At 33.4% G+C, this 278,377-nt stretch overlaps 5 protein-coding genes and 1 long non-coding RNA gene across 10 annotated transcripts; 3 read left to right on the forward strand and 3 right to left on the reverse strand.

The window, feature by feature from the left end:
- The first annotated feature begins 1,605 nt into the window (after window positions 1-1,605).
- Window positions 1,606-34,598, forward strand: LOC114338425 (dynein regulatory complex protein 9-like). 2 transcript variants are annotated; one of them, XM_050644093.1, is made up of 4 exons: window positions 1,606-2,235; window positions 14,427-14,621; window positions 32,006-32,137; window positions 34,316-34,598. In XM_050644093.1, exons 1-4 carry the CDS (start codon window positions 1,738-1,740, stop codon window positions 34,526-34,528), a joined length of 1,038 nt encoding a protein of 345 aa, XP_050500050.1. In that variant the 5' UTR covers window positions 1,606-1,737; the 3' UTR covers window positions 34,529-34,598. The 2 variants fall into 2 exon arrangements, with proteins under 2 accessions (XP_050500050.1, XP_050500051.1); XM_050644094.1 differs by lacking the exon at window positions 32,006-32,137.
- Window positions 34,599-40,098: 5,500 nt separating this feature from the next.
- On the reverse strand, window positions 40,099-95,920 carry LOC114338424 (mitochondrial chaperone BCS1). The gene is made up of 5 exons (XM_028289024.2): window positions 95,422-95,920; window positions 69,827-69,966; window positions 63,257-63,469; window positions 50,841-51,174; window positions 40,099-40,450 (listed from the first exon to the last, which is right to left on the reverse strand). Exons 1-5 carry the CDS (start codon window positions 95,742-95,744, stop codon window positions 40,180-40,182), a joined length of 1,281 nt encoding a protein of 426 aa, XP_028144825.1. The 5' UTR covers window positions 95,745-95,920; the 3' UTR covers window positions 40,099-40,179.
- Window positions 95,921-111,823: 15,903 nt separating this feature from the next.
- On the reverse strand, window positions 111,824-199,350 carry LOC114338423 (DNA repair protein RAD50). Of its 2 annotated transcripts, none has more exons than XM_028289023.2 (10): window positions 199,208-199,350; window positions 180,826-181,137; window positions 175,191-175,499; window positions 162,864-163,104; window positions 159,214-160,227; window positions 143,337-143,780; window positions 129,925-130,150; window positions 125,166-126,098; window positions 124,161-124,302; window positions 111,824-112,647 (listed from the first exon to the last, which is right to left on the reverse strand). In XM_028289023.2, the coding sequence occupies exons 2-10, from the start codon at window positions 181,123-181,125 to the stop codon at window positions 112,351-112,353; spliced, it is 3,906 nt and encodes a 1,301-aa protein (XP_028144824.1). In that variant the 5' UTR covers window positions 181,126-181,137; window positions 199,208-199,350; the 3' UTR covers window positions 111,824-112,350. The 2 variants fall into 2 exon arrangements, with proteins under 2 accessions (XP_028144824.1, XP_050500053.1); XM_050644096.1 differs by having other exon boundaries at window positions 199,312-199,339.
- LOC114336443 (uncharacterized) lies at window positions 170,173-170,813 on the forward strand. Its single transcript, XR_003653420.2, has 2 exons — window positions 170,173-170,277; window positions 170,627-170,813. It is a non-coding gene; the product is annotated as an uncharacterized LOC114336443 (long non-coding RNA).
- Window positions 199,351-202,127: 2,777 nt separating the features above from the next.
- Window positions 202,128-236,240, forward strand: LOC114338422 (zinc finger protein 239-like). 3 transcript variants are annotated; one of them, XM_028289019.2, is made up of 2 exons: window positions 202,128-202,669; window positions 235,378-236,240. In XM_028289019.2, exons 1-2 carry the CDS (start codon window positions 202,318-202,320, stop codon window positions 236,082-236,084), a joined length of 1,059 nt encoding a protein of 352 aa, XP_028144820.1. In that variant the 5' UTR covers window positions 202,128-202,317; the 3' UTR covers window positions 236,085-236,240. The 3 variants fall into 3 exon arrangements, with proteins under 3 accessions (XP_028144820.1, XP_028144822.1, XP_028144823.1); XM_028289021.2 differs by lacking the exon at window positions 235,378-236,240 and adding an exon at window positions 230,642-235,364; XM_028289022.2 differs by lacking the exon at window positions 235,378-236,240 and adding an exon at window positions 205,019-209,507.
- LOC126880301 (uncharacterized) lies at window positions 204,864-205,516 on the reverse strand. The gene is made up of 2 exons (XM_050644097.1): window positions 205,270-205,516; window positions 204,864-205,181 (listed from the first exon to the last, which is right to left on the reverse strand). Exons 1-2 carry the CDS (start codon window positions 205,514-205,516, stop codon window positions 204,964-204,966), a joined length of 465 nt encoding a protein of 154 aa, XP_050500054.1. The 3' UTR covers window positions 204,864-204,963.
- Window positions 236,241-278,377: the final 42,137 nt, after the last annotated feature.

Here is a 278,377-nt window from a genome sequence, read left to right on the forward strand (position 1 = left end):
TACGTTTAAAACGATTAAAACAGCAAAAGAAAGATTTTCTCCAGTATGGCTACTTAGGGGAATCAATGTGAGCAAACCGTCATACACTTTACTATCAGCTGGATTTACATATCTTAATAAATAGTCAACTGATCAATGTGAGATAAATCTGGAATGGAATCGACACTTAAGGAGTAGTATTTGGCTTCCTTAATTTCTTTAACAATTGTATTCAAAACGCGTTTTCCCATTAATTCTATTATCTCTTTCCAGATCTTTGAAGATAACTAAGAGGGCTTTCCAGTACCCTTATTGCCATACTTAGCTAAATGAGAGTTTAAAGAGGATCGTACTCTGCAAGTAGCTCTAAAATGCCTAAGTAGTTCCCATTATTTTGTGAACGAAGGCCCTCTGTATCACTTCTAAACGCTAATCCATGAGAAGATAAAAACTTAACCACAGAGACTACTCTTTTCAGAACTTGAATCGAGTAATCTCGTTCTTGATTAAATTAAATTTCCAAAGAGCTGTCAATTTAACCATGAAGGCGCTGCCTGTCGATGAGTGTTCGCCAAATGTTCACCATGTTCACCCAAAAGAATACATGGAAAGCAGCAAAAATTTTCATTTGCGGGAGAGTAGGTACGTTACCTACACAATCTCCTTTAATTTTTGTTTCACTGATATATTTTCGAAAAGCATAGATTGTGTAAAAATCTTGGAATGCCTTCAAAATTTCTTTTTGATGCTGAAAAATTTCCATCAAGATTTTTACATTCTGAAGAATCTTTCCCAATCCAAAATTTCCATATTTCTTTAGTTATGGTATTCCATAATCCTTTGTTGTTTCCGAATTCTGGGCCCAATTTACTTTTAACTTCAATTTCTAACTTAGTTTAGGTTTTTGGTTCTTTTTTTGAACTGGAACATAACTGTCATTGTATGTTTTTTATTCATCCTTTTCAGTTGCGGAAGCTACGTCAGCTTTCGTCAGCTTTTTCTATTTCATCACGTGCCTTTTCATTGGTTGCAGCTTCACTAGCTGTGGATTTCCGTGTGAAACCGGGTTTATGGTATTGCGCGATATTTGAATTTTTCAACATATATTATGATTTATAGTTTTTATTTAATTCTAATTACATATTCATTGTTCGTTTTGGGGCCTACGAGGCCCCCTTTAGGGCTGAGGCCCCTAGGCAACTGCCTACTTTGCCTAATGGTTAATCCGGCACAGCCTGGTCGTCTTATGAGTAAAAACGGCTATATTTCCTGGCCACCTCATAGTCTGGACCTTTTTCTGTGCGACAACTTTCTTTGGGGGTATCTAAAATCGAAAGTATTTCAAAGGAACCCCCAAGACCTGTTGAGACTTTGAAAGAACGCATATGCGAAAAAGTGGAACCAATACCTCAAGAAATGTTACTCAATTTCGTAAACAGCTTTGTACCGCGGTTGCAAGAATGTGTCCGACAAAATGGAGGCTACCTTTCCAATATCATTTTCAAAAACTGAATATTTCTTCACTTACTTCACGTTAATTTCCATCTGTGTAGTATAGATTTCTTTTATTAAATTTAATTTAAACATATTTCTTGAGTATTTTTGTTTGTTTGAAATCGTAGGTACCCACCGTTTCATTGAATCACCCGTTATTTCAATTAAACTAAATAAAAATGGTTCTGCGTAGTCAATGGATATCGATCAAACATGTAGTGAAAATATATAGAATTCAGATAACTCCCCATATAGTATTAGAATATGAGTACAGAAGACCAATTTCAAAATGTACTACACAGTGAGCAAAACACGTCACAAGACTTATCAACGGAGATGTGTATTTCAGTTTTACAAGAAATGGTTGACGCACTGTTAATTTTAAAATCGATAGGACACTGGCCAGATATTGACAGTGATATCTTCGAGTATGATACACCTGAACAAAGATTTAAAAAAGAAATATACCAACAGGGAAATGTTTCAGAAAGTTTGTGTCCTCAAAATTTTAGTTTCATTACGATATTTGCTACTAATCTATTAGAAGAATTAAAGCATGAACGGAGCTATTTGAAATTTTCGAATTCAGTTAGTACAATACAAAAAATGCAATTGGATGAAGAATTGTTGTTGGGTGAAACTTCTAAAAAAGAAATTATTGTGAAAAAACTGCAAATGTGTTTAGATAGTGAAAGAGATGTTTCAATAGATAAACTAGTATCATCTATGGAAAGTATTGGCAAAATTAAAGATCAAATTGAAGTAAGTACCGTACATTTTATTTTTATTTAATTAAGATGATCGGTACGTATTTTCGGCTGCAATGCTATTCAAATGGGGATTCATTTTTTTCAAATCCTGCGAAAACTAATAAGTATTTTTGAAAAATTTAAACGCAGAATGAAAGATCACGTTATTAGCGAGGGCCGAAAGTCCCTGAGAACTTTTATAATGTTTATTTTAATAAGTTACAGGGGTGAAAAACTAAGAGAAAATTTAGTGTGATTTTTAATTTCAAATATATCATTCAAAATAAACTTTTTATTTATTCTAAGGGACTTTCGGCCCTCGGTAATAATTTAGTCTTGCATTCAGCGTTTAAATTTTTCAAAAATATTTATTGGTTTTTTCAGGATTCGAAAAAAATAAACACAATGCCGTGGTAATATCAATGAACTGTCAACCTGTCAACACCGATGGAATGGGCAAGAAGTGAATTTAATGACGCCAGGATGAGATAGCGCTAGTCAGGGAAGGAGGGAAGATAATGGCCATCTTTCGTAAACAAAAAATTTATAGTGGTAGTCAGCGTTGCCGGCTTGGGGTATTTTTCCATAATTTTGGAGTAATTTGAAAGCGTCTAGAGGAATTTTTCTAAGCAGAAATGGTTGGGGAGGGACAATTATGAGATATTTTAAGGGGTCATGGTAAATTAAATGTGCGTATATACGTACATAGAACAACTGTATAATTATACTCTCATATAATCGAAGACGATAGGACCTATGAATTATTTCCAGGGCCTTCTGTTGATAAGTAGTATAATTTTGGTTTACTGTTCTCTACATTTGCCTACTAATTTATTAAAATGCGGCAAAAATTTAAATTTAAGGGGTTTGAGCTTCAATTTGAGGGAATTTCAGTTTCTAAGTGGGGATTTATAAAATCACATCTGGCAACTCTGGTCATTATAATAATATCCAACCAATGAAGGAGTCAAAATTTCCCTGACAAGCTCTGTCTCTCTCTAGGACCTCTCACTTGTATGTTGGCCGCAATCTCGCTTCACTGTTTGAATGGGATGGAGCCATTCCATCCGTGTTGACAGTTCATTGGGTAATATTTTCCAAATCTATCTTTGTCTTACAACGCACTCAGCCGAATATAATATTGTCAGCATATATTGTCAGTCAGACACTGACAATCAGTGACAATTTTAAATATTTGACATTGTATCGGGAATATGTTGAGTTATTGATTAAATATTATGTGTATTTGATAAATAATTGATTTAAGACGTGAACTTAATAAAAAGTTATTTATTGTGTATTATTTGTGGAAGATCCAAGCAGAGAATACATCAGGATAATATACTCTGTGATCCAAGTATTTTGTTGTTAAAGATGTTCAAAATTGTAAGCGTTCCATAACAATATATTATTAAAAATCACTTTAACACTTTTCCTCTTTTCTCGATTGGGTATTAGTCTTTGTTGTACAAATAAATTATTACAATCACTGAATACATAGTTAGTGAAAAAATTATCACATTTATTAACTGAATTAATAATTTGCAATTATAAAAATAACAGTTATCCAAGAACATTCAAAACCCATCTCTTTAAATTAATGATGACATTTTCAAGTAGAATGACATTCTAGTAATGTTTACATATCCATACCAGTGTGAATTTTACTACACGTAATTTGCCGTGTAAAGACAGAAAAAGTAGGGATACACGTAAAATATTTGCGAATTATGTACCCATAGCCTTAACACACACTCACAAAAGTAAGTATACAGTGTGACAGAGCCAAATGGAATAAATTCATTATTTCGTAAACTGGCGCCTTTATAGTCTGGGCAGATTATCGGAGAATAGCCCATTTTTGGGAAAAGTTATTTACCAGCAATTTTATTGCTGGAATCGAATCTTATGATTGTATATATTAATAATATAGGTATGCAAAGTCCGCAGATAGTGTGCTACTTTTTTTATAAACATAATGGCGCCCGAAAATCGTGTTTTTTCAATTTTTGCTCTATAACTCCAAAGATTTTAACTTTACACCAAAAACACCCAAATAAAAATTCACCGTAATTAAATTTTGCATAGAGTCGTGTTTTTTACGATTTACTTCGACGAAAATTCTCCCTGGAAAATGCGAGTTTTTCCAACAAAATCTTTAATTTTCAACTAAAATTTTAGATAAGTAATTGTTTATCAATGATTAAATAAATTAAAATCTAGTAATCTAAAAGCTCTTTCCGTATAGATTATAATTCCAGAAGCCGATGGAAATCGAATAAACAGTTTAGCAAAAATTGAATTGTTAATTAAAAATTTACTATCGCTATTATAACCACAATAATTATGATACATAAGAATAACTATGATTGTTGTATAAAAAGACATTGTACCTATCTAATGTACTTTACTGTATAGAAATTGGACTATTTAAGCGGCCTCAGAAATATTTTAAAATTATAAACAATATTTTGGCTTATATACAGATAGAATATTTCGGAAAACATTAAATTAAATTAAACCATGAAAACGGTATTGGAAAAAAACCGACAGTACGCTTTTTTTTAAGAAAAAACGTTTAATTATGATAAGTGGTTCCTGAGATACGTCCGGTCAAAGTTGTCTGGCATTTACGGCAAGGATATAAACAATAGGATCATAATTTTTGAACCATCACCTTTTTATTTTTGCCCTCTTTCTCCACACCAATTTTCATATCTTTAAAATACTCATAACATATACAGGGTGTAACAAAAATACAGGTCATAAATTTAGTCACATATTCTGGGACCAAAAATAGTTCGACTGAATCTAACTTACCTTAGTACAAATGTGCACATAAAAAAAGTTACAGCCCTTTGAAGTTACAAAATGAAAATCGATTTTTTCCAATATATCGAAAACAATTCAAGATCTTTTATTGAAAATAGACATGTGGCATTCTTATGGTAGTAGTATCTTAAGAAAAAATTATAGTGAAATTTGGACACCTCATAAAAATTTTATGGGGGTTTTGTTCCTTTAACCCCCCCCCCCCCCCCCCCAAACTTTTGTGTACGTTCCAATTTAATTATTATTGTAGTACCATTAGTTAAACACGATATTTTAAAAACTTTTTTGCCTCTTAGTACTTTATCGAAAAGTCAGTATTTATCGAGATATTTTGAATATTTGTCAAATCCACCACATAAATGTATATGGCAAAGTACGATTATGAGACTTGGTAATAATATGAAAATTTATTTATGATTTACATTTTTAGGTATATTTTGAACCATATTAAAAAAGAAATAATATCTCGATAAAAAGTGCCTTCTCGAAAAAATACAAAGAGGCAAAAAAGTTTTAAAAACACTGTGTTTAACTAATGGTACACCAGTAAATGTTTAATTGGAACATACACAAATATTTGGGGGGTTTAAAGGAACAAAACCCCCATAAAATTTTTATGTAAACATATTAAAAAAGAAGCCGCAACTCGATAAAAACTGCCTTATCGAAAAAATACTAAGAGGCAAAAAAGTTTTAGAAATATTGAACTTAACTAATGGTATCACAATAATAAATTAATTGGAACGTACACAAAAGCTTGGGGGGTTTAAGGGAACAAAACCCCCATAAAATTTTTATGGGGTGCACAAATTTCACTATAATTCTGTTTTAAGATGTTCCTGGCATAAGAATTATACGTGTCCATTTTCAATAAAAAATCTCTAATAGTTTTCGATATATTCGAAAAAATCGATTTTCATTTTGTAACTTCAAAGGGCTGTAACTTTCTTTATGTGCATATTTGTACTAAGGTAAATTAGGTTCATTCGAACTATTTTTGGTCTCAGAATATGCGATTAAATTTATGACCTGTATTTTCGTTACACCCTGTATTATTATAATAAACACTATCGATATTATGAGTGAAAATTGACAAAAATAGCAAAATTCCAATCAAAAATTAGGTTGGAGAAAATGTAATCTCAAAGTTCAAAATCAGTATACGTTAAAAAAATGCATTTTCTCGGCTTCTCATGGAGCAATTCTCTTCATTCTTTTTTTGTTCTCAAGTAACTCGAGTAGAGCCATCTAACTAACACATTATTAAATGTCAAACTTGCTTTTGTTTTGTTATAATAGATTAATTTATTTACAAGAAAAAGAAACTACATATTTTTTCCAGTTGTAGACTTTTTTTATTAAAAAAAAAATACCAAGTTTCTTGTAAAAGGTATATATTAAAATACCCTAAATAAGGGTCACAATACAAAACGTTTTCGGATTAAGGAATCCATCATCAGTGTTTAAAAGCCAAAATTTGCATGCCTGAGCCACCAAAATGTATAGGGTAAAAACCCTTTAAATGTAAATAATAAAGATATTTTACATATTTATATAAAATTCATCGGATGTTATAGATAAACCTGGATGTTACCCAGGGCAACACACGACTCTCCCCACGTGGTTGGAACTTTTTTTGGAGAAAACCTCACATATTGGATTTCAATGGCCAACAAATCCAATATGTGAGGTTTTCTCCAAAAAAAGTTCCAACCACGTGGGGAGAGTCCTGTGTTGCCCTGGGTAACATCGAGGTTTATCTATAACATCCGATGAATTTTATATAAATATTTAAAATATCTTTATTATTTACATTTAAAGGGTTTTTACCCTATATATTTTGATGGCTCAGGCATGCAAATTTTGGCTTTTAAACACTGATGATGGATTCCTTAATCCGAAAACGTTTTGTATTGTGACCCTTATTTAGGGTATTTTAATATATACCTTTTACAAGAAACTTGGTATTTTTGTGATTTATGGTATACAGCCAGCTACAGGAAGTTTATTTTCCTCGTGGACTTTTTTTATTGATAAACTTACTACAAGTGTACCTTTTAACGTTAAAAACACAAATATTCTCATTTGAAAGCTGTATAATTATTTTTTCTACGAGCGTGCAAAAATGACTACATTCGCGCATCATTTTAGTTTAGAAAGTTTTACTTTTTCGCACGCGTATTACTTTTCCGCACGCGTTTTACTTTTCCGCACGCGTTTTACTTTTCCGCACGCGTGTTAATTTAGATATGTTAATATGGCCTTAAAGTAATTATAATACATGCAATAAACTAATATTTAGGTATTATTTACTAATTTATTTCAAATATATCTTATTGTGTTCATGTTTTAATAAAATTAAGCGAGAATTCGATGAAATAAAATAATTTTGACATAATATTCGAAAGTCAAATCAGTAGACAATAACAGTGATTTTGAATCGTCGGCATGGAAACCAAGATCGTCGTGCTGAAACTTTGGTTTTGACAACCTTGTCAAAGAATTAATTTGTGTATGTATTTTCAGGAGTAATTGCACAAGAGCTCTAAAATTATTGAATTTTTCCCGAGTGACACTTTGACAGTTTTAATTTCACGAGCCTTAGGCGAGTGAAATTATGTCAAAGTGTCACGAGGGCAAAAATTCTATATTAATTTTAGAGATCGAGTGCAATTTGTTGCGATTATTCCATGAATAAAACTGTTCAAAACCAAAATTTTATTGTAATTTATTTATGTAAGTACAAATTAGTACTGTTAAACAGACAGTTGATATAAAATATTTTACGGTTGAAAGTCATCACTTTTATAACTTTTAAAACATTAATTGTCATTAATGTCACTGAATGTATTTTTTCATAGCAACGAAGGGTATCTGGCATAATATATTTGACGACGGGATATTATCAAAAATTATCACCTTAATTTGCATTTCTGTAGCTTTCTATTGGTCAGAATCTCCTATGAATGAAATAATCATATTAATTAAATTAATTGATTAAGATTTGGTCATTTTTTAACGACTCGTAGAAAAAATATTGTTCCTAACGCTTGCAGAAAGTCTCTTTTCCGCACTCGACTGCTTGCCGAACTCCCGCTTCGCGTCGTTCGGCAAACTGCAGTCACGTGCGGAAAAGTATGACTTTCTGCACTTGTTAGGAAAATAACTATAAACAATCTTTATTTAAACAAATTAAAAATTTTTGTTACAGTAAATAAATTAATTTATTATAACAAAACAAAAGCAAGTTTGACATTTAATAATGCGTTAGTTAGATGGCTCTACTCAAGTTACTTGGGAACAAAAAAAGAATGAAGAAAATTGCTTTATGAGAAGCCGAGAAAATGCATTTTTTTTAACGTATACCGATTTTGAACTTTGAGATTTTATTTTCTCCAGCCTAATTTTTGATAGGAATTTTGCTATTTTTGGTAATTTTCACTCGTAATATCGATAGTTTTTATTATAATAATATATGTTAGGAGTATTTTAAAGATATAGAAATTTGTGTAGAGATAGAGGACAAAAATAAAAAGGTGATGGTTTGAAAATTGTGATCCTATTGTTTATATCTTTGCCGCAAATGCCGGTCAACTTTGACCGGTTGTATCTCAGGAACCACTCATCACAAATAAACGTTTTTTCTTAAAAAAAAAGCGTACTGCCGGTTTTTTTCTAATACATTTTTGATGATTTAATTTAATTTAATATTTCTCGAGATATTCTATTTGTTTATAAGCCAAAAAATGGTTTAAAATTTTTAAATATGTATGTATATGTATAAAATATGTGTATAGGTAATTCCAGCAATTCCTGATGAGAACTAAGGGGTTCGAAATGGCCATAGAAAGAGGGTAATGATCTCTGAATTGAAAATAAAAATAATGCCTTTATCTACCTACGTTCTTACTCACGTATTGAGTACAAGGAGACAGTTTCGTTGATCTTTGCCTCGATGAAAAGATGTGTTGTGGAGTGCAACTATATAGACCCCCACGTCTCTGCATTCATCACCCTTTATTCCTTGCAAATTTTAGAAGGATGGGGAATAGGTATAAGAGAGAATCTGTTTCCGAACTAAGAAATCCAAAGATTTTATTATTTTTAAACATTTATTTGTTTGAAAATGGAGTCTTTTAGTTTCGACAAGTTGTTAATAGATGTCGCTATAGCGTCTGAATGTTAATTATATTTTATAATTGACAGAAATGGCAAAGATTTTTATTTTCTTTTCAGAGCATCATTACGGTAGCTTTCCTGATGAGAACTAAGGGGTTCGAAATGGCCATAGAAAGAGGGTAATGATCTCTGAATTGAAAATAAAAATAATGCCTTTATCTATTTAAAATATGTATTCCTGAGGCCGCGTAAATAGTCCAATTTCAATTCTGTAAAGTACATTAGATAGATACAGTGTCTTTTTATACAAAAATCATAGTTATTTTTATGTGTCATAATTATTGTGGTTATTATAGTGACCGTAAATTTTTAATTAACAATTCAGTTGTTGCTAAACTGTTTATTCAATTTCCATCGACTTCTGGAATTATAATCTATACAAAAAGAGCTTTTATATTACCAAGTTATTTAATTATTGATAAACAATTACTTATCTAAAATTTTAGTTGAAAATTAAAAATTTTGTTGGAAAAACCCGCATTTTCCAGGGAAAATTTTCGTCGAAGTAAATCGGGAAAAACACGCCTTTATACATAATTTAATTACGGTGAATTTGGGTGTTTTTGGTGTAAAGTAAAATCTTTGGAGTTATAGAGCAAAAACTAAAAAAAAACACGATTTTCTGGCGCCATTTTGTTTATAAAAAAATAGCACACTATCTGCGGACTTTGCATACCTATATTATTAATATATACAATAATAAAATTCGATTCCAGCAATAAAAATGCTGGTACCTAAATAACTTTTCCTTGTATTTTGCTAATTAGCCCAGAGTATTATGGAAAAATTCCGAAACAGTCGTTTTTTAAATTTAAATCATGATTTTTTGGCATATACACTAAGTATCAAAATTAACGCACCACCTTAAAAATGGGACATTTTTGATGGCTCGTATTTCCTAATCCTGTTATCCGATTTTAGTGATTTATTTAGTATATTATAGCTTTATTCTTCAAGAATATCGATGTAATAATATTATTGCTAAACAGGTAAGTGTCATTGTATACCGGGTTAAACAATGATAGTGTGTTTTTTTCATCAAAGTTTGGAACACCCTGTGGAATATTACACCGTATATAGAATATTGAAATTAAAACTCAACTGTAGCCTTAGACTTTCTTAACATTTTACTTTTTGACTCATTCGCTTATGTGGGGTAATAAACAAGTTAGGTACTTTAACAACTAGCCATGGTATTCATCAATACAGGGTGTTCTAAATAAGTGCGATAAACTTTAAGGGGTAATTCTGCATGAACAAATAATGACCGTTTGCAATGCTTTGTTTCCGAGATACGTGTTGCATTTTTTCTTACAAACTGACGATTTATTTATTGCTCTAAAACTAGTTGAGATATGTAAATGAAATGTGGTACGTTTTAAGGGGTAGTTATTGTGCATTTTTTGACATACAATCAAGAGTTTTATATCCACCATTGGCTTGCATACGGGATGTATCTAAAATGTTTAAACCCGTATGCACGCCAATGGTGAATATAAAATTCTCAATTGTATGTCAAAAAATGCTCAATAACTACCCCTTAAAACCTACCAAATTTCATTTGCATATCTCAACCAGTTTTAGAGCAATCAATATAAATCGTCAGTTTGTAAGAAAAAATTCAACATCCGGTATCTCGGAAACAAAGCGTTTGCGGACATATGTTTATAAAGCAAAGGGTCATTATTATTTCATGCAAAATTACCCCTTAAAGTTTGTCGCACTTATTTAGGAACACCCTGTATTGATGAATAACATTGCTAGTTGTTAAAGTACAGTGGAATCTCGATAACTCGGATTAATCGGGACCGCGGCCGATCCGGGTTATCGAAAATCCGGGTTAGCCGGAGAGCATTGTAAAAATTAATAAAATACGGTATACTTATAGATAAAGTCCGTTATAATTAAAACAACATGAATTATATATGCATATTACACATCTACCTTACCTATTATAGTTGTAGTATAGACAGTATAGATAGAGTATTGTTCATTTCTAGGTAAAAAAACTCAGTCAGTTTCGGTTGTGTCAATTTCGTCTGCCATGCGATGTTATGTTATTTAAGAACAGTGGCTCTTTCATTGTTTAAAGTTTAAAAGACAATTGTTCTAAAAATAATTTTTTAAAAGACAGTTGAAAATAAATAAAGGAATAAAAGATGCCTGTTGTTTGCGATAGCCCGATAATGGATAATGAACGTTCTGCCGCCGTGTGCCATGAGTCATTTTTACATTATATTTATGGTCAAAGCCAAGTTTTATCAATGAAACTCGATATTTTTAAGACATTCCAGAAGCGGCTACAGATAAAATGTTTTAACATAATACATACATTTTTATTGTTGAAATATTTGTCTGATGAAAATCGGTCCGGGTTAGCCGGACTTCCGGGTTATCGGGGGCCGACTTATCGAGGTTCCACTGTACATACCTAACTTTTTTATTATCTAACATAATCGAATGAATCAAAGAGCAAAATGTTAAGAAAGCCTAAGGCTACAGTTGAGTTTTAATTTCAATATTTTATATAGGCTACAATATTCCACAGGGTGTTCCAAACTTTGAGGAAAAAACACACTATCATTGTTACACCCGGTATACAATGACACTTATCTCTTTAGCAATAATATTATTACATCGATATTCTTGAAGAATAAAGCTATAATAAACTAAAAAAAATCACTCAAATCGGACAACAGGTTTAGGAAATATGAAACGTTAAAAATGTCCCATTTTTAAGGTGGTGTGTTAATTTTTATACTTAGTGTATATGATACTAGTTACGTCATCCATCTCGGCGTGATGACTTAATCGATAATTTTTTTTCGTAAGAATAGGGGTCGTGTGCTAGCTTATTTGAAAGGTTTTTCAATTCTTTTTCAGTTATATAAACATTAACATAATTGAATGGGTCCGCCGAATAACGTTGTAAGCGCCACTTTACTCGTTTTTAAGAAATCGAAAAAGAAGTTTTAAAATTATAACAATGGCAAACGTTTGTAAACGTAAAGTTTGTAAATACAAATTACAAACTGTATTACTCACACTTAAAATGTATAAACTCACAATTATCACAATTTTAAAACGTTTTCTTCGACTTCTCAAAAACGAACAATGTGGCGCTTACAACGTTATTCCGCGGACCCATTCAATTATTTATACAGGGTATCCACAAAACAATGTTTTAATTAAATTAATTGACACAGAAAGAAGAATGTATGTAATTTATTTAATTCAAACTACATTTTACTGCTCCCAGAAACCAGAAAATACTGTTTATTTGTTAATAGACAAGTAAGGATCTGTTTTTAGATGGATGTGAGAGGTGGCATTCAGATTTTTGCGGATAAAGTTAGGTGATAACTTTGTTAATAATAATTGATTTATACTCCTTCTCAAATATGCCCGGAACATTAATAAAAAAATAAAAAATTACAAAAAATTTCGTTTTTTTTTTCTACTTTTTTGCTTATAACTTTAAAGCGATTCATTTTGGAACAAAGTCGAATAGAAATAAAACAAAGATAATTAAATTTTCTATCAGATGCGATTGGTTAAAAATGTCTTAATTTATCATCCTTGCTGCAAAATAGCAATAAATATAAAATAAGGGGGCAAAACAAGCCTGTCCTTATTCAATGATTTTCCATCACTTAGGTTCCACTTGGAACCTTCCTAATTCGCTTAGAAAATTTTTGTAATGTGCTAAAACCCTACACCAAATTTCATTAAAATTGACTTACTAGATTTTGAATAATAATTTTGCAATCTAAACTTTTTTTAAAAAATTAAAAATTTTAAAAAACTTGCACAACAAAAACTAGAACATACAAAGATTTGTTATTTTTTTACATATAAAGAAGCACTCCATCTATCTAATACACTTTACAGAATTGAAATCGGATTGTTTAAGCAGCCTCAGCAATGTTTTAAAGTTATAAACAATTGTTTGGCTTATAAACAAATTAGTCCTGTGGCCAGGAGGGGATACTACGGGCTCCTTTATTTAGATGGACTTACCCACGATTTTTATGTATTTTTTGACCCGTAGAACACGATTTTTTTTTTGGGTAACAGTTGATCCGGATGTCGATAAGATTGTTATAAACAAAGAAGTTGAGGAATTACATAACATTGATTTTTCGCAAAATAAAACATTTTTTTGTATTTCTTGGGTAATTCTAAGCAAAAAATGCTCTTACAAGTTTTTTCGCAGGATGCATAGTTTTCGAGATAAACGCAGTGGAACTTTCAAAAATTCGAAAAACTGCAATTTTTTAACGCGAATAACTTTTGATTAAAAAATAAAATAGCAATTCTGCTGACAGCATTTGAAAGTTTAAGTCAAATGATACCGGTTTTAATTATTTGCATTGCTAAAAATTAATTTTTTTATTATTAAACAAAGCTGTTTGTTTATAAGCCAAAAAATTGTTTATAAGTTTAAAACATTGCTGAGGCCCCTTAAATAATCCGATTTTAATTCTGTAAAGTGTATTAGATAGGTAAAGCACCTCTTTATATGTAAAAAAATTAGACAACTTCTAAATGGTCTACTTTTTGTTCAGAGAGATTTTTAAAAATTTGAACTTTTTTAAAAACATTTAGATTGCAAATTTATTATGCAAAATCTATGAGATGGTTTTTAATTAAATTTGGTACACGGTTTAAGTATGTTACAAAGAAATTCCTGGCGGTTGTATATAATTCCATCATTTCTTGTGGACGGCATTTACAGCTGTTATGCCCCTATAATTTTCTCAGAGTCGTTTGTCTCCCCCCTTGCAGATAGGAGGTCTGATCCTTACTTTGCAATCTTCTGGGATGACTTTTAGTGTCCATATGCGGTAAATTAGTTTATGGATACAGTTCTGCAGTTATTCCATCTGTACCAGGCGCTATAACTAGTTGTTCTACTGTGTGGTGAATTATTTCTTCATATATTGGTTGTGTTCTGTTTCTAGGTTTAAGAACTCTTGAAAATGCTTCTTCCACGTTTTGATTGGTTTCACTTGTTTTACCGCTGTAGCCCTCTTATCATTAAAACAGTAGATCGCTGTTTCAATTAGTTGTAGATATTTTTAGTTATTTGTAGATACCTAAAAACTTAAATTTTATTGTAGGTAGAACTTTTAAAGCGGAATCCGCTAATTCGTTCAACAATTTTTAACATAATAACCTTGTTAATTTTAGAACTTTTATATACAAAGTGAAATTAAAATCAATTATTTAAAATCTTGGGAAAATTCTAAATTAGAAATGCAAGAAATCACATTTTCCAAATTAATCGAAGAGATAACCGAAGACATTAAAACAACGGAGGCAAATATAAATCAAGACATTAGAGTACATGAAGAGATTGAAATCGCCATGAGTGAAATTATTCAGGTAAAAATTATCACCAAACTTACAAAAAAAAAATGTACAGCTGGTTCCAAAAAAAACTGATACGACTCTTGAAGCGTATTTTGTAGAAAATTGAGCAGTGTATTTTGAAGGATAAATACTTTTATTTACATTCTGTCACTGTCACTGCCAAATCTTAAAATTTGTCAGATAACTTATTCTGTTTAACTTGGTTCAACCTCAAAAAATGGCTCCACATGCTAGCAAAGAACTAAAAATCAAGCACGAATTGTAAAAATTAGAAGATGGTTGGTCATTATCTGCCGTAGCTAACCATTTTAACGTAAGCAGAATAACAGTTTTTAACATTAATAAAAGATGGAAAGAACAAGAAACTCTCGAAAGAAGGCAAGGTTCTGGAAGACCAAAAATATTTACCGCGCATGATGATCGTACGCTTTTGGAGATATTAGAAGAAAATCCTTTTGAAGATGCGAAAACTGCAAGAAATATGTCACAGTTTCCGGGAAGAAAGACAACAACTTGGCGCAGAATTAGTTTAAAACAACCATATTTTATTTAAAAACTATCATTTATATGCTCTTATAAAATGCAGGAACTCCAAATAATACCAAAATTTAGACCTAAATAATTATTACAATTTATGAATTAACATTATGTAATATATGTAATCAGTTGTTTGTTTGTTTATTTTATTATTTGTCTGTCATAATTCATAATAAATATAATATAATGTCAATCCAATCAAATACACTGCTCAACATGATCAAATCTTACTAAGAGTCGTATCAGTTTTTTTAGGAACCAGCTGTACACTCTAGCTTTTGTAGTCTCCGTGTATAATAGTCTGGGATGTAGTGTCAAATTTTTACGGTGATTTTAGAATGGATTCTATGAATTTATTTTGGTGGTTAGTACTTGTTTGATAACGAAAATATCTGTCAGCTGACTTCGAGTATTTTAGGCAAGGAAAAATAATATGAAAGTAGATGAAAAAAAAACCCTAGAACTTGTATGTCAAATATTTATCTCCACGCAGGTCCACGCGTATATGGTCTAGTCACTCTAGTGGCTAGGAAACCTGGCTTGCACCTAGCAGGGTCGGGTTCGATTCCCGGCTCGGAAATCCCTTTTGTTTTTAAAATTGATATTTTGATTTAAAAATAATAGTTTTTATAATACTTTTTTATATTGTGCCCTATAAATAATAAAAACGTGGTACATATTATAAAAAGTTATTTTTTATAAAAGTGTAATTATTTTTACGATCAATTTTTCTGGTCTTTTTTCATTTTATGCCCCGGTTTTGGGCCAGCTGACACATCATTTTTGTTAATAAGCTTTGGAACAACTGACTAGTTGTTATATATACATGTATAAAACAAACAGCCATGCCAAAATGCTCCGGTCAAATTTGACGCTACCTCCCGGAATATAATGTAATGATTTAATTTTCTAATTTATTAACGAATTTACACATTAATTTTATTTAGTTTTTACTTACCCTTATGTGAATTTATTTAACCCACTTCGTGAAGTAATCCATTACGACCAACATATACTTGCATCCATTTTAACTTTCTGGAACTGGCTAATTGGTCTTCACCAAAGCCATCAAATTAAATAAAAAAAACTTTCTGGAAATGACCTGGCAATATCCAAAGCTATTCTTTTAAACGGACTTCCAACACTGTATTGGCTCATATAGGAGACTTTCTTTTTCCGTAAGATTCGTTACTCGTAGCACAGGTACCTAGTACATTTCTACACCGGGTCGCCCCCAAAACCGATATGCCTTCACGGCTTCACGCGCAACTTTGATACGAGAATTATAAAATATGCATTGAAATCCAGATCCCGTAATTTTTTGAGCATTATAACGTGAATACAAAGACATACACATATGTATATGTTTTTGTAATTCCATCTTCAATTTACCCTGCACTTCTCGTAGACTTATTGTCGGTAAGGTAGGGTCGTTATATATTTTGGACGACGCTTCTTACACCAGTTCTTTACATAGTCGGAACTATTCATCCAATAAAACCGTTCCCGAATGCCCGAATTCTCTGAAGGACAGAGGCGTAGCTACCGCCGTATCAGCCGTATCAATTATACGGGGCCCCCGACATTCAGGGGCCCCAACGCGGTATGTCGAAACAAAATTCCGTTCAAAAAATTAAACAAAATATTTTGCAATTATTTCACTATTAAATTAAAATGCTTTGAAACAGTGTAAATATATTGTTGGGAAATCAACATTTTCGTGTAATGGATTCTTTTATTCTTTATTATAAACTATATTTATGTACTGTACAGGTACCTATCTATTTTCTGCCTCTCGCCGTTCTATAACAACAGAGGTTTTTTGTTTTCAAACTACTTATTATTGTTTATTCACCATTGGCTGTGTGAGACATTGTATAATGTATAATGCGAAATTACAATATTTGTAATCGCTTTACCTTTGATAATTTGAAACATTGAAACACTGTATATTGTTTGCGTATATTTTCGTGAAATCTGGGCCCGGATTACGTACACTCGATACGCATCGTATCCGCCATGTTTACCGTAAGGAGTGATTACAAAACCTCTTTCCCTACGTTGTCGATGCGAGTCAACTCGAAGGCACTGCTCGATACCTACGACCCTGTCGAGTTGCCAACTCGAACTATCTATCTCTCTCTGATAGATCGCTGATCTCCTATAACGCTTTCTCTCTTGCCGGTCCAAGTATAAAAATTAAGAAAAGTGAATACATAATGACATAACCTACTTACTTCATACTTTGATTTTTCCAATTTAAAAATAATGTAAATCGTTAATCAAACGATATTTAGATTATACGGTTTTGATAATAATTCTCATGTTTTGAACGTTAAAAAAATATATTGTTTAAATCTCCCAGTGAGGTGTTATTACACTCATTACACGGACAGAAGTTCTCTAATACTTATTCCTACTTTAAAAATATGTGAAGGAAAGCTCTGAGACAGAATTCGATGAAGTGAATAGGTAGTTAGCAGTGACCATTACGACCTTTAGTAATATTTTTATATAACGTATCCCATCTTTCCCTGGCCATTTAATCTTTAATAACGGTAAAAAATCATAATTAATCTCAAATTCTACTCAAGTTCGAAAATCATATATTTTTATATCTAGGTACACGTTATCACTGTACCATCCTTAGAATATAAAATAAACGTTTATAACAATTAAATATGTAATAAAAACTTTATTTTATATTCTATTGTAATAATTATTGAGGTTAATGAGAGAAATTCCTTGGCATATAACGTGCAATCATTCCATTTGTTCGAAATATTATCCCGTAGGTTCAAAAATACGAAAATTGCCGATGATTTTCTGACAGTCTACTCGAACCCAGTTCGTAATCACTTTTTGGCTTCGATGCGTATTCGCATCGAGTTTGCCTACGGTTCGTTTTGCGATCTCGCATCGAGTGTTCGTAATCCCGCTGCTGTTCTTTATCTATAAATTGTATTTAGGTATATCTATTTGCCGGCCGCTCGCCGTTAAAGAACAGAGCTTCTTTGGTTACTCTACTTTTCATTGTCTATTCACCCTTGGCTTGAAAAAACTGAATCTGTTTTAAAACAATGAGTCTCAATCAAAATCTGTTTTTAGACTTTGGATTATTAGAGTTTATTAGATTTATTATTATTATCTATATTTGAGTGTTATACGCTGAACTTATTAGTTCCTAAGGTTGTATTGTGCAATTTGCTATTTATTTAAATATTTCAATATACCGTGTGTTTCATTAATAGTTGAAAATAATTTAACTGTCGATTCCTAGGCTCAAAATATGTATTATGATTTAACCCAAATCACCTAGTCTGTAAATGCTTCTTACAGAAGCTAGAGCTCTTTGAAAAAGGCGTCTTGTAATTAGTTTTTTTTAAATACCTCCAGAACGCTTCTATTAAGAGAAACAAAAACTGGTACGCCTATTTATCTTCCTTTTTTATCTTTAACTTTTAAGCCTTTTTGACACTGGATTAATAAATTGTGAGGCATTCTAGTAATAAAAGGTACTCTTGCTTTAAGTCGGTACGATACACCGTTTTCTAGAAATATCGATTAGAAAATTTTGTGTTTTTTTAATGTGAGAAAAATTTTCAAAAAAAAACTATGAAAACAAAAAACGAAAACTGGTACGTTTATTCCAGAGATGAATCGATTTCATCCATTGCGAATTTCTAGTACCAGTCATATGCGTCCGTTTTGAGTAGGTCAACGGTTATTTTATCGCAATATTTTTTGTGTCTTTAATTTTGAAACATTTTTGACACTAGATTATTAAATTATGAGGTATTCTAGTACTAAAAGTTACTCTTGCTTTAGGTCGCTAAAATACACCGTTTTTTTAATTTTTTTAAATTTGGTCTAATTCAAAAAACGAAAAAATTTCAAATTCATTTTTCTAGAAAACGGTGTATCCTACCGATCTAAAGTAAGAGTAACTTTTAGTACTAGAATACCACACAATTTAATAATCCAGTGTCAAAAATGCTTAAAAGTTAAAGACAAAAAAGTTATGCGATAAAATAACAGTTGCCCTACCCAAAGAGGACGCATATGACCGGTACTAGAAATTCGCAATTTATAAAATAGATTTATCTCTGGAAGATAAATAGCCGTACCAGTTTTAGTTTTTCTAAATAGATGTGTTCTAGAGGTATTTAAAAAAAACTAATTAAAAGGCACCATCTTAAAGCTCCAGCTCCCTTAAGAAGCCTTTTCGGAGTAGGTGATTTGGGTTAAACCGTAATATTTTGAGCCCAGGAATCTACAGTTAAAATATTTCCAATTATTAATGAAATACCCTGTATTGTTTTGCTTTATTTCATTATCTTTTATTTTGCAATAATATTGACGATTTTTATAATTTCAGTAAACTGTATTTGTTGTTGTTTTTTTTCCTACTCTTTGTACCTACGCTTTGTCCATAAAATTGTAAAATTTCCAGTGACAATAAAATGACTAAAACTTATTAATCCTGATAATTTGGTATATTATGTACATATAAAAAAGAAGAAGAAGAAGATACATAATGGAAAATGTGGTGAGCAACTTGGACAGTCCATAGCGGCCAGCTTTTGAACTGAGTAGAGAGCTGTAGAAGAGTTTGCTATGGAACTCTAAGGACCTCATTGCCTTCCTTATGTATGAACAGAAAACAAAAAAAGTTGTGACTGGCTAAATGACACCCAAGTCTATTCCATAAAAAAAATATATTTCTATTCTATTCTATACAAGCGTTTTTGCTGCTTTTGTTGAAAATTTTTCTTGGCACTATCCCATATCAGTCGTGGAAAAGGGCCCCGCGACAAACTTTGATAGGGGGCCCCTGTGGGGCTAGCTACGCCACTGCTGAAGGACTTCCTCTACGCCAAAATGCCCTCCTTATGAACTTTCATGTAACTGACGAAGTACTTCGGCTATTATGCTCTATGTAATTACCAACTCTATTCTCTTCTCTGAACCATCATCATTTTCTAGTACTTGTTTAAGCAAGCTGTCTTCCATAATAAAGGAGTCTGATTGAGCCCAATACGTCTTAACTACTGAGCATAGGCTTAATATTTCTTGCCAAGACGGTCGACGGTTTTCTTCTTTCCATTTTCGAATTTTCTTTAAAACTGGATCTTTCTCTGGTTCCTCTCTGATCCTAGTAGACGTCCACTCGTCGTCGACCAGCGTTATTCTTAGCACTGCTGCCCGCGTGTATTCTGTCACCTAAGGCTACGGCTCCACGGGCGAGAAATTGACGCTAGCAGCAGCAGTAAAATGAACTTAAGGTTCCGCGGAACGGAATGGGAATAGCCGAACTGAACCGACTACGCACAAGTCCTGTAGTCGGTACAGTTCGGCTATTCCTATTCCGTTCCGCGGAACCTTAAGTTCATTTTACTGCTGCTGCTAGCGTCAATTTCTCGCCCGTGGAGCCGTAGCCTAAGGATTAACCACTTAAGGACGGCATGGTCGGCTCGAATTAAAAACTTTCTTTCATAGAGGTATTGATAGAAGTGATTTATAAATTTTATTACTGCTAGAGGTTCTCCTAGAAGTTCTCTTCTCTACAGAGGCGCATTCTCACAGTTCGATTTTAGTTTTATCAACTTTAGTGGATCAACTAAAATCGAATGATAATAGCTATGAGAACCTATGTTTCAATTTTAATCGGTCAACTTTTGTCGATTCAACAGAAGATTGATCGGGTCAAACTTTATCGTCCAACTTGACATTTTTCAGACAATAAGTTGAATCGCATTTGAAGCGTATGAACATTTGTTGGTCGACTTGAATCACTATATTATTATCTCGTCAGTCTGCGTAAAAAGTTATCCTTCAAATCAACAAAATGAGTTTAAAGTGGTCAGAGAGTGTTATGTTCAAATGTTTATATATCCTTCTGTATCCTCCAAAGCAAGCTCTTTTACGCTAGCAGTAGCCGTAAAACGAAATTAAGGTTCCGCGGAACGGAATAGGAATAGCCGAACTGAACCGACTACGCACAAGTCCTGTAGTCGGTTCAGTTCGGCTATTCCTATTCCGTTCCGCGAAACCTTAACCCTAGAACACGGGTCATTCGTAAATTTTACGACGCTCATAATACATTGGGCATTTTTGTCCACTCTCGTTTATTTTAACGATTTCCCCAATTGACTACCTTCCACATTAGTATTGAGCTTGATAATGTAGCAGACGGTTGTTATAATTTCCAATTCTAAGACCATTTTTCGTCGCTTGGTTCGTCAATTTTACGAAAGTCCCTTGTATATGTCATATAATAAATCATCTGGCTATTATTGTTTGTATTTTGATTTTGAGTGTTTTAGTAACAAAAAATTAAGGTAAATTGTTGTTTCATTCCCATTACATAATATACTATTTAATATTTGAGCTTTTCGTATTAGAATGTCAAATACAAAGTTTTTGTCCGCTAAACAACTGGAGGAGGAAGTGGCACGTATTATGAACGGGGAAGAGAGTGATCCAGATCCGTTTGAAGATAGTGATAGTGACTGGGAAGAGGATAATTTATAAACTGAATCCTATGGTTCCGATAGTAGTCATAGTCATGGCGATAAACAGATACAACGCCCAACGCCGCAAGTTTACGTCGAAATATTCGCCAAGACATAGCTGAAATCCTCAACATAACTAAAGGAGATGATGCGAATATGACCCAGGAAAAAATGAGGAAGACTTGTTTCTACTGTCCAGGCAAAAAAAAGCGCATGACCCCCAACTATTGCAAGGAGTGCAAGAAGCCAATTTGAGGAGAACACCGAGGAGATATTTGTACCCTATGTTCCTAAAAATACCTAAATTATGTTTGTTTCATAATTTTACGCCTTTATTTTTATTCTAAGAATCTTAATTGTTTTCTATACACTGAATAAAAAATTCAAAGTAAAAATATAGGCTTTTTTCTATGTAATAGTAAAATTTACGGTAGTCCCGTATTTACGTTTGGCAAAAACGGTCCCGTATTCTAGGGTTAAGTTCGTTTTACGGCTACTGCTAGCGTAAATTTGTCGCCCGTGGAGCCTTAGCCTTAGCAGAGTTTCTGAAACACCACATTCATTCCTTCTTTTAATCTAATTTCGTATCCAGAAACGCGTTTTTTATGATCTTTATTCCATCTTAACATAATTTTCCTGAGTTACTGAATCAGTAAACTATTAATAATATTTAGGTTATGTATAACTACACTTGGCGCCATTTTATTAAAACTAATTTCTTCAATTTTGTCAATTTTGTTTGAAATCTGTGAATAAAAACTTGGCCGATTTTAGTTGATCCACTAAAGTTGATCAGTTAAGCGTCGTTTAGACACAGCGATAAGTCACAGCAACTTATTGTGATGACAAGTTGCTGTGACTTGTTGATGATTGAAACGCTGTTTAGACGCTGCGATATGTTGCTGTGATTTATCGCGATGTGATTGACCACAACAAGTTGAAGAGGGGAGTATTGTGTATACTTTACACCCTTCAATATATTATAACGAGTTTTCATCCTAACAAATAGATCCTGTTACCTTCTTCATAACAAAAATATCAAGGTTGGGTATGTTATACAGGGTATTTACAAAGTTATAACCAATTTTATATGAAAATCGTAACAAGTTCAACTCACTGTATAAATAAAAATAAACACAACGGCAATGGTTTATTGATGCCATATTTTTTATTTATTGTCAAAATTTTTAAAAATGATTGACATTGCTAATTTACTTTATATCTAATACAGGGTGAGTTAAAACTCAAGTACATTATTTTCTCAGTAAAATTTAAATGGGATACCCTATATTTTATATCACTATTGAAAAGTACCATTACCGTTCTTTAATTTGTATACAACATTCCCTATGTCTAAATTTATTAGTTTTCGAGATATTTTCATTTTTCAATGGACCAGTAGCGTGGCTACCCAGATCACCAGAATTTAATAAACTGGACCGATTTTTTGGGGTTACTTTTAGAATAGAATGAAGGTTATAAAATGCCTCCAACAACAAAAGATGAGATGAAAAATAGAATAAAAAGTGTATTTCGAAGTGTTAATTTACAATGCTTCGTAGTGTAAGTAACTCATTCAATGGCCGTTTTTTGCTAGGCGGTCATTTTGAACAACTTTGTAATTACATAAATATTTAAAATATTTTAATTTTTTCAAAAATGTTGTGTTTTGTGTTCATGTCTTTTTTGTAAAATTTTTTACTGATAAATTATTTTTCGTTCTTTATTTGTTACATTGGTACATTTACATACAAAAGTAGTTTTTATTTGTTTTCACAAAACGTTTGTTTTGTGTTTGTTTTTTTTGCAAAATTTTTAATTAATAAATTATTTTTCTTTCTTGTTTCTTACACTTACACACAAAAGTAGTTTTTGATTGTTTCAAAAATTGTGTAAGTATGTTGTGGTTGTGTTTTTTTTTGTAAAATTTATTACTAATAAATAATTTTTCTTTCTTTATTTGCTACATTGTTACATTTATTAACAGATTGATAATCAGTACTTAATCGTAAATTGTCAGTCTTAGACAATTCAGTCATGGCTTACTAAAAATTTGGAAAGTTTTAGACCCGTAATATCTCGAAAGCTAATAAATTTAGATATAGGGAACGTTTTATAAAAATTAAAATACGGTAATAATACTTTTCGATAGTGATATAAAATACAGGGTGTTCCATTTAAAATTACTGAAAAAATAATGTAGGTACTTGCGTTTTGACTCACCCTGTATTCAATATAAAGAAAATTAGCAATATAAATAATTTATGATATTGATATACGAACGAACTCCTAAAGTACGGAGAACAAGATCTAACTAAACAACTATTAAAACTAATACAAAACATAATAGATTAAAACAGAAGAATGGAGATCAAGCATCCACAAGAATGGAGATCAAGCATTCTAATACCTCCTTTCAAAAAAGGAGACAAATCAGACCCGGAGAATTATAGAGGAATTAATTTATTAAACACAACATTAAAATTAACAACCAAAGTGATAACAAACAAATTGACTGAAATTATACCATTAGCAGAAGAACAACAAGGTTTTAGGTCGGGAAGGTCATGCACTGACGCTGTATTTATAATGAGGTAAGTTAAAATGAAGATGATTTACAACGTATTCTGCACCAATTTAACATAACCGCCAGAAAATTTAACATGTTAATTTCCCCCCAAAAAAAAAGACTAAATGCATGGTTATAACAGCAGATCCAATAAGATTTAAACTGGAGTTGGAAGGTCAGATAATAGAACAAGTGAAGGAGTTTAAATACCTAGACATCACACTATATAGCTACGGAAGGCTCGAAACAGAAGTGGAAGATCAAGGTAATAGAGCAAACAGAGCCGCAGGTTGCCTGAATGACACAATATGGAGAAATAAAAATATCGGAAAAGATATGAAAGGCAGAATTTACAAAACAGTCATCAGAACAATAATGACATACGCGGCAGAAACACGACCCGACACAGAGAGGACAAAGAGATCGTTCGAAACAGCGGAGATGAAAACCCTTCGAAAAGTTGATAGTAAGACTCTATATGGGACAGAGTTAGAAGTGCAGATGTACGACAGAAGACAGGGTAAGAAACAGAAGAATAGAATGGAATGACCACATAAGCCGAATGACAACAGAGTAGTCAGGACAGCGAGAGACGGTTTGCCAATAGGAAGACGATCAGTGGTAAGACCACGAAAACTATAGAACGACAACTTACTAGAGGCACAAGACTAGAGTCATGTCTATACAAAAAGAAGAAGAAGAAGAATAATTTATGAAAATTTTGATAATAAATAAAAAAATATGGCATCAATAATCCATTGCTTTTGTGCTTATTTTTATTTATACAATGAGTTAACTCGTTACAATTTGTCATAAAATTGGTTATAACTTTGTAAAATACCCTGTATAACATAACAATCCTTTATACTTTTGTAATAGCGAAGTTAAGAAGATTTTGAATATAAAATAAAATACACGGTGTTCCATTTAAAAAAACATAAGTTTGGTCTGCCACTATGTTATCGAACACCCTGTAACATTCTAATTAATTTTGAAATGTGAATCTCAAAGTTGGCTAGGTATTAACTTTTATTGCTATCTATTATTATAACGGATCTACGGAGCTTAACCCCACTAATCAATCACCCTGTACCTACATATAATTGAGGCGTCTCATAGCAAAACTCGCCTTATCCAAATTTTACGAAAAATGAGGTTAATATGGTAACGTTATTCTTAATAGGTTGATATGCTCCTCTTACAGTAATATTTCCGTAAGAAATGTTGCTTTATCCCATTAATAATCAACGGCAAAATATTGCTGTCAGCGCAAAACTCGCCTTATCCACTGCATCTTACGTGTCAAAACTCGCCTGATCCACGCAGCCTATAAGAATGCTGGAAACATGAAGCACGTGATCACGGCACTGTAAGAAATTTAGGGCAAGATTGTCTCGTTATGGACTGGAAATCTGCTGTTGGTGATTTTCTAAAACCCGTGGGCTCCTGGCATTTTAAGTTTTCCGATGCCAAGAGATTTATACTAACAAAAAATCGTAGTGGAAATGTTATGGTTCAGAGAGAACCTTTCTAGTGCTCGGACACTGGAATACCCAAGTCAATTTTAAAAAAGACATCCGATGGACGTCCAACAAACGTCCAGAGTTCACAAAATTGGACGTCCATAGAACGTCCGCTTCAAACGTATAGTGTACGTTGTTGCAGCTTTCAGTGTATATCTTATGTACATTTAATGTACATCTGATGTACATTCAATGTACGTCTTATGGACATTCTTGTAGGGAACTTTTCAGAAAGCAATCTAGTGCCATAATTTTTTGAATACATACATAGCAAAAAGCCTTTAGGTATAGGAAATAGTTCCTATAATACTAAACTTATACTTTAAAATATTACACGAAATACCTTTTTTATTTCTCTTTATTATAACTTTATTATGTATACTTTATTATAGGAACTTCATTAATGCACGACTGCACTTGCACGATAAACAGCAAACACAAAGATATCACAGGATGTATTATATTGTATGTAATAACTTAATAAAGACAAAATTCAGATAATGGCGCCCTATGAAGCATGCACATTAAAAGAGGTTTATTTCTGTTCTGTTCTGAGTGTTCTGTTTCCTTCCAAACATTATTTCTTAGAACTTAGAGTCAGTACGGTTGTATATTGCAAGCGGGTTTGCCATTCTGTGAATTATCATAAATAAATTCTCCTTCAGTATTCCACAACAATTAACAGCGATAATCCCCTAAAAGTACCTGCCTAATACTACCTTTTACGACCGATAGCGTGAAGAGCGACAACGTTGTCAAGAAGATTCTCATTTAGTTTGGCGGGAAATTTAACAGTTACAAAATGCACATTTAAGATTTAAATTGGTAGTGTCTAATTATTGTAAGTTCTATAATTACCGATGCGCGATGTAGCTCCGTTATTCTGAAAAAGTTTACCATCGTTTTATCATCATCTAATATTATACAGGTTTAATTAAAATAATTTTAGTGGTTCAGTGTTTTAATTCGATGATGAAAAAATATGTGACTACATTTATTAGAAGCTTCTTGTATTCTACTAATAATATTGCTTTGATTAAAACAGGAAGCTATATATAATTACTGATAATAATAGTCGCGTTTTGTGTAAAGTCTCCATGGACCACAAATGGATGTCCAATGTACGTTAAAATCAAACGTCCAATGGACGTCGCGTAATGGACGTACATAGTACGTCCAGTTTTGGTCCATGGACGTTTGGACTTTAAATGTACGTTATAGGTATGGACGTCCATCGGACGTTGTGTGCTATATGGGAAGTTGATGCAACCCAATACCAACTTCAATCCAACTCCAACTTCGATAAGTCGCTGCGATGCACCGTTTACACACAATGATAAATTGCAACAACTCGATTGATATCGATAAGTTGTTTGATTTATCGCTGGGTCTAAACGACCCTTAACTACCCTAATAAAATATCGAAGAACTCGTTCCTTTCCTCCTGAGATAGCATTCTGTCATTTCCCACTTTAGTTGTATCTGTATTTTAAGATAAACTCCCCTTCTGGCAGTGGATACCCTATTTGTGCTGTTACTCATTATTCCTCATGGTTTCAGTATTTGTGTACCGTGCCCAAATTTTAAGCGTGGGTAGCTTCCATGACAATTTGCCCATATCGTTCTCGATCTTACGCGGCTTGTAATAATTCATCTGCTGAAAAGCCAGTCCATTGACGAAGGTTTAGGAGCCATGAATATTTCTGTTCTTTCCTACCAATTTATCTTTTTTCGTCGATCTTTCCGTGGAGTATTAACTGCAGGTATCTATGCTGCTGACTATATGACCTAGATAATTGACTTGACTTGGAAATTTACTTTGAAGTAGCTGGTACTTCTTGGGATGTAATATCAATTGAGCGGCTTTAGGTCAACTAAAAACCTCTTCTAAATTAAAAAAATCCACGAGGAAAATAAAATTTCTGTAGCTGGCTGTATACCATAAATCACAAAAATACGAGATCCTTTGTAAAAAGTATATTTAAAATTACCTAAATAAGGGTCAAATTAAATCACAGAACGTTTTCGGATTAAAAAATCCATCATCAGTGTTACTAAAAGCCAATAATATGCATGCCTGAGCCACCAAAATGTTTTGGGTGAAAACCCTTTAAATGTTGAAAATTGTTAAGATATACAACATATTTTTAATAATATTTAATGATGGTGCAATTATTCCTGGATATTACTAAGAGTAACACAGGACTCTTCTCGCGTAGTTGGAATTTAAGGATTGAAACCTCACATATTGGAGTTAAATGGCTATGAGTGTTGGACCTACTAGTCAAGTCGCCAACTAGTGTTGAAGTTGGCCATTTGACTCCAATATGTGAGGTTTCAATCCTTTAACTCCAACCACGTGGTAAGAGTCCTGTGTTGCCCTGAGTAATATCCAGGAATATTTGCAACTTCATTAAATATTATTAAAAATATGTAGTATGTATATAGCTTAACAATTTTCAACATTAAAACGATTTTTTTTTCAAAACATTTTGGTGGCTCAGACATGCATATTATTGGCTTTTAGTAACACTGATGATGGATTTTTTAATCCGAAAACGTTCTGTGATTTAATGTAACCCTTATTTAGGAAATTTTAAATATATACTTTCTACAAAGGATCCTGTATTTTCTCTTCTAAATTCTTCAAATTCTCCCTCAAGACGATAATGTCGTCTAAATACACCATGTCGTCTAAACACACCATGTCGTCTAAATACACCAGGTAGGTTTTCCAAGATAACTCTCTCAACACATTTTCCATAAGCCTTTCAAATATCGCAGGAGCATTACAGAGTGCAAATGGCATAACGTTGAATTGCCACAATCCAGATCCAATGGTGAAGGCTGTCTTCTCCTTCTCTACTGGGTCTATTTCTACCTGCCAATATCCAGACTTCAAGTCCAACGTAGAAAACGGTTTACTTCCAGCCAATGTATCCAACGTGTCGTCGATCCGAGGCAGAGGATAACTATCATTATTGGTAACATTTTTTAATAACCCTAATAGCGCATGACGTCCTCTGGACGTCCAAAATAGGTCCATTTTTGGTCCTAACGTCCATGGACTAAAAACGGACATCCTTCGGACGTCCGACGTTGGACGTCCTTCGGTGGACTAAATATGTACGTCCTTCGGACGTCCGACGTTGGACGTCCTTCGGTGGACTAAATATGAACGTCCTTTAAACGTCCGTACTGGACGAAATACGAACGTTTTCTGATCGTCCATATTGGACATATTATACGAATTACGGGATCAAATAGCAAAATAATTCAATAAAATATTAACTTAATTATGTTAATAAAATAGTTTAAATCGAAGAGATAATCATATTTAATTCAAAATCGTACAGTTTAATATCCAAAACATGTTTTTGTTTTTTTTTGTAAAGTGTGAAAATCTTATTTGTAAATTATTTGTTACAATGTTTTATTATTCTAGTTACCAAGATAACATAAGTTTGCTAATTATGTAATTCTAATAAGCAAAAATATAATTTTTATCAATGTATCCGTACTATACAGATGAATCTTGAGAGCATCTTTGTGAAGTTGAAGATATACGTACCGAAAATAGGTCCAGTTTTAGTCCTAATGTCTATGGACTATAAATGGATGTCCTTTGGACGTCCGACGATGGACGTACTTCGGATGGAATAAATATGAACGTCTTTGGACGTCCTTCGGTGGACCAAATATGTATGTCCTTCTGACGTCCGATGTTGGACGTCCTTCTACTGGACGAAATACGGACGATTTCTGGACGTCTGAAAATCGCACCCACTACCTGGTTTCTCTGTTCAAAAAAATATAACGATAGGCGATAGATTTTCGATTCACCGATATCAGTTCGAAGAGCTGATCTCTCAGTCGTTGTCGTCGTTAGGTCTCCCGCCTAGAGTTTTATTCATCAACCACTTATTTTCATAATTTAAGAAATTATATTATACCTATTTATACGAATTGTATAATATTATAAATATACTACATATTATTATGTAAAGAAATGAAGACGCTGTTTCACAGCATAACACAGCGTCCGGCTGCCTCATCGGGCCATTTAGAGCATCAATGCATAGGTCCATCCAATGGATTATAATGTGCCCCTATGAGGCGCCCAACATTTTAATCAACTACGGTGAGGATTCCTGTTCCTGAAGTTTTTCTGAAGTGCCTAAGCAGTCCATGTTCCTGATTCCTCGACCGGATGAGGAGTTTTGGAAGTCATCAACCCCATACAGCTCATGGAGTTTCGAGTTTCCCGGGGTAGCCAGTCACTTTCTGGTAACTGAACGCCGAAGAGCATTCAGACTCTGCTACCACCGTCTGGACATAGCCTATGGATTCTCTATGGCCTAGAGAAGGACAAACGCCGAGGAGGATGACATCCAAACATTTTAAACAGTGAGATTTTTAATTTTTGTGTTGTGTTGTGCAAACCTTATTTTAATAAACAAAAAATTTCTTTACAATTTTGTCATTATACATATTTGCATTTTAGCACATTTTTCGATTATTTGATACTTTTTTATACTGCAAGCGCCAGTTAACTTGGCCAGACGCATTGCACAGTGGCTTATGGGATGATCATCAGTCTCAGTGTCGTTGTGCGTATTCGCTGTCGCCAAGTCAACTGGCGCTTGCAGTACCTCATGTATATTTTCTATCCAATTTAAAATTTTTTTTTTTGATAGTTTACGATCTTTTACAAAGTTCTACAGTTTCGTTGAATTTTTACCTGAAAGGGTCGTGATTGTCTTCAAGTGCAGAATTCAAACAATTCTCCGTATTTGATGGTCAATATCCACCCATAGTTCATAGAATACAATACCCAACGATATTAACTGTATGGTATTTATTTATGTAGGTATATAGAAATTTGCAATTCGTCTTATTTCTGTAACTGGGAGGTATAATAAATTAGGTACCATTGCTTAAAAAATAATATTTTAAACAATGTAGGTAGGTACATTATATCGACATGGTGTTGTTTTGAATACGTTTAATCCAACTATTTTCTTAGTTGGATTATTCAAATTTTTTATATTTATATTTATTATCATTGAAATATGAACACATTGTCTTTCAAACAATTGGAATATATGTATCAGATTTTTATAGAATTCAAAGTACTCTATTGCACAGTTACTCGAAATATTCGAATTTTTACATAGTGTTCATACATACTGTTCATTTGGTCATTAGATATAAATACAGGGCGGTTAATTACTTCAGATGATTTGTTATTACAGTAGCAATATCAATAATAGCTTTAGGTACTATTTGAAGCACTAAAATGCAAAATGTTACATTGTTTCAATAAATGTGTATCTACTTTATTGTATTAATTTATTATTTTATTTTTATTTATAATTTTATATAGATAGTAATAGGTAATATTTGTATATTATGTTTTTCTTTTTTGCTGCATTCGTGTATAATTTTGAAAGTTTGTTTGTCCCGTTTGTTATTAATAAATAAATATCAATAAATTAATATATTATAATGTAATTTGTAATAAAAGTTCCTTTTCCCTAAAAACTAGCATGTCCAACTTACATCCCCTAGGACGTCCGATTAAGGTCCAATTTACGTCCGATTAAGGTCCAATTTACGTCTGATTAAGGTCCAATTTACGTCCCCTCGGACGTTAGGTGGACGTCCATCGGACGTTTGGCAATTTGGCTTTGGACCAAACTAGGACGTCCAGTTAAGGTCCAATTTACGTCCCCTAGGACGTCCGATTAAGGTGCAATTTACGTCCGATTAAGGTTCAATTTACGTCCCCTCGGACCTTAGATGGACGTCCAATGGACGTTCGGTAGCGCGACATTTGGACCAAAATAGGACGTATAAATGACGTTCCTTGGACGAAAACGGACGTCCAAGGGACGTACTTAAAGTCCGTGAAGGACGTCCTATGGACGTCCTTGTGCTATTAGGGAAACTGTAGTCTACATAGAACCTCGTAGTTCCATCTTTCTTCTTGACCAGGACTGCCGGAGAGACCCTTGGGCTGGTAGAAGGTTCTATCACCCCCTCTCTTCACTTCCTGAACAATCCTTTCAGCTTTCTTTCTCTTCGTCTGTAGTAGTCGTCGAGCTGTTTGACGAATTGGCATATTATTTTAGGTTTCAGATGATGAAGAATGGCATTTTCTCGTATATTTATTAAAAAATATTCTTTACTTACTAATACATACTATATATATTTTATATAACGAATTCTTATATGTGCATAATTTTTAAGGGATTTGAAGAGAGAGTTGAAGAATGGAAAAACAAGTATTATGAAAAATCAAAAGAAATGAATGAAAAATTAGATGTTCTTCAAACAAAACAAAATAAGCAATTGGAAATTATAGCGAACTACAAGGAATTGGTATTATTTTATTAACACATAATAACAAACTTTAAATTGTCGAACATAAATAAGAACAACCGTAAAATAAGGAAATATGAAAAAAATTAAGAAACGCTTTTCTTTAGTTACAAGTGACTAAAATTAAAAGTATTATAAAAAAATCAACTAAAAAGCAAAAAATAAAAAAAAATTAAAAATCTAACACATTTGTCAACGAAAAGCGTGGCGCGTCTTCATCGAATAAACGGTTTTCGCACCACGCTTTTCTTTGACGAATGTGTTAAATTTTTCAATTTGTTTATTTTTTGCTTTTAAGTTGTTTTTTTAAATTGTTTTTAATTTTAGTCACTCGTAACTAAAGAAAAGCGTTTCTTAAATTTTTTTTTATTTTTTACTTTTTAGTCTTACACTTTTCAAACATTAAAATATATCGTCATGTTTATTAAAATATGTATAAAACATATGATGTACAAACATGAAAAGTAGTAGGAATCGGCAAAAAATTTGAAACTTTATTGTTTACCTATTTATAAAGCATAACGTAAACAATTAACGTAAAAAAAGAAATTATGTATAATTCATATAATTAGCTACAATATGTAAAAGTTTCAAGTTTCTTCATTGTAAAAAACAAGAGAATTTAACCATTTTCCGTTAAAATCGTTTTTTTTTATTTAAACAATTAATAAACATAAAAAAAATTTATTGACTATTGGTGTATTGTTCCCGCGAATGCATATGTCAAATATGTAAATTTTTAGTCATTTGCATTGAAGGAAAGGCAGTCAAATTAACGTCCAAAGATTTGACCCAAACGATTGAACTAAAGAAAAGAGTTGAATTAATTAATACGCCAAAAGGAATTCTAATGTTAATTGTAGCACAAAACGTCTCTACCGGTGGTTTTTCTAAGACAACGATAAAAACATGAATTTTTAATTCGAGTTTTGGTTTTTTACATAAAAAATTTTTTTTATTGACTATTTGTGTATTGCTCCCGCGAATGCATATGTCTGCACATTTTCATTCATTTGCATTGAAGAAAAGGCAGTCAAATTAACATTCTAAAGATTTGCCGCAAACTACTGAACTAAAGAAAAGCGTTTAATAAATATTCTTATTGTACTAAATTTATAATCCACTTAAAAGAAAACTAGAAATATCATATTTACCACACTGGACCGTTTTATCTATTGTCTTGATATTTTAGCCAATGAGTCCCACTAGACCAGGGCATTTAGCACTAAAAACACTGGGATAGATCTATTTTTACTTGCAACTTTTTACGTTATGTTCAGGATGATGTCAGGAAAAAAGTCTACCACAGAAAAATAGTTGGAAATGCATACATATTTAGTTGCATTTTAAAGTGCATAAAATGCATCCAAAAGTGCATAAACATGTCAAAATAAGCATAAGAAGCAGATTTTGTTATTCGGAGGTTTTGGAATCGAAAGTAAAGCCAATCGATCGAATTATTTACTAAGATCAAAACAGCTGTCATGGAATACGAAATTCAGGATTTACAAGACTATATAATAAGACCAACAGCGACATACGGATGTGAGACATGGATAGTCAACCAAAGAACAAAAGAAACAGTAAGAAGATGGGAAAGGAAATACTCGAGAAAAATATTAGGTGAGAAGAGAACAGGGGAAGGGTATATAAGAAGGAGAACCTACAAATAGATAACGTAATAAAATCAAGAAAGTTGCAGTGGCTGGGCCATATAGAAAGAATGAACGATGACAGAGTGGTCAAGAAAATAGCATGGAGAGTACCAGATTATAAAAGAGAGGAAGACCACGGAAGCGATGGAGAGAGGAGGTAGTAGAAGACCTAAAGGAAAAGAGAATAACAGACTGGAAGAAGTTGACAACTTACAAAAAGCTATGGAAAAGAACAACAAAGCTCTGGGATTAAAAGGCCTGTAAAAAGCTACATATATGCACTTTTGGATGCATTTTATGTACTTTAAAATGCAACTATGCATTTCCACTCGTTTTTGTATAGTAGACTTTTTCTGGCCTCATCCTGAACATAATGCAATTTAACTTAAATGTTGAATTTTTTCTTAAAATATATTTCTTATTTATTCACATACATATTTATTATTTGTTTGTATAGTCTCCAAAATGATGCAACACATAAATCATGACGTATCTTTCATAACTTAGCGCGAATTTTTTTTAGTATGCTAAGAGGCAACAGGAAATAGATGATTACAAAAAACACAAAATCGAACAAGAGAGATTAAGATTAGAAAAAGAAGAAAAGAACAAGAAAGCTACAACAATCCAAGCTTGGTGGAGAGGTGTTATGGTTAGGAAGGGTTTTGGAAAGTTCAGGAAGAAGAAAGAGAAAAAAGGCAAAAAGAAGAGCACCGATAAGAAAGAAAAGAAATGAATATTTCATTTTGTATACAATAATTTTTTTGTAATGATCTTAAAGTTCTTTTATAATAAAAAACAATAATTTGTGGTATCGTATTATTACTGTTTATTATCCTTAGTATGTTTTATTTATGAAAGTTAGAAATTAGAACCACGAAAAGATGTAATGAATATAAATATCTCGGATCTATAATATCTAAAGAAGGCACTACCAAAAGAGACATCGAAAAGAGAACGCAGCAGGGCAAAATAGCGGTAAACATTCTGAGCTCTCTACTGTGGTCTAAAGATATAAGGCAAGAAACGAAATTGACAATCTATCGTACCTTGGTAGAGCCTATTATGACTTATGGGGAAGAAGTTTTTCAGATGACAAAAAAAAAGATAGGAAAAGAATAGAAGTAGTAGAAATGGATTATCTAAGGAGAGCGTGTGGTATATCTAAAAAAGATCACATCAGGAATGAAGATATTAGAAGGAGGGGAAATACTGTATATTCCAGTGTAGATAGAATTGAAACGAGACAACTAGTGTGGTATGGTCACGTGAAACGAATGAATGAAGATATATGGCCAAAGAAAGCTTTAAATTACATACCACAACAAAGAAGAAGGGGAAGACCTTCAGTTGCCTGGGAAGAAAATGTACGGCACATCATGAAAGATAGAGCCATCAAAGAAGACGAATGGATGGACAGAAAACGATGGCGGTCGAAATGCGAGAAGCGGCAGAGGCTGTAGGAACCTCGCTGATAGATAGATAGATGTTTTATTTATATGTAGGTACTTCTGATTTGGAGGTCCAAATAATCATCATCGGTGGTATTACAGCACTACATAAATGTGCCTCAATATTCCCCAGCAGTATTTGTCATCACTAACCGTTGCCAGCTTTCTGCGCCGATTTTCAGTGAGTCTTCATTCTTACACATTCTTAAAATTTTTCATTCCAACAAATCTCCCTTTTTGCATGATTCCAGTGCACCTTTCCTCTGACATTTGTTCATCTTCCTTGACATTGACTATTAAGAGCACAGATGCAAAATTTCGGCTCCAATGCTTTTTAAATGCATTCGTTTTTTTTTCGAATCCTGAGAAAACTAATAAACATTTTTGAAAAATTTAAACGCAGAATGAAAGATTACATTATTACCGAGGGCCGAAAGTCTTTTAGAATAAACAAAAAGTTTCTTTTGAATGAGATATTTAAAATTAAAGATCACACTTAATTTTCTTTTTTTTTCACCCCTCTAACTTATTAAAATAAACGTTATAGAAATTTATATATAGGGACTTTCGACCCTCGGTAATAACGTACCTAATCTTTCATCTATCTATAAGCGAGCTTCCTACAGCCCCTGTCGCTTCTCGCATTTCGACCGCCATCTTTTTCTGTCCATCCATTCGTCTTCTTTGATGGCTCTATCTCTCATGATGTGCCGTACATTTTCTTCCCAGGCAACTGAAGGTCTTCCCCTTCTTCTTCTTTGTTGTGGTATGTAATTTAAAGCTTTCTTTGGTCATATATCTTCATTCATTCGTTTCACGTGACCATACCACACTAGTTGTCTCGTTTCAATTCTATCTACACTGGAATATAGTTTTTGTCCTCCTTCTAATATCTTCATTCCTGATGTGATCTTTTTTGGATATACCACACGCTCTCCTTAGATAATCCATTTCTACTACTTCTATCCTTTTTCGTGATCTGCCAAACTTGTGCCCCAATGTCATAATAGGCTCTACCAAGGTACGACAGATTGTCAATTTCGTTTTTTGTCTTTAGACCATCTTTAGACCATAGTAGAGAGCTTAAGAATGCTCCACCTGACATCCGGAATATACCATGTATTACAAGCAAGCCAGAGGGTTTCAATCAACCAAGACGGATCTGGGTGACACTCAACAGAATTAGAACCAACTGTGGTAGGTGCTCTGACTCACTTTTTAGATGGGGAAACATACCTTCTCCAAATTGCGATTGCGGTGCTCAAAGACAAACGATTAAGCATTTGGTGGAGGAATGTCCCATCAGATCGTACAGTGGCAATCGGTCCGATTTTTTAGTGTCGACCAATGAGTCGATTGAATATATTTACCAACTACATTTTCGTTTATAAAAATTAATTATTATTTATAATGTATTGTTATCTTTATTTATATACAAAAACTGTGATATAGCCATACGCTAAATAAAAAAATAAATAGAGAGCTTAGTATGTTTACCGCTTTTTTGCCCTGCTGCCGTTCTGTTTTTCACCTAATATTTCATTCTGCGTTTAAATTTTTTAAAAATTTCAAAAATAGTTTTCTCAGGATTCGAAAAAAATGAATGCATTAAAAAAGCATTGCCCCGAAATTTGGCGCCTACCCCCTTATCTTGTATATTTGGTATATATTGGTGTTACCTCCATGTTTGATGATTTCTGCGAAGATGCAGTCAACTCCTGAGGACTTGTTTTTGAAGAGTATGACTGATGCGGCCCTTATTTCCAATGCTGATGGAGTTTCTATGAGTTTCTTGGTCTCTGGGGTGACGTATGATTCTCTACTTCGGTACTAAGTATATAGTTCTTTGAAATGCTTAACCCACCTGATTTCTATTGCATCATCTGTACTAATCCAGCGAACTAGATCCAGTAAAGTCCAGCGAACTATAGAAGAGAATAAAAGTCTGAAAGTCCTGAGAAGACGGCTAAACAATGGAAAATGCGAAATACACAAACTAAAGAACAAAGAAGGAGTCCCAACATCAAATAGAGAAGAACTACTATACATAGTTGAAGACTTCTATCAAGAACTATACAGGGTGTCCCAGACTAATTTAGCCACGCTATATCTCTTAAACGAATAGAGATTTTCGAATGGGACAAAAAGTGGTCTATTCTACTTGTAATACACTTTAATATGACGTAGAAAAAAATCATCCCCTAAATATGCATCCCTTAGTGACAGCCCCTAACTTTAATTTTTTTAATAGCACCCTGTATATTTTTTTATAGTTTTGGATGTGGTCTTCTATCGACTATTCAACACATTTTTTGAAAATAAAATCGGTCCGTAAATAACCAAGAAAATATCAGTTTAGTTTTGTTAATTATGTGTCCCAGACTAATTTATCCAGGCTATATTTCTTAAACGAATAGAGATTTTCGAATGGGACAAAAACTGATCTATTACATTTGTAATACACTTTAATATGGCGTAGAAAAAAAATTATCCTCTAAATATTCATCCCTTAGTTACAACCCCTAATTTTATTTTTTTTAAATAGAACCCTGTAAGTTAGGGATGAATATTTAGAAGATGAATTTTTTCTACGCCATATGAAAGTGTATTACAAATGGAATAGATCAGTTTTTGTCCCATTCGAAAATCTCTATTCTTTTAAGAAATATAGCCTGGATAAATTAGTCTGAGACACACAATTAACAAAAATAAACTTATAGTTTCTTGGTTATTTACGAACCGATTTTATTTTCAAAAATTGTGTTGAATAGACGATAAAAGACCACATCCAAAACTATAAAAAATATACAGGGTGCTATTAAAAAAATTAAAGTTAGGGGTTGTAACTAAGGGATGAATATTTAGGGGATGATTTTTTGTACGCCATAATAAAGTGTATTACAAGTAGAATATATTACTTTTTGTCCCATTCGAAAATCTCTATTTGTTTAAGAGATATAGAGTGGCTAAATTAGTCTGGGACACCCTGTATACAAGCCAAAGAGAAGACCAAAAGAATTTAGAAGCCACTGCATCAAGCAAAGTTATCAACCAGGGTTCAGAGCTCATGCCAGAGATCACACTAAGCGAAATCCAGGACGCAATGAAAGATGAAAAACAACAAAGCGCCAGGAGAAGATGGAGTCGTAATAGAAGCTATAAAGATGGGTGGACGTGCCCTTCTCAACCAAATAAAAATTTTGTTTAACCTTTGTCTAACAGATTGTTGCATACCGGAAACATGGAACAATGCAGTAACAATTTTACTACACTAGAAAGGAGACAAGGCGCACCTAGAAAACTATAGACCAATCAGCTTATTGAACCACATCTATAAAATGTTTACCCGAATAATTACGACAAGACTAGAAAAAAGTTAGATTTCTACCAACCCCGAGAACAAGCTGGATTCCGCTCAAAATTCGGAACAAACGATCACCTACAAACAGTAGAAACCTTACTAGAAAAGTCGATAGAATATAACAGACCACTGGTACTTATCTTCGTACACTTTCACAAAGCCTTCGACACTGTGGAATTAGACAGCATTTTAACTGCTCTGAACAATAGTAGAATAGATTACCGGTTTACAAAGTTAGTGCAAACATTATACCAAAACGCCACAATGCGTGTAAAACTACATGATACTACCAGAGAAATTCATATCAAGCGAGGTGTGAGACAGGGCGACACTCTCTCACCTAAATTATTTATAGCGGTCCTCGAATACGCCTTTAAAATGCTAAAGTGGGAAAATAGAGAAATAAAAATAGATGGAGAAATGTTCAATCATCTGAGTTTTGCCGACGATATAGTACTTATAACCGAAGATCTGGGTGAAGCACAACAAATGCTACTAGAATTAGAAAACGTATCTTCAACAATAGGTCTAAAAATGAACATCAGTAAGACCAAATTTATGACAAATTTAGTTCCCAGCGAACACCTAACCATCCAAAATCAAGTGGTAGAATTGACAGAAAAGTACATACATATTTCTCGGTCATGAAATCAGAATAGGCAAGGACAATCAGACTTGCGAATTTCAACGACGATTAACACTTGCTTGGGCGGCGTATGGTTCACAAGAGACATCTTTAAGAGCAACATCCCGACAGCTATGAAACGGAAGACATTTGATCAATGCGTTCTCCCTATTATGACATACGGAGCAGAAACTCCCACGCGCATGGAAAGATCGATTCTCGGCGTGACAAAAAAAGACAAAATAAGGAACCAAGACTTAAGGAAAAGAACAGGTATCACTGATGTCGTTGAACGTATAGCCAAGCTGAAATGGAATTGGGCAGGTCACATAGCGCGACTGAAAGACTCAAGATGGACCAGAAAACTAATTGACTGGCGCCCAAGAGAAGACAAACGCAGCAGAGGACGACCACCAACACGCTGGATGGACGACATTAACCGAATATCCAAGAAATGGCAACAAGAAGCACAGAACCGTGAAGAGTGGCGAAGAATGGGAGAGACCTATGCCCAGCAGTGGACAGAAGAGGTTGTATGATGATGATGATGATCTGTACTTATTATATGTCCACTTTTATCCCCACACATCACATCAGCAGTGATTTAAATTCTTTTCCTACATTATTTATGCTCTAATAGAATTTTCTAGTCCAAGTATTATTAAAAGTTCCGTAATATTCCCTATCCTATTGATGTAGTTATATTCTGAGAAAACAAAAAAATTATGTGCCACAGATTTTTTTAAATAAGCTGGAAGATTTGCGTTAAATAAATAAATTACGTAGGTGTTATAGAAAATATACAATCATAATGTAATCATATATTAACTAAAATGGCAATCACGAAGGCAAGAGTAAATAAAGACAAATATTTTTAAACATTTTTTTATTTCTATAAGTTCTATTTTGTTTGTAATTCTTATTGTATTGACCACTTTCACTTTAAACTATTATTTTTTTCCCAATTCGACCAACAGCTCGCAATCATTTATCACATCCTTAAAGTTAGAATGTTTATGAATCATAAAGAAACCTTGCACTTGAGCAGGACTGACTTTAGCATTAAACTTCATAACTTTTTCGGCAAATAATTTAGATTGAGATGCAGCCTCCTCGCCGTCATAAAATCTAAGGTACATCCTTTCGATTTGGTCTTGGGAACACCAACCGATATATTCCTGCATATCAACACGACCTGGCCTAATTAATGCAGGATCCAATCTAAAAATACAATATGAAATTGGTAGAGGTTACAAAATACGACCAATTCGAATAAACATAATATATTCAAATAAACGCACGCTTATATCTATAGTACTTCCACTCTAACTTTTCCCATGCATGAAATTATTCACGAATTACTTTTTATAATAGGTCTCTTTTTTACTCACAGAAACTAGTATCGCAAAATTAAGCCACTTGTCAATAGAAACCACAATAAGTTAAACAAGGATAAACAACATGGCATGTCCTTAATATAATTTTTCGTTTTACTTTATTTACTATGAATTTTGACGTTTACGATTTTAAGTGACAGTGTCATTAGCGCATGACATGTTGTGTTGGTTATTATTTGAATTTATTGTTTATTTGTTTTTCAAATTATTTAACTTTTAGTCTTTATATATTTTATGTTATTGTAATTTATATTTTCAAACATATTTATTGTTAGGACGACTAACTACTGACCTCTCTTAATTTGATTACTTCCGGTAAGTAATTATTATATTCTTTAAGGAAAAGTGACAAGGAATATTTTTATGAGTATGACTACATCTCTGTCGAGTGGAAACTTATTTGTTTATTTTCGAGATTACTGTTTACCTTTTGGTTATTTTTTAATTTATTTATTACCATTCTACATTTATCTCTATGCTAGTAATACTCGCTATGATGTTCAAGCTTTTTAATGTTGAGTCGATCAATGTCCACCATACTGAAAAACTATTAAACATTTCAATAAAATAACTTTATAAAATACGTCCACCAGATAATAGCCATTTCCTAATTATTACCACTGACAGTATGTATCAATGATACTACACATCGACGTACGTTTCACTTTATTTTTTGATTTAACTTGTTTGATTTAATTTGTTTGAAAATGAATTGTGACGCATGGGAAAAGATAAAATGGAACAACTATATCAATAATTCTAAAAAAATTTCTAATAGTTACTTATTCTTTCATGAGGAATACAAATCTGCAATAAAAAAAGAGTGTTCCTATTTAAGATTTTAAAGTTACCCCCACCTCTAGGAGGTAGACTGGGAAACGTGTTTGGTGTCATTCGATAGGTTATTGGAAAATATTAAACAAGTGTTTTTTGCTTTTTCACTTGAAAGTGTATTTCTCGGAATATTAGACCGTTTCTGTAATTTACCTAGGGTATCAGGATAAATCGTTTTTTCCGATTATAGCGCCATCTATCCACAATTCGAAAAAATGTCTCGAATAAATGTTGCTCGTTTTTACGTAAGGAATCCAAATCTGCAATAAAAAATTGGGTTCCTATTTAAGATTTTAAAGTTACCTACATCACTCCACAAGGGGGTGGAATGGGGGGTTCGTTTTTGGTGTCATTGGATAGATTTTTGAAAAATATTGGAAATCATATTTTTCATTGATTCGACGTTCATTTCGCGAAATATTCAACGTCCCACTACTTTTGGGACACCCTGTGTTCTGTGTTATTCTCAAAGCGGTTAAAACGAATTAGGCTACGTAAGGATGTACTTAAAGAAAAAATGTGTGGAGGGCAGGATCAACAAGTAAAGATTTATTATATAATTTTAAAGTAAAATTATGACATTGGATTAAAACGACATAATGTGGATGATTTAAGATTTAAATTTAATTTTTACAACCTTTAAAATATAATTTAAATATGTTTTTGCACGATTGATCATTTTTGACTGTTTACCGTGACAGATTTTACGTCAGTAGGTGACATTTACTAGCAACTCGACGGTAAGTAATCCAACTCGACGGTAAGTACTCCAACTCGACGGTAAGTAATTCACTTACCGTCGAGTTAAAAAATCTCTTAATTTTGATTTATTTTTTGAAAGAATAAAGAAAACTAACGAATTATTTATTAATATTGAAACTTACGGTACAATTTGTTAATTTTTCTCTTCAAATACGCGATCAAAGTTGAAAACTTGGAAATATCAATGTCATCATACAGAAAAACGGTGGATTTAATCATTGAATATTCTGCCCAGAGGCTTCCAGGAGCTTTCAACTGCATATGTCTTTGAACGAAATATGCCAATAGAGTCTTTTCTTCGATTCTTCAATTCTTGCCTTCGCACCATTTTTTAAAACTTTGGTAGGTATTTTTATAACGGATTTTGGATTTTTCGGGAATAATTGCGGAACACCCTTCTTCCCAAGCCCGTTCAATTTCTTCAAATTCACTTTCGCTCATATTTTAATTTATAATAATCAAAATTGTACTTAAAATTATTCACAACTAAATAAAAACTCAATTCTCCATTGTTGTTATGCACCCTAGTTACTACCTAACAACCAAAGTATCTATCTTGATAAAATGAATGAAACTAGTCAATATGACGAAAATGTTTAATTTTATAATTTATAATGGTATCAATCGTGCAAAAAACGTTATAAGCATGTCGAACGTTAAGGGTAACCGATCTCAGACAATAATTGGAGTCGTCGCTCCGCTCCGCCTCCAGACAATTGTCTTCGATCGGTATAAAACCCTTACCGTTCTCCATACTTAATATACTATTGTATACCGTTTTGTAAATGGCTTTTTTGTAAATGCTCAAGTAAATAATTATACCACATTTTTTAGATTAATAGTCAAATGTTTATCACCTTTTGTTCATTATAATAAAGTTTGATTACTTCAGATTCAGGCTTGACTGATGATGGTCTGATAGAACCGAAACCGTTTTGATAGCTGTAATCAACTTCGATACAATCAATGCGTACTCCCTGTTCTCACTTACGGTTCCCAAATGTGCACATTTACAAAAGCAAACATGGACAAAATCATAAAAACGCAAAGAGCAATGGAAAGGCAAATGTTGCTCACAAGACTAATGGATAAAAAAAGAAACGAGTGGATAAGAGAGAAAACCAAAGTTAGGGATGTTAGACAAGAAGTTGCAACATTGAAATGGAGATTTGCCGGACACACTATAAGACAAAAAGAAGACTCTCATTTTGGCATCAATTGGTGCCACACCTAGACTTCGCCTAATATACTCATTTCTAATTTTATCCTTCTTTGCCACTCCTCATCCATCTAAGCATTCTCATTTCCGCCACATGCATTCGTTGTTCCTCTTTCTTCTTCACTGCCCAACATTCAGTTCCGTACATCATAGCCGGTCTTATGGTTGTTTTATAGAATTTTCCTTTCAGCTTCATTGGAATTTTTCTGTCACACAACACACCACTCGCTTCTTTCCACTTTATCCATCCAGCCCTAATTCTACTGCATGCATCTCCATCTATTTCTCCATTACTCTGTAATACCGATCCCAGGTACTTAAAACTATTGCTTTTTACAATCAGTTCACCATCCAAAGATACCATTTTATTTGTAGTAACTCCATCTTTAAATGAACATTCCAAATAATCTGTTTTTGTTCTACTAAGTTTTAAACCCTTTTCCTCCAGAGCTTGCCTCCACTGTTCCAGTTTTTGTTCTAAGTCTCTTTCACTATTTCCTACTAACACGACATCATCAGCATACATTAAGCACCATGGAATGTTACCCTGTAGTTTCGCTGTTATCTGGTCCAAAACTAATCTGGACTAAGCACAGAGCCTTGGTGCAATCCTACTTTCACCTGAAATTTATCAGTCTCTCCCACACCTGTTCTAACACTAGTCGTTACTCCCTCATACATCTTTACATATTCACCAGGGACTCCTTTCTTATTGTGTGATATTTTGAGTGACTCCTTTCTCCTTATAATGAAAATTGCATCTGTTGTTGATCTGCCCTGCATAAAGCCAAATTGATTCTCGGATATTTCGGTCTCTTCACGTATCCGTCTATCAATTACTCTTTGCCATATTTTCTTGGTGTGGCTAAGCAGTTTTATAGCCCTGTAGTTTGTACATTGTTGTATATCTCCCTTGTTTTTGTAAACAGGTACCAGTATACTGTTTCTCCATTCGTCTGGCATTTGTCCAACTTCCATAATTCTATTAAATAGACCTGCTAGCCACCTTGTTTCTGTCTCTCCCAATGCTCTCCATACTTCCCCAGGAATATCATCTGGTCCTACCGCTTTTCCTTTCTTTATTTTTTGAAGCGCTTGAGCCACTTCCTCGTTTGTTATTTTGGTGACCATTGCTGCTACTGTCTCCGTTGACTATACAGGATGTCTGTCAAATTCTTCATTTAATAAGCTGTCAAAGTACTTTCTCCATCTCTTTTTGAGATCCCTTTCGTGAGATAGTATTTTATTATTTTCATCTCGGATACATCTAATCTGATTAAAATCTTTTGCTTTCTTTGCTCTCTGTTTGGCTATTTTATATATCTTCGTTTCGCCTTCCCTGGTATCAAGTTGATCGTATAGGTTTGAATACGCTTCTGCTTTGGTTTTGCTACTGCTACTTTCGCTTTCTTTTTCGCCACCATATAGTTTTGAAAATCTGTGTCGGATCTGGTTTCTTGCCACTTTTTATATAATTTTCTCTTCTCTTTTATTTCTCCTGTACTTCGTTTGACCACCACCAAGTCTCTTTATCCTCAAACTTTTTTCCTGACGTTTTCCCAAGTATTTCAATAGCACAGTCTCTCTAATACTACTGGCCATTTTTCTCCAAATTGTATTAGGGCTTCCTTCATGTTCCAACATATTTTTTCTACTATTATTCTTCTCCTGAATAGACCTTCTTTCTCATCTTTTAGCAGCCACCACTTGATTTTTTGTGGTCCCCTCCGATATTTTTGTTTAGTTTCGCTTTTTACTTCGATGTCCAGAACAAGCAGCTTATGTTGTTGGCTTACTGTCTCACTATTACCTTGCAGTCCTTGCATTCACGTATGTCTTCTTTCCTTATCATGAAGTAGTCTATTTGGGATTGATGTTGTCCACTTTTGTAGGTAATAAGTTGAGTTTCTCTCTTTTCAAAGAATGTGTTAACAATCGCCATATCCAATGCTGTTGCTAATTCAAGCATGTCATCTCCAGCTTCATTTCTAGTTCCAAAGCCTAATCCCCCATGTATTGCTTCATATCCTGCCTTGGTTTGGCCCACATGTGCATTGAAATCACTTCCTATTATAACTCTCTCCTCTGACGGAATATCACTCAGGACGTCTGCTAATTGGTCATAGAAAGCTCTTCTTTCATTCTCACCCAGATCTGTTTGAGGAGCATACACACACACAACATTCAATACCTCTTTATCAATTACAAATTTCACTGACATCATTCTATCACTCGTTCTTATAACTTCCACTACGTTATCTTTCACTTCACTATCAGCAATTATACCAACTCCATTTCTAGTGTTACTACTCCCTGCATACCACAATTTGTAACCTTCACCTAGTTCTTTCGCCCTTTGACCTTTCCACCTAGTTTCATGAATGCAAGCAATTTGAACTCTCCTTCGTTTGAGCGCATCCACTAACTCCAGACTCTTACCTGTAAGACTACCAAGATTCCACGACCCTATCCTGATTTTTCTAACCTGCAATGGTGTTCCCCCTGAGATAGTCCTCACCCGGAGATCCGAACGGAGGCTCATTTTACTTCCGGTATATTTTACCTCAGGAGATGCCATCATTTCAGTATAAGTTTTTATATCTTTGGAGAAGGTCTTTTCATTTTTATGGCCTGAAAAGATTTTGTTTGGATATTTGATGCCTGAATGCCTTTTCTATCAGCACCATACCCTGCTCTGCACTTTTAGCCAATACACCACCAATGCAACCAAAGTGCAGTATTACCCCACACCCGCCTGCATTTTTCTGTATAGGCCAGGATCCCTACTGTAAGGACTGCTCTATAAGCCAATGTATTGTTGCCCGTATCCCGCCACTAGGAGGCACATACTTTATTCGGGATACAATTTCGATACTTTCATTATCTTAGTAATTTTACAAATATACCAGTTAGAATAGGAATTTTTACTTCTTTGTAAAAGACAAAAATTAACCGCCCACATTGTATTTCTTTCAATTTGCAAAAATTGTCAATCTTGGACGAAATTTTATGAAAGGTACAGTGAAAACTACGTTTCAGAACGAAAAAACAATAAAATCATTGAAAAAAAGTCGTTTATCAAGGGATGCTTAGCAACTATCCAATGTTTAAAAATCGTCGAAGAAAATTCAAACAAACATAATTTTGAAAATCATAGTCTAATTAATAGTCCAGAAAGCCACTGCGCATCCGCTAGGAAAAATATTCCGATTCGGATTTTTTGCGTAATCTTACTCAAAAAGGACCCCTTTTGACAAATTTGCATGTTGCCAGGACCAAAAATGGGTCAAAAATTTTTTAAACGTTTTATTTTTTGTTTTTTTCCTAAAATTATTTTTTTTGCATGGAACAAAGTTTTTTTAGGTTTTTTGGATCAATCCAAACAGAAAAGGTTTTTAGTGACATTTCTCTAAAGTTAATAGTTTTTGACATATAAGCGATTAAAAATTGAAAAATTGCGAAATTGGCCATTGTTAACCCTCAAAAACTATGTGAAAAACTGAAAATTTGAATGTTGCCAAGGTAAGTAGATATTCTTTAAACATCGATTGATGAAATCCCGAAGAGTTTTTTGCAATACAATATTCAAAACTCCTTTGTTTTTTAATTGCTAATCAAGCGTGCGCGACACTATTTTCCACCGACAGTATGGTGCAAATGAAAGGAATAAATTCGTTATTTCGTAAACCGGCGATTTGAAGGAAGAAGAGCAGATGGAGAACCCAAAAAAATGGCCTACCTCAAGGAAGCGTTCTGGCGCCGTCCCTATTTAACATCTACACCAATGACCAACCAATGCACCCTCGGACTGAGAGTTTTGTGTACGCTGACGACCTTGGTATCGCCGTAAAGGGGAAAACACACACAAGTAGAGTCGACAATGGAAGAGGCTTTAAATATGATGTCAGCTTACTACAAACAAAACTCATTAAAGCCAAACCCTACTAAAACCCAAGTATGTGCATTCCACCTCAACAACCATCTGGCGCATGTAAAACTGAATGTTTCTTGGGAGGGACAACGCTTGGAACATACTGATAGGACCAAATATCTTGGAGTGATACTAGACCGGTCACTAACGTATAAATTCCACTGTCAGAGCACAAGACAAAAGGTTTCTACGAGAAACAACCTTCTACGGAAACGTAGGGAGCAAGTGGGGTGCAAACCCCCAGGTCTTAAAGTCAACAGCTGAGGCCTTATGTTTCTCAACAGGGGAATATGCTTGTCCCGTCTGGGGTAGATCTAGACACGCCCAACAAGTCACCACGGCGTTAAATGAAACATGTAGAATAATTACCGGTTGTATGAAGCCTACCTCTCTACCATTACTGTACCGGGCAGCTGGATTCGCATCACCAGACGACCGTAGATGCGCCTCACAATATGTGGAGAAGTTCAGGCAAACTTTCGATGAAAGGCACCAATTATACGGGTTTGACGAAGCGCCAGGAATCAGCCGACTTAAATCAAGGAAAAGGTTTATGAGCAATGTCAGCGTCGAACCACCCGAACTGTTCCCCCTACATCCAGAACGACCTAATGGAATGAACCTGGACTAGAGAACCTGGAGGACACTCAACCGAATACGCACAGGTGTTGCCCCTGTAAAACAGAACCTTATTAAATGGGGCATCAAGACAGATAACGACGCACTTTGTGAATGTGGGGAAATACAGAGCGTGGAGCATCTGAGAGTATGCAGACTTTGCCCATCACAGTGTACCCTCGATGATTTATGGCTCGCAAATACAAAGGGTGTAGACGTAGCCCGATATTGGGCAGAAAAACTGTAGTCGGATCCAGAAACCAAAAAGTAAAAGTAAAGTGAAGGAAGAATACCGAAACAGGTCGATTTTTATTTTTAAGTTATGATATTGTGGCATATATGGTATTCTAGTGACGTCATCCATCTGGGCGTGATGACGTAATCGATGATTTTTTAAATGAGAATAGGGGTCGTGTGCTAGCTCATTTGAAAGGTTCTTCAATTCTCTATTTAATAATATAAACATTTAGATAATTATTTATACAGGCTGTCCTTCTACTTCGTTTTTTGTCAAATAATTTAATTTAATAAAAATTTTTTGGACACCCTGTATAAATAATTATGTAAATGTTTACATTACTGAATAGAGCATTGAAGAAACTTTCAAATGAGCTACCACACGACCCCTATTCTCATTTAAAAAAATAATCGATTACGTCATCACGCCCAGATGGATGACGTCACTAGTATACCATATATGCCACAATATCATAACTTAAAAATAAAAATCGACCTGTTTCGGCATTTTTCCTTCAAGTCGCCGGTTTACGAAATAACGAATTTATTCCTTTCATTTGAACCATACTGTCGGTGGAAAATAGTGTCGCGCACGCTTGATTAGCAATTAAAAAACAAAGGAGTCTTGAATATTGTATTGCAAAAAAGGCCGAATGGTAAAGTCAAGGTGGGACGCACAATAGACAATGTCTAGTTACACAATGCTATTATAGATACGGGATTGTAGATTTGGGATATCTTTACTTAATCTTTTGAGAATCCTTTACCTAAGTTTTATATAAAAATGCTGGTTTTATTCCTTTATAAATTTTCTTAAGAATGCGTCAGGTACCTGGATAATGATCATCAGTGCTTACGAGAAGTTTACATGCTAACCACCAAGATATAATTTTACAAAAATATGTGGGTCAAAGCCCACACCTGTGACTTGCCACCTGACTTCCACCATGTAATCAAGTCACACTACAGCTCAGATGTTACCTAGGGCATAATGGTAAAATATTTCTAACATCCATGTTTTAATTGACATCTTTAACCGATGTTTCCTTAACGGACCACGTATATAGGGCTTTGACCCACATATTTTTGTAAAATTATATCTTGGTGGTTAGCATGTAAACTTCACGTAAGCACTGATGATGACTGGTAAACCAGTTGAAAACTAGTTCTGATTGTGATGTAGCCCTTTTTAGGGATTTTAAATATACCTTTTATAAAGGATTTACTGTTTTTTGTATTACATGGTATACAGCCAACTACAGGAAAACTTTTTCCTTGTGGAATTTTCATAGCATATAACTTGTTTGTACAATACAACTAATGAAATGTTAAAATTTGCCCTAATTACTGTAAGTAATATTACTTATCGTATTTATCCAAAATGAGATTAAAAATAACCTGCATAATAATATTAGGGTCGATGTCGGCGATCATAAAAATCTTAAAGCTCTATAATAACATGTCGTAAAATAGGAAACCTTTGTCGCTAAGAAACAAAATAAAAATATAATAGCTGAAAAAGTGAAAAGTATGGTTTACATTCACAGTTGAAGAATTCTTTAAAATGCTTAACATCAGCAGATGTTTAAACATCTGATAACAATCTGAACAGATTCTGTTTTTTTCGTAGTATAAGTACAGTTTCTGGCCAAATTATTAGAGGCACTATAAAAGATTTTATAAAAAATGTTAATTATGAGGTAATACCATTGTAATCTGTACTAAATAGGGTTTTTGTATGTACCAGACACAAGGTATGTTGTTTGGTTGTCTATTTAATTGTCTATATTGAATCACAAATAGAACATTATTATTAATGAACCAATATGTATTTATTGACTCTTGAAAGAAAACAGATATAATGACAACCAAATATTGTCAATTTGTTGTTGTCATATTGTGGCTCAACAAAATAATAACATTTAATAGTACTTTAATTCTTTCAATTTAATAAACTTTAATACACAGAAAAGCTTTTTATTTCATATCAATCACAACTGTAAACTACATACCGCTAATAGGCTTAGTTTTATAGTATTTTTTGATAAAACGTTTTAGCGGTATCTACCTTTTTTTATATAAAACTTTGTTTTAAAATATAATTAATGGTTCCCTTAATAAACTGGGGCATATATCCATGCATAAAAACTATTAGCTACTCCATAAATCGCTAACGGGCCAAAATTTTAGCATTCAATTTTGAAATCGATTTTGCCGCCATTTTGTCAAATGTTAGTTACCGCCTTTGGGCCTAGCACGGCAGAATTACCCAATCGGATATCATGAATGGATTGGCGAACCGGCTCCAAGAAGGCCTAAAGGCCAGAGGCGGCAACAATACTCATAATTTTTTTAATTAGACTATGATTTTCACATGTTTGAATTTTCTTCGAAGATTTTTAAGCATTTTACCATTAGTAAGCATCCCTTGATAAAGGACTTTTTTTCAATACTTTTATTGTTTTCTATTCCTCAAAGATAGTTTTCGCCGTATCTTTCATAAAATGTCTGCATTTCTGCAAATAGAAAGAAATACAAGGTGGGCGGTTAATTTTGCCGGTGAGTGTAGTCAAAAAATTCTTTAGAAAAACTATTAGCACTAGAAAACTTTACCTTTCCTTATAATTCGTCGTCATAAAAACGATTCTAGCTTCAGTGCTAGCCACCCCGTCTAAACAATTTAACAACCCACTAAACGTAATTCTATTTAAACCCTCATAGGCTGCTTTTTGTAAGGCAGTATCTTCTCTTGATACAAATGCAGCATCGATATCTTCTAGTAGGATAATACTTTGCTGTGGAGCAACACTCAAAAGATGGTTGAGCCTGTCATCTGAGAGGCTTCGTTCTGATAAGTTCAGTATGCAGATAGAAAATCCTAATTCACCTGCTAACGCTGTTATGTAGGATGATTTTCCACAACCTGGAGGTCCATAAAGAAGATAACCTAAAATATAGAAAAAAATTTTTTATAGTGATAGTAGTAGTAGTCATAACAGTAGCAAGGTAGATATTTAAAAAAATGCTAAAATGATAAAGCAGAAATTGTAGCAGCATTTAAAGTCAACAAAAAATTTCCAAAACTGTTCTATGAGATTTGTTTAAGCAACTTAATTAAGAGGCTACATCAGCGCGTCATCAAAACGGAAAATGCGTTCCAAGATTGCAGCTTTGATTTTGAATATTTTTGTTGAGATATTTGGCACACATATCAGAAAAACCAATGTAACCGGCCATATAAACACCAAAACAGTACAAATTACTGCATATGCAGACGATGTCGCCATTATTAGTAGAAGCAAGGCACGACTAATGGAAACGTTCAAGGAAGTTGATCCTGAAGCACAAAAAAAGAGGGCTTAAAATAAACGAAACAAAAACTAAGTACATGACCATCAAAAGAACACCTGTTAATGAAAATAATATAGCAATAGATAACTATACTACTGAACGTGTGGATGCCTTCATATATCTGGGCACAGAAATCAATCAGAAGAATTCCATAAGTAGCGAAATTAATGCACGTATTTCTAGTGGAAATCTTACATACTGTGCTAATAAAAGATTGATGACATCGAAATTATTAGACGTAAGAACTAAAATGACTATCTACAGAACTTTGATGAGACCCGTAGTACAGCACAGCCGATATGTGAAACAAATGAAATATTTTAAACTTTTTAGTTATGTTAATTACCATTTAATAAATGCATAACGTATGTTCAAATGTACCTATGAGCGGCAGATTCATTTTGAATGCCCGCTATTTTTGTAAAAGACAAAATCTGAGATGGCCTCATATTTAAATTTGAATCTCTGTATGTGTAGTATGTTTGGTCCAAATTATATGCTTCTAGCATTAAATGCACAATAATTCTTATATTATTAACAACTTGTCGAAACCAAAAGACTCCATTTTCAAACAAATAAATGTTTAAAAATAATAAAATCTTTGGATTTATTAGTTCGGAAACAGATTCTCTCTTATACCTATTCCCCATCCTTCTAAAATGTGCAAGGAATAAAGGGTGATGAATGCAGAGACGTGGGGGTCTATATAGTTGCACTCCACAACACATCTTTTCATCGAGGCAAAGATCAACGAAACTGTCTCCTTGTACTCAATTATATTGTTATGACAGTTCCGTAGATTGTTCCTACATAGAAAGAGTCCCTCGACGTGAAAGAAGAAGTAGTCACGTACGAGAATATTCTGGATGTCATGGAATAACCCAGAAATGTCTGGTGACATCTAGAACGTCAGAAAACTATATAAACCATAGAGGTATATATTAACATAGAGGGAGCCTACCTTCCGCGCTTCCTGACGACAAGATCTCAGGGACTGGTTTGCTGCATCTCCTTCTAACACATTGTATCGAGAATCTATAATCACATTCAGTGTGAATATAGGCACGGAAGAGGAGGACAACTGTAGCAGCTTTACTATGCGTAAGAGTGAAACAGCACTAATCCAAATAAAAAAGATGGTGTCGTCACTTCGCTCTGAATGACTCTCTCTCTATGCTAATATTTAACTCTATGATATAAACATTATGTGTTTGACATTCTATAGTTCAGTTGTAATTGAGTATTTAAAGTTGATAGTTGTCATTGAGTTTGTATTGTAATTGAAGTAAAATAAAGTATTTTAAAGAAGTTGTAACATTGGTGACAGCGGTGGGATTGAAGACATAACTACATTTTGAATGGTTAATACGAGATCAACAGAATTTAAGAAAGAAATGGATAAGTCCGGACCCCCAGAATGGTTTTTACAAATGAAAGCAGATGAAGAGAAACGTAGGCAAGAAGAAAATATAGAGGAAGAGAAGCGTAGACAAGAAGAGAAAGAGGACAAGGAGAAGCGTAGGGAGGCGAAGGAGAAGCTTAGACAAGAAGAGGAGGAGAGGCGTAGAAAAGCAGAGGTAGAAATGATAAATAGTTTAACCCAAATTCATGAAAATTTTCAATTAGAGGCAAGCCAACTTAATAATAGAATAGACACATTAGATGAAAAACAAAACTCTTTAGTCAATAAAATACAGCAGCAACAAAATTCTTTAATTAATTTAGAGCAACAACAAAACGATTTGAAATCTAATTTAGAAAGACAAATAGTTGAGTTACAAACCAAAATTAATACCCAAGCTTCATTATCACATATTTCAGTAACTAATATCGACTCTGAACAAACAGCCCCTTCATCTTCGATAGTGTATCCAGGTACCGTCAGAACGAGCAAAATTTTGAAACCACCCACCTTCGATGGCCAAACAGCATGGGAAACGTATCGTTTCCAATTTGAAGCTGCAGCTAAAGCAAATGGCTGGACTGAAAGAGAAATGGCAGCTTCCTTGGTGGTGTCGCTTCGAGGTCAGGCAGCAACCGTCCTTCAATTTCTTCCTCAGGATTCACCTAGTTATGACTCACTTGTTCAAGCTTTAGAAACAAGATATGGCCAACAACATCTGAAGCAGGTTTTTCAAAGTCAGCTTAAAGTTCGGTATCAAAAACATAACGAGAGCCTACAAGAATTTGAAGCTGATATTAAAAGATTACTACATTTGGCATACCCTCAGGCACCTAAAGATTTTCTTGAACAAATCGGTATACAGGCATTCATAGACGGACTACATGATATCGAAATGCAACAGGCTCTCCGATTACAACACCACAAAACGCTAAATGGAGCCCTAGTTTCAGCCCAGGAGTTTGAAGCGGCTAAAAGTATTTCAAGATCTCGCCCAAGATTAAAAGAAATAAGATTTCGAGAAGATGAACAAGTCCCTACCACAGATAATCAACAACCTATTTTGTCCCAGATGTTGAACATACTCCAAAATCTTCAACAAAATCAACAAAAAGCTCAAAATCAAAACAGAAGATGTTTTAACTGCGGAAGAATTGGACATTTGCAGGTCAATTGTAGAAGTGGATCCCAAGCGAGAAAAGAAGAATACAATAATGATGTCAGAAGGTCGCCTAGATCGACATCCAGAAGCCCATCATATAGTCCTACTAGAAATATTAGTAGAGATAGGTATGTAAGAAGTCGATCTCCTACAACTGACCACAGATATTCAAACAATAGCCAGGGAAACGAATAAAAGTCGACACTAAGGGGCGGGCGTCGGCTGAATCTAATAAAAGCCCCCAAATTCGCAGTTATACTTTAAACAAAAATGAACAGAACTTATTACTTAAGGGCTACGTTGACAATCAAAAATGCACTTTTCTTATTGATACCGGTGCAACAAGATCTTTTGTTCGCAAAGAACTTCTGAACGGAAAACTACAGCCATGTAAAACAAACTTAGTTCTTGAAACAGCTTCAGGTCAAACTATTCCAATTCATGGAGAAGTAACGGCGACCATAAAGATTGGCAACACCTTGATAAAACACATATTTCTTGTAGCCGATATTAAAGATGAATGCATTCTTGGAATGGACATTATGCAAAACAAATTTATCATAGATCTTCAAAATAAAATTTTGTTTATTGAAAATGAAGAAATAGTCCTAAATTTTGAAGAGTCTACACCTCAAGTAAGAGTTATAGTTAGTGAAGATACAGAAATTCCTCAAAATTCTGAAAGTATAGTCCTGGCGAGACTGAGTCAAAAACCTGAAGGTTTACATTTCGGCGTTGTTGAAAGCGAGGAACTTGTTAATGACGGAATCTTGATAGCCAGATGCCTCGTGAATGTAGATGAGATAATTCCAGTAAGGGTTGCTAATTTGTCCAAAAAGCCTTTTAAGTTGAAGAAAGAACAACAAATAGCACTCTGTACGCCAATAGAAAAAAATAATCAAGTGCGAAAAGTATTTGAAAAAGAATACAGCTTTAAGTTACCAAGTTGACGCTAACCTGGCGAAAGAACTGATCAAAAATGTTGATCACTTAACAACTGAAGAAGTAGAAAAAGCTAATGAATTTATTAATGAAAACTACGACATTTTTGAATCCGAGAAATCTACAGGGCGTACTAGTCTAGTTCAACATAGAATCGATACTGGAGATGCAAGACCAATTCGTCAAGCCCCACGCAGATTACCGTTTGCTAGACAAAAAGAAGTTGAAAACATAATACAAGACATGATAAATTCCGATATCATCGAAGAAGCTTCGGGCCCCTGGTGTTCACCAGTAGTCTTAGTAACTAAGAAAGACGGATCTACTCGTTTTTGTGTAGACTACAGAAGATTAAACCATGTTACACAAAAGGACAGTTATCCATTGCCACGAATAGATGATACACTAAACACTTTATCAGGTGCTAAATGGTTTTCGACTCTAGATTTAAAAAGCGGCTACTGGCAAGTAGAAGTACATCCTGATGATCGAGACAAAACAGCTTTTTCAACTGGCCGTGGTCTCTACAGGTTTCAGGTTCTACCATTTGGTCTTTGTAATGCTCCAGCTACGTTTGAACGCCTGATGGAAATGGTTTTAAGAGGACTTACTTGGAAAACATGTCTAGTATATCTTGATGATATAATGATTATGTCCAAAACCTTTGATGAACATCTGAAAAACTTAAGCGAGGTATTTGAAAGACTGCGAAATGCCAACTTAAAGCTTAATTATAAGAAATGTTCACTATTTCAAAGAGAAGCGTACTATCTAGGACATATCGTTTCAGCAGATGGAATTAAAACTGATCCAGAGAAGATTTCAGTTATTAAAGATTGGCCTAAACCAGGAAATAAAAAAGAAATTAGAAGTTTTCTTGGACTCTGTTCATATTACCGAAAATTCATAAAAGATTTTGGCCGCATCGCTAAGCCTCTTTATCGACTAACCGAAAACAACATTGAATTTGACTGGACACCGGATTGTCAAAATGCCTTCGTAGATTTAAAAAAACTACTTACAACAGCACCTATCCTAGCCTATCCACGAGAAGATGGAAAATTTCTGTTGGATTGTGACGCATCTCAGCATGGTATTGGCGCTGTATTATCACAAGAACAGGAAGGTGAAGAAAAAGTTATTGCATATTTTAGTAAAACCATAGGAAAGGCAGAAAAGAATTATTGCGTTACCAGAAAAGAGCTCCTAGCTATTATAAAAGCCCTAGAACACTTTCATACCTTCCTTTATAACAGAAATTTTACAATCAGAACAGACCATAGCGCTTTGCAGTGGCTAATGAATTTTAAAAAGCCAGAAGGACAAGTGGCTCGATGGATAGAGAGACTCCAACAGTATAACTTCGACATAGTACATCGAAAAGGGCGTCTCCATAACAATGCCGATATTCTTTCTAGGCGACCCTGTTTAGAACGACAATGCCAGTACTGTAAAAGACTTGAAGAAAAAGAGAGCGTAACTGAAGAAGTAAGTCTCTGCATGACCACGGTTGAACAGGAAGAAGATAATGATCAGACTTCCCTGGAAAACATTAAGAAGAGTCAAAAGAAAGATAATGACTTAAGAGTCATACGAGAATGGCTTAGAAATGGAGTAAGACCTCTTTGGCAGGAAATATCTAAATATAGTCGAATTATAAAGGCGTACTGGGCTCAATGGGAATCTTTGCATCTTTCGAATGGTCTATTATATCGGAAGTGGGAAAGTCCCGATGGAGTACGTATAGTTCAACAAGTGGTACTGCCAAAATCACACATTAAAAGTGTGTTGCAAGAACTTCATAGCAGTCTGTCTGGAGGACATTTTGGGGTAAAAAGAACACTGGCCAGGGTTCGAGACAGATTTTATTGGATCAATTGTCGCCGAGATGTAGAAGAATGGTGTAAGAAATGCGACTTATGTAACGGTAGAAAAGGCCCTAGAACAAGAAGTCGTGGTAAAATGGCACAATATCTTTCCGGAGAGCCTTTTGAACGACTTACAGTTGATATTCTCGGTCCACTTCCAACGACAGAGAGAGGTAACAAGTACTTAATGGTTGCAATGGATTATTTTTCAAAATGGCCTGAAATTGCACCTCTTCCTAATCAAGAAGCGACGACTGTAGCAGAAGCATTCATAACACACGTCGTATCAAGACATGGAGTTCCTTTAGAGTTGCATTCTGATCAGGGACGAAATTTTGAATCCGAATTATGGCAAGAATTAATGAAAATCTTGGGTATTAAGAAAACTCGAACTACGCCTCTCCACCCACAATCAGACGGAATGATCGAAAGACATAATAGAACTATTTGTCAATACCTCTCAATGTTTGTTGCTGATAATCAAAAAGATTGGGATACCCTAATACCTCTATTCCTGTTAGCCTACAGAAGTTCTGAACATGAAGCAACCGGTTATTCTCCATCAATGATGATCACCGGAAGAGAAATGAAGCTTCCTCAAGATCTTATTTTCGGAAAATTGCCTACCTGTGAAGAAGAACCTTCATCCCTGACGTACCTAGAAAGCTTAAGAGAAAAACTGGAAAAAGTCCACGAATTTGCTCGTAAAAGTTTGAAGCTTCAAAGTGATAAAGCCAAGTCCAGGTTCGATGTGCAAGCTACAGGGACAACTTTCGAAAGAGGTGATCCAGTATGGCTATACAATCCCACACGCAAGAAAGGACTTTGTCCGAAACTTCAACGAAACTGGGAAGGCCCGTACACCGTCTTAGAGAAAATAAATGATCTGGTCTACCGCATCCAGTTTTCAGCGAGAAGTAAACCCAAGGTAGTTCACATTGAGAGATTAGCCCCATATCATGGAACTGATCCACCCTGTTGGCTTCAACCAGACCCTGATAGACCAGTTATTCGAGGCGAATAACTATAAAGGAGGGAGCAGTGTTATGACAGTTCCGTAGATTGTTCCTACATAGAAAGAGTCCCTCGACGTGAAAGAAGAAGTAGTCACGTACGAGAATATTCTGGATGTCATGGAATAACCCAGAAATGTCTGGTGACATCTAGAACGTCAGAAAACTATATAAACATTATGTGTTTGACATTCTATAGTTCAGTTGTAATTGAGTATTTAAAGTTGATAGTTGTCATTGAGTTTGTATTGTAATTGAAGTAAAATAAAGTATTTTAAAGAAGTTGTAACAATATTATTATTATTTGCACGAATTTGCCCCACATAGGTACCTACATGTGAAGATACGTTATGCATTTCCATTAAATGGTAATTAATATAACTAAAGAATTCAAAACATTTCCTAAAAAATATTTTTACGCTCTTTTTAACGCCGGTATTACCTTTTTGAAAAGTTAATATATACAGGGTGAAAGAATTGAAAAAATAAACAACATATTTTTACAAAAAAATAAGGAAAAACACAACTTCTGGTAAACTGACTCTTCTGGGTCAAGAGCTCATCTTATACATCAAAAGAAGAACCTATATCCCAAATTTGGTTGAACTCGGACTTTTCGTTCAAAAGTTATCGTGCTATTAGTCACATATGTATAGCCGCCATTTTGAATGCCCGCCTTTTTTGTAAAAGGCAAAATCTAAGATGGCCTCGTATCTAAATTTGAACGTTTATATGTGTAGTATGTGGTCCAAATTATATGCTTCTACCATTAAAAGCACGATATTTGCACGAATCTGCCGCACATAGGTACATGTGAAGATAAGTTATGCATTTATTAGATGGTAATTAACATAACGTGTCGAGTCGAGTGGAGGCCGCGAGAAGAAGCACTACGGAGCAGAGGACGCCCACTAACCAGATGGGCCGATGATTTGAAACATCTTATCGGTAACTCGATGCAAGCCGCACAAAATAGAGATAAATGGAAAGAGCTGAGGGAGACCTATGTCCAGCAGTGGACGCGTACGGGTTGATGATGATGATGATGATGAATTAACCCAACTTTTGGCAAACTGATTCTTCCGGTTCAGGAGCTCGATCTTATACATCAAAAAAAGAACCCATGTACCAAATTTGGTTGATGTCGGACTTTTCGTTTAAAAGTTATCGTGCTATTAGTCACATATGTATCGTCGCCATTTTTAATGCCCGCCATTTTTGTAAAAGGCAAGATCTGAGATGGCCTCGTATGAAAATTTGAACCTTTATATGTGTAGTATATGTGGTCCAAATTATGTGCTTCTATCATTAAATGCGCATTTCTTATAATATTTGCACGAATCTGCCGCACTATAGTAACAACCTATGGTTGTGAAACCTGGGTAATGACGAAAAAAGATGAAGACAAACTCAGGACATTCGAGAGAAAGATACTAAGAAAAGTATATGGCCCGGTGCAAGAGGAAGACGGCACATGGAGAATCAGGAGAAACGACGAGGTCAATGAACTGAATGAACGGTATGACATTGTAAGATTTGTGAAAAGGCAAAGACTGTCATGGCTGGGATATGTTCAGCGACAAGAAGACACGAAAACGACAAAGAAGATGTTACAGTGGAAGCCGGTAGGAAGGCGAAAAAAAGGAAGGCCTAGGACGAGATGGTTGGATGACGTGGAAGATGACCTGAAAACCATAAATATAAGGCAAAGAGAAGAAGGGCCTAAGAGAGATATGAATGGAAGAACATAGCCAGACAGACAGACCCATCCAGTGTTATGATGCCAAAAAGAAGATTTGGCTCACATATTTGAAATATTGTAAAGATGGCACAGATGGTACAGAGCCCAATTTGAGAAATATGTTAGTAATTATGTTTAAATTACTCTATAATTAAATAAAATCTTACAAAAACGAGCCTGTACCGCCATTAAAAGAACAAAAAGATTGACTTTCTTCAAATAAACTTTTTTATCCCATGCCTAGATTTTGTGTCACATTGAATTACTAAAATTGATTATCTGTAACAAGAAATCGAAAATATTATAACTAATAATTCATTAGGCAACGTAGAGAAATAGTCATTGTCATTTTGACAAACCTGCGTCGGTTTTCTAAGTAAAATAGCATGATTATCTTATCTGTTCTGTTATCTACATTGATATCTGTTCAGTGCAGTAGTGTATTATTTTCTAAGATATTGGAATTCGTTAGTGTTGATCCATAGGGAAGTAGTGTTTGTTCATAATTAATTTATTATATTTTGTATAATAGAACTAAGTGGTCGGACTATTTGAAAAAATAGATTATTATTAATTGTCAGTTTTGTAGGTAAGTATGTTTTACGTAAAAATATTTCGAATTTTAATGCAAGTATATAAAGTTTTAGGAGGATTTTTTATTTTATTTAAATTTAAATAAAAAAACAAAATGCACGCTTTTAATAAAATGTTCACCTATTTTGGTTTATTTTTATAAATATTTATTTACTTGTAATAAAATCGATTTCTATTACTTCCATTTAGCGCGCTTATGAATATATTGTCGCAAAATTGGATTACAGACCGATATATCTGTCACCATGTTTATCAGTCTCTCTCTACAGACCAGTGTATGATTAATCAGCCAAAGTTTAAAAATGAAACTAGCAGGTAGACAATTGGCATATATCTCGAGACTTGCTAATCTGCCACACAGATCACAGATCTAAACAAGTCCATAATTTTTTGTATTCTAACCGATATATGTTCCGTCCTTTTTCAAGGCAAGCTAAAAACTATCGTCTGTGTGTCACTTTAAGGGGAAATGGGTGCCGTCCTGAAAGGGTTAACCCGCCGTTACACGCGTCTTCTATTGTGACGTGGTTGCACGCGTATGAGCGTCGCCCTCACCTACATAAATTCGACTTATTTCGAGGAAGAATGAATGTCAACATGTATAAATATAAAATGGGTTGTACTCACATATTATAGAAAGTCTCGTAAACCAATTTTTTTTTATTAATTTAACAAAACAAAAGTAAAAATAATATAGATCAAAAGCAAGTTTTCTTAATTTTCAATTTCAGCAAGCCACTGAAGAAATTAACGTTCTTTACGAGAATTCATTTTACTAAAAATACAAATTAAAATTAATAACTGTTCTGAAGCTATTTCTTTGTGGCATTTATGTAATTGACTATTAATATTTTGTATTTTGATAACGACGTCCGAGGTGGAACTCGAAACGTCAATAAAATCAATTTTTCAAGTTAAATTGTGGCTTATTTCCCAATTAAAATAGGTAAATTTAAAAATGGGTTCTTAACCAGTAGCGCACCTAGAATTTTCCTCTGGGGTGGAGGGGGGTTTGCTTGGGCACAGAAAGTTTTTTGTACTGTTTGTGAAAGACAAGTTACATTTTCCTACTTTCTTTTATATATATTTCTATATGCTCTGGGTGGGATTTTAAACCCCAAACCCCCCCCTCGGTGTGCCACTGTTCCTAACCTAATCCAAACAATAATATTTTAATTAAACCTACCTAAATATTAAATAAACACCTAAAAGTTTCTTTGAGATAACAGAAACGTGATTTCACCGTGATTGCACGCGCAGTGAGGAATTCCCTCACTTGAAGAGGAATGTCTCTTCTTTCAACTATCACACAGCACACTGACCGCCTGAAATATTCTGTAACTTTTTCATACCCTCTCATGAACCATGCTAAAGGCATTCCTGGGTGCTTAAGGTTATCGTATTAGTTTACACAATTTTATTGGTTATAAACAAATATGGTGAGGGATTCCCTCATAGCGCGTGTAATGGCGGGTTAAGATTAAAATAATGATGCAAAAGATATTGATAAGGATAAAAAATACACGATACAAAATCTAACACTGGTTTTCATTTAAGTTTGTCTTATTTAACTTTCGTGTCCCTCGCCTTCAAATATTCATTCATGAATTACGTGAAAACATCACAAACAGATTTCAAATTATAAGTCAGTAAGAAGTAAATAATATTCATTTTGGTACATCTATTACTGAATCTCTCACAACCATCATACCCATCAAATAATCCAAATACAAACAAATCCACAAAAAAAATAAACAAATATAATTATTTTTTTGCAAACGACGAATGACGAGTAAGAACGATATAAATCAAATTTTTGAAATTTGGTTGAAAGTCCTTAGATCAATTACTGTCAATGTATGTCAATAATCTCACGATTCACAATTATCTGAATATTATTCCCTTTGTAAGAGATGAAATACAGCTGGCAGCGAGCAACCATGAAAGTCAAACAAGAAACCACGATAACGAACTGATTGAACAGATTTACTAGAATGGACCAACAATCAGAAGATTCCAGCGAACGTGGTCACAAGATTTATTACACAATGAAATAAACCTATTGTTCGTCCGCTATAACTTTTCCCATGCGTCATGATTCATTTTCAAACAAATTAAGTCAAAACATAAAGTGAAACGTACGCCGATGTGTGTAGTATATAGTATACAGTATACAAAATGTCTACATACATCGGCGTACGTTTCACTTTATGTTTTGCTTTAATTTGTTTGAAAATGAATCGTGACGCATGGGAAAAGTTATAGCGGACGAACAATATAAGGCGAAGCATCATTGGATTCTCCTCCTTCATTGCTTACAAATTCATTCACATTTACTTAAGAGTATATATTTTTGTTTTTCAAAAGTTCTGCGAACTTTCAACAGTGAGGCAACAGTGCGTCGGTAATTCGACACTGACAGTGACATTATACTATCAAAAACAATAATTTTTATACTCATAGGCACCCTCAATGTTGCCGAGTCAGTCACGTTCGATTTCCTGTTATAGAAAATCGATTTTTAGTAGATCGAATGTAACACCAAATCTAGACATGGGATGAAAAAGTTTAATTGAAGAAAGTGTATTTATTTGTTCTTCTTAATGGCGGTACAGGCTCCTTTTTGCAATATTTTTCTCAAATAAGGCTCTGTACCGCCATTCTTTATTATATTACGAATATGTGTGCCAAATATCTCGACAAAATATTCAAAATTACAGCCGCAATCTTGGACCGCGTTTGTTGCTACCTGTTGATCGCTACTGTTGCATCTTAAAACTCTTATGTAGAAGTTGATTGTAAATAAAAGTTTAAAAGGAAAAAAATCTTTATGTCTTTTTGTGTGCGTAAATAGAAAAGGTTAAAGCTACAGAAAAACAGATGACTAAGAGCCAAAAAAAGAAAATATTAGAATTTAAAAAATTGATTTTCAACTATATTGAAATAATTGTCTTACCCCTTCGATATGGAATTCCTCTGTTTATATACCACCCTGGATTTGCAATAAACTCCTGACAATCAGTGAGAATTTTGTCACTTATTCCTTTGTCAAGAATAACAGAAGAAATTGGTCTCTTCCTTCTTGGATGCCCTAATGTCCTCCATTCACTTCCCATTGCAGTGTACATTAATGTTTTTCCTTCATGTTTTTCTAATGCCATATGCCTAGCTAATGAAATTTTATAATTAGAACTAAGTAAAATATAAGAGAAATGAATTTCGACTCGATTCGATTATTCCCCGTTAGAGAGCGTTCTAACCATACTGCGATATAAATAGTTTTAATTTATATCGAGAAACTACGGTCGTGTTGGTGTAAATTTGTCTTATACTAGAGTACTATCGGGGTAGAGTAGTAGAGTATCGGGGTAGGGCTAGAGTATATATAGTCCGTCCGCTATATAAAACAGAAAGCGAAACGTACGCCGATGTGTGTAGTATATAGTATACAGTATACAAAATGTATATACACATCGACGTTCATTTCAATTTATGTTTTGACTTAATTTGATTGAAAATAAATCGTACAGCATGGGAAAAGTTATAGCGGACGGACTATACCTAGAAATAGTACTATCGGAGGATGGAGGGAGACAGATTTAAGTCAAAACGAAACCTTAGATTTTCTTATTTTAAAATATAAGAAATTGTTGAAAAGAAATTTCGAGCTCTCGAAGCTCTCTATAACAAAGTTCAATTAAACCGCGAAATTGAACCACCAAGAATCATGCGTGGTTATTTTGGTTCCACTGTATTATGTGGTGTTATCAGTTAATTTTAGTTATTATTACATAAACCGCATTTCTTACACCAGTCTTCTATATCTCGGCGACAATTAATACAGTAAAATCTGTCTCTAACTCTGGCCAGTGTTCTGACTCACTTTTAATGTGTGATTTTGGCAGTACTACTTGTTGAACTGTACATACTCCATCAAGACTTTCCCACTTCCGATATATTAATAGACCATTGGAAAGATACAGAGATTACCATTGGTGGGATCAATGATCTTCTTCTTCATCATCTAGCCATTCACGTTCACATCTGAACATAAGCCTCTTCAAGTCTTCCTTTCCATTGTTTTTTGTTGTACGCTACTTCTAGCCAATTTTTCCCGGCAGTTCGTTTCAGATCATCTGTCCATCTCATAGGAGGTCTGCCTCTGGGTCTTTTGTGTTGGTATGGTCTCCAAGTTAGAATTGTTCTGTGCCATTTGTTTAGATCGCTCCTAGCTTTATGTCCAGCGTCTTCCCATTTCAATTTTAATGATTTTTGTACCACATCGGTGACTTTGGTTTTCTGTCTTATCCATCTGTTTGTTTTCCTGTCCTTAAGTGATATCCCAAGCATTGCTCTTTCCATCGCGTGTTGAGTGACTCTGAGTATGTTCATATTCTTTTTTGTGATTGTCCATGTTTGTGCCCCATATGTTAATATCGGAATAATGCATGCATCAAAAACTTTAGATCTAAGATGTAGTTGAATTTGCTGATTTCTGAGTATATAGTTCAGTTTGCCGAATGCTGCCTATGCTAACTTTCTTCTTCTTTTTATTTCTTCCATTCGAATTTCCCTATTTAGTATTATTTTTTGTCCTAAGTATATATATTCTTCAACTTTTTCTATAACTTTGTCGTTTATTATTGTTACGGTTTCTTCGGAGTGCATGACTTTTGTTTTGTTTAAATTCATTTTCAGTCCTATTTTAGAAGATTCTGTGTGTAGTTCTGAAAGCATGGTTTGCAGTTCTTGTAGGTCAGTTTAGCTATCAGGATTATGTCATCCGCAAATCGTAGATTACGTGACCTGCACAATTATATTCTATATCAATGGTAACCTCTGTAATACTTTATAAATCAAGTGTTTTATGTTGTAATTATTTCATACAATTCTGTCTGAGGCATGTTGACCTGGAATAGCATATTTTTTATTAGTTTAAGCCAATGCTTCATTGCACCTTTTGTTGCAGTGGAGGTATGAGTGTTATCTTTCCTTTGTTTATGATAATGAGCATTATTGGACAAAATAACCCATTTGGAGGCAAATTCATCATCATCATCATGCAACCTCTTACGTCCACGGCTAGACATAGGTATCTCGCATTGTTCGCCACTCTAGACGGTTCTGTGCGTCATGTTGCCATCTTGGACATTCGTTTAACCTTCGGATTACCAAGGAGGTAAATTTTGACCCCAATGCATGTTTTTATTTAATAAATTCAGAAATATTTTCAATTTTAATCTCATTATTTTTTTATTTGACCTTAATATCATTCTATGGTAGCCTCATATTTTGTAATAAAAAAATTCAGTATATTTTGCGAAAAAAAATTTTTTCTGAATTTGGGGTCAAAGATGAACTCCCTTGGCCTTCCACGTTCCAACTTGATATTAAGTAAATACAACGGTCTATTATGTGGAATTGCATGTAAGAAACATTCCAATATTGAAAAAATTGTTTGTTAAAGCTGTGGCGACGTAAATTAGTACACTAAGCGCCAAAATTAACGCACCACCTTAAAAATGGGACTTTTTAAGGTCTCATATTTCCTAAACCTGTTCGATTTTAGTGATTTTTTTAATATATTATAGATTTATTCTTCAAGAATATCGATGTAATAATATTATTGCTAAACAGATAAGTGTCATTGTATACCGGGTGTAACAATGATAGTGTGTTTTTTCCTTAAAGTTTGGAACACCCTGTGGAATATTCTAGCGTATATAAAATATTGAAATTACAACTCAACTGTAACCTTAGGATATCTTAACACTTTGCTTTTTGATTCATTCGCTTATGTTGGATAATAAAAAAGTTAGGTACTTTAACAACTAGCAACTTTCTTCATCAATACAGGGTGTTTCTAAATAAGTACGACAAACTTTAAGGAGTAATTCTGCATTAAAAAATAATGACCTTTTGCGTTATAAACATATGTCCGCAAATGCTTCGTTTCCGAGATACGGGATGTTGAATTTTTCTTACAAACTGACGATTTATTTATTGCTCTAAAACCGGTTGAGATATGCAAATGAAATTTAGTAGGTTTTAAGAGGTAGCTATTACGCATTTTTTGACGTACAATTAAAAATTTTATATTCACCATTGGCGTACATACGGGTCATATTACCCTGTCATATTACCCGTATGCACGCCAATGGTGAATATAAAATTCTTTGGGCAATCCGAGTTCATTTGCCGGCCATAATTACATAATTATTAGGATGGCTGGGATATGAACTCGGATTGTCTTATCACTGGTGTCGTAAGTACTAGATCATTTGGGAGAGAATGCGACCAAGGCGACCCCAGAAAACGGCAATTCTCGCTAGTGGCGCACAACCCATCTACAAGCGACACTATATATACACGAAATTTTCGATTTTCTAAATCTGACTGAATTAAAAAATTAAAGTTTAGGAAAAGACTCACCCATCCATATGTGAACATTTCATTTTGGTCATAGGGTGTGGATTTTACGTCTATTCCTATTTAGGGTCTGTTTTTCTTTCTCATTCTCAAAACTACCAAAAATTTCAAAAATATAAGTTCGACCTTTGCGGCTTCTGATAGTACTGATCATTACCTTTCCAACGCACATCTAATTTTGAAAATTACCAGAGAACGGCACTTCTCGCCAGTGGCGCACCATGCCCCTACATTCGACACTATATATATACACGAAATTTTCGATTTTCTAAACCTGACTGAATTGAAAATTTAGCCAAATCTCATCTTAAAGTTTAGGAAAAGACTCGTCCATCCATATATTACTTCTCCATTTTGGTCCAAGGCTGTAGATTTTACGGCCCTTCCTATTTAGGATCTATTATTCGTTCTCGTCCACAAAACTCCCAAAAATTTCAAAAACTAAGTTCGACCTTTGCGGCTTCTGATAGCACAGATTACCTTTCGAACGCATGTTTAATTTTGAAAATCGGTTATACCGTTCAAAAGTTACTGAGCTCAGAATTAGAACTCAATTTTTATCTAAAAAGGGGAAAATGTTTGTGGATATGTATGTATGTATGTGAAAAAGTTACACAGATCTGAATTTTTTTTTCTGAGAGGGTGTGAACAGGGAGTTTCAGAACAGGTGTAATTTTTGACTTCTGACTACCCGTAAGCCAGCTATAGGGCTAAGGTAGATACAAAATGGCAAATTTTTTGGGCGTATATATCTTAGGTTCAAGGAGAGACAGGAAAATCGCAAATACACCACATCAATAGGGTTGAGTTAAGCTTTCAAATGGTGCCTAAGCGATCAAGCTCAGATATACACACGGCTCAGTATAGCCGAAAAATTGAAAAACTAAACAAACTAAGTTATCAATCGAAGCAGCGCAGAAAACGACAATAAATATCGCCTCCGTACCACCAGATTGACAACAGGTGGAATACTTTCTTTGGTTACACCTCCTGAGACTTTTACAATTTATAAGTCATACAGGTGCCGAGAAAATTAAGATGAGAGAATTTTAAATAATTCACAACTCATCTACTCAGCATGGTAAAGCTCCAACAAGAAAGATTCCTTAATACTCAAAAGAGTAAATGAATTAAAAATGTATAAACATTCTCAATTTCTTTGCAAAACGAAAATGCAGCAGCTGCATAATACTCTGGTTAAAGCGGAGAGTGCAGGAAGAGTCTATACCGGTTTCGGAGATCTTTTTCCCCTCATCAGTAAACCCATATCCTCTTCTCTCCGCTTTAACCATTTACCATAGCTTAGGGCCTTCCCGAAGAAGAGGATATGGGTTTACTGATGAGGGGAAAAAGATCTCCGAAACCGGTATAGACTCTTCCTGCACTCTCCGCTTTAACCAGAGTATTATGCAGCTGCTGCATTTTCGTTTTGCAAAGAAATTGAGAATGTTTATACATTTTTAATTCATTTACTCTTTTGAGTATTAAGGAATCTTTCTTGTTGGAGCTTTACCATGCTGAGTAGATGAGTTGTGAATTATTTAAAATTCTCTCATCTTAATTTTCTCGGCACCTGTATGACTTATAAATTGTAAAAATCTCAGGAGGTGTAACCAAAGAAAGTATTCCACCTGTTGTCAATCTGGTGGTACGGAGGCGATATTTATTGTCGTTTTCTGCGCTGCTTCGATTGATAACTTAGTTTGTTTTCCGGTAGATGGCCCTAGTTCATCCGTGACATTTCTTTCTTTGCAATTCGGGAAGGCCCTAAGCTATGGTAAATGGTTAAAGCGGAGAGAAGAGGATATGGGTTTACTGATGAGGGGAAAAAGATCTCCGAAACCGGTATAGACTCTTCCTGCACTCTCCGCTTTAACCAGAGTATTATGCAGCTGCTGCATTTTCGTTTTGCAAAGAAATTGAGAATGTTTATACATTTTTGAAAAACTAAACTTTGAAAATTTTGATTTTTCGACAATTACTCAAAATTTCAACCTACGAATTGCGGCAATAACTGAGCTTTTGTAGAAGGACTGTAGACGAATCTAAAGGTGTTCACCTCATATCCAGAAAAATTCGAATTTTTAAGTTATAAGCTTCATAAGTATGATCAAATCTATTTCCTATGGGGAAATCGGTTTTTCAAGCTCAGTAATTCCTGTAATAGCTTTAGTTTTTATACTTGACCTTAGATGCATCAGATACTACTTGTCAATACGTTTCAAACTCATGTTCAGTGATTAAAATCGGTTAAGGCGTTTAGAAGTTATTAAGCTACAAAAGTATAATCCAATTAACGATTATTCCCGAAATGGTTTATGTAGTTGTAGTGGTTACGACGCTAAATTTGATCTGCAACGGGCAATCCGAGTTCATTTACCGGCCATCCCAATATATTTTTATTCAATCTATTTCGACTAGAAAAAAAATCTAGTGTACATTCGATGGACATTAGAACATTTGGGAGATAATGCGACAAAGTTGACCATTTATAAAGCTTAACGTATAGTCGAGAAAAATTGCATTCAACTTCATAGATTTAATTTCTAAATAACTTGAAAAACTTCTGATACAAGAATAAAAACCGCTAAACGCCGTAAAAATGAGTGGCGCATACAATATTCCAGCTACAAAAGATCTGATATGAAAATTACGTGGCGCGAAAATGTATTTTCATTTTGATGCAAAACAAAATTCTAGTTTTATTTTAAAAGATTTTTCCATAATATTTGCTAAATTTGAAGTAAACGCGCCACAAAAGAGTTTCAAAATTCAAACTGTATCAAAGTTACTCTTTTGTGGCACGTTTACTTCAAATTTAGCAAATATTATGGAAAAATCTTTTAAAATAAAACTAGAATTTTGTTTTGCATCAAAATGAGAATACATTTTCGCGCCACGTAATTTTCATATCAGATCTTTTGTAGCTGGAATATTGTATGCGCCACTCATTTTTACGGCGTTTAGCGGTTTTTTATTCTTGTAGATAATAGACAATACACGTTAAAAAAATCTCGAATTAGGAAATAAATAACGGAACATATTATTAAAAAGTACTACCATGTAAAAAACTTATTTATCTTCATATAAAACATACCTTCTTCTAGAATTTGAAAAAACATATTTTTATTTCTCCCAAATGCAGTTAATTGTACTGTTTCCCATGGTGTCCCCATATGTAGGTCCAGTGTATGCTGCTCTCTTGTACGTTCTACTCTTATCCAAGTTCTGCCATACCTAAAATGGGAGATAAATTGTAATTTTTGGATTTATATAATGTTTAAAGCACAGGAAATAAAAGGCCTGCTACTCTAATACTAAAAATCAAGTAGTTTCGTATTTATTTATTTATTTTCAACGGGCTGCCGCCCAATAAGGTTAACAAAGTTTACAATATATTCCAATATACTTGTATAATATGTGTTTTAATAATTATTAAAAATACAATAAAATAGTAATGATAATGCGATATAGATAAGGCGAAAACGGCGGGTTCGTTGGGAAAAATATTCCCATGAGATTTTTTTTGCATAATTACATTCGTGAGACATCCCAGAATAAGGTTCAAGAAGTCGCCCACGTGAAAAGTGGGCCAAATTTTTTTTAACAATTTTTTTTAATCAAATTGCAAAAATCAATATTTTGTCCCGGACAATTTTTTTTGAGGTTTTTTGGACCATTCTGGATAAAAATGGTATCCTATAATTTTTCTCTAAAGTTGATCGTTTTCGAGTTATAAGCAATTTAAAATTGAAAAAAACGAAAAATGGCGATTTTTAAGGCTTAATAACTCGGTTAAAAGTTATTATTATGAAAGCCAGAAAGTGACTAAATCAAAGTTTAATGCCCCCCCTACAAGATACCGAAGAAATTTTTGTCATTATTTTATTACTAAGCTGTTATTTTTAAGTAATAATATTGAGCGTCATGCACGTGGTAGCCGGCCGTAAATGCTGAGTGCGAGAGATATGCCACTCCGGCAGTCCAATTGTGCATCTTACTTGCACTCACATTTACGGCCGCCTACCACGTGCATGGCGCTCAATATTATTACTTAAAAATAACAGCTTAGTAATAAAATAATGACAAAAATTTCTTCGGGATCTTATACTGCCGTGCTAGGCCCAAAGGCGGTAACTGATTTTTTATCGAAAATGAGATTTTTGTATTTTTAGGTAGAATAGGGTATTTAGTATATATTTATAAAGTCTTTGGAGTTGTAAAAGCATTATATTTTAAATAAAATTGCAATTTTGTTAGCGGTATCTACACTTTTCAGTTAAAATACTAAGCCATTTGGCGGTAAATGTTAAATACTACGGCGTTTTGACGGTATCTGCTACAGTTGCCGTCCATATACCTTAGCATATTGCACTTACCGCTAATCTACTTTAAAGAATGCTACGCCTACATTTAGAAACCGCCAACTCGCCTTAGTATTACGAAGTAAATTCGGCCTAACTTTACAAGGTTAAATTATTGTGTTAGTAAAAGAAATAATTAGCGAGGATGATGAGAACTTTTCGAGATTATTATATCTATTGAAATGTATTTTCATTTTTGTTTATAGTGTTTCAAGGATTAACCAATTATGTTGTCCTAAACAATATGACTCTGCTCCAAGTGGATGATTTATATCTTGAATTAGGCAGTAAGAGATTTTCACATTTAAAAATATTCCTTTTTTTTAATTAGGTTTTAAAAACTTAATATATCCACACGCTGTCCACAAGCATTTTTAGAAAAAGAGACTTAAAATATTTTGTTTTTTTAGAAAATCGAGTAGAGTCGAGTATGAGTTGTGAAACACGAGGTGAAACCACTGAAGACAATATTATAGAAAGAGGACAATTTATTGTAAAGTAATTAAAAGAGGTGAAAAAAAATTATGTTCAGCCTGTACAGGCGCAAGGTTTGTTTCATACTTAAAGTTTTCTGTAATTAAGCCTTTGTTGGTCGTACATGGGATTAGCAGTTCCATTGATTGTATTTTTTTTGTTTAAATACAAGCTATTATCATTGTTTAACTAGACAATATCTAGTAGTCTAGTTATACAATGCTATTATAAATAGGTAAAAGACGATGTGATGATATTTTAATCATAACATATAACTAGTTTGTACAATACAACTAATAAAATGTTAAAATTTGCCCTAATTACATTAAGTAATGGTATTTTAATACCCAATATGATATTGTGAAATACCTAATAATATAACAATGCATAATAATATTAGGGTAGGTGTCAGCTATCATAAAAATGTTAAAGCTCTATAATAACATGTCGTAAATAAATAGCGAACCTTTGTCGCTAAGAATATAATAGCTGAAAATAGAAAGTGAAAAGTATGGTTTACAATCACATTCACAGTTCAAGAATTCTTTAAAACACTTAACATCAGCAGATAACAATCTGAAGAGATTCTGCTTTTTCCTAGTATAAGTACAGTTTCGCCTAAATTATTAGACGCACTATAAAAGATTTCATAAAAAATGTTAATTATGAGGTAATACCATTGTAATACTAAATAGGTTTTTCGGTATGTACCAGACACAAGGTATGTTGTTCGGTTGTCTATTTAATTGTCTATATTGAATCACAAATGGAACATTATTATTAATGAACCAATATGTATTTATTGACTCTTGAAAGAAAACAGATATAACGACAACTAAATATTGTCAATTTGTTGTGGTCATATCGTGGCTCAACAAAATAATAACATTTAATAGTACTTTAATTCTTTCAATTTAATAAACTTTAATACACAGAAAAGCTTTTTATTTCACATCAATCACAACTGTAACCCACATACCGCTAATAGGCTTAGTATTATAGTAAGTTTTGATAAAACGTTTTAGCGGTATCTACCTCTTTTTATATAAAACTTTGTTTTAAAATATAATTAATGGTTCCCTTAATAAACTGGGGCATATATCCATGCATTAAATCTATTAGCTAGTCCATAAATCCCTAACGGGCCAAAATTGTAGCATTTAATTTTGAAATCGATTTTGCCATTTTTTCAAATGTTAGTTACCGCCTTTGGGCCTAGCACGGCAGTATAGGGGGGGCATTAAACTTTGATTTAGTAACTTTCTGACTTTCATAATAATAACTTTTAACCGAGTTATTAAGCCTTGAAAATCGCCATTTTTCGTTTTTTTCAATTTTAAATTGCTTATAACTCGAAAACGATCAACTTTAGAGAAAAATTATACGAGACCTTTTTTATCCAAATGGTCCAAAAAACCTACAAAAAAATTGTCCGGGCCAAAAATACTGATTTTTGCAATTTGTTTAAAAAAAATTGTTAAAAAAAATTTGGCCCACTTTTCACCTTTTTCTGGAATGTCTCACGAATGTAATTATGCAAAAAAATCTCATGGGAATATTTTTCCCAACGAACCCGCCGTTTTCGTCTTGTCTAATAAAATAAAGTATAAATATCACAAACATAATTTAGTTTTACATATCACAATGATGACTATCTATTCTACAGCCATTCAAATAAACATATGCCTGAGACCCGAAATAAATTCAGCCTTCTGTGCAAAAAAATCTAGATCTGGGTGAATTTTTACCAATCTTAGTGATGGAGATTAAAAATGGTTATATGTATAGTTGGTTCTGTGAATAGGAATATAGAAAGTTTGGTTTACTTGTGTTCTATGGAGAGGTACATGCAGACCAACTTGCTTAAGTAGCTGAGGACACAAAATTGGAGTATTAATTATGTCATAAACCATCTTTGCATCTTTATTAATCATCAGTCATACAATGAGAGAATACCAAGTTGGGTTTCAATTTGATGATACTTTACTTGATTTAATCCAAAACGTATACTCTCTTTATCAGCTACATATTTCAAGAACTTGTGTTGAACTGTCTCGATTTTTGATAATATGTAAATATTATAAGATGGAGACCATACAGAAGCGTTGAGATTCAAAAAATATGAGGAAATATTAACGAGAAGTCAAAGAAAACCCCTCCTGAAGGTAAGTGAATACCGGACTACATCGACGTTAGCCCTACAGGTGATTGTGGGTACGCTCCCCATTCACCTCCTAGCAAAAGAACGTAAGATCATATACGAAAATGATAATGGCCACCTAAAAGGGGTGAACGCCGAGGTAAGAGAGCAAATGCTAAACGAATGGCAACAAGAATGGGAGCAACAGATAGAAAAAGCACAATGGACGAAAACACTAATTCTTCTAATATGGCTAATAAAACCTATTATTAAAACTACTTGATCTCAAGACTATTATGTCAGTAAATCATTTGCCTATATAACCAACTATTTTTTTAGTTTTCTTTAAAGTTTCTTTCTTAAAAGCAATTTGTAGGTTATATTAAAACCAAACACTCTTAACTGAATCAATCTGGTTATCGTAAAGACTAAACTATGCTTCTTGTTAGAAACAATAAAACTAAGCTCATCAATGTCCAAAATGGTCAGCCATTTGTTTTAGAGCCAAACAGTGGTGTAGTGTGTTGTAAAAAGTGGAAGTACAGTTAGTATAGAAGAAATAAGTCGCAAGTACTTAAAATAGAAACGAACTGGTCATTTTAAAAGAAACATACAACACACATGCACTACGACGCCTCGATTTTAGGTTAGATTCACATTAAAACTGAGTGGCATTGTTGACAGCAGCATTAAAACTAAACGGTTTTAATTTGAAGGCAACCTTGCTTTTATGTAGGATATAATATGCTCTTGGAAACGTATACAATAAAACCATTTGATCTTAACAATTCTCTCTTGATAGACCAAATAGTTTTATTTGGATTTTGGCCATACTGCTTTCTGGAGATGCTGAAAGCCATGGATTACAGTATAAGGCTTACATAAAAATTATAAATAAGCGTCTTAAAGACTTAAAAACATTAAAATTGTAGATAATAGTTATTTATGTACCAAGTCAGTAAAGTGACTCTTTATCGAACGAGTCTTGATATTACGAGAAGAGCGAGAGTAGCGAGCGAGGCGAGTAACAGACGAGTTCGATAAAGAGTCTTTACTGACGTGGTGCATACAAAATTGTATCGCCAACATAATTTGATTGGAAATCAACTTGGAATTTGCATTCCGATCATTCGCACCTTAAAGTTGTCTACGCTCTGTAACTATTTAAAAATAATATAAAATTTATAAAATAAATTGAACAAAAATCTGTCGTTTTTTAACTTCTTTAAAATCTCATTATAACACTACGACACATTTTTTTAAATTTGATTATGTTCATTATTTCATAAAATTAATCATCTTTAATTTTAATAATCCCTGAATGAAAAACTGGAAAATGAAGTATGTTCTGAAAGCCTGACAGCTTAGATAATGCCAAAATATATTTTATCTACAATTTCACTTTCTACAACAATTTGATATTGTTTTAACACTTACCTACTTGCAATTTACAATTTAAGAACTTTTTAAATTTCAGACGTCATAATAATTTCATGACAGTGATGACAGATAACTTTTGCAAGATGGCCGCTTTCGATTTTTAATCGATAGTTATCAATACTGAATAATTACTAAATCGGTAAAGTTTTAATTTATTTTCTATGAACATATTTACAAAATACTACAGAATTTCACTTTTTGACATAAATTTAATTGATAATAACGCAAATTGTGTACAATATTTTTAATAATTAAAGTAAATAAATTTTAAGTTCACTCAATTTCTCGCTATTTGATTACTGCCATCGACCACTTACATTCAATCCGGGTTAATTTGATTAATCGCGGCAGGTAAAGTAAAATTCTTCTTTCAGTACAATAAAGTGTTACTTTACTGCCGTAAATGAGGGCAAATGAGTACAATAATGAATGACTTTAGTGACGGTTGGCGATAAAATTATTTTTCTTTCTAATTAATATTTTTCGGATTTAAATTTTTTTATTGTTTTTATTTTTTAATCGCCAAGTCAGAAGTTTTAGGCCCGTATTTATAGTCGAGTCTCAAGACAGCGTCGATGCTCAAGACCGACCTTGAACCAACTTTGCGTTTTATAAACCGATCTCGAGACCCGACGCAGTCTTGGGAAGTGTAAAATGACAGGCGAATCTCAAGTCATTGATCGACCTTCCTCAAGACCACGATTCTAACCTAACTTTGTTTGTTATTGTTTGAATTTTGAATATTTTTAATTCAGTTCCAACATATATTTTTTGTTTTTCTAATTACAATAAAAATGTATGAAGAAGTAAAAGCATTTTTAGAGTTTATTGATAATATTGGAGAAGAAAATCGGCCAGGAAGTATACAAAAGCGATATATTCAAGATAAAAATATAATCTAAAATACAATGGAGTATTACAATATTGAAGTTCATCAGCGAATCAGCGCATTAACTTAAACAACAAAGGTTTTATGCTACTTATAGGAATATAACCAGTTTTTATGAGGAAGCCCACTTTCCAAAAATGTACAGGTACTGTAAAGACATACAATATATGTTATTCAGGCTCTTATTATGTAAATGAATTTGTAGGTACTAGAAGAGAAATTATGTATATTATTGTTCAACAACAAGGTTATCAAGTCATTCAATATTTGATCTAAGAGCATTAAGAGTGAAATTGTGAAATGGAAAGAAGTGAAATTCCAGGATTATTAATAGGAATAGATGACAGTAGTGGGTATGTATGCAGACACTATCTACTTACCCCAGTATTACAGCCAGGTATTTATTGATAATTGCTAAATAAATAGTAGGTTATTTAATAGACATAAATATCTTTTTACGTAATGATCAAGAAAATAAGATATTTTTACCATAGTACTCATGTGAGAACAAGAAATGTAGAAAAGCTATTTGGAACCTGGAAAAGAGAGTTTCCTTGTCTTCAACAAGGTCTACAAACCAAATTATATACATGTCTTGCAATAATATGTGCTACAGCAGTACCTTACAATCTAGGTAAATAATGATCTGGTGGTAAATAGACATGTTAATGATGTGGAACAATCTCTAAATTTTTGGTGACATTTTTTCAACAATGTTTTGCATGAGAATACATTATTGAATACCTACTCTTATTGTGTTTGATTTTTTTGTCATATTATTTCTCAAAATGTCAACATGATCATTGTTCGACAACCTTTTTTGTTTGAGTTTTGGTCTCTTGAGGAATACAGCTCCATTCCAGTCTATTTCAGGATTTGTTCTTACAATTTTTTATTTTTAAAATATCAATGTCTTATTCTATTTGTTCCTTATATCTAATCTATAGTCTTTCTCTCGTTATATGTCCAGCTGACATTTGTGTGTTTATTTTGGAAAGTATTTCATATGCTTCCATCCTTCCTCTTAGAACGTGGTCCTATTTTGATGAATGTATATGGATCGTGGTATGCCCTGTATTGTTCAAAATTATATTTCATATGCTTCCATCCTTCCTTTTAGAACGTGGTCCTATTTTGATGAATGTATATGGATCGTGGTATGCCCTGTATAGTTCAAAATTATATTTCATATGCTCCCATCCTTCCTCTTAGAACGTGGTCATATTTTGATGAATGTATATGGATCGTGGTATGCCCTATGCCCTGTATAGTTCAAAATTATATCTTCTCTGGTCTTCATATTTTAGATGCTATTTAGCCTGATTCTAGTGCTTTATCGTTATTTCCAGTGCTTTATCAATTTATCATCATTTATTTTACCTACCTGTCTACTGCTACTCTACTATTGTACTTTCACCATATATTTTTGGAATATAAATATATAGTAACCTTCTGTCTTTCTCTTGTTCAACTGGAATTTGTTTATTTATTCTGAGAATACATTATTGAATCTGTATTATGTTAGATATATTATTTTTTATTTTATTTCTTAATATGTATTTTTTATGTTTTATTTTAAAATAAATGAGTATGAGTTTCCCTCTTCTTAAATAAGTATTTATTTGACAAACCTTTCCTTACCAAATATAAAATTAATTACACATCTGGACCTCGGAGGTAAACTACACTATGTCATTTCGAGCAACTGTGTTTAGCATGTGTTTGCAACAAAGTTTAGAGCACTTAGGATGTTAATAAAAATCTGATATATCCCATAATTAGTTGAAAGACAATATGACTATATTTTAATGATAATATATAACCAATGTGTATAATCCAACTAATAAAAAACACCATGTCGACATAGTGTAGATTACCTCCGAAGTCCAGGCGTGTAAACAGCAATACTGTGATGAGCACTCTAATAACCAGCAAAATAGCGCAAAAAATGGAAAACATATGTTGTGAAATCAAGAGATCTAAAATTATCTATAGGAACCTATAAATTTACATTACATAGTTTGTCACCTTTAGATGTGTGGGAGGAGTATGACAACTGTCACAGAGGTCTAAAGGTGGGAAATTATGTAATGTAATGTAAATTTATAGATTCCTATTGATAATTGTACACCTCTACTTGTTTCATCTCCTTTTATTTCACAACGTACTATATGTTTCCATCTTTTGTGTCATTTTGCCAGTTAATAGCACGCTCATCACTGTATACCATTATTTATGCAGTTGACATAGTCCTCTTAACAAGAAAAAAAGCTGAAGTTGTTTAGAAACTTGAGAGGTGAAGCAAGAAAATTGCATGTCTATAAATGAAACAAAAATAAAATATTAAGTGTATTGAAATGTGTGGAGAGATGAAATAGAATAAATTTTTCACACTAAAAACAGGAACAAAGGCATACAAAATTGAAAATATCAACAAATTCAAGTATTGTAAGTTAGTAAGCAGATCGATGGTATATGATTGAAGTCAAAAATGTATGTAGGACAACTATAATGCAAAAATGTATTATGAAGCAGTTATTTTAAGTGGCATTGTATGCTTGTGGCACTTGAAACAATGAATAAGAAAGATGAAATGAAAATAGACATAGTACTGGTAGGGGCTGGCAGTTCTGAGTTAGGACTGGCAAAAAATAATAGATATGGAAAGTCAGGTGGCTAGGTCAACATTACTTGAATGTAAGAGCGACATGTAAGAGATTATTTTTGGAGAAAAAAAAAGAGAAAGACCATGAAAAGAGTTGTTCGAAGCAGTAAGGAGATTTGGATGATATAGAAGTGTAGAATTGGAGGAGGAGCGTTAATGTCCAGTAGAAATGGATAGGCTATATTTACTTTTGTGCTGTTATTTGGGTAAGATTGTTAATATTTTATATCAATATTGTTGTTGCTTGATAAAAATTCTTCTAATAATTTAATTTTATCTGACTCATTCAGACATATATTTATGCATTTTAGAGTAGATGACTTTAAAACAATATCGCCAATGAGTTGCATTCCTGGGACGATTTTATTAAAATATAGTTAATTCAATTACATAAAATCAACTTTAACTCAATAATATCCATCACAAAAAATTTATAGCATGTGATCTGTCTTTAAGAATTTAAACATTAAATAAATTTAATTTCAAACTTAAATTGAGGCTTATTCCCATGAAAATAGTAATTGCATTTTATACAAGTTCCACCTGTCATGGTTTCTTCTTTGTTGTTAGTCAGATGAAGAATATAAACATAGAAGAAAGCTTACACCATTAATAAAAAGGCAGGCAATACTAGGAAGTACCAGAGTTTTATTTGCTTTGCTTTCTCTCATAAGAAATAAACCATTACTCCCAACCAAGAATAAAGTAATATCACAGGATTCTGTTATACTGGGGTAATATCAAAGAATATATTTATATCACATATTTCACCTTTACCACAAAGAAAAGAAATCCTTTATCTCATAATGGAAACAAATTATGAGAGGTCATTAACCTTTGAAAAAATAGCATGTAAGATTTAGAAAAAATAAAAATGTAAACTTTCAATCAATAAAATAAACTTTATTTAACTGAAAACATTTTAATAATCTATTTTCAAAAAACAAATTAAATATAAAAACATTGCAAAGATATTTAACTTGACGATTGACAGTTTTTAGTTGGTGTTCTATGTCAAAGTTGCTTAAAATCCATAATTTTCCAGCCTCGAGATCAATCTTGGCCGAGATTAGCCGAAGACTCGTTTATAAAACAGAACGTGGTCTTGAGCTCGTGAGCTCGACGTTGCCGTAAGATCGTCTTGGCTAAGACCGATCTCGAGATCAGTCTTGAGTACTGACTATAAATACGGGGCTTAGGGCGCGTGAGTTATTTAGACCTATTTTTGTTAACATTATCAATAAAGTTGGGTGCGCAAGTGTTTTTCTACCTTGAGAGACCGAAATAATCAAGTAGGTACCTACTTTTTATTATTTTATGGTTACAAATATGTATCTACCTATCATAACACATGTAAAAATTTGTTGGCCTATATGAAGTATATGGGTTTAAAGAATCATTTAATATGGTAAATTGTCTTTAAAGTCTCCATTTAAGAAACCTTTTTAAGTTTGCTATAAAACTGTCTGCACTTAAAGTGTCTTTTAACATGGTTTTAAAAGCACCTTCACAGCAGCTTCAAAACCAGTTGCTTAAAGCAAATGTTGCTAAACAAAGTTTTAAGAAGGTTTTTATTTTTGGTTTTATTGACCTCTTTCAGAGTGGGCCCTTTTATGTTGAAAGCGGTTTTATTGCAACCTTAAGGTTTACAAAAACCAAATGGTTTTAATTTTAGTCTTATTCTACAGTTTTAGCATCCTTAAAAGACTCAATAAACCCGTTCGGTGCTACTTGGGTACTCTTTTTAATGAGTTCGTATTACATCAAGGAAATAACAAAAGACAAAATAATAACGAGTCATGAAAAACATCATAAGAAGGTAAAAAGTCAGAATTCACTACCAATTTTTTACTACAGTAAAACATCCGTTAACTGAAACCTTTTTAACCAAAACATCGTTTAACCGAAATAGCTAACAGTTTCAATAATTTCTTCAACAAAAAATAGATTTAAAAAAAAGCAATACAATTAAGGAAAATGAACATGTATTTATTTATTTATTTTCAACGGGCTGTTGCCCAATATGATTACAATATTACAAGTTTATAATATAATATTTCAATATACTTATGTGTGTCAATAATTACTAAAATATAATAAGCTAGTTACAATAATACAATAAAATATAAATATAATAATACAATAAAATATAAATATCACAAACAGATTTACATATCACAACAATGACTATCTATTCCACAACCACTCAAATAAACATACGCCTGAGGCCCGAAATAAATTCAGCTTTCGGCGCAAAAAAATCTAGATCAGGGTGAATATTTGCCCATCTTAGTGCTCGAGATAAAAAGCTGTTATAAGCATAGTTGGTTCTGTGAATAGGAACATAGAAAGTTTGGTTTAATCGTGTTCTGCGAAGAGGTGCATGGAGACCAACCTGCTCAAGTAGCTGAGGACACAAAACTGTTGAATTAACTATGCCTTAAAGCATCTTTGCATCTTTAATTATTCGTCGGTTTCGCAATGAGAAAATGCCAAGTTGGGTTTCAATTTGATGATAATTTACTTGATTTAACTCAAAAGGTATACCCAGTTTATATGCTACATATTTCAAGAACTTGTGTTGGACTGTCTCGATTTTTGATATGTAAATATTATAAGATGGAGACCATACACAAGAACAATACTCTAGATGAGGTCTAACTAAAGAACAATATAGTAGTTTAATTGCTTCAATATTCTGAAATTCTCTAGTGCATCTTTTTATAAAACCAAGCATTTGTAAATATTTGGAAATTTTTGACGTATAATGTGATTAAAATAAAAGTTAACAGTCTGAGTTAATTCCCGAATCACGAATTTCAGTAACCCAGTCAACAGGAATATTCTGTATATTATAATTATATTCCATTGGGTCTCTCGATCGTCCAAAAAACATTTAGTGTTTTTTAACGGAATTTTCTATTTTCTTTTGTGTTTTCCTTTGACAACGATGTTTTGCAACTATACATCTCCAATACTATGCAATTTGTTAAGAAGAATACAAAAAACAATGTTATTTTTAACCGAAATTCTTGTTATCCGAAACGGCCTTCCCCCCAATTATTTCGGTTAACAAAGGTTTTACTGTATCTACATGTTATGACTTTTTAGATTTGACAAAACCAGAGGGAACTGACCCACAAGAAGTTTCAACTAAAAATCATTCTTTGGATAACATGGAGAAATGGCAAAGGACATCGCACACATCTTATGGAAAATATAATGTCACTCAAATTCAATAAAATTTATACGAATAGATTCGTTTTAAATTAACGGTCAAATCTTATCATTGCGCCAACTCCATATTTTCAATAATAAGAGCAGAAATTGATATAAATAAATCTGAAATCAAATGGATACGTACATAAGTTAGAGAGAGAAAAAATATTTTATAATACCCAAATTGTCGGTACTCCATAAATCAGCGGATTAGTTTCACTAATCCGCTTAGGCCCAGCGGGGTTTTTAAGCTCTTTTGAATAGCACCCAGAGCAATAGTAATTGTAACTGACAGTTTTACTGACTCCAAAAATGTGATTTCGATCAACTTTAATTGCAATTTGCGCCGTAATTGATCATAATTAAGAGTTGGCGCAATGATAAGATTTTACCGTTAATTTAAAACGAATCTATTCGTATAAATTTTATTGAATTTGAGTGACATTATATTTTCCATAAGATGTGTGCGATGTCTTTGTGCAAATTGCCACAAAGAAAATGTTACAGTTATGGAAGAATAAACCAAAAAAATACTAAATATTGGTCGTAGTCCTGCGAGGCATATTTTTGCTTAGGCTGTTTTTTTTTTGTCAAACAATTTTGTTTCTAAAAACTAATTTTAGGCTCTTATTGCTGCATAATTTATTTTTTCTAAATAAAAAATAGGAATATGTATACTGAATTCATTCAGCCGAGCTTCACTTTGACACATTCGGAATAGGAAATATACAACACAAAAATTTTTACCTCACACCATTAACAGCTCAAATCAACTTACTCAATCTTTCATTAAAAAAAGAAGAATTATTGGAAATAGTGGGATTGTATACTAAACTCATAAAATTTTGTGGAATTTATTTCTACAAAATATTTTTATTTTGTACAATAAATAATTTACTCATTTGTTATCAATACTTTTTTCGTTTATCAAAATTTGAATAAATTACCAACGTCACTAACCACATTCAAATAGCAAATTCCCAACTATAAACAAACGCACGTGTTACTATTCGCCGTCTCATTCGTCAAGAGGCTGTTAAATGTAATTTATTGCCCTAAACAAGGCGGATTCTCATTTTACAGGTCCAAACTGGTCAGTCTGCAAATTCAAATTGTAGGTAGCGTGTTGGTTTTTACTTTAGCTTCCATGCGCGTTTGATTAGAGTTGGGAATATCCCTTTCAGGCCTGAACTTTTTGTGAGTGAAAATGAAGTTTCCCTTTGAATAAATACGATATACGGTATCTAAAAAAGGTGTAAAAAATGCAGAAAAAAAATTCATAGTTTGAATCTGTCACAAATGACATGTCACGTTCGTGCGCTCTCGGCTTATGTTCTATGAATGCAGGATTGTAAGTATATAAAAAAATTCACTTTTATTAAACGTAAAACACTAATAGGACCAAATAACAATTATTTTTATAATTTTTTAATATGATATTACATACTAACTAAAATGAAACAAAAATTTTTTGCTGAAATGGCATGTCTTTTCATTGTCTCCTTGCTGAAGAAGAGCTCGTTGAAGAAACAGGTTCTTCATCCAATACAGGTTCTTCATCCAATACAGTTTCTTCACTATCCTTGTCATCCGTGTTATTTTTAAATATTTGAACCTCAAAAGCATCATCATTTTCGCCATCTAAATCTTCTAGTTACCATCATTTAACAACTCTAGAGCCAAAGCTACTCTTATTAAGACTGAGCAAACTCAGTCTTAATAAAGCAGCTGGCATGTAAACATGTGTTTCAAGTAAGGCGTTTTTGTTTAAGTATTTTTGGTGGTTAATTTGAAAAGTTCAGTGTTAAATTTGTACCAGTCTATTGAGAAAAGTGCGCTGAAGACGCTCATATAATGAAAACCAAATATCTTTTCAAGCTGGAAAAATTTCAAAGGAAAGTATAAAGTAAAATCTACTAAAATCTAAAATAATTAAGTGGATATACTTTTTATAGAAACTGGTTCCAGTTTTTTGCTTCATTTAAGTTATTCACAAATTACAGTTTATCAGTAACATTAATTAGGGACCAGTGGCGTACATCTTCATAATGCCAAATATTTCAAAGTGCTCTATTTGTTCTGTGGATAACCCAAAAGAAGCAATTTGTTGTGATTCCTGTAAAAGCTGCATATGTAGAAAGTGCAGTGATTTGACGGGAACGGAGTGGAGATGCATACTTTTAAAGAGGTGTACCTTGTCTTATTTGTGTAAAAATTGCGAACAGGGGGTGCTGCTGATTCCAACAATGTTGAAGCAGATTCAGGAGCTACAAAATGAAATTGTTGAACTAAAGAAATTAGTTTCTGGTGGAAACAATGCCAATGGTAATAATCTGATGAATGAATCAATTTATGCAGAAGATCAGGAAAAAAGTGTCAGATCTAAAAATACACTAATTTTTAATGTTGATGAATCGAAGTCAAGTGAATATTCACAACGTATTAATTATGATACGGATAGATGTAATGAAATCTTTCAAAATCTTGATGTCCAACCTGGGGAGTTTAGAGTTATCAGATTGGGTAAAATTACAAATAAGCCAAGACCATTAAAGGTATGTTTTACAGATTATTTCATTCATAGGAGATTCTGACCAATAGAAAGCTACATAAATCTGAATTAAATCGATAATTTTTGATAATCTCCCGTCGTTAAGTATATTACGTCAGATGCCCTTCGTTGTTACGAAAAAATACATTCATTGACATTAATGACAATTAATGTTTTAAAAATTATAAAAGTGATGACTTTCAATCGTCAAATATTTATAAAAACTGTGTGTTTAATGGTACTTACATAAATAAATTACAATAAAATTTTGGTTTTGAACAGTTTTATTCATGAAATAATCGCAACAAATTGCACTCGAACTCTGAAATTAATATAGAATTTTTGCTCTCGTGGCACTTTGACATAATTTCACGAGCCGAAGGCTCGTGAAATTAAAACTGTCAAAGTGTCACTCGGGAAAAATTCAATAATTTCAGAGCTCTTGTGCAATTACTACTGATAATACAGTGACGTTATCTTGCTTGAAACTTAAAAGAAAATTAATTCAATTCAACAAGGACATCAAAATCAATGCAGACCTTACCATTATTTAACGAGATTATATAAAGACCCTTTATAAGGAACTGGAGGAGCGCAAAAATGCAGGTGAATCTGATTTGATAGTTAGATATAAGAATGGTGTTCCCATTATTAGCAAAAGGAGTTTTTGAATCAAAAAACTAAAAACGAAGTTGATGGTTTATTGTCAAAATATTGGTGGTATGAAATCCGAACTGACTGACTTTAACCTCGCTGTTAGTGTTAGATCATATGATGTTATATGTCTTAATGAAACATGGTTAAATGATGAAATCTCGTCTAATGAAATTGACCTTCCTGAGTTTAATATTTATAGGAAGGATCGCGATCTACAAGTCAACAATAAGTCTACTGGTGGAGGAGTCCTAATTGCAGTTCGTAAATATTTGAATTCCTATAGTATACCTACTGTATCTGCTCATTTGGAAGAACTATTTGTCTGTATCAAATATGGTGACCTTAAGCACATTTTTGGTACAATTTACATTCTCCCTAAGTCAGCTAGAGGACTATATGAAGAACATGTGGATAGTGTGCTAGAGGTATGTGAATCACACTTAGGCTCAGAAGTAACTATTTTTGGTGACTTTAATATGCCGGACGCCACTTGGATGCTGAAAGATGACATTCTTGAACTGATTTGTCCAGATTTATCCAATGGCAAATTTTTATCTGACTCTTTTGGTGCATATGGTCTTAATCAACGGAATCATATTCCTAATAAACGTGGGGTTTTTCTAGACTTACTTTATACACATAATTTGAGTAGTGAGATTACTGAAGCAACGGATATACTATTTAACAGTAGTTTTCATTATGTAGCTTATTGTGTAACAGTTCCTGATAGCTCTAATTCATCACTACCAATTGAGACTTTCTACTACGATTTTAGGAATATTGATTTTATAGTTATAAATAATTATCTTGCTCATATTAATTGGTCATATATGTAGAATTGTAAATATTTTACCTTAATTTTAAATTCTCCTGTATATATAATTTTTCTTAATTATTAGTCCGAAAACGAAATAAGAGTCTCACGCATAAGAACACATGTGCGGATTAGCTTGGGGATCGGGAATCGGAGTTGCAAGATAAACATAAGTAGCCGCCTTGACTAATTTTATTGGTTTTCGTGTATTGGAAAAAGTCGGTACATACTTTGATTCAATTTTAATAGGTTGGTTCTCAGGGCAAAACGGAAAAGGGAGATTAGATGTATTTAAGAGAATTGGTTTTAGCGCAGGGGTTAGGAAAGGCAGTCGATTTTGAGATTCTGAGGAAAGACGTATTTGGCAATAATCGAAAGGACGAAGTTTAAGACGTACTTATATATTGACAAGCCGGTCATATATTAAGTAGATAAACGCGATTATTTCAAAGACACTTTCTTTGGTGAGAACTCGTAAAATTTTAGTCGCAATTACACAAACACTTTTACATTTCGTCAATTTAATAGTATCAATAATTTAGTTATCTATTTTATTAATTAAAACTGTTAAACATCACACGGACTCTTATTACGATTGTATTTAAAGAATCCCTTATTTTGGGGGCTCAATCGCGGATCTAAGAAAGACAATTTCGTTATAAAGTTCGCGAAATACCGTAAAGTGACGTGTAATTTAAAAAATCGGCTCAGTGACGTGACGTAATTTTTGGAAACTGTTTATGACTGTTCGTGAAACGTGGAAACTGTTGGTGACTTTCGGACTTTTTTAAACTATTGGTGACTTTCGGACTTTGTAAACTGTTGTGAATTGTTGTGTTGGTGGAGTAGCAGGCTAGTACAGTGTAGACGACGCTGTTAGGCAAATAACGACTGTTTGGGCAGTGACGACGACGACGACGAGACGCAATCATAGCAAGCAGTATTACCAAGGAGAAATCAGGTGTGTTTGTTCCAATATTTTAAAAGTAGTCAAAGTCAAGACACTGTATTCTGGTGTCTGAAAAGTAGAAACCTGACCAAAGATTATTTTTTTCGAGGAACTGTGAACTGGAACTTTGACGATAAACAGTGAATGTTGAGAAAGAAGTATCATAAATTATTTAACGATTAACTTTTTTTGTTTTTTCATTGTTTTGTTGCTCATTTATTTTAATAAATCATAACTTTGTTACTATTTGTAGTAAATATTGGTAATTTTGAAGTAAACGCGACTACAATTCTACAGTTCACATTAATACAATTTGCATACGGGAAAAAATAATCTAATTTTGTAGTTAAAAGATAATCTAACTTTTTATTATATACCTTTTTAAAATGCAATCTAAACAAACTCTTAACGATTTTCCAAAAATTAGTTTAAATCTTACGAAATTCGGCATTAAGTGCTGTTAAGGCCTTGCATGTTGTTACATACGGTGATAAAGGGTTGCCGCGACAAACTAGGAAGAACTTGCGGAATTTTACAAATTTTACGTGAGATAAAGAATCCGAGGAATATTCTACAAAAATAGACGACGTGAGAAATAAACTAAGGATGCCGGACTTAGTAGCAGTTTGCCATGTTTTGGATCTGAACTACGCTGGTTCAGAGGACGACGTGATTGAACGTATTTGTTCATTTTTGAACGACTTCAATTTTGAAGACGAAAATGACGATGAAGACGCTAGCGACGATGGCGGTGATAAAGACGTTTATCACAAGGAAAACGGTAAAGACGTTACCGAAGACGATGGCGATAATGAGGATAACGACGCAATTAGTGATAAAGACGCGTATCACGAGGAAGAAGGTAAAGACGTTACCGACGACGATAGTAATGATGACGATATGGAGAATAAAAGGACGACGGATTTATATACGAGGAATAGATCAAAATCAAACAAAATGACGAGAGGTAGACTGAATGATTCATTTGCCTTAACTTTTAGAGACGTAGAGAAGAGTATAAGAACTTTCGACGGAAAAGACGATTATCCCATAGGAAAATGGATCGCTGATTTTGAAGAAATTTCCAATCTGATGGGATGGAATGATTTGCAAACGATTTTGAAGAAATTTCCAATCTGATGGGATGGAATGATTTGCAAATGCTAATTTTTTGCTAAACGATCTCTAAAAGGAATAGCCAAACTGTATATACAGTCAGAGAAAGGAGTTAATAGCTGGAAGCTCCTGAAGGAAAAACTGACAGCAGAGTTTGAGAACAAAATAAGTAGTGCCGAAATACACAAAATGCTGATGAATAGAAAGAAGAAACAAGGTGAAAGTTTACAGGAGTATGTAATAAAAATGAGAGAAATCGGTAGTAGAGGAAACATCGAAAATGAAGTCATAATACAGTATATAATTGAGGGAATTATTGACGATCCTGCTAATAAAGTAATACTTTATGGTGCCAAAAATTTCAATGAGTTTAAAGAGAAGATTAAACTGTACGAATTAATTAAAAAACAGACGACGCAAAAATCAGTTAAAACCGAGACGCATAAAAAGACGTGGACGAACGAGGAAGTAAGACGAGATGAAAGAAGAGCGCCTCAAAGTAGGAATAAAAAGGAAGAAAAAGGTTTCAATGATAGAGAAGAGGAACCATCAACTTCTAGGCATGTAAATGTTATTGAATTGGGCCATAAAAACTCTTTGACATTGAAGTGTGGACAAATATCACTACGTGCATTATTGGATACAGGAAGTGACATCAGTTCAGTAAGAGAGGATATTTTTGAAAAATATTTTGACGACGTGGTTCTTTCACAAAACGTATTAGATAAGTGGATTAGGAGGTACGAGAGTTAAAACTTTAGGTTCATTTATTAAAATGGTAGAAATTCAAGGAGAGGATTTTAATATGTTGTTTCATGTTATTCCAAGAGCAGCACTAGACGTTGAACTTATTATCGGAAACAATATACTGAGACAAGCGGAGGTTACAATAACCGAAGACGGAATAATTTTATCTAAAAAAAGAGTAGATACTTTTATAAGGAGGATTACAGTAATGATTTACAGCTGAACCATACAGAAGATACAAAAATAAAGACGGATATAGAGGAATTCGAAGATTATTGCGAAAGTGAAGATATAAAACATGTAAAAATTACAACAGGCGTACCAAGAGGCAATGGACAAGTAGAACGCATCAATAGAACGTTAATCTCAGTATTAACTAAACTCAGTCTAGAGGAACCGACGAAGTGGTGTAAACATGTTAATAAGTCGCAACAGTTCTTTAATGCAACTTATCAAAGAAGCATAAATTTGACGCCATTTGAAGTACTGTTCGGAACGAAGATGAAGAACAAAGAGGATCTGAGGATGAAAGAGATCATAGAACAGGAGAAAATTAAACAAGTTGATGAAGATAGAGAGATGCTGAGAAACGAGAGTCGATGTCAGTTTGGATTGAGTAATAGGCCTATGGTGTTTCAAGGGTTTATTAGGAGCATTATATATAGAGAACTGCCGATTATTCAACCTGTGTTAGAGATTTATCAAGAAGAGATAGAAACAGAATTGCATACAGACGCCAGCAGTTATGGATATGGAGCGTGTCTTTTACAAAGATCGGAAAACCATAATAAACTTCACCCAATGTATTACATTAGCAAGAAAACAACTCCAGCCGAGGAAAAATATATGAGTTATGAGCTAGAAGTGTTAGCTATAATTCAAGCGGTGAAAAAATTGTTTTTTTTCTATTCGGAATCAAATTTAAAAAATATACAGATTGTTTCGCATTTACGAAGACAAGGTGTAGAAAGGAGTTAACTAGCAGAGTTGTCAGATGGTCATTAATACTGGAAGATAGTCGATACGAGCGGAAACACAGAAAGAGAACAAGGATGGCACGTAGACAATAGACAAGTTAAGTTTATACCCGATAGTGATGGTAATAAACAGGTACTGAGTATATATGAAGACATGGATACAGAACTACACGGAATTCGGGTCGAATTCGAGCAGGATGGCCGAATGTAGAATTGTAAATATTTTACCTTAATTCTAAATTCTTCTGTATATATAATTTTTCTTAATTATTATTCCGAAAACGAAATAAGAGTCTCACGCATAAGAACACATGTGCAGATTAGCTTGGGGATCGGGAATCGGAGTTGCAAGATAAACATAAGTAGCCGCCTTGACTAATTTTATTGGATTTCGTGTATTGGAAAAAGTTGGTACATACTTTGATTCAATTTTAATAGGTTGGTTCTCAGGGCAAAACGGAAAAGGGAGATTGATGTATTTAAGAGAATTGGTATTTAGCGTAGGGGTTAGGAAAGGCAGTCGATTTTGAGATTCTGAGGAAAGACGTTGTATTTGGCAATAATCGAAAGGACGAAGTTTAAGACGTACTTATATATTGACAAGCCAGTCATATATTAAGTAGATAAAAGCGATTATTTCAAAGACACTTTCTTTGGTAAGAACTCGTAAAATTTTAGTCACAATTACACAAACACTTTTACATTTGGTCAATTTAATAGTATCAATAATTTAGTTATCTATTTTATTAATTAAAACTGTTAAACATCACAAGGACTTTTATTACGATTGTCTTTAAAGAATCCCACATATATGTATAATATCAAGGATATTAATTTGGCTATTCAATTCTTCTACAGCATTATCTATGAGGCTATTCATTTATTTGTACCACTGAAACTTTATAAAACATCAACCTTTCCAGTATGGTTTACAAGAGAATTAAAAAATTTGGTTTTTAAGAAAAAAATGCAGCACAAACAATACAAACAAACACTTAATCCTTTTGACTATCATAAATTTTGTGAACTACGCTTACAACGTAAAGCTCTGAGTGAGATTTGTTATAGAAACTATTTGATTAAAACTGAAACAAATATTCAGAACGATCCTAGTTGTTTTTGGAAATATGTCAATAATTTACGTAAATCTAATGGTTATCCCAATACAATGTTTTTAAATGATGAACGTAGTTCTGATGCTCAAACTGTTGTTAACCTTATTGCTGAAGACTTTAGCACAGTATATTCAGATAAAAAAAAAACAACATTACCAACTACTACCTCTATTGATGTAATTGACTTGAACAGGGTATCTCTAAGTATTATTTTTTTTTTTTTTTTTTTTTATTCCATTTATTAAAATACGTAATAACAATATACAAAAAAAAAAAAATACATTAAAAAAAACCAAGAGCCGTAGCTATGCTGGTTTTGTGGTAACATAATAAACATAAATATAATGGTAACAGATTACATAACATAAAACTTTTTAGACTACTTTACACTGAAGGTTAAGTTTTCCTATATAGATTCATTAAAGAAATTGTATTAAAGTAAATGATTAAATTATTATTTATTATTAAATTGTTATAGAATTTTATTCAATTAAAGCTATCTGTTGTAGTAGTTAGTAAGAAGTAACTCTTTTAATTCAGTTTTAAATCTTTCTAGCCTGCAGTCTTTGATCTTTGTGGGTAACTTATTATACAAAATCAGACCACTTGAGTATATACTTCTTTGTGCACCAGTAGTTCGCATTCTTACGGTTTGAAAACTACCTCCCTGTCTGGTATTATGGTCATGCACATCTTCTATACATCTTAGAGTAATATTTGTAAGTGTTTGAGAAAGCTTAATTTGATGAATGAATATACAAACTTGTAAAATGTATAGCGACTCAATGTTTAGAATTCCTCTCTGATAGTACAGGTCGTCAGTTGGATGAAGTCTTGACAGTTGAAATATATATTTCACAGCCTTGTTCTGTAACACCATGAGAGGATGTAGCTGTTTTTGATTTGTATTACCCCAAACAATAGTTAGATATGACAAATGTGAATTTATTAAAGAGTGATAGATCATTTTACGCTGTGGGATACTTATAAATTTAGCAATTCTTCCAAGCATACCCACTGCTGGAGCTATTTTTTGACACGTGTTCAATATATGCTGTTCCCATGTTAGTCGATTATCTATGTGTAAGCCAAGGTATTTGGTAACATTTTTTTTAACGAATTTGAATTTTCCAAAATTTAACTGTAGCTCTCTGTGTTCTTCAATATTTGAAATTATTGTGTAACTACATTTATTCATATTGAGTGAGAGCTTGTGGTATCTGAGCCAGTCATCTATATCTGTCAGATCTTTTTCTACAACATATTCTAGCTTTTTGGGATCTTTGTCAGCATACAAGAGTCCCGTATCATCAGCATATAAAAATAGCGTTGATTTTAAAGGCAGATTGGAGATGGAGTTTATATAAATAAGGAACAATGTTGGTCCCAATATAGACCCTTGAGGAACTCCACATGTGATGTCTTCTGCTGTACTAAGTACATTATTACAGAGCACTTTTTGTATTCTGCCAGTCAAATAATCCCTGAGCCATACTAAGGACATACCAGTTATACCATATTGTTCAAGCACTGAGATAAGTAACTCATGGTTAACTGTATCAAAAGCTTTTTGTAAATCTAGTGATACAAATACACAGCTTAATCCTTTGTCTAAGTTACTATATATATCTGTAATCAAATCGGTAGCTGCTGACACTGTGCTGGAATTATGTCTGAAACCATATTGTCGATTAAACCAGGCACCAGTTGTATTCAAGAAGTTTACGATTTGAAGATTTACACATGATTCTAATATCTTTGACATAGCTGTTAAGAGAGATATTGGCCGATAACTTCCTGGCAAAAGTGTTCCTGTTCCTTATTGAAGTGTTCGAAGGTATTAACCAATTAAAAAACAAGTCTTCATTTGGCCCAGATGGTGTCCCTGCTCTTTTAATTAAATGTTGCAAATTTACTTTAGCCTATCCCATTTTATATTTGTTTAACTTGTCTTTGGAAACAGAAAAATTTCCTGATTTTTGGAAGGATAGTTTTATTACACCAATTTTTATATCAGGTGATAGGGAAAATATTAAAAACTACAGGGGTATATGCATACAATCAACATTACCTAAATTGTTGGATAAATTAGTGACTCGTCACTTAAATTGGGCATGTAAAAATGTAATTATACCACAACAGCATGGTTTTCAATCAAGTAAATCTACTGTTACAAATTTACTTTGTTATCACAGTTTTATATTAGACGCTATTGAAAAGGGATTACAAGTTGATTGTATTTACACAGACTTCTCTAAAGCCTTCGATAGAGTCAATCATGACCTACTCGTATATAAGTTGAAGAATCTTGGTTTAGGGAATGGCATTGTGACCTGGTTCAGTAGCTTTCTTTATGGTCGTCAACAACGTGTTAAAATTGGCAGTTATATATCTAATGAAATTCAGGTTCATTCAGGAGTACCACAAGGCTCACATTGTGGACCATTATTATTTAACCTCTTTATCAAAGATCTATCATCTGTAATTGAAAATGTTAACTTTCTACTCTTTGCTGATGACTTAAAATTATTTCACATTGTAGAGAACTTATTGGATAGTAAAATTCTACAAAACGACTTGGATAAAGTATATGAATGGTCTATTTCCAACAATTTATTATTAAATATCGACAAATGTCATATTATTAGTTTCTCAAAAACTAACACTACAGATCTGTATGAATATAATATTGGTATAAATGTGTTGTCTAGAGTTGATGAGATGAGAGATCTAGGAGTAATTTTTAATAAACAATTAAATTTTAAATCTCACCTGCGTGTTCTATCATCTAATGCTAACAGATCTCTAGGTTTTGTAAAAAGGAATACAAAAGTTTTTTCTGTATCCGTTCTTCGAGTTTTATATTGTTCAATAGTTCGATCATCCCTAGAGTATGCCTCCATTATTGGGTCTCCTTATTATGAGGTTGACAAAGTCTTAATTATTGAGAATATTCAAGTACGTTTTGCTCGATACGCTAGATTTAAATTGCAGATTCTCACTAATTTTAACAACAATGATGTTCTTCAGCATTTGAATGTCACTTCTTGTAAATAGACAAATAAAACTAGAAATGCTTTTTATCTATAAAGTAATTAACGGCTTTGTTAACTGTCCTGAATTACTATCGGAAATCCGAATTAATACAACCAGTTACAACTTATGAAATCCTTTATTCTATATTGAGTATCACCATACTAATTATGGTAGAAATTATCCGATGACTAGAGCTCTTAGGCACTTTAACACATATACTGTTGATCCATTTTTTAGTTCAATTTATTCTTTTAGGCAATTGTTAAATTGTGTTGATCATGTTTAGTTTGTTTATGGTGTTACATCATATTTTTAATATGTTTTAGATTGTTTTTTATTGTATATGTTAGAATTTAACTATGTCAACAATTTTATAATTTATTGTATTACTTTTTTTTTGAACAATGGTGAAACCGTTAATAAATAAATAAATAAATAAATAAAGCGTGGGTGAGAGGTAAACCTGTTTTTAGAAGAAATACTTGTATCATTTAAATAGAGAAAAAATAATAAAAAGTCAAACCAATAAATATTTAGTATTTTTAATTTTCTGCTATTGAAAATTGAATGTGTGACGGCAACTCACTATCGTGATATTCAAATATTACGGGACAAGATCTCTACAAACAAACCAATAATTTCTTAAATCTTGTTTATTATCTTGAAGTTGAAACTTTATCTATACCACAACCACGTTACAATAACATAAACACTTATAAAAAACAAAATATCATTTACATACCTTTACCGGTTTTGTCCTCAAAATACACAGCCATCTTATAGGGTATTCTATTGCAAACTAAGAGTGAATTCGTTAAATAATTTCAGTTACTCTGATAATGCACGATAGACACAACATATTGATATCATCTTTCCCAGTAAAAATATGTTTATTTTGATATTGGTACCCACATAAACATGAGCTCACGATCGTGTCAGCCAGTCACGAAAGGGATTAGTAAAATGAATGGACTTTAGACAGTTGCGTCTCAGATCAGTGAATAGACTTTATCTGTTTTGCTGAAAAAATGTTTGGTCATTTGTAGGGACTTGTATTTAGTCATTGTGCAAAACACAGAAACCAACTTTACTACCTTTACGTATAATATGCTTTATAAACCAAAATTCTAAGCTGGTGCATAAGCATAACGCATGTTCACGCAAGCCACAGGGGATACTTTTTTTTCTTGAAAATGGCAGAAACATTATATCCAGCATGGCACTCTAATCTAGGTGTTAACACGTTGAATGCTGTTATGTATATAATATTAAAGAGTCTTTGGGCCAAGTGAGCCATGGTCCATACAATATAACAGTCACTGTAAAGCAAGTGTGATTCACGTAGACCTGTAAGTAAAATAAGCGTGAATCATATATGATTCACATGCCATTTAACGTGTTAAACTATGGTATACAGCCAACTACTGGGATTTTTCCTTTCAATTTTTTAGGAATATAAAAATCCGTTACAATATGTTACAATTTTGCAAATTGTTAAAAAAATAGCAAAAATTTATTAGAATAAAACTCACCCCCTACCGGAAAAAGTGTGTTCCTATACTTGGTATAAAATCATATTTGGTCTTTATTAACCCACTATCTTTCTGTTCAAAACTAGTTTCAACACTTAAATGTTGTGTCTGTCTGGCACCTTTTGATGTCATCCATTGTAATAACCACTGATATGATTTATCTCGGCAAGGAACTTCTAAAGTTATCATATAATGTCTTCTAAAAAGAATTAGTGAGCTCTGGAATGCTTTTCTTAATAAGGCTGCACCAGCACCAACACCAAAAAGACCAAATCCAGCTCCAAAATAGGGATTATCCGACAAAGTGGAGATGAAATCAGTAACGGGCATTTTGTCTACCAAGGTTGTGTTTTATTTTGATTTTCACATAATTCACCAATAATTACTCTTATAGTATTCAATCTATATTCTGATCACTTTATGAAATGTAAGTAAATTAAATAAAAATAAATTAAAATTAAATAAGATGTAACATTACCAAACATAACCCATAACCTACAAACCGAAATTCTTCTTCTTAATTATGAGTACCATTCAGTTTAAAACAAAGTTGAAATAAAAGTGAAGTAAATCACAACTTTCAACACATTATCATTTTTATTTCCTTATTTCTCTATTAACTGTAAGTAATAACGAAAGTAACAAATAAATAATCGTCTTGTTTTATATAAATTAAAAAATTCCAGAATTCATAAAAATAAGATCCAATAATAAATGAAAATAATAGTGCAACGTGAAGATAGCCTCAAATGAAATGAAAAATATACTAATAGGTCTATGGCACAGAATAGGAAACAATTGACCATTCCAAATCACGTGATATAATATGGCCGGCAGTGGGCAAAAATTTAATAATATAGACATCAGGGCCCGGATTACATACACTCGATACGCATCGTATCCGCCATGTTTTCCCATAGCGCCTTACGGGAAAACATGGCGGATACGATTCGTATCGAGTGTTCGTAATCCCTATGCAGTTTTTGTAAAGAATATCCTGTTTGGTTTTGTTTTTTATTGTTAATTGTGCACCGAAATTGTGATAGCAAATAAATATAAACTAGTTTATCACCTACAGATCTGAATTATCCCATAGTAGTTATTGACACAAACTGGTAACTAATATGGGATAATTCAGTTCTGTAGGCGATAAACCACTTCATATTTAATTTGTTATCATAATTTCGCAGATTTCCCTACACAATTAACATAAAAAAACAACCAAACAGGATTTTCTTTACAAATTAATGTCGATGTAAGGTTAGATTTTGCCCACACCCGGCCATGTTTGACGTTTCATTGGAATGCCTAATTGTTTCCTATTCTGTGTCTATGGCATAGAGGTATCTATGGTCTATGGCATAGAGAAATAAAAACAAGAGAGTGCTTGGTTGCCTAACATGACTGTCACACTCGATGCTAGCTGCTAGCACCGCTGCTAGCAACTCGATGAACTACTTACTCAACTACACTACACGGCCAAAAAATGGAAACGGGATATAAATTGTTCTAGATTTCACTTACATAGCTGTTATTAAAAAAATCATTGTTATCAGACTCTGATTACTACTAAAAAAAATAATAATAAAAAAAGATTACATCGTATTACAAAGAATATATACCTACAATTATTTTTGTGGCAATAAAGCTATGATTTGAACAAACTGGTTTAGTACCTACACTTTTGACACATTTTTTGTCCTCTTGTCATTCTTTGTCATTTCCATGTCCTTGGAACACATAGTCGTGTGCTTAACAGTTAAAATTATGTAATACGAAACTTGAACCACATATTATACGGTGTGGCATACAAACGTATTCCACAAGAAAGTTTTTATTTTTTATTTTTAGTTAATTTGGATTACAAAATTTACATATCATTGCGATTAGTTATAGATACAAAAATAGACACATTAACTCTGAAACTGTCACGCCGTGAGAAAAAATCTCACATTTTTTTTCTTTTCCGTGATAGCTTGATGAAAAATTTTGCAACATTGCTTTCCACTCGTAAGTGCCTCGAGGAGGATCATAATAATGCGTGGAATTTTTTTTTTTAATTTTTTTTGTGGAATTTATGGCTTTGGTAAGAACCAATTAGCTTTAAAATTGTTAGAAATAGATATTTTTAACATAACAAGTAAATAAAAATATAAAATAGAAATTTGTTTCAAATTCGTATTTAAATTTGTATTGTGAAATTTTTTCTCTACGCGCGACTATCTACGTGACAGAAGTAAGCGCGACTGCTCCCGGGTTAAAGAAAAGGATAAAACATATGGGGACCAAATATAATTAATTACAACGAAATTTAGCTTTGTGGCATACAAATGTATCCCGCACGGGCCGGGAAACGTTAAAGGTAATAAATTATCCCAAAGAAATTAGAAAACTAATCGAGGAGAAAAGAAAACCCAGAAGGATCTGGCAGTGCTCTAGAGCTCCATCTGATATAAAACTAAACTAAATAATGCTACTTCTTAACAGCTTAAAAGAGAAATCGGAAAAAATAAAAACGAATCAATAAGTAAATACAGTGCGGCAAAATAAACAGTACCTACTGAAATGAATATTGAAATGTTTATAATGATTTATATATCTAGTATACATGATATAGCCTTTCAAACTTTATTCACGACGACGCACGCTCCCGATAAAACAGATGTTAAAGATGCCCTCTGGCCAGTGGCGGATCTATGGGGAGGGAAAATAAGGAAATTTGCCCCCTAACAAGGTCCAAAATTAAAGAAAAAATTGTTCAAACATAAAAATATATTAGCTGACATGAAAACCGAAACCACAGAGAGACAAATTCAACCCAATAAATACGCTAGTTAGGAAAATAAAGGGAACTTTCTTCACATTTTTACAGTCACACTTATAATTGATTTGGTACAATCCACAATGATCTTTTCATCTCCATCCATCAAACCACTGTCATCGATCCAGTGATATACATATTGTTAGAATATATTCAACTATAAATTATGGTATTCCTATTAGTGTTAAAATGGACATATGCAGTCTAAGTGGGCGGGCTAATTCCCCGAACCTTTTAGGTCGAAAACTCTTACATAGGATTGATTGCATGAAAGTATCGTGTTACAAGACATATGGATGTGAAAGCGATTTTAGTAGTTTTGTTTTTGATATTTTTACAGTAGTCTTGAAGTATACGTTGTAGAAGACACATCTTAATTTCTTTGTTTGTATATTATTATAATACGGTTCAGTTATAAAATAAATAGTTTGTTTAGTATTGTTTGTACCTTTTATTATCTACTATTTCTAATAGGTTCTGGGCTCAGTTACGTTGTTAGCTCACATGTATTAAGATAATAATTAAAAGTGTACAGTCGCGAAATTTTCGTGTTAACCGAATACATAATGGCGGAGAGTGCGAAATATAACGTCGAAAAGTTGAACGGCAAGAACTATCAATCTTGGAGTTATTTAGTGAAAATGTTACTCATCAATGCTGATCTATGGGAAATAGTTTCGAGTGAGTTACCATTAGAAGCAGATCGAAGCAGTTCTTGGAAAAAACAAAATGATAAGGCTTTGTCAACTATAGCCTTACTTGTTGACGTTAATGAATTAGTGCATATCCGGAACAGGGAATTCGCGCGCGATGCGTGGATAGCGCTAAGGGAGTATCATCAGAAATCAAGTTTGTCTAGTATGGTGTTTTTGTTAAAGCAAATCTGTAGGCTATCGCTAGAGGAGAATGGTGATATGGAAGCACACATTAGTTTATTCCTAGAATCGTTGAATAAACTGGCCGCCTTAGGGGAAGAAATTAAGGACAGGTTCTCAGCAGGAATTTTGCTGGGAAGTCTTCCAGACTCATACAGTTTTTTGATTACAGCGCTGGAAAGTAGGCCATCGAGTGAATTTACTCTAGAATTTGTTACGAGTAAATTAATAGATGAGTACAGGAGACGTCAGGGAGCTTTGGGAAGAAATCAGGAGGAGTCGGTGATGAAGTCAGTATACGAGGGTAACAAAAATAATGGTACTGCAAGGGCAGAAGCAAGGCAGTGTTATTTTTGTAACCGGAAGGGCCATTTTAAACGAGATTGCTTTAAGTACAAAGCGTTTAAGAAGGAAAAGGCCAATAAAGTCACTGAAGGTACTGATGATGCATGTTTTATGGTCAATTATAGCTCAAGGGACGGAAAAAGGGATTCTGCTTCGTGGTATGTGGACTCAGGAGCTTCGAGCCACATGGTTAATTACAAAGGATTCTATACCCAATTTGACGGTAGCAGAAAAGGCGTTGTAAGTTTGGCGGAGAAAGGGCAATACTCCGAGGTTCAGGGTATAGGAACAGGACTTATTGAGTGCGTAACTGGATCGGGAGTGGAAAATTTAAAAATCGACGAAGTGTTGTATGTGCCGGGATTAGACTCAAATCTGCTTTCGGTGAAAAAGCTAACAAGTGCGGGACATAATGTGCAATTCGATAAAAACGAGTGTAAAATCGCTTTACACGGAAAAGTCGTCGCGAGTGCGTTGCCTTCACCGGACTTATACAAACTTTCAACTGTGGACCATGGATTGAGTGCTGTGGAGCACTCCAGCAACTGTCAACATGCATGGCATAGACGGTTTGGACACAGGGACATGGATGCAGTCAAACACTTAATGGAAAAGAAAATGGCAGTCGGGATTGATATGACAGACTGTAGGATTAGGGAAACTTGTGAATGCTGTATGAAAGGTAAAATTTTACGTAAGAGTTTTCCAAAATTTTCTCATAGCAATACATTTAATATTCTTGACTTATTACATTCGGATATTTGCGGGCCCATGAAGACTGTTACTCCAGGGGGTAAACGTTATATTTTGACTTTAATTGATGATTTTTCTAGATATACAACTATATATTTATTAAATCATAAAAATGAAGCGGTAAAATGTATAAAAGAGTTTATAGAATTTGCGAGTAATCAGTTAGGTAGGGTTCCAAAAGTATTTAGGTCGGATAGGGGTGGCGAGTACGTAAATAATAATTTAAGGGAATTTTTAAAGGGTAAAGGTATAAAAATTCAATATACAGCGGGGTACTCTCCAGAACAAAACGGGGTTGCAGAGAGAAAGAATCGATCTCTAGTTGAAATGGCTAGGTGCATGTTAATCGATGCGGGTTTAGCAAAGAAATTTTGGGGGGAAGCGATAGTGACAGCCAATTATTTGCAAAATCGATTACCTACTAAGTCGAAAGAAAAAACGCCCTATGAATTGTGGCATTAAGTAACACCGAATGTGTCGAATTTGCAAATATTTGGGTCTACGGTTTATAGCCACATTCCCAAAGAAAAAATGAAGGATAAACTTGATCCAAAAGGTGAGTCACTGATATTTGTAGGTTACTCTGATGAATCAAAAGCGTATAGATTGTTAAATGTAGATACAGAACGTATTACAATTAGCCGTAGTGTGGTGTTTTCCAAGAGAAATATATGCGTCGAGAAAAAGGAGGCAAAAAGTGAGGAAATATCCATTGGGTCCATGATGGAACGGGAAAAAATAGAGCCAAACGACGTAGAAGACAGAGAGGTTGCAAATTTTGAAAACACGGAGGAAATAGAAAATTCTACGGACACATCTAACACGTATGAGAGCTTAAGTTGGGAAGAATCCCATGACGATGACGGTGATTCTAACTATCAATTAGATACAGATCTCGATATAGAGAATTCAGGTGATCGTAGATCTAGCAGAATAAATAAAGGTATCCCACCTGAGCGCTACATAGCAAAGTTGACAAAATTCCAAGAAGAAGAACAAAGAAACTTTAAAGAAGCGCTTGAAAGAAGTGATAGTGAAAAATGGAAGCAAGCTATGCAAGAGAAAATCACGTCATTACGGAAAATTTTTTGTAAAAGCAATATTGATATATATTTATATATCAAGGTAATAAATCATGAAAGGGTTTACGTACTTATATACGTGGATGACATTTTAATAGCAGCAAAGGATTCACAGGTAATAATTGATATATTTGAAGAGAAACTAAAATGTAATTTTTATATAAGGAGTTTGGGATTATTACAAGATTATTTAGGTATGAAGATTGAAATGTGCGATAAAGGGATATGTAGTTTAAATCAGGCCAGTTATATTGACAAATTCGCTGTAAATTGGGGATGTAGAAAACAGAATTGCGTGTCTCTATCATCAACTGAAGCAGAGTACATAGCATTGGCTGAAGGATGTCAGGAAGCAATTTGGTTAAAACAGGTTATAAAGGAATTTGTGGGTTTAGAGCCGGAATTAGTTATATAGAAAAAGGGGTTGTTAACTTTAGGTATTGTCCTACCGAGGATATGATAGCTATGTTGACTAAGCCGCTGAATAGGGTTAAGTTAGAGTACTTAAGTAGTAAAGGGGGTCTGTTTGACTAATTCAAAAATAATTTTAGTTGCGAGGGGATGTTAGAATATATTCAACTATAAATTATGGTATTCCTATTAGTGTTAAAATGGACATATGCAGTCTAAGTGGGCGGGCTAATTCCCCGAACCTTTTAGGTCGAAAACTCTTACATAGGATTGATTGCATGAAAGTATCGTGTTACAAGACATATGGATGTGAAAGCGATTTTAGTAGTTTTGTTTTTGATATTTTTACAGTAGTCTAGAAGAATATCTCGTTGTAGAAACACGTATCTTAATTTCTTTGTATATTGTAATATTACGGTTTTTTGGTTAAAATAAATAGTTTGTTTACTATTATTTGTACCTTTTATTATCTACTATTTCTAATACGTATAAACTACCATCTGCTATCATCATCCACATAGATCTCCATATCTAAATTTTCATCTATATACTATCTATGACTACTTTCACCCCATCTATTCAATCTGACATCACCATTACATACCACTGGATAACACTCATTCATACTAAAACCAAATCAAAAAGTTTCACTTCTCTTTCTGGGTCCCGTTCATGTCCCTTTCTCATTAATTATCTCATATACATCTTACATTCCTGTTTATATCTTACATTATATCTCATATAGGTACATATTACATTCATGTTTTGATTTATTGTTGAATATGTTGTATATCCAAAAATTATGCTTCCTTTTTCTAAATTGTTTTCTTCTTCTTCCTCTTCTGCTAACAAAGTAATAATTACTTATCCTTCATTGCTTTCGTCCATTCTCACAAACACTTTCCGCAGCTAGGCATCGGCAATCCGATTGTTGCCGATACAGTTTGAAAAATTTCAAATATTAAACCTTATGATGGAGATACTAATACTTTAAATAAATTTATTTTTCTTTGCGATAGCTTAATTATTACATATAGAGCATATAATGACCAAGAATTAAGTGATCACATTTTTGAATGTATTCAAGGAAAACTTATAGGAAAAGCTGAGCTTATGGTAGGAAATAGGGTAGAATTAAATAATTGGCAGCTTTTAAAAGCCGCACTTATACAATGTTTTTCTGATAAACGTAATTTAGAATGTTTAACACAAGAACTCACTAGAACCAGGCCACAAAGAAATGAAAATTTAATAGAATTTGGAAATAGATTACAATTATTGAGAAGTAGTATAGTACAAAGAATTAGCAATGATACTAATCTTAATGCAAATCAAAAAGCTGTTTTCATGCAATTTTGTGAAAATACAGCACTAAATACTTTTATTGCGGGTTGTAGCGGCACATTAAGAAATAATATGCATTTAAAAGCACCAGCTTCTTTAGAACACGCCATAGCTTATGTAAATGAATTCGAAAATTTTGAAAAACTCTATTCCAATATTAATGATAATAAGTCACATCAAAATAAGAACAATTACAGAAATCAGAATTTCCCTAATCCAAACAGGCAATTTTATAATCCTATGAACAATCAGTATTTTCAACCAAATTCTTCTATTCCCCCAAATCCAAACTTTAATACAAATAATAATTATTTTCAAAATCCCCCATGGCCTCGCCAACCTATTAACGTACAGCCTCAACAGCTACCCCCCACAAAACTCCCGACGAACTCAGAAGTTTTCGGACCTTCCCGAAATACGAATATTTTCAGACCAAATCAAATTCCCCAGCATCGCCTTCCAAAGCCGGAACCGATGAATATGTCTACAAATTCTAGATCCCCTTCAACGTTCAGCAGAAGAACAAATAATTTTAGGAGAAACTATTTTCAAAATAATGGGCAAAAGCCAAATATAATAGCTGAAGAATTATATAATAATGATTACGATGGACAAGAATGCGAACAGACGCATAGCGACGTGCCGACGTCGACGCAGATATCCATTCCAGTGAGCAAGTAGATTTAGATTATTTTCCTCAGAATTTTCAGGAAGCCACCTCAGAAAACCAAATAACTTAATCGAATTAAATTTAACCTCTAATAACCCTTTACCTTATATTACTATTTCTAATCCCCCATTAAAATTGTTAATAGATACTGGTAGTACTAAGTCAATCTTAAAACCGAGTATTGCTGAACAATTTTATTCAGATTGTATATTTCAGTCCAACGTTTCAATTTCTACGTCTCTCGGTACGAAAAATATCAAATACCAAGCCGCGATACCAGCGTTCCAAGAATTTAATCGTGATAATATCTTAAATTTCATATTATATGACTTTCACGAATTCTTCGACGGTGTTGTCGGTATCAATGACCTATTATCAATGAGGTTTAATATTGACCTTAATAATAAACGTCTTGTTAGCACTAACGCAATAATCCCTATTAAATTTAGAAAACCATCAGACATAAAGTTTGAAATATCTGTTGGCCCTTATGAAAAGATTTTAAAGGAAGTCCCTGTGACCGTACCAAACGGTGAAATAATAATTGATAAGATAATTTTAGGTGATATGTATGTACCAGAAATGCTAACTGTAGCAAATAATGGTTTAGCTTTAATAGAATTTGTCAATGAAACAAATAAAAATTTATCTATAACTTTATTAAAACCCATAAACGCTTATCCATACCATTCTAACGTTTATCAATGTTATAAATTTGAATTTTCTAATAGACAAAATAAATATAAAATAGACAAAATGCAATTCAAAATCTTGTTAGACCGGATCATATGAACGCGGAAGAAAAATCCGAAATTATTAAATTATGCTCGCAGTATAAAGATATATTTTTGAAACCCGGTGACCCACTTACATTTACGTCAAAAGTAAAACATGTTAATAAAACAACCGACGAGGAACCTGTACATGTAAAGTCGTACAGATATCCTTATGTCCACAAGGAAGAAATTAAAAAGCAAATTGACAAAATGTTAGACGACGGGAATATTAGACCCAGCAGCAGTCCTTGGGGAAGTCCACTTTGGATCGTAAAGAAGAAACTCGATTCTTCCAATCAACAAAAATTTCGCTGTGTTATAGATTATAGGAAACTTAACGACAAAACCATTAGTGATCGATATCCGATACCCAATATTACCGAAATATTAGACAAATTAGGATGAGCACAATATTTTACTACTCTTGATTTAGCTAGCGGTTTTCATCAAATCGAGATGAGCCCCTGCTCCATAGAAAAAACAGCATTTAGTGTTAATAATGGACACTACGAATTTTTAAGAATGCCTTTTGGCTTAAAAAACCCACCATCCACCTTCCAGAGGGTAATGGATGAAATATTAAAGGATTTACAAAATAAAATCTGTATGGTATATATGGACGATATAATTATTTTTAGCACAAGCCTCCAAGAGCACATTCAAAATTTAAAATTAGTGTTTGCAAAACTAAAAGATGCACAATTAAAAATACAAATTGATAAAAATGCGAATTCCTTAGAAAGGAAGTTGAATTTTTAGGGCATATAGTGACCCCCGACGGAGTTAAGCCTAATCCAAAAAAGATTAAAGCTATTAAAAATTTTCCTATCCCTCGTACGCAGAAAGAAATAAAGTAATTTGTAGGTTTGTTAGGATACTATAGAAAATTTATTAAAAACTTTGCAGCTATAACTAAACCTATGACCATGTGTTTAAAAAAGGATCAGAAAGTTATCCACAATAAAGAATTCTTAGACTGTTTTAATATTTGTAAAAATCTTTTAACTTCAGAACCTATTTTAGCTTACCCTGACTTTAACAAAACTTTCCAATTAATAACAGACGCCTCTAATTTCGCAATAGGCTCTGTTCTAATGCAAGATAACCATCCTATATGTTACGCCTCACGTACTTTGAATTCAGCCGAAATAAATTATTCAACCATACAGAAAGAGTTATTAGCGATTGTGTACGGTTGCAAATATTTTCGACCTTATCTCTTCGGTCGCAGATTCCAAATTTTAACTTATCATAAACCCCTTCAGTGGTTGTTCTCACTTAAAGAGCCAAACTCTCGCTTAGTAAGGTGGAGACTTAAGCTCGAAGAATTTGATTATAATATCCAATATTTAAAAGGAAAAAATAATAAAGTAGCCGACGCACTTTCTAGAATTAAAATAGATTCCGACTTAAATGCTCTCGAGACGGAATCGATGGATGTTAATTTAGGCGACATAAATGAAATAATAGATAATGAACTACGCAACTTAGACGATTTATCGCAACTTTCAGAAGGAGACCTTGACTCCTTACTAAATGATCGATCAACAAATAAAATAAATATTATTTCGGACATACAAGTTAGACCCCCTTTCGAAAATCCAGAAACAGAAGACTCAGATTTAGAAACTTGTCATACTTCTTTAGAAAATCCCATTATAGGTATAACCATAACTGATAGAGCCTTAAATACTTATAAAAATCAAATTATATTAACAGGTGGAGAAATAAATAAAATAAAATGAAAAAATATTTGATAATAATAGATTTTATGTTACTTTACCCCAAAGAAATATTGAAGAAAGTATTTTTAAATTTGTAAAAGAATATATAGATCCCAAAAAGACTTATGCTTTGTATTTTAGAGAAAATATTTTACCAGAAACTTTTGTAGTAATAGTTCAAAATTATTTTAAAAATTCTGCTTTTAAACTTGTACATTCCACAAAATTTTTAACCGACATAATAAACATGCAGGAACAAAAAGAAAAATTAGAATATTATCATGTACACAAAAAAGGACATCGTGGTATAAATGAAGTAAAAATGTCCTTAGGATCACGTTACTATTGGCCAAAAATGGCAGAAGATATCGAACAATTCATAAATAATTGCGAAACTTGTCTTAAAAATAAATATGATCGAAATCCTCCAATTATAAAATTTAGTCTAACTCCCACTGCATCAAAACCCTTTGAACATATTCATGTAGATGTCTTTAAAAAATTTCTAACCATTCATATTTTAACGATTATAGACTCATTTTCGAGATATGCCCAAGCATACCCTTTATCTAGCGTCAATGGCACCTCTGTAGTGGAAAATTTACTTCTCTTTGTAAGCCACCATGGTTTACCATATAAAATTACAGCCGATTGCGGTACTGAATTCAAAAACAACGACCTTAAAGATTTTTGTAAACTTCACCATATAGAATTACATTTTACAACTTCTAAAAATAGTAATTCCAACTCTCCCGTAGAAAGGTTTCATTCTACATTAATAGAATGCTTTCGCTGTCTTAGAGAGGAAAATAATAAATTAACCAATAATCAATTAATAAAACATGCTATTCTAAGTTACAATAATTCAATTCATTCCATCACTAAATTTACCCCATTTGAAATCATAAAAGGACATATTATTATTAATAGTCCAGATCCTTTTGACTTGGACGATAACCTTATATTATCATACTACGTACAAAATCATAAAAAAGCAAGTAAACAGTTATGTATATGAAATAATAAAAACTAGAAACGAAGAAACAAAGGAAAAAATAATTAATAAATTAAATAAAAATCGAAATGACCCTCCCCTCCAGATTTTTCTAACCAAGACGTTGCATACGTCAAAACAAAATTGCGCGATAAAAAGGCACCCAAATTTAAAAAGACTGAAATTGTTCAAGATTCAGGTCTTATATTACAAACTAATAAAGGAAATTACCACAAAAATATAATCAGAAAACCCAAAATAAAACCAAAAATATCTTTTCCACCTACCTCTACCGAAAGTATACTTCTCCGGACCTGATTGTAGGGAGCAAAGTTGTACTTTTCCTCCCTAGGGAGGAAAATATTTTTCCTCCCTAGGGAGGAAAAGTAAAAGTGACGTCATGGTATTTCATTCATGAAATATAACTTATTGACGCCCTGTACAATATCTATTTTCTATTACGTAAGTATCTATACATTTTAACGTTTATTTATAAAACATTCTGTATTTTACAGAATGGTAAAAAACAGTAAATTGTTATTTTGATTTAACAATATTTACATTAATAATTTGACTTATATTTGACAGTTGACAGTTATATTGTACCTACTTCTTAGTTTTAGTTCTAATAAATTTTGTTGGTTAGTTACATAAATAAATTAAGTAAAAATAAAAACATTACTTGTTATTTGAGGAAGGTGGAAAAACCATATGTATAACATGGGAGTAAAGTGCCTTTTCCTCCCTTGAATGATTACTGCCCTCCGCTACGCGTCGGGCAGTAAACTTCATTCTCGGGAGGAAAAGTAGCACTTTCCTCCCTTGTTATACAAATAGCTATTTCAGGAAAATGAAAATCCGGACAACGTGTTTGCTTCTGATATTCCTGGCACTTCAACACAGATGTGAAGGAGAAGATGTAAAAATTACACCTATAACAAATCCCTTGTTACCCATATTATTAGGACCCTGTAAAATCATTTACACTAAGCATACTTTTATACACTATCTAGATTTAAGAGAAGTAACTAAACAGATAACCAGTTTAACTAATCATTTTTATAGCCTTAAGAATAGTCTAATAGTAAGTAATGCTTCTAACCCTATATCTTTTCATAACTTAGCTGAACAAATGACAAAAAGAACCGAATTTTTAATAAAAATTCTTGAAAGAAAATTTGAAAATTTAAATCCACATATTCGCTCTAAAAGAGATTTAATAGATGGAATAGGCAAAATTAATAAATGGGCTTTTGGAACTTTAGATGCCGACGATGGAGAACGATACGATAAAGCAATCAATATTTTACAATTAAATCAGAAAAATGTAATTCACGAACTTAACCTTCAGTCAACTTTGTACAAAAAGCTTGTTAATCATTATAATCAGTCTTTATCAACCTTATGGCAAAATCAACAAAAATTGCAAGACCTAGCTATATTAATACTAATCGTTATAATTTATGTCATTACTAGATGCCGAAAATATTACAAAAATAAGAAGGTTCCTGCCGAAATCCCATTGGAAGAAAGATGTCCCCAAAATTTGGAATCCAAAAATACCTCAGTTATTTTTTCCTCTTAAGGACGGAGGAGTTACATGGTACGAAAGTTCAGACCTGGCACAATCCAAGCCAACACCTGCAGCTGACTCTACAGTTTTCATCAAGTTTTGTTTGCTAGTTTTATTTTAATTGTATTGTTAGATTCATTATTATTCTTGGTCTTGTCGAGTTCAGATGCATTAGAAATTGTAGCTTAGAAATAAAAATATTTTTTAAAAACAGATTTCATTTTTCGAAATCCAAAATTCACACTACACACTAACTAAGTCTTCGCCCGCTGACGACTAAGGAGGTTCTATTTTAAATCACTGCATAATATCTTATTACGTTACACTTTTTCTGCTACAAGGTCGTCTCACATATTTGCCTTATTTCGATAGGCGAGATGCATCTTACAACGCAGATGCTAAGAATTGCCAGCACATATTCGATTTATCAAACTAACACTAAAGTTTCAGATAAGTAAAATTCTTTCAACCACAATACAGATCGTCCCAAAAAAAAACAGTTTTCACAACATACTCCGCCCCCCCCCCCCCCCGTTGAAGCGCTGGCTTTAATATAAATCAAGACAAAATTTAGTAATAGAGCGCGCTTGAAGACTCCCATCTTTAGTTTTGGCTGATGCAACTCTTACTCTGCCAACCCCAAAGAAAAGTATTGACTTAGTGAAAAAAACTCTATAGAACAAAAGTTGCTTAAAATTAGTGAGTTTATCCAATTTCGGACTTATTTGGAACATATTTTTTTACCCCAAAGAAGGGGTAGTACTCACTCCCAGAACAAAGGCACACATCGGCACAATATCACTTTATTTCTTTGACATGTTAGCTGTATGTATGCCAAATTTCATGTCAATCCAAACGGTTCTTTAAAATCCTTCTTCTTCTTAAAGTTCCCTCTCCTGTCGGAGGTTGGATATCATAACGGCTATGGTCACTTTGTTGGCTGCTGCTCTGAATAGTTGTAATGAACTACAGTTAAACCATTATCTAAGGTTCCTCAGCCAGGAGATGCGTCTTCTTCCTCGGATCCTTCCTTGCATAATAATTCGCAGCAACTCATATTTTTCTCCTCTGGTAATGTGACCCAAATATTCCAGTTTTCTAGTTTTTATACTTTTCATAATTTCTAACTCCTTATTTAAACGTCGTAGCACTTCAACATTGGCAATCCTTTGAACCCACTGAATTTTCAATATTCTTCTGTAACACCACATTTCGAACGCTTCTATTCTTCTTATGTGTTGTCTCTTCAATGTCCAAGCTTCCATTCCGTATAGCAGTATAGAAAATATGTAGCATCTTAGAGCCCTCAATCTGAGAGGCAACTGAAGGGCTTTGTTTGTAAGCAGTGTCTTCATTTTTATAAATGCTTGCCTTGCAGTTTCAATTCGGACTTTAATTTGTTTGCTTTGGTCATTTTTGTCAACAATCCAGGTTCCCAGATATCTGTATGTCTTAACTTTTTCTATTTGGGTTTGCTTCTATCATTAACCTTTCATTTCCATGTTCTGTTTTTGAGACAATCATAAATTTAGTTTTTTTCTTGTTTATTTTTAGTCCGTATCGAATGCAATAATCGTTAATTCTATTTAGTAATTCTTGTAGCGATTCCAGGGTGTCTGCCATTATAACGGTGCCATCTGCGAATCTTATTTTATTTACTATTCTTTCGTTTATCCTCTTCAGCCCAAGAAAAAAGTTTTTATTATTTTAAAAATATTTTCTATTTTCTCTCCTCATTTGTGAAAACAATAAATGAAAATCTATAAAAACTATAAAAAAATTATTTGAAAGACGTAATATGACAAGTCCAGCACAATGGACATCAGGACTTAGCTTTCGTTTAATTTAAGTATGAAACTGAAAAAACATTCTAGTTCAGGAGAAATACACATATATATTTTGCATTTTGTACAAAAGAATCTCGTCTTCTTAGTGCATTCAAGAGGTTTAGGCAACGCGATAAGAATTTCTATTGCTGACAGAGCTTATTGGCAAATGGTCATTACTGGTTTTTCTTACATCTATAGGCGGTAACTGGAAAACTGTAGATCTTTTTATAGGAATTATGGGCACTTCATCTTCAGATGTCTCCGGTTTTCTTGAAGTAGGCGCACTAGCTTGTCTCCCACTTGCAGGCTTACCACCTAGAGGTAGTGACCTTCCAACATACAGATTAAATTCCTGTAAAACGATTTCTTTTGATCATTATCGCTATCTTCACTGACGAAAAAATCGTTATCTGGCAAAATAGTCTCCAATGCACTTTCCATCACTATCCTTTTACTATCTGTAACTAAACGTAAAAAATGTGAGTATGGTAACATATTTGACTAAGTCCCAATGTCCAAAATGCTGGACAAAAAGTTTAGACGACCGCTAACGTGCCCAGTTGTAATTATTTTCAAATATATATTTAACACAAATACGTCCAATCATCAAGTAACATACATTAGAAACAATCAATACTTTAAAGTACAGAAAAACACTACAACTTACTGTATTTTTGTGGAGCCACCAGCATACCTTAAAAAGTTTCACCACGTGTAACAACAAACTACCGAGGTAGGCGCTGTTGTTGAATTTTTCAAATGAGTAAATTTGACTGATAAATAGGAAGTCCAATTTGCTGCAATATAGGATGCAGCGATGCCCAACCCGAATAGTCACCGTGTAATAAATTAGTAAACATTGTCCAGCTGGCTGGACCTATGGACTGGGGAGGTTATAGAGATTCCATCACTTAGCTCCGCTATCGCTTTCTGAAATATGGCTTCACTGTACAGGTTAAACAGTATCGGCGACAGAACACAACCCTGTCTTACTCCTCTCTTTATATCAATATTCTCGGATTCTTGTTCTTCTATCTTTATATTGGCCTTTTGATTCCAATACAGATTGATGATAATTTTTACTTTAAAATACTATAAATGATACTTTAAAATCCAGTTTTGCAATATTTTACCGTGAGTGAATGGACTATTGATCCTTTTGAGGAACACACAGCACACAGCCCGTAGAAAAGAATTTTATAAATAACTATCTTGTTAACATTTAACTAATAGTTTATTATTAATATCTTATATTCTCCTTTTCATGAACATTTTTCAGTGCGTCACAAATTATAGAAAAAAGGTAAGTCCGTGATAATACACATTTATGACATTTATTCTAACGTGACATTTTTGTTAAATCTGACAGTTGTCAAATTTTATTTTCAATTTGGAATAAAACCAAATCAATTATGTCTATTGCATTTATAAAATGGTATTTTCTTTCATTTGTATAGTCTTATAAATTGTACAGATTATATTGATAATATTATTATTTTATTTAATAAATAATTCTTTTTTGATTATGGCGCCATCTATCGACAACTAGAATAATCACCGAACTAGAATAATTACCAAAGTATTCAAAGACGTGCCTTTTTTTCTGTCACATACAATTTAATGCGTTAGAGAGAAATCGAAAAACTGTGACGCACTGAAAGATGATCATGAGAAAAAGAATACCTATAATACACATAATATGTATATACAAAATACTTAATATGTACTTAATCTTAAACCTACAACATCACTTTTTCTACGGTTGAAGAGCCTCTATCGTTTCTCTTGACCTGCCAGTAGTTGTCAAGACTCTGTACTTGCGTTATGCTACGCAGAAATTCCTCATCGTGGGTAATGATAAGAAGCTGGAAATTGGTTTGATTCTCTCTGCTGGCGATCAGTTCCGACAAAGCATCACTCAAACTGCAAATATTAGCTTTGTCCAAATTCGTCGTGGGTTCGTCCAAAGCCAAAATGCCACAATGCGAGCTAAAGGTTTCAGCCAGCGCCATACGAATCACCAAACATGCTAGTACCTTAAAATTAAAAATAAAACACATTATTCCCTCTTAGGAGAGCGGCAACGTAGCGTTGGTGAATAAACATCGTTTTCATTTTCGGCTATAAGAAAACTCGGAAAATGGGACTTATAACGAAAAGTAATTCCGTAGAAGTGACCCATATACTAAATAAGCAATTGCGACACGTGAAGAGGCAAAAATAAATTATAAAAGAAGCGAATCTCAGTAAGTAAATCCAAAAATATAAGGTTAAAATTCGATTGATAAGAATTTACCAACTAGTTTTTAAGATCGTTAACAGCCACGTAGCGGACGAACTGCACTAGATATCCGTGCGACGTTGCCAGACTGAATTGGAATACGAAAAATATAGGATCATTTTTAAATAAATATAAAAACAAAACCTTTTAACCCGAGAAGGAAAACATTTAATTATAAACACCGATAAGGGTCGGAGATTCGACGAGTAGACTGGTCGACGACTCTTTTCGCGGTGTAAGACGGGAAAAAAGGAAACAAAGTAGATAAACAGCGAAATAATAGAAAAGGCCAAGAAAATATTATAAAAATGAGCAGAGATTGCTCCACAGAGAACAGGAAAAAAAGGAAAGGAGAAAACATAGATTTCTTTACAAACAGCAAAAAAACACCAATATCACCTATCAAAAGCCAAATAACAGAAACAGAAATTAGATCAGTTATTAATAATGCTGAAAGAAATGAACGCAACCCAAAATGATATGAAACAAGAACAGAAAGAAATAAAAACCGAAATAAGAGAAATTAGAGACCACAAGTTAAATGAAATTCTTGAGGAAAGTGCTGGGTGTTAGAAGAACAGACAGATAAAGAAACGAAGACATTAGACAAGAACTAGGAACGAAATCACTAAAGGTAAAAGCAGAGGAAAAAAACTGAAATGGTGGGGACACATGATTAGAATGAACGAAACTAGACAGGTGAAGAAGATATGGGAGGCGAGAAGAATAGGGAAAAATCGTAGAGACGACCAAGAAAAACATGGAACAAAAGCATAAATGAGATTCTCGAATAAAGAGGGAAGACATGGAGTGAGGCGAAGGAACTAGCTAGAGACAGAAAAGAGTGGCGTAAATTTGTAGACAAAATTTAAGAAAGCTTGTACACCTCGACAGCTACGGGTATAAGAGGTTTTCGATTATGTATGTATGTATGTATATATATTTCCTCGTAAGTCCGTTGCACGTCACCAACAATTTAGAATTTTCTAGGGCGGTCCGATAAGTACTTAGCATCCAAAAGAACAACGAAAATTTTGGAAAATTGCCGATTTATTCCTGATTGTGGGCTTCTTTTAGCCCGATACACTTAACCCAGCGATGCTCAGACTTCGTTAACCCATTTGAAAAAAAAAACGCTTTCTCTAGGCCTGCAAAATAGGTCCCCATGGCTGTGATAAACTCCTCATTCGACTTAAATTTCTGCCCGGCGAGAGACTTTCTTAAATTTGGAAACAAAAAGAAGTCGTACAGGACCAAATCTGGAGAATACGGTGGATGGGATAGAAGTTTGTATCCCAATTCTACAAGTTTGGCCATGGCGACGGTGGAGATGTGAGCCGGTGCATTTTCATGATGGAAGAGCATTTTTTTCTTCCCCAATAGCGAACTTGCATAAAATTTTAAATTCGAAAAAAATGGTATAAATCACAACAGAACTTAATTTAGAACCAGTATCAAAGATAAAAAAATTTTGTTTGTCTTTCGTTTGGCCCCTAAAGACGACTAAAAATTCAACTTATACCAGCCACACCAAAACGCGTCGTGACGTCACGGAGTTGTATGTTTACATTCTACACCAATTGTATATATAATTTTAAATTAGACATTATAAACGTCAGTAAAAAATACAGTTATGTGACGTTAAAAGTGTTTTTGATCGTTTGAACTATTCATAGAAAATGTGTACTTTTACAAAATGGTTTTATTTTCAATAGTAAACCTTCTTTCCTTTCCTTCAAAAACTGTATCAAACTCCAATCTCAACAAACTGGTATACAGTTGAGTCCGCGAGTCTTTACCCGTGAGTCATCACTTAAAGCATACGAAATAAGTCGGAAATCTATTTCACGCAACAACAACTGACAGAAAGTGGCTACTGTTCCGATTACGGGTTTTATTATAAAATTTGACGTTATCAAATATATAGAATGTCAAATGTAAGTTTTGCTTCAAAATTTTTGCGCAAAATTACAGCTACATTTGAAGTAGCTTAATAAATTCTTTTATTATTATTGATTAATAAATAAATAAACAATTTATAAAAAAATCCAATAACATATTTTATTTTTGTTATTTTATTCACTTTGACGGAAATCTAAACACAGTCATTTCTTTACTGTGTGAATGACGTTAGCTTTGTATGTTTTAAATATTAATTGCCTAAATATAATTATTTACCTTAAAATTTCAAAGCCCAATATAAAATTAGTTGTGAAAACAACTGTTTGTGTAATATAAAGAAACTTCAAAACTCAAATATTCGACAAAACCCGCAAAACTACTGTGACTGACAGCCACAAAATTAAACAAATCAGAAACGTCAAACAAATTGTGTTTAAAATATGAAAACATACCGAATCGTCTTTTTTTGTACCTATCTCTTTTCAATGCACTGAGTCTAGATGGTTCATAAAAATAACATGTGTTGTTACTTAATAACAAACGGCAGCTGGTTTGTCATGAGTTTCATGCATGGAAGAGAATGATGCTAGATCAAAAGTATGTGTTTTATCTCGCCAGGTATTAATGACGCACGGGTAAAGACTCGCGGACTCAACTGTATATTATTACAACGACATACGGTAAATGTCATTAGAATATAAATATTTTTCCTTTATTCCCCGACGACGAGCTGGGCAAATACCCAAGTAGGTGGAGGCCAATAAACTAAAGACGAAGAAGAAGAATATACGTAAATATAACCATAAACGGAACCAGATCGTTAAACTCTGTGACGTCACGGGCCGTTTGAACTATTTTAAAATAAAGAAGGCTTTAAATTTGTACTTCTAAGTTACACTGAGCGGCACAAAAAATGGCCACCCCACAAAATGGGTAATTTTTGATGTCGTGAATTTTCTAAATCTGTTGTCCGATTTAAGTGATTTTTCTAACATTTTATAGCCTTATTCTTTAACAATGTCGCTGTAATAAAATTATTGCTAGACAGGTAAATGATCATTGTATACCGGGTGTACCAATCAAACTGTGTTTTATTCTCAAAGTTTACCACACCCTGTGTAATATTCTACCATTTATAAAATATTGAAATTAAAACCCAACTATAGCCGCAGGTTTTCTTAACATTCTGTTTTTTGATTCATTCGCTTATGTTGGATAATAAAAAAGTTAGGTACTTTAACAACTAGCCAAGTTCTTCATTAATACAGGGTGTTTCTAAATAAGTGCGACAAACTTTAAGGGGCAAATCTGCATAAAAAAATAATGGCCGTTTGCTTTATAAACACATGTCGGCAAATGCTTCGTTTCGGAGATACTGGATGTTGAATTATTTTCTTACAAACTGACGATTTATTTATTGCTCTAAAACCGGTTGAGATATGAAAATGAAATTTGGTAGGTTTTAAGATACAGTTATTACACATTTTTTGACATGCAATTAAGGATTTTATATTCTCCATTGGCGCGCATACGGGTAATATGACGGGTAATATTACCCGCATGCACGCCAATGGTGAATATAAAATTCTTAGTTGTATGTCAAAAAATCTGCAATAATTGTATCTTAAAACCTAAAAAAATTTCATTTTCATATCTCAACCGGTTTTAGAGCAATAAATAAATCGTCAGTTTGTAAGAAAATAATTCAACATCCAGTATCTCGGAAACGAAGCATTTGCCGACATGTGTTTATAAAGCAAACTTCCATTATTTTTTTATGCAGATTTGCCCCTTAAAGTTTGTCGCACTTATTTAGAAACACCCTGTATTAATGAAGAACATGGCTAGTTGTTAAAGTACCTAACTTTTTTATTATCCAACATAAGCGAATGAATCAAAAAACAGAATGTTTAGAAAACCTGCGGCTATAGTTGGGTTTTAATTTCAATATTTTATAAATGCTAGAATATTACACAGGGTGTGGTGAACTTTGAGAATAATACACTGTTTGATTGGTACACCCGGTATACAATGATCGTTTATCTGTCTAGCAATAATTTTATTACAGCGACATTGTTAAAGAATAAGGCTATAAAATGTTAGAAAAATCACTTAAATCGGACAACAGATTTAGAAAATTCACGACATCAAAAATTACTCATTTTGTGGGGTGGCCATTTTTTGTGCCGCTCAGTGTATTATGAGTTTTTGAAGCGTGAAATTTTGGAAATCTCATACAAAACTGAACATTATTATGTAATAAAAAAATGTGCAAGTTCCCTATTGGGGCAGTTTTTTCTGCAATTCGTCGTTGAGTCGGGCACTAATGCGGCATACTAAAGCCCTGTGGTCGTTTTACCCTTTTCCAGGAAGTTGATATAGATCACACCTTGTTAATCCCAGAAAACAGTGGCCATTACCATACCGGCCGATAGGACAGTCTTTGCCTTTTTCGAGCACGTTCACGGGGTGACGTCGCAACGTAGAAACTCCTTCGGATTAGGCTTAAACAGCCTTAGCCACTGGTCTGAAGTGGTCTCATAGTTGCGCTTGTTGGCATGAGTGAGAAAACGCGGCACCAATAGCGCCAACAACTTTCTGATGCTCAAAATGTCATTCAGAATATGATCCACGCGATATTTTGAGATGTCTACTGTGTCAGCGATTTCGCAAACCTTCAGTCGGCGCGCGGTGGTCTAACAATAGGGTCTACCAATACGTGAATTTCTTTCATATTATTCTCCGTGGTAGCCTTTTCGGGGCACCTAGGCGTGACTTATCAAAAGCTGACGTGCGATCACGTTGAAACTCATTAAACCAATTTTTGTCGGTCGCTATCGAAGGAAGAAGTCACCATACACAGCATTCAAGCGCTCTTTGATTTTACTGCACGATTTCCCTTCCAAAAACAAGAATAGAATTACCGACAGATATTAATCTTTTTTCATTTTTCTAAAATCCCCAGACACGCCCGCTTCCACACGCAGTCAAAGTCCGATTTGGCTGAGCTTTGACGGCCGTCTAATAAGAATGTATTATGGTATATTATTTCTCTTGTGATAGTGGTGCCCTAGGGCGGAGAGGCTAAGTACTCATCGAACCACCCACGTATCTGTAGCTAATAAATTAAATATCTACGAGGCTTGTTCAATTGCAACACATCTTTGGTCTAGAACTACTAGACCAAAAAATTATCTATTCTTAAAGAATTCTTGTGGCCGTTGCACGAAGAATTCTTTTACGGTATATTGTACTTCTTCCTCCGACTGGAAACAATTACACTTTAACGCCTTTTTCAATGGGTCAAAGATGTTAAAATCGCAAGGCAATACATCGGGACTATAGGGTGAATGCTCTAATATTATCTATTTCTTTCATTGTAGATTTTCTTTCACTACTTTGGTAACCCGAGGCATTGTCGTGTAGAAAAATGACACTACGCGAGAGCTTCCCTAGACGTCTCCCTCTTATTGCTTGATACATGATACTATAAATAACAAGATAATATATTGCGCATCTTGAAGATAAGGTAGTCGTGACGTAACTGGAGACCCAAGTTCGTAATGGTTCGTAATGACCGAATGATTTCCGATTAGTTTGAATTGCTCGCGGTTGTATAGTCCAGGCTTTATGGTCGCTCTCGTTAGGTAAATTATTCCGATTCGATTTTTTTGCACAAACTTACTAAAAAAGAGTTCCTTATAACAAATCTGCCGCGAGGTCAGAAACATATAACAAATCCTGTCGGGAGGTGCCGCGGTCAGAAAATTGTTTAAACCATTTTTCAAACAAATTCAAAACATTAATTTTTTCGATTCGTTTAATTTTCTTAGATTTTTTGGATCATTATAATAGACCTGGATCCCGCGTATCAAAAAAAGTTGATTAATAGCAAACTGAAAATCTGTTAATAGCTTAACGGTGTCTAGTCAGACAAACTTTGATCTACTGGAACACTGGAACAGGGAAGTTTTAATTGTGGAACAGTTTAAAAATTTGGAACGTCAGATTACGAAAACGTCCCATGTATTTTGTCGGACAGAACATCCAATTGATTTGTTACCCTTTCATTAGACTCTCATGCAAAAATCAGACTACTATTACTAACCAACATGATTTCTGTCATTTGACATGTTCTTCGTGTTCCACTCATTAAAATGCCCAGTTAGTGATAAACACCAGTCTGATTTTTGCATGAAGATTTAATGAAATGGTAACAAATCAATTGGAAGTTCTGTCCGACAAAACACATGGAACGTTTTCGTAATCTGACGTTCCAAATTTTTAAACTGTTCCACAATTAAAACTTCCCCTGTTCCAGTGTTCCCATACATCAAAGTTTGTAAGACTAGACACCGTTAAGCTATTAACAAATTTTCAGGTTTTTCCTGGTTTTCCCTTGTGATTTACTATGAAATCTCTAACGCGAGAATTTTACTGTCGTTGCATTTGGTTGTCTTTTTAAAGACAGATCACATGCTATAATTTTTTTGTGACGGATATTCTTGAGTTGGGATTGATTTCATGTAATCGAATGAACTATCTTTCAGTAAGTCGTCCCAGGAACGCAACTCATAAATATTGGCAATATCATTTTAAAGTCTTCTACTTTAAAATGTATAATTTTTTTTTTATTGTAACTGACTGTAATTTTTTCCCCTTAAATAAAGTCCTTTATTATTATTATTATATAATATATGTCTGAATTGCCAATATAAATGAGTCAGATTAAATAAATTATTAGAAGAATTTTTTACTTAGCAACAACATTTTTGTTTATTTTAGTAATATTTTGTATTTTGACAACGGCACCCGATTTGGGCGTTGAAACGTTAATAAAATTATTTTTTCATTTTAATTGTGGCTTATTTCCCATATAAATATAATTAATCATAAAAATGCCACAAGGAAATAGCTTCAGAACAACATTTCAGCTTGCTATTAATCAACTTTTTTTTGGTAAACGGGATCCAGGTCTATAAGCAAAAAAGGTCTTTTGTATGATTTTTCTCTAAAATTTATTTTTGTCGAGTTATTACCAGAGAACAGCAGTTCTCGCCAGTGGCGCACACCTACACCCCCTACACGCGACACTATATGTACACGAAATTTTCGATTTTCTAAATCTGACTGAATTGAAAATTGGGCCAACTCCCATCTTAAAGTTCAGGAAAAGACTCACCCATTCATATGTCAACCATCCATTTTGGTCCAAGGGTGTGGATTTTACGGCCCTTCCTATTTAGGGTCTGTTTTTCGTTCTCGTCCCCACAACTCCCAAAAACTTCAAAAATTTAACTCTGACCTTTGCGGCTTCTAATAGAAACGATCATTGCCTTTCCAACGCATGTCAAATTTTGAAAATCGGTTATACCGTTCAAAAGTTATCGAGCTCAGAAATATGAGTCAATTTTTATTTAAAAAAGGGAAAATGTTTGTGGATATGTATGTATGTATGTGTGTGGAAAAGTTAAACCGATCTGAATTTTTTTTCTGTGTTTGAAGAGGGGGTGAGGGTCGATTCAGAACCGGTGTAGTTTGTGAGTTTTGACTACCCATAAGCCAGCTATAGGACTTGGTAGATACAAAATAGCATATTTTTTGGCGGTATATATTTTCGGTTCAAGAAGAGACAGGAGAACAGTAAATACATCAAATCAATAGCGTTGAGTTAAGCTTTCAAATGGTGTCTAAGCTGTCAGGATCAGACATACACATGGCTCAGTATAGCCGAAAAACTGAAAAACTAAACTTTGACCATTTTGTTTTTTCGACAATTACTCAAAATTTCAACCCACGAATTACGCCAATAACTGAGCGTTTGTAGAAGGACTCTAGACGAATCTAACGGTGTATACCTTATATCCGGGAAAATTTGAATTTCTAAGTTATAGACTTCATAAGTATGATCAAATCTATTTCTTATGGGAAAAACGGTTTTTCAAGCTCAATAATTCCTGTAATAGCTTCAGTTATCATACTTGACCTTAGATGCATAAAATACTACTTGTCAATACGTTTCAAACTCATGTTTAGTGAACAAAATCGGTTAAGCCGTTTAGAAGTTATTAAGCTACAAAAGTATAATCCAATTAACGATTATTCCCTAAATGGTTTATGTAGTTGTAGTGGTTACGACGCTAATTTGATCTGGCAACGGGCAATCCGAGTTCATTTACCGGCCATCCCAATATTTTTTTCAATCTATTTCGAATAGAAAAAAAATCTAGTGTACATTCGATGGACACTAGATCATTTGGGAGATAATGCGACAAAGGCGACCATTTATAAAGCTTAACGTGTAATCGAGAAACATCGCATTCAACTTTATACATTTAATTTATAAATATATTTTCAAATAATTTTTCAAAATTCAAACTGTATCAAAGTTACTCTATTGTGGCGCGTTTTACTTCAAATTTGGCAAATATTATGAAACAATATTTTAAAATAAAACTAGAATTTTGTTTTGCATCAAAATGAAAATACATTTTCGCGCCATGTAATATTCATATCAGATCTTTTGTAGCTGGAATATTGTATGCGCCATTCATTTTTACGGCGTTTAGCGGTTTTTTTGTACGTTATACGCCATTTAATATTTGAAAAACGCGAAAATCGCCATTTTTAAGACTTAATAACTCAGTTAAAAATTATACTATGAAAGTTAGAAAGTGACCAAATCAAAGTTTAAAGTCCACCCTACAAAATCCTGAAGAAATTTTTGTCATTATTTTATTACTAAGCTGTTATTTTTAATTATTAACAATGAGCGCTAACTGCATATAGGCGGCCATCAATAGTAAGTGCGAAAGAGATGCACCATTCCGGCCGTCTAATGGTGCACCTCACTTGCACTCACATTGACGGCCGCCTCACTTAGCGCTCTTGGTTAACAATTAAAAATAACAGCTCAGTAATAAAATAATGACAAAATTTCTTCAGAATCCTGTAGGGGGGCTTTCAACTTTGATTCAGTCACTTTTTGACTTTCATAATAATAATTTTTATAAAAGAGTTATTAAGCCTTGAAATGGCCATTTTCGCGTTTTTCAAATTTTAAGTCTAGTATAACTCAACAACAGTCAATTTAAGAGAAAAATTACAAGAGACCTTTTTGGCTCATAGTGACCCAAAGAATAAAAAAAAATTATACGAAGTGAAAAAATTGATTTTTTGAAGTGAAAAAATTGATTTTTTGAATTTGTTTAAAAAAATTGTTTAAACAATTTTGCGACCGCGGCACCACCCGGCACTCTGTATATTTGTTATAAGGAACTCTTTTTAAGTGAGTTTGTGCAACAAAATCGAATCGGAATATGTTACCTAACGGGGGCGACGATACAGCCTGGACTATAAGCTAACAACAAGAATTCAAATTCCGGCCTCCAGTTACGTCATGCGATGCGCGAACTTGGGCGTATTTGCGCTACGGAAATATACTATCTTGTTACTTATAGTATCATGGCTTGATAGAGCTTGTTCAAGGTTTATTTATTATACCGGTTTGCGTTGATACGAACTTTATGATGATGGAGACTCTCTAAGCAAGGGTCCTTCATGGTTTAAAAAAAAAGTTTTTTACTACGCGCTGATTACATTTCGACGGATTGTTTGTTATCAACAAACACCATTTTTAAGCCACAATACTCAAAATCGCAGACAAATACAAATTAATGATAAGAACTGATCAGTGTAATGTTTACAAACATAACAGAATTACACATTACAGAAACATTACAGAATGTCAGTTGAGTGATTTCAATTGTTTCCAAAGCTAACCTGGCCAAAGATGAATTTCAATTGAACAAGGGTATACAGTGATGAGCGCACTAATAACCGGTAAAATAGCGCAAAAGATGGAAAACATAATAAGTTGTGAGATAAAAAGAGATGAACCTATAGGTGTTAAATTTAGCGATAGTAACGTATAAATTGACATTATGTTGATTATTTCACACCTTTAGACGTATCGGACGAGTTTGAGAAATGCCACTGTCACAGTGACAGTTTTAGTTGACATACTCCTTCGATACGTCTAAAGGTGGGAAACAATCAATATAATGTCAAGTTATAGGTTACTATCGCTAAATTTAACACCTCCACTAGTTTTATTTCTTTTTATCTCACAATTTAATATGTTTTCCATCTTTTGCGCTATTTTGCCGGTTATTAGCGCGCTCATCACTGTATATATATAGTTAGTTCATAAGACCCTACATTCTCTGCTATAAAGACAATACGGCAAAGCTGTGAGAAAATGTCAACGTCAAATTTGATGTCGTGCAGCGGATTGGCAAAGTTAAGTCACAATGACGACCTCTCGTGTATTTCGGCTGAACTAATATTGAGGATGTTTTTCTTCTTTTTCTTTTTATTGGTCTGCTATAATGGGGGTTTTTAATGTCAAATCGTTGACCAATTTGAAAGTTTGAAACGCGCGAAAAAATATTCATTGTTTATTTTTACAAATTTGTGGCTAATATAAAATTAATCACATGGTTTTGAAGCCGCTGTGATTGAAAAAAAAAATCAAAATGTTGATTCTGAAAACAACATGTTTTAAGATTTAGGTAATTTTGAATCCGCTGTGACTGTAAACAATGAATCAGATTATTCAAACATTGTTGAAATTGTAGATGAAACAATCAAGATACTTATTGCGATGATTTTATTGATTTGAACAAAACTCCTCAAGGTGTTAAAGATATTTTAAAGCATTTTGATCTAAATAGGTAAACTCTGTACATATCTGCTTAGTATAAAGATAACTATCATTAATATAAATTACTTACTTCAGTAATGTAATCGTCTTTTTTTGAAGTGGTCACTGCAAATATAAAAATACTTGACATTTTTGCTTAAACCACAGATTTCGATCCAGAATACTTGTTCCGTTTTTTTAACTGGACAATAATGCAGTTATACTCCATCACCAGATTTTTTACAAGTTTCTATACAGCATCGACGCCAACCTTTGTTGACACGTGAAAATTCCATGTTAATAATTTTATATTAACCACAAATTTGTAAAAATAAACAATGAATATTTTTTCGCGCGTTTGAAATTTCAAAATTTTACAACGATTTGTCATTAAAGACCCTTATTGCAAGCCAAGAAAAAGAAAAAGAAGAAAAACTCCCTCAATATTAGTTCAGCCAAAATCCACGAGATGTCGTCATTGTGACTTAACATCGCCAATAAGTTGATTTTAGTACAAAATATTAAGAAAAGCAATAGAGTTGGTAGGAAACGTTCTATCTGCAACATTTAAAATACTTTCCACTTGAAAACAGCTTAAAAATAAGAAATAAGATCCCGACTTGTCATACTTTTACAAAAAATGTGATGGCTATAGGTTTTACCTTTTGTCCAGCACTGCATCTACCACGCATGTCAAGTTCTATACCATTTTTCACTTGAACAACTTTATAGTTGTACGACCTACGTTTTCCAGCTGCCAGAGTGTCATCTGTTTTCATTTCGATGTAGTCTATGTCGTTACCGCTAAAAAAATATATTATACAGTGCTAGTCAAAAGCCCCCCTCATATCTTTTAAACGGTTATACTTATAATAGTGAAATTTGGATGGAGGAAATAAACAGACGTAGTATTTTCAACTAGTCATGACAGATGATGTAATAGTGACAGATGACTTTACAGCCCCACTGTGACAGACAATTTTAAATGGAACCTTATGGCAAGTGATACCTCGTTTGAAATGTATTGAAAATACCTATTCGGTCATACTAATTTTGTTTGAATTTAAGCTCATTTTGATGAATAAATAAAATAAATATAAAATTGTAGTTTCGCATTTACTTAATAAAAATTTAAACTGTCGCCTATGGTTACTTGTCAAAAAGGTTGACGTTGACGTAAAAACTACTAGAGAACTGAAAAACGTCAACTTTTTTGACAAAAAAACCATAAGCGGACATTTGAATTTTTTTAAATTAAATGCGAAACTACAATGTTATATTATTTAGTTTATTTACCAAAATCAACTTAAACCCAAAAAAATTAGTATGACTGAATAGGTATTTTGAATACCTTTTCAACGAGGTATCACTTGTCATAAGGTTCCATTTAAAATTATCGGTCACAGTGGCTCTGTAACGTCATCTGTCACTATTACGTCACCTGTTATCACTAGTTGAGAAGCTTACGTCCGTTTATTTCCTCCCTCCAAATTTCACTATCGTAAGTATAACCCTTCAAAAGATACGAGGGGGAGATGGACTTACCACTATTCTTAAAGTTGATTGTACCAAGAGTAAAAATGAATTGTTTGAAATGAGAATTGAGTCAGTTGCAAACAGAGCACCAGATATGGTAAAATATCTGTTTGTATATGGCTAAAACTTACCGATATATGGTTCTCCACAATTTTCTAATGGAAGTATTAATTTGCACCATTCTCTCTTCGTGGAATTTCAGTACGGATTTCTCTAAAATATTGACGTACCTAGTCAAGTCTTCTATAACTAGTTTGTTAAGCGATAGTTCATAATGAGCTTTTTTATATAGTTTGTGGGCATTTCTGTTGTCGGCTCTGCTCAATTCGTCCGATAACTCATCAATTTGAGTCTGTACCTCTTCCTGCTGGCCGAGAAGGTTATTTTTCTCCCTTTGCTTTTTATTGATTTCGTCGGTCTTTCTCTGTTTCTCTTCATAAACTTGTTGATAATTGGCACCTTCAATTTTTTGTCTGAGCTCTTCAACTTCGGTCTCGACTATGGTTTGTTTATTTTGTATTTTCCTCAGTGTCACGTTGTCTTTTAGTGCTCTAAACTCACTATCTCTTTTTGCGAGTGATTCTTTCTTTTTAGAAACGGATTCCAAATTTATAGTCTTAGTCTTTTCGTGGGTTTCCAAAGAAACTTTCAGCTCAGCTAATTCTTCTACAGCCTTCTTCAATTTGTCTTGATTCTCATTTCTTTCGTATTCGCGAATGCCCTTGAGCAGTTTGTGGATGTCACTTAAACTATTCTGATGTAAATTGAGCTTGTTCCTAGCTGTTTCTTTTATTTGATTATTTGTTATGGTGGCCTTTGTTTTAGCTTCTATAGCTTCCTTTAGCTCTTGCTTCTGAGAAGCTATATTTAATTTTAGCTCATCTACGTCTATTTTTAAAACGACCAATTTTTCATTAATCTCTGTATTTTGTGTTTCTAGAAGAGGTTTCTCCTGGACTAGCTTTTGAATGTCAAGTTGTCTTTGGACTTCATTTTGAATCTTCTTGTTCAGTTCTTGATATCTCTCTCTATGCGATTCTAACATATTTTTGTTGGTTTCATATCTAAAAACCAAAATACGTGTTATAATATCAGTTTATCTGTGAAAAAAATCATTGATCTCACGTAAAAATCTTATACAGATATTACATTGTTCTGAAAGATATATGAGGGGTAGCTGAAAAATCCGAGATGTACATTGTATGCTTTGTATTTTTATTAAATAATCTTAAAAATGATTTTTTGTTTATAAAACTCTTCTTAAACATTTTAGAAAAAAATTGTTCAAATAAAAGTTGTAGATCATACAAATTTCTTTAGGTATTGATAGTTTCAAAATTAAAAGACATAAACAATTGACCCAGATAAAAGAAAAAAACCTTTATTTTCGCAGTAATTTAAAAGCGTTAATAACTTTTACATATTGATATGTAATGTCAAACTTGTAGCATTTAATGAGTTATTAAAGTGTGGTAAATTTCAAACATATCAACCAATAGTATATGTAATTCCATTTTTTTTATCCCGGAGAGCGATTATTTAAACAACTGTACTTGCCCAAACAGCCGAATAGAGGTATTTTGTAAATCGTAATCGATTCTTTAAAAAACAGATACTTCTATGACTAATAGGAAACAAGATAGTATTTTTTTCTTAAAATCATATTTTTATTGTCATTTAACATTAAGAGCTGAAAATTGAACCGATTCTAAATGAAGATCTAAACTTTATGATCCAACTTATACATAGCATATGTAGAGAATGAGGAAAAAGTTATAACTCATTAAAATGATGGTACATACTCGTAAAATACCGCTACGTAAAGTGGAGGGAAGAACTGTCCGCTAGAATATCTGGGCTTGTTTCTTGTTATTGGTCATAGACGTTTCTCTTTTTTTTTGGAAAGTTTTTTTTACCAGCGTTTCATTGCACCTACTTACAAGAGTGCGATATAAAAAATATCAAAGTATTATAAATGTTTGTAAACCAAAAAGTCAGCCGTTTTTCAAAATGTTTTTTAATAAAAAATTTAATAAAATGTTTCTTAAATATACCTTAAAAATGAAGCCTCAAGGAACCGATTGTGATTTTCAAAATACCTCTATAGTAGTCTAGAGTACTGTTTGGGCATGTATAATTGTTTAAATAATCGCACTCCGGGATAAACAAATTGAACTACTTACCAACTATTTGGTCGATCTGTTTGAAATTTAGCACACTTATAATTTTTTCACTGTGATTGTTAAAAAAAAATGTGTGTGTACTTTGTACGCACGTAAGAAGTTATACTTCTATTATATGATTTCAACGAAATAAATATACTTTCAACATGTTATTTGTATTTTATTTAAAGATTAAATTAATTTTTACTTACTACTTTCAAAAAAATTTTATTAAAACAATACCAAAAATATAAAACACACGGATTCGAACCGGGGACCTCTCGATCTCCGGTCACACGCTCTACCACTGAGCTATATGCTTTGACAGGTTACAAGATTTCTCATACATACTGACAAATTTAAAATACCAAGTGAAGTATACAAAAATACTTTAAATTAATATACTTACTATTATTATAAAATATCTTATTCCCGAGGAAGACAAATCCAAAGACACAAAAATTATAATAAATATATTTACTAAAAACACTAATAATATATTCTTTTCACGCACACCTTATTTGCGCTACATAAAGATGTAGCGACTAATACCATACTGTCGGTGTGCGCATGCGCCAGGGAATGTAAAAATTCACCCTCGTGTCTAAAGAACTATAACTTCAAAAAGCAAAATTAGATGTACGTCTTTACGGAATTCTTATTGACCCCCCACTTTTAAACCTTTTAAAACTTTAAGATTTTTTGTTGTTTTCCCCTGCTGACTGGCGTATTAGTTATAAACATAAACTGCAAAGCATAACTTAGGGATATAGGAAATTATACACATTTTCAGAGTTGACTTTTTCGTGAACAGATTAACGGATTCCGCTAATTTTTTTATTATTTTAGATTTTTCTTTAGTATTTAGACAGTTGTGCAAAGGTTTCTTTTTGTACGTATACTACTACACTTATACCGGGTGGAAGAAATGAAATGTGTTTCTTATGTCAAGTTTGAGACACTCTGTAGGGAAGACGAGGTCTTATACAACATTTTGTTTTTTGAATGTCCCTGATATCTTTAGAAACAAAGCAAATAGACGGTTTTGTAGTTTAACATGTGTTTTAACTGAAACAAAAGTTTGAGACACCCCGTAGGAAGGAAAAGGTACCAAGATGGGTACGATGGGCACCAAGATGGATACATCGATATGTTGTAGTCTCATATTTTGTGAACATTTTATTTTTTAATTTCTGTGATATCTTTAATAACAAAGCAACTAGATGGTTTTACTCTTTAATGTGTTTTAACTGACGACATGCGATACGTGATTTGTCATACCACTAAGATGACATTATTTCCTATATAGAGTGCGAAAGAAAAAGAATGTTCAAAGAAAAAAATATGTGTAATGTACCTCTCGCTATTTAAAGAGCCTCCACGTACATACCAAATCCGTATTTACTCTCAAGGAAATTCCACCTCAAAACATCACACAGCCTCCATTAAACAATCTCGTATCTCTTATGTTGCGCTGTGCATACCGCTTACTAGGTAGATAAATAACTCTTATGGGTATCGATAAGGGCTGTTTACGTTATGTGCCTTTCTGTTTTTAAAGTTTTGTTAACTGATATTTTTTATTGTTAATTTAGTTTTCTTTCAGTTAAAACACATATTAAAGAATAAAACCACCTATTTTCTTAGTTTCTAGAGATATCAGGGATATTCAAAAAACAAAATGTTCATAAAACATAAGGCTACAATACGATTCCGATGTACACTCACATTTCTACCTCGTCCTCCCTACAGGGTGTCTCAAACTTAACATAAGAAAAACATTTCTTTTTTTCCACAAAAAAGAAGTTTGAGTAAACCTTTGCATAAAATTTTAAATCGAAAAAAATGTTATAAATCACAACAGAACATAATTTAAAATATGTATCAAAGATGGTGATCGCCAACGTCGGATAATTCTGATATGGCACGTGAAGAAGAAGAAGATCAAAGATAAAAAAAGTTGTTTTTGTGTTCCGTTTGGCCCCTAAAAACGATCTTAAATTCAAATTATTGCAACCAGCCCAAAACGCGTCGTGACGTCATAAGGTTGTGTGTTTACATTCTGCACCAACAAAGTAAATAAAATTGTATATAATCTTAAATTAGACATTATAAACGTCAGTAGAAAGTACGCTTGATCGTTTTAACTATTTTTAAATACATAGAAAACTTGTACTTTTACACAATGGCACTGAACAACACTTAGGTATAGTGTTTTCTTTTATTTTCCATAGTAAACCTTCTTTCCTTTCCTTCAAAAACTGTATCAAACTCCAATCTCAACAAACTGGTATATATTATTACAATGACATACGATAAATTTCATTAGAATATAAATATGTTTCCCTTATTCCGCGACGATGAACTGAGCTGGCCAAATATCCAAGTAGGTGGAGGCCAATAAACTAAAGAAGAAGAAGAATATACCTAAATATAACCATAAAGTTAAACTATGTGACGTTACGGGTCGTTTGAACTATTTAAAATCACAGAAGAATTTAAATTTGTACTTCTAAGTTATTATAAGTTTTTCAAGCGTGAAATTTGGGAAATCTCATTTTTAAATAAAATTGAATGTGTAAATACTAAAGAAAATCTAAAATAACAAAAGAAAATAGCGGAATCCGTTAATCTGTTCACGAAAAAATCATCTATGAAAATGAGCATAATTTTCTATTACCCTAACTGACGCCTCGCAGTTTATTTGACTACTGTTAAAATTTCTTACCCGTTTTTCGCATTGCTAAGTTGGCCTTTGACCGCGTCGATCTCGCTTTCGGTTTCCAGCCTGGATCGGTTCGATGGCACCCGCTCAATACTTTCTTCCAAATCTTGTATAGTAGAATTGGCATTGCGGATGTCAGTATTGTACTGATCGAATAACGTAGCGTCCGTTATAATAGCTTTGCAAATTTCAATTGTCTGTTGTGGTTGTTCCTGTTGTTGCTTAAGATCTAAAAATGTTTGTTTTTTGTTTTAATAGTGTATATGTGATGATGTAAAAATCAAAGTTATTGTAAATACAAATTTAAGGGCATAAGCGCAAAATGTCGTCTGTCAAAATGTTCAATGTGTTTTAACTGTATTAATTTTTTTCGAATCCTGAGAAAACTAATAAATATTTTTGAAAAATTTAAACGCAGAATGGAAGATTACATTATTACTGAGGGCCGAAAGTCCCTGAAAACTTCTATAATGTTTATTTTAATAAAAAGTTCAGGGGTGAAAATAAAAGAGAAAATTTAGTATGATTTTAATTGCAAATATTTTATTCTAAGGGACTTTCGGCCCTCGGTAATAACGTAATCTCTCATTCTGCGTTTAAATTTTTCAAAAATACTTATTAGTTTTCTCAGAATTCGAAAAAAATGAATACATTTAAAACACATTGAAAATTTTGACAAGCGACATTTTGCGCCTTTTCCCTTAGAAAAGAGTGTTATGAATCAATATCTGTAGACTATCTGTTTCTTCTCTTGTCAACGAGTTTTTTACTTACTTATCCGTAGCTTTACTCAGCACATTATGTTTGCTATTTATCACATTCATCCTAATCAATATTTCTTCTTATCATATAATATATAATATCTTCTACATTTTTTTTTATTTATTTAAATTGCAAATTTACAATCTCTTCCACACTAACATTTAGAGTAATAAGTAAATAGTTTATATTTTGTAGTATGCATGTGCCGGGTACCATTCAGCAATGGCTCTCCGTACAGCTACTCAAGTAGGTTTTCTGGCCAGATTCGTGGCAATCTTCTATCTTCTAAGGGCTGATCGAGTAGGTTTCTTATGAACAAATTGGCATGATCTGATGTTCGTTCTTTGTATTTATTCAGTCTAGACGATATTTCAACTTTTATTAATGGTATTTTTAGATCGGTATGTAAGGTTAGATTTGTTACGTACCAAGATGCTCCAGATATCATACGAAGTGTCTTGGACTGAAATGACTGTAATATTTTAGATTTGATGGCTTGGTACATCCCCAGAGCTCAATCCCATATATCCAAATTGGCTTTAGTATATTTGTAGATGGTCAGTTTGTTTTCAAGTGATAGTTTGACTTTCTCTCGAGTCGTCAGTACATATTTTTAATTTTCAGATTAATTTGGCTTCTTTTGGCTTTTTTGTATGTCTTCCATGTCAGTTTCTCATCCAAGTGGAGTCCAGATGTTTTACCACAGTTTTTACGGGGATAGGGTTATTTATGGTAACTTGAGTTGGTCTGCTTCTTCCTGTAGTAAATGTTATTTGGGTGCATTTATCGGTATTTTTCCTCTTATGTAGCCATCTAGAAAGGATATCCAGGTGGTATATGCTCTCGTCGGGTCCACGTATGTGGTTATTATTACAGTATCTTCTGCAAATGTAGCTGTTATAATATTGTCGGTTTGTGGGAATCTGCAGTAAAAATTAGATAAAAGAAAGAGCCAGGTACGCTACCCTGAGGAAATCCCGATTTTATAGGTTTATAACTTAATATAGATCATCATCTACTTTCACTTGGAAGTATCTATCATTTAAAAATGATTTCAAGGTAAGACAGTTTTTAATTTATAAAGTAGTCCATCGTGCCATACTCCATGGAATGATTATTGTACATCTAAAAACACTGAAGCACAGTATTCTCTTCCCTCTAAACTAGTTATGATTTTTATACTATTCGATGGAACTGCTGTATTGTTGAATGTATCTTCTACAGTGAGATCTTTTTTTTTCATTACTGTTTTTATATAGTGCTTTTCCACTGTAATATTGTATTAAATCTATGTGGTTTCAAAAATTGACCGCCTTCTACAGATTCTCATGTCAGAAAGTGGCATCCTATGAGTAAGTACTGTGAGGGTTTTTCGTGATTGTTTTTTGTTGTTTTCCTGTTGTTTACGAAGATATCGCTCTTTTTTTTTATCGTCTCTGGGCGTAGTGACGCGCTTTCGACCACATTTTTGAGCATGTTGATGAGTCAGTGGTTTGTTGGTATCATTTTTTTCGTGATATTGCTCACTGTTCCTTGTGCTACTTGTCACTATTGAGCCATCTGACGTTGAAAAAGATTTATTTATTTTGCTTAACAGGCTATCTAGGCCCTGGGCGTGAAATATACAATTACATTTTTTTACTATACATAGGTACAATATACAATATTTGTCTATTAAAAACACTTACAAATAAATATACAGGGTGAGGCAGATAAAGGGCCTATTAGAAATATCTCGAGAACTAAAGGCAACAGACTCATGAAAATTGGCATGAAGGGGTTTTGAAGAGTGATCTATTTAATGAAAATATTTTCATCTATTTGCTACTTCCGGTTATACCGGAAGTTGCTTATAACTTCGTTTTTTTAAACGGGACACCCTGTATATTTTTACACTTATGGATTCTACTCGAAGTCTTATTTCTTAAAATATGAGGTTTTGGTTTGTTATAGAGGGTAGTTTAAAAGATAATTAGGTTTTTTTATTAATTTCGTAGCAACTTTCACACCCTGTAGAATTGGAGTAGTTTGACATCAAAAACTTTATTTATGTCCAAATGATTTTTAATATAGTCTACTATTGTCAGAAATTATTAGTATAGCTAATTGTTGAATTTTAGTATACAGGGTTGGTCGAAACTCGGAATGAGTATTTTCTGAGTTTTCTTAAATGGAACAACCTGTATTTTAGTATTGTAATGAAATGATATTTATGTTACTTTTTTTATTTCTTAAGCATTCCCTATACCTAACTGCTTTAATTTGTGCTTAATTGTTAATCGCACCAACAATCTTAACTACGTAAGTATTTTGGTAGCTCAACCATTATTGGGAATTTTAACGATCAGTATAGATTAATATGTATTTATTTCCGAAAAATTATTTGTGACTGAATATTTTCAAGGCCAACCTAATAAAATTTCACGTATTTTTTGTTGCAATTAATGTTTGGCTTGAATCACCAATAGCTCACAAATTAAAGCAGTTAGGTATAGAGAATGCTTATAAAATAAAAAAGTGCCATAAAATATCATTTCATTACAATACTAAAATACAGGGTGTTCCATTTAAGAAAACTCAGAAAATATTCATTCCGTGTTTTGACCAACCCTGTATACTAAAATTCAATATATAGCTATACTAATAATGTTTAACAATAGTAGACTATATTAGAAATCATCTGAACGTAAATAGAGTTTTTGATGTCAAAGTACTATAATTCTACAGGGTGTGAAATTTGCAAGGAAATTGATAAAAACACGTAAACTACCCCGTATAATAATATAAAACCTCATATATTAAGAAAGGAGACATCGAGGAAAATCCAAAAGTGTAAAAATATACAGGGTGTCCCATTTAAAAAACGAAGTTATAAGCAACTTCCGGTATAACCGGAAGTAGAAAATAGATGAAAATATTTTCATTAAATAGATCACTCTTCAAAACCCCTTCATTCCAATTTTCATTCCAATGAATCCAATTTTCATGATCTGTGATAGTTCTCGAGATATTTCTAATAGGCCCTTTATCTGCCTCACCCTATATATAGCTATAATTTTGCAGTTCATGGCACACTCTTGTTTTACAATTTATCTTGCGCTCTTCTTACTATTCCTCTCCATTCTCTTCTGTCTAGTACCTTGTTTCTCCAGTTATCTATTTTTAATTCTCGTAAATCTGCTTGGACGCTGTCAAACCATCTTTTACGAGGTCTTCCTTTCCTTTTTTCCCGACTGGTTTCCTGTTCAAGATCATCCTGGCCATTCTATGATTTTCCAATCTTTGCGCATGTCCCAGCCATCTTATTCTATGCGCTTTTATTATTGCGGCAATTTTTGGTTCCGTATACAGCTCTTCCAGTTTTTGTTTGTCCTTCTTTTCCATTCCATTTGTGTATTTTTGCCTCCGTAAAGCTTTCCATTCAACAAAAGTGTCTTTATCTCCACTATTTTAGTTCCGGGGACGTCTTTAGCCTTACCCATTATGACTTTATTCTCAAAATCGATATTTTTTGAAAAATGTCTTTATAGTTCTTTTCACTCACAATCAATACTAATACTTTATTAAAAATTACTACATAAATAAAACTATATTAGTATTTCAAAAACAAAAAAAAAACAGACAAATTCAATTATAGCCTCCAAGCGCAAATGTGTATCATAGACCACAATGTGTATAGATATTTAACATATAGCCCGGGAGGTAGTGTCAAATTTGACCGGAGAATTTTAGCATGGCTGTTTTCTTTTTATGTAGTTAGACGTTCCAAAGCTTATTAACAAATGATGTGTCAGCTGGCCCAAAACCGTGGATTTTAGACAAGAAAGGGTAAAATTTGAAACTTGATGAAAAAACGCTACAACTTATATGTCAAATATTTATCTCCGTGACTTACGTGTATAATAGCCTAGAATACCTAGCTACTGGCTTTTACCCAAGCGACTCGTATTCAATTCCTGCCGTTGGATTTTTTTTTTGTTTTTAAAATTGACATTTTGATTTGAAAAATAATTATTTTTTGATAATACCACGTTTTTATTATTTATACGACACAATATAAAAAAAGTCTGTATGTCTTTTATAGAATTGTAAACTATGCATTTGATCATATTATTATGATTGACCTTAACAACCAAATTTGTTGTACATGAACCCCTAAAGCTTCCTGAGTTGGTACGACCACCCATTTCACTTAGATTGGTCGTAAAAACTCAGGAACCTTCAGGGGTTCATGTACAACAAATTTGCTTTTTAAGATCAATCATAATAATATGATCAAATGCATAATTTAGGATTGTTTATAATTGTTTTTTGTTTTTCATATCAAAATATCAATTTTAAAAACAAAAAAATTCCAACGGCAGGGATTGAACCCTGAGTCGTTTGGGTGAAAGCCTAGGTATTCTAGACTAATATACACGTAAGTCACGGAGATAGATATTTGACATATAAGTTGTAGCGTTTTTCCATCCAGTTTCATATTTTACTTTTTCTTGTCTAAAATTCCCGATTTTGGGCCAGCTGACACATCATTTGTTAACAAGCTTTGGAACACCTTACTAAATAAAAAGAAAACGGCCATGCTAAAATGCTACGGTCAAATTTGACAGTACCTCCCGGGCTAATATACATATTGCCATATTGAGCGAAGTGACTACACCATCTTTTTTGGCTCAGTGCTGTTTCACTGTTACGCATAGTAAAGGTGCGACAGTAGTCCTCCCTTTCCGTGCCTATAGCCCCACTTAGTTTCATGTTAGTTTCTTGATACAATGTGCTAGAAAGAGATACCGCAAACCCGTTCAAGAGATCTTGTCGTCAGGAAGCGCGGAGGGTAAGCTCAGTCTATGGTAATATATACGTCTATGATGTGTACGTTGTGCATAATGTGGCACAAATGGCAGTTCTAGAGCTGTCAACGTCAAAAAAGTAAAGTTATGGGTGATAAAGCACATTGGCATACCTTAATTGTGTAGCAGCGTATGATTTTGTAAATGTGAAAAAACTATTTTTTTTTTCTTTCTTATTGGCTTTGGATTACTTGATCCATTCAGCCACGATAGATAATAAATTACTGTTTGCTACAATATTCCAAATATAATACATTGCATTACATAATACATTAGGTACATGTGCGCACATATAATACTTATGCACGCACATACATACATACATATGTAGAAGTGGAAACATTTAATTGACCAGTAGGTATACTCCTCATTCATAGCCCTAACCAACTTAAATTAATTTACAAATAATTAAATCGACAAAAAAAAACTACATGCTAATACTAAATACTAATACTAAATGCTAATAAATATATGTTTTTTTTTACACAGCGATAAGGCTTCAACCCGGATCAACCCCGCGGAGGTTTAAACCCTCTTTGTGTTTTTAATTTTTTTTTCTCTTTTTTATTTTTTTATAATTTATTATACTTTTTTTTTTAATAAGATTTAATTTTTTTTTATACATTTTTTTTTGTATACATATTTTTTTGTATACATATTTTTTTGTATAATTTTTTTTTTTTTTCAATTTTTTCAATATAAACTTTTATACAATTCTATTCTTATTACCTCCCTGCAAAATCTACTTAATGAACTTTCACAGGGAGACAATATTACATAATAAGGATAAACATCAAAAACAATAATTATTGCTAAACACATTCAACCGGACTCATTCAGTGCAAGTTAAATTTTCCTCTTAGTCCTTTTTAAAAACTCCCAGATGATTTGTTTAATTTTAGAATTTCTACGAGTCAAATATAAAAGAGAAGCATTATTTTGTGGGAAAGGTATTTCTTCTTGAACCAGATTGTGCATCAAAAACTTAATTGCAACATCATTATGTTTGCATCCAAACAACCAATGATTAATATCGTCAACATATCCATTGCAATCGCAAAGATCTGATTCGGATAGGTTAAATCTATAGAGGTATGACTTGACAGTGGCATGATTAAAGAGACATCTAATAAACATGGCATATATATTTCTATTGGGATAACTTCTGATAGCAAAAGGCTCAGTAGGTAAACTAGGATGAATTTTGGTGTAGAGATTATTGTTTCGATTGCAGAAAGCGTGCCACTCAATATCCCAATTTTGTTTCAAACTTTTCTTGTGAGTAGCTGTTAGATCGCTTCTATCTAGCCAAGTTATTTCCGATCCTTTTAAGATTGCCTCTTTAGCAAAAAAATCTGCTTTTATATTACCGGAAATACCAATATGTCCTTTTACCCAGACGAAAGTTACAGAAGTCTGTTTTTCCAGTAGCTTTAGTTGGTTTTCTAAAATTTTGACGACAAGGCTATTTTTATATAAATGTTTACGTGTGTTTTCTAGAGCTAATAACGAAGATCTTGAATCTGACATAATTACAACTTGCTTGTTAGAAATTTTTTTGTTGACAGCCCATTCTAGAGCTTGATAAATCGCGAACATTTCTGCAGAGTATATGGAACATTGTTTATCTAACTTGAGCATCAAGGATTCTTGGTGATCCGGAATATATACAGCACATCCAACTCCCAATCTTGATTTTGAACCATCAGTGAAAATCCTGCATGGATTATCAAGCTTGGCTATATGTTGCTGAAAGTCAACTGGATTCTCACTGTCAAAATTTGAGAACCAAACATTAACATTGGCATAAGATATATTAAAACTCGATTTAAAGAAAGTTAATTCACCTGGACTGTTTAGGTGCTGAGAAACGTTCGAGTATGCCACTGCTAAAATAGGAGAATTCCTGTTGTGCCACCATTTGTCGACAAGATTAGAAACAGAGATGTCACATATTTTTTGTAGTAGTTCAGTTTGGTTGTAAGATTGGCATTTAAGAATAAATTTTTCAGCCAAAAATAGTCGTCTTAAATGTAAAGGAGGCTCCATGGATTCAGCTAAAAGATTCTCTATAGGCGTAGACTTGAGCGCACCTAGAACTAACCGCAGAGCCTTATATTGAATGCGATCTAGTTTTTTAAGGCGACTGTTTGTGGCAGATCCATAGAGAATGCTTCCATAGTCGAGAATGGATCTGGTATATGCACGATAAAACATTAAATTAATTTTAGGGTCAGCACCCCATCGATAGCGATTAACTACTTTAAGAATATTTAAACTTTTCTCACATTTTATTAAGCACTTATTAATGTGTTCATCCCATGTTAACTTGGTGTCCAATGTAATACCAAGATAAGTGTAGTGCTTATGAACGGGTATACTTAGGTTGTTAATCATGATGCTGGTCATAACTGCTAAGCGATGTCGCGTAAAAAACACCACCGCTGATTTATTTGCAGTAAGGTCAAATCCTTCTTTAAAAAAATACTCTCTTGCATCACCCAGTACCATCTTAGTTGAATTAATACTTTGTTGGTACAACTTATTCACATTGTAAAAGCAGAAATCATCTGCATATTGTAATATACTGCATCTAATTCCTATACTGTGGAGATCTAGAGTGTATAGATTAAACAACAAGGGACTGAGGACTGATCCTTGTGGTAAACCTTGATGCACTACTCTTGGGCCAATCAATCTATCATTACATCTAATAAATACCTGTCTATTAAGGAATAGGTTTACTAATACATAAGCACACAAAGGTGGAATACCTATGTGCTTCAGTTTTTCGAACAATAGATTTAAATTGACGTTGTCATAAGCCCCAGAAATATCAAGAAAAATGGCAGATAGATAATTATTATTTGAATATGATAATTGAATATCAGTTGTTAATTGAGAAACACAATCAATAGTTCCCTTGTTCCTACGAAAGCCATACTGAGACACTGGAAATATATTTTTGTTCTCACACCACCATTCTAATCTGCTTTTCATAACTCGTTCAAATGTTTTAAGCAAACAGGACATGAGAGAGATAGGCCTTAAGTCGGTACGCTGGTTTAGTTTGGGTATAGGAATAACCAGGCATTGTTTGAGGGCGTCACAATGATCTCCTTTAAGTAGAATATTGTTGTATATTTTGCACAAATAATATATAGCAATTGCAGGTAGGTTTAATAGCATACTATAGTTAATGCCGTCAATACCAGGGGCTGTATTTTTAGAACTCTTGATATTTGCTTTAAGTTCGTCAGCTGAAATGGGGGTTAGTAAAAAGTGGTCATTAGTAGAGATGCTCGGCATAAATAGTGGTAAATGGACATAATCCGGAGAGATTTTTGTAAAGAGCCTTTCTACCATACATTCATCATTAGCGGTGTACTTTTTGTTACCTTGAATTTTGTTTACCCTTTTCCAAAGCTCTGAAGGTGAAGTTTGCCTAGTAAGTGAGGAACAAAACCGAGCCCAACTAGATTTAGCTTTTGAGCGGAAAGTTCGTTTACGTATAGCTTCATTCTTCTTATATTCCATGAAGTTTGAAAGGGTAAGATTAGATTTATAAATTTTAAAGGAATTTTTTCTAGCGTTAGAAGCAGTGAGGCATTCATCATCCCACCATGGTGGCGATTTGAAAGATTTGACTGACGGTTTGATAATTTTGAAAGATTTGTTGGCTGCATCAGTAATAGAATCTAATAAAAAGAAAATCATTTCGTTTGTTTGGTTTTTAGTTGGTTCGTGTCTGAAGGCACTTTCTACGTTGTTTCTAAAATTATCCCAGTTTGCATTAGACATCGACCATTTAGCCGAAGATATAAAAGTTCTATTTTCAATTTTCATATTCTGCACAGAAAGTCTAATTGGAAAATGATCTGATCCATAGGTATCTGGAAGAACAGTCCAGTCAAAGGATGGACATAAACTAGAGGATATAATAATAGTAAGATCTACAACAGATTTCATATTCCCTGGAGGAGTAGCTCTAGTAGCCGACCCGTCATTAACAACAATTAAATTAGGAAAGAAATCTAATGCTTCTACTAGTATATTACCATCGACGCAACATGAATTTGATCCCCATAATCCATGATGTGCATTAAAATCTCCGGTAATAATACAATCATTGCTAATTTGAGAAAAAAGACTAACGTAATCTTGCACTGTTACTCTAACATTTGATGGACGGTACACACTCAGGATAGTATACATTTTTTGGTCAATTTTAATATCTACACCACAAACTTCTAAATTAGGATTGAAATTGTTAACAAATGAAATGGGATTATAAATAATGTTATTTGCTAAAATTATGGCAACTCCTCCATATCCTCTAATTCTACTTTTATTAACTACATTGAAATTATTGAAGCAAACAGTATCAGATGGTTTTGACCAAGTTTCTGATAAAAGACCTATGTCAAAACGTTCTTCAAACAGTAATTGCTGTAAAGAATATCGGTTCGCATTTAGCGAACGAATATTCCATTGAATAATTTTAATACTTTTGTCAGCCATTAAAATCATGTAAAAATATTACCTATAATATCTTTAATTTTATTTTCTAATTCAATTTCGTAATTTTTAAAATTAGTTTCTACATTTGATGAAGAATTACAATAGTCAAGGATACTCTGTTTGATTAAATTTTTGAGTGAAGCACTGAGCTGGCCTATAAATATATCAAATTCATTACGGGGCTCATGGTTTCCAAATTGAAATACAGATCCCGAACAGAAACTGGTCGGGTATTCCCTACGCACAGGAGGAAAATTAGGAGTTGTATCAGTAGTCTTCCTTTTTTTGGGGGGGTTATCGTTAGGGGGGGCTATATTCAGATGATTATTATTTTTATAAGTAGTGGTGGAATTCGAGGGTTTAGCGGAGGAGCTTTTTAATGGAGGAAAGGCTGCGTCACAGGTCATTAAAGGTGCAAATTTATTTTTTTGGACTAAACTGGAATAACATGGATTTTCAAGAGCTTTTTCGGCTTCTTTAAATGAAATATTTAAGTTAGCCATAGCTTCTTTAGTCTTTTTTTGTTTTAAATATTCGGGACATTCTTTAAAAACTGACTCGTGGCTACTATTTTTACAATAAACGCAAAATGTAGTACATTTATCGGGACAATCAGTGTTACCTTCATTACCGCACTTCTTACATCTTTTTTTTGACTTGCATTGAGTCGTTGAAGGGCCATAACGAAGACAGTTGAAACATTGCATAACAGGACTAACATATATTTCAACTGGACACCTAACTTTGTTGATGTAAATATACTGGGGAATTAATTTACCTTCAAAGCTAATAATAACCATTTGCCTAGGAACTCTTTCTGATACACCGTCACTTTGAACTATTCTAGTCATTCTATGAACTTTTTTGATTGGAATATTAGATTTAATAGTATTAAGTAGTGCACTCTCAGTTAGAGTAGTGTCCACTCCGCGAACGAGACCCTTTTTTCCGTTAAATAATTTGGAATATATGCAATTAGGTTATTTTTTCCGAAAAAATCTTCAACTACTAATTTATTCGCAACAGCACCTGAATTGACTTGAATTTTAATGCGATTTTTACCTACACTAACAATTTCAATAATATGTTTATCATAACTAGATAGCGAAAGTAGTTTTTCTCCAAGTTTCATTGGATGCAAACGACCGATACTTAAATTTATGTGTTGAACAAATACAAAAACGGACCAGTATCATTTAAACTTAATCGATTAGATGAATTAAATTCCTGACTTTTTTGAATAGTATTTGTTTTATTTGAAGTAGATGTCAAGTTTATGGTATCATTAGTACTTTTACTAGTATCATTTAAACATTCACTATGAGAATTATTCTGATTTAAATCATTTGTCTGCATAATTATATCGCTCTCATCTGTGAACCCAATATTTTCTACACCAGGATCTGGTGGATCCTTTCCATTTTTGCCCACGGACATCCCGGGGCACGGGCGACGTTCAAATATAAGTATATAAAAAATTTTCTACTTACAGTACAGTTGTCAAATAACAAAACTTAAAATATACGGAAAAACAAACAAAATCGGCTAAACACTCTGTAGAATCTCTTGAAACACACTTTAATACTTCACAATCGATTTGAGTTGAATGAAAAAAGACTTTAGAACTAACTAAATCTACAAATTTTCCCGAGGAACTCTTAAATTTGTCTAAACACTTTGACAGTTTTTTTGACGTTGTGAAAAAACTTAAAATTTTGTAATTTATAGGAATAAAAGGCAGATATCGAGCATCTATAGTTCGTTTTTAAAACAGGAGGAGTAAACTAAAAAGACAGATTCACACCCAAGAAAGTCACTAGAAAAGTTAGCAAATACATCTTCTTTTTTGGTTGATCATGTCGGCCTTCGACAGTAATCCATACATTTTATATTATACTAATACGTCGCTAGAGTTCTAAAAAAGAACTGTTTTTATATAAAAGCAGACTAAAAATCTACAAATTAAAGGAATAACGCAGAAAACACAAAAAATTGTCGATATAACTTAATTAACCTATGAAATGTCAAAGTGTCAAAATTTCATAAAATGTTATTAGTGTCAAAATTTAAACTTGCCTGAGGTTAGACCAATTACAAACAAGTATTACGGCGCGGTAAATTTGAATTACTCCTCTTGGTTTAAAAACAGACCATAGTTTAATTAAATCTTGCCCAAGTATACTTTCGCTAACTTAGCGGAAAAGTATTTGGGCAAGATTTAATTAAACTAGATGCTCGATATCTGCCTTTTATTCCTATAAATTCCATATATTCGAGCATTCAACCTACTTCTATATTAAAATTTTGTGACTGATCATAATAATAATTTGATCATCTACTGTACGAAAACGCTACATTAGAAATAAAACTTGATGAGAACACAAAATCTAACAAAATACAAATTCAGAGAGGAGTGTAAGAAGGCGATACGACTACTGCGAAGTTATTCACATTGGCCCTAGAGGACGTTTTCAAGCAGCATACCTGGCAGCAAAAAAGTTTAAATATTGGCGGACGATACCTGAGACATCTCTGCTTTGCGGACGATATCGTTTCAGAAAAAATAGACTTGAAAATTAATCCAACAAAGACCAAGAGTCTGACTTTGGATGAAATACCGGTTACTGTGGGGAAGAGGTGATAAAAAGTGTGGAAGAATATGAATAATATTATCTACTCGGGTCATCTAATAAACTCAAGCAGAGGAAACAAACACGCGGAAGTGAACCGTAGAATCCGCAAGACATGTGTTGCCGTTGGTAAATTTAGAATTATCTTCAATAAAAATAATATTCCCATGAATCTAAAGGCAAATTTTTTCAATGCTTGCATCCTTCAAATAATGACATAATTGAGGCAATTACGTTGATCATAAAAGGCGCCAACAAAACGAGAGTAACACAACGCGCAGTGAAACCACTTATGCTAGGAGTAACGAAGATCCATTCCTTGTACTAGGAATAACAAAGAAATACGTAGAACAAAAGTAGAGGATGTATAAAACGTGCTGCTGCCTTGAAGTGGTCTTGGGTACGCCATTTTGCAAGGTGGACTAAACATAGTGGTGCAGTGGATACTTAGACTACACGAGAGAAGTGTGGATCCACCTCCAATAAGATCGTTGGACAATGTGAAAGAAAAGGCGGGAAGACAATGGCACCAGGTAGCAAAAGACAAATTAAAATGGAAACGCCAAGTAGAGTCTTGCGTTCAGGAGTGGACAGTCAAGGGCTGTTATAAGAAGAATTTAGTAAAAAGTATAAACAAAAAACATTATCTTACCTGCTAAACTCATAGACTTTTCTGTAAATTCCTCGTCGAGTGTCTCAATTTTCTTCTCTAACTCAGGAATCTCTTCGTTGGTCAGATTTTGTATGACATCATTGATGGTTTTCAACTGTTGGAGCTTATTATAAAAAGCTTCTTCTTTCTTCAACTCACCTTCGACTTTCAACAATCCAGACGGAATCTGCTCGATCTTTCCTTTGAGTTCGCGAATTATTTCTGGAATGGCGGTTCGATTGTCTTTGAAGTCCGTCTTGCAAACTGGGCAACTGTGCTTTTCTTCTAATTTATTGATAAAAGCTTTGTACATTATTTCTGCGGCCGCGTATTGTCCTTTATCTTTCTGAAGCTTGTCCTTCTTTTTGTACGTATCCTCTAGGACGGTATTGAAGTCTCGTCCTTTGCACAATTCCGCCACTTTTTGTTTCTTTGTTGATAAATCTAAAGGTAATAAAAAATATTTTTAGCAGCAATATATTTACAGAGATAAGAGGTACTGATTTTTTGTGGCATGTTTAAGTTAAATATTGTATTTATGTGGGATTCAATTGCTTGTAATAAAAATTACATTCTAAATCTCACTACAGCTTACGACACTGTAAATCACAGGAGACTTCTCCAAAAACTATATGACATCACATTAGACGTAACCTCACTTGTCTTATCCGCGTCTTCCTGTAGAACACAAGAATATTCGTATCTCTTGATGGTAAGAATTAATAGTAGATGAAGAATACAGAAGAACGCACAGTGGTTCCAAATTTTTAAAACGTGGTCATAAGGTAAAATAAAAGTTCAGTATTTAGGGATTTTCATGTTGACAGTTGTTTTCTCTTACTATCGTAAAGTCGTAATACGCAGGTATAAGGATCAGACCGGATCTATTCTTATTCATAACTCCGAGACAAGTGACCCATGTACGACCTTATTTTGGCAGGCAGTGAAAGTCAAAAGAACGCGTATATTGAAAACGCTGTAAAACGTTTTGTAGTTTATCAATTTTATTGCTGTAAAGCAGATTCTTCTTTTTCAAGTATGTATTAAGGTAAGTGGAACAGAAAGATGTTTACGACTGTTTTATCGACTATGAGAAAGCATTTGATACTATCAAACATGACAAACTCATAGAACTATTACATCTTTCAGGACTTGACACTAAGGACATCCAGATTATAAAAAATCTATATTGGAATCAAACAGCCCACATAAAGAATGGACATATGGTGAGTGAAAACATAACCATTTCTAGAGCGGTTAAACAGGGCTGTATTCTTTCGCCACTGCTTTTCAACCTGTACACGGAACAAATATTTCTAGAGGCACTGGAAGAGTACAATGAGGGCATCAAGATTAATGGCGTACCAATAAGTAATTTTCGATATGCAGATGATACTGTTATAGAATAGAATAGAATAGAAATATGCTTTATTGCCACTGAAAATTTTTACAATTTTATGGACAAAGCTTACATACAGTCAAAAGAAAAACATAATATAAATAACAAATAACAACTACAATTTACTAAAATTAGATAAATCGTCAATAATGTACAGTATAAGATATAAAAGCCAAGACAAAAACAATTTATTGCAAAATATATATAAATTGCAAATTGAACATACAACAAATAAAATAAAATAGGTACAACATAAGGAACTGACAAGTTTATGCTACTGCGCATGGAACCCAATTTTCTTAGTTATTCATTAAGAAATTCTTCTATTGAATAATATGGTCTTTTGGATAGATAGGCTTTTGTCATTTTACGGAACTTAGGGAAAGATGTTGCAGATTTAAGTTGTAAAGGAAGATGATTGTACAGTTTCTTTGCGGAATATAATATAGATTTCTTTACTAACTCAGTGGATGGAATCGGTAAATAAATATCAAAGATTGAATTTCTGGTGGAGTTAAGATGATTGGGCCTTGATGGAAAGACATGAAGGTGTTTACGAATTAAACAAACCGTTTCTAGAATATATAAAGATGGAAGTGTTAAAATTTCGTGATCTCTGAAGTAACTTCTGCAATGTGTAGATCTTCTGAGGCCAAACAAATATCTTATTGCTCTTTTTTGCAATCTAAAAATGACATCAAATTGAGCAGCTGTACTAGAACCCCAAAAAGGAAGACCATATCGAAGATGAGACTCGAACAACGAAAAATATGTTATTTTAGAAGATGCTAAATTGAGTTCCCTTGAGACAGATCGTATTGCATAGCAAGCTGAGGCGAGTTTCTTACTTAACGAATCGATATGAAGGGACCATTTGAGGTTGTTGTCTAAAAAAATACCAAGAAATTTTACAGAATCAACGGTACTGATCTGGCTGTTATGAAGTGGCAAAGGTTGAAGAGATCCTTTATAGGATAATGCTACTGTTTTATTTACGTTAAAAGAGAGTAAATTAGAGTCAGACCAGATCTTTATCGTCAGTAGATCCGAAGTTATAGTTTCATGAAGAGATGCAATAGTTGAGTTGCTCCAAGTGATACTGGTATCATCAGCAAAAAGAAAAATTTTCCCTTTGATTTTTAAATTAGTGATGTCATTTATAAAGATAAGGAACAGTATAGGACCCAATACTGAACCTTGTGGTACTCCACATACGATGTTTTTGAGACTAGAGTCAGTATCATTTGCTCTAACTAGTTGTTTCCGATTATTCAAGTAGGATTGGAACCAATTCAAAGAAATACCTCGAATTCCATAGAAATTTAGTTTTGTAATCAAGATGTCGTGATTTACACAATCAAAAGCTTTGGCATAGTCGCAGAAAACAGTGGCAGTATAAAGATTATTGTTCAGTGCTTGGTAAACCTCATGTAGTACAGAAAACATGGCATCAGTGGTACATTTATTTGTTAAAAAGCCGAACTGATTTTGTGATAAAATATTGTTATCAACGATAAAGGACATAAGTCGAGTTTTAATGAGTCTCTCAATAATTTTGGAGAGTACCGGTAGTAAGGCAATAGGTCTATAGTTGCAGGCATCAGATTTTTCGCCACCCTTATGAAGAGGAATAATAATGGCTGTCTTTAGGCACTCTGGAAATTTACCTTTTTCGAAGGAATCATTAATTAGTGAGAGGAGGATTTCCAACACATTTTCTGTGAGATTAGAGAAAATTTTTATAGATAGTCCATCAGTACTACAGGATGATTTGCTTTTGATACAATTCATTGTTTGGATAAGTTCAGAGTTATCGACTGGTCGTAAAAAGAATGAATTCGAGACCTGTCTTGAATTAGGAAGATAGGAAATGGGATCTTTTTGCGGCAAAATTGTTGATGTTATATTTTTACTCACATTAACGAAGTAGTCGTTTAGACTTTCAGGATTTGGAAGGGAAAATGATTGAGCTGTGTGAGTTTTATTTCGAAGATCGTTTATTATAGACCAAGTCTCTTTTGCAACACTTTTAGAGCTTCCCAGACGATTTTGATAATAGGCTTTTTTAGCTGACCTGACAAGTTTTAGATATGTTGTCCTGTACTTCATGATATATTCAGTGACAGCAACATTGGTAGTAAATTTCTTGATGTATAGTAGTGAACGCATATTCTTAGCTGATATGCGAATACCTTTCGTAACCCAAGGTTTCCGATGTTTTGGCTTAATAGGAATTAAAGGAAATGCCTTATTGAAGATGTGGAGAAGCTTATCTAGAAAAACACTGAAATTATAGTCCACGTCTATAGAAGGAAATTGCCACTCAGAAGTTAAGCATAAATTTTGGAATTTACGAAAATTCTGGGCGGAAAAAATCCTACCTAAACGTCGGGTTTTTGAGGAAGGTTTGCTGAAGATGTTAAACTTCGTATACACTGCTTCATGGTCAGATAGTCCCGCATTAATAACTGTAGAGCAGACATCAAGGGGTGAGAAATCTGAGACAATATAATCGATTATGGTAGATGTAGTTTTTGTAATCCTTGTAGGAGAATCAACGTGCATTGAGAGACCATACGATTCAAATATGTTTGCCAGGGACACTTGGGTAGCACTAGCAGCAGCATAATTAATGTTAAAATCACCGCATAGAATTTTTCTGCTTTTATGAGGCAGGTCATCTAACAAATTTAGCAGGTTCTGAAAAAATAGTTCCACGGTAGAATCAGGTGATCTATAAATGCAAATAATGTAAAGATTAAGATTTTTATTATAAACTAAGGAAAACTCAAAGAAGGATTCACTTAACAAAAAGTTATATTTTGTTACCAGAGAAAAATCATTATTTCTAGAGAGAATCACGGTGCCTCCATGAGCCGAACTTGGACGATCATACCTGGCAATTGTGGTATATTTTTCTACAAAAAAAGGCTCGTTAACTTCAAGCCAGTGCTCTGTAACCGCAACTATCGGAGGAAATCCTAATTCCTCCAGAAACAAAAATAATTCATCAGTTTTATTTCTTATAGAACGAATATTAATCAGAACCATGCCAAAGTTGTCATCACTAAAATAATTTGAGGTTTCTAGTCCCTCAGAACACGTCGTGTTGTTTAAAAATTTCGCTTTGTAGAGTCAGGGGAATAATAACTTCGGTGACATTCCCTTGACTTTTGTAGGTGTATAATTCTTTCCGAAGTGAGATAGGACCTATAAGCAGCAAGATCAGCTTCCACTTCAGCTGGACCAATTCCATAGGCATGGTTAAATTCTAGAAGAACTTTTCGTAGTTCTTCAGTCTTAGTAGGTAGTCCTTCGGAAGCCAAAAAGAGTTTCACGCTGGTGTTGGTATATCCGTCATAAAATACAGAAGCAGGCTGATCGTGAAGAAAAGCAAGATGTAGTTTAATTGCCTTTAAGATGTCCGGTTCCCTTAATCTTGCAAGAAGATATCGACTGTTCGAGTTATTAGTTAGTCTAACTCTTGGTGGTGTTAAAGGATCCAAATTTATGGATGGTTCCAAAGTATCTTTCTTAACAAAATTGATATGGGAACGGAAAGGCTCTTGAGATTTGCAAATTGTGATGGCCTGCTTGTCTGTAAATATATTGGTGTCTTCAACTTCATTTTTGTTGTTGCTTGGAATGGTAATTGGGTTTTCCAAGCTAACCTGGCTTCTGATGTACTTCTGATATTTTCTTCAGATGAAGTCTTTGGTTCAGAGTGTGGTGATTCTATAGACCATTTAATGTTGACACCAGGTGGCCAAATTTCCTTATTAAATAATAAGTCGATAGATGGTTTGGATTTTATGCCTATTTTGAATGAGGAACCAGTTGCTGTGTTGGCGTCTTTAGGGAGAGCGTAACATCTAATATAATCCTTGATACCTAGCCTCTCTTTAATGTAGTGTACTATTTGTATAGGGGTGTATGCTGCGGTTAAGTTACTGATAACAACAAAATGACACTTATCTTCTGAAACTTTTGACTTTCTTTCTGGACAGGTTTGGAAATGTTGAGGGCCTTCAGTTTGGGTGCTTGAAGTGACGTACACTATCTTTTTTTTAGGTACCTCTTTTTCAGTTTTTATAGCAGGTAGTTTGCTGGAAAGATTACTTATCTGATTAGATATTTCGCTGATGTTTTCAGATAGCCTTTGTAATCCCAATTTTATCTCGGATGAATTTGAGTCTTCAACTTGAACCTTAATAGTATCATCGGAACAGCCGAAAAAAACTGACGATATATTGAAGATATCTTGTTGCATTTGCCGTACCGATTTTAAAAGATGTTCAGGATTCATCAGGCTATTTAATTTATGGATCTCGTCAATTTTTTTTGTAAGGTAATCCAATTTGCCATCTTTTTTTGTTAATAAATCGTATGTCTCTATGAAAACGGGCAAATTATCAGTCAATTTTTTAGTTAGTTGAATTAAGGCATTAAAGTTCTCATGAGGTATCTGATTTTTTGATAGATTTGTTATTTTTTCATTTAAATATCTGAGGCTAGGCGAATCACATAGTTTACAGAAAAATCTTAGATTTGAATTTTTTGGGTCCAGGAGAGTTTTGGTGATGGTCTTGTTGTATCCAGAACAGTGCATGCAGAAATTTCGCTGACATTCCCCAAAACAACGAAGCTTATTATATTTGTCATTTTCGGGGAATTCATGTAAACAATTCTCACATTGGTAGTTTGCCATAGTTATGGTCAAGGTCAATTTGCAATATTTAACTGGGTCGTTGATAAACAGCCGATAACATCGAAGATTTACAGATGATGCTAAATAGAGTAAATACAACTGGCAACCAATTTGGACTGAAGATCAATAGAAAGAAAACTAAATTTATGGTGATTAGTAAAAAGAACATTCAACATATCGACCTGAATACTGAAGCCGAACGTATTGAAAGAGTACACCGATTTAAATATCTGGGATATACAGTAAATGATAAGTGGGACCCAGACGTAGAGATTAGGATCCGAATTGAAATAGCAAGATCCAAATTCATAAAAATGAGAAAGCTTTTAAGCAACCGCAACCTAAGCGTTAACCTCCGATGGCGCGCCACAAAATGCTATGTACTCTCTACTCTACTTTACGGAGTAGAAGGGTGGACGTTAACAGCAGCAACTATAAAGAAGTTAGCGGCTCTAGAAATGTGGCTGTACCGACGCATACTGAGAATACCTTGGACAGACAGAGTGACCAACACAGAGGTATTGAGACGAATGGGTAAAGAGGTGGAATTGTTAACAACTGTTAAAAGGAGGAAAGCGTCATACCTGGGCCATGTGTTCCGTAATGATAAGTACAGTCTGCTACAGCTTATCGTGGAAGGCAAGATTGAAGGTAGAAGAGGTTTGGGCAGAAATAAGAAATCCTGGCTGAGAAGCTTGAGAGAATGGTTTCAAATACCAGAAGCTGCGAACATAATACATGCGGCACAAAACAGAGAAACCTATCGTTTGATGGTCGCCAACCTTAGGTAGAAGACGGCACATAAAGAAGAAGATTAAGGTAAGACAGAAGTTGACTAAAGATTTGATAACAGTAAATGCATAAAATTTGTTAATGAATAAACAGTAAAAATATAATTGAAATAATAAAAATTTCGTAAAAATACATTCAAAAAGTACATAATTCTGCGATTAATGTTCATTGATTTCAAAATGAACAGTCAGAAGATACAGAATCACATTGGTTTAGCTGCCTTTAATTGCCTATGCATTGCTGGAAGTTGCTTGAATACAAAAGTGTGAAATGATGCATATTACATGATTCTGGCGATTGTTGCGTATTTATGGGCGGTTGTACCTAATTAATAGGTTCTAAACATTGTATTCAAAACGAAAATGTATTGGTAATAAGAAAATATACATTTAAAATAAAATTTTCGAATTTCTTTCGGCCAGATTGGATCCGCCATTTTATCTTTCAAAAAAATAATGTTAGATTTGTAATCAGCGACATTACACTATCAAATTTGACAAAAAATATTGCGTTTTGATATATTATATTTTCAATTTATTTCCGCCCTGTTGGATACGTCATTTTGTTTTCAAAAAAAATGTCAGATTCGTATTCAGCGATGCCAAAAATCATTAGATACGAAAGTAATTCCGACGTGTATGAACAATATACGCTTTAATAGTTCATGGCCACCTTTTCGGCATTTGGAACCACAGTGGAACGGTACCGCTTATGGCAGCGTAACGTCACCTACACTGTATAATATTTACACAAACGACCAAACCATACGAGTAGATACTAGGACTTTAAGCCTAGTGAAGCCTTAAACACAATAACCACATACTATCAATCAAACTATCTTAGCCAAATCCCGTAAAAACTAAAGTGTGATCCTTTCACCTTCGTAACAGAGATTCTTCCAGAAAACTGAACATTCAATGGTGTAGTAAAATACCTGAGAGTTTCATTGAATCGCACATTGTCATTAAAAGAACAATAAGCGCACACTGACGACAAGAAACAATATTCTCCAAAAGCACATATTTACACCCTCAGAATTTCGACGCTTGCACTATGTATTTCTGATGACAAATATGCCTCGCCAGAATGGAAATCTCAGCACACTCAAGAATAGATGTAGCTATTAACACTCCTCACGATATCCGAAGAGAAGTAGCTAGAGATGTGGCACGAAAGAAACAAACTCTTAAATTCGTGACGTCCACTCCACGATTAACAACATACCGCACTAAGACTCAAATCGAGTAGAAGCTTTCTGACCAGATCAACACATCTGCAAGATACACCAGAAAAAACTCGTCTTGTCAAATAGAAAGAAGCTGTTCCTCGGCATATGAATCCTCGAGAGGAACTTTCATCTGATAGGTATCTTCCTTATACTGTGAACGACTCTCAATCGTCTACCAGTCGGAATGTCGAAGTTTAAACCAACATGAAGAAATGGGGACTGTTGTCTGCTGACTGTGATACCATGTGTGAATGTTTGACGGTACAAGATAGCACAGCTACTTAGTTGTCCTCTGTACGAGAAACATTGCACTGAACACTGCAAGCAACTAACACAGCCATTCAGACAGCTTTTTTCTGAATGGACAAAATTTAATTGTTTGAACTGGGCACGTAAAGTAGTACTCGAAACATGGCTAATACCTATAAGATCGAGCCCAAATGAACCAACTGTTAAAATGGTATTACAAGTATTCATAATTTTTATTTGTTTTTTGAAAACGATTTTAAGATTTGAAATTGAAAGATCAAATCAAATGTAAAATGTAATTATTATTACAATCAATTGTGGTTTTATCTCATATAAAATAATATCTCTAAACGTTGGTCAATAAGTCCCGGGCCTAACTAGTCAAACATTTTTTTGCAAGAAACCTCTTTATACTCCATGTCTTTATACCCCATTTAATGAGGTTCTGTTTTACACGGGCAACACCGGTGCGTATTCGGGAGTATCCGCCAGGTTCTCCAGTCCAGACTCATTCCATTAGGAGATTCTGTGTGTAGGGGGGACAGTTCGGGTGGTTCGATACTGATGATTCTCATAAACCTTTTCCTTGATTTAAGTCGGTTGGTTCCTGACGGTTCGTCAAACCCGTATAATTGGTACTTTTCATCGAAAGTTTGCCTGAACTTTTCCACATATTGCGGTGGGCGTTTACAGTTTTCTAGTGATGCGAATCCGGCTGCTCGGTACAGTAGGGATAGAGGGGTAGATTTCATACAGCCGATAGTTATTCTTCATACATACATTTAATGCAGTGGTGACTTGTTGGGCGTGTCTAGATCTACCCCACACGGGACAAGCATATTCCCCTGCTGAGAAATATAAGGCCTCAGCTGTTGACATTAAAACCTGCGTGTTTGTACCCTACTTGCTCCCTACAAGTTTCCGGAGAAGCTTATTTCTCGTAGTAACCTTCTGTCTTGTACTCTGACAGTGGAATTTGTATGTTAGTGACCGGTCTAGTATGACTCCAATATATTTGGGACTATCAGTATGTTCCCAGTGTTGTCCTTCCCAAGATACATTCAGTTTTACATACGCCAAATGGTCGTTGAGATGGAATGCACATACTTGAGTTTAAGTAGGGTTTGGTTTTAATGAGTTTTGTTTGTAGTAAATTGACATCATGCTTAAAGCCTCTTCCATTGTCGACTCTACTTGTGTGAGACTTTTTCCTTTTACAGTGACACCAAGGTCGTCAGCGTAAACAGAATTCTCAGTTTTGGGGGACACTGGCTGGTTGTTGGTGTAGATGTTTAATAGGGACTGTGCCAGAACACTTCCTTGAGGTAAGCCATTTTTGAGGTACTCCATATGCTCTTCTTTCCATTTAGCACAACGTAGAAGCGTCTATTAAAAATTTATTGAAAACAACAAACCATCGTTTAATAGTTGTAATTGATGGAGCAGAGTCCTAACACTTTTTGAGCAAATCGCTTTGAATCCATTGTTCATAAAAATCACAAAAGTAGTGTCACTCCAAACACTGATTCGGTAAAGAATATTTCTTCTTCTTCTTTAGTTTATTGGACTCCACCTACTTGGATATTTGGCCAGCTCATCGTCGCGGAATAAGGGAAAAATCCCTTATTGACTTACAATTTGGAGTTATTGCATTATACAATTTGCTTCTTCTTTAGTTAACTGGCAATTTTGGTTGGTGTGGGACAAACATAACAAGATAAAAAAATTTCACGCTAGGGGCAACTGCCTATCAATACACAATCTTTTTCTTCTTTAGCTTAGTAGAAATTTTGAGTTGGCATGGGACAAATACAACTGAACTTTTTTTAAACGACATTAAACTTTTTCTCTCAGGGGCAATTGCCGACCACTACACAATCTTATTCTTCTACTTCTTTTATAGTTTACTGGCAATTTTGAGTTGGCATGGGACAAATACAACAAAGACACAATCTTTTTTCTCTCAGGGGCAACTGCCGACCATTACACAATAATAAATAATATTAGTAAATAATATTTCAAATGACATGAAATTTTGACAGTCAGCCTTTGACAGTTAGCCCTATCGAAATTTTCAATGGATAATTAATTAGAATCGGACATCATGGTTAGGTCCGTGACTATTGACCGACTTCACAAGACATGCCTCAAGAAAACAGTGTCAGAATATCATCAAAAGGAGTGTGCAGAAAGTGTGCTTTTTTAAACTAAAGGGTCTAGCCGGTTAAGATAGTGAAAAATGCCCCCAGCGATATTCCAAAAATAAAAATACCATGTTCTACAATACTATTGTAGCCCCACTCATAACCCTCCAAAAAATTAAAACGTGTTGTTGTTTCGTTTTTTGGTGATATCTTCGGTTCTGATCATCGTAGAAACTTCTTTTTCCTTCGTTTTGTAGGATTTTTTATTGCCTGTCACATATTGTTTTCCAAAATTTTTGGCGCGAAATTAAAATGCCGAAATAAAATATGTATTATTTATTGGGTGTCAAATTATCTCGATGATTTTTTTTCAGATTTTTATAGGAGGGGCATCAACATAACATAACAAAAAATCATTTTTTGGTATTTTCTTTAATCGTTTTGACTCTTGATTCAATTTTATAATCATTATCTGCCTTATTTTTATTCAAATACATCTCAGAGATCAAAAAATTTTTAGACTTCTAGACCTGAACATAACCTCACAAAAACTCGAAAAAACTGACGATTTATTTATTGCTCTAAAACCGGTCGAGGTATGCAAATGAAATTTGGTGGGTTTTAAGAGGTAGTTGTTGCGCATTTTTGACATACAGATAAGGACACATTGAATAAGGAATTTAAAAATAGTTTTTGCACTCAGTGGCGCACTATTTTTTTCTTAAAAAAAATTCAGACCTTTAACCGTATGCGCGCCAATGATGAATAAAAAAATTTTTGGAAAAATATGATATAGGCCATAAAAAAACCCTACAAAACGAAAGAAAAAAGAAGTTCCTACGATGATCAGAACCGAATATATCGCTAATTAACACGTTTTCATTTTTTGGGGGGTTATGGGTGGGACTAGGGGTCTAAAAAATTTTTTAGTCGAATACTTTTTGATGTAGGACAGCATGGTATTTTTATTTTTGGAATATCCAACTATGAAAAGTGTTATACAGAGAGAGTCTGTAATTTGGAATAAATGCAATATCTCAAATACTCATTGTTTTTTTGAAAAATGCTCAGACCCTTCGATTAGTATTTCAAATTGCCTTTTTTGACATACAATAATAATGTATACAGGGTGTCCCAATTTAGAGATATGACGTCATCGTTGATTTTCTTAAATGGCAACACTGTCATTTTGATAGCTATTTTGATAGGGTATGTAAAGTTATACACAGCTGCAAAATATCAAATTTTTATTCTCTAACATTTACAAGATAACAGAAAATAAAAAGTTATGTCTGTAATTTGGAATAAATTCAATAGTTAAAATAATAATTGTTTTTTTGAAAAATGCTTAGACTTGTCGATTAGTATTTCAAATTATTATTTTTAACATACAATAATAATATATACAGGGTGTCCCAATTTAGAGATATGACGGCATCGTTGATTTTCTTAAATGGCAAAACTGTCATTTTGACAGCTATTTTGATAGGGTGTGTAAAGTTATACACAACTGCAAAATTTCAAATTTTTATTTCCTACCATTTACAAGAAAATAAAAAATAACAAAGTTATGAAAAACAAGTAATCAAATAATAATTAAATTTAATTATTTCAATTAAGCAAATACTCATAATGTTGCCCTCAATTATTGTCAAATCGTCAGTGGGCAGCGTTATGAGCATTTGCTTAAATGAAATAATTAAATTCAATTATTATTTGATTACTTGTTTTTCATTACTTTGTTATTTTTTATTTTCTTAAATGGTAGGAATAAAAATTTGAAATTTTGCAGTTGTGTATAACTTTACACACCCTATCAAAATAGCTATCAAAATGACAGTGTTGCAATTTAAGAAAATCAACGATGATGTCATATCTCTAAACTGGGACACCCTGTATACATTATTATTGTATGTCAAAAATGACAATTTGAAATACTAATCGAGAGGTCTGAGCATTTTTCATAAAAACAATTAGGGCCGGTTGTTCGAACGCTAATCAACAATGATCACTATCAAATATTTAATTACTGTCACCAAAACTGTCAATGTCAACTTTTATTGGGTTGCTGAAAACATAATTGATTATAATTATGAGATTAGTTAATTAATTAACATAACAATTATTAACATAATTGATTAAGTAATTTCATAATTGTAATCAATTATGTTTTTAGCAACCGAAACAAAGTTGACATTGACAGTTGGTGACAGTAATTAAATATTTGATAATGATCATTGTTGATTAGCGTTCGAACAACCGGCCCTTAGTATTTTAATTATTGAATTTATTCCAAATTACAGACATAACTTTGTTATTTTCTATTATCTTGTAAATGGTAGAGAACAAAAATTTGATATTTTGCAGTTGTGTATAACTTTACACGCCCTATCAAAATAGCTATCAAAATGACAGTGTTGCCATTTAATAAAATCAACGATGACGTCATATCTCAAAATGGGGACACCCTGTATACATTATTATTGTATGTCAAAAAGGACAATTTAAAATACTAATCGACGGGTCTGAGTGTTTTTCAAAAAAGCAATTACTATTTGAGATATTGAATTTATTCCAAATTACAGACTCTCTCTGTATACAGAGTGTTTCATTAACAACTGTCCATATCGTAACTGGAGAAACCTTAGCACAAAATACGAAGATTTAACCCAAAACACTTAAATAAAATATTCTTCCTTACCGAGATACAGTGTGTTTTATTACAAATGTTCTAAAATGATTTTAGCCCATGGTTAAAGCACCTTTTAATATTTTTTGTTCAAACTTGACACATGCTAGGGTACTTTAACTAGTCTTAAAAGATAGTTTTCCGCTGTTACCAGAAGCGTGCTGTAGGGATATATACTTCATTTTCGCCCCTTTCCCCCTCTTACAATCTACGCCACTGTGGTAATAATCATTTCAGCATTATTTTTTGATTCTTCATTACTTTTTACGTAAATATCATCCTTTGTCTCAATGCGATAGAGTAAGTAGTTTTCAAAAAACTAAGTTTTCAAGCTAATAGCACATAAAACAACATCCAAAAATGTTATTCTACATCCTACCAGACTGAAAACTATGGGAACCTTCTCTGGTAACACCTCCGAGGCTTCTACAATTTGCAAGCCATAACGGATGCTGAGACTAAGGAAGATGAGGGAATTTTACAATTTATAATTCACGTCCCATCTGCTCAGCGCGGTAAAGTTCCAACGAGAATGGTTCCCTTCGTAATCCAATTGGAGTAAACATGTAAATCAAAAATGAATAACCATTTTCAGTTTCGTTGCAACACGAAACTACAGCCGCATTGTTATTCTAGTTCAATCAGAGAGTGCAGCAAGCACCTCTACCGGTTTCGAAACTTATTAGTCTCTCATCAGGAGGCACATATTCTCCCATTGTTTTCAGTCTGGTAGGATGTAGAATAACATTTTTGGATGTTGTTTTATGTGCTATTAGTTTGAAAACTTAGTTTTTTGATAGCGGTTGCCGCTAGGGCATCCCTGCCATTTCGTTCCTTGCAATCCGTGTCTGCACGCCGGGGTTTGTCCTAGTTGGGTCAGAGAGAGAGCAGCATATTGTGCCTCCTAATGAGAGACTAATAAGTTTTGAAACCGGTAGAGGTGCTTGCTGCACTCTCTGATTGAACTAGAATATGATGTAACGTGGTAGTTCTTCTAAGGACGACAGACTCAGTAAAACACAAGTTAAAAATAAAGTAAATATATTAAAGATAATTATATACAGTTTAAAACAAATAAAATAAAATATAATTCCATCTTCTGCAAAGGAAAAACAATATTAAATTTTATTACAGTCATTCGATCAAATTGTCCTTTTCATGAGCATTTTCAGTGCGTAACAAATGATAGGAAAAAGGGTAAGTCCGTGATAATACACATTTATGACATTTATTCTAACATGACATTTTAGTTAAATCTGACAGTTGTCACATTTTATTTTCAATTTAGAATAAAAACAAATCAAATGTGTTTCTTGCATTTATAAAATGGTATTTTCTTTGATTTATATAGTCTTATAAATTATACAGATTATATTTGTAATATTATTATCTAATTAAAACAAATATTTATTTTATTATGGCGCCATCTATCGACAACTAGAATAACTAGAATAAATCTTGTAAATGTCTGTAATCACGGACGTGCCTTTTTTTCTGTAACATACAATTTACTGCGTTAGAAAGAAATCGAAAAACTGTGACGCACTGAAAGATGATCATGAGAAAAAGAATAATAGCAACATTAACATAATACGATAAACCATATATACAATAATAATCTCGCTACGTTAAATCAACATAGCCCTATATTCCGATCCGGAGATCATTCCTCGCTACTACCGCCTACTGCGATAACGATCGTGGCAAGACCCCACGTCACTACGGTGGCGTCTACCTAGGCATAGTTCCACCTCACAAACGGTGCATCTTTGCCAAGCCAGCTAAAGCTCGTTCAATACGCGAGCAGCAGCTGTTGAGTCATGGTTAGTTCAATACGCTACCCACGACTCATCTTCTCATTCTCCTGGTTCGCCTTAAATATGCTCTCGCTGCCACTACTCCTTCGATTTCCCCCAGCGGTGCTATGAAGAAGGAATGCGCAAACACTGACACTCCTTCGGTCGTCTATGGTATTGCAGCTCGTCGCTTGCCGAGGTATCATATCGTTACAATGATGCGGCTGTAGTTTCGTGTTGCAACGAAATTGAAAATGGTTATTCATTTTTAAGTAGTTTTCAAGTTATTTGCGTTTTAAAGTAATGGATTCAATAAGATTATGTATTTTAAACACATAATCTTATTGAATGTAGTTTAAAGTACATAATCTTATGGAATCCATTATCTTTAAACGCAAATAACTTGAAAACTACTTACTTTATCGCAATGAGACAAAAGGATGATATTTATGTAAAAAGTAACAATGAATCAAAAAAACATGCTGAAATGATTATTACAACAGTAGCGTAGATTGTGAGGGGAAAAAGGAGCGACAATGAAGTATATATCCCCACAGCACGCCTCTGGTAACAGCGGAAAACTATCTTTTAAGACTAGTTAAAGTACCCTAACATGTGTAAACTGTGTGTCAAGTTTGAACAAAAAATATTAAAAGGTGCTTGAACAATGGGCTAAAATCATTTTAGAATATTTGTAATAAAACACCCTGTGTCTCAGTAAGGAGGAATATTTTATGTAAGTGTTTTGGGTTAAATCTTCGCATTTTGTGTTAAGGTTTCTCCAGTTACAATATTGACAATTGTTAGTGAAACACCCTGTATAACACTTTATTAAAAAATGCACACTTTCTGTACATAATCTAAGCACTTACCTTGCTGGCGTATTCTGAGTTGATCTCTGGAATGCTTCAACGTAGTTTCCAAAGTTGTTATTTGTCTCTCCGAGCTATTGATTAAACTGGTGAGTTTCCTGAATTCGGCCTCTTGCGTATTTTGAATGTTTAATACAGATCTTTTTAAGTCTTTCTCTGGCAAGCCATCACTGAACAGTTTCGCGAAATGATTAGAATGTTTGGTTTTGATCCTATTGATCTGACCTTGTTTTTCCAGTATCATATTACGTTGAGTTTCTATATTTTGCTCAGTCGCGTAGTTCCTTTGCAGAATTCGATTTTCTCGTTCTAATTTGTCAAGATATTGCTCCTTGCTCTCGATTTGGTCTTTTAACTCCTGGATTTCTCGTAGCTTTTTGTTCTCGTCGAAAGAATTTTTTATTTTAGAGAGATCTGATTGAAGGGAGTCAATTTTCCCAGTTACATTCCTCAGCTGTGAATCGGAAGTATCCAATTCTTCCAGTTTACACTGAATTTCCTTCAATTTGGCCGTATTTTCTTTGATAGAACCATTTTTCGAAGCGATCATTTGTTCGGTTTTGGCGTTTTTCTCTCTTAGAGTATCTATTTGCGATTGTAGCTCGTTTTCTTCGGCGTCTTTTTCCTTCTTTAGCTCATTGAATTTACTTCCCAACATTTTTAAAGCATTGTTGAGCTCTCCCAATAACAATTCTTGGTCTTCGTAATCTTCCACTAGGTTTAGTTCCGTGCGTAAGTTGTCTATAAGCTTATTAGTTTCTTCTTTCTTTTTGTTGTACTGGTTTTGCTCCTCTTTCATCTGACCCATTTGAACTTGTTTATGTTGTATGCTGCGATTTACGGAATCTATTTCCTTATTGAGACTTTGAATGCTCATTTCCAACTTTTTGATGGCAGATTCCTCAGACGATTGTTCATCTTTAAACGACGTTATTTTGGATTGAAGTTCTTCATCCGTTCCTTCAAATACATACGATATGTCTTTGAGCAACAACTTCTGCTGGTTCACCAGACCTATAAGTAAATTTACATATAATTCATATTTATGAAATATAGAATACATATTTAATTAGTGGTTTGGGATTGGTAAAAGATATAGCATATTAGGGTCTTTAATTAATGGTTTGAGATTGGTAAAAGATCTTGGAGGTAGTAGGCTACCGGTGCTGATACTGTAATAAAACTTCGCTTGATTTCCATTGTTTCCGACGAAAGAGTCGGATAATGGAGAAAGAAAACTCAGTTTCTACCAACAAATCCTACTCTCACGCCCGCGAAGGCTTTTGCCGCGTAACCACTGATGTAAGGCGTACAAAGGGTGTGGCGTTATGTAGCAGAGGGGGAGGGACTGAAAGGCCAGTTTCTAGCGCCTAAAAACTAGAACCATATTAGACCACTCATCAGCGGTAAAAAACTGTAAAACCGTGGAATTTTGAGAATCAACACCGATATTAAACAAATTTTGGATTTAAGCTCGGTTGATCGTCTTCAAGGAGATCAAACGAATTGCAACAATTGGCGAGCAATAACAATACTTTCTACAGTGAGTAAAGTCAAGACAAGGATGACACTAGAAAGAATGAAAGAAACTATAGACCAGTTGTTAAGACCAAACCAAGCGGGCTTCAGAAGTAATAAAGCATGCACAGATCATATTAACACATTAAGAAACATTGTAGAACAAACAATAGAATGGCAGAGCAAAATCTATATAAATTTCATTGACTTTAGACAAGCCTTTGACCGGATTAACAGAGAAAAAATGTGGGAGATATTAAAGACATATGGAATTCCATTAAAATACATAAGAATTATCAAAATGTTCTATGAAAACTATACCGCACAAATCATGCACAATGGGAAACTCACAGAACCAATCAACATAGACAGTGGAGTCAGACAGGGGTGTATTCTGTCTCCAACCATACTTTTGATCTTAATCGACTGGGTCATGAAGAAGGCAACGAAAAATAAAACAGGAATTAGATGGAATGCTTTCGGCCAGCTTGAAGATCTAGACTTTGCGGATGATATATGTCTGGGGTCCGAAAAAAGACAAAAACAGAAAAGGTGACAAAAGAAGCAAGAAAAATAGGATTAGAGATTAACACAAGAAAAACCAAACTTATGAAGATAAATACGGAAAGAGAAATGGGTATATTAATTAAAGGAGAAGAAGGAGAAAATGTACAGAAGTTTTGCTATCTGAGAAGTATAATTGACGCTAGCGGTGGAATAGAAGAGGAAATTAATGGAAGGATAACTAAAGCCCAAAATGCGTTCTATATGCTGAAGAAAACATGGGAGTCCAATAAATTAACAACCAAAACCAAAATCAGGATATTTAATACAAATGTAAAGAGAATTTTGCTATATGCAGCAGAAACTTGGAAAATAGAGAAAACGATTATACAAAAGGTTCAAACATTTGTAAATAGATGCCTTAGACGAATATTGCAAATATATATATTGGCCAAATCGGATAAGTAACAAGGAACTTTGGAGATGAACTAATCAAGAGCCGATAGCCAAAACGATAAATAGACGCAAATGGAAGTTGGACACACATTAAGGAAAAATGAAGAGGATATAACCAAACAAGCCCTGGATTACCAACCAACTGGAAAAAGAAAACAAGGCAGACCAATGACATCCTGGAAAAGAAATATTACCAGAGAGCTAGAAGACAATGGATTAACATGGAAAGAGGTGGAAGCCCTGACCAGAAACAGAGATGAATGGAGGGGGACTGTAGATGCCCTATGTTCCAAATGGAATCAAGAGTAGTAAAGTAAGTAAGTGATCGTCTTCAAAATCTACCCTATGCAGAACCGGGCTTTTGCCCTGGGGGCCAAAACAACCCCATCTAGGGGATGCAAATTTTTTCAATCAAAATAACTGTGGAAGTCGATAGATTGACCAATTCTGAGTAAATTTTGTTCTTTAATTTTTTTTGTAAAGTTGATACTTTCAAGTTATTAGCGATTGAAACTAGGCATTTTTCATTGAAAAAACTCACGTTTTATAACCGTTTTTCATGAATAACTTAAAAAAAAATTTAGTTTTATAGAAAAAATTATTAAAAACAAAATTCTAGCTAATAAAAAAAACAAAGGTATTCGCGTCGGAAAGACCTATGTAAACCCAATAACGACTGAGTTATTGCTCTTTAAAGGATGGTTATTTTCGAAGAACCTCGAAATGGACAACCTTCAATCTCAAATAACTTGAATGTGGTGCAATTTATCGGGAAAACTAAACAGATGTATTTTAAAGTTCATTAAAAAACCTTTCAAATGAGCTCTGATATAAATAAAGTTAATTTCAAGTGGAAAGCTAATCATTTATATTAGGATTGTCATAACAAGGGTTTAATTGTTACATTTAAAAAAAAAAAGTAGAGGAAGATCTTCAGCACGATGGTCGGACCAAATAAAGAACGTGACTGTTTACTCATTCTCCGAAGCAAAATGGAGAGAGAGTGTGTCTTTAATTAACCGGTTCCAATATTCAAATTTTAATAAAGCAGTGTGTATGAGATATTGAAATTTTTTATTTATTGAAAAGTCCGTTTTTTGGTAAAGCTTTTCCAGATAATATAATTTTCAGGAGAAAATCATAAAGTGGAAACTAAAGAAGAAAATCCTTACCTTTCTTTTCTTCTTCCTTTCCAGAAAGTTTTCTTTGAAGTGCACCCAGCGATTCCTCCAGTTCCAAAATTTTTTTCATTCTTTCATTTAAGGGTTTCATTTCGTTAATCTTCTCTTCTATGCTATTTTTAATTTGCTTTAATTTATCCTTCTTATCCTCGAGTTTGCCTCGTTTCTTGTCCACCTCTACTTTCTTGTCCTTCCTTACTTCTGCTACCTTTTCACCCATTTTTACATGTACCTGTGCCCCAACAGATTAGTTATTTTAATAAAAATTGAGAAAGATGTAAGGAACATAAAATGTGTAGAACATGGTTCATGACATCTCGTAAAGCGACATTTCGTAACCCCACAAATGGTAACGAACAATTCATAACGCCATCAATTCGTAACGGCGACACTTCGTAACTATACAATTTTGTAACGGTATAACTCGTAACGCCAACATTTATTTTTTTTTAGCAAATACAGTCGTATTAGTATTCCTACTGAATTTATACAATAACGCATTTTGCTTACAAACATTTTATATTAAAGTAATGGTACTTTTTAAAAGATCACTTCTTTTTAAATATATTTCATACATATTTTTGCATATATTCTTGTTAATATGGCAACTAAAGAATTTGTTTTTAATTTTATATCTTGAATTACCACTTGGGAACCTGGGAGCGGTCGAGCCCTTAGAAAAAAATTAACATTTTGTTGGGAAGAGGAAGAATGTAGTAATGCGTAGGTATTTTTTTATTATTTTTTTTAATTTGTTTATTTTTTATTATTTTTTGTGGAATTTATGGCTTTGGTGAGAACCAATTAGCTTTAAAATTGTTAATAGATATTTTTAATATTACAAGTAAATAAAAATATTATAAAATAAAAATTTCTTTTAAATTCGTATATATTACGCACATCGGCGTACGTTTCAGTTTATGTTTTGACTTAATTTGTTTGAAAATGAATCGTGACGCATGGGAAAAGTTATAGCGGACGAACTATACTATAATAATTCAAACAATTTACAGTACTAGATTATATTATTTATTTGAGACAAAATTTTAAAAATATATTTCTCCACAAAATACGAAATGTGTTAAAAATGTATATCCTGATGGTGGTTCGTTAAATTCATAAACGTAATTATTTTAATTGTAGCTGCAATAAAAGTTGTTTACACGTTAACAAAAATAAACAGAATAATAGGGAACTTGTATAAAATTATAAATTGAAAAAATGCTATAAATCATAAGAGAACATGATTTAAAATATAAAAAAGTTGTTAAACTCTGCTTGATTTTGTGCAATTGATTCACCTTCTCGTTGATTTCTTGAACAAAATATGCTGTTCTGTTATTTCATTTGGTTTTGGACATAAATGTTGTTTTAACAACCCGATTAATTCACAATACTTCTTGACAGATGGTAAACCTGGTGCTGTAAGTGTTGTTAAAGTTAAATACATCTTAGGTCCCAAACAATTGAAAAGAATTTGTACACTTTTTTGATCGTTTTTAGGTGTATTATCAGTTACTTTACGTAAGGCAAAGAAATTTTCTAAACGTTGTAAATAAGCCTCAAAGTTTTCATTTAACTCGTCATATGGTTGCAAGGACATTCCTTTGATATCCACTTGATCGTTGCTGGATCTTCCCATAATTTGCCTTGTAATGCATGTTTTGTTGTTGAATTTGCCTGTTTTTTAATGTATTTACTATTTCGGCAAGTTGTAGTATAGTTGGGACAATCTATAGAAAATATGTTTTAAGTGGTAAATAACATTATCAAAATATAATATAGGGTATTAGCCCGGCACGAAGACAATGACTCCTGACCGTGAATTATAAACGTGATGTTTACATATTATGTCGGGTATAAAAATGCAGTATAGATGAACTTATGGGGAGAGTTATTATTAGATACTTGATATGTACAAATGTAGTGGTATAAGTAATGAGTTGTATTTGTAAACAATTATGGTTAAATCACCGTTTATACGATGTAAATATAATGTTAGTAGAACAACAGACTTTTAATTAATATGGACCAGAAAGACGTTATGGAACATATTTATGACAAAGTACTGCTTCCATCGTGAGTTCTCTTTATCGTCGTCGCCAATTATATTGCGTTTTTGTATGTAATTTAATATGAATAATAATTATTGTTCAAAATATTTTACAAGAGATTATGTGTAACAATGAATAATAACTGACATAACAATTTCTGAAAAATCAAAACAAAATTTCCATAAGAACACTAATAAAATATTTAAATAAAATGATATTGAACAGAAACTGAACATTATGTAATAAAAAAAATGTGCAAAGCCCTATTCAATTTTGAGGTTACGAATTATACCGTTACAATTTGTCGGCGTTACGAATTGACGGCGTTATGAATTGTCCGTTACTATTTGTGGGGTTACGAACTGTCGCGTTACGACATGTGTTATCACGGTAGAAAATACAGAAAATCTAAAGACTCCACATAATTTATTTTTGTTTATCAAATGTGATAGAAATTATTGGAAGGACAACTTATACAATAATATCAGAAGCTAGATTTAAGGGGAGGGTATGGTTTGAAATCAACATTTCAAGCACATTTTTATGATTTTTTTTTTAAGTTATACTTCTTTAGGCGCGTTTGGGAGTAAATGTATATGTGCGCGAATTCATCAGAAGTCTTGGTCCTGGGCGCAGCTCAAACGTTATACGTGCTTTGATTGGGTATTAAAATGACCTGTCAATAATTGTTCAATGTGGAGGTTATGGGTAAACAAATGTTGTGTATATTAGTTTTTATTATTGCGAGGACAAAGACAAAAGCAAGTTTATAATTATTGTAGTGACTTTTTAAATAGTTTTTAAAAGCAACAGGTACGTAATTGTAAATGTTTCAGTATTGTAATAAAAAATTACATACCTATTTGGAAAATGTATAATGTACCTAGCTAGTAGGTAATGCTTTGATTTATATAATTTGAGTATCAACAAAATTTCCACCAATCTAATAATAATGTTTTTTAGTCTATGTTTTGTTGCATTTTAATTACTTTAATTCCACAAAAATCAAACTAATTTGATTAAACTAAGAGAATAAGCAACTGTCAAAAAAGTTTTCAAAACTTTCACTTGGTGTATCTTCCCACATCACTCATATGTCTCGGTAGCTAAATTGTGCGTGCGTTGATTTCAAAATCTAACAACCTGATATACGCAGGTTCGATCCCCAATGCAAATTTTTATTTTATTAAGATTTTATGATTGTAAGTATATTTATTATATATTTTTTCAGAAAATACGTATTTAGTTAAAATTTTTGCCAACAATTATTGTTCAGAAATCATTTCTTTGTTTCATTTTTTAATGTGTTTGCGTGTGTTTTATTCTCTTTTTTTTTGTTTAATTTTTGGTATTGTTTTAATAAAAAATTTTGGAAAGTAGTAAGTATTAACATTAGTTTAATATTTAAATAAAATATAAATAAACTGTCTAAAGTATATTGATTTTGTTGAAATCATATAATACAGTTGAGTCCGGGAATCTTTACCCGTGAGTCATCATTTAAAGCATACGGAATAAGTCGATAATAAGTCGAAAATTGAAATTTATTAAACGCAACAGCAAGTGACAGTAAGTGACTTGCTGTTGCGTTTAGTAAATTTCAATTTCTGACTTATCATCGACTTATTTCGTATGCTTTAAATGATGATGCACGGGTAAAGATTCCCGGACTCAACTGTAGAAGTATAACTTTTTACGTGCGTACAAAGTACACACACATTTTTTTTTTAAATTGTGGTACAACTATTTTATTTTTAAATTAAATATAAGCACATTAAGTACAATTCAAAGAATGTTCAAAAAAAAATTGCAAGGAAAAATATTGAAAAATAAGCCAACAGTGGCCAATTTTTACAGACACTTACAAAAAAAATTAGATTTTGCGGTGGACATCCGATTTCGTCACAGGATCATATGAAATAAATAATTCTTAAAGATTTTATTAGCTTATGAGTTTTTTGAGGTAACACTGTCGAATGTTTTTTTTATTTGTAACGATTTTTAAGTTCTTTGTATCACTCGGGAAGTCAAAAAAGCGAAATTATTTGTAGCAAAAGGGTAAAAATCAACATAATCGATGGAAAAAAAAACAGGAAAAATACCCGGTTCGAAATGGAAAAATTCATGTTTGTTATTTATTTAATGTAATATACCAATAATGTTATCATTAAGTACAAAATAATCATCAATAATCTTACAAAGAGAATAAGTTTTTGCTGCAAAGACATCCATAAAGCTGCATATTTTGTGGATTCCCGATTTAGAGGAGAGCTTCAATTGTATGGAAGTTTTTCAGCAAATTACAGTTCATCTCAATCTACATCAGCAATGTATAAATCGAAAACAGGAAGTTTATGGGAAGTTGTAGAAAAAATAGACTGCCAACCATTAGTGTGGTGACAAAGTCTTTGCACTAATCAGCCCTTGCGACCTGTTGCAGTACATTTGCTTCAGTTGGTATTAACTTACTCTGGATGTGAAAGAAATTGGTCATCATTTAAGCACATACATTTAAAAAAGAGACTTACAAATCCCCGAATAGAAAAACTTGTTGTAATGCGCAGTAACATGTATATTTCGGATCGAAATGTTGCAGAAAAAAAAATGACACTGGAGATTGCGAATACTACATAAATATAAAAGCTACATCACTCGAAGTGGAATTTGGTGAAGGTGAAGACTTATTATATGCAACTAATGATTATGAAGAGAATGAGACTTCTGACGATGGCGATGCCGAATCTGAAAGTAAAATTTCTGATGTAGAGGAAAATTCAGATTAAAAAGTATTGATTTAGAAACAGTATTTTATTTTGTTTTTAAGTTAATGCAATTATTGGTTTTATTTTGTTTTAATGAAAATAATATATATTTCGTTATATTTGTTTTGTTTATACGAATATTGATAATTTTATTTTTAATTATCTGTGAGAATATATATTTTCCACCTACCTCTACCGAAAGTATACTTTTCCGGACCTGATTGTAGGGACCAAAGTTGTACTTTTCCTCCCTAGGGAGGAAAAGTAAAAGTGACGTCATGGTATTTCATTCATGAAATATAACTTATTGACGCCCTGTACAATATCTATTTTCTATTACGTAAGTATCTATACATTTAACGTTTATTTATAAAACACTCTGTATTTTGCAGAATGGTAAAAAACAGTAAATTGTTATTTTGATTTAACAATGTTTACATTAATAATTTGACTTATACTTTAACAGTTGACAGTTATATTGTACTTACTTGTTAGTTTTAGTTTTAATAAATTTTGTTGGTTAGTTACATAAATAAAGTAAAAATGAAAAAATGACTTGTTATTAATTTGAGGAAGGTGGAAAAACCATATGTATAACATGGGAGTAAAGTGCCTTTTCCTCCCTTGAATGATTACTGCCCTCCGCTACAACTTCATTCTCGGGAAGAAAAGTAGCACTTTCCTCCCTTGTTAGACAAATAGCTATTCTTATTGTTTAATTTTTATTTTCTACATCACTCTTTCAATAATAACCTTATTTCATTGGAAATCGGGTAATTAAGTTCATTATTGAATTTTTCCAAGTTTTGGTTTTTTCCCCACCACCTTCAGAAAAAAAAAAACGAAAAAAACCAACGGTTTTTTTGAAAAAAAAACCGGTTTTTTCCGGACTGTTAAAACACTAGTTACAATGTCCACCGCCTTTGAAAGAGAAGTTTTGAGAAAAATGCGTTTAAAGTTTTGACAACTTTTATTTTCAATTTCTTTTTGTCTGTCAAGTCGTAAAGTGATACACACGGGGATATGTTTTTTGAATCGCGAAGTAATCTACAGAAGAGAAGGGGAACAGTTGTTGAACATTTCTCACTACCCCCAAGCGTGCTGGCGCGAAACCGCGGCAAAGCGAGTCGAAGGTAGGGATATGCAACATTAGGGTGGTGCGAAAAAAGTCAAGTTGATAATGTCGTGTCGCTATATTGCGGAAAAGTTGCGATTGGTAATTACAAGAAAAACAAAACAAAAATTATTCAAATCGGACTTTATCTTCCGATCCCGCAACGGGCCGAAAGATTATGAAAAAAATGAAATTTTACCTTTTTTTCAACAAATTTTATTTATCCTCCATGTACGTTTTATTGATCGCTATAGTAAAATTTATTTACAGTTTACATGGTTGAGTAATAAAAAAAAATAGTTTTACGCATTTAACAATCCCGCAAGGTCAATCGAAATCTATAAAAAATTGAAATTTTTGATGATTTTGATAAATTAAAAAACATTTAGTTATCTCATTTTTCTGTTACATTGTACAGCTCTTCGCTTGTTTAGATATTGTATGACAATATTTAAATAACCCAGAACTCACAACGAGAAGGTGGTTGCAGTTCTAGCTCCTCCTACACCCTTTTCTCCAACCAACCAATGAGTGTGTGTTTTTTACATTATTTACATAATGTACAGTTGAGTACCCGTGTCTTTACCCGTGCGTCATCATTTAAAGCATACGAAATAAGTCGGGAATTTACTAAACGCAACAGTAAGTGACAGAAAGTGGGAATTATTCCGATCACGGGTTATATTATAAAATTTGACGTTATCAAATAAATAGAATGTCAAATTTAAGTTCTGCTTTAAAATTTTGGTGCATAATTACAGCTACATTTGGAGTAGCTTAATAAATTCTTTTAAATAAATAAACAATTTATAAAAAAACTCGATGTCATATTTTCTTTTTGTTATTTTATTCACTTTGGCGGAACATTAAACACAAGCATTCCTTAACATTAGGCAATCCAAACCACGTGACCTCTGGTTGGCACACAAACTAACAAAGAGGTTATGTTTGTATCTATTTTTCAATGATTTTTCATTGCTTATGGTCGTATTTTGTCTATTTTAGATTCATTTGGATTTCGTTTCCTGTTTTTGTGAACTTTATAAACTTTACCACAATGCAAAGTGATTATTTAAAGAAATTATTATTGGAAACTCCAGATGTTGCGAGAAAGGTAGGCGAAACAATTTTTATTTACTGTTCATTTTGGCCCGATATTTATCAATAATGATGAATTTTACAAGCAATAAAATTATTTTTTTTATTGTTTTAGATATTTATTGAAGCTGAAAATAATTGGGGATTTAGATCCATACGCAATTCAGTCAGAATTGGATTTTACAGTAAAGTGCAGTCCATCAAGTTACTATTATAGATATTTATACATATCTGGTGGAGTCTCACAGTTGCTACTCTAAGAAGCAGATGAAAGCATACAAAAGCCTTCAGGCACATAAATATTTTACAGCTGGATTTGTTTTGAATGGAGTAAAAATTGTTAATGATTTCCTGATTTCCATATTATTGTTGGAAAGGTATGCCTTTATTTTATTTATTCACCATTAAGAAATATATGGATAACAGTATTAGTGTCTTTTGGATAAATTGGTTCTAAATATTAGATTTATTTACGTTTATATATCTGTATGAAACCAGACATATCGTCGTCCTAATCTGTAAACTGCGAACTCCATAATTCTCTGAAAATGATTTATTACTGCCATCTATTTGAATTACTGTCATGATTGTTGTAAAATTATATTATATGAATGTCTGATTTTAAATAAAATATTCTCAATCATTGTAAAGAACGCAAATACTCTAATAAAAATAAATTTTTGTAGTTGAAGAATTTCCAAAAAAAAAATAAAATATTTTTTTTAGGTGAAGCATTTCCAAAAAGCTAATGCTAAACGACTAAATGCTTGGGTGGGGTGATAGCCAGTTCTGATGACATAGCAAATGCACATTGTATGCATATGGCCGGTAATAGTGAAGTCTGCAGCCATATTGCAGCAATCCTATTTTTAGCTGAGTATGCCCAGGGCAAGACAGACGAAGAAGAACCCAATGCATGTACATATGTTACAGCTACATGGTTTGGAGATAGCAACATATGCATTCTCTGATGAAAAACTAATGAGTTTTGAAACTGTTCGGTCAGAGTGCTTGTTGCGCTCACTAAACGAACTGAAATATAAGATGGCTTTGGCATTGTGTTGCAGTGATATGAAAATGGTTATTCATTTTTAATTACATATAATGTACTTCTTCATCATGAGTAATTATGTATTGGTCTTTTAAATGTGTATTTATTTTTGTAATTAGTATCAACTTGTAATGATAATATGCATTTATCGTTTAAGGTATGACTATGTTTTGACTCTAAAATAAATAAAATCAATGGAAAAATCCCAATAGTTGGCTGTATACCATAGTTTAAAAACCTATACAGAAGTAAAAACTTCAAATTGTATTTTGGTATAAAATAGTTTATTTAAAACTTCTAAAAGTCATCCACATGGATTGCAAAACGTTTTCGTTCTGAACAGAACATCTTCAGTGCATTCCGCAAAGTAGTTGTAACTAGCACACCAATGAAGGTGGTAACTTCAAAATATATGGCTTACATTATACCTTATGATAAAATATTATGACTACAAGTCGATGTTACTAGATTAAAATATGTATGTGCCTAAAGAGCAACATGCTTCCCTGCTCGAAAAAACTAGGTACTTGCCATTTGAATTAGCACAGACCAACTTAAGCACAGACCAACTAAAATAAATGTTTTAAAAATCGAATCCTGCCTCTTTCTGTTAGTAACTACCCATGGATATCACAAATTGTGCTTACTGATAGGTTTGTTCGTAGAATGATCAGCAACTCTTGCCAACCATCAGACACATGCGCATTCGTAGTCTATGAATGCTAACTATTAACTGCATAACGCTAACTGTTAACTGCTCATGCATCTGATGGTTGGCAGCAGTTGCTAATCGTTTGTGTCGTACTACGAACAAACCTATTAGGTCTGGATCCCGTGTACCAAAAAAATTGATTAATAGCAAGCTGAAAATTTGTTAATACCTTAACGGTGTCCAGTTGGACAAACTTTGATGTATTGTGACACTGGAACAGGGGTAGTTTTAATTGTGAAACAGTTTGGAAACTCAGATTACGAAAACATCCCATATATTTTGTCGGACAGAACATCCAATTGATCTGTTACCCTTTCATTAAATTCTCATGCAAATATCAGACTGCTATTACTAACCAACATGATTCCTGTAGTTTGACATGGTCTTCGTGTTCTACTCATTAAAATGCCCAGTTGGTGATTTTTTCACCAGTCTGATTTTTGCATGAGAGTTTAATGAATTGGTATCAAATCAATTGGAAGTTTTATCTGACAAATTACATAAACATTTTCGTAGTTTGACGTTCCAAATTTTTAACCTGTTCCACAGTTAAAACTTCCAGTGTTTCCATACATCAAAGTTTATCGGACTAGACACCGTTAAGCTATTAATACATTTTCAGCTTGCTATTAATCAACTTTTTTTTGGTACGCGGGATCCAGGTCTATATGGAATAAATAAATAACAAAACAAATTCCCTGTCAAAACTGCATTTATTTTGAATAGAATGAAAAACAAAATAATATTGTTTTAACAAAATAGGGGATAAAAATGTTAAAATTTAGTATTAATAAAGTTTGTCACATTGGCCTAAAATGAATGTCACTAGTTACGTTAGTGTCACATATAAATAATTGTAATAATATTAATAAAAACCATAATTCCTAGCATGAGTGCATCCTGTTTTTTGATAATTTAGTTAGGCGAGGAAACATAAATGAGTTTCTAATAGGGCTTTTCATCGATTGTCATTTGTTTCGAGCTTCTGTTAGATGTTGTATAATCCGTGTATAATATTACTATACACGGATTATACGACATATGACAGAAGCTCAAAACAAATTACTGTGAATGAAAAGCCCTACAGAGGGAACACGAAAAAAATTAACATTATCCGATCAGCTCGACTTCCACAGTTCACTACTATACAAGTTACAGGCATGTTTTCAGCACTTAAAATCGCCAAAAACGAAAAGTTTATAAAATAATCAATCTAATGAATGTCTTTAAATACTATATTAAGCTCAAAACCACGACACAAAACAAATTAAAATTAACATTATTCTGATCAGTTGGACTTCCACAGTTCACTACTATACAAGTCACAGGCATGTTGTCAGCACTCAAAATTACCCAAAAAAAAACGTAAAGTTTATAAAATAATTAATCTAATGAATGTCTTTAAATACTATATTAGCTCAAAATCAGGACAAAAACAAATTAAAATTAACATCATCCCGATCAGTTGGACTTCCACAGTTCACTACTATACAAGTCACAGGCATGTTGTCAGCACTAAAAATCACCAAAAACGTAAAGTTTATAAAATAATTAATCTAATGAATGTCTTTAAATACACTACCTCAAAATCACGACAAAAAACAAATAAGAAAAATCAATAATTACATTGAGTTTAGGTTAAGAACAGTTTTGTGTGCCAACCAAAGATCACGTGGTCTATCTTTGACAGGTCGATGGATTGCCTAATTGTCAACAATGAGGTTATTTGTACGTTGTCAAAATGTATCGTAAAATAACATAAACTAATTATAAAATTTCTAACTCCAATATAATATTAGCTGTGAAAACAACTGTTTGTATACTATGAAAAACTTCTTCTTCTCGTTGTCCTTATGCCCTATAAGAGCGTCAGACTTTGGTATCACCTATCCATCTTTTACCCATTTCTTCCACGCCTTCCGGTCTCCTGCCATTTTCTTCATCTGTTGCACTGTTTTCCCTTTATTTGTCCCGATTTCCTCGATTTGTTCCATCCACCCCTTTCTAGGTCTGCCCCTTCTTCTTTTCCCGTGTCTTTTGGCATCGGTCACCTTCTTTACTAGTCTGTTCTCGTTCATCCTAGTTATATGTCCAAACCAATTCAGTTTTCTTTTTTCAATTTTTTTCTCTATTGGTTCCTGACATTTCTTTTCATCTGTTTGTGTCCAGCTTTTAAACGCCAACTTTGTATTGTGATTTGGTGGTAAAATCTGGCAACATAGACCTTGATTGCCCTGTGTTGTGTTGCCTGATGAATCCATCTCTTGATTGGACCCACATACATTAGACGATGCTCCCGTGACCAACTTTAAGCACCACTCGACAGCTTGCGTGTGGCAGGAATAGTTTTGTACATTCCAATCTGGCATGTCGCCTGATGTAATCCAGGAACATATAACTTCATTTGAAACTCTTCGAAAAACTGATAGATAGTTTTGCAACACTGCAGTCTATAATTTCTGTGTAGTCCTGTACTTCAAAATTTCAAGTATTAGGGAGAAAGGAAACACATTAGAAAGCTAGGGCTAAGGAGAGTGTTAAAAACCGGGCAGACTAAAGCCAATGGCAACAGTTCATCCCCCTACTTGAAATTTTGAAGTACAGGACGACACTGAAATAATAGACTGGAATGTTGCAAAACTATCTTCTCCACCAGTTCTTCGAAGAGTTTCAAATGAAGATCTAAGTTCCTGCATTACATCAGGCGACATGCCAGACTGGAATGTGGAATGTACAAAACTATCCCTGCCACACGCAAGCTGTCGAGCGGTGGTAAAGATGGTCACGGAAGCATCGTCTAATGTATGTGGGTCCCAATCAAAAGATGGATTCGTCGGGGCAATCAAGGTACATGCTGCCAGATTTTACTACAAAGTTGGCGTTTAAAAGCTGGACACAAACAGATGAAAAGAAATGTACATGTAAATAAGGCAAAAAAACACTCACTGGTTGTTGGAGAGAAGGATGTGGGAGGAGCTATAAGTGCAACCACCTCCTCGTTGTGAGTTCTGGTTTGTTTAAATATTGTCATACAATATCTAAACAAGCGAAGAGCTGCACAATGTAACAGAAAAATGAGATAACTAAATGTTTTTTAATTTATCAAGATCATCAAGACTTTCAAATTTTTATAGATTTTGGTCGAACTTGTGGGATCGGCAGATATTCGTTAAATGCGTAAAACTATTTTTTTTATTAAACCGTGCAAACTAAATAAATTTTACTATAGGGATACATAAAACTTACATGGAAGATAAATAAAAATTTTTTAACAAAAGGTAAAATTTCAGTTTTTTCATAATCTTTAGGCACGTTGCGGGATCGGAAGCTAAAGTCCTATTTGAATAGTTTTTTTTTTTGTTTTTCTTGTAATTACCAATTATCAACTTGACTTTTTTCGCACCACCCCATTCAACATGCTGTATCTCTGGTAATTCTACTCCGATCAATCTGAAATTTTCAGAGAGTATTCTTGTGGTTATGCATTTTCATTTACAATAATAAAAAAAAATTAAAAATCAACTTACATGTTGCTCTTTTATTTGCTTGCGAATTTGATCAATACATTTATTGTATTTGACAGCATCAAAAATTTCATCAAACTTTTCTTTAAGCTTTTTAGGTTCATCCAAAGGCCATAATGAGTTTTCTTGGTGACAGAAGAGGACATTATTAAATATTGACTTGGAGACATTGATGGAAGAGCAACAGAAACCGTCAACATCAATACAACGCCCACTTATATCTTGGACATCTGATGGATCTTCTTTTGGTCTCTTGCGAATGGTAGGAGGAAACTTTTTAAAAGTGAGGTCACCTTTAGTATTCAATTGGACCTGCAAAATAAATTGCATTATCAATTTGAACAATATATTATTTCTTATGTTTATTTAAATGAGATGTAGTTATTAAATAGACTGACTATGTAACACAACATCATTATCATCATCCGGATGATATATTAATCGCAGATAACTTACAGGTTACAGTTTCTATGATACATTCGCTCAAAATTCTATCTGAGAGAGCAGGATTAAAAATAAACTTTCAGAAAACTGTTAGAATATACAACTTTATAAGTGGAGGTTGCCCCATTATTTATGTATTGACAGTATACATTGTACCTATATATTAATATATTGAATAATAATTTTCTAAAAATCGAATTTGGACACTATTTTTGCAATAATTAGGCAACAAATTAACAAAAATGACTTAACAAACTCTTATTTTATAGGATTTTCTATATTCCGTCTCACATTGACGTTACAGTATAAGGAACATTGGCAATGCAGTCCTTATAAGAGTTTTTAGCGCTGTGATGCCGATTTTATCAAAAAGAATTTGTAATCGAACATTAGAGAGATTAAATTAAAAATGTTTTAGAAAGACAATTTACAATTTTAGAATTCGTATGCGTTTAAGTTTATTTGATATACTATAGTTATTACGCATATAAATCCTAAAATTGTAGATTGTCTTTCTAAAACAGTTTTAATTTAATCTCTCTAATGTTCGATTACAAATTATTTTTGATAAAATCGGCGTCACCGCGCTAAAAACTCTTATAAGGACTGCATTGCCTACGTTCCCTATACTGTAAAGCCAAGGTGGGACGTACTACAGGCTTTTTAGTAAAATTATGTCACTTTTCCATATAATTTACGTCTTCACCTTTAGTATTTAAAATCAAATAATGATCTTACATCATTTATAAGTAAAAAATGACATTATCTTTTGCATACTATGTTTATTACATATTGTCATCACTCGCTCGGGAAATATGCAAAATGCATATTAAGTGCATATTTGCATATTTTGGATAAATTGTATAAATGCATAAATATGCACTTTATTAAAATTGCATATTTTAAGATATATCACAATATGGACAAACATCAGAGGACACAAGTAATGCAATTTAGCGAGGTAGGTAAAAATATCCCTCGGAAATACCCCTTACTGGTATTAGCATATTAGTTTCCGTTAAGGAGTTGCAAAAAACGAACAGTGTAACTATTTGTAGATTTGGAAATTAATGTCTGAGTAACATTTTTTTTACTCAACCGATCCTAACAGAAAAATTTTTGATATTGTTAAGTGATACTGCGCCATATGTATATGACCAAGGTTGGACAACATTTAACCCTTTGACTGCGGGAACCGCATATTTGCGTAATTTCAGGAGTGCACGAGATGTGCGGGAAACGCATTTATGCGACAGGGCTAACCGCTTCGCTGCGGTTAGCGATTATTTGCGGATAGACGAAAAATAACGTAAACAAAATATAAAATATAATGTCATCAGATGTTTTCTTATGAATGGGTGTGAACTGCCCACCTAAAGTGCCTCGAGCGGGATGAGTAGGAGGGGTAACTGAGAAGGTGTTTAGTATTGCGAATGCGTTAGTACCGTAAAGTGAAATTGTCGCTAATTATTACGTTTTGTTTGAGATAAAAAATGCTGGTAATAACTATTACATCATGCCGCTGCCACCAAAAAGGGGTAAACATTATTCGATGGCGGAATTGGAAGAACCATAAGAACAAATGAACCCTATCATTTGTTTTACTACATTATTTATTATATAAACTGCGCGTCATAGAAAACGGGCACCCTAAAAAATGGGTCATTTTTGATGTGGCGTATCTCCTTAACCTGTTATAGCCTAGTATAGCCTTATTCTTTGTCAATAACCCTGTAATAACATTTTTGCTAAACAGGTAAATTTTCATTGTATACCGGGTGTACGAATCAAACTGTGTTTTTTCTCAAAGTTCGCAACACCCTGTGGAATATTCTAGCCTTTATAAAATACTGAAATTAAATCCCGACTATAGCCTCAGGTTTTCTGAACATTCTGTTTTTTGATTCATTCTCTTATGTTGGATAATACAAAAGTTATGTACTTTAACAACTAGTCATGTTTTTCATCAGTATAGGTTGTTTGTAAATAAGTGCGACAAACTTTAAGGGGCAATTCTGCATGAAAAAATAATGACCGTTTGCTTTATAAACTTATATCCGCAAATGCTTCGTTTACGAGATACGGGACGTTGAATTTTTTTTACAAACTGACGATTTATTTTATTGCCCTAAAACCGGTTGAGATATGCAAATGAAATTTAGTAGGTTGTAAGAGATAGTTATTGCGAATTTTTTGACTTGCAATCAAGAATTTTATATTCACTATTGGCGTGCATACGGGTAATATGACCGATCATATTACCCGTATGCACGCCAATGGTGAATATAAAATTCTTAATTGTATGTCAAAAAATGTGCAATAATTACGTCTTAAAACCCACCAAATTTCATTTGTATTATATCTTAACCGGTTTTAAAGCAATAAATAAATCGTCAGTTTGTAAGAAAAAATTTAACATCCCATATCTCGCAAACGAAGCATTTGCGGACATACGATTATAAAGCAAACTGTCATTATTTTTTAATGCAGAATTGCCCCTTAAAGTTTGTCGCACTTGTTTAGAAAGACCCTGTACTTAAAAAGAACATGGCTAATTGTTATAGTACCTAACTTTTGTATTATCCAACATAAGCGAATGAATAAAAAAACAGAATGTTGAGAAAACTTGTGGCTATAGTTGCGTTTTAATTTCAGTATTTTATAAATGCTAGGATATTTCACAGGGTGTTGCGAACTTTGAGAAAAAAACACAATTTGATTCCTACACCCGGTATACAATGAAAATTTACCTGTTTAGCAAAAATATTATTACAGGGATATTGAAAAAGAATAAGGCTATAATATATTCAAAAAATCACTTAAATCGGACAACAGGTTTAGGAGATACGCAACCTCAAAAATTATCAATTTTTTAGGGTGCCCGTTTTCTATGACGCGCAGTATATATTATAATAGTTCTAGAATTGGCAATAAATAGTTGAAATAAAATAATAAAGTAAAACAAATGATAGAATTCCAACAATTAAGTCAACTGTAACCTAAAAGCCAAAAATATTTGCTTCACTGCGGGAGACGTCTATTAGCGCCGCAGTGACGAGATGCAAATACTCTCAGTAGCTCCGCAGCGAAATGGTTAAATAGTTATTTTCCTAACTAGTGCGGAAAGTGATACTTTCACTTTCGAACGAAAGTGACCGTTGACCCGAACGACGCGATAGCGGAGTTCGGGCAAGCAGTCGAGTGCGGGGAAGACACTTTCCGCATGAGTTAGGAACAATATTTTTTCTAGGGCCGTACGTTTGGAAAAAAGCCACAAAAAATAGAGTTATATCAATTTTTATTTAGAAGTGAAAATGCACAAATTAATTCTTTGACAAGGTTGTCAAAACGAAACTTTCAATATAATGGGTTACCACGACGACGATATTGATTTCCATGACGACGATTCAAAACCATTGTAATTGTCTACTGATCTGACTTTTAAATATTATGTCAAAATAATTTTATTTCATCGAATTATCGCGCTAATTTCATTAAAACATGAACACACTAAGATAAATTTGAAACAAATTAGTAGATAATATCTAAATATTAGTTTATTGCATGTATTATAATATATTATAATACCATATTGCAAGGTATTTTACTTTCCCGCACGCCGCCGTGCGGGAAAGTGCAACTTTCGGAAACGAAATACATGCGTGAAAGTGGGTCTTTTAGCACGTCCGTAAAAAAAATATTTTTTCAAATTTGAAACACGTTACTTGTTTAGCATACGCTTTAAATAGAGTAGCAGAAACTGTAAGGACAGAATTCCCAATGGTCAATACCCTTGTATCAAATATAAAAAAAAATTAAAAGCCCCTCTGCGAGTACAGATGTATAAAGATCGTTTACCTAATGTGCCTTAACCACATGAACCTGTGATAACTAGATGGGGAACATGGTTAAATTCTGTAAACTTAATAGCCAATAATTTTGAGGGAATTAGAGACGTCATTTGTAGTTTCGATGTAGACAGCTCAGGTGCTATAAAACATGTGTGAATGTTTTAAAACAACCGTTATTAAAAAGTAATTTGGTACATATACACCGATTTTGTAAATACTGTTGAATCAATTACTAAATTAGAAAATCAAAACATTTCATTAGACCAAAGTATTGAAATTATCAATTCAATAAATGAAAAAATAAACACCTTGGGGAAACCAACCAAGTATATGAAAAATTCTGCACAGTGTTAAATAAAAATGAGGGATATTCAAAAAATAATTCAAATACCTAAATAATATTATTAAGATGGGGCATTGTGAAGATGAATTAGTTTTACAGGTAGAACCCACTATCAGATAGATGGCACAATTTTTCTGTAAAAAATTTAGAAAAGCCTTTAATAATAAATATATAGTTCTATCTCTAATATATCAATTACTAAATTAGAAAATCGAAACATTTCATTAGACCAAAGTATTGAAATTATCAATTCAATAAATGAAAAAATAAACACCTTGGGGAAACCAACCAAGTGTATGAAAAATTCTGCACAGTGTTAAATAAAAATGAGGGATATTCAAAAAATAATTCAAATAAATAATATTATTAAGATGGGGCATTGTGAAGATGAATTAGTTTTACAGGTAGAACCCACTATCAGATAGACGGCACAATTTTTCTGTAGAAAATTTAGAAAAGCCTTTAATAATATATAGTTCTATCTCTAATAATACTATACTTAATAAAGAATTATGATGATGATGATGATGATGAATATAAAGAATTATAATGATGTAGGTAACAGAAATTTCAATAAATATTTTTTATGATTTGAGCATAAAATAAATTAAATACCTTCAATGCAAGGATTACTGCGTTTTTTATTTATATGCATTAAATGCATAAAGCATATTTTAGTACATATTTCAACTGCTTTTTTTGGCATATTTGCATGCGTATTTTAGGGTTTTAAGTGCATATTTCCCGAGCTATAGTCATCACCAAAATCAAAAGCAGTTGTTAGATACCTGTATCAGAGTGTCACATACAATGCTTTTGATTTGCTAATTTTTTTATTATTCTGTCTATTAAGATACTGTTTGCTTTGATTTTAGGAATTCACATTTCTTATACGTAATTTTGTTATTTTGACTGACTCACTTAATTTTAGGTATTTTGACTGAGCAAGAACATGTCTTTAAGTGTCTGTATATTTATCAGAAAAAATAGTAAGTTATACCTGCACAACTTTATTAACTGTTAGTATGTTCCCTTCTGCATCTGAAAATTTGATCCTAATATTTCCTTTAGTTGAATTTTTATTTGACATTTTTGGTTCATTAACAAAACCCTTTCCACCAGTGGTACCACCTGGCAATTCTCCCGTTAGTGCAAACCTGATAGTTTCCAAAATTGTAGTTTTGCCAGAACCATTAGGTCCTTGGAAAAGAACCACAGGAGTGTCGAAATACACTGTTTGGTGGTTATCTGGGCTGAAGTTTCTAATGCCACTAATTTGTAAACTTTGTAACAAAGCCATTTTGATGCATATCTGAAAAAAAAAAACAAATTTATGAAAGCCAGTTAATATTTCATTCTGTTTCAAAGATAACCACCATCCATTTAAGTAAGTTTCACTCTCTAGGGATCTTCAGAATAGTCTGTGGTCTGCTCTAAATCAAAACAAATACCAACTGTCTAGTAAGCAAAATTACATGAAATAATTTGCTGGTGAACACAATGGCGACATTTATTTAAAGCAATGAGAAGTATAAAGAATTGAAGATCTACAACAACGGTCGGCAACAGGCGGACCGCGGTCGGAATCCGGACCGCGAAAGGTTGAACTGCAGACCGCCCGCACTTTTCGTACTTCCATTGCGGTTCCTTGCAATCAATTTGGCCACTATGTTTGGCGCAACGTACATGTGCGAAACGTCTTTCTCAAAAATGAATTGTTTGAAAAACAAATATCGCTTCCGATTAAGGTATTAGTCCACTTTAGAAGACCAAAAATAATCATTTTTTTCAAGAATTTTTTTCTCAGAACTTTTATTAAAAATGAACATAAAACTTTTTACATGTTAATATCTAACTCTTGGAGAGTACAAAAAATATATCTTTTTTTCATTTATACACGTGCACTAATACCGGGTGTCCACTATATTTTAACCCATTCCAACTGCCTATAACTTCTAAACGGCTCAAGATAGAAATATGCGGTTTTCACTGAAATGTTTTATTTTAGTAAAAGTTTTGTCTGAATGGATAGAACTTTTTATATCGCTTTCAAATACGAAATAAAAAATGGCGGATTTTTGAAAAAAACTTTGTTGACTTTTTTTTAATGGAACACCCAGTATATTCTTTTGTAAATTGAAAGAAAGGTCATTCACCTATCTAGCGATATAAAGTTTTTCAAAATCGGTTGTCAAATCACTGAGTAATTAATTCTTAAAATGAGAGGTGCAACGTGGATATCACATACCTAAATAACATAACTAAGCAAGTTATGTGATTTCCACATTGCATCTCTCATTTTAAAAATTAATTGCTCAGTCATTTGACAACCGATTTTAAAAAATTTTATATCGCTGGATAGATAAATGACCGTTTTTTCAAGTTTTTAGGTAAATGACCATTTTTTATATCGCTTTTAAATAAAAAATGGCGGATTTTTGAAAAAAAAAAACGTTGTTAACTTCTTTTATTAAAACACCCAGTATATTTCTTTGTGTCTTGAAAAAACGGTCATTTACCTATCCAGCGATATAAAAATTTTTAAAATCGGTTGCCAAATGACTGAGCAATTAATTTTTAAAATGAGAGATGCAATGTGGAAATCACATAACATAATATCATTTTGCTCAGTTATGTTATTTAGGTATGTGATATCCACGTTGCACCCCTCATTTTAAAAATTAATTACTCAGTGATTTGACAACCGATTTTGAAAAACTTTATATCGCTGGATAGGTAAATGACCTTTCTTTCAATTTACAAAAAAATATACTGGGTGTTCCATTAAAAAAAAGTCAACAAAGTTTTTTTCAAAAATCCGCCATTTTTTATTTCGTATTTGAAAGCGATATAAAAAATTCAATTCATTCAGACAAAACTTTTACTAAAATAAAACATTTCAGCGAAAACCGCATATTTCTATCTTGAACCGTTTAGAAGTTATAGGCAGTTAAAATGGGGGAAAATATAAGTGGACAAACGGTATTGTGGAGGGCACAAAAGTCGAGGCCTCGAAAAATGATGGCGGACAGTTAATCTCAGGATTGGGATATCTGAAACAAAAAAATCGTACTGCATTTGAAAAAGGAAGGTTTCTTACGTGACAATTTACCACAATTTGATCAAAAAATAAAAAAATATTTTTTAACCATGAAAAACTGATAAACAACGGGTGATTTTTTACAAATTTTTTTCAAATTTCCGTAAAATCTTTTTTTGCGGAATGTTTCAGTAACGGTGGTAAATTGTCACGTAAGAGACTTTCCTTTTTCAAATGCCGTATGATTTTTTTGTTTCAGAGATCTCCATCCTGAGATTAACTGTCCGCCATCGGAACTACTTTTTTTCGAGGCCTCGACTTTGGCGCCCTCTACAATATTAGTGTACGTGCATAAATGAAAAAGATATATTTTTTGTATTCTCTAAAAGTTAAATATTAATATGTAAAAAGATTTATGTTCATTTTTAATAAGGGCCCTGAGAAAAAAAAATCTTGAAAATATGCTTATTTTTGGTCTTCTGAAGTGTACTAGTACCTTAACGGACGCCCACCTCGAAGATACACTTCGAATTTGCTTTTCGACTCGAGAACCAGAACACAAACAACTATAGCTCAAGACCGTCGCTCGGTGCAATTTTTCGAAATAATTTAAAATTTAAGTTCTTTTGTTTTATCATTAAGAATGTACCAAAATTATAAATATGTTGTCGTTAATAGTTATCATTTGTTTCTTTTTTCTGGACTTTGTTCAAATTTTGTTCTAGTATCCGGACCCCACATAAAATTACTTGCCGACCCGATCTACAACTTCTAACATTGGAACCAAAATTCTGGTGTCAACCTAAATCTGTGCCTTCTACAATTTACAAGGCAAACAGATGATAAATGAATAGATCATAGGTCTGGATCCCGCGTATGAAAAAAAAGTTGATTAATAGCAAGCTGAAAATTTGTTAATAGCTTAAGGGTGTCTAGTCGGATAAACTTTGATATATGGGAACACTGGAACAGGGGCAGTTTTATTTGTGGAACAGGTTAAAAATTTGGAACGGTCACACCACGAAAACGGCACATTTATTTTGTCCGACAGAACAGACTTAAATTCTTCGAACAGAGATTAAACTCTCATGCAAAAATCAGACTGCTATTTATCACCAAATGGGCGTTTTAATGAGTGGAACATGTAGAATATGTCAAATGACAGAAATTATGACAGGTGATAAATAGCAGTCTGATTTCTGCATGAGAGTTAAATCTCTGTTCGGAGAGTTTAAGTCTGTTCTGTCGGACAAAATAAATGTGCCGTTTTCGTGGTGTGACCGTTCCAAATTTTTAACCTGTTCCACAATTAAAACTGCCCCTGTTCCAGTGTTCCCATATATCAAAGTTTATTCGACTAGACACCCTTAAGCTATTAACAAATTTTCAGCTTGCTATTAATCAACTTTTTTTTCATACGCGGGATCCAGACCTATCACGGATGGTGGTTGTCTCTGAAATAGAATAAAATATTAACTGTCTTTCATTTTCTTACGTTTTACTCACATTTTGAGTACTAGGAATCAAAATTCGTTGAATTTTTACCTAGATAAATTGACTCGGCTCGCGAAAGTATTTAATCCAGCCCGCCGAGGTTCCATCGACATGGATATTAGACATACAGCTTTAAAGTAAAATAGATATTTTCTATAATTCTGGTCCTTCTATAGAATTTCTTGAATTTTGTGGCCCCCCATTAAAAAAACTTTGCCCACCACTGCCTAGTCTATTCATTTCTAACCAATGACAAGCTGTGACGACACAACATCCAACCTATCAGGCTTCTGAAACTGGTGTCTTAGCTTACCTTGGAAGGGAACAGGGTTGAAAAAAAACATATTTTTTAATTTTATACAAAACACATGTTTTTTTTGTTTTAAACGTTTTTTTGTTTTAAACATGTTTTATTTTGTTTTTAAATTTTATGTTTTAAACAAATAAAACATGTTTAAAACACATGTTTTTTTTATTTTTAACATTTTTTTTTTGTTTTAAACATGCGTTTTTTATTTTAAATTGTATGTTTTGAACAAATAAAACTTAGAAAAAAACATTGTTTAAATCACATTTTTTTAAACGTAATAATAATAATTTTGATTTTAACTTTTCTTTAACATAATAGATAAGAAAACCAAGTGCAATTAGGAGCTGTCGCCTGGGGGAACCCCAGACTTACTATTTATAAATTCGCATTGCAAGTTAGCTATTATTGCAAGAACCTACTGAAAAGCGCTGGTTTCCTCGAAAGCGGTGCCGACAACCTCCGATCGTAACACTGCGATGAATGACATCATAAAAAACTGTACCATGCAAAATAATAGCGTTGGTTTCCAAGGATGCGTTGGAAGCCACCGCTTGCTGAGCTTGCACATTCCATTGCCCCAGTGAAGAACCTTGAATTTTTCACACGTAATTGTCGGTGCCGCTTTCGAGGAAACCCAGGCTTAAGTTATTTTGCGGTGTTTAGTATTTTTTTGAAACATGCAAATGGCGAATTTTTATACATGATACGAAGGAGCGTATGGAAATGGCTTTGACTCCAGCTCATTTTTTGGCAAATTTGCTTGATACGCGCTTTAGTGGAAATAAACTTACCATCCATCCATTATAAATTATCATCCAGGAGCATTGTCAAATATTATTAATTACCAGGCAAAGTGTGTACCCTTTAAACCATATACGTTTTCTAAACATTTAATTGAGAATGTAATAATTACACTTTTATAAAAAAGAATTTTTTTATAATACTTTAAAACCTTTTTATTATTTATAGGCAAGAGTATAAAATAGTTTAACGATAAACGATTTAACGATAACATGCTTAAAATTCCAAAAATTACACTCTAATAAAAAAGTACTTTTTATAATATCACGGTTTTGTTATTGTACATATAGGACACAACATGTTTGGAAAGAATAATTAACTTGTAAGATATGATTTTCTAGTAGGTGTATTAACTGTTATTTATAATTATGATTCCAAAAATTACACTAGTATAAAATAGTATTTTTTATAATACCACGGTTGTTTAAAATGGTATATATAATTTTAAGTATATAAACTTTTAATTATTTAAAAAGACTAAGTCTTCACTCTAATGGCATATAACATATCCCACCAGAATGAAAACAATGGGAACCTTCTCTGGTTACACCTCCGAGGCTTCTACAATTTGCAAGCCATACGGATGCTGAGACTAAGGAAGATGAGGGAATTCTATAATTTACAATTCACGTCACATCTGCTCAGCGCGGTAAAGTTCCAACGAGACTGGTTCCCTTCATACTCCACACAGAGTAAATGTAAATTAAAAATGAATAAAATTGAACGAAAAAGAAAATGGTTATTCATTTTTAATTTACATTTACTCTGTGTGGAGTATGAAGGGAACCAGTCTCGTTGGAACTTTACCGCGCTGAGCAGATGTGACGTGAATTGTAAATTATAGAATTCCCTCATCTTCCTTAGTCTCAGCATCCGTATGGCTTGCAAATTGTAGAAGCCTCGGAGGTGTAACCAGAGAAGGTTCCCATTGTTTTCATTCTGGTGGGATATGTTATATGCCATTAGAGTGAAAACTTAGTCTTTTGCTAGCAGTTGCCGCTAGGGCATCTATGCCATTTCGTTCGTTGCAATTCGGGACTGCACGCTGGGGTTTGTTTTGGTTGGATCAGGGAGAGCAGCATATGTGCCTCCTGATGAGAGACTAATAAGTTTCGAAACCGGTAGAGGTGCTTGCAGCACTCTCTGATTGGACTGGAATATGGTTCGGCTGTATTTTCGTTTTGCAACGAAATTGAAAATGGTTATTCATTTCATTTTTAATTATTTATTAAAAAAATTTAAAAAAGATACGCAACAGCCGGGTTCCCACTGGGGACCTCTCGATCTGCAGTCTAATGCCACTGAGGCAACATCAATTTGTAGATATCGATTTATTAACGTACTTTAAAATATCATTGCATTAGTCACATTTTTAAAATAGTTTAAAATAAAAAAAAAATCGATTTATCCATACAGTGTGATTGGTCAGTGGGGTAAAGCTTTGTAAATCCGTTATAAGTAATAGATAGTAATAAAAGTTAATAACAAAAATTGTAGCCAACTTTGATTACAGATTGATAATCAGCAATCGTAAATTGTAAGTTTTAGACAATTATTCAGTCATGGCTTACTTAAAATTTGGAAAGATTTAGACCCCTAATTATTAATAATTTTGCTCTGAAAAATGATATTATCTCGAAAACTAATAAATTTAAGCATAGGGAATGTTATACAAAAATTATAGTATGGTAATGGTACTTTTCGATAATTGTGTTCTATTTAAAATTACTGAGAAAATAATGTACTTGCGTTTTGACTCACCCTGTATTCAATATAAAGAAAATTAGCAAAACAACCATTTTCGAAAATTTTGACAATAAATAAAAAATATGACGTCAATAAACCACTGACCTTGTGCTTGCTTTTATTTATACAGGTAGTTAAACTTGTTACGATTTTCATATAAAATTGGTTATAACTTTGTAAATACCCCGTATAACATACCAAACCTTTATATTTTTGTAATCGAAAAGTTACGAAGATTTCGAATATAAAATAAAATACAGGGTGTTCTATTTAAAAAAACATAAGTTTGGTCTGCCACTATGTTGTCGAACACCCTGTAACATTCTAACTAATTTTGTAATGTGAAGCTCAAAGTTCGCTACAATTTTTGTTATTAAGTTTTATCGCTTTACATTACTATAACGGATCTACGGAGCTTCACCCCACTAATTATTAATCACCCTGTATAATAGCAGTAAACTATTGCATTGTTAGCTAGTTCTAAGCTATCCTGAAAATTTCAGGTGTCTAGGTAGCCTAGAACTATTTTTAAAATGGATTATAAAATTTGCGGAGTCCGTGACACCAACCAAGCCAAGTATATAAAAAGGTTTTAATATGTACCAGAGACTTGGTGGCGTTCTATGAAATAGCTATTTGTATAACAAGGGAGGAAAGTGTAACTTTTCCTCCCGAGAATGAAGTTTACTGCCCGACGCGTAGCGGAGGGCAGTAATCATTCAAGGGAGGAAAAGGCACTTTACTCCCATGTTATACATATGGGTTTTCCACCTTCCTCAAATAACAAGTCATTTTTTCATTTTTACTTAATTTATTTATGTAACTAACCAACAAAATCTATTAGAACTAAAACAACAAAGAGGTACAATATAACTGTCAACTGTCAAATATAAGTCAAATTAATAATGTAAACATTGTCAAATCAAAATAACAATTTACTGTTTTTTACCATTCTGCAAAATACAGGATGTTTTATAAATAAACTTTAAAATGTATAGATACTTCGTAATAGAAAATAGATATTATACAGGGCGTCAATAAGTTATATTTCATGAATGAAATACCATGACGTCACTTTTACTTTTCCTCCCTAGGGAGGAAAAATATTTTCCTCCCTAGGGAGGAAAAGTACAACTTTGCTCCCTACAATCAGGTCCGGAAAGGTATACTTTCGGTAGAGGTAGGTGGAAAAATATAAATACTACAGCATTGGAACTTGCTCAACAGCTCCACATAGCTAATAGTATAAGAGCTGTGAGACATTTTTGAGTAGGTATTTTAGGCAACCTGAAAATTTTTCAGGTGACTTTTCTATGATAGCCTAATACAAAAATGCCGGTCTGGCTGGAGGGTAGCGGTTATTTTCCCCAAAAATCCCCCCCAAAGTTAAAAAAAGGGCAAAAATTGATATTACAAAAAATACCATTGACGTGACTTTAAAGTAAATTTAAATATTCAAATATAAAGAAAATAAACAGACCAGGCGATTTGAGGGCGATTTTAACTCTGCAAGATACTTGCATGGGCGTCCCAGGATTATTTTCAGGGGATGCATCTGAACTTCACAAGATTTCATCTGAATCTGTACATACTATTAACGAGTATAAAATATACAACTATACATGCATAGCTATGTACACTCCTTCCGGGCAGGGAGGTGCAATTGTTATTTTGACAGGGTATTTTTTAATATTAAAAATAAATATTCTAAAAAAGACAGGTTTTTTTTGGTGAAATTTTCCAACTGCCATGTGATCAAACAAATTACGGGTGCATATAAATGAAAAGCGCTATAGGTAAGCACCAGTGTGAGAAAGAGCGTATACCGATAGCTGTTTGCGTCCTCTGTTCTAACTGAGCGAGTCCGTTCGCTCGAGAAAAATCACGTGACCTAGCGATAACCATGTTGTTGTAACTTTTTCTTAATTAAAGGAAAATAATACGTACTATACAATACAGTGATGAGCAAGCTAATAACCGGCAAAATAGCTCAAAAGGTTGAAAACATAACACATTGCGAAACAAAAAGAGTTTCATCTCTTTTTGTTTCGAGATGTATTATGTTTTCCATCTTTTGAGCTGTTTTGCCGGTTATTAGCGCGCTCATCACTGTAGATTTTGCAAATATGATAGAAAAAAAACAAATGTATTATTATAAATATATAGGTAGAAAAGTATTAAACTATAGACTAAATTAATTCTGTGTCTTGTACTTCTTCTTCAAACTCCTCATCTGAGCTTAAATATTCATTCTCTTCTTCTTTGTTAGACTCCCCTCAAGACTCAGATTCATCTTCTACCTAATCTGTAAATAGTTATAATATGTATTTAGAGTTAATTAAAAGATTATTAGTGATTAATTAATTGAGTTGCTACGTATTCTTTCTTTTAAAACCAATACTTAATACTTTTCCTTATATAACCAATCACATCAGGTTTTTTATTTCTTAGTATATGACCAAAGTAGCTAATTTTTTTCCTTCATAGTGTTGAGTATTTCTTGTCTAATTTTCATCTTTCTTAATGTTTCCGCGTTTGTTACGTGTTGTGTACATTATTTTTTTACATTATTCGATAACACCACATCTCAACAATGGCAAGTCTTTCTTCAGATGCGCCCGTGGTTGTGCAGGCTTCGACTCCGTACAAAATGACAGAGAATACGTAGCAAATCAATTAATTAATCAGTAATTAATTTTTAATAAATTCTAAATGCATATTACAACTATCTACAGTTCATGTAGAAGAAGAATCTGAGTCTCGAGGGGAGTCTGACGAAGAAGAAAATAATGAATATTTAAGCTCAGATGAGGAGTTTGAAGAAGAAGTACAAGATTCGGACACAGAATTTATTTAGTTTATAGTTTTATAATTTTCTACCTATATATTTATAATAATAAATTTGTCATTTCCTATCATATTTGCAAAATCTATTGTATAGTACGTATTATTTTCCTTTAATTAAGGAAAAGTTACTTAAAAAACTATAATATATAACAATTACTCTAACGTTTCGAGGCACAACAACATGGGTATCACCAGGTCACGTGATTTTTCTCGAGCGAACGGACTCACTTCGCTAGAACAGAGGACGCAAACAGCTATCGGTATACGCTCTTTCTCACACTGCTGCTTACCTATAGCGCTTTTCATTTATATGAACCCGTAATTTGTTTGATCACATGGCAGTTGAAAAATTTCACCAAAAAGCTGCCTTTTTTAGAATATTTATTTTTAATATTAAAAAATACCCTGTCAAAATAACAATTGTACCTCCCTGTCCAGAAGGAATATACATAGCTATGCATGTATAGTTGTATATTTTATACTTGTTAATAGTATGTACAGATTCAGATAAAATCTTCTGAAGTTAATATGCATCCCCTGAAAATAATCCTGGGACGCCCATGCAAGTATCTTGCAGAGCTAAAATCGCCCTCAAATCGCCTGGCTTGTTTATTTTCCTAATATTTGAATATTTAAATTTACTTTAAAGTCACGTCAATGATATTTTTTGTAATAACAATTTTTACCCTTTTTTAACTTTGGGGGGGATTTTTGGGGAAAATAACCGCTACCCTCCAGCCAGACCGGCATTTTTGTATTAGGCTATTATGGAAGAGTCACCTGAAAAATTTTCAGCTTGCCTAAAATACCTACTCAAAAATGTCTCACAGCTCTTGGACCATAATGCATTGTCAGCTAACATAGAAAGACTCTTCTCAACATACGGTTTGTCATTCCAAACTACGTAATCGGCTAGGCAATGTCAAAGCTGCTAAGTTGGCTTCAATTTTTAAAGAGCTTAATTGCATCAGTGATGACGTGACTGATCAGATATCCGATTGATAATTTTAGATTACAAGATTATTGTGAGACTGGAACAGTTTTTAGAAATTTATTAACTCTTGTATGCAAAATGTATGTTGAAAAGTTTTTATAACGTATTTGAGAATTGTTTTCCTATTTATTTATTATTTTAATCAAGACAAAGAAAAAAATAACGCTTGTTTAATTTAAGTGTTTTAAATATATACACATGTTTAAACATGTTTAAAACAGTTGTTTAAAACAAAATGTTTAAAACGCAACAACCCTGGAAGGGAACTTAGTATGGTATAAAAGTCACCAGAAAATATTATTGTCAGGAATTAGTATCATCAGAAAATTTCAACTGGAGACAAAAAATAAGGTAAATGCACTAGTAATCGACAAAATGTACCAGTAGTTGACATTTGCCATTTTAAGTTTTTCAAAATACTTTTAAGGGCATAGGCGCAAAATGTCGCCTGTCAAAATGTTCAATGTGTTTTAAATGTATTCATTTTTTTCGAATCCTGAGAAAACTAATAAGTATTTTTGAAAAATTTAAACGCAGAATGAAAGACATTATTACCGAGGGCTGAAAGTTTCTTTTGAATAAAATATTTGAAATTAAAAATCACACTAAATTTTCTCTTTTTGTTTCACTCCTATAACTTATTAAAATAAACACTATACAAATTTTCAGGGACTTTCGGAGGTACGTGAACTTAGCCCGAAAAAGTCGGGAAAAAAATGTGATCGATGCCATTCGATTGTCCATTGATTGTCCACGTATGTCCACCATTTTATTTCGTTAGTCCACCCATCAATTCTTTTTTATAAACAAAAATTTATTTTCGGGCTAACTTCACAAATCCACAAATTTTGGTAAATTTAAAAAAACTCTTGCTATATTGTTTGTCCATCGTTTGTCCACATATTTTTTTTTTGTCCACCCTCTGATATTTTTAAAATAATTTTTTTTTATATATATAATATATTGCTTACGGATAATAGGACAGTACCGCCGAAAAAGTACTTCAGACATTAGAATGAATGTTTATGCGGGAGCAGAATCTCAACTACCCATTTGCCTACACCCTCGCAGCGTTTGTCCAATCCTTTAATGTGCAAAACAACCGCTTTGAAGACTTTAAATTATTTTTTTTTTAATTCTCAACCCGGGCCAAATTTACGTCCGCTTAAAAACGCATTTAAACGTTATTTCAGGTTCAGAATCCCAACTACCCGTTTGTCCACTCCTTCGCCGCGTTTGTCCAACCCTTAAAGTGCGAAACGACCCCCCTGGAGATTGCAATTATTTTTTTTAATTCTCAATTCGGGCTAACTTCACGTCCGCTTAAATGCGTATTTAAACGTTAAATAGGGGACAGAATCCCAACTACACGTTTGTCCACCCCTTCGCAGCGTTTGTCCAACCCCTTAAAGTTCGAAACGACCCCCCCGCAGATTGTAATTATTTTTTTTCATTTCTCAATACTGGCTGACTTCACGTCTGCTTAAAAACACATTTACATGTTATTTCAGGTTCAGAATCCCAACTATCCGTTTGTCCACTCCTTCGCAGCGTTTGTCCAACCCCTTAAAGTGCGAAACCACCCTCCTGCAGATTGTAATTATTTTTTTATTTCTTAATTCGGGCTAACTTCACGTCCGCTTAAATGTGTATTTAAACGTTAATTCGGGGGCAGAATCCCAACTACCCGTTTGGCCAGCACTTCACAGCGTTTGTCTAACCCCTTACAGCCGGTTTCACAAAGTAAATTTAAGAGATAACCAGAGGTCACCCCAATATATTGTAATGGAGGAACCTCTGGTTATCTTTTAGTCACAAGTTAACTTGACTTTGTGAAACCGGCCGTTAAAGTGCGAAATCATTTTTTTTGTCTTATAAAACGTGTATTACATAATATACATTTTAAGGAAAAATAGTTCAAATAATAATATTGTTGATTACAATTAACAGGGGGGTTGTTTCGCACTTTAAGGGGTTGGACAAACGCTACGAAGGGGTGGACAAACGGATAGTTGTGATTCTGCACCCGAATTAATGTTAAAATACGCGTTTAAACGGACGTGAAGTAAGCCCGAATAAAGAAATAAAAAAAAATTTACAATCTCCATGGAGGTCGTTTCGCACTTTAAGGGGTTGGACAAACGCTGTGAAGGGGTGGACAAACGTGTAGTTGGGATTCTGCCCCCGAATTAACGTTTAAATACCCATTTAAGAGAACGTGAAGTTAGCCCGAATTAAGATAATAAAAGAATAATTACAATTAACAGGGGGGTTGTTTCGCACTTTAAGGGGTTGGACAAACGCTGCGAAGGGGTGGACAAACGGGTAGTTGTGATTCGGCACCCGAATTAATGTTAAAATACGCGTTTAAACGGACGTGAAGTTAGCCCGAATTAAGAAATAAAAAAATAATTACAATCTCCATGGTTGTCGTTTCGCAATTTAAGGGGTTGGACAGACGCTGTGATGGGGTGGACATACGTCTAGTTGTGATTCTGCAAACGCATTAACGTTAAAATGCGCATTTAAGCGGACGTGAAGTTAGCCAGAATTAAGAAATAAAAAAATAATTAAGTAAAATCTTCAGGGGGCTCGTTTCGCAGTTTAAGGGGTTGGACAAACGCTGTGAAGGGGTGGACAAACGTGTAGTTGGGATTCTGTCCCCGAATTGACCTTTACATACCCATTTAAGAGAACGTGAAGTTAGCCCCAATTAAGAAAATAAAAAAATAATTACAATTAACAGGGGGGTTGTTTCGCACTTTAAGGGGTTGGACAAACGCTGCGAAGGGGCGGACAAACGGGTAGTTGTGATTCGGCACCCGAATTAATGTTAAAATACGCGTTTAAACGGATGTGAAGTTAGCCCGAATTAAGAAATAAAAAAATATTTACAATCTCCATGGGGGTCGTTTCGCACATTAAGGGGTTGGACAAACGCTGTGAAGGGGTGGACAGACGTGTAGTTGGGATTTTGTCCCTGAATTAACGTTAAAATACGTATTTAAGCGGACGTGAAGTTAGCCCGAATTAAGAAATAAAAAAAAATAATTACAATCTGCAGGAGGGCGGTTTCGCCCTTTAAGGTGTTGGACAAACGTTGCGAAGGGGTGGACAAACGGGTAGTTGGGATTCTGTTCCCGAATTAACGTTTAAACACGCATTTAAGCGGACGTGAAGTTAGCCCGAATTAAAAAATTAAAAAAATAATTACAAATAACAGGGGGTTGGTTTCGCAGCTTAAGGGGTTGGACAAACGCTGCGAAGGAGTGGACAAACGGATAGTTGGGATTCTGAACCTGAAATAACATGTAAATGTGTTTTTAAGCGGACGTGAAGTTAGCCCGTATTGAGAAATAAAAAGAAATAATTACAATCTGTGGGGGGGTCGTTTTGCACTTTAAGGGGTGGACAAACGCTGCGAAGGGGTGGACAAACGTGTAGTTGGGATTCTGTCCCCGAATTAACGTTTAAAGACGCATTTAAGCGGACGTGAAGTTAGCCCGAATTGAGAATTAAAAAAAAATTGCAATCTCCAGGGGGGTCGTTTCGCACTTTAAGGGGTTGGACAAACGCGGCGAAGGAGTGGACAAACGGGTAGTTGGGATTCTGAACCTGAAATAACGTTTAAATGCGTTTTTAAGCGGACGTGAATTTGGCCCGGATTGAGAATTAAAAAAAAATAAATTAAAGTCTTCAAGGGGGTTGTTTTGCACTTTAAGGGGTTGGACAAACGCTGCGAGGGTGTGGACAAATGGGTAGTTGAGATTCTGCTCCCGCATAAACATTCATTCTAATGTCTGAAGTACTTTTTCGGCGGTACTGTCCTATTATCCGTAAGCAATATATTATATGTAAAATAAATTATTTTAAAAATATCAGTGGGTGGACAAAAAAAATTATGTGGTGGACAAACATGGACAAACGATGGACAAACAATATAGCAAGATTTTTTTTTAATTTTCGAAAATTTGTGGATTTGTGAAGTTAGCACGAAAAAAAATTTTTGTTTATAAAAAAAAATTGATGGGTGGACTAACGAAATAACATGGTGGACAAACGTGGACAATCAATGGACAATCGAATGGCATTGCTCACATTTTTTTCCGACTTTTTCGGGCTAAGTTCACGGACCTGACTTTCGGCCCTCAGTAATAATGTAATCTTTCATAGTCAACTATTTTTAATGGGAATAAGCCACAATTTTACCAAAAAAATGATTTTATTAACGTTTCGAAGCCCAAATCGGGTTTCGTTGTCAAAATACAAAATACTACAAAAATAAACAAAACTATTGTTGCTAAGTAAAAAAAAATTCTTCTAATAATTTATTTAATCTGACTCATTTATATTGGCAATTCAGACGTATATTATACATTTTAAAGTAGAAGACTTTAAAATGATATCGCCAATATTTATGAGTTGCGTTCCTGGGACGACTTTACTAAAAGATAGTTCATTCGATTACATGAAATCAATCCCAACACAAGAATATCCGTCACAAAAAAATCATAGCAAATGATTAATATCATAGCATATCTTTAAAAAGACAACCAAATGCAACGATGACAGTAAAATTCTCGCGTTAGAGATTCCATAGTAAATCACGAGAGAAAACCAGGAAAAAACCTCGTGATACTATCCCGACATCGTAAGTATTTGGTGTTACATTTAATTTACTTTCAAAAAAAAACTAATACCAAATTCTGACTTTAATATGTTTAAATTATAAATAATATTAATAATACATAGGTAGATATACAATAAGTAATACTAAAATATAAAATTTGTACTAACTCGATATGTTATTGACTTATTAATCGTGGAATTTTCTTTCTATTGACTTCCTCTTTCAGTATGGGTAACCACATCCTACTGCATTCTACCGAGGAATTTGCGACACAATTGGTTTCATTTAGCATAATTAGAGCCGCTTCTTTGATTTTTCTCTTTTTACTATCTGATTCTTTCAGGACTATACTTGAATCTGAAATTATATACTTAAACCCTGAAAGAATCAGATAGTAAAAAGAGAAAAATCAAAGAAGCGGCTCTAATTATGCTAAATGAAACCAATTGTGTCGCAAAATCCTCGGTAGAATGTAGTAGGATGTGGTTACCCATACTGAAAGAGGAAGTCAATAGAAAGAAAATTCCACGATTAATAAGTCAATAACATATCGAGTTAGTACAAATTTTATATTTTAGTATTACTTATTGTATATCTACCTATGTATTATTAATATTATTTATAATTTAAACATATTAAAGTCAGAATTTGGTATTAGTTTTTTTTTGAAAGTAAATTAAATGTAACACCAAATACTTACGATGTCGGGATAGTATCACGAGGTTTTTTCCTGGTTTTCTCTCGTGATTTACTATGGAATCTCTAACGCGAGAATTTTACTGTCATCGTTGCATTTGGTTGTCTTTTTAAAGATATGCTATGATATTAATCATTTGCTATGATTTTTTTGTGACGGATATTCTTGTGTTGGGATTGATTTCATGTAATCGAATGAACTATCTTTTAGTAAAGTCGTCCCAGGAACGCAACTCATAAATATTGGCGATATCATTTTAAAGTCTTCTACTTTAAAATGTATAATATACATCTGAATTGCCAATATAAATGAGTCAGATTAAATAAATTATTAGAAGAATTTTTTTTTACTTAGCAACAACATTTTTGTTTATTTTTGTAGTATTTTGTATTTTGACAATGAAACCCGATTTGGGCTTCGAAACGTTAATAAAATCATTTTTTTTGTAAAATTGTGGCTTATTCCCATTAAAAATAGTTGACTATAAAAATGCCACAAGGAAATAGCTTCAGAACAACAGTAATCTTTCATTCTGCGTTTAAATTTTTCAAAAATACTTATTAGTTTTCTCAGGATTCGAAAAAAATTAATACATTTAAAGCACATTGAACATTTTGACATTTTGCCCCTATGCCCTTAGTGTAATTAATACCATCATAGTTAACTAGTATCATCTATACATCTTCTCTATAACTATAAAATCCTTTAATTTTAAAACAGAAAATTCCCTCGAAATTTTCCCTACAGTTGTGTGAACATCAGTTGCAACAAGTTTTGTAAATATGTACAAGTAGTAGGAAAGTAACTTTAAAAAAAGATTTATTGATTAAATTGTGAATGATTGTGGTTGTAGTTATAACAATCAGTGGTGGATCTAGACTCTAGACATTTGCCTTGGGAGGGAAAATTTGCCATTGGGGGTAAACTTCCAATGAAACACCAACCTAAACACATAAAAAAGATAAACTCAAATACATAAAAGATAAATAACTTATATGCATTAAGTTCCCTTAATTTTTCCATAGTACCATAGTAGTTGACACTATGTCAACTATTGAAACTTTGTGGTTGTCAACTACTAAAATAGAAATGTTTAGTTAAAAATATGTCTCCTAGAAAATGACAAAGGTTCCGAAAGCTATTAAGGAAGTTCTATGTGGGTAGATAGTTTTGACAACAGAAGTATGGTATACCCAGAACGAATTTGTTGTACAAGTCACAAGGCAAAGCTCAACAGAAAAGAAAAATAGACCCAGAACCATAGCTAAAGGAGGATCAGTAAAATATTAGTGAAGTCGATCACTGATATAACCAGAGTTGGTTTTCCTATCCAACAAAAACATATTGATACAGAAAAACTAGCTTTTTGAACAGGGCTTCCCAAATTGTGCATCGTGACGCATTGGGGTGTTGCAGCATTGTCCCAGGGGCATCGTGTGTCAGGGCAGACTTTTAATACAGAAAATATTTATTTGATTTTAAATGAGTATAAAATACATATGTATTAATAAATAAATCAAATAAAAAATATAACATATCGACAGACCCTTGAATTATCCGAAATTATTCAAAAAATTGTTCAATCCGAAAATTATCTGACGGTCCATGAACTTATCTGCAAATCGGATAATTATAATATTACATTAACCAGCCAGTTATATAAATAAATATCCCTTTTTATTCTTCTGCCTAGGTTTTGATTTCGTTCTTAATTCCTAATAAAAATTATAAATGTTCAAATAGTGTTTTTGTTATAATTATAACCTGTTACTAGGCTAGTACTAAAATTGGTAAGTATTATTGGGGTTGGGTTGAAGGGCGTCAAAAAAATAGCAAAGTCCCAAGAGTGTCAGAGTATGAATAAGTTTGGGAGGCCATGTTTTAGAAGAAGAAATAAACAATTTGAAATCAAAGCAAGGTGCAAAAAAACTGAATGATGAAGGCATTATTAACGACACCACTTATGTATATTGAAGACATACCAAATCATCAAGACAACCCCAATGTTGAAGACATTTACGTAGAGGGTAAAGCTGATAAAACAGCTGAACAACAAAACGAAATAGGTGAGTTATTGAACCAATTTGAGGCTGAAACAGATATAAACATTTTGGATGTTTCGAAATATCATACTACTCTTAGCTATTATTCAGGATACCTCTGCTACTTCAGTAACAAAATTACAAGTTCTGTCTTCAGCAATGGTAGAATTACCTACATCTTCTACATCAAATGAAATTATAGCCTCTAATTTTAAACAAATATATGAAGTTTGTTAGTTAAGAGAGGTCAATAAACTATGTAAGTCTCAAAGTAGAGCTTTTGTAATATAAAAATAGGTACTATACTACTGAATGATAAGGGCTGATTTATCTTAGGAGGGGAAGTGGATGGCACAGCTGTCTTACAGGGCACATTGAAGATTTGTGTTATATGAAAGACATTGGCTAGTAGTTTATAGTAAAACAGGATAGAGCGACAACGAGGCAGTGCACCGTCTATTGTTCCACGGTCCGTGTCGTACACGCCCCGTCTTAACATAAGTCTAGCTTTAAGCAGTATGATGTGCTCTTAGTGTAAAAAATGAGCAGGAATTAATATCATCAGGAAATTTCAACTCAGAACTAATATAAATATATAGAGAAAGCTGACCAGTATACTTTTCAGAAATGTCAGGATTATACTATTCTTATATTATGAAAAACAAGAAATTATTTCGGCTGGCTGAAGAAATTTGATGTAACATAAAAAAATTAGGCTAATAGATTGATATTTATATTAAACTATAAATAAAGAAATATTAAAAATAAATGATATACTCACAATATAAATATACAATTATTATAATAAACTAGCGACAATTACTTAAAACCGGCTTCAGAAAAATAAAATGGTTTAATAATAACATATAACGTTTTTAACCTAACCTAACTCTGTTTAACCCACGGCGTCCCACGGAACAAAATAACAAAATATTTGTATTTTGTGCATTTTGTGTTTGTAGTTTGGCAGTGTTGCCATGTCCTTAGAATGTATAAAGGACTTTTCAACGCTTCTTATTTGTTTCGAGGTTCTATCGGAAAAGAGCAAGAGCATAAATTTAGATAAAACATTAAAAATGAAACATACAATCAAAAGCAATAAGATACAAAAAATAATAGTTTATTTAAATATCAAAAAAGAAAAAGTAAAAACAATTTTTAAACAGTAATAAATAGAGTTAAGTTTTGATATTTTGAGATTTTAATATACGCTGTGTCTAGGTACACGCTAACGTGTACGCAAATAAAAAAGTTACGTACACGCGAAACGTCATCAAGTCAGTGCCGTCACTATTTAGCGTGCACTGTTACTGGTTTTTTGCATACACGCTAACTTGATAAGTACTTGTATCAGGTCAGAGTATTAGAATTTGTCTAATCGCGTTGTTTTTACTATAAAGAGTTTTCTTATTTTTTATTTGTTTAGTGTTTTTTTTTAATTAACTATGGAATGTGGACAATTATTTAGTTCTTTTAATGAGTTTTATTTTAAAACAGTATGAAAAAGATAAAGAGACAAAAATTCGTGATTAAGGGTAGTAGAAATATTAAGATAAAATATACAGGGCGATTGCTTTGTTTGATAAAGCTTAGTAGATCCGCTATAGTAATATAAATATAGCAATAAAAATTAGTAACAAAAATTGTAACAAACTTTGAGCTTAATAATATTACAAAATTAGTTAGAATGTTACAGGGCGTTCGATAACATAGTGGCAGACCAAACTTATATATTTTTTAATGGAACATCCTATATTTTATGTTCGAAATCTTCTTAACTTTCTCATCAAAAAATATAAAGGTTTATTATGTTATAATATAGGGTATTTACAAAGTTATAACCAATTTTCTATGAAAATAGTAATAAGTTCAACTCCCTGTATAAATGGAAATAAACACAACAGCATTGGTTTATAAACTGGTATAATTAACTTACGTATAAAAATTATTTTAACAGTATATTTTGTACATGTCAACTAAATATTTATTTTGTTAACTTGATTATACTTTTATATACATATTAATTTATTACAATTAAGTTTGAAACATCTGAATGAGTCGGCTTTCATTCCCCTTCCCTTAATAACAAATATTGTTCTATCAAACAAATGTAAAACATACCATACCAAAATAGCGTGCACCAAAATATAAAGTCACTGTGCACGCTAAATAATGACGTCACTGGCTTGATGAAGTTTAATTCGCGTGTACCAACTTTTTTTATTTGCGTACACGCTAGCGTGTACGTAGACACAGCGTTTAATATATGTTTTTGAAGTGAATACTTCTTATCGCCCGGTATGGTGATTTTGTCCGAGCCCGAAATCCTATTTGGCCCCATTCAAAAAATCGAGCATACATACGACACGTGCATACGACATAACTAAACCCATGATACTAAAAATAACAAGATAGTATCTTCCCGTATCGCAAATACGTCCGAGTTCGCGCATCGCATGACGTAACTGGAGACCGGAATTTGAATTGTTGTTGTTAGCTTAAATTATAGTTCAGGCTGTATCGTCGCCCCCGTTAGGTAACATATTCCGATTCGATTTTGTTGCACAAACTCACTTAACAAGAGTTCCTTATAACAAATACACAGAGTGCCGGGAGGTGCCGCTGTCGAAAAATTGTTTAAACAATTTTTTTTAAATAAATTCAAAAAATTAATTTTTTCACTTAGTATAATTTTTTTAGATTCTTTGGGTCATTATGAGCCAAAAAGGTCTCCTTTAATTTTTCTCTACAATTGACTGTTGTTGAGTTTTAGTAATAATTTTTAACTGAGTTATTAAGCCTTGAAAATGGCGATTTTCGCGTTTTTCAAATATTAAATCGCGTATATTCAAATATTAACTCGACAAACATAAATTTTCGAGAAAAATCTAGAATCTAGAGAAACAAAGAGACCTTTTTTGCTTATAATGACCCAAAAAATCCAGAAAATTGAACGAATTGAAAAAATGAATTTTTTGAATTTATTTAAAAAAATTGTTTAAACAATTTTCTGACCACGACACCTCCCGGCGCCCTGTCGATTTGTTATAAGGAGCTCTTTTTTAGTAAGTTTGTGCAAAAAAAATTGAATCGGAATAATTTACCTAACGGGGGCGACCATACAGCCTGGACTATACAACCGCGAGCGCGTCAAAATAATCGGAAATCATTCGGACATTACGAACCATTACGAAGTTGGGTCTCCAGTTACGTCACGACTCCCTTCTTTTCGAGATGCGCAATATATTATCTTGTTATTTATAGTATCATGACTAAACCACGTATGTTCGTCAAGGAACAGAAAAATTAACCCGGTTTAATTTATTTACGTCAATCATAGACACAATATGCAATATTGTATGTCCTACTTTTAATTGAACAATACATTAAATTATTTCAAATTTATTAAATTAACGATTTAAATATTTAAATTACGGTTCTGTCGTAGCTTGTCACAAATTAATTTCTCAATCCGAGCCTGTGCTTTTCCTCAGTACAAATGGCGGTCGCGTACTCACAAACATCAAAGGCGGCATCCGAGAGTGGGCCTTCTGATTGTTACCTATTCTGTGACTTAAACCGGATTCTCTGGCCCTTTGTCTCGCCGCTGTCAAGATTGTTTTAAAGTTGACAGCATGTTAGAATGGCCTATACGGTTTAAGTCAACGAACTGTCAATACTGTCAGTAGTGACAGGTGACAGTGACAGTTTGTTGGTTTAATTTTAATTTTTAATAAATAAAATTGAAATCATCACATCATCATTCACAAATTAACAGATAAGATGGAAATGTATATAAACCAAAATTAAACACAAATAAAATAAAAGAAACCAAGAGATCAGGGATCAATGAGTGAGGAGATTTGTAGAGCAGAAATATAATATAATAAGATGGAGGATTCATTATTGAACAACTGTAAAATTGAAATTCAGGAAGAATGTAAGAAAGAAAATACACATGATGCATTCCTTTATTCAGACTTAGAGCAATCTCCCATAAAGATTGAACAAGTGTATATAAAACCAGAGATCAGTGAGGAGACTTGTAGAGAGAAAATATATTATGAGGAGATGGATGATCCATTATTAGACAGCTGTAAAATTAAAATTCAGGAAGATAAGAAAGAAAATACAGATGATGCATTCGTTTATTCAGACATTGAGCAGTTCCCCATAAAGATTGAAGTAAAACAAGATGAAAGTAAGCTTACACCAGTTAAAGAAATAGGAACAAATGAAACAGGTAAATAAATAACAAGAATTAAAGCCTAAACTGTTGTACAATCATCAGAAGTGGAACAGAATGTGTATCAATATAAATTTCATATCCCTAAAACATCTACACTTTTACAGAACTATGGTTTGTTTATAAACCAAGAGGAGTGATTCAAATTTACCGCTCTGTAATGCTTGTATGTAATTGGTTTAACTGTAGGCAAGTTTACTCCACTGTTATAAAATTTTGACACTAATGACATTTATCAAGTTTTGTTCACAATTGGCATTTCATAGGCTAATTAATTTATATACTGAATTCGCTCTAATGAGATTCACTTTGACACATTCGGAATAGGAAACATACAACACAAAAATTCTTACCTCACACTATTAACTATTTATTTATTTATTTACGGCATCCATTTACAAGTTTTACACACAACAAGACTTTTACAAGTTACACCTCAACAATAGTAAATTATTAAAATAATAAACACATCAGAATAATACAAACAAACATATTGTAAGAACAATACAGAACTACACCAAACTTATTGCAAGATACTCCTTAGTTGTTTTTTGAACAAACCAATTTTGGAGTCAAAAATATCCATTTGTCTTGGCAGGCTATTAGCACCCCGAACCAATCGTGTAGTCGGTTCATTTATACCAAAATTAGTGTGGTGAAATGGCACTGAAAAGATTTCTGTTTGTCTGTTGCTTCTACTAGGAACTTTAAGACTAAAAAGTGATATCAATTGAGGACAATCTATGAAAGCATTAATAACTTTGTGTAGGAAGCATAAATCTAACAATGTCCTCCTTGACTCAAGTGTTGGTAAATTTAGACTATCTCTAAACTACTAAACTACTAAAATCAACTAAGGCCCGGTACTTTATATCTCGATTAACAGCAGATTAGTTAACCAGGGTTTAATCGGGACCTCTTTAGGGTCTCTTGCATTGTAATAAATGCAATTATAATTATTATTATACTTATTTATAATTATAATAATACTTGTAATTGCATTTATTACAACGCAAGAGACCGTAAAGAGGTCCCGATTAAACTCCTGTTAACTAACCCGCTGTTAATTGAGACATAAAGTACCAGGCCTTCATCTTCATTAAAAAAAGAAGAATTATTAGAAATAATGGGAGTGTCTACTAATCTCATAAAATTTTGTGGAGTTTATTTCTACAAAATATTTTTATTTTGTACAATAAATAATTTTCTCATTTTTGTTATCAATACATTATACTTAATTGTGTAAATAAATAATTATTGATTGGCGTAAGGTTTATGTTATTTTATTTTATTTTTTTTATTTTATTTATCAACAGGCAAGCCCAATTACAATTAGATAAGGCAAAAACGTCAGGTTCGTTGGGAAAAATATTCCCATGAGATTTTTTTGCATAATTACATTCGTGAGACATCCCAGAATAAGGTTCAAGAAGTTGATCGTTTTCGAGTTATAAGCAGTTTAAAATTGAAAAAAAAAACGAAAAATGGCGATTTTCAAGGCTTAATAACTCGGTTAAAAGTTATTATTATGAAAGTCAGAAAGTGACTAAATCAAAGTTTAATGCCCCCTACAAGATCCCGAAGAAATTTTTGTCAATATTTTATTACTAAGCTGTTATTTTTAAGTAATAATATTGAGCGCCATGCACGTGGTAGGCGGCCGCTCTCTCGCACTTAGCATTTACGGCCGGCTACCACATGCATTGTGCTCAATATTATTACTTAAAAATGACAGCTTAGTAATAAAATAATGACAAAAATTTCTTCGGGATCTTGTAGGGGGGCATTAAACTTTGATTTAGTCACATTCTGACTTACATAATAATAACAACTTTTAACCGAGTTATTAGGCCTTGAAAATCGCCATTTTTCGTTTTTTTTTTCAATTTTAAATTGAAATTTAGACTTAACAACAACTTTAAATGGGTGTTTCTTCCAAAATAAATTTTTTGGGCCTGGCTAGATTTAAAAAAAATATTGTTGTTAAATTTTTGAAAATAATGTATAAAGCACTTTGAGAGGTTCTTAATTAAATGTGATAGAAAGTTGAGCTTAATTCTTTTTATATATAGGTTTTTTGAAAAAAAATGTCCATTCTAATGATTTACCTGCCACTCTAATGATAAAAAATAAAACAACCCCTAAGTTTACATCAAAAATCAACTTATATTAAAAGAAAAAAGAACATTTCATTTTAACATTTTGCCCCAAAAAAATGTAGAAATAATAAAAAAAGAAACATCAGCTTTGTGAAACCATTCACTTGATTTCATTCCTTTACCATACAACATCTAAACTGAAGATTTAAATAAATTATCAATATAGTCATATTCTTGTATTTTGTAGAATCTATTGGAAACTGGTTCAGGTGGATGCACTAGCTGACATAAGATTCCATTTCTAGTAGTCACAGTTTGACGATCAGCGATATCTGGCCAGAAAAAACTTTTACCATTTTTCATCATAAAGTTAACAGTCATAATGTTTCGATCAATTTTTTCAATGATTCCTGAAAAAAAGTGTATAGCTTAATAAAATTTAACAATTAAATTTTAAAGTAAAGAAAAGCAGTATAGTAAAAAACTGTAGTCTCTTACCTGGATACCAATCATTATCAAAAATAGCTGTAACCCAGGTATCTTCACTAAATTCTTCTATTCCTGTAGGCCGAGCAGTGGCTCTTCCATTGTCATTTTCCTCACTTAAATATGAAGACTGTAGCGGCGGTACTTTATTTTCAATCGCATAATGAATACAATTCTCAAAGCTGCATTTAAAACAGCTTAAAGTTCTAAAACTCAGCTCTCGAGTAATGTGATTCCAAGTTACTTGATGTGTTTGCATTGTCCCTTTATATGGTTTTAGTAGTGGAGGCAGAAAAGCATCAAATTTTTCAATATTATTTTCATTAAGACATTTGATATGTATATTGCTGATGTTTTCTTGAATACATTTCACAAAGACATCAAAGTTATTTATGTCATGGTTAAATGTTATGAGTTGATCTGCAGTTCTTTTAATGGTTGCACCAATACCATCTGGAGCTCCCTTTCCATGTCCTGCCTCTGAATAGTTCCAAGAAATATGTTGGATTTGTGGAAAAATTTTGGTAAGACTTGCTGTAGGTAAAAGAACATTTTTTTATTTCGATACTGGCTGCTTGGACTGTCTGAGAGAAAATGAATTGTTTTAAATTCGGTTTCTAATTCATGCTGGTAATTGTTTATAATTATTTCCATATGTGCCATTATGGAGGCAGGATCATGTCTTAAGGACTTGGAGACGGTACAAAAACCCTCTTTTTTTGATTTATGGTACATCATACCAGTATGAAGTGTTATTTGGTCTCGGGATGCTCCAAAATGCACAGACTGTGCTTCATTTGCATACTTGCAGAGAAAATTTTCGGAAAAATCTATATGAAATAGAATTTCATTTTCAGTTAGGCTTGCTTTTAATGTCTTCATTACTGAATATTGATGCTTAATTGTCAAAATATGTCGTAAAATTTTATTTTGATATAGTTCTAATTTCTGAATTAGTGTTGCTGGATTAGACCTCACTTTCTCCTTTTTGGTAATCTGAACAAGAATGTCCTTTTTAGTTTTGACACTAATTCGTTTTTCTTTTAGCGTAATCCACCTCTCATATTCAAATTTTCTTATCCACATTTCATCTTCCACATGGTAGAATATCTTCTTAAATTTGCAATTTTCACATTTTCGTTCCAGACATGCTTCATTGTATTTTGAACAGCACAAAGTTTCAAGAAGTGTATCTATGTCCTTTTCCAATATTATTTTATTTGTATATAAACTTGTTATAAGCAATTTTACATTTTCATGCAGTATACAAAGGCATGTATCCCTTCCCGTTAATTTTTGAGAGATGACCCAAAATGGGCGAACTTTACAAAATAAGGCATATGACACTTTCAATGATGGATACTCTGACTGAAACTTGTGAAATAAATTCTTTAAGGTATTGTTTAGGTATCTTTTTTGCATTTTTTGGCATTTTCTTGTAACTGTATCGTTTTTACCAGGGCATATACGAGAGTTTTCTTCTTGTAAGTAGAAGTCATGTATGGTCTTTTTTAAAAAGCTAAAACCAGTAAATGATTTTCTTTCGTATTTAAAAACTTCTGTTCTATTCCTATTGGCCCTCCTTAAACCTGGAGGAAGGAATTGTTTGGCATCTTTCAGTAGTTTATATTTTCTCAAGTTGGGACCCTCTATTGCCTTTGTAAATATTTGTTTGCACTTGTCATCTTTTAGGGATAAAAATTTAGAAGAAAGATCTTCTTTTAGAGCTTCTCCAAAAAGTAATTGTCTTTTTACTTCCTTAGGGACTGTTGGTGAATTTTTAAGTAGTTCTGTAACCTTTGACTGAGGAGATAAAACCGACTTTTTTTTCTTAATGGCTCTGTAAAATCTTTTTTTATACATTTCAAATTTACATTTTAATTTTTTATTTTCCTGTTGAGTTTTTTTTAGTTCCCTAAATAATTTCGTTTGGTTTCGTCTTTTAACCCTTTTTCCTTCCCTTTTTTGTCTGCTTACACTGCTAATAGGTGTACTACTAAATGACGAAGCAAAACTAGTGGATGGTTCATTTTCCTCAAAATTTACTTCTGAGTTTTGTTCTTCAGGCTCACCATTCTCACTGACTGGAGGTGTATTGTCATTTAAATTTTTGAAAAATTTCTGCCGGTTTCTATATTTTTTTGAATTCTCCTTCCAAGATTTCCTTTTTGCTTTTAGTTCCCTGCGACTTAAATCCTCTTTTAATTTAACAATGCCCTTTTCCTTAGCTTTTTCATATATTTGATGTTTTTTTTCCTGCTCTATTTTATATCTTTCTGCGTTATTTTTAATTTTTTGTCTCCTTTTTTTTTCGCATTCCCTTTTTTTACGTTTTCTTTCTTCTTCACTTTGCTTTTTGCGTGCCATTATTTACTAGTCAAAGTTAGTTTTTCAAAGTAATCTACAAAGATAAAAAATAAATCATTAGCATGGCATAACATCATTAGCGTGGTTTAATTTGTGCACGCTAATGACGAAAATAAATAGCCACTCTAATGACAAAATGTGTATATTTTCTTATAAAAATTCCCTCAGTATTTTTTGAATAAAGAAAGATATTCTAATTAAAAGCTTATTTATTAGTGCCAAATATGATCATAAGTTAACTTTTTTAATTTTGATTTTTTCTGAAAAACTTACCTCCACTCTAATGACGAAGCTTAATACACGACCACGTGCACGTACTTTTTAACGCCTATCTCTGAAGACTAAATAAATATTGCGCAGGAAAAATACCTTAACTGTATTGTTGGAGGGGATAGAAATTTAAATATAAACGGTAATTTCCGGTTGGGTATATCACGCGGGAATTTTAAACTGTTAACTGTTGGTCCACGCTAATGACGCGGACAGTTGGGGACAAACTTTAAGCTGTCATATTAAGTTATTTATATTACATTTTAAAACTGTTGTTGTATGGTTGGAATAAGTGGTTATTAGGGTACATGTAAACTATTACAAAATAAGTTATTAAACCTCCATGATGAAAATATTGCTATGGATTCATTGAAAAATCAGGTCGGGGACATCCACGCTAATGATTTTTAAAATTTATTTATTTTTTTTAAATAAGAAAAAGAGCAAAATATATAAGTTTTTATAAATTGTTCAAATTATTCTAAGGCCAAATGTTCTAACAAAGCAAAAAAAATTGGTTTCTATTAGTTATTTAAAAAAAAACAAGAGGGACCTTAAAATGTTAGCTTGGGGAGAAAATACCAAATAACAACTTTAGAGAAAAATTATAAGAGACCTTTTTTATCCAGAATGGTCCAAAAAACCTGCAAAAAAATTGTCCAGGCCAAAAATATTGATTTTTGCAATTTGATTAAAAAAAAATTGTTAAAAAAAATTTGGCCCACTTCTCACGTGGGCGACTCCTTGAACCTTATTCTGGGATGTCTCACGAATGTAATTATGCAAAAAAATATCATGGGAATATTTTTCCCAACGAACCTGCCGTTTTCGCCTTGTCTAAATAATGTTAAACTATAAATTCATAACACTGACTATATCTATGGTTACAATACAAAAAGTTAATCTGTATTATTATACAAAGCAATACAAAAAGTTATCTATACAAAAAGTTAATCTGTATTATTATACAATGCAATACAAAAAGTTATCTGGGTATATCCATTACTCAAGTCAAGAGTACACAAAACCTGACGCAAGAATGAGCCGAAGGTTGCAAAGAAATCTATGTTATCATAATGATTGGCTAGTCTGGCAGTTCTTGAAATGAAGTTGTTAAATTCAGTTAGTGCGATGTATAGGGTAGTGGAAACTAGCTATAGATCTGGTAGGTCTAGATGGAACATGTATATTAATTTAATTATTTATATTTTTATGTCTGTTTACTATTAGGTAATAATATTGTGTAGTAATTTCCAGTCACTACTGACAACTGAACTTCCCAAAAAAGAAATTACTAACGTCAGTGTCAAAGTGAATCTCAGACAAATTCAGTATATCATTGATTTTTTGTATTTTCTGCGTTATTCCTTTAATTTTTAGATTTTTAGTCTACTTTTATATAAAAAGCAGTTGTTTTTAGAACTATTTAGCGACATATTAATATAATATAATATTTATGGATTACTGCCGAGGGCCGACAGGATACAAAAAAGAAGATGTATTTGGTGATTATTCTGGTGACTTTCTTGGGTGTGAATCTGTCTTTTTAGTTTACTCCTCCTGGTTAAAAAATACACCATAGAACCTAAATAATAAATATAACATTTTTTTCATTTACAATTTTGATCTTAACCCTAGACCAGTATCAATATCTAATCATATGTTATTAGTATGGATACCTATAATACAGTACCTATACTCTTTCTATAACCACCACATGTATTATGAGATTTCACTTACAGGCGCTGATCTAGAAATTACTTACCTCAAATATTATATTTTCCAGATTTAGCCATACCTTCAACTCATACTTACTCTAACGATAAAATACACTATATTTATAATCCCAGATACCTACAGTATCAAAAAGATTGATCTCTGATGGTACTCTTTCCATATTATCAAGCCGTAGTTGCAAGTAAAATAAAACGGTATTATCATAAATACATTTAATATTAAATCATTATTAATATACACAATTTTAAATATGAAGTGACAAATGTGACAAAAATCTTTATCTAAGGTTGGGAATAATATAACAATAAAGACAAATATACTAATATAATGGTTTTTACAAGTTGTGAATAAAGTAACTATAAACCAGATTTACAGAAAGCAAAACATAATGCTACTAAACACAACTTGTGATACAGTGAAACTTGGATAATTCGAATCTCAGGGGACCATTAAAAAAATTCAAATCATCCAAAAATTCTAAATTCTAAATAAATCTACAAAAACAAGGATTACCTACAAAAACATCTACAAATGATAAATATCATTAGTTGATCATCAAAAAACAGTAGTTGATCATTTTTATCGCTTGGAGATGTGTTTGTTTATATTCTTGTCAGAGTTTTGTCAACCTAAAAAAATGTGCCAACAAAATTGGCCAAAAATATCAATTAAAACATTTGCAAGCTATAAAAAAGACAGACTTTATGTTTTTCCAAAGAGATCTGAAATTTTTAGCTGCTTTTGAGAATTTAGCTTCTCAGTAATGACAAAAGATTCTAAGATATTCATAAAAGATAGTAGAAAAGTTCGAATTATCCAAAATATAATTCGAATTATCCACGACTTTTTACCATTACTTATATTCGCTGCGTGCAAGTACTTGGAGGGGATGCGAGAAACGATCATGCAAGAATAGCGGAGAAATCTTGCAACTTTCTTATATTGTCAATTGAAATTGTCAAATTGACGTATATGTCATACCTACTGTCATTGAAGAAAAAAATTATGTGTTGCTCCACAATATTGATACGATATGCAATTGTTATATAAAATAAATTTAATTAATTGCATTTTGCTTGCAGTACTGCATTTTAATAACTAATTTTATTTACTACATACAATTGTTTACCTTTTAATAACATAACCTCATTTTAATTTTTCTTCTTATAATTTTTTTTGTGCTACGGCCTTGACAATTGTCCAGCATCCAGGACTAATATAATTGACCAATATAATTAAAAGTGCGAAAAAAGTTGCTGAGTTATGAAACCAGGTGTCGCTTTTCCGAACTTGCACGGTCCCAATATGAAATGCTAGGGACCAGAATAAAAATTTGAATTAAAGAAGATTTCGAATTATGGAAGTTCGAATTAAGCAGGTTCCACTGTACTGGGAACAGTTTGGTTTAACAATAAACATAAAGAAAACAAAACTAAGTTATCCTAGTTTATCTAAGAAAACTTACGGTTATCAGTAAGAAATGTAAAGTCATAACAAGAATCCAGATAAAAAATGAAGATATTGAACAAGTGGACAAAATGAAATAGGAGTCTGGATTAAGGAAAATCTAAATACGCAATCAGAAATTTAATCAAGAATAGACCAATCAAAAGCAGCCTTTTTGAAGATAAGGAAATTGCTGAGTATGAGTAACCAAAGACTCAAACTACAACTCCTATATCGAGTGTATAGGAAAGTGGAAAGAGCAATATCACAACTAAAAGATGGCAAAGCTCCTGGACCTGACAATGCATATGCTGAACTCATAAAACTATTTAACACCGACGGTACTCAACGCCTAACCAAAATATTTAACGACATATATTTAAGCGGAGTAATACCAAAAACATGGTTGAAGTCGACGTTTGTTGCTTTACCAAAGAAAACAAAGTCCGTATCCTGCAGTGATTGCCGAACCATCAGCTTAATGAGCCATATTTTAAAACTATTTCTAAAAATTTTACATCAAAGGATATATAGACTGTGCGAAGAAAAAATCAGCCGAACACAGTTTGGTTTTCGAAATGCAGTGGGTACAAGAGAGGCTCTTTTAGTATACAAGTGCTATTTCAACGATGTAGAGACGTAAATTGCGATATTTATGCATGTTTCATTGATTACCAAAAAGCGTTCGATACAGTAAAGCACGAAATCAAATAGATGAAATAGAGAATGTGGAAAAATCCCCTTACGAACAATTCACACATCCACCATTTCGGGCTGGGAAAAATTTTTCGAATAGAATCAAAGATCCAAACACCAGTTCTTAGAAATGTGTTTCGCCCTCTTCAACCTCTCTGGGCTCGTCGGTAAAGACAAGAGGTTGAATATCTTTAGACACATTCTAATCAAAAAACAACATTCGAGACCTAGACATAGAAGGTGCGTAAGTCTACGGCAAATCCGACAATGACAGTCTCAAGTTTTAATTCCCTAATTACTTAAAGTAAGTAAAATATATGTTTAAAAACATAAGATGTAGATCTTTGAAACACACTCAGTGAACCAAAGATCCAAGGTTATTGGTTTAACGACCACTCGTACGAAATCAAATAGATGAAATAGAGAATGTGGAAAAATCCCCTTACGAACAATTCACACATCCACCATTTCGGGCTGGGAAAAATTTTTCGAATAGAATCAAAGATCCAAACACCAGTTCTTAGAAATGTGTTTCGCCCTCTTCAACCTCTCTGGGCTCGTCGGTAAAGACAAGAGGTTGAATATCTTTAGACACATTCTAATCAAAAAACAACATTCGAGACCTAGACATAGAAGGTGCGTAAGTCTACGGCAAATCCGACAATGACAGTCTCAAGTTTTAATTCCCTAATTACTTAAAGTAAGTAAAATATATGTTTAAAAACATAAGATGTAGATCTTTGAAACACACTCAGTGAACCAAAGATCCAAGGTTATTGGTTTAATGACCACTCGTACGAAATCAAATAGATGAAATAGAGAATGTGGAAAAATCCCCTTACGAACAATTCACACATCCACCATTTCGGGCTGGGAAAAATTTTTCGAATAGAATCAAAGATCCAAACACCAGTTCTTAGAAATGTGTTTCGCCCTCTTCAACCTGAGTGTGTATTTCACTGAGTGTATATTTCACTGAGTGTGTTTCAAAGATCTACATCTTATGTTTTTAAACATATATTTTACTTACTTTAAGTAATTAGGGAATTAAAACTTGAGACTGTCATTGTCGGATTTGCCGTAGACTTACGCACCTTCTATGTCTAGGTCTCGAATGTTGTTTTTTGATTAGAATGTGTCTAAAGATATTCAACCTCTTGTCTTTACCGACGAGCCCAGAGAGGTTGAAGAGGGCGAAACACATTTCTAAGAACTGGTGTTTGGATCTTTGATTCTATTCGAAAAATTTTTCCCAGCCCGAAATGGTGGATGTGTGAATTGTTCGTAAGGGGATTTTTCCACATTCTCTATTTCATCTATTTGATTTCGTACGAGTGGTCGTTAAACCAATAACCTTGGATCTTTGGTTCACTGAGTGTGTTTCAAAGATCTACATCTTATGTTTTTAAACATATATTTTACTTACTTTAAGTAATTAGGGAATTAAAACTTGAGACTGTCATTGTCGGATTTGCCGTAGACTTACGCACCTTCTATGTCTAGGTCTCGAATGTTGTTTTTTGATTAGAATGTGTCTAAAGATATTCAACCTCTTGTCTTTACCGACGAGCCCAGAGAGGTTGAAGAGGGCGAAACACATTTCTAAGAACTGGTGTTTGGATCTTTGATTCTATTCGAAAAATTTTTCCCAGCCCGAAATGGTGGATGTGTGAATTGTTCGTAAGGGGATTTTTCCACATTCTCTATTTCATCTATTTGATTTCGTACGAGTGGTCGTTAAACCAATAACCTTGGATCTTTGGTTCACTGAGTGTGTTTCAAAGATCTACATCTTATGTTTTTAAACATATATTTTACTTACTTTAAGTAATTAGGGAATTAAAACTTGAGACTGTCATTGTCGGATTTGCCGTAGACTTACGCACCTTCTATGTCTAGGTCTCGAATGTTGTTTTTTGATTAGAATGTGTCTAAAGATATTCAACCTCTTGTCTTTACCGACGAGCCCAGAGAGGTTGAAGAGGGCGAAACACATTTCTAAGAACTGGTGTTTGGATCTTTGATTCTATTCGAAAAATTTTTCCCAGCCCGAAATGGTGGATGTGTGAATTGTTCGTAAGGGGATTTTTCCACATTCTCTATTTCATCTATTTGATTTCGTACGAGTGGTCGTTAAACCAATAACCTTGGATCTTTGGTTCACTGAGTGTGTTTCAAAGATCTACATCTTATGTTTTTAAACAGTAAAGCACGACACGCTGATGGAGATATTAACCAATATTGGAATTAACACCTGTGATTTAAGAATTATCAGCAATCTATACTGGAATCAAACATCCTCTATCCGGACAGAGGCAGGAGAATCCGACGATATCAAAATCAAACGTGGGGTCCGTCAGGGATGTATACTATCCCCACTGCTGTTTAACATCTACTCTGAGGAAATCTTTCAAGAAGCAGTGGATGATGTTGAAGCCGATTCGAATTAACGGAGAATGTATCAATAACATAAGATACGCAGACGACACTGTGGTATTCGCTGACAGTTCTGAAGCCCTACAGGAGTTAATGAACAGAATCGCAGAAGTCAGTCAGAGATACGGACTTTCACTAAACACTAAGAAAACAAAATGTATGATTATCTCTAAGAACAAACAGCAATTTGGACGAATCAGTGTGAATGGTCAACAAATAGAAAGAGTAAAAACATATACCTACCTTGGTATGAACGTCAATGAAAATTGGGACCATTCTATAGAAATCAAATGTAGGATAGAGAAAGCAAGATCTGCATTTCAAAAAATGGCAAAGTTGTTCAAATGTCATGATTTGTCGATACCCATAAAAGTCAGATTTCCTAAAACCGTTGACTCTGTTATCTACCTTATTTGATTATCTACTTTTACCGTAACATACAGGGTTGCGAGAAAGTCTGGCAACACGGTAATTTATCGGAAACCGCTAAAACGATTTTTATGGATTTTGGTGGGTGAGGGTCTTTTAATACGGCCGATATTATAGTGGTAATTACATTGTTGACAAATCTTCTGTTTTTCTGGAAATCTAATGAACTTTATTATTTCAAATCGAACACCCTGTATATTTTTTGCGTTTTGGAATTCCTAAGGGATACTGATTATTTTTTATATGATATTCCCTATACCTAAATTCCATAATTTCGGAGTTATTGCTACATTTATTAAAAAAAAATTTAAACAATTTATAAAAATCAATTTTTTAGGCCCGGGTAGACATTATTTTAGGTTCATTGGATCATTTTAAACTGAAGCCATGTGTATTGGAGGAACAAAACAGTCCATTACATTAGACGATGGGGTAGAAATTAAACACTGCGATGAATACAAGTACCTGGGCATGAAGATAACTCAAGATGGAACACTCGATGCTGCTATAAAAGACAGAAACATGCAGGGTAGAAAAGCCATATCCATGATGAACGGCATTCTGTGGGACCAGACAATATCTAAAGCGAACAAACAGCTCATATACAATAGCATACTTAAAAGTATAATCACATATGGCAGTGAAGTTTGGCCACTGAAACAAAGAGCGCAGAAAATGTTACTAGTAACAGAAATGGACTTCTGGAGAAGAGCAGCAGGCAAATCAAGAAGAGATCGGATACCGAACGAGAGAATACGAGAAATGATGGGAGTAACACATACAATACTTGATGACATAAAAACAAAACAATTGGTATGGTACGGCCATGTACAGAGAATGCCAGATGACAGGATCCCTAAACAGATTTTGGCATGGACACCACAAGGGAGAAGAAAAAGAGGAAGGCCGAGAAGAAGCTGGAGGGAGGGAATTGAAAAAGAACTAGAGGAAAGAGAAATCCCTCCAGGTCTATGGTTAAACAGAGAAGAATGGCGGTTAGGAGTCGGAAGGCGTCGGAGAACGCTGTAAACCGATAGTAGTAGTAGTGGATCATTTTGAACAAAAAAAGTCTTTTGTAATTTTCCTCCAAAGTTAATCGTTTCCGAGTTATAAACAATTTAAGGTTAAAAAATACAAGTAAAAAATATTATTTTTGAAACTACGAAGTGGCTAAATTCAACTATAAGCCTTATTTTATCAGTTACCCATAAGAAATTTGGTCTTGTTTCATTTTAAAATATTATTTTTAGTTGTCAATCGCCCCTTCTCTCATATGCGTTTTATTAATAATTAAAATAAAAACAATATTTTAGAGTAAAACGTGCCAAAAATTCTTATAGGTGTCTGATAGAAGAAGGTTTGATCTTGAATTTAAGTTGTTTGTAATTTCAAAAATTATCTTTTTTTTACTTGTGTTTTTGAACCTCGAAAATCGTCATTTTTCGTTTTTTTTTTTTCAGTTTTAAATTGTTTATAACTCGAAAACGATTAATTTTAGAGAAAAATTACAACAGACCTTTTTTGTTCCCAATGATCTAGAGAACCTAAAATAATGTCTTCCCGGGCCGAAAAAATTGACTTTTATAAAATGTTTAAATTTTTTTTAATAAATGTAGCAATAACTCCGAAATTATGGCATTTATGTATAGGGAATATTCTATGAAAAATAATTAGTATCCCTTAAGGATTCCAAAACTTAAAAAAATATACAGGGTGTTCCCTTTCAAATAAGAAAGTTAAGTAGATTTACAGAAAAACGGATGATTTGACAACAATGTAATTACCACTATGATAAATTTGCCCGCATTAAAAAACCCTTACCCACCAAAATCTATAAAAATCGTTCTAGCGGTTTCCGAAAAAATAACATCTTGCCAGACTTTTTCGCAACCCTGTATACATCCTGTTTCATGACTGTCTGTCCGTCCGTCCGCGAATACAACTTCCTCCGTTATTAACACAGATAGAATGACAAATGAGGTGTCGAATGAAAGCTTCTAATCCAAGGATAGTATTAAAAATGAGAAATTTGTCATCGGAGTTCGGTTTTAGAGCTGCAGCCGTAAGTACTGTTTTAAAGTCACTTAAAATACACTAAGCATCGAAATTAACGCACCACCTTAAAAATGTCTCGTGTTTTTTAAACCTGTTGTCCGATTTAAGTGATTTTTTAGTACATTATAGCTTTATTGTTCAAGAATATCGGTGTAATAATATTGTTGCTAAACAGGTAAGTCTCATTGTATACCGGGTGTAACAATGATAGTGGTTTTTTTTTTCCTGAAAGTTTGCAACACTCTGTGAAATATTCTAGCGTATATAAAATATAACTTTAGCCTTAGGCCTTCTTAACATTTTGCTTTTTGATTCATTCGCTTTTGTGGGATAATAAAAAAATTAGGTACAGTAGAACCTCGATTAACCGAGGTAATTGGGACCAGAGAACCTCGGATACGGCAAAACTCGGATAACACGGAATGTAGGTAACCTAAATATAGTACAATACTGGAATTGGTGTTGTAAATGTCTCAATATTACTTAAATAACGATTTAAACTAGTTATTTGTGACTTTTGTTCAGTTTATAAATACAAGAAATATTTTAAAAATTGTAAGAAACCAAATATGTAAATGTATTTACATCGCGTGTTTATTTGTACGTGATACTTTCTCATTAAAATTTATAAAATTCACATTAGGATGGCCTCGGTTAACCCGGAATCTCGGTTAATCGATTTCCGGTTAACTGTACTGTACAGGGCCCCCGCTACCATATGTGCAAAGTGTGCAATGCACACGGGCGCCATCCTTTAGGGGCGCCAAAACCCGGGGCCAAAATTGCAAAAAATTTTGAAAAAAAAAAACAAAAGATAATTTTAAAATAAAAGTTAAGAAATTAAATAGGATTACAAGTGAAATTTCCTCTTGGTAAAAGGTATATTAGTTTAAAAAGCCCTAAAGGGCTACAAACATATACAAAACGTTTTCGCTCTGTAGCTCTGATGATGCTATTGTTACAGAGCGAAAACGTTTTGTATATGTTTGTAGCCCTTTAGGGCTTTTGAAACTAATATACCTTTTACCAAGAGGAAAATTTTTATTAAATTTCACTTGTAATTAATGGTATACAGCCAACTACAGGAAGTTCTTCCTTGTGGATTTTTAAATAGGATTAGGTATAAATAGAAGAAAAATAAGTGAAAAACAGAATACTTCGGCCACATAATTAGAGAACCTAAATACCATCTACTTCGCCTTTAATACAAGGAAAAGTGGAGGGAACGAGATGGATTGGTCGAAAGAAATTTTCATGGTTGCGTAATATTAGACAATGATGGTGTGGAACCACAGTAGAATAATTTCGCGCAGCAGTCGATAGAGAGAGGTTTCAGGGACTTGTAAACAGATGACGGCCAACGTATGAATACGGACACGGCATCTAAAGAAGAAGAAGGTATAAATATACACGAAATTTTATTAGTATATCATCCAGTTACTGCTGATTCCTATGTGATAGAACAAGTCAATTTATTTTATGATTTCATTCTGTTTCTTATTTTTATAGTTTAGTGTACAAAATAATAGTCCATTTACTCACAGTTTTTGTTGTGAATTTTAGAGAACCGATTGTATTGACGTGAAATTTGGCATACACATAGCTAATATTAAAAAAAAAGTGATATTGAGCCCAGAGCTTTTGCCCTGGGGGTGAGTTTTACCCCTTCTTGGGAGTGAATAAACATATCAGGGTGTGCATAAACGGGTCTGGAATAGGATAAATTGACTAATTCTAAGCAACTTTGGTTCTATAGATTTTTTTCACTAAGTCATTACTTTTTGAGTTATTTGCGAGTGAATATGTTCATTTCTCAACAAAAAACCCCGTTTTTTGCAAACAGCTCAAAAAGTATGTATTTTATCGAAAAAAAAATGATCTTAGCAAAATATAGCTTACAAAAAGTGAAAAAAATAGTTTACTTATATTTTTTAAGTCTGTAAACCCAGTAGAAGCAGATCTGCAGCTAACGAAAAATAGGTTCTTATTCGTCAAATTCCAAATCGAATATTTAATCGTGAAATAACCAAAAAAATGAAGCACTTTTCGGGTAAAACTCATTACATCTTTTTAAAGTCTTTAAAAAAGCTTTATTTTTGTTTTTTTTTAGTTTCTAGCATCAAAAGTAAATGTAAGTTACGGTCAAAATAAAGTAGTCCCCTTTTTTTGATAAAAAAATCGTAAAAATCACCCCCTAATTAACATCCCAAATGAAATTAATCGTTACTGCTTTACGACATTTTCTTGCTTTACCATTTACTTTATATATGTATTGTTTATATAATCTGTAAGTTTCATCGGTTCAAAGTGCTCATTTTTGAAAAGATTTGGTTTTAAAGTAAAATTTTTTTAATCTTGAAAAAAATTCCTTGTGTTCAAAATAACTTAAAAATTATTATCTAGTGATACCCAAAATCTCGAGTAAAAAAATGTAGGTTTTGCTTTTCTGAATAATTGATATTTTTGTTTTCCTCCAAGTCAAAAATTTGTTAAGATATGACTGTTCAAAATTTGCATATGTACTTACACTCGTGATTAGTGACTTGTTTAAGCCCTTTTAACTACAATCTTTTCAAAAATAAGCACTTTGAACCGATGAAACTTCAGATCAATATAAACAATACATAAGTAAAGTAGCTTGTGGTGAAGAGGTAACGATTAATTTCATTTGAGATGCTAATTAGGGGGTGGTTTTCATGATTTTTTTTTACCAAAAAAAGTGTTTAACATTAATTTGAGCGTTACTTACTTTCGATGTTAGAAACTTAGAAAAAAAAAACAAGAATAAAGATCCTTTTAAACGCTTTAAAAACGTTATAATGAGTATTTCCCGATAAGTTTTTGATTTTTTGGTTATTTCACGTTAAAATATTCGATTTGGAATTTGACGAATAAGAACCTACTTTTCATTAGCTACAACTCTGCATCCACTGGGTGTACAGATTTCAAATATACACCCTTTTTTTTACTTTTTGAGTTATTTGTGAAAAACCGTCTAAAATTATGTTTTTTTTTATTGAAAAATGAACATATTTACTCGCAAATAACTCGTAAAGTATTGACTCGTAAAGTGAAAAAACTGGATAGGACGAAAGTTGCTTAAAATTAGATATTTTATTAAATTAGATTTTTTTGAACTTTTTTTTCATCCCCGAGAAGGGGTAAAACTTACATCCAGGGCAAATCACATATCAGCACAATACCACTTTTTTCTTTGACATGTTAGCTATGGTATGACAAATTTTATGACAATCCAAGCGGTTCTTTAAAATTCGGAGGTTTTACAATATTTGACCGTGGGTGAATAGACTATGAATATGACTTCTAAAGTTCACTTTTTTGCTTTATTTCAAGCACCTACCTACCTATCTACCGTTAAAAAAATACATAAAAAAACTTGATCCAAAATGTCTTTAAGCGGCTCTAAAATGTTTTTTGCACACAGGCGCCTGCAACCCTTACGGGGGCCCTGGTACTGTACTTTAACACCTAGTAATGTTCTTCATCAATACAGGGTGTTTTTAAATAAATGAGACAAACTTTAAAGGGTAATTCTGCATGAAAAAATAATGACTGCATTATAAACATATGTCCGCAAATGCTGTGTTTCCGAGATACGGGATGTTGATTTTTTTCTTACAAACTGGCGATTTATTTATTGATCTAAAACTGGATGAGATATATATATATATATATATATATATATATATACAAAATATGCATAAGATGGATACGCATAAGATGCTCTCCTTGTTATATATATATATATATATATATATATATATATATATATATATATATATATATATATATATATATATTGTTATATTTCTATTTGATATAAAAATTAAAATTTGATAATTATAAACAAAATTCACTTTAATATAAAATATTTTCAATTTTCTCAACCACGGGCATATAAATTTAAAACAACCTGTATACAACAAATTGTTATATTTAATTTTAAGAAGTGATTAAATAAGACTCAAGTGAAATCGTTAATAGGTCATTATCGTTGTTCGCGGAAGGTCGTTCGTTATCATCATTAGCCGATGCTAAATAAGACTAAGTGGAAATAGAGAATAGGTCATTAAAATTTGTATATAGTAGAAAGTAATTTTAGAATGGGAATTAACTATTTTCTTTGAAATCCATTAAGCATATTTAGAAAGTTTAAAAATTGGTTTTGAGGAATACTGCGAATGAGAGTTGGTGGTGGAATTTTGATTTGTGAATCTGGAAGGGATATTTAGAAAGTAGGGGAATGAATGACAAATAGAGAGCAGAATGTTTTGAACTGTCGAGAAGTGAAGTCGAGTCGTAGACGGTAGTGTACGGAGAGTGAGAAAGCCGGTGTAGTTCCGTGAGTGTGGAGTATCTATCGTAGAACGAGAGGTAGGCCAAGTTGAGAGTAAAAGAACCTCCTTGAGCCAAGAGTTCCCGGTAGCTGATTGCAGTTTCGAAAAAGGTAGAACACAGCATCACGACAGAAGCAGGAAACGAGAGCTATACGAGCTAGTTTCGGAGGAGAACATTACTGGAAGCCAGGACGAGGTTTTGATTGCAGCCAAGGATAGCAGGAAACGGGTCTTGTGTGAAGACATTCTCAGTGCACCAGAAAAAGGTCAGTCTCATTTGTTTGGACATGAATGTATGGGTTTTTCGTAGTAAATACCACATTTAAAATTGAAAAAACATAATCAATAATATCAGAAAAGCTTCATCAAACTTAAATAGAATTGTTGCTGATAAATCATAATAGTTAAATGTTAATAAAAACTTTCAATTGGAAATCAAAAGGAAATAAGATTCCCATGTATAAATGTTATGTTTAAGAATAATAAGATATAGCAAATATTAAGCAGTGATTGCCATTTAAATAAAATAAACAATATTTTGATTACAATTGTAACCCATATGTGTTATTATTTTACTCTTTTCTTTCCTATCCCGATTAGGAACCATTAAGAAATACTTAGAAGCCACGTATGTAAGTAATTAATTTTATAAAAAAGCCCTGAGATTGAAAACATATTGATATGTGATCTGGTAAATTAATTAGATTATTATTAAAGCATTGATTAAATTAAATGACATATAAAATTATTATCTCATATCAATAATCAAGATCACAACAACTGTCGTCCAACGTGGAAAGCATTTTGAAAGTATTTCTAGTGGCAAATTTGAAGGATAGAAAGAGTAAAGCTGGTATTTGAAAATTTATATGCCTGTGGTAAAAAGTGAGATACTTACATTTGATAACATAAAATTTTAGATCTCTTTAGGTACAAATTTTACATAACTGATTTAATATTTTATTTTTACGATATTTACATTTGATATATTTATTGACAATTGATAATATTTGGGTAAAAAAAAGTCGTCTTGGTAACATACTAGTAAAATTTCATATTTGGCGGGGATAATACTTCTTGAAAACAAATGTCTGTGACAAGAAGCCAAAGCAAGGACAACAAAAAACAAAAAGAACATTCAGACCAAGAAGATATTTTAGACACGACAATCATGGCATCAGAACAGCAAGAATTATCAGGAATAGATAAACTATTACAACTGATGCAACTCCAGTCACAAAAGCTGGATGACAATCAAAGAGAAACAAAACAAGCAATGGATGAAGCAAAAAGGACAATGGATAAAAATCAGGAGGAAACAAAACAAGCAATAGATGAAACAAAAAGAATAATGCAAGAAAATCAGAAGGAAACAAAACAAGCAATAGAAGAGAACAACAAGAAAATGGAGGAACGCATAGGAAAGTATGAAAAGGAAGTAAAAGGATGTTTGACAACAATGAAAAACGAGATGAAAGAACAAGAAATGAAAATCCAAAATAAAATAAAGGAGATAACGAATTGCCAGAAAAAAGAAATGGAAAGTTTGGAAAACAAGTTGCAAAACGCTATTCAAGCAGACATAGAAGAAGTGGAAAGAAAGATTGCGGAAATCAATACTCAACAAAATGTCGGAGAAAGAAGAGAAATGGTTATACATAGCACAGATGACGTGAAGATAAGGTTTGGCGGGGACGTAAGAAGATTACACCCAGTGCCGTTCATAAATAGCCTGAAAAAGAAAATACAGCACATCGGAAATTTCGAAACAGCAAAAGAAACTATCAGAAACCATCTCAAATATGAAGCAAGCCTATGGTTCGATAGTAAAGAAGAAGAATTCGGCAATTGGCAACAATTTGAACAAAAATTTTTGAATTATTTCTGGGGAAAAGTCCAACAATTGGAAATTAACAAGGAATTGCAAAATGGGAAATACAATGATAGGATGGGTGTATCAGAAAGGACATATGCTTTGCAAATTTACAATAATGCAAAACATTTACAATATAATTACTCTTCGGAACAATTAGTCGAACTGATTGCAAGACATTTCGAGGAAACGCTGGAAGACCATATCACATTGCAAAATTACAAAGACATAGATAGTTTATGCCAATTCCTACAAATAAGAGAATCACGTCTAAGAGAAAGAAAATCAAGAAGGTCGCGAGAAGATTACAGGCCCCGAGAAACACAAGATTACAGAGATAGAAATCAAAATAGGAGGGACTATACAAGACGAGATTTTAATCCCAGAAGGGAAAACGAAAATAGAGACAACGGAAGAGGAAATTATGAACAAAGAAATAGGCAATGGAATGAGGACAGAAATCGAGAATACCAGAATAGAAACACCACACGCTCAAATCAAGAAAACAGAAATAATGGTAGACAAAATGAACAGGGATATCGAGAAAACCGAAACAGATCCGACAGACCAAGAGAAAATAGAAGAGAAGTAAATAATACCCAGACAGATGAATATGACGGAGAGAGACATTATGACGAAAATATAAACAACGATGAGCAACCGGCGTCTTTTCACGACGGCGCTCACTAAAAACCAAAAATCAAACAGGAATCTTTTGTCACCCCAAGGAGTTTATTAAATTGGCAGGAAACAACGAAAAGAAAAATGGAATTAATTTAAAATTTGTGGATGGATTTATCAACGAGAAACCAATTAAAATTATGATAGACACTGGATCTGAAATAACATTGGTCAACAGAAAACTAATAGAAGAAGTTAACTTAACAAATTTAATTTATAAAATACCTAGGGTAAATTTAGTGGGCGCAAACAAACGGACATTGGCAACTATAAATGAAGGCATACGAGTAATGGTACGACTGGGCAAGAATATGTATGCACTACAATGTGTAATAATGCCAAACATGTCACATGACATGATAGTAGGAGTGGACGAATTGGCAGAAAAACATGTAGTGATAGATTTTAAAAATAATACGATGAAACTAACAGAAGAAAAAGAAAAAGAACAGGACAAGGAACATGAGAAACAAAATACGGACGAATCAGGTAAAGAACAAACAGTGGAAATGAATTTGGCAGCGAAGCAAGGACAAAGAAGAAAAAGGAGAAAAGGTCAGAAAAAGATAAAAGAAAATGAAACCTGTGGCTCCTCAAAAGAAGAGTTGAGCCCAGAAGAAGAAAATTTGAGAGTATCAGAAACAAAGGAAACCTGGGATTCCTCAAAAGAAGAGACGGGCTCAGGAGAAGAAGAAATAAAGCTAAAAAATGAAAGTGAAAAGAATATGATTGAAACAGTGGTATTTGAAGAGGAGGTATATGCAAACGAGGATGCAGAATGCACGGTAAACATGTGTGAAGAATCTGAGAAAAAAGACAGAAAATTGATATGTGGAGAAGGGAAAGAAAAAGAATTGCGGTTGATGTTAAGAAACTACGAAAATTTGATCAATGAGGAAAACAGAGTGGCTAAAAAGTACGAACATTCATTTGAGGTGAAAAACTTGGGAAATTTTCGATCAAAGACTTACCCGATTCCATACAAGTATCGACAAGAGGTGAAAGAAGAAATAAATAAAATGTTGGAAGATCAAATCATCGAAAGATGTGATTCACCGTATATTAACCCGATTGTGATAGTAAAGAAAAGCAGTGGAGAATTGAGATTATGTTTAGATGCCAGGAATATCAACCAGCACACTGTATCACAATATGAATCACCTCTAAACATCGAGGCCATTTTTGGAAGAATCACCGGGTCACACATATTTTCGAAAATTGACTTAAAACACAGTTTTTGGTTGATACCGTTGGCTGAAAAGTGTAGAAACTACACCGCTTTTTCTATTGATGGTATTGTCTACCGGTTTAAGGTAGTGCCGTTTGGATTGCAGAGTGCTTGTGCTGCACTCGTCCGAGCTCTACATACCATTTTGAATCGCCACGAAGATTTCATAGTTCATTATATCGATGATTTATTAATTTTTTCACAAGATACTCAGAGTCATCTGAAACACATAGAAATAATTCTGCAAGAATTGGACACAGCGGGATTGAAATTAAACATTGAAAAATGTCAATTTTTTCAAAAAGAAGTCATTTATTTGGGTTTTCAATTGGACACCAAAACAGTAAGATTATCCGAAGACAGAGTCAAGCTCATAGATGAATACCCAAGACCAACGAATTTGAAAACATTGAGAGGTTTTCTTGGCACGATTAATTATTTTAAAAAACTGATTCCCGATTTGAGCCAAAAGGAAATCCCTCTGATAAAGTTGCTTAAAAAAGGAATAAAATGGAATTGGAAAGAAGAACAGGAGGAAGCTTTCGAAACATTAAAACGAGAATTCGCAAAAGGAACGAAAATATACCACCCCATTTACAATTTACCTTTTATACTCCGAACTGATGCGTCCATACAAAAATTTGCAGGAGTTCTGTCTCAAATACAAAACGACCAAGAAGTGCCGATATGTTTTATATCGCGAGTGACTAAAACACATGAGAGAAAATATAGTGTTACAGAATTGGAGTTTGCCAGTGTACTATATTGCGTAAACAAATTGAGGTTTTACTTATTGGGAGCAAAATTCACAATCGAAACAGACCATGCAGCTTTAGTACATATCATGAAGAATAGATTAGTAAATAATAGAATACATAGAGGCATTCTATTATTACAGGAGTATGATTTTGAGTTCCGATATATAAAAGGAAAAGACAACATAATAGCCGACGCTCTAACACGGGATGAGGACACGGGAAAAAAGGAAACAATTACTCTACAGGTGGGACTAAATAGATTAATACAAGAAGAAGGGATATATTCGTTAAATGAGATAAGGACAAACCAAGAAGACCTAGAGGAAAGAGAGAAAAGAAGAGCGGAAGTAGAAAATGACATATATTTTAAGAGAATAGACGGAGAGGAACTATATTTAGTGACACAGACATTGGCCGAAAAGATAATAAAGAAATTACATGAGGACAATGGGCATATCGGTAGCAGAAAAGTTTGGCTCGTTTTTAGGGAAAATTACATCAGCCGACAGGATTACCGCATAGCAAAGGAAATTACCCAGAAGTGCGATGTATGTCAAAAATATAAGAGTCGGAATTTCAAAAACGAAAATGTTGCCAAAAATATTGAAGCCCGAAACAAACTAGACATTGTAGCCATAGATATGTTAAGCGATCTAATTATGACCACTAAAAGGAACAAACATATTCTGGTAATGGTGGATGTGTTTTCAAAATACGTAAAATTATATAGTTGCCGCACCACAAAGGGGGAGGAAATATTAAGAAAAATCGACAATTTTATAGCCATAGTAGGAACACCAAAAAAGATCCTACTGGACAATGCAACGTATTTCCGAAATGATCGTTTCAAAGGACAACTTCGAGAACGAGGAATAGAGACAAATTTTGTCAGCATCAGGCATCCACAGAGTAATCCTTCGGAACGATTCATACAGGAAGTGACGAAATTTCTTCGCATTGCAACAGATGGTCAACATCGCCACTGGGACAGGAAAATGGCGGAAATAGAAAGGTATCTAAATACAATTCCGAGCACAGTAACAAAGGAGACCCCAGAATACATCATGAAGGGTGTAATGCCGATAAGGCCATGGGAAGACCAAGAGCCAAAAGAATATCAACAGGTGATTGAAACCGTACAGAGAAGATTACGGCGAAGCAACGAAAAATATATCCAAAGACAGGAACAAAATAGAAAAAGAAGACCAGTGACTTTCCAAAAGGGTGAAAAAGTACTCGTGAGGGCATTACGAGTATCAAATCTTCCTGGCGGCATTTGCGCAAAGTTGATGCCTGTTTTCGAAGGCCCGTACATCGTGAATAATGAAAATGGGATAAATAGTTATGAGTTGAGGCACAGGAACTCGGAAAAGATCCGAGGAATTTATAATATTCACGATGTATACAAATATCACGAATAAAAGACAGAATTACATGAAGTAGATAGTAAGTTAGGGTATAAGACATAGATTAAAGTAAGAAAATATACAGGGAGTTGGTTTTTGCCTCGAGAAAATTTATTTAAAAATGCAGATAAATTTTATCGAATACAAGGCGGGGATTTGTTATATTTCTATTTGATATAAAAATTAAAATTTGATAATTATAAACAAAATTCACTTTAATATAAAATATTTTCAATTTTCTCAACCACGGGCATATAAATTTAAAACAACCTGTATACAACAAATTGTTATATTTAATTTTAAGAAGTGATTAAATAAGACTCAAGTGAAATCGTTAATAGGTCATTATCGTTGTTCGCGGAAGGTCGTTCGTTATCATCATTAGCCGATGCTAAATAAGACTAAGTGGAAATAGAGAATAGGTCATTAAAATTTGTATATAGTAGAAAGTAATTTTAGAATGGGAATTAACTATTTTCTTTGAAATCCATTAAGCATATTTAGAAAGTTTAAAAATTGGTTTTGAGGAATACTGCGAATGAGAGTTGGTGGTGGAATTTTGATTTGTGAATCTGGAAGGGATATTTAGAAAGTAGGGGAATGAATGACAAATAGAGAGCAGAATGTTTTGAACTGTCGAGAAGTGAAGTCGAGTCGTAGACGGTAGTGTACGGAGAGTGAGAAAGCCGGTGTAGTTCCGTGAGTGTGGAGTATATATCGTAGAACGAGAGGTAGGCCAAGTTGAGAGTAAAAGAACCTCCTTGAGCCAAGAGTTCCCGGTAGCTGATTGCAGTTTCGAAAAAGGTAGAACACAGCATCACGACAGAAGCAGGAAACGAGAGCTATACGAGCTAGTTTCGGAGGAGAACATTACTGGAAGCCAGGACGAGGTTTTGATTGCAGCCAAGGATAGCAGGAAACGGGTCTTGTGTGAAGACAGTCTCAGTGCACCAGAAAAAGGTCAGTCTCATTTGTTTGGACATGAATGTATGGGTTTTTCGTAGTAAATACCACATTTAAAATTGAAAAAACATAATCAATAATATCAGAAAAGCTTCATCAAACTTAAATAGAATTGTTGCTGATAAATCATAATAGTTAAATGTTAATAAAAACTTTCAATTGGAAATCAAAAGGAAATAAGATTCCCATGTATAAATGTTATGTTTAAGAATAATAAGATATAGCAAATATTAAGCAGTGATTGCCATTTAAATAAAATAAACAATATTTTGATTACAATTGTAACCCATATGTGTTATTATTTTACTCTTTTCTTTCCTATCCCGATTAGGAACCATTAAGAAATACTTAGAAGCCACGTATGTAAGTAATTAATTTTATAAAAAAGCCCTGAGATTGAAAACATATTGATATGTGATCTGGTAAATTAATTAGATTATTATTAAAGCATTGATTAAATTAAATGACATATAAAATTATTATCTCATATCAATAATCAAGATCACAACAATATATATATATATATATATATATATATATATATATATATATATATACAGTGGAACCCCGATAAGTCGGCCCCCGATAACCCGGAACTCCGGCTAACCCGGACCGATTTTTATCAGACAAACATTTCAACAATAAAAATGTATTGCTGTTACAAAATCTCGTGAACCTAATTCATTCATTTGGTGACGTCAATATACGAACGAAACGATTGATGAATCCGACATTACTGAAAATATCAGGGTGCAGATGGGACCCTGTCGCGCAATTCGCAGCAAATAAAATAGTCGTATGTTTTTGGCTTCATTTTATTTCGGTTATACATACGCATTTTCAAGGTTCACGAGGTTTTGTACCAACTCTATGTAATATAATATTTGAGAGATAATGGAACCGGATTGAACTACATATAACATAGTAAAAATGACTCATGGTACACCACATTCATTGTCGAAAACAACATGCACCTGTATTATCCTTTATTTTTTTGAAACTGTCTGTGTTAGCATTGTTTAGAAAAGACTATTAAAATTCTTTTTTTAACAATGGTCTTAGTCATCACTTTTATTAAATAACATAACATCAGAGACGGTATTGTGTGTAGTAAAGTCGTATTATTGTTCGCTTCCGTTTTGTAATCGTTCGTAAATTTATTCAGATTTTGTGTTTGCGTGTCTTTTGTCTATAAGAAACTAGAAGCATTAAGTAGAATTGATAAAGGTGAATCTTGCAGCATTATATTATGGTGTCGTTACATCTACAGTATCGGATTGGAAGAAAAATAGAACTAAAATCGAAGAATTTTTTTTTCAAAATGATAAAAGACAGTTTAATCGGTGCAAAGCTAATAAAGCTAAGAATGAGACTTTTGACGACGCTTTGTATGTGTGGTTTTGTGTGGAATGCGAACGTGGTTTACCAGTGTCTGTGTGACAATTATAACGGAGTTTATCTGTAAGCATACCATATTTTATTAATTTTTACAATTTTCTCCGGCTAACCCGGATTTTCGATAACCCGGATCGGCCGCGGTCCCAATTAATCCGAGTTAACGGGGTTCCACTGTATATATATATATATATATATATATATATATATATATATATATATATATATATATATATAATGAAATTCGGTAGGTTTTAAGAGGTAGTTATTGCGCATTTTTGACATACAATTAAGAATTTTATATTCATCATTGGCGTGCATACTGGTATAAACATTTTAGATACATCCCGTATGCATGTTAATGGTGAATATAAAATTCTTAATTGTATGTCAAAAAATGCGCAATAACTACCTCTTAAAACCTACCAAATTTCATATCTCAACCGGTTTTGGAACAATAAATAAATCGTCAGTTTTTAAGAAAAAATTCAACATCCCGTATCTCGGAAACGAAGCATTTGTGGACATATGTTTATAAAGCAAACGGTCATTATTTTTTCATGTAGAATTACATCTTAAAGTTTGTCGCACTTATTTAGAAACAGCCTGTGTCGAGGAAAAACATGGCTAGTTGTTTAAGTACCTAACTTTTTTATTATCCAATATAAGCGAAGAAATCAAAAAGCAAAATTTTAAGAAAGCCTAAGGCTATAGTTCAGTTTTAATTTCAATATTTTATATACGCTAGCATATTCCACAGGGTGTTCCAAACTTTGAGGAAAAAACACACTATCATTGTTACACCCCGTATCCAATGACACTTACCTGTTTAGCAACCATATTATTACATCGACATTCTTGAAGAATAAAGCTATAATATGCTAAAAAATCACTCAAATCGGACAACCGGTTTAGGAAATACGAGACATCAAAAAAGTCCCATTTTTAAGGTGGTGCGTTAATTGTGATGCTTAGTGTATGATATGAATGTAAATAGAGATAACTCAAAATTTAATAAAATCGTATATCAATCGACGCAAAGTTACACGAAGAACTTCCAGTTCTACTTGCGATTACTTTGGGTGAAAACCTAGGACTTACTTTACTAAGTCCAATTACTTGTTTTGACTTACACGAATTCCCTAGGCCTGACAGGCTCGCTGTACACTATATAGTATTTTGAATATTTGATGTCTTGTCAAATTTTGAAAAATTTTCTGTGGTATTTTTTATTTGTTAAATTATTCCATGCAGTAAAAAAATGTGTATACCGGTTTTTATTTTAGGCTTTCTGCAAGAAGAGGACACATTGAAAGTTATGAAAACATGTAATGTACATTCATACAATAAGAAACAACAAATGAGTAGATCTGTTGAAGAAAAAACATTAAAATGTGTAATTTGTTCCAAGCAATTTACTCGAGATGACAATTTGAAAAAGCATTTGAGGATACATAATGGGGAAAAGCCTTACAAGTGTCAAGTTTGTTTGAGGCAGTTCAGTCAATCATCTTATCTGAAAAGTCATATGAGAGTGCACACTGGGGAAACGCCTTACAACTGTGAAATTTGTTCTAAGCAATTCAGTCACGATCACAGTTTGAAAATACATTTAAGGATGCACACTGGGGAAAAACCTTATAAGTGTGAAGTTTGTTTTAAGCAGTTTATTCAAAAAAGTGCTTTAAATACACATATGAAAATTCATACTGGCGAAAAACTTTATAAGTGTGAAATTTGTTTTAAGCAGTTTTCTGTAAAAAGTCATGTGAAAAGACATTTGAAAGTACACACTGGAGAAACGCCTTACAAGTGTAAAATTTGTTTTAAGCAATTTAATCTATCCGGTAATTTGAAAACACATTTAAGATTGCACACTGGAGAAAAGCCATATAAGTGTGAAATTTGTTTAAAGCAGTTTTCACAGAAAATTCATTTGAAAACACATTTGAAATTTCACACTGGAGAAAATCCAGAGTAAAAAAAAGTGATTTTGAAAAGTGCACATGGAAATTTACAAGGTGACAAAATTTTCATGGTGCGATTTTTATTTTAAGCAGTTTAGTGAGGACTATCATTTGAAAGAACATACTGGAGCAAAACCTTAATACTACGAGTATGCAATTTGTTGCAAGCATTTGTTAATTATATTTCGCTCTTTGAGTTTAAAATTATTGTTAAAATACATAATACCAAGTTTAATCAAATGAATGTAAAACAAGAATTTAACAAGTTAAACTTTATTTTGACTAAAAATTAATAATTGAAAATAGTTTCTATCCTTGTGGGATCGGTACTCACCGGAGGGACCGCAGACGTTCGGATACAATTAGCGTCTCTTTGCAAAGACAATAACGTCGACTTTGCTAAGTAACTAGACATTATAGAGATCACAAAGTCAAACGTTAATAGCGTGTCAAGACGAAAATAAGGGAAAACGGTCTATTTCAACACAGGCATCAAGAGAGTTATCGCAAATGTCGTGGGGGTGGGTCTTAACGTTATTATGACAACCGACTTTTGGAATTAAAATGTAACCTAGAAATTTATGTTGAGGAATACTGTAATTGTTTTTTATTGAAAAATGAATTTGGATATTGAGCAGGTTGACATCCATTTTAATTTTAATGATCTAACCAACAATAAATATAAATAATCGGTATAAAAATAATATAAAATATATGAATAACTAATATCCTAACCACAAAAAGTAGTATATTGTAGACAAACTAAGAACGCAACGCGTTTCTCAACACAGTAAACAAGATGATTCACAGTTTTTACTATTCGCCCCGTGCGTCTCCCCTCTATTTACAGTCACGTGACACGCTGTCAGATTTTGTAAGGACGTTTTAACATTGAGTCTTATGGGATTATGTTGTTAAACTTGAATATTTTATTTTGTAGTGATCATAACCGAATAAAATTGTTAGAATTCATTAGTTATTAATTTATAGTGTAATTTATAGTGCAACAAAATATTTTCCTTTTTGGTTAATAAAGATTTATTGACATAAACTGCGATAGTGAGGTTATGTATACATAATCAAACTGTTGGAAAGTGAAGAATTTATATCAGATTAAGAGCGTTTTTATTTTCTGTTTATATTAATACATCATATCACTAGCGTGACACGGTATTTTTTTAAATGTTCCATTTAATCATACAGAAAGCGTCCTTACAAAATTTCAAAAAACCGCCACCATGAGCAGGTCGGTCGATTTTGCCTTGACACTTTGTTAACGCTCAGAGCCAATATAAAATATTTAATATATAAAATGTGTATTCTATTATATTATTTTTGTTTCATCCAACACCAGATGAATGGAAAACAGCATATATGACTCCAGTATATAAAAAAGGTGACAGGAGAAATTGTAAAAACTATAGATGGATATCGGTCACAAGTTCAATGAGTCGGTTATATGGTCGAATACTACGGGACCTGATAGAGGAAGATTATCAATCGTCCGAAGACGAAGAACAAGGAGGATTTAGAGCAGGTCGTTCATGTACAGATAACATCTTTTGTCTTAAACAAATTATAGAAAAGAAAGTTGTGACAAATAGAGAGTTACACGTTATGACTTTTGTAGATCTTGAGAAGGCATATGGGAACTATGGGAAGTCCTGGGCACATCAAACATACATCAAACATTGGTTAGTGCTCTCAAAGATCTATGTTACGGTTCAAACTCCCAAATGAAATTCGGAAACCTCTTAGCTGAAAAATTTGCAGTTACTAAGGGTCTACAATAATGAAGACACAAAGAGCCATGGAGAGAGCAATGTTAGGAGTAAAATTGACAGACAAAAAGCAAAACAACTGGGTCAGAAATAGAACAAAAGTTAAAGACGCAGGCCAACATATAGCCAGGCTAAAATGGAGCTTCGCAGGTCATAACGCTAGACAAACGTACAATAGGTGGAATAGCACGATACAACAATGGAGACCATGGACAGGAAAGAGAGCAAGAGGACGACCCCAGATGAGATGGGGAGACGACATTAAAAAGATAGGAGGAACGCACTGGAAACAGAAAGCACTAAACAGAAGCGAACGGAGGAAACTGGGGAAGCTTATGTTCAAAATTGGACGAATTAAAGGGCAAAATAAGAAGAAGAAGGGTCTCAGACAGGGATGTTGTATCTCTCCGACTCTGTTTAAGATTTATATCTCTGCAGCTCTGAAACAATGAAAAAGGAAAGTCAACGGAATGGGTATACAATTGAACGATCAGGATTGCATATATACTTTACAGTTTGCAGATGATCAGGTGGTGATCTCAAATGACAAAGACGACATGGAATATATGCTTAGAAAACTAATTGAATAATACCAGAAATGGATTAAATATCAATTTAGAAAAGACAAAATACCTCTTAATTGGCGCTGAAGCAGAACAACTCGATATCGAAGACAATCAAAAAATAAATCCATGTGACGAATATAAATACCTGGGCGTCATCTTCGACCGTATTGGAAAAGACAAACGAGAAATAGAACATCAAATCATACAAGCACGAAGAGCTATAGCATGTCTAAACGGAGTTCTATGGAGTAAAGAAATATCAAAGAAAAGAAAATGGAACATATATTAGACAATGGTTAAAACTAGCCTACTTTATGGAGCCGAGACATGTAGAATAACCGAGAAATATAAGAAAAAGGTCGAAGCCACGGAAATGGATGCCATCAGAAGATCGATGAGAATATCAAGAGCCGAAAGAATAAGGAATGAAGTAATAAAACAACAAATGGGTGTAGAGGGCACTATAGTTGAGGATATTGAGAGAAAACAGCTCATATGGTATGGGCATGTGGCCGAATGGGGGACGAAAAATTGCCTAACAAACTATGATGTGGCAACCCCAGAGAAGAAAAAAACGAGGAAGACCACCACAGAGCTGGAATCTGGGAGTTAGGAAAGCGATTAGCGCTCGAAATCTGAATGAAGACCTAACTCAGTGACAGAATACAGTGACGTTTGGGAGTCGGACAACGTATGTTTCATCCCAACGTTATTACCGTCCCTTATTTCAACCTAAATTAATAATAAGCGGGACACGTTATCCGGTATGCATATTTACGGATGCTAGCGTGTGTAGACACCAGGGTGTTGAAATCAGTTAGGGTTTGGAAAAACAGTACATTTACAAATGCTAGCTTGTGTTGACACCAGGGTGTTGAAATCAGTTTTTTGTCAAAATTTTATAAATGTCATTAGTGTCAAAATTTGATATCAGGGAGTAAACTTGCCTGAGGTTGGCCCAATTACAAACAAGCTTTACGGCGCGCGGAAATTTGAATTACTCCTCTTGGTTTAAAAATAGACTTATTAAGTAAACTTTATAGCCCGTGAGGTAGTGTCAAATTTGACCGGAGCATTTTAGCATGGCTGTTGGTCTTATTTAGTTAGGCGTTCCAAAGCTTATTAACAAATGATGTGTCAGCTGGCCCAAAACCGGTGCATAAAATAAAAAAAAACAAGAAAATTAATAATAAAAATAATGACAATTTTATAAAAAAACAGTTTTTATAATACCACGTTTTTATTATTTCTTCCAATATTCCTAAATATAGGAATATTGGAAGAAATCACGATCCTCGGTAATGGGGTAACGACAAGAGAAAGAGTTACTATTATTTATAGGACACAATATAAAAGAATATTATAAAAACAATTATTCTTCAAATCAAAATAATTTTAAAAACAAAAAGGATTTCCGATGCCGGGAATCGAACTCGAGCCTCCGGAGTGAAAGTCAGGTATCCTATCCACTAGACTAGACCATACATGGATGTGACGCATGGGAATAAATATTTGACATATAAGGTCTAGGGTTTTTTCCATCTACATACTTTCATAATTATTATTCTTTCTTGCCTAACCGAGTCGCGCCGGCCGACATACGTTTTCTTTGTCAAACGAGTACTAACTACCAAAATAAATTCATAAAATCCGTGCTAAAATCACCGTATTTTTTTTTAATTTTCTATTGTATTTGTTCTTATTTTAGGCTTTCTGCAAGAAGAGGATACACTGGTAGTTATGAAAACGTGTTGTGTACATTCATATAATAAGGAACAACATATGAGTAGATCTGTTAAAGAAAAAACATTAAAATGTGTAATTTGTTCCAAGCAATTTACTCGAGATGAAAATTTGAAAAAGCATGTAAGAATACATACTGGGGAAAAGCCTTACACGTGTGAAGTTTGTTTAAAGCAGTTCAGTCAATCATCTTATCTGAAAAGTCATATGAGAGTGCACACTGGGGAAACGCCTTACAACTGTGAAATTTGTTCTAAGCAATTTAGTCACGATCACAGTTTGAAAATACATTTAAGGATACACACTGGGGAAAAGCCTTATAAGTGTGAAGTTTGTTTTAAGCAGTTTATTCAAAAAAGTACTTTAAATACACATATGAAAATTCATACTGGCGAAAAACTTTATAAGTGTGAACTTTGTTTTAAGCAGTTTTCTATAAAAAGTGATGTGAAAAGACATTTGAAAGTACACACTAGAGAAAAGCCTTATAAGTGTGAAATTTGTTTTAAACAATTTACTCTATCAGGAAATTTGAAAACACATTTAAGATTGCACACTGGAGAAAAGCCTTATAAGTGTGGAATTTGTTTTAAGCAGTTTTCACAGAAAATTAGTTTGAAAACACATTTGAAATTTCACACTGGAAAAAATCCAGAGTCAAAGAAAAAGTAATTTTGGAAAAATTTTGAAAAGTGCACATGGAAATTCACCCGGTGACAAAACTTTAATGGTGCAAATTTTATTTGAAGCAGTTTAGTGAGGACTATTCTGCCCTCCTAAGCCGAAATGACGTAACTCAATATTTTGCCAAATTTGAGTTAATGGTTGTGTATGGTGCTTATACCAATAAGCATCAAGTTTACTAAGCGAAACGGACATATCTCGCATGAAACCGCTTCAAAACTGCTAATAAAATATCGTGTATCTCAAAAATAACTGTAAATCCTTGTCGAATTTAACTTAACTCTATTTTCCTAAGCAAAAATAACATATGTCAGAGATACGTTAATTTGGCTTAGGAAATGATATGAAATATCCTAGACATGCGTATTTTATGCTTAACGACAAATTGGCGGTCTCCAAATCAGCGAGGTAGTTTACGATTTTGTTAGTTTGTTTTGAGTGTTCAAAATGTGTGAAAAAGAAAATAGAAGTTCGTCTGATTTACCAGATTTAAAACGTAAGTATTCATACTTCAATTTTTTGTCTAAAATCAAAACTAAAGTTAAGTCGTTCACAACAAAAGCAAAACATAACCTCACATTATCATGTTCATTTATTTGCTATTAATAACATAAAAAACATGGTTATTTTAATTTACGATAAAAACATACATTACTCTGACCTTCTCTAGGTCATCTTGTCGGCGCTATTGAAGTTTTTATGTCTTTTTTATGTTATGATTAGCAAGTAACTGAACCAGTATGTATATAATTTTGTTTTGTGCACTTCTGTTCTCAAATAACACTTTTAAACTTGAGTGAATGAGATATTATTTTTAAGATTTTATTTTCTTATTAGATTTGATGGCAACATCCAGTAGAGGTGCACACATGGTTTTATCGGTGTTCAATGACCAAAATCATTCAAATAATTTACCAAACACTGGGAGTGTTTCGGACAACGTCTGCAGTAATGAAGATAGTGGTAAAATGCTAATGGCTAGCTTAAACAAAAATATTCGAGAAAAATTCAAGAATTCATACAAAGCCAGAGATAGTGTAGCTAGTTGTTCGAAAGATCCAGACTACTTGCCCACCAGCAGTAGCAACTCAAGTGAAAGCGAGGATAACATCGAAATAGATAAAGATGAATCAGTTGAAATAGGGCTTTCTAACATAGCTGTAACAAATGAAGCCGTAAGTACTGTTGAATTTACTAAAAAAGGTACAGTTAGAAAAAGAAGAAAATTCGAGTTATCTGTCAGTGATAGGAAAAAACTGAAATGTCGTAGAATGGTAGAAAATCATGCTCTCAAACGTAGTTGCTTAGAAAATAAGTGCAGACTAAAATGTATTAGCAAAATTCCAGAAGATAGACGGTTAGTTTTAAATGAAGAATTCTGGAAACTGGAATCTTCCAAAGATAGAAAAGCTTTCATATTGCACCATATTTCAACATATTCTGTAAAACAAAGAACAACAGAATTCAGCGCTGAACCATATAAGAGGAACAAGTCACATACATATATGTTTAAGGATAGTGATGGTACTATGCAGAAAGTTTGTAAGGTATTCTTTCTTGGTACCTTAGGATATAATAAAAGTGATAATATTATTCGACATGCATTAGGAGTTTCACAAAATTTTGTGGCACCCCCACCAGACAAGAGAGGAAAGCATATTCCACATAACAAACTGGATGACGAAGTAATTCGTGACCATATAATGTCCTACAAGCCATCAATTTCTCATTACAGGAGAGAGCATGCTCCCCATCGCCTTTACCTACCCAGCGATCTTAGTTTCTCTTTAATGCATAAAAATTACATTTTAACACATCCAAAAACTCCATGTTCATACGAAAAATACAGGGTGGTGGCAAAGCAACTCAATATTTCCATTGTAAAATTGGGACATGAAGAATGCGAAATTTGTGAAACCTTTAACTTGCACAATCCAAGCCATACAAAAGATACCATGGACAGTGAATGTGATGGATGCATAGAGTGGAAATTTCACATAGAAAGAGCCACAAAATCACGTGCAAAATATCGTGAAGATGCCGAAAAAGACTATAACAACACTGATACAACTAGTATAACATACTGTGCAGATTTAGAAAAGGTAATAATGCTGCCAAGATTAGAAATGTTTAAAACCGCAATATTTATCAACCGTCTTACCGTTTATAATGAGAGCTTTGTTCCAGTGGGAAAAAAACAAAAAAATTGTAAACCTTTTGCCGCTCCCTGGCATGAAGCTTTATTTGGAAGGAATAAAGACCAAATTATAAGCACATTCTACAACTTTTTCAAATCAAAGAGAGACACATCCAAAATTACCATGTGGCTAGACAATTGCGCGGCTCAAAATAAAAACTGGTCATTCTTCTCATTTTTACTTTATATGGTAAATTCAAACGAAATCGCTGCGGAAGAAATCGAAATTAAATATTTCGAACCAGGTCATACCTTCATGGCAGCTGATTCTTTCCATCATAATGAAGCGAATGGGCAAGCTTTATGACTTTCAAGATTTTGTTCAAGCTGTCCAAAATGCCACTCGTCATACTGAAGTCTTGCCAATGAAATTGGAGAATTTTTTCAATTGGGAAGATTATTCTTCTCAATATAAATTGGGTAAGATTAATCCTAGACCTTATTTGCAAAATATGGTGCAAGTGATCTTCCAAAGAGGAAGCTACAAAATGAAGTACAAAAATGATTTTGATGAGGAATACTTGGAAATTAATTTTTTAAACTCCAAAATTACAAAAAACAATGAATTGACAAAGCCTAGAATGTGTGAAGAGGTAAATGGAATACCACTTCAGAAAAAAAATCATATAATTCACAATATGGGAGGGATCATGAAGACCCGGTTACATTTTTGGGAAAATTTACCTGCTTCGTTAGAATAAACTCACCGCTGTGAATTGTGTTTACTTAGTGTAATATTTAAATGTAAAAGTGATTATATTTTATAATTTTCTTTGTAGAAAGTTTATTTTAATATAATGACATATTTCACTTTAGGTTTCATTTACACACTTTATTTTCATTAACTGGAATAATAATCCTGATAGTATCTGTGTCATACAAGGAACTGATTGTATAATATAATAATCAGTGCAATAACGTAACTAATCTAACTGATATCAATTTCCTAAGCAAAATAAACGTATCTCAATTTTTTCTGTTAAATATATACATTTTTTTAAAAACATGTCAGTACTATTTTAACATCTTCTCAGTAAGTTTATATCCAAAGATACTAGAAAAAATAACAAAAAATAACGTGTCCTGAGAGCAACTAACTAAAATGTTAAATATCTCAGATTAACCAATTCTTGAGTTACGCCATTTTGGCTTAGGAGGGCAGTATTAGTCCAAGTAATGAAGCTTAAAATAGGACAAAACCTCGCAATTTTTACAGAATAGATCGATTTGCTTGAAAATTTGAGAATAAGTATAGTAGATAGTCCAAGGATCAAAATCTATATGAGGCCGAAAGGTGCTTTTACCAGGGGTGGTTGCCACCCCATCTCGGGGGAGGAAATTTTTTATTTTATTTTGACCGCAAAAGTTGGTAAAAACATTCATTCTAAGCAAAAAACGTTCCATACATTTTTTTGATAAAATTAATAGTTTTCGATTTATTCGCTATCGAAAGTGTTAGTTTTAAAAGGAAAAAGTCTCAATGTTTTTAATCAGTTTTCTGCTAATAACTCAAAAAGTTTTCGTTCTATCAAAACAACTTTGCTTAACAAAATGTACCTTTTGAAAAAATAAACAAATCTGTTTTTTTTTTCTATTTTCTTTAAGACCAATAGTAATCGAGCTATACTTTATTTATATGTTAGCTCTTCTTCGTCAAATGCTAAATATTGCAGTTTCGAACTCAAAAAACGGGAAAACTGTGCATTTTTCGAGGATAACTTGTTCAAACTAATTTAAAGTATTTAAAAATATCCATCTACACAAATAAAAAAAAGTCTCTAGCTCAAAAGTTAAGTGACTTATTATGAAAAGAATTGTAACAAAATTGATGTCTGCTTTGCAGGGGTAGTTTAATAAATGACTAAAATTTTATGAGAATAGGCTAGCTGCATATTTAAGAGACTTTATCAGTAGGGCTCAGGAGAGGATTAGTCCAATTTGCATGCCCTAATAAGACGGTACCTAATGAAGTACTTGAATGTTAAAGAAAATAAATTAATATAAGAAGTAATGAAAAGAAAGAGAACTACTGACCGAGAAGATATTACGGAGAACGGTTGAGGGCGCCAGGGAAGTATTTAATAAATGCTTCGCCGAGTGACTTATATTGCTGCACTTAACTAATACCTATTTCAGTTACAAGTAGGGGTATGATAATAAAACATATATTGTTGTAGAATTGTTTTTTTTTTTGTAAAGAAATTCAGAAAAAATTAAATTTATATCAACGACCATGATATCATAGTTTTTCATCACCCTGTATATCACCAAAACTGTTTAGAATTTAATTTTGCTATTAAGCAAGTGTTTTGGGAAAAAGTGAAACGACTAATAAGTGATTCGACGAAATGCACGGGACATGAACAAACATTGCGGTGATTAGAAAGTGGACATCGTGGTCGAAAACAAAGACGGTTTTAAGATCCTTTCCGGGAAGGTTTTTAATGTGGTATACACATTGTATGAGTTTTAGATGTTAAAGTAGAAAGTAGGAAAAAACTAATTATGATATCTTTTGAAATATGACAAATTGGTAAAGTTCTGTGAAAAAATATTTGGTTTCAGAAGAAATGGGCATGAAAGGTTTGGAGAGAGGCGTATTTTGGATTGAGTGGGAAAGCTGAGGTAGAAGGGAGTCAGAATTTGGCGAGAGACGAGAGGTCACTGTGTAATTAACATCGGTGGAAGGCTGTCCAGTTTTTTGTTTTAAAAGTTTAGTAATCAGTGTAGAGTGTGTGTGATCAGCCTTTGCGAGCAGAATCAAGTTGAAACCAAATTGTCGACCGGTTGAAGAGTCAATTTTCCTGGTCCGAGGGAGCTTCCTTTGTTTTGTCTAGAACGAGTAGCTGATTAATATTTTTTTTTGCACAAGATATCGAACAAGGAAAACTGAGTAACAGAATTCGAGAAAATCCTGTATGATTTTTGGAAGCAGTTTGACGAGAGGGACTTTTTCGCAACATTCAGAGAGTACGTGTTGTGAGAATCAAGGACGGCGCAATCCAGAGAACGAGAGAGTGAAGAAACAAAAAGGTTAGTCAAATTATTTGTCGGAATGGGGATAATTTTTTTTATATCAAACCCATATTTGTTTATTTGTTTATTGAACTTTTTTTACGCAGTTAGTCATTTAAAATTTGAGAAATCAAGTCAAAAGAAGAAAAGTAAATTTTATTAAATTTAGTATGAGTAAATAATAACTTAGTTAAATAATTTTTTTGTCAAAACAAGGAGATATCAGAGTTAAGAGTTTAATTTATTAAGTAAGAGATTGTTGCAACAAAGTTTAAATTTAATATTTTTTGAATCACATGTACACGGCTTATTTGATAAAAACAATAGATTACATTTATATGATATTGAGTGTTTTCAATTTTCCTGTTTCCACCCTGGAAGAAGTAAGCAGTCAGAAATATTAGAAGCCACAGATCACAGGTATTGTAGCCAATACAAATTTAGCCCTGAGAATAAAATTTATTCTTCTTCTTCTTCTTCAAATGCAAATCCACTAATGGATGTTGGCGATCACATTTTCCATTAACTCTCTGTTTCTTGCAATGTGTATCAGTGATTGTATGTCGGTAATCCCTGTCCATTGCCTTATGTTTCGGAGCCAGGACATTTTCTTGCGTCCTATTCCTCTCTTGCCTTAAATTTTACCTTGGATTATAAGTTGAAGGAACTGGTATTTTTCGTTTCGCATGATGTGACCCAAATACGTCGTTTTTCTTTTCTTGATGTTTTCGAAAAGCTGACGTTCTTGGTTGATTCTTTTAAGGACATCCACATTTGTGACTTTCGCCGTCCATGGTATTTTTAGGATACGGCGATAAAGCCACATTTCGAAGGCTTCTAATATGTTTATATCCCTCGTTTTGAGTGTCCAGCCCTCTATGCCATATAGCAGCACCGACCACACGTAGCATTTAGTAAACCTTAGTCTCAGTGTAAGGTCGAACTCTGAGCAGCTCGGTACCTTCCTGAATTTTACGAAAGCTTGTCGAGCTTGCTCAATGCGACATTTTACTTCCCTGTCCGATGCCCAGTCTTCAAAAAGCCACGTTCCTAGGTATTTGAATTTGCTCACTCAATGGACTTAGTATTCAGTGTTATGGTGGAGTTTTCAAATGCATCCAAGTTTCTGGAGATGATCATGAATTTGGTCTTTTTGGTATTAATCTCTAATCCCATTCGCTTACTGTATTCTCCGATTATAGTGACAAGTTGTTGAAGATCTGCTATGTTGTCGCAAATTAAGACAGCATCATCAGCATATCGTATGTTGTTGATTAATACTCCATTCACTTTGATTCCCATCTCTGCATCTTCCAAAGACTCTTGAAATATGGCTTCCGAATAAATGTTAAATAAAAGAGGGGAAAGCACACATCCCTGCCGAACACCCCTTCTTATATGTATGGATTTGGATATAGAATTGTCTATTTTTAATTGTGCTGCCTGATACCAGTACAAGTTTTCAATGCATCTTATGTCTTTTTGGTCTATATCAAGCTTCTTGAGGATCTGCATTAACTTGTGATGTTGGACACTATCAAACGCTTTCTCGTAGTCTAGAAAGCACAGGAATACGTCCTTCCTCTGATCGTAACAATTTTGGACCAACACCTGTATTGCTACTATTGCTTCTCTTGTTCCCAAACCTTGCCTAAACCCAAACTGAGAATCACTGATGTCCCATTCACATTTTTTGTATAATCTTTGATGTAGTATTTTTAAGAATATTTTTAAAGTGTGACTCATCAGGCTAATGAGTCTGTGATCCTCACATCTTTTTGCATTGACTTTTTTGGGTAAGGGAATAAATGTAGAGAGCAACCACTGCTGAGGATAGCAACCAGTTTCATAAATAAAATTAAATATTTTATGTAGTGCTGAAATTCCCCTTTCATCTAGTAGTTTGAGTATTTCTGAAGGGATTTCATCAGGTCCAGGTGCCTTATTGTTTTTTGAATATAATATTGCCTTTTCTATTTCCTCTTTAGTAATTGAAGGGCCAGTCAGCTGGTCGTCTGTATAAACTTCACTCATGGGTCTTTCGTCATGAAAGAGCTCCTGAATATAGTTTTCCCATACATGAATTGTAGACGACTTTAGAAGACTTTAACTTCTTCCTGATGTCTGCAAATATTGGGGTGTAATATGGTACGTTAACCCTTAGCATTTAATAAAATATAATAGGTATAGTTTATAGTAATGTAAATATGTTCGGCATTGACCGCTATTGAACTTATCCATGTTATTATTTATTGTTGTATATATAAACGAACCAGAGAAGTGACGACACATTCAGATCAATCGATTAGTCACGATGAAGCAATAACCCAGGCAACCAAATAACGTTAAAAAAACGTCATAATTATCGCCACACGACGTCAGTTTACCACGTTTTTTCGACGTCGAAAATCACGTGAATATGTCCCACCATAACTCAGGTCATTTTTATTACGTTTTAAATACGTGATATGAAAAACGTAGTTTTTACGTCGATTTTGCGTCGTTTTTTAGATTTATTTTTCATTTTATGGCTTTAGAAATACACAATTGAATGGGTCCGCCGAATAACGTTGTAAGCGCCACATGGTCAACGAAAAAGTTTTAATATTGTGATAATGGTGAATTTATACATTTTAAAGGTGAGTAATACAGTTTGTATTTTGTATTTAAAAACTGTATTACCAACCCTTAAAATGTATAAGCTCACCATTATCACAATATTAAAACTTTTTCTTGGACTTCTCACAAACAAACCATGTGGCGCTTACAACACATTATTTGGCAGACCCATTCAATTATTCGTATGGGCATTGTTGGTATTGCAATTTTTCCATTTAAGTAAAACCAAATGGAAGGCTCGTTAAAATGCATAGAATTACAATATCCTCAATGCAACATAATATATATAACTTACATAGAATTTTCACTTATTATATTATATTTACTGTGTCAAGACTGAAACGACATATAAACTAATAAATCATTTATTAACAAATTAAACATTTAAGTCACAATTTAATAACAAACTTAAGTTTAAACCCTTCAAGTTATATAATATATATAATTATACCACACACTTTAAAGGTACGATTATTCCGACAACGACTGCAGATGGCAGTTTTACAGTTGTCACCATGACAGACGTCATTATTTTGCACTATTAATTTGCATAATTATTAGCAACTGACATTCTGTCGGACAGCAGTTGCAGTCAGATGTCGGAATCAGTCTCATACAAATAAATAGTGCAAAGTAATAAGGTAATAACGTCCGTAACGCTGACAACTGCAACTGATGTTTGCAGTTGCAAACATCAATTACGAATCGTACCTTTAGTCCCAATATATTGAATTTCAATGAAAACTCTCTGCTTTATATTTATAAATTTTAAGGAAGACGATTGAATGATGAAAAATAGGACAAAACTATAATAGTCTGTGTTCTCAGATATATTTCCATACTCATAATCCTCAAATTGATTTCAAATAATTATTACACATTTTTGCATACAAAAAGATCTACAGACACCTGAAAAATATATTTTTTGATTAGGGGACTGTAATGACCAAACTAAAATGATAAAAACAATTTACACGTGATATCTGATAATACACACTTAAAAGACTAATACATAAATACTCATGATGAAGAATGAGTATTTAATATTACTTACCACCAACTTTTTCTTGAAAATATCACTTTGTAAACAGTGAGGTCAGTCGTGTGGTATGACAAACTGGGGACTAACATATTTTTCGTAATAAATTTGCCGCAAGGGAGATATGGTGTATATGAAGAGGTCACTATTTAATCTTCTGGTACAAATATGTATGTGCATCCTTTTTTAAACAAGTAGGGATTTTTTCAAATAAATGCCAGTATAATAACTCATTTTCAAAGAAATACGGAGTTACACAGTTTACAAATTAGGACGACAATATGTCTGGTTTCATACAGATATAATGACGTAAATAAATCTAATATTTAAAACCAATTTATCCAAAAGACACTAATACTGTTATTATACATGAAGAAATAAAATAAAGCATACCTTTTCAACAATAATATAGAAATCATTAAAAATTTTTACTCCAACTTTCAAAACAAATCCAGTTGTGAAGGCTTTTATGTGCCTAAAGGCTTTTGTATGCTTTCATCTGCTGCTTAAAGTAGTAACTGTGAGACTATACCAGATATGATGACTGAATTGTATATGGATCTAAATCTCCAATTATTTTCAGCTTCAATATGAATATCTAAAACAATAATAGAAATAATGTTATTGCTTGTAAAATTCATCATTATTGATAAATATCAGGGAAAAATGAACAGTAAATAAAAATTGTTTCACCTACCTTTTTCTCCAACATTTGGAGTTTCCAATAATAATTTCCTTAAATAATCACTTTGCATTGTGGTAAATTTATAAAATTCACAAATGACAAACAAAAGTTTTAAAAAAATACACAAAAAAAAACAGCCAACAAAATCCAAATGAATCCAAAATTCCAAAATAGAAATTACGATATCAAACAATGAAATGAAACGACGATACAAATCAGTGATGACTCGATGACTGATACCTTAGAGGATGGAAAAATTTTTTACCCTTGGAGACGGTAAAAAAATTTTCCATCGTCAGACTGATACAAATACCAACATAACCTATAACCTTCTTTGCTTCTTTTTTTGTTTGAATGAAGTTAAGCTTAATTCTACCAATTTCGTGACGTCAGACTTAGGCTGTCTGAAATGAAAATGTCTTTTAAACGTATTTTAACGTCATTAATCTTACGTATTTAAAATCACCTACAAAAGACGTCAATATGAAGTAATGTTCAACTACGTGTGTATATTCAACCAAAAACTGACGTTCCCAGCAAACAGACCGACGTGTTAATTACGTGAATTTTGGGTACATTTGTCACCAATATACGTAAATTGCTTACGTGAATTTCACGTGAAAATTTGGTTGGAATGTCACATTGAAAATACGTCTTTAAATTACGTGAATAACTCGTCTTCAATAGACGTGTTATTAACCTTAAATAGCAATAAAATGTTTCGGGAAATTCACGTTGCAAATACGTGTTGATTAACGTATCTTTTACGGAATGTATATATTAGTATTCACGTGAAAGATACGTCCTCGGTTCACGTAAATAATTCGACCTTAATTAACTTATGAATCACGTAATTATTATCCTTATATGATATAAATAAAACAAGCATAATATAAAGTATGAACAATGTATTTATTTAGTAGAATTTAGAGACTTTAAAACATTTGTCTTGTATAATTATTATACAATATAATGAACCAAAAAGGGTACCGACCTAAAGACACATTAAAAAATTTGCCAAAACACAACACATGCACTGGTTATTTATTCTGTGACACATGTCACTTTTTATTTCTAGGAGGCACTTCGACACTTTCTTGTTTTTTTCTAATTGCATCATTGGCACTTCAACCCTCGAGCAGTGAGGTAAACGTTAATACGAAAGACATTATTATAAATAAACCCGCCTAAAATAAAACGAAGGAAATAAAGCTCTTCACGTTTCACTTTCACTTTTTGTTGTGAGAAATGTGAGAAAGTGAGAAGCTGATATTAGAGAGGTTATGATCATCGATTTTAAAAATCGATTATTTTTAAATTACAGAAACTATTCTACTTACTTTAAATTAGTATTACGTATTTTCTTTTTGTTTTTAAATTTCTTCTACTATTAACTAATTGGTCTTAGGTACTAAAAATCTATTTCAATACCAGAATAATATAAAAAAATAATTCTATCGAAACGTATCTATTATTCGATAAATCGATTAATTTAGTTTTCGAACCAACTATGTTAATCATGTATAGTATTTTTACTACAAAAGCGATATTACGTAGGTCAAAATTTTTGACGTAAGAGAACTGTCAAAACATTAGAATGTGACTTTTCATAATTGCCATGTTAATAATAAACATGACAATAATGAAAAGTCACATTCTAATGTTTTGACAGTTCTCTTACGTCAAAAATTTTGACCTACGTAATATCGCTTTTGTAGTAAAAATACTATACCGTGGTCACGTGATAGTATTAAAAGGAGGAGAAAGGCTTGGTAGTACGTCATCACCGCGCGCGATTTGAAAATTAGACTCAACATCATTTTAGCTCCTGTAATATTTTTAAATTTAATTTTTTTTTTAATTTTGGTGTAAATTGTAAATTAGACGAAGAATTAATTATGCCTGTGTGTATAAATTGTAAACAATCTACCAATAACACACAATTTATAAAATGTTCGGGATGTATGAATTCTTTGCATACTTCTTGCATTGGCTTACAGGGCGATGATGCTAGTCGGATCACACGAATGCGTATTAAAAATGTAAAAGTACTATGTAATACTTGTAGTAATGGAGAGGACAAGCTCGATCAATTGAAGCAATTTTTAACCAATCTTGTGGAAACGAAATTGCAAGAGTTGGAAAGAAAGATCGCTATTATTAACACTACAATACCTTCCGAACATCAGGAAGATATAATTGAAGAAGCCATGGACCGTATTAATCGATCACATAATATCATTTTGTATAACGTCCCAGAAACTAATTCTGCTGTGGAAGACAATAATAAAGTAAACGAGATTCTAATTACAGTACAGGGTGATAATGTAAATCCGATTTCTTCAAGACATGTGCACAGAATTGGTAAACGTTCAAATAAGGCTCGTCCAATCAAAGTGACCTTTTCCACACCCGCACAGGCTAAGTCCTTTTTGCGTGCCAAGAATAAATTAGCCACATCTACTTTCTCTACCATTTCAATCTATGATGATAAAACACCTCGGCAGAGAGAATACATGAATAAACTTCGGACAGAACTGAAACGGCGAACAGATCATGGAGAACAGAATTTGACGATTAAGTATTTAAGGGGCAGACCTACTCTAGTCAGTAAAACTGATGGCTCTTTAAACTAAACGTGTCCAGCAGTTCCAAATCAAGTAAATCCCAACACGTTGAACTTACATGTTACTACCAAAATGTACGTGGTCTAAATAGCAAAGTTGCATTATTTAATGCTAACATTAGTGATTGTGAATTCGACATCATAGCATTAAGTGAAACGTGGTTGCACGGTGATGTTTCGAGCATGGAACTCTTTCCGAATAATTATGTAGTATATAGAAAGGACCGAAAATTCCATGTGGTGGATAAGGTGAAGGGTGGTGGTGTAGTGCTTGCGGTAAAAGACTTCATAAAATCCGAAATATTGGATATTGCGGCTTTCGATGCTCAATTTCCATTAATTGATCTAATCATTGTCAAGTGCCAGATTGGTTACAAACATTTTTATACAGTTGTTGTTTATTTACCGGATAGGTTAAGTTTAGTTGACTTTGAATATTTTTTCGATTGCTTAGGGCAACTTGATTATTTATATAATAACTCCATATTACTAGGCGATTTTAATGTTCCAAAGTTCATTGATAATGATATATCTGATTTCCATACTTCTGTAGTTTTAAGTTTTACGGGCTCTACTGGACTTAGACAATTTAACAATGTTGTTAATCATTTGGGTAGACTGCTAGATTTAGTCTTATCGCATTTCAGTTGTGAAGTGAAGCATGATGACTCACCTTTGCTCTATGAAGACTCTCATCACCCAGCTCTTCAAATTACATTTACGGATATATTTGTGAAAGAGCCTATATTTAGGTATGGTTCTGAGCAAATAACTTATAACTTTAAAAAAGCACATTTTCCTGCTTTATATCGAGAACTGTACGAAACGGATTGGAATTTTCTGGATACTACTAGTGACGTTAACGTAATTTTAAGTAATTTTTATGATAAAATGTTTTCTTTGTTTAATACGTATATTCCAGTTTATAAAAATTTTAGTCATAAATATCCACCCTGGTTTGATGCTGACATCATTCAGAACATCAAATTAAAAGCAAAGTTTCGAAAAAAATTTAAAAGATTCAAAAATCATTGTGATTTGCTTGAGTTTCAACGGTTAAGACACCTTGTCAAATCAAAAATCAGTTTGGCATACAATGTGTATGTCGATAACATTCAAATATCTCTATCCATCAATCCCAAGAAGTTTTGGTCGTATGTTAATGCGAAAAATAATTGTTCAAGAATTCCTGGTGTAATGAAATATAATGGCATTACTACCTCCGATCCACAAAATATTGTGAATGTTTTTGCAGAATTTTTCAATAGTGTTTTTTCTGTCATCTGATATTAATTTTAAAGCTAACTCTTCATCAGTTAACGCAGATTACTTACATTTTTATCCTATTGTAGAATCTGAGATAATTTCTGCTAGTAAGAAATTGAAAGACAAAATGACATGTGGACCTGACAATATACCATCTTTTCTGGTTAAGGATTGCATAGGTGCCTTAACTGTGCCACTATTAAAAATTTTTAATTTATGTCTTCTCAATAAAGAATATCCAAGTCTCTGGAAGGAGTCAAAAGTGTGCCCAGTATTCAAAACTGGTGAAAGGGATCAGGTAGAAAACTATAGACCAATTTCCATAATTTGCAATCTGTCGAAGGTTTTTGAAATAATTTTGTATAATCGTATTTATTCAAGAACTCGTAATCAGCTGTCTCAATACCAACATGGTTTTGTCTCCAGTCGGTCCACTGTAACAAACTTATTAGTGGTCACACAATATATTTCAGAGGCCCTAGATAATAGAAATCAAGTTGACGTCGTCTATACCGATTTTTCGAAGGCGTTCGATAGAATTCACCACGGAGTATTGCTTTCTAAATTATACCACTTTGGTCTTTCTGAGGATGCTGTTACTTTTATGAGGTCTTACTTATCAAATAGAACGCAGTTTGTTTCTTACAATGGTTACAAATCGGCAAAGTACCTTGCTTCTTCAGGGGTTCCACAAGGTTCTAATCTAGGTCCATTATTGTTCTTGTTATTTATTAACGATCTGTGTGAATCTATTTCTGCACCATGTTTATGTTATGCTGATGACTTAAAGATTTATTCATTGATAAGCGACCTTAACGATTGTCATTTTCTGCAGAGTGAACTGAATCTCGTACATGAATGGTGTAAGGAAAATCATCTGAATCTTAATGCCAATAAGTGCAAGGTGGTTAGTTATTCCAGGAAACAGTCTACTATATACCATCCTTATATTATTGATGGCAATGAACTGGAACGTTTGACTAAAATTAAAGACCTTGGAGTTATATTTGATCACAAACTCACTTTTGTTGAACATGTTATTAATGTAAAGGTTAGAGAAGCACTTAAATCTTATGGATTTATAATTAGAAATAGTCGAAATCTCACTAATACTAAGGCCATTAAATTACTGTTTTACACTTTTGTACGCTGTAAACTGGAATATGCCTCTATCATTTGGTCACCGTTTTATGATGTACACATCCAAATTATAGAACGGGTTCAGCGTAAATTTTTAAAATTTTTGTTTTATAAAATTAATGGTATATATCCTACGAGGGGTATCAGCAATAATGAGTTATGTAGCGGCTTGGACGTAGTGTCATTAGAATCTAGACGAATTAATGCCTCCCTGGTATTCCTGTACAAGCTACTACATAATCTCATTGACAGCCCTGATATCCTTCGACAAATAAATTTTAACGTTCCGTCTTATCCAGTAAGAAATTCGATTACGTTCAGAAATACACAAGCTAGAACAAACCTTATGTTAAATTCTCCTCTATTCGTCATGTGCAGCTATTATAATGCCTTAAGTATTTACTGCGATATATTTAACTGCAGTTTAAAGCAACTGATTTCTATGGCCAAGATCTACCTAGGTGATTAATAATTTATTTCTTTAGGTTCAAATTTAGTTTTGTAAAATTTTTGTTATTATCGATACCTAGGTATGAATTACTAATATTTTATTTAATTTTTTATTTGTGTAATATTTTGTCCTGTAAATGGATTCTGTTGGACAATAAACGCTATTATTATTATTATTATTATTAAAGAAAAAAATAGCAAAAATAGCGTCAAATCAAGGTTGGATTGAAATAGTTATGCTAAATGATTTTAAAAGTGAAATCATAAACTTTTTGTTTAAATATTGGTATTATTTACATAAAAAAAGGCCAACGCCGTAGTATAAAACTCAATAGAGTCTACGGCTTGGTCTGGAATAAACTGGCGTCTGATCGACCTATGGAGGAGCGGTACGGGAAGGGATAAGGGCTTCCGGCTTGGTGATACTCCTCCATAGATCCCTACCGAAGGGCGTTGACGCCTAAGAACGGTGTATACATACATTATTTACATTACTTTTACGTGAAGTACACCTTAAGTTTTCGACGTCCATAAAATACAGTGAGTAAAATTCAAGCTCAAAACGATTTGTAGATTAAGATTTAATCACACTTTGGTTCTATCACATCTTTTCAAAATTAAATTAAGGCAAGATCCCTTATGTGATTGCGGTGAAATAGGAACAACGGAACATATGATCTTAAATTGTAACACCATACAGGATACGGTACAACATTTAAATTATGGATTGAATAAATTCAAATATATTAAAAATCCATACAATCTTGCCCAATTACTTATATCTAAAGATATAAAAGTATATAAAACACTGTATAAACACATTTGTAATGTAGGTTTAAAATTGTAAATTATATGTATATACAGGGCCGGCGATAACGGGCCTGCAAGGGATGCACTGCAGGCGGGCGCCCCTGTTTGGGGGGCGCCAAAATGAGCTTTTTTTCGGCTGGTGTTATGCAAAATACTAAGATAAAAAAAAATAATTTTTTAAATGTGGTTTAAATTCGTCATTATACCCTAATCTGTGTTTGTAAATTGTGCATATCACTATCACACATGTAAAATATACAAAAATATGCAATGCCGCATAGAAATAGTCTTTCCATGTAGTAGTAATATAATTTATTGGTCAAAGATATCATATTTCAACCAAACAACTTTGCTCTTAATGGGAATGCTTTGTTTATTTTCTCCAAATTTCTTGCAAGTTGTTAGTTTTGTATCAGCAGTTATGAGAGGAAGTGAATGATTTCTAGTAAGACAAACAAGATTGTGATACTGCGTTCTTGCGGTTTGTCTAATTTAAGTATTATGTATTTTACCTATTAATTTAGGTATCAAGTTAAGGATTAATTCCATAAAAACATATTTAACATAAACATTTTAGTATTATTTCATGTGAATATAATACAGAATAGTTTGGCAGTTGTATACTCTGCATCTACAGTTAAAGAATCCAGTGTTGCATTCAATTAATATAAAATTATATTTGTTAAGTACTCATTACTATTATTAAATTACAGTTTCACATTACTATTTTCATAATCTTAAGGTTTTAAAGTTATTATTTTTATGTAGGTAAATAAAAATGGATTCAAAAAAAATTATCAAAAAAGCCGAAAAAGAAGAAATGACAAAAAAAGCATCTTAGTTCTCTTAGCCAATTTCTTAAAAGAGTTAAACTGATGTTGTTTTGTCAGATGATGGGTCCAATAAAACTGTACCGAACTTTATTTACCGGGGACATTTGCGGATAGCGGGACACCGACTTAGTCGGTGCCCGGAACACATATTTTTAGGACACAATTCTAAAATCAAGCATTAATAAGGCGAAAAGCTCTTCTAGCTACCTACCCCTAAAATCAGGTGGTTTAACCATATAAAGTAAACCGAGGTAAACAGAGGCCCAGGGCATCCAAGGTAATGTTTAGTACAAAGCCTCCGCATTCGTTATATACTGCGACCGCGACGGGAGGGGGATGGTGGTATAGCTTGGGGGTCAGATAGATATCACTCCAGGTTATGGGCCGTCAGATAGGATAGGTACAACTCCAGGTTACGCAGTGTGACCGGTTTGATCTTCGGACATGTGGGTCTCACTGTTCCATTAGAACCCACATAATGTCCCCGAGGCTGGGGCTGTACGAGTATCTGTGTGTATGTGGGGGGGGGGGCGTCTTTGCTAGTTCCGGCACTGTGTATATATTTGGAAAAAAAAATTAATAAAAAAATAGAAACAAAAGGATAAAAAGTAGAATTAAAAAAAATTAATTATATCAATAGGTAGAAGTTTTCCATCCTAAAGGTTGAATTGTGGATACTTTTGGCGCCAATTGATTAAGAAAAAATATATACATAAGAAAAAATATAATATATAAAACCAAACACTTTTGTTAACCACAATAAAAAAAAATGAAAAAGAAACTATAAAGTGCAGCAATTCATGAGCTCAAAATATAAAAATCGGTTAGGCGAATGGATCCAGTAATCCGCAGCCTTTTTTTCAACCACACACACACACACATACACAAAATTCAAGCGATACGCATTTAACCAACACCGTTGTAAAATTTTGTTTTCCAAAATAGTTCTCAAAATTTAACCAAAGGGAGTTATTTCTGTTTCGTGATTATTTATTACGTGAAATAAACGTACCTTTGCGATGTAACCGACATTCACACCTATTATAAAAAACATGTACTATATTCGTCATTATGATTTTATATTATTCTAATGTCAAACATGTATAAAGGAAGCCCTAATATATAGGTGAATGAGAATGATTTGGCACTGAAATACGTTTTTTTCCCGTCATAAATCACCGAGTTACGTATTCGTTGATATTTGCCGTAAATTTAACGTAATCATCACGTAACTGGGCTCAAACCTGTGTGCTGGGTTTCCTCGACGTTATATGACGTCTCTTGGTTGCCTGGGAATACCTTAATAGTTATTGTTTACATATATTCTTGTGTTTAATTGTTTAAACGAACACTGTAAAGTTCAAATATATTTATATAGTGAGAATGGTATATTATTATACATCCCGCACTTAGGGCACAATAGCTCAGCCACCAAACCTAGTACCACGTCATGGCGATCTGCCTAATTGGAAAAGAATGCTAAGCTCCAGCCTTTTGGACCCGAAGGAAAATATGCAGAAAATACTTAGTTGTTATAAACTAGAAATGGGAAGCAAAACCAATCCAATAGAGAAACGAACCAAAGTCGACACATGGGAGAAACTTTAAGAGGACAATCCAAAGAAGCAATCCATGTGTAAAGAGACAAAGTAAGAATTTATCCTATTTTTATACTTCCTTTATCGAACTTTTATTATTATTTTCAAATTTTTTATTATCATGATGGACCGAGTTTAAGATATTGACATTATTTTATAGGGATTCTAAAATATAATATTCTTTATTATTCATTGACATGACATTTTACTAATGATTTAACTTAATATAACATAATATTTTTTTAATATAATGAGCAATGATTAGATTTACTTTAAATGTCGGCTAATTGGGAAACTTTTGAAGATAAATTAGATAGCCTGTTAAAAGAAAGTGATAAACAGAGTAAAAGAGCATTGAAAAAAGCAATACCCAAAAATATAAGTACGATTGGACATAATCAGCAACCTAATCACTACATATAACGCGTTTATTGCACTGGTAAGCAAGAACGAAGGAATCCTTAACGACGCTCAGCGTACTATTTGTAGCAATTATTTCTGCAAAATCAGGGATAAGGTTATCAGAACTTTCCAAGCTCTAGACTCGAGGATAATAGTTCCCGAGACGATTACACAACATATAAAAGAAGATATAGTGGAAGCACAGGGCGACAGCGAAACTGAGGAAAACATGGCCTTAAATATGAATGACTTTCTAACTACAGCGAGTAGGGTGTTGCCCAGAGAATTCGATGGAGAAATCGGGAAGCTGCAAGCATTCGTGGATGCATTAGAATTCGTAAAATTGATACAAGAAGGGCACGAAAATACAGCAATAACACTGGTAAAATCAAGGCTTATTGGAAAAGCAAGAAGTCTAATCACGACAGAGGATTCCATCGAGAAAATTATAGACACATTAAAGAAAAATATAAAAGGAGATAGCCCTAAATTGGTAATAGCCAAGCTGAATAGGAAGAAACAAGCCCATAGGGACGCGACAACATACGCTACAGAAATAGAAGAATTGGTAGAACAACTAAAAACAGCATATATAGCGGAAGGAATGCCCGGAGACCTGGTTAGAAAATACGCGACAGAAGCAACAGTCAATACATTGACGCGAAATGCAAGTTCGGAAAGGGTAAGGATAATAATGGAAGCAGGGAAGTTTGACACACCACAGGAGGCGTTGACAAAATTTTTGTCAATAGACACGTCAGATGAGTAGCAGAATAGAGTGCTGAACTATAAGACCAACTTTAGAGGAAATAGTAGTAGAGGTCAGGACAGAAATTGGAATAGAAACAATTATGAGAGACAGCAAGGAGAATGGCGAAATAACACCCAGGCAACCAAATAACGTCTACAAAACGTTGAAAAAACGTCATAATTATCACCAAACGACGTCAGTTTATCACGTTTTTTAGACGTAGAAAATCACGTGAATATGTCCCACCATAATTCACGTCATTTTTATGACGTTTTAAATACGTGATATAAAAAACGTAGATTTTACGTCGATTTTGCGTCGCCTCTTAGATTTATTTTTCATTTTATGGTTTTAGAAATACACAATAATTAAATGGGCCCGCCGAATAACGTTGTAAGCGCCACATGGTTTGTTTTTGAGAAGTCAAAGAAAAAGTTTTAATATTGTTATAATGTTGAGTTTATACATTTTAAAGGTGAGTAATACATTTTGTATTTAAAAACTGTATCACTAACACTTAAAATGTATAAACTCACCATTCTCACAATATTAAAACTTTTTCATTGACTTCTCAAAAACAAACCATGTGACCCTTACAAGGTTATTCTGCAGACCCATTCAATTACAGTCGAACCCGCTTATTAGAGTACCGCTTATAGGAATATCCCGGTTTAAGGAATAAAATTTTGAGGTCCCGAGACATTTCCATTTACTCCTTACGCCCGGTTTCATAATCAGTTAAAGTGGACTTTAAGTTTTAAGTTGGTACCCTTGTCAATGCAATTCATATGGGTAAATGTCAACGTTAAAGTGAACTTTAGTTAATGTTCACATTAAGTTGATTATGAAACGTTAATAAATTTAACCGCTTATAGGCATACGTTTTAGTCAGAGGCGGCTTTACCTATTGTGCAGGGTGTGCGGTGCACACGGACGCCGAGCGCCAAAGAGCGGGTCATTTACTTTGTTTCAACATAAAATATGCTTTAAAACGATTAATGAAAAATTACATTGGCACTTAGCGCCATAACGGACTGTGGCCGGCCACTCTGTGATCCACAAAAGTAGTTTACCGTGGGTTCTTATGCGAGCGACTGTGGCCGGCCACAGTCGCTCGTCTGTGATGCAACTTCCACTCCACATAAGAACCCACTGTCAATAATCGGAAACTACTTTTGTGGATCCACAGAACGGCCGGCCACAGTCGCCGTCTGTTATGGCGCTTATGCGCGATGAAAGAATGTTGCGGGGACGTATCAATGGCAAGATTGAGAGGTCGGGAGGCTTATTCCAGAGGCAATTTGGTTTTTGTAAAGGGAAAAGCACGGTGAGTGTATTCGACACTTTGCGCAATGGAGGGGATGAACACCGTTGGGTGACCCTGTTGTTGTTCGATGTTAGGAATGCATTCAATACGCTGCAATGGAACGAGGTAATGAAGGTAATGGAGAAGAGAGAATGTCCTGGATACCTGATGAACGTGGTAGCGGACTATCTTTCTGAGCGAAGAATGATGGTGGAGAAAGGATCTGTCTTGGGCCCGACGCTATGGAACCTGGCATATGACGGGATGATGAACTGTGGATATGGAGAGGGCACGACTCCCTTCGCATTCGCGGACGACCTCGCTGGTAGTGGCGGGGGACGAGCCAGATCTTAAATACCGGGTACGGAACGCAGGCTGCGTTGTGAAGAAATGGATGATACAGCACCGACTAAAACTCGCAGCAGAGAAGACCGAAGCCATCATTCTGACAGGGAAAAGAAACAGGCAAAGTGTGGAACTACAATGTGCAGGGACGTGTCTGATATCCAAGAAACACGTAAAATACCTAGGAGTGACGTTGGACCAGAACGGAAAGTGGGGGGAGCACGTGCGTGTGGTGACCCAGAAGGCTCCAAACAGTGCGGCTGAGTTGGAAAGGGTGATGCCCAACATTGGGGGACCCAGATCCGAAAGGAGGAGGGCCTTGCACGGTGTTGTGCAGTCGATCGTCCTCTACGCGGAGCCAGTCTGGAATGAGGCGGTAGAGATACAAGCCTACAGGGGGCTCATGACACGAGTGGACGAACAAATCTGCTGCGAGTGGCATGCGATACAGGACTGGGCCTGCCTCAGCCTTGTGGGCCATCACTGGATGTGTTCCGCTGCATGTGTTGGTAGTGAAAAGAAAAGAACTATATAAGAGAAGAGACCTAGAGTTTACTATGGTCGAGAGAAGACAGGAAAGAGAAAGGACAATTGAAAGATGGCAAGAAGAATTGAACAACACGAAGCATGTGGCACAGTGGACAAAGATACTGCTCCCGAACCTAAAATATTGGGTGGACTGTAGTCACAGGCGAATGGATTATTTCCTAACGCAGGTGCTCACAGGACACGGGTGTTGTAGAGCCTACCTCTCTAGGTTCGGAAAGGCTGACACTGATGAATGCCTACACTGCAGACACTAGGACACTGTTACACATACGATGCTAGAGTGCAACAGATGGATAGTAGAAAAGAACAGAATGGAAAGAGAGACAGGTGTAAATTTTGTGACAGTGTAATGAAGGTAAAGTGCTTCGGAAGTGATGTTGACCTTGCAGCGACCATTCCTCTTTCGGAGCGCTGGATGACAGAGGAGGGTCTGGATTAGCAGGTAGGCATGCGGCGTAGCCTCGGCGACGAGAGGGCGTTTTAAAGTACCTCGGGAAATATTGCTAGGGCTACGAATAATGAGTCCTGCACTAAGGTCAGTCAGGCGGCGTTCTGGACTGAGATGTCTTCCCATGTCTGAGATGAAGATTCCAGACCCTCCATCTTTAAAGATGAGGAAAAATGGTGGTTACCTATTCGACTATTCCATTTTGACTGCGCGTCTACCAAAGGGCGCCAGGGCATTGACTGCATACGGGCGCTACATGGGCTAGAGCCGCCTCTACTCTCGACGACATTGCAATGAGTTATGAGTAAGTCTGCCGTGACCGACGTCGACCGCGATCTTTAAAACCGCGTACTTTAAGTCTGCCGTGTATCACCGACGGGGAGCCGAGTAAGTCCGCGATCTTTAAACCCGCGTACTTAAAGATTGCATGTGTATCACGAGCTTAAGAGTTTTTTGCAATACAGTATTCAAAACTCCTTTGTTTTTTAATTTTCTTTGTGAAGAACCTTTCAAATGAGCTAGCACACGATCCCTATTCTCATTTAAAAAAATCATCGATTACATCATCACGCCCAGATGGATGACGTCACTAGTATACTATATATGCCACAATATAATAACTTAAAAATAAAAATCGACCTGTTTCGGGATTTTTCCTTAATGTCGCCGGTTTACGAAATAACGAATTTAATCCTTTCATTTGCACCATACTGTTGGTGGAAAATAGTGCTTGATTAGCAAAACAAAGGAGTTTTGAATATTGTATTGCAAAAAACTCTCCGGGATTTCATCAATCGTTGTTTATAGAAAATCTGCCTACCTTGGCAACATTCAAATTTTCAGTTTTTCACATAGTTTTTGAGGGTTAAAAATTACCGATTTCGCAATTTTTCAATTTTTAATCGCTTATATGTCAAAAACTATCAACTTTAGAGAAATGTTACTAAAGATCTTTTCTGTTTGGAATGATCCAAAAAACCTAAAAAAAACTTTGTTCCATGAAAAAAAAATAATTTTAGGAAAAAAACAAAAAAAACGTTTAAAAAATTTTTGACCCACTTTTGGTCCTGGCAACATGCAAATTTTTTAAAAGGGCTCCTTTTTGAGTAAGATTGTGCAAAAAATTCGAATCGGAATATTTTTCCTAGCGGATGCGCAGTAGCTTTCTGGACTAATAGTCATTAAATTTGTATAACCATTTTCCAAACTGTATTCAGGACTTTTAAATAAAATCTAATTGTATAACTTGTCAACTTTCTTATAAAGTTGAACTTTTGAAAACCAGTTGCCCCCTGGAGGGGGGGGGCGCCACAATAGAATTTCGCACGGGTGAAATATTACCCACGGGCCGGCTCTGTTGAACAGTTAATATTAATAATCATATACCTAATATGTACATATAATTATTATGTAAACAAAATTACCACTGCATCTGTTTCATTAGCTAGCTTGTCTTTATTTAAACTTGTCTTTGTCTTCTATTTTACATACAAATCAACAGTTTTCCACTAACTTAAAATGGATTTACCTCTTGTTCAAGCTCTCCAGTAAATTTTTCAGCATAATCAATGTTTTCTTTCTAAAACAATATTATTGTCTGATTAAAATATGGAAATGTATTTTTAATCTTATGACTTTGTATACTTATTTTTTTTAAGTTGTAATTCTTTGATTTACTTACATTTCCTTGATTCCTTCTTCCAAAATGGAAATAAAAACGATAAAATCATCTTTGAATCTAATTATGTTAGGTTAGGTTAAAGCTGAAATTATAAAAATAAACACAAAAATCAGGTGTGTTCGGAATCCAAACTTACTTTTAAAGCTTATCTACCGGATAACTAACTGGAACATAAATCGACGTGAAAAGACGGGTACATTATTTTATCTGGCGAATAAATATTTATTCTCCAGATAGCTAACTGCCAGATAAGGGCATATTTATTCGGAGGTGAAAAGACCGGGCGAGGTGAAAACAATAATTAAACACAAGTTGTAATTCATTTTTAATGTATAATCAGTTTATTACATCGAAATATATATATTTTTACGTACCATCTGTGTATTTTTTATACAAGCAACTATCAAATTAGAAAAAATAGATTTGATTCACTTTTAGAACGTGTAAAGTAAAACAACATATTTTGACATGTTCTTAAATCTGCCGCGTTTCGATACTGATTAAAAATTTGGCAACACAGCGGAATGGGTTGTAACATCTATCCGTACCGGAGGCGGGATTACGAACACTCGATGCGAGATCGCAAAACGAACCGTAGGCAAACTCGATGCGATTACGCATCGAAGCCAAAAAGTGATTACGAACTGGGTTCGAGTAGACTGTCAGAAAATGATCGGCTTTTTTTCGTATTTTTGAACCTATGGGATAATATTTCGAACAAATGGAATGATTTACACGTTACATGACAAGGAATGTCTCTCATTAACCTCAACAATAGAATATAAAATAAAGTTTTTATTACATATTTAATTATTATAAACGTTTATTTTGATTGGTCCGCTTGCCACTATGCTAAATTTAGTACTGAAATTAGTACTAAAAATATTGTATCTACAAATTAGATGCGCGCGCCGATTTAGTACTAAAAATTAAAACATGTTCTAATTTCTTGTACTAAAATTGACACAATATTAAAAAGTGAGGATATATTGTATATTACTTTGGTTTTGTTTATACATAATAGAAGTGTATCGTTTTTTTTTTCTTAATTGCTAGGATCATTGTAATTACAACTGCTGCACATAATTTCAGCTTTCGCTTCCTGTTATTGTTCGCATTCATTATTTGCCTCTTTAGCTCTTTATTTTGTTTACTCAAAAATAGGATTAGAAAGGTTTAAAATACTTCTTCAACATCAATATTATCAATATAAAATTAGTAGAGCGCATGCCTACATGCTGATTATAATTCGGATAGTTGCAAACACAAACTGACATTTTTCATACTATCGACTCGCGCAACTAACCAATATTTTTAGTACTGAAATCAGTACTGAAATTAGTATAATGGCAAAACGGGTCTAAGGATGATACAGTGATAACGTGAACCTAGATATAGGTACATATAAATATATGATTTTCGAACTTGATTAGAATTTGAGATTAATTATGATTTTTTACCGTTATAAGTATAAGTTATAAGATTAAATGACCAGGTAAAGATGGGAGACGTTATATAAAAATATTACTGAAGGTCGTAATGGTCACTGCTAACTACCTATTCCCTTCATCGAATTCTGTCTCAGAGTATTCCTTATCTTACTTGTTCGCCATTAAATCGTACTCTGCAAATATTACAAGGATAAAAATTAACCATGGACGTTTCCTTCACATCTTTTTAAAATAGGAATAAGTATTAGAGAACTTCTGTCAGTGTAATGAGTGTAATAACACCTCACTGGGAGATTTAAACAATATATATTTTTAATATTCAAAACATGAGAATTATTATCAAAATCGTATAATCTAAATATCGTTTGATTAACGATTTACATTATTTTTAAATTAAAGAAATCAAAGTAAGAAGTAAGTAGGTTATGTCGTTATGTATTCACTTTTCTTTTCTTAATTTTTATACTTGGACCGGTCCGGTAAGAGAGAAGGCCATGAGCCGATGGGTAGAGGGGATTTGACAGCTTTCGCCAGCGCTGTTAGTGGCAGTTTTGTGCATTTATCTGATAAATTTAAATGGCGCGCCATGGGTAGAGGAGAGGAGATTTGACGGTTTTCGCCACAGCTGTTAGTGCAGCGTTGCCACATCTAGTAGATTTCTACTTTTTTGGTAGATTTTTGATATTTTTAAAAAATTCTAGTAGGCAATATTTTTTAGTAGATTTTTGGTATATTTCAACATTTTCTTATGACTAAAATAAAATTTGCTTTTTAATAGTATTTACCCCATTTCTAAATTAATTTTTAGACATTTTGTTACAATTTCCCAATGTCATTACCGAAAATAAGATTCAGGGGTGGGATTCTGTGTACAATCTCTAACACCGCCGACCGCTTTCTATCAATGTCAATATATTTGAATTTTTAGTTTTAATTCAAATATTTTCTTGTTTTACAAGTGTCACTTCAGCATCAACTAGCAAAACTAGAAAATAATTCAATTAAAGCTAAAAATTCAAATATTTTCACGACAATTGACATCGATAGAAAGCGAAGTGTAGATATCTACAGTGCACGGAATCTAGCCCCAGGACGTAGATGATGAATATTAAACAGAAATGAAACTGGATTCTGGTGTAACAAACTTGCAGATTTCAAGTAGCAGTGCAATCAGTACCTATTTCAGGTGTTATTGAAGAGTTCTGGTATTCGGTGGTCGATGAGCCTGTTAGAAGCTAACGATGGAAAACTAAAATATCTAAGGCCCGGTCTTTTCACCTCCGAATAAAAGTTATTCGGAGGTTTATTTGACAGATTTACATGTAATCTGCCGGATAAATTTCCTAATAAATATTTATTCGGAGGTGAAAAGACCGGGCCTAATTATAATATATGTAACTTTGCAAAACAACAAATGTTGTGTTTGCGTGTTTCTAATGTAAAATGCGAAATAATTGTTTGAAGAATGTGATCCAGATATGCAGATGTTAAAATCAGTGGATGACAAAATATTATATACAAATATTAAATATGAAACTGATAAAAGTTAATTATAGTTGGTCATTTTGTTCCCCAGTTAAAATATAAAAAAGTTTGGTTTTTGTTTACAGTCATATTAATTTCTAGTTAAACTCCCTCTGTGGCTCAGTGGTAAGAGCGCCTACCTTTGGATCGAAAGGTCCGAATGATCGTGAGTTTGAATCTCACCAGGGTAGAGAATTTTTCGTTTATTATAAATTAATAAAAGAAAATAGTTTCTATCCTTGTGGGATCGGTACCCACCGGAGGGACCGCAGACGTTCGGATACAATTAGCGTCTCTGCAAAGACAATGACATCGACTTTGCAAAGTAACAAGACACTTACTCAACACACACACTACACATAAAGTCGACTTTACACTACATGATTTATCACGTGATTTATCATATGATTTTGCCCATGACCAGCCGCATGACAATGCTTATGATAAAACACAATGCTTATGGCAAAATCATATGACAAATCACACAGTGTAAACATGTAAATTTTACTCCATGACCAAATCATATAAATCATGTAATGTAAAGTCGACTTTACATTACATGATTTATCATGTGATTTGTCATATGATTTGGTCATGGAGTGAAGTTTACATTTTTGCACTGTGTGATTTGTCATATGATTTTGCATTGTTTATACGGCTCGTTTTGTCATAAGCATTGTCATGCGGCTCGTCATGGGAAAAATCATATGACAAATCACATGATAAATCATGTAGTGTAAAGTCGACTTAACACTAGCTACCTAATTGGTAAAATCCACTGTACCATCACCATGCCAATGCCCATTAGTTGTCGAGGCATTAGCTAAATAAAAAAAATTTCTAGTTAGTCAGCTGTTATTTTTATTATAAAAAGTCATAAATTATATACAAATATATTAATAAAGTTTTATAGTATATTTTAGTTTTTGATAAGTAGATTTTAGTAAGCTAAGATTTTCTAAATAAAATGTGGCAACGCTGTGTTAGTGGCAGTTGGCACAGTTGGCAGTTTTGTTTTGTGCATTTGATAAACTTCACAAACTGAAATGGCGGGTAATATGGATTTTTCAAAAAAGAAAACAAGATATTGCAGCTGTTGTATTGATTCATGTAAAAATAATTGAATATAACAGTACTGGATGCAGTTATTATATTCGGAAACATTGCGTACATGTCCTGTATCAACTAAATCCTTTCCTTTTTTGGTGTTGCTGATTGAAATTGGATATCATGGGAAATAAGACTGAATCCAGTATAATGTTTAATATCCATTTTGATAGAATTCAAACAAATTACAATTCATACAAATTACAAATTTTAATAAGCAAAGCAGTACAGCACACAAAAATAAACAGAGGTCATATAAACTTATTCTTTTTCTCAATGGTCTCTTGCGTAAGCAGTCATCCAGTCTCACGAACTTATATATTAAATATTAAAATTATAATGAATAAAATAAAAAAACATAATTAATTTTACTATTAATTCTGTGTATTCGTTTAGTAATCAGGTTACAATAATATTTCAGTTCATAATTTGTGTCGTTCTAGATAAGTATCTATTTTTCTCGTTTTGTATATTTCACATACATAAATTTTATCAGAAAAGTATAAGTTTCAAACCGCGAGATAGCGCTACCGTCGAAACTCACAGCCAATCTATCAGAGAGAGATAGATAGTTCGAGTTGGCAACTCGACAGGGTCGTAGGTATCGAGCAGTGCCTTCGAGTTCGAGTTGACTCGCATCGACAACGTAGGGAAAGAGGTTTCGTAATCACTCCCTACGGTAAAACATGGCGGATACGATGCGTATCGAGTGTACGTAATCCGGGCCCGTCATGTGGACGGTATGACAGATGGGAGATGGACCACAGCAGAACCCCACATAGCAATGTGGGGTTCTGCTTTAATTTTTTAACCACTTTGGCATTTTAATGTAATGGAAAATAAATGTAACCTCAAATAACACAAGAAAATCCAAATAGTATACGAATTATAAACGTTGATTGATAAATACATACAGGTTTATATTTATCAATCGACGATATAAATATTATCGTATAGCAGGGGTCACCAAATAGCGGACCGCGGTCCGCATCCGGACCGTGAGCTTGTTTTTTGCAGACCCCGTTAAATCCAAAATACAGTGCTAAAATTATAGTGTAAAATTATAATCAAATCTAAATATATACAAATCTTTATATTTTCGAAATACTCTGAGTATTTATAATATACTGCAGAAATACTCCTAATCTAAACAATATGATGCGACTAAACGGTTTTCAAAAATTTCGGAAATACCTACCTAAAAATAATCTTTTACTAAACTACTATAGGGAAGCTGTCAACAATACAATTATTTTAATTTGCATATTTATGACGTACCTAGTAACCAGTCTATACTCAGACCAAAAATTGAAGACGGTGACTCATTTTCACTCCCCCTTCGATAATCGTCAAAATAGTATACCAGGTGAAGTTTATTTATTGTGGTTTACAAGACTTAGGGCCGGTAGTTTCTGTCCCGATTAAACCTTGGTTAGAGGAATTTTATCATGCAAAATTTCGCTAAACGGGGTTTAATCGAGACAGAAAGTACCGGCCCTTAAAAACCGACTTTAACCGCTTGAAAATCTTTTAATTGATCCTCTTATCAAAGGTAAAGTTATCCAACTGTAGTGTCAACTGCAGAACGCGTGTTATTTTTAAGTAAATAATTTGTTGCATATGGGGTAACCCAAAAATTCAGGTAAATCCTGAAATTTCAGTAGACACCCTTTAATCAGTGGCGTATCCGCATAGACATATTTAGTATGTCTACCCTTAGAATAATTTATCATGTTGTAGATATTGTGTAACTCTTAAAAAATGAATTTGTGTGGTCAATAAAGAGTACAGTTGTCACTTTCATAGAACAATAGTCACTTATCTAATTTACATCTACTGACTACTTATAGAGCGCGGTTGCAATTTTTAAAATACTAATTTTTATAAATATTATTTCCAAAGTCAACTGAAACACGTAACAAACTAATTACTTTAAGATAAAATGACTCCAGCTTAGAGGCAACCGAATTTGTGATTTTTTTGATTATAAAAGCCTTATAAGGGTATAGGTACAAAATATCGCCTATCAAAATATTTAATGTGTTTTAAAAGTATTCATTTTTTTTTTCGAAACCTGAGAAAACTAATAAGTATTTTTGAAAAATTTAAACACATAATGAAAGATAACGTTATTACCGAGGGCCGAAAGTCCCTGAAAACTTCTATAATGTTGAATAATAAGTTACAGGGGTGAAAAAAAAAAGAAAATTTAGTGTGACTTTTAATTTCAAAAGTCTCATTTCAATATCTCATTCAAAAGAAACTTTTGGGTTATTGTAAGAGACTTTCAGCCCTCGGTAACAAAGCAATCTTTCATTCTGCGTTGAAATTTTTCAAAAATACTTATTAGTTTTCTCAGGAATCGACAAAAATGAATACATTTAAAACACATTGAACATTTTGACATGCGAGATTTTGCGCTTATGCCTTTAAGATGTTTTAACTTTCAGGTATTTTATTTTGTTTTATGAATTTACTCAAAAAAATCTTCAGGTTTCTAGAACTAATCAATTTATGATAAGAGATATACGCTTATTATACAATTAATTAATCACAACTGAACCAACTTTTTAATAATCTCAAGACGTGGAGTTAAAACCTCTCCAATTAACTTGTTTTCACATCACCCATGAGGTAAAGTTATTGGTGCTTTTTTTGTATGTGGTATCCCCAATAGGCCTAATCCACAATGTAATATTCAATCAGAGTCATGAATCTAAAAGATATTGTATTACTATAAGAGTAATAAGTTTTTTTACAACACTGGTAAATGCGACTAGTTTAATTAATTTTAACAGCACATATGTATCTCATCTATCTAGCTATAGAAAGCTCTATGGATGCTATAGAAAGGAGTATGGATGATAAAGGCAAAATTTACAAAACAGTCATCAGACCAATAATTACATACGCGGAAAAAACACGACCTGATACGGACAGGACAAAAAGAATGCTAGAAACAGCAGACATAAAAACCCTTCGAAAAATTGATGGTAAGACACTATGAGTTAGAGCTAAAAGAGCTAGAGAGGGTTAGTGCAGATATACGACGGAGATGCAAGGTGGATAACAATAATAACTGGGTAAAAATAAGGTAAAATGGAACGACCACATAAGCCGAATCACAACAAATAGAGTAGTAAGGACGGCGAGAGACGGTTCACTAATAGGAAGATGATCAGTGTTAAGACCACGAGAATAATGGAATGACAACTTACTGGGGGCATATTGAAAAACAGACAAAGAAGAAGAAGAATAAGATATGTACCTCATAATTTTGCAAATCATCTTACTCCATTGATTCTGCAGAATTGTCTGTTGAACTGTCTTAATCATTTGATCCTAATGGTATTAACACAGGCTCAATAGCATTATCCACCATGCCGTCCAACCTCCACATATCGTCTTCTACTTTAATAACATGGCTTATCGCATTCTTCCAATCAGCAGAATTAATACTGTCCAAACTGGCTTGCAAGAGGCGCTTGACATCATTAATTTTAAATGTGACATTTTCCCGAGCGGCATATCCTTTCATTTGTGCCCAAATTAATTCTATTGGGTTCAGTTCACAATGATAAGGCGGTAGTCGTAAGATGGTAATGCCATGAAGTCTAGCCATTGTATCTACAGCACTGACGATATGTACCACGATGTTGTCTAATAATACCAATAAGCTGTCCTTTAACCATATCCTCGCCGTATGGAATGGATTTTTCCCTCAACCAATGTTGCAAAACTGCTTTTTTGTCACTCATAGTAGGAATTCGTTCAACAAGTCGACTATGGTAGGATGCATTGTCTAATACTACCACTGAGTTAGGTTCGAGATGCTAAAGAACGTTTTCGAACCATCTTTCAAAGCATATGGCGCGCGGCGTCCATGTCCTCGTGATAGTCGCCAGTTTTCTTTGATATAAAAACGAGAGCACTATTTGCCAGAAAGCCTGTATCGCTACCGATATGAGCTACAATAAGACGTTTACCTTTGCCTGATGGTGCTCGTAAGCCTGTAGATAAGCCTTCTATAAATGCTTGACGAGGAGTTCTTATAGTTGTATCGTGCCAAATTTTGAAACCGTATGCCTGGCATTAATCCAAGTTTCATCAAGGTAGTATATTTTTCTTTTGGAAACACGACAATTCCTAAAATAGGAATTGATAGAGCGCAGATATCTTCGTCGCCATGATACACCTAGAAAAACGAAATATCTGTATAATAATAATAATAGAGTTCTATAAATACGCTTTCCAGTGGAAAATTTCCACTATTCACTAAATGTATTTAACAAAAAGTCAAACGCTCACAGTGAACTACAGTACGCGTACGCTACTGACACTTCTCAAATTTTCCACTTTGAAATCCCTCCAGATGTATTAGTCACCGTCTTCAATTTTCGGTCCGAGTATATAATAATAAAACTGAAATGTTTTTTCCAAAGGTTCAGGTAGTAGAACCGTAATAAAATTAATTTCTTTTGTATTTCAAATTCTGAAATTCTTTTCTATTTCATAATAACATTATTACAATTTGCATATTTCTGACACGTAGTAACCATTCTGTGGAATTTTATAATAATTCTATGGTATATAATAAAAATAAAGCTTACTGGGATTGATGTTGGAAATTTTCATCGATGTTAGGAAATACCTAAATATCGATGGCAAAACATCGACTATCGAGCAAAAGAATACACCAACCACCATGGTGGGTGGTGTATTCTTTGATCGAGTTTTCAACATCGATGTTTATCAATCATCGATGAATATCGCGCATCCCTAGTCTCAATCTCAGGTTTGCTTCTCGCATTGTAGTCTTCGATCAGTCGTCATTCTGAGTGTTTTTATTATTTTTATCGTGTTTCTAGTTAATATTTTCAAAGTTTTGTTTATATAATTCTAGTGTTGTTTATATTTTACATTCATATCAATATGGATAACTATATACAAACTGAATTTCTCTAAAAACTTGAGAAAGGCATCATTAACATTCAAAATATAAATTTCTAGCTTTTAAAATATTTTCGGTAATAATTCAGTGTTCAAAATGTATTGATAATAATATCAAAACAATACACAATTTATATTTCATTTACTGTACCAGGAAAGTATTCAACTACACAGTGGCCAAAAAACAATGAGATATTATTAGTTTTGCTTTTTCATACTTATATAGTTTTTTATTCGCCGTAAAATGTACAGAACTGCAGTTGAAAAGTAAACAAACACTGTTTTAGGTAGGCTGTTACTAAAATTTAAATGTTTAAATATATTTAGTTACATACATGTTCCATAAAATTGTTGAACACTATAGTTGCAAAAAGACAACAACCAGAAACAGTAGGATTAAATGAATAAATTAAATTGTAAAATACAGATATGTATTTAAAATTACGCCGCAAAAATTTACTAAACAAAGACGGGGCCTAAAATAACTTTAAAATCATTTTTCCTTGAGTTTATTTCATACCCCTCCCTAAACGAGGCTGCCCAGTTGCCTGGTTTCAACGGCGTAACGAGGATGATCCTAAGGGGGGATTACAACTACTGGAGGGTTTCTGGGTGGTGTGGAATACCGAAAATTTAAGCTCAAAGTACATCCCAAATGGGGGTTATAACCCCCAATCCCCCTGTTACGCCACTGCCTGGTTTAGTGCTGTGTGCTTCCGGACCGCGGAAGTCTAGTATAGGTTGTCGAAACGGACCCTCAGGGAATATAATTGGTGACCCCTGTCGTATAGGCAGGGCCGGATTAACACTTTTGCCGCCCATGGGCCAGAGGTCTGCCTGCCGCCCTAGCGGGGGTGCAACACCGGGGGGGGGTCCGGGGCCCCCCCCCGAAAAAAATTGAAATTTAGAGGCAAAATAACGCATTTTGGGACATTTTCCAGCGCTCAACTGTCTCTTGATATTGTAATGGTTTTAGTACCTCTCATGATGAAAACAAGAAACTATGTCCTAAAATTGCGTTTTATTAATTAAAATAAACTATTTGACAAAACTCCGTTAATTACGAAACCATTTTCTACAACCGTGATATTCCATTACTTAAGATTACAATAATAGTAAATAAAATCGTTGTTGATATTATTTTGTGAAACATCATGCAGCTCGTAATTCCCAAACTCAACAATTCTTTTATAGTTTTATGACTATTTTGGCTGAGAATGATTGATTTGGAGTGAAGTGAAAATTCGGCTTCGTTACTCGGCGACGGCTCACCTGTGAATGTGCCCGCAGGCTTTGAGCCATAATCGGTCATTGCTGTCGATTTATGGGCAAAAACAGGACAGTTAGGGCGTAGAAGACGAGAAAAAATTGTACAATCCTTGCAAGAGATCAAAGAAATGTTTTGCAAGAGAACAGCATTCTGCTGCGCTTGATCCCACTAAATTTAGTGAATGCGCTGAACAAGGCACATAAAATATCAAGGGATTCTTTTCTTTAAGTCTTGCCTGCAACCCCGAGTACATTCCTGACATATTTGACGCGTTGTCATAGGACTGTCCCCTACAGTTTTGTATGTCCAATCCTTTCGACTGTAGGAAAGAAAGCACTGAGTTCACTAGTTCTTCACCTGTATGACCTTGATTTTTCATAAATTCAACAAAATGTTCTTCAGGGATTCCCAATTCATTCACATACCTTAATATGAAAGACAATTGATCAATGTGTGTTACATCAGGGGTGGAATCTACTATTATAGAATAGTACTTGCTTTTCTTAGCATCATTCAAAATTGTATCAATAACGGTTTTTGCCATTATTTCGATGAGTTCTTCACAAATGGTTGATGATAGGTATGACTGTTTGCCTTTACCCGCTTTCCCATATTTTTCAATGTGTGCTTTCAAAAATGGATCAAATTCGGCAATCAGCTCCAAGCACATCATATAGTTGCCATTTGAAAAAGAACCAAATTTTTCGTCAGTCCCCCTAAAGGCAAGACCACGCGAGGCAAGTTTTTTTATTACGGCCACCACTCTCTGGAGAACTGCCTTCCAATACCTTATTTCTTCTTCCACTTGGTTTTGTAGAAGCTTATCGATCCTCCCGGCTGCTTCTGCTCTTTGTTTGTATACTATTACACTATTGTAGTGAACGTGCGAGTTTTCATGCTCTTTTATTCTCGCTGATGCATGTTTCCAATCACTGAACCCATTTTCAGTAAACTGAGTAGAGGTCGAACTAAACAATTTGCATGGACCACAGAACAAAGAGCCTAAACTTGGTGAGTAAATCAAGAAATCTCTATTTACAATTTCGCCATTTGCAAGTTTTCTGTCGAATAGCCATTTAGCCAACACTCTTTTCCTGTCTGGATATTGCCTTTCAGATTTTTTAAAATCGCAATCTTTATTTTGATTCCATCCATTTTTAACAAAATATTCCCGCGTCTCTTCATTCACTATCCATAAAGCAGGATCATAATTTGGTTTCAAATGGACAGAAGAGTCAGGTTCAGAGACTGTTAATTGATCTTCAATCTCGTCAACAACAAAAGTTAATTCGGATATAGCTGGTTTGATCTTGTCAGTATCAACACATGACGAAGCTGAAGGTGCTGATGCTGAAGGGGTTGAGGGTGAAGCTGAAGGGGTTGATGCTGAAGCTGAAGGGGTTGATGTTGAAACCGGAGGGGCTGATGCTGAAGCTAAAGGGGTTGATGTTGAAGCTGAAGGGGCTGATGCTGAAGCTGGAGGGGTTGATGTTAAAGCTGAAGGCACTGATGCTGAAGCTGTTGAAGCTGAAGGCGTTAATATGGAACATACTTCTAGTTCTACTTCACAAAATTCTTTGACACTTTCTAAAAGCACTGGTTCTGGTGGCACTGGTAGGTTACTTCTTGTAAAAAATGTATCAAGCTTCGCAGTTTTATTTACAACTTCTGTCAATTTTTTTTTCTTCTCTTCGGCTACTTTTTTGTATTGCCACCCACTGAGCCGTTTGCGTCCATCCATTGGTACAGCTGCTTGTTATAGCATCAATGACATCGGAAGTAAAGGTCTGACTGTAAAAAAAAGAATATCTGTATAATTCAAAACTGTAGTACGATACGACAGGAAAAATGAAGCGAAAAAATGAGGGAAGCGAATTTCCTTCCATTACTTATTCAACTCATTGTGAAACCTATACGTATGGCAACATGCCGAATTACATTTTTCCTTATAGAGAACGGAATTAGCTAGAAAATCGAAATTTGCCTTAACATTTTCAGAAAAATATGCTCTACACGAATTTAAAACATAAAGAAGAATTTTTCCCATACGGGCCCCAAAAACCAAAATTTTGGGGTAAAACCCCCCCCAAAAAGGGGGTAAATGTTATGGGATTCTTTTGGCTAAATAACTTAGCCGAGATATTGCAAAAAGGAAAGTGTGTGCGTGTGCCGAATTTGAAGAAAATCGGTCAAAAATTGCGACCGCTACAGCGCGGTCTATATTAACTTACATTACCATTACTATAAACAAATAAATATTTCTTACCTCACAAGTTACAATTTCAAAATGTTACTCCGCTCAAAACAAATTACAAAAACGTTAAACCTAAACAGTTAGACAGACTGCAGTACGTGGAGTTGAGACCAGACAACCGAATGACAATGGCGCGTGGCGGTGATGGAGTTGGTGGGGGGAGGGAAGCGGCAAGGCGACAAGACGCCTGCCATCAGCCAATGCTAGCAACTACTACGATCCCACAACTAAATTTCCCGTGCGTAGCGTACGATACAGACTGCCGCCTCGCCCCTTCGACTCACTTGGATAGAGTGGCGTAGCGTAGTGTACTGCGACACATTACACCGCGCAGAGTGTCGCGTTATAAATAAATAATAAACAATAAAATAGTTTTTTAATATTTAATGCTCAGGTTCACTGGTCTTGATAATCGATAATAAAGCTTTATAATCAATCAAAAATAATTACACTTTTTTTTTCTCAAATCCGCCGCCCCAAAATTTTGCCGCCCTGGGCCGCGGCCCAGTTGGCCCGTGCCTTAATCCGGCCCTGCGTATAGGATAAGGATTTTGTTTTCTTTTGTTATTTTAAGGTTATATTGATTATCCTTTACATTAAAATGAGTTCTCAATCCCAGTAAATTTTACGGGTCTTTTGAATTTACCGCCATATGGCATATAGTTACGCTCCCGACCACTGGCTGATGCGACAATCATCGTTTCACTCGTTAACACGGAACTTGCATTGCTATATGCGGGTGTGCTGTGAGATGGACAAAGAGGTTGCTCGAGTGAAGACTAGAGCCGATAAAAGAAGTAGAGGAGGACCACCCACTCGATGGACGGACGATATAAAAAGAATGACCACTAATTGGCTTCTAAGCGCCCAGGACAGAAGATAGTGGACGGAAATAGGGGACTATATCTAGCAGTGGGTGCAAGAGGCTGATTTATTATGATGATCTCTCAAATCCGTTATTCTTAAGTGAATTATTTTCTCCTTTAGAACAATAGTTACAATTTGCTACAATTATGACTCACCCTGTATTTATATCCGCACTCAAAATAAATCTCCTACTTAGTAGTTTCTGAATTTTTAAAAATAAAGTAGCCGTCATGCAAAATTAAATTGTAGATTATACATTTTATTTTCTCACGTTAATTGAATACTAAAATAGATTTAAAACACTGCAGCAACGAGAAAATCCCATTTCCTAATTAACATTATACGTGTCTTAAAAATAGGCGTCAGTTACTTACGACAATAAGTCAATTAAAGTAGGTATTTCGAGCTGCTAACAAAAAAAAATGAAAATACGAAATGAATCATTTTGGATTAAATTAATTAGAATAAGTATGGTTGATCCTCGCGTATGGAAATTATGTTACTTAATTAATTGATTCGTGAAAAATGGGACACTAGTTGCAAAAATAAAGAGTTTTTTTTCTACAACCACTATTCAAAGTCCACTTTTATGTACAGTTTTATGTTAATAAAGTTGATATTTTCTCACACTATAAGATTTATGACATTAGTGTGCAGAAAAGTGACGTTTCTGCGCAGAAAAGAACTTTTTCTACGAGCGTGCAAAAATGTCTCTTTTCGCGCACGCATTTTAGTTTAGAAAGTTTTACTTTTCCGCACGCGTGTTACTTTTCCGCACGCGTTTTACTTTTCCGCACGCGTTTTACTTTTCCGCACGCGTTTTACTTTTCCGCACGCTTGTTAATTTAGATATGTTAATATGGCCTTAACCGATAATTAAACAATTTTTAAATAATTTTAAAAGTAAAATAAAAATTTAAAAATTAAATAATTAATAAATAAAATAACAATAATATTAATATATAGTAATACAGCGATTCTCAACCTGTGGGGCGCGCCCCCCCTAGGAGGCGCGCTTTTAGTAATGGGGGGGGCGTGAGCATATAAAGAAATACACCAACATCATTAACTAATCTACTAAAATCAAAGCAAAACAAAATTCTGACAAAATAAAAAATAAAATACACATGAACACTGAATAGGAGTTATAATCATAAACAGCACTCAATACTAAAAAGTAAGATTTTACTGTTTTTTGTCAAAATTATTGAACGAGGGGGGGGCGCGGTGAAAATAATTTTGGAAGATTGGGTCGCAAAGGGTAAAAGGTTGAGAAACGCTGTAGTAATAAGTAAATACAGAATTAGGTCTCCAAATAAAAACACAATGAGTGAGCATAGAAGCGAAACTGGAAGCGAGGTAGAAACAGACGAAGAAACTAAACGGAAGAGAACGGAAGGAAACGATGACAGTTTTGAAAGAAATAAAAAAGCAAAGAGAACACAACAGAAAAATGAAGCAGACAAAGATACAAATGCAGTCATGATTAGAATGATGAAAGAACTTATGGAGAAAAATGAAGAAATGATGAATGAAATAAAACAGGTCAGGAAGGAACAAGCCGAAAATAATAATCAATTAATGGAAATGAGGCAAGATAATCAGAACTTGAAAAGAGAAGTAAAGCAACTACAGGAAAGAATCGAATACATAGAAAAATACAGTAAGAAGAAAAACCTGATATCAGGATTAAAAATGGACACAAACGACGATAGAAACATTAGAGAAGAAATGGAAAATTTCGTAGTCAGAGAACTGCAAGTTAAAGTGAAATTAAGGAACGCCACAAAAATTGGAGAGAATCTCTGTGTTATAGAAACGGAAACAATGACTGAAAAAATGGAGATATTGAAAAACAAGAGAAAGTTAAAAAACCACAACGAACGCATTTACACAAACAGTGACCTAACGATGAAAGAAAAAGAAATACAGAAACAATTAAGCAAGGTTGCGAAAGAAGAAAGAGAAAAAGGAAAAATGGCAAGAATTGGATACAAAAAGTTAATAGTAGATGGTAGAGAATGGAGATGGGATGAAGAGAAGGAGCAGCTATACGAAATAAAAAAAAGGAGAAGCTGCACCAGGGGGGTCAAAAAAGTAAAAAATAATAATCAACATGAGAAAAATGGTAACGACATGGCTACAATAAGGACGATGAATTCGGAGAAAGGAAATAAACAAATTGAAAATGTACTGAAAGTGGGCACATGGAATGTAAGAGGGACCTACGATGAAGGAGCATTAAGAAATTTAGATAAAATACGAGAGAAATATAGAATCGAAATAATGGCCTTGCAAGAGACCAAGCAACTAGGAAGTGAGATAGTAAAAGTTGGGAAAAGTACCCTTTTTAAAAGCGGCGGGCCAAATAGATACCTGGGGACTGGTTTTATAATATCAGACAGAATAAGACGAGTAGTAACTGACTTCCAAGCAATATCAGAAAGACTGTGCTATTTAAGATTTCGCGGGAAGTATAGAAAAATTGGCATAATTAATGCACATGCTCCTACAGAAGAGAAAGACATGGAAACAAAAAATGAGTTCTATGAACAACTCGGTGAGCTAATTGGGAAAATACCAAAATATGATATAAAAATAATTGTGGGAGATATGAATGCGAAAGTAGGAAGAGAAGAAATTTATATGAATATAACAGGAGGTAAAAGCCTACATAAAGAAAGTAATGACAATGGCAAAAAACTAATAGAACTTTCAATGGAACATAACCTTAAGATACTAAGTACACAATTTGATCATAAAGATATACACAAAATAACCTGGATCTCTCTTGATTGAAAAACGAGAAACCAAATAGACCATGTCCTCATTGAAAGAAAACACAACAAATCTGTGACTGATTGTAGAAGTTACAGAGGAGCAGACGCGGATAGCGATCATATATTGACAATAGTCAAACTTAAGCAAGAAATTCCCAAGCTAACAAGAAAAGGAACACAACGGAAAAAATACCAATTAGAGCGACTCCAAGATAAAGAGGTAGCAAAAAGAACAGAGGAAGAGATAAACAAGAGATTGGAATCAAGTATATTCAAATGGGAAATAAGCCACAATTTTACCTAAAAATGATTTTATTAACGTTTCGACTTTATTAACGTAAAATTGTGGCTTATTTCCCATTTGAATATACTTGATTATAAAAATGCCACAAGAAAATAGCTTCAGAACAACATTAAGAGATTGGAAAGAATCACGACCGGGAACCTAGAAGAGGAATGGAAACAAATACAAGCAGCTGTGATAGAAGCGGCAGACCTTAGCATTGGGAAAGCAGAAAAAGAAAATAGAGAACAATGGTTTGATGAGGACTGCAAAAGAATTCTAAAGCAGAGAAACAACGCAAAAATGGAAAATATTAGAAACAACACAGAAAAAAGCAACGAGTATTATAAAGAAAAGAGAAGAGAAGCTAAGCGATTATGTAGGCAAAAGAAGAGAAAAGCACTGGAAAAGCAACTAGAAATAATAGAAGAAAACTATGTCCAAAAAGAAGTTAAAAATTTTTATCAAGGAGTAAAAAAAACAGGAGGGACTCAAAATAAATGCACAATGTTTTGCAGAAATAAAGATGGTATGTTGCTGGGAGACAGGACAAAAAAATTGAATAGATGGGCAGAATACTTCGGAGAATTATTAAACGATAAAGCCCAAACAGAAACAGAAATGCAACAGCGAGGGCAAGAAATCGAACAACAACAAATACAAGAAGCGGAACCACAACAAACACAAGCACCGACAGAAAGGGAGATAATAACAGTAATAAAGGACCTAAAAAATAATAAAAGTGCCGGAGAAAGCGGAGTTCCAGCAGAGATATTAAAGGTAGGAGGAAATATACTGCAGAAAAAAATAGCTGGACTTATAAAGAAAATATGGGACAACGAAAAAATGCTGGAGCAATGGAACACAGCACTCATCTGCCCAATTCACAAGAAAGGTGATAAGACCATATGTGAAAATTACAGAGGAATCGCACTGTTAGAAGTGGTGTATAAGGTATTAGCAAAAATTATAAGAACTAGATTGAAAGCTTATGAATCAGAGATAATAGGAGAATACCAGGCTGGTTTCAGACAGGGAAGAGGAACAACCGATAAAATTTTTTTGCTAAAGTTATTGCAAAACAATAGTTATGAACAAAATCTAGGCTTACATATGCTCTTTATCGATTTTAAACAGGCTTACGACTCAATCTCACGAAACGGGCTATACGAAGCAATGAGAGCACTAGGAATATCAGAGAAACTGATACGATTAGTTACAATGACGTTAACCAACACAGTCAATAAAGTCATGATAGAAGGCAGTTTTTCAAATCAGTTTAACGTCAACAGAGGATTAAAACAAGGGGACCCCTGTCAACAGACTTATTCAATCTAGTACTAGAAAATATAATTAGAGGAGCCAATATCCAGACAAGCGGCACGATTCTTAACAGAAGACAACAGTGTATAGGTTTTGCAGATGACTTGGTGTTTCTGACGCGTTCAAGAATAGAACTTCAAAAAATGTTCAAGCAATTTGAAGAAGAAGCAAAAAAATATGGCCTGACTATAAACCAAGGAAAAACCAAGTATATGGAAATGAGAGGAGAAAATGCTGAAGAAAATAAGTGGATTACTCTAAGGACACATGACAAAGATTATAAATTTGAGAAGGTAACTGAATTTGAGTACCTTGGAGTCACAGTTACAAATAGAGGAGACGAAGAGAGAGAGATAGATAAACGGTTGTTAAAAGGTAGCAAAGCAGTAGGTTCATTAAACGCACTGTTGAAGGCAAAAAACGTGTCCAGGGCAGCCAAGATCCGAGCGTATGAAGCAATAGTGAGACCAACGGTGCTGTATGCATGTGAAACTTGGACAATGAACCAGAAAGTAGAAAAGAAGCTAGAGATTTGGGAGAGAAAAATATTGAGAAAAGTTTTTGGTGGTATAAAGGAGGATAACGGGGAATGGCGCAGAAAAACAAACCAGGAGCTAATGGAGATGTATAAGAAACCTAAAATAACTCAGAAAATCAAGGCACAGAGAGTTAGATGGTTGGGCCATGTTTTACGAATGCCACAAGAAAGAAA

Source organism: Diabrotica virgifera, chromosome 2 (genome assembly GCF_917563875.1).
Source record: "Diabrotica virgifera virgifera chromosome 2, PGI_DIABVI_V3a".
NCBI lineage: Eukaryota > Metazoa > Arthropoda > Insecta > Coleoptera > Chrysomelidae > Diabrotica > Diabrotica virgifera.

What these genes read in the sequence shown, in the direction of transcription:
- LOC114338423 (XM_028289023.2), bottom strand. Translation starts at nt 181,125, where the DNA reads ATGGCTTTGTTACAAAGTTTACAAATTAGTGGCATTAGAAACTTCAGC. An exon ending in CTTAGCAATGCGAAAAACGG is followed by an intron (nt 126,099 to 129,924) that starts GTAAGAAATTTT and finishes TTTGGTTTTTAG; the next exon opens with ATATGAAACCAACAAAAATA. An exon ending in GATGCAGTGCTGGACAAAAG is followed by an intron (nt 112,648 to 124,160) that starts GTAAAACCTATA and finishes TTTAATTTTAAG; the next exon opens with GTACTAGCATGTTTGGTGAT.
- LOC114338425 (XM_050644093.1), top strand. Translation starts at nt 1,738, where the DNA reads ATGAGTACAGAAGACCAATTTCAAAATGTACTACACAGTGAGCAAAAC. An exon ending in AAATTAAAGATCAAATTGAA is followed by an intron (nt 2,236 to 14,426) that starts GTAAGTACCGTA and finishes TGTTAATTTTAG; the next exon opens with AACTTTTATATACAAAGTGA. An exon ending in CCATGAGTGAAATTATTCAG is followed by an intron (nt 14,622 to 32,005) that starts GTAAAAATTATC and finishes ATAATTTTTAAG; the next exon opens with GGATTTGAAGAGAGAGTTGA.
- LOC126880301 (XM_050644097.1), bottom strand. Translation starts at nt 205,516, where the DNA reads ATGCAAACACATCAAGTAACTTGGAATCACATTACTCGAGAGCTGAGT. An exon ending in TGATAATGATTGGTATCCAG is followed by an intron (nt 205,182 to 205,269) that starts GTAAGAGACTAC and finishes ACTTTTTTTCAG; the next exon opens with GAATCATTGAAAAAATTGAT.
- LOC114338424 (XM_028289024.2), bottom strand. Translation starts at nt 95,744, where the DNA reads ATGCCCGTTACTGATTTCATCTCCACTTTGTCGGATAATCCCTATTTT. An exon ending in TTTTCAAATTCTAGAAGAAG is followed by an intron (nt 63,470 to 69,826) that starts GTATGTTTTATA and finishes AAATTTCATTAG; the next exon opens with CTAGGCATATGGCATTAGAA. An exon ending in AGGAATTCCATATCGAAGGG is followed by an intron (nt 51,175 to 63,256) that starts GTAAGACAATTA and finishes TCTATATTTTAG; the next exon opens with GTTATCTTCTTTATGGACCT.
- LOC114338422 (XM_028289019.2), top strand. Translation starts at nt 202,318, where the DNA reads ATGGAGGATTCATTATTGAACAACTGTAAAATTGAAATTCAGGAAGAA. An exon ending in AATAGGAACAAATGAAACAG is followed by an intron (nt 202,670 to 235,377) that starts GTAAATAAATAA and finishes TTCTTATTTTAG; the next exon opens with GCTTTCTGCAAGAAGAGGAT.